Source organism: Watersipora subatra, chromosome 1 (assembly GCF_963576615.1).
Source record: "Watersipora subatra chromosome 1, tzWatSuba1.1, whole genome shotgun sequence".
In the NCBI taxonomy this organism is placed as follows: Eukaryota; Metazoa; Bryozoa; class Gymnolaemata; order Cheilostomatida; family Watersiporidae; genus Watersipora; species Watersipora subatra.
Window position 1 is genome coordinate 27,489,405 of NC_088708.1, and position 248,467 is coordinate 27,737,871.

Sequence of the window (248,467 nt, forward strand, 5' to 3'; positions counted from 1 at the left end):
TCGCCAAGGGGAGTTTCTCAAGCTGCCTTAGTCTAGCGAAGGAATTGTTTTCAATCACTCCGAGTTGGTTTCTGTTTAGATTCAACAATTTCAAATTGTGCAAACCTTCAAACGCGACAGGATCATTGCTGCTGATTTGGTTTCATGACAGATCCAGCATCTGAGCTTATACTGTGTTAGAGTTTTCTTTATGAAGTGCACCTTGTTTCTACAGCTATTATATTTGGCTCTGGGTTTGGGTGGGGCTATTGGTGTATGAAAATCTAATTTGTCCAATCTTTTTTTATGAGAACAATACTTAAGGTTATTAACATAAAATGACAGCATTCTACTAATAGCAGTAGATATATGTACTGACCACTGAATGCATATGGATAAATATGTGTCAGATTGTTTTCTGCCAGCGAAAGCACGGATATCATCTCCAAATAAACAAACTGATCCCAGGAGATGGCCTGCAAACACAAATCAAAGAGTAATAAGAAACTAACAGCTTACGACAATGACTTGTGGTTTCACTTTACAGTTGCTCCTGAGGCTAGAGCTCTAATAGCATGTAAACAGATCAACTCGTTTTAACATAGAATCTAAGATGGTGAGTTTAAAAAATATGTATATAAATACTAACATTTATGTTGTTTCCTTCGATGTGTAATTGCTCCAACTTGTCTAGTCCTTGAAAATTCGCCGTGTTCAGTTGTGTCAACTGCTGTGGCCGAGAAAGGTAGGAAGTGGGTACATTGTGGTAGATTTTTCTCCGGGTGCTTCCATAGATCGCTAGCTGTGCAGTGTCTACAACAATGTGATCTCACCTGATTTAATCAAAGGCTAATATTTTAGATTCTAATTTAGTCAGATTAAATGAAACTGGAGCCCTAAAGTTAGTGCATTCAGATTGAAATTCAACTTGAAAATTATCGTCGAGTGTAAAAAGATTAAGTATTTGGATAGATAATTACAGCAACTCAACGGTATGAGTGTAAATGATCCTGAGGCTTCAGGTAACGGTTATTTTGTAGCCAAAGTGTCTGAACTGGTAATGAGACCTCACTTTCACTTCTCGTACTGACTAACAGTGGTACGGGATACTATGGATATTATTTTAATGGCTTAACGTGATCTAATAATCACTCAAGTTAGTGTGGGATGATGTGACCAGGGAGCCAGAGTAGGTAACAAAAACTGTTGGCAATTAAAAGAATAATAGAAACATCTTGCCTATGGTGAGGTTTATTCTATGCCAAGCATCTTACTTATTCCAAGTCGACAGACCAACAACTTAAATCTATTAACCAATATATAAATATGTTTGGCTACCATAGCCTGCGTTATTGAGACATATTTCGTCACAAGTCGTACCTTTAGGAAGGTTTGCTGGAATCTCAACCAATCCTATGCATGTAACTTTAGTAGTGGAGGGATTCATATTGAGGTAGCTGGATCTCTTCCAAGTTTGCTGGCTCTGTCGGCCAAACATCGCTTGCAGCCTGGACAGGGCGCATTGTAAAGTACATAGTATATCTTATAAGGCTCACAATGCTGAAGTGAGTCAGCTAAACATGTTCGAGGGACTGGCAGGCCTCCGAGTCAAGGATCAATAGTATAGTTGTATTTACAGATGGGGTTTTCATGTTAAACAGTACTTTTCAGCAATCAAACTCTGTTTATCCAAAGGCTATTAATGTGTCATTCTAAGTCAACTAAGAGCTGTTTCCAATAGTTGTCAAAAGTTGTTTTTCAAACGTTAACATTCTTAAGGGTTTAACCATTAATTACTATGCAGGTGGCAGAGTGTGAGTGGTTCAGCGTATGAGTGACTCAGTGTATGGTTAACTCTGAGTATGAGTGACTCAGGGTATGGTTGGCTCAGAGTATGAGTGACTCAGTGTATGGTTGACTCTGAGTATGAGTGACTCGGTGTATCATGGTTGGCTCAGTGTATGGTTGACTCAGAGTATATGAGTGACTCAGTGTATGGTTGGCTCCGAGTATGAGTGACTCAGGGTATGGTTGGCTCAGAGTATGAGGGACTCATAGTATGATGGAATGTTCGTAGGAGTGTTTACCAAACTACTGAAACTTGTATTTAGTAAGTCCTCTCCTGTTACATACAAGTGTCAGAGTTTTTGCGAAGAGTATCTTTTGACAAACTTTCAGGTTTTATAATGATGATAATAATAATAGTTTAGTAATGGACTCGCTGAGATGAAAAATCGACATCATAAAGTTAGGACTCAATAATCCAGATCTTATAATGGTGCATGAGCTCATTTGAAATCTACAAACTTAAACATTATCATTTAACCATTTTAAATTCAAATAATTGTTTAAGGAGATTTGAGTAGTTATGATATACCAACACCTGTGTTTCTGTTCTCATACATGGTTGCGTGCACGAGGTTACGCGTATCTTTAAGTTATAAATAATTTTAAATTTATTTGTATATAAGAATAGGTATACCTTATCGAAATAGGTGCAAAGCAAATCTTACTTGGGAAGGTCAAGGTGAGCAACGGTCATGTCAAAGATGGCATACACACAGAATCAAAAATGCAATGTAATCAAGAATAACCCATTCTACCTCCCACAGAAATAACATTATAAAACTATACTATTTTTCTATGTTACTCATGCTAAATGTTTATTTTACATCCATTAAAGGTTTCCAGATCTTTTCTAGTTTGTGTACTCGTTTTTTACAGCATAGTTACAGGTTTCCAATTCACTTCAACTTCTGCGGTATGAGCAAATTACTTACAACATCTAACAATTATTTTGAAAATATCATTGCTAGCTGCTTTAACAATCTTCCACCTATTATCCGTTCTCTTAGAAGGGAAAGATATTTTAAATGTTATATTTCAAACCATTTATTTGATTATAGTGTTTAACTGTTGCCTTTTTTTGGTTTGTTTTTTTTTGCTTTACGGTTCTTGTATGGTATAGTTTGAAAAGCATTTTTGTTTGAAATGAAACTATTGCCGGTAATGTAATATATTTATTATGGTAGATAACTGTGAGCCAAAGACACCATGTCATATTTTTTCTATTAGTCTCTGTTATGGAATATTTGATTTACTAACACCTAAATTATGTCGCCGTCTGCTTTTTCGCACAGTGCGTTTTGTTGGTAGCCTCAGGTCCTGTTTACGTTTACAGCACTTACACCCTACATGTAGATGATATCTCAAAAGGCAAAGTATTTTGCTAAGTCAAAACAAAATGTGAATTGTTGTTAACTGCAAAAATAGAGTGTGGCACAATAAGCTGCTGATATATAAATTTACCTGCTGGCAGAGTTGAATATAATCAGCTGACGGCTGCTGGCGGATAGCCCTGGAGAACATTGACATCTTTCTGGACATGCTGCTCGTGCCCAGGTCATAAAAGCGCATGCAAGGAGATACACCCATACGGAAAATAAATTCCTCATATTACGCATCGTTCAAGTGACTCAAATCATCTAGAGTTCATTCTTCAAATATCTGAATGGTATGAACGAGAGAGACTTGTTATAAAATACAGCAACTTTCATTTCAACTCTAAATTATTTATATAAATGTGCTGCTTTTTTGCTTCACAGCATTTTCAGACAAAACAGAGATGAGTCATGACAAATGATGAGTCTTAGTACATTATGTAATTGAATTTAAAATACTGTACAGAAATACTTCTTTCAATTTTTTTAATTCACGTTACAGTTTTAACAGCACAGAATTATTACAAAAATTGGAATAAATCATAGCGTGTCACATATTTGATGAATTGATAATGAAATACAAAAATGTTCATAGTATTGAAATACTTTATTCATATGCATTATATTTTTAGTTTCTGAGTGGAAGAATTTAACTTACCATTGAGAGGAGCAGAAACCACCTTGTCTTCTTTTATAATAACAACCTGCTTATCCCATTTTCAGACAATACAATAGCGTGGCTCCATATTCCCGTCCATTCAAGTATTACACGCAATACTCAATGAGAGCCATACAAGGCTGCATATCTCTAGCATAGAAAGTGTAATTAAAGCTAGGCCCAGTGAAGACTCGGCAGAGATAACACTCTATTATTTTCTCAGGCCGTATCAAATTTCCCACCCATATAGTTTGGCATAATGGGCCTGGATAAACTGCAGAAACTTCGTATATTTGTATGCATTAGGATATTATATATTAACAATGGAACTAGAGAAGTATCTTTTTACAACAATAGCTTGCCTCGCTACATTCCGGGTGAACAATGTGAATACTTTAGATTGTTTGCTTCTGAAATGAATAAGAGTTCAAGGACTTGTTTATGGCGGATCTTTCAGCTTTCAGTGCTTGCACGAATACTACCAATTCTCAAATAATAATTAATACAGGAAAATGTGACAATAAAAAAATTGTACACTCGGCTAGCATTTTTTCACATAAATTGTGCTTGCATTCCAGTTTAATATATCTCAGTTTAGGCTGCAGGCATAGTTTGTGGTTTATAGGTTTGGTACTTCTTAGACATTAGCAGCATATGACAAATCAACCTGCAGTGGTTTTATTTGCTTCAGTCAGCCTATAAATTCTTTTCATCAAAGATCATCAGATGATCATCGTTTACCACCTTATCTCAAGGCAGCTGTTCAGTGCAGAGAATAGCTAACATTTTATAGAGTACACAAATTGCACACAAAACGAGCAGTAATTTGCGAATATGCCTTATTGCGTACACGAGAAAACTTTTTACTTGAATACAGTAAAACATCGCTCACATACATTACATGTCCTTAATGCTGAAGAGCTAAATGTGTTTTTAGATATTCGCTGTCTAAAATACTCAATTCGTATTTCCAATCTGCCTGACCATCCACTACATTTCTACATTCCCAGAAAATCCTCTACACCTTATACCAGACACCAACACCTCGCCGATTTACATTATAGAACAACGTTATGCAGAAAAAGTTTTTCCTTCTAAAACGCATAATTTACTGTTCGCTTTTTTTTGTCTCATGGTTTAATTTGATTTGAACAGCATTGATCGGTGATAATGAAGTTCATATCTATTGATACGTTCAGCTGCATGTAGTGTTAAATAAAGGATATATAAGGTGGACCAGCAATGTCAGAGCTAACATTACAATAGTCGAAAATACATCCTTTACAACCTTCAAAAATGTTAATCATTAAATACAATTCAATATTGTGTTATTGCACTTTTTATTGATATACTCAAAGGCAATACGGAAATATTTAAAGCTTTTTTATATAATTATAATCAATTTTGGTAGCTAGCAGCCGGGTCAGTGGTTGGAGCTCTGACTTATGATCACATGATCAGTAGGATGGTTGTTTGAGCCACACAAGGACCTTTGGCGTGTTAGGAAGGGCATGTAACCACAATTGCTTCTGCGCCATGAACAAATTGTCGCAACAAATCCTATATAATGGAAAAGAGTGTTTGTGGTGGCTCTTAACATGAAAAGCTAAGACAAGAAGATAAGTTATTTTTTGTATTAGTTGACAAATATGCATATACATGTCATAGATCATGCTTACTGATTATAAAAGCTTTTTATTGCATAAAGTGCTCTATCAGATTATAATCATAACACATGATGTGCCATATTTACGCTGTACAAGTTTGTTGGTATGCTACGCTGTGGCTTATAGCTCATGGTCTGGTCTAGTACAAAACCAACCAATACCTTGACTCGGCTCATTCTCGTATTCAACTATTTTAATACTTTAGTTTGTAATTTTATTGCTAGTTACAAATAGATGCAGAATTTAAATCCAGCTGATTGTCTTTGATCTCATGATTTCATAACATACGTTTATGTAGAGAGATGTATGTTACGTCTATGTAGAGAGATGTATGTTACGTCTATGTAGAGAGGATTTAGTCCCGCAAAGGTTTTTCATCATTACAAGTGTTAACCTTGTTCAAGGAGCCTGAAATATTTTGGTTTCCTAATTTTGATTAAAAACTCATCAATGCGAAATTAGAAAACCAAAATATTTCAGGCTCCTTGAACAAGGTTATTGAGGTTATTATAAGGTGCATTGATGAGTTTTTAATCAAACTCGTTTTTTTAAGTTTCTGGACACAAATTAGATAGAATGCTTCTTAAAAACTAAAATTTTAAATCTAACTGATGGAAATTTTGGATAGAAAAATTTTATGAGTTAATATAATTTACTAAATTGATGTACTTCAAGCAATTATGATTAAGCTGCTTAATATAGTATCCCATTATATTGGCTTCTGAGTTAATTATACAAGTATTTTAGCTTTTTGTGTTGATGATAAGATGTAAAATACTGCATTTCTAAAACATATTTAAAGCTTTTCGTTACTCATAATTGAGGTGTTTAATTTTCTTACCAAACTGAGCTTACAAATATTCTTCTAACATTACTAGAAACAAAGATCAAGCAGTCAAAATCAAATCAGCCTTCGATTATTTACATCTCCCATACTAACTAAAATACTTAACCAAAATTAACAAAGAAACTATATTGTCAAAGATGGCAACATTTTAAAGCTGGAAACTGACTCATCAATAACTGAGTTGCAAAGTGGCCACTGATAGAATTCTGATTACTACTATTTAATTTACGTAGTCAGATTAAATTTAATTTAAAAATTAAATTTTTCTTAGCCATTTAATTGTTCTGTTTGTATCATCAAGCAATTTTTATGGCTCTGTAACATCTACCGTATGTTCCTTAATTTAATCTGCTCTTGTTCTCAACCTTTAGGATTCCATCAATGCTCACATTAGCTATTCGTTTCTTTAAGCACATTAGTCTGAGCATGCTTCAGTTACCTAAAATTCATACCCAGATATTCAATGGAAAAAATTCTTTTATTTGATTCTTGATGATTTGTAATCGGTAAGATACCTAAATATTAGAATTTCTAAATTCATATTTACAAACTCGCTATATGGATCAATCAGATTTTATTATATTATATTCACTGCCTATCCATTTTTTGTGACAAAATAGTTAATTTTTTTTGAAAACTTTTTTACAAGCTTTTGATTAAAAACTAAAATCTAAAGCCTTGGGAGCAAAATGAGATGTCGGTTTGAAGATGTCTAATCATAAAATCAATGCTGACGCATACATCTATCAGAGCACATTATTGTATTATAGTGCCGCTACAATAGCTTGTCATCATTACTAAAGTAGTACACATCTTTTGAAGATCTTAGATTAATATTGGCAAAAATTGTTTTATTTTAAAGTTTGTAATATTGATACTCGTAGTTATCTTCTCTCTTAACATGTTTTATTCGGAGTTATCGTTTTTCGGTCATTAAAGTGTTGATACATCTACAGAATTTACTACTGTGGTTATTTTTATGTAATAGATTGTCCTGCTGGTGGGCTATTGTAATATTTCAAGGTCGACGCTAGGCAATCCCACGTAAGGCTTAATTTAGAATTTCTATTTGGTTGTTGCTGTCGCAAAAAATTATTTAATATGTTTCAAAGAAACAGTTTTTAGTGCTTATATGAGTAAAATCTGTTGAAATTTGGTGTTGCATCACAGGTGAACTTTAAATCAAGTTGTATACATAGCTTTTTTATAATTTATTTTTAACAAAGAAACACGGAGTCACACCAATGATATACAGCCCCCATATACATGATATATGGGGGGCTGTATATCATTGGTCACGCTTTTCAAACGTGTGGCAATGATATTAATCCTTCCACTGATCACCATATTGTGAGCTGAGTGCAAAATTGTTGTAGCTTCATATAAAACATTAGGAAAGTTGCAACAATTTTGCGCCCAGCCCACGATATGCTGTATTTTTTCTTATTATGGGTGCAACTGCTAGTACTTGAAATTGCTACTAACGTTGCACAGCTCGTACAATTACTAATTTATGTTTTAGAATGTTGGTAGCGTTTCGATGAGCAATTCATCGCTAGTCTCTGGAGATGTTGTTGAGCCTGTAAAATGCTCTTCAACCCTGTTTAACCAATCTATAACTAATTTGTCATCTGCTGAAGCAGAGACAAAAGATGATGACAAGCAAGCTTCACTGAAATCTTGCTTTGCCTCCTCAGCAGTTTTAACTTGTTCGGAGCCGTCATTTGAGGAGGTGCCAGTAGATGAACAGAGAGCACAAAGCAACTCTTTGTCGAACTGCAAGATGCTTATGGGCGTGGCAGTGTGCTATTTTTTTGCAATCTTAGTTCCTGATATTGCTAAGCAGTTAGTTCAAGCATCAAGGGAGAGTCTCTCTGCCTCTCTAACAAGGTTTGCAATCTTTCATCAGTATGTAAAGTAACTGATAGCACATGTTATAAGAGCACTTTATAGGCAACCTAATAACTTTGAAAGTGGAAGTAAAGAAGGAGTATTTGTAAATCTGAATATGGTATTGTTGCTGTATAATTACTCATTACAGAGCGATTTGGCGATCTTAAATTCAGTACGGAATATTTTTATAGTGTACTTTTTTACATCATCATGCAACTATTCAGTATTCAGTCTAATTTTTTTCCTGCAGTGTGCCAACAGATGGACCGTCTACAATATATCAGTCAGCAAAACCAGCGGAGCCGTTCTTTGCTTTTGAAAGCCCAGTACATGACTCATACACAGGGGCTCTACATGTGGCTGGAAAAGTTGTCAAGGAAAATGGCTATGTATTTGTCATGTATTACGCTTCATGGTCTCTGAATAGCATGCTTGCTCGTAAGGAATTTGAGACAGCCGCCAATATGCTCAACGACAGGGTAGGTGACACCGCTGACTGTATTGACCATCAAATTGTATGTTTGACATGTTAGTCTGTAATTCTTCTGTCATTTGTGTCATTATATTGCTACTTCTTTTCACTTAACATGAATAATTCAAAACTTCAATTTATATTTACTTGTTCAACTTTTTCAAACAAATTACTGTATCACTATGATTTGCTCTTATAATAGTGGTTTGCATTATCCGGTACTATTTTGGTACTATTCTACTAATCAGACCAGTGTGATGTGTTCTTTGGTGGTTACTATAGCATTTTTGAAGTTGTCCTTTTTTATTGGTTTGTCTTTTATTCACACACTTATAATCAAACGTCCGATTTGGTTTGTTCTTTTATTCACACTCCTACAATCAAACTTCCTGTATGGTTTGTCTTTTATTCACACTCCTATAATCAAACTTCCTGTTTGGTTTGTCTTTTATTCACACTCCTATAATCAAACTTCCTGTTTGGTTTGTCTTTGATTCACACTCCTATAATCAAACTTCCTGTTTGGTTTGTCTTTTATTCACACTCCTATAATCAAACTTCCTGTTTGGTTTGTCTTCTATTCACACTCCTATAATCAAACTTTCTGTATGGTTTGTCTTTTATTCACACTCCTACAATCAAACTTCCTGTTTGGTTTGTTTCGTAATTACAGCTTACAAGCTTGCTTCCCAATTGGTTATTTTTTCCTCACATCCTTACAATCACATTTTCTGATTAGCTTACAGTCTACTCACACTTATACTCTCTATTTATATTATAGCCTAATTTTATATTTTAGGTGCCATTCATAGCCATTGACTGCTCCAACTCCAACCAATGCAAGTCTAAATATAAATTTTACAGTTTTCCTTCTTTTTACTTTTATGCATCTGGCATGGACATAGGCTTTTCCTACACAGGTTAGTCAAACATTGAAACTTATTATAATTTATATGTTATTATTAGTCTTATATTGTAGTGTCAACTAGAGCGGGATACAAACTCCTCGCTTACATAGCACTCTTATTAAATTTTTATCTTATTTCTAATGCTGCTCGATCAGGTTTGCCACTATCGCTTATCAAAATTATGTGCTAAGCTGCATTCATAGATGTAAGCTCCAACTCCCATCAGCTTTTCTCTATCACTCTCCATTTTGAAACACAATGTAAATTATTTGGCTAGCGCTAGTAAATAATTATTAATACTATGATATCCGCTACCTTTCTACTGATTTTGAATTTGGTCTATTTCTCATCTCTCAGTTTTCGGATTTGCCCATTTTGCTTATCAAAGTTTTTAAAACAGCTCATCACACCCTGCCTATTTCATAAGACACTCTCTAGTGTCACTCGCTGTTTCCTGTTGGATAGCAGCACCGATGTATAGCCAGTTAGAAATACACCCTTCTAACTAACCCACTTACACCATCATTACAAAATCTGCTTCATTTGTTAAGCCACCCAGATTGTTATATATATTTTTGTGGTTTTGCACATCAACTGGCTGTTCTATTGGCTATTACACACATAGGCACTCATGGCTAATTTTATATTTTTCTGATTTATATTCTACTGCTGCTACAATGTTATGATGCATACATACTGCTATTGTAGGAGTTGCCAAGGCCGAGTATTTTGTCAGGTTCATAGAATCTCTGCTCAATCCAATCACTCATATATTTAACTCAAGTCAGCTCACCAGTTTTGTTTCTAGCCATGAGGTAGGCCCTTTAGGATTTGAATCTTCCACTGCCTACTCTTGCTATTTAAATAAGCCATAACAACTGAAAGTAGGCATGCGCGTGAACCTTACAAATGAGTTATCTCATCTTGGCAAATTTTCCAGCAAAGCTTGCTGGTATTGTTTGTCACAAGCGGATAACTCTTCGATATAGCTCTTTTAATTAAAGAATTCTTAAAGAAACGAGCTAATGAAAAACAATTGATGTCTCGCCATCCTATTCATAATTAACAACTACCGTATATTATGTGGCTAAACTTAGTAGGTGAATGTTTAGCATTTGACTGTTGCTACTTGCTGATGCTGACATATTCCTTAAATAGCTGTTAAGTGTAACTTGTTATAATTACTAGTACATTGGAAGTCTAGCGTGCCATTAGATGTGGTCAGGTGTGCCGTGGGAAATTATCTATAGATCATATTTTTTTCTAACTTTATTTATCGTATTTCTGTTCACTCTTTTTATCATAAAGCACAGAGAAGAACTATTTGCACAATTATTATGAAATTGGGGAAGACATTCGATTAGTACAGATGTTAGAGTGTCAGTCTAATAAGGCAGATGTTAGAGTGTCAGTCTAATAAGGCAAGTGTTAGAGTGTCGGTCTAATAAGGCAAGTGTGAGAGTGTCGGTCTAATAAGGCAAGTGTTAAAGTAGTGTCGGTGTAATAAGGCAGATGTTAGAGTGTCGGTCTAATAAGGCAGGTGTTAGAGTGTCAGTCTAATAAGGCAGGTGTTAGAGTGTCAGTTCAATAAGGCAAGTGTTACAGTGTCAGTCTAATAAGGCAGATGTTAGAGTGTCGGTCTAATAAGGCAGATGTTAGAGTGTCAGTCTAATAAGGCCAGTGTTAAAGTGTCAGTCTAATAAGGCAGGTGTTAGTGTGAAGATCTAATAAGGCAGATGTTAGAGTGTCGGTCTAATAAGGCAAGTGTTAGAGTGTCAGTCTAATAAGGCAGATGTTTGAGTGTCAGTCTAATAAGGCAGGTGTTAGAGTGTCAGTCTAATAAGGCAGGTGTTAGAGTGTCAGTCTAATAAGGCAGATGTTAGAGTGTCGGTCTAATAAGGTAAGTGTTAGAGTGTCAGTCTAATAAGGCAGGTGTTAGAGTGTCTAATAAGCTGAATGTCATAAGTTAAAGGCCCATAAATTGCCATTTTTTATCCCAGTCTCTAACCTTGGCATCAGATGAACAGACACTTCTCCTGTTGTGGTAAAGCTTAGCATTGGCTTAAGAGATGTTCTGTTTTTGTTTCTGCTCCATAGAATAGTTTGTCCATGTTTACCTATAATTTTAACGTGATAGATTAATTCCCTTTGCTATTGTTCACATTTATTCATGTAGTAATTTTCATTCCAGATGGAATGAAATTTACTGCATGGAATGGAATAATGTGGATTGCAATGTTGGTTTTATTTAGAAAAGTGTATGATTTTAAGTTATATAAATATATAATGTACATGGATATGTAATATATAATAACTATGACTTGCTTTAGCTGCATATTAGCTATGGCATCTAAAGCATCATATCCATTATATACATACTATATAATAGATACGATAGATCTCATATCTATTATACAGGATACACACACTGGTAATAAAATACTTACCCAATGAATTAGAGTAACTTACCTCGTAAGGTAGTAGCCTCAATTTTTACTAAATTTTTAAACAATAGCCGTGTTTTAAGCCAGCTTAATAATCGTTACGTTACACGTAATGATCAACTGTGCTAGTTAATAACCCTAATGTATGTATATGTATATACGCGGTATTTGGGTATTTGTTTGTTTATATATAGCATATGATAGATATGGCTTATATTAGCTGACATCTGTCACACCTGTTTGCAGTCTTCCTTAGTTGGCTATTTCAACCTTTCAAAGACAGAGCCAGCTGGCAGGTTCCAGCAGTTTTATTACGCCTCTCTACGTTCCATAGAGAAAGGTGAGCTGTTTGCTTGCTTCTGCGTTTTATTTGTCAGAAGCGCAAGTAGATATGCTGAGTATCTAGTCTTTAGTATAAAGGTTTTTCGCATTAGCAGCAATGTGTGTTACATTGTATTTACCATTGATTTTAATCTAAAAATTGTATTATTTCTGTCAAGTACTTGTCACTTTTAATTTCAGGGTAGCTTAAAAATTGTTTTTAGGTGAAACACATTTTAATAAATAACAAAATCTGCATCAAGCTTTGTTCGAAAGATTTTGAAAGTGATAAGTTTTTGCAAAGGCTTGGTTGTATGTAAAGCTTAACATATGCATCGCAGTGACAAAACAGAAACAAAGGTAGTAAATAGCAAATACATTATCATTGTTGCAATGTGATTCATTTAAAAATCTATTTCTAAAATACAATTCACAAAATAGAGATTTTTATAAATAAAAATGTGGAAGTCAGAAAATATCAGTCAGAAGATATCATTCTGCCACAAATGGTGACTAATTTGTCTAGAAGCATTTTTATAGCGTATCATTATCAAGGGTAAACAACTCCACATATATAATTATTTACCTTTGTCAAATGCTGTAAAGCGTCTTTCACATGGTCATAATTCTATCCATTAAGATCGAGTGTGATCAAAATAATTTTTATTTTTTATTAAGACTAGCAAATTATTTGGAATTTTTAAAAGACAATCCATATTTCTAAAGGCAAAGCCCGCTTAAAAGGTTATATGGTAACTGTCTAGCTACTAAGTAATATTCCAAGTCTGGGATTAATTTGGTTTAGTAGTTTTAACTGTTGTTTACAATTTGTATTGACTGTTTGAATGTCTGCAGCACTTGAATTAGCTCACCTGGATTCAAGATGCCACTGGCAAAGCACTGTAACAGTTGATGTCTAATATATCATACGCTGGGCCTATAGGTATCCTTCACATTTCCTTAGCTGCAACCACTAATTCTGCTTTTAGATTTCCTTCAACCCGTACGATTCGGTGTTTTGTCCGACCACAAGTTTGCCTCTCAGTATTCTATGAATGAGGACAGGAACCTAATGCTTGTCCGCAGCATTGAAGAGAATTTGGTGGGTTGAGTCACATGACAGTTTTTTAACGCTCTGTGTGTTGGGGCTATCTGAGTGTGTTTCATAGCAAATAACAACTATTCTAGCCAATCTACATAGATTAAATAGTACATACTGTTCAACTTTATTGTTTAATTAGCTGTGCTACCCGGCGTTGCCCGGGTATTAAAAATCAGCTTATAAACAATTTGAGGTAATGAGACTGCTACTTGCTATTGGTCCGACATATTGCCAATGGATAGTTTAAGTAAGCTTATCAATAAGAGCTACCTTCTCATGAAGGTGCGTCGTAACGGAAAGCTAATTTATCAAGCTCGTGTGGCTGAATTAGTAAAGCATCGGACTGGTGAATTGGAGGGTTTGAGATCAAATCTTCTGCGGTACAGATTCTTTATTCCAAAATTCTAATATCTAATACAACAACAGATAATAACATAAACTTTGAGAAATATATATATATATATAAAATTGTTTCCTCACCCCGGATACCCCGTATGGGTGGTAAATTCTGCTCTAACTCGGGTCTCCTACCAGAGACCTGGGAGTTTGAGCACTCGCCTCAAGATCTTAGCTGTTTCCAATAGCGCACTTTTCTGCGACTCACCTGAGTTGATTGCTGTTGGTATTTGGGCAAGCCAAATTTTATGCGCCGGTGTTATTGCGCCCAGTGCCACAATGACTACTGGGATTACAGTTGTTCTTACATTCCAGCATTTTTCAATTTCTTCTCCAAGAGGGAGATATTTTTCTACCTTTTCTTTTTCTTTGCTGGCTATATTGTAGTCATTGGGTACTGCTATATCTATAATAGTAGCCCTCTTGTTCTCCTTGTCTACCACCACTATATCTGGTTGGTTTGCCAGGACATGCTTGTCAGTTTGGATGTAGAAGTCCCAGAGGATCTTAGTGCGGTCATTTTCATTGACCTTACCAGGAGCTTCCCACCAGCGTTGTGGTTTATTAAGGCCATACTCATCACATAGACTTCTATACACAACACCTGCGACATGATTATGCCGCTCAGTGTATGCGTTCCCTGCTAGCTGCTTGCATCCACTGATGATGTGTTGGATGGTCTCAGGTGCATCTTTGCACAGTCTGCATCTAGGATCGTCTCTAGTGTGATAGATTTTCGTTTGGAGTTGCCTTGTTGGGAGCACTTGCTCCTGGGCTGTCATGATTAGCGACTCTGTATTGGCCGTTAGGTTTCCTTCGTTCAGCCACATATATGTCTGGTGAAGATCGCCAACCTTAGATATTTGCTGGTGGTAAGCACCATGAAGAGGTTTCGTGTGCCAGTCAATTTCTTCATCATCAGGGTGTAGGTCCGTTGTAAGAGCAGCCGATTGAAATTCAGCTAGCAACTTATCTGAGATGGCCATGGAGGCTGCATATGCTTTGATGCTTTGCTCCTCCTCTTTCACTGTCTGCTGTACACTTTTGAGTCCCCTACCGCCATCTTTCCTATCAAGATACAATCTAGTAGTATCAGATTTTGGGTGGAGTGCTCCATGCATGGTCAGCAGTTTACGAGTTGCTATATCCGTTTCTTTGATGGCTTCCTCAGTCCACTTTATTATGCCTGCTGGATATCTTATTACTGGCAGTGCTTAGGTATTTATTGCCATGACTTGGTTCTTGGCATTGAGCTGGCTCCGTAAGATCTGCCGAGGCGTTTCTTGTATTCGGTAATGGCTTTGTGACGTACCTCAGCTTCATGGTTGATGTTGCTTTGCATAATCCCCAAGTACTTGTACCCTTCTTCTATATCTTTGATGGTACCATTTGGCATTCTTAGGCCATCTGTGAGCATAGAATGGTCTTTCTTAAGAATTAGCCTTCCACATTTCTCAATACCGAAGGTCATTCTGATGTCCTTGCTGTATACCTGAGTGAGGTGTATTAGCGAATCAATGTCCCTTTCTTTGTTAGCGTACAGCTTGACGTCATCCATGTAGAAGAGGTGGTTTATCTTGGTGCCACTCTTAAACTGGTACCCATATTGAGTCTCCTCTAGCATATTGCTTAGAGGGTATAGGCATATGCAGAAGAGCAGCGGTGATAAGGAGTCACCTTGATAGATGCCTCGCTTAATTTGTACACTCGCCAGCTTTTTGCCATTAGCCTCCAGTTCTGTCTTCCATTTGGTCATTGACATCTTGATGAATGCCACAAGAGCAGGGTGAACATTGTACATACTGAGGCACTCAAGTATCCAACTATGGGGAATTGAGTCATAGGTCTTTTTGTAGTCAATCCAAGCCATGGCAAGATTGGTATGCCTTCTCCTGCTGTCTTGACAGACCGTCCGATCCACCAGTAACTGATGTTTAGCTCCTCGGGTGTTGCGCCCAATTCCTTTCTGAGCACTGGTCATATAGTGACTCATGTGCTCTTCCAGTTTGTGTGCAACTATTCCTGAGAGCAGTTTCCAAGTGGTGGGCAAGCACGTTATTGGTCGATAGTTTTTAGGAATCGGCCCCTGCTTTGGATCTTTTATCAGAAGTACAGTTCGTCCTTTGGTCAGCCATTCTGGATGGTCACCTTGTTCTATTAGGCATTCCATCTGCTTAGCCATTCTAGTGTGAAGTGATGTCAATTTCTTTAACCAGAAGGCTTGAATCATGTCATGGCCAGGTGCTGCCCAGTTCTTCATACGCTGCACTCTGCACTTGATGTCCTCTTCGCTGATGGTGAGTCCTTGCTGGGCCACAGTGTGTTGATGGCTCTCTTTAAGCCTCTTCAGCCAATTTGCAGTGGTGTTATGAGTAGTCTCTTTCTCCCAGATGTCCTTCCAGAACTTTGAAGTGCTAGATCGGGGAGGCTCAGACATTGGCCTCTGCAGTTCACCTTTGAACTAGGAATACACTCTAGATGGATTATTGATGAACAGTTTGTTCATTCTCTTGTTATCCCGCTCTTTGGTGTACCGCTTCAGTCGTGTCGAGAGTGCTACTAGCTGCTGTTTGGCAGATTCTAGAGCTTCTATTGTGGCTTCCCTTTTTGGACGCTCCAAACTGTGGTTAGACTTTTCACTGAGCCTACTAACTTTCTTGCGCAAGTCCTTGATCTTATTTTGTAGCCTCAGCTGCCAGGATGGAATGGCTTGAAGCCTTGTTGGCATTGGCTTAATATCCATCTCCTCCAAGATGACGGTTGCTGTACTGTAGATTGAGGCATTAGTCTCACTGATTGATCCAGTTGAGATTGACTCCAGTGCCATGTTAATGTCTTCTAACAGCTTCTTAGGTATGGCCTTGCTAACTTTTCGTAGTGGTACCCTGCTTCCATAATCATTAGCAGCTGACATCTTGTTGATGATATTTTCCGCAAGCTCTCTCACCCTTGGGTCAAGGTCCAAGTGCATGTCTTCTTCAACCCGTGAGTCAACACATGATCGTGTATGTGTGACAGTGTGTGATGATATGCACTCTCACTAAGATGCACTATCACTCTCACTATGCAATTCTCTCTTAGATATGCACTCCTCGTTGGTTGAGGTTACTTGGGTGAACTGTTCCCTAATTTCATCTACCTCAAGTTCTGATATGAGCTGCCGCTTGATTATGTTACTCCTCTGAGCTACAAGTTGCTTAGCGGTTAGTGGCAATTCAGGGCGCATTTTTATCCACAGTTGACGCATCCTTCCCATATAGCCCCACTTTTGAGGTTCACTCATAAAGTAGCACTGCATGAGGTCCGTGTTATCAGTCCGAGTCCATTTCATCCGTTTTGAACCAGTAGCCCATTTTTCACTGCCTTCTCCTGGTTCAGCTACAGGCAGCGCGGACCTTGTTTGATCGGGCGACGTCCGAGCCGGCATGGCTTTGGTTAGTGCACTCATCATAGAGGTTGTAGACGTTATACAAGCAAGGGTCTTGTCCAAGGACCACCAGAAAAGTGCAGTTGTTGGGGTTTGAACCGAGGACCTAATGATCATGGTCCCAATACCTTACCAACTGCACTATCTGTCCTGTATATATATATATATCTATATATATATATATATATATATAGGTTGTTTTAAAAAGTCTTGAGCAGTCCAGTTAGTTTGATAACTTGTTCAGCTGTATTTGAACTACTGAACAAAAACAAGTAGGTAGATCATAATGGCAGTACAAAGAAGAGTACATAATTATAGAACTAAAGCAAGTGTCTGGTTGAACCAAGTGTCAACATGTAGGGCAGTTAACAGCAAGATCATACTACAACATCTAGTTATAACTAGTATGTATATCAACACGTACGACCAACTACCTGTTTTATAATGCAAAGTTTATTTAAACTTTTACCGGTTGGAATTGTGTTGATGAAATCGATCCCTTTTACTCCCATGACTAACTTACAGCTTCTATATTTGTCCTGTTTTAAGACTGTCAGCTGTTACCTTTATCCACGGGTTAGTTTATGTTGGCTACAGGCTACTACTACCATACATTCTGATATGTAATAACCGCCTCGAGCATTAATTTCAGGTGTATCCAACAGGGCGTAACTTCACCTCTACAGCCATATCAGCTTGGGTGAACAAGTACAGAGCTGAGGTAAGCAGTACCTTGTTGAGTACTTGCGTTTATGGTTCGACCTAAACTTCCTGTGTCAATTAATCCCGCAGTCCATGTTCAAGGTTTCTTCCTTCTTTCACTCACCCATTAGTCAGGTGTATCCTCCTCTCCTAGCCAGTCACTAATATATTGGTTTTTAGCAATAGTTTGAATGCTTTTTCTTTTTTTTGTTAAACTAAGACAGACTAAACTAGAAAACTTCTTCTTATCAGCAAAAAGAGCTTTACACTAAAACTGTTTGTTTTTCTATTCATAACAAATATACAGACTGTATCAGACTCGGCGTACATCAACCATTATGTTTCTTCAGTTACCTCTAAAACGTCACTTCTTTGAAAGAGTGTGAAAAAGAACCATTTACTCTATTTGATTTCTGTTTTTTCATTGAGTTCTGCAAGCTTGCATTTTCAAAATGATGTTCAGTTTAAAAGGAATTGTGCTTTCACAGTCGACGAAGTTGGTAATACAGTCTAGAATCAGGTGGATTGCTTGTATATACATGGCTAGACTTCAAAGAGTTGACTGGTTTTTCTCACTTACCATTGGTGAACAGAGTTTTTTCCCCCATTAGCCTCTCGTCAAATGGCTTCTCCCTCGAGGAAAGAAGGCTATCGAGCTGTATAAAACGCTAAAGTCTGGTCCAACAGTGCTGCTGCTCACTCCCTATGATGCCTGCTCTTCCCACAACCGTGATGCAATGCTCGTGAGTTTATTCCTAAATCTTTTTTTATACACGGAAGGTGTCAGTGAAATAACTAACCTTTGATATGTGTAGATAATGCTATGCTTTCCTTTCTAATGTCTTCGGTCGACGTTAACAGGCCTACAGAAAGACTGTCACCCCTAGTTTTATTTCTCAATACAAACTTCTACATATGTTTTAGCTATTGCTAATATTTTTATTAGGTAAGTGAAAATTATATATGGCTACATCGCAGTCAGTCATAGTATTAGGTAAGATGCATGGGTGTTAAATGACGAACTACGATTGCAATACTAACACACTGAGGGATATTTAGTCGGTGGTTCAACTGCATTTGTCTTTGTTTTTTATTAGACCGAAATGGATTCGCAGGTAATTCTCTCTTAGACTGATAATACACAGATAGCTGTATAGCAGATCATGTAGCTGTGTGTTTAGTAGCAGAGTTTGTGAGACAGAACTAGGTTTTAGAAGATGTTAGTAGTGACAAGATTTGTCTTTGTTTTTAGTTGCGCGAAGTCGTGCTCAATTATTACTCGTGCAACGGTAGTTCGGAGGCTAAAAAGAAGGTGCAATCCTTTATAAGAGGGTCAATACAGGCTCGCAGTGAATCATCAGCCACCTTCTGCATGGTCTGTGAGTCACCTGTGATGCCATGCTGCTACACCGTGGCTAACTCATCTCTCTGTCAGGTGAGTCTGAGCATTCAATTGTACGTATATGGTATACTGGCTTTCGTTTGACAACGTGGGAGTTGTTTTCTCCATCAGAGAATATGTAGTAGTCTGTACACAGAGTATTTTAAAATAGTGCATTTGCTTCTATGCATTTACACGTAGTAAGTATGATCCTGTATTTTATGAAAGTATATGACCTGTTAGGTCTATTATGTAATAATAATAATTAATGACGCACGCAAACATAGTTATTTCACATTTCTACCTTTTTCTGTGAAGTTATCCAACCGTGAATTAATAACTATTCTATAACAAATCTAATTGCACAAATGCCTAATTGTCTCATAATCGAATCATTTTGCTGTAAATATTTTAGGTTTGTGAGTCTCGAACAGCCTGTAAAGGAAACTGTAGTCCTTGTGAAAACCTATTAAAAGAAAAAAGTTTACCTACAGCAATGCATGCGTGTTCATCTGTTCGACGTCAGCTGCCAGGTCTCCATGACAATGAGGTAAACATAGTTTTCCCCGTCGTATGAATATCAATTTTCTTTATCACTGTCCTAGTTTGAAACAGATTAAATGTCAGATGAAAGTATATTTAGAGTGCAGACACTGGGTTTGTGATGGTGTTACTCATTGTTTACAGTAAGTCAAACAATTCTTAATAATTATTGCTTTGATGGTTATGCGCATACATGTACAACTAGCTAGCATTGTATTACCCAAAGTATCAAGGATTAGCTGGGCATTTCTCACCAGAGTGTATTTTATGATAACTACAGATTTACCTTCCGTCATGCGGGGTGACAAGACCCTTTTACTCTATAGTGAAAGGTATTGTTTTAGCCGATTTACTGTAATCAAATCATATAGGTTGTGCTGAAAATCACGTATAGCAGAGCTTTGCTCATTAAATTTATGAGGAAAATTGACGAGGCTGCCTAATTTTTGTAAACTCGGCTGAGAGTTATCGTCCCATAAATGTCTTCGCTGTCAGTTCCTGATCCTTTAGTTCCGCTGTAGGTACTATTCTACCATCAGAGCTATAAGTAAGCTTTTCAGTGGTTATTATAAGAGAATCACAACACATCAGTATGCACTGAGTTTTTAACACATTTACATGCCAAAGCAATTAACTTTATATTGCATTATAGTGATACCTAGACATTTTTTGTACCAGTTGTTAAATAATTTATTTTTTTATATTACACATTATTGTCATCTGATTGGAATTTAAGGGTAGGCTAAAGGGGTGGTCACATGAGAGCCGAAACAAACTAAATGACGCAAAACGACGTCACTGTCAGTTGTAAACTGTTCGGCCGAAGACATTTCTGGTCTGCTCGAAATTTCATGGCCGAACCCTTGCTCTCATTGGCTGGTTAAAATTCTAGCGAGCACGCATCACATTTCTCCTTACGTGCGTGTGAACAAAATTAACAAAGAATTGGGACGATATTTTTATTTCGTTAAATAAACAACATGAAGCAATTTACGACAAGGCTCACCCGGACTTGTGATTGTGTTGCATAAATGTAAGACAATGGTTGTGGTTTTCTTTTGTGTAGATTAGAAGTAATGTGTCATATTCATCCTGATGAAGTATCGTTGACCGATTTATTTATGTAAAACCACAGTTCTATGATAAAGACCGTTTTTGTTTGTTATGTACTCAGCATAGAAAAACACTCATATGTTAACAAAAAATATAATTTTGTTGATGGGAAGGGTTGGCAAAATCTTTGTATCGAGTGATTTATTTTGAGCAACTGTACGATCTTCTGATAAATCTGCTGCATAATTATAATTATTAATTGTTCCTCAAAGTTTTTTGTTTACAATAGAAATATTTAGCTCAAATACATAAAAACTACCAATGAAACAGTGTCCTGTCTCCATGCGTATGGTATCTAATAAGCGAAGTGGCTTCGGATGCCATGTGACATGTGGCTTAGCCGAACCGAAGTAAAACAACCTCTAAACCAAACTTAAGTCATTTCGGCCATCGTGTTACCACGGCTTAACTCATTTTGTTATGAATTCTTTACAGTTCAATGTACAGTTCGACCTCTTCTTACACCGGTATTAATATTTAAATTTGCCATAATTTGCGATGTTTTGTAAATCATCACAGTTTCACAGGTAACTGTAGAGGGGCCTGCGAAAATTAACAAGAAAATATAAAGATATAAAATAATTAAAATATTTAAACTAAATTAGTTTAAAATTTACTTAGTTTAAACTAGAGTAAGTTATATCACCTACTGCATTTCTATCACCACCTCTACCTCGGAACCCACGCATAGCCAAGTCTACTCTTCCGTTTCTACGATAAAATAATGAAATATTTTGATTGCTTATTATTTTATTAATTTAGTTGTTTGTGTACTAGTTTTGTATATATTTTTAGTACTTTGTGTAATTACGTGCAGTTCTTACTAAATAGTTATTAAAGTTTTATTGGTTGTGGAATGCATTAAACAAATTACAATGCATCTTCATAGAAATATTTGCTCCGACATACAATAGGTTTAATATACGAAGCGGGTAGTGGAACAATTTAGTTCAGTATATGAAGGCTGTATTTTTATAAATACACCCGACTGCCTCTTCATATATGCATCCTTTAAACCATAACTGTCACGAACAACTTTTATCGTATTTACTAGGTAAATCAGACACGCTGATTCCGATTTTGTACTCAAAATAAAGATTAGTCCACTAACCTTCAGTCATTTAGGCTTTTTTAAAGCGTTTCAATATCCATTTCGAAAACAATACAATCGGCATTACAAGCTCCGCCCATAAATATGTGACGAAACCTAGCTTTTTCAGAAACGGAAGTTAGGTATGTTTAGTCCGATTTAGAATAATAGAGATGGGTGTCTTAAAACCCATTATTATCTATATCCAGCCTGTAAAATAATTTCAGTTTTTTATGAAAGGGATATAAACTATTTAAAATTGCTCGCAGCTTGTTACATGACGTTTAAATGGGCTGGACGCCAAGAAAAATGAGCTCAAAAAGCGCGGTTTTATCACAAGCTAGCGTCGTTATCGCGCTTTTTAAATATGCAATGCTAAATAGCTTATCTACCTTTCAGAAAAGACTGATATTATTTTTAAGGCTGAATTTAGATATTAATCTCTATTATTCTTAATCGGTCTAAACATCCCTACGTAACTTCTGTTCCTAAAAAGCTAGGTTACGTCACGTATTTATGGGCGGAGCTTGTTATGCCGATCATGTTGTTTTCGAGACCGATATTAAAACACTATAAAAAATCCTTCATTACTCTGAAAGTTAGTGGCCTAATCTTTATTTCGGAAACAGCGTGTCTGATTTACCTAGCAAATACGATAAAAGTTGTTCGTGGCAGTTTTGGTTTAACATCTCAAAATTGCAGTATATTATAAAATTTTAGGGAAGTTGTCTTCTTTCATTATCAGCCAACCCAACAACTTTGAGGGTTTAAACTGTTAAAGGTTGATTTGCAACAAAATTCACATTACTGTTGTTTGGTATGAAAAGATTCACCATGTCTTACTCTGTTGTGTTGTAGGTGCAAAATATGTGGAAAGGTGATTACAAGCTCTTAAAAGCTCAAAAACGAACAGAAAATCGCAGCCACACGAGACCGCCGTAGTTCGGATTTCCTTTCCAAAACGGCTCAAATGTGATGTAGTTGTGAGAAATGGTTTCTGTTTACACTTTCTTGCAACCTTATTCGTCGAAATATTTTCACAAATATACTTCACGCATTCAATAAAACTATGTCTATTGTTCTTACGCGTCTGTTTTATCGTCATCGTAATGCTGTCACTTTTAGCAGTGATATCTTATAACTTACCGTAAAAATTCGTTTAATTTTTTAGCCTTAGCTTGAAGGAGTACATATCATTGTTTGATAATCATGACGAGCCTGTTGGTCACTTGTGATAATTGAAAAGTGCTGCAGAAATTATTTGCGAAGTATTGGGTCACATGATCAGATCACGACTTGCCGATTAGACCAAACCGAAACAAAACTGTAAAGTAGCGAGCATCTATATTTGATACGGAGTCTTCGGTAAAACCCGAAGTGTTTGTGATAAACTAGTACTACGATAAGTTTTATATTGAGCTTTGTATTGGCCTTTCAATTCACGTGAGAACATACGTGACAAGACAATAACCAAATTTCGTGGTTACGTCATCGAAATAAAGAGATTTTAATCTACGGCGGCTTTTCGTTGTTGAGCTTTTAAGAGCTTGTAATCACATTTCCACCTATTTGGCACCTACTGCACAACATAGTAAGACATGGTGAATCTCTTGATACCAAATAACTGTAAAGTGAATTTTGTTGCAAGTCAACCTTTAAGAGAAAGTGTAGCCTAGCCTATTGTCTACTTGGCAGTATGTCCTGGAAACATCAATAATGGTATTATATCCTCATTTTTATTGATATCCTACAAACATCAGCACTCAGAGGTCGTGTTATATGACATCATTTTATTATGGTTAGACTGCAACACAACTTAAGGTGACAGTGAGTAACCCAATAAACCCAATAAATCAATGTATAAATAAAATCTGAGTCATTGCAAATAACTGGGGATTTTTTTCTTATATGATTGAAAGATTTAACCATTCTTCTCCAGATTAAATAAACATCGTAAGTGCTAACCTAATCATTTCTCTGTCTCTTTTGAATTAAGAAACCTGAGAAATGTAGTTAAACTACAATATTCAATAATTCCACAATTGTCTTCATCTGCATAAAAGAACTTTGGTTCAGTTTTTAAGTCAAGAATTTGAGAACCAATTTTGATATTACTAAATCTATTCTTGGCCCACCCGCCTGTCTCATTCATTCTATTCTTGTTGGCTATCTCTTTTGGCTCATCTAGCCCCACCAGAAATGCCTGAAGGTGTTCCAGCCTTCCAGCAATATGGTGGCGTTAAAGCTGCTTCAGTGAAACCAGTCAATCACTGACTAGGAATGCTTCAGTGAACCTTCTTGTCCACAAGTTCTTGAGACCCTCTTGAGATCGAGATGGAGCAGCACTCTCAATCCCTGACTCTTCTCTCTCCTAACAGATTTCAGCTAATTTTAGTTTGAATAATTTTACTTGCTGCCCTATTGTTTAGAGGGGTCTATTTAAGGCTGGCTGCTTCCTTTTGCAGCTTTTTAAAAAATGATCCGGAAAATTTTTGGCACCGATTAATTCAGCTCTGGTTGTTATGGGGGTTGTTCTGAGAAAATAGAACATCTTTGTCCTCCGCTGTGGCTATTTCTAGTGGTATATTTTTGCAGCCACTCTAGAAGAAGTTATCCTGACCACAAATTTGCAGGCTCCCACTTTTTATATTACCAGTTTTAAACTAAGACTGAATCAGTTTATGGTCTTTCTTCCCAAAGTCTGCAGAAGCTCTCTCCACGTGATGCCCATCTCGATACATAAATGGTGGCAGAGTATTATATGGGTCCTGTAGCCAAATAACTCTTCATTGTTTTACCAAATCTGAAATGGTTCACTTATTTTTGTTTGCCAATAGTGGTCTAGAATGATCATGTGGGAAGAGCTGAAACTAGTGTTACAGCTGTTTCCATCCGATATTTGGTCGAAACTACACAAAAACATTATTGAAACGTCAATCTGTAATGCTATCTGTTATGCTGTTAATGCAATAAACATATCTGCTGTCAGTTAACCTTTAAATTCATTGCCGAACAAACTTTCAAATCTTGAAACTATCGCTTGCCATTTTTGTAAGTTTTTCAACCGTTTTCTTGAATTCATCAGCAAACTCGTTCTGTAATTGGCACCTAGAGTCATAGACCTATTAACTATACAGTATAGTTAATAGGTCTATGTGGTACCTCTCAATATTGGTACAAATGTATAGCAATGAAGCGCGTGGGGGTACTTTGTTTTTGTACGTTGTAGATTTAGCTATTGCCCTTGGAGAAACCTTGTACAACAGCACATTTGAAATTGAAACAGCACATTTAAAAATTACAAATTAAAAAAGTAGGTAATGAACTTTGTAATGGCTTTTAGAAAAATTCCAAAATATAAACAAACGTAAAAGGTATTATTAATTCATAATAAAAAGTACATATATAGTTAATAACCTGCAATTGTGATAACGATAGATAAAGAGTGAAAAATTGTCAAAACATTTCAGCCTAGTGGTTACATTTCTTGTGTGTTGACTGACTGGCAATTTGAATGTCGCTAGTTCAAATCCCCAGTGACACGGATTTTTTCTTACTAAAACTTTATCGCTATTACTGGACAGGCGAGCAACGACAGACACTCACATCCATATATATAGACTAGTTAAAGTTCATATTTCGGAAAAGCAAAATATGTTAAATTTTCTATTTTTAGCTGTAGGAAATAGTACTACTAGAAATATGAAAATTGCTTGTTTTTTTTAATTTTTTGGCTTCCTATGCTCATATGAAGTATTGTGTAGGGAGCAGTACAGGTAATCAAATGTACTCATATAAAGGGCACACCTGGGAAGCAAATATAAAATTGTTTTACAATTTGTGAAAAAGCTACTGCAGTTAGTGAATATTTCATGTCATACCTTGTTTAGGGAGTATCCTCTACCAGGGTCGTGTGAGATATCAGATTAACAGCCTAACCGGGAATCAACACATGAACCAATTTACTCATGTGCATATTTGGTCAATCTTTTCCGCAATGAAGGTAGTCAATAAAATAATGTTGTTTTATCATGGCATTGGGCGGCGTAGCATTGGTGAATGTTGAGTATAAATAATCGCATATCTATGTCATAGTTCAATTTTTAACTTGTAAAACGAAAAATTTCTGGCTATGATATATGCGCTAGTTGTTGGTTCCGTTTAAAAATACAACAATCATACATTCACAAGTCGTTTCTATGATAATACGTGTAGTGTATTACTATAAATTGATATTCATATAAAACATCTACTTGTATTACCTCATCTTTTCTCAGCACCGGGCAGAATTGAGCTCAGTATTTTCATGCCTTTTCAAGATCCATAATCAGACCTACTTTCACAAATACAATTCGAAAATGTATTGAGCTCTTGTCAAGCTCTTTCCTCTTCTCAAGCATTATAAGCATCAATAAGCATTCTAGGACAATAGGTAGTAATCACTTAACGATGGGATTATGTTCTGAAGGCAAAACAAATCTCCCATTCAATCCTCCACTGCACTGTACCTTTTCACCATTTCTCTTTTTCTGTTTTTCATTAGCGTTTTTAAAAATAAGTGTAAACTTTTAAAAAGTACCTTAAATTTTAATTTAACATTTAGCTTTTGCGTCTGCACGAGCATGTAAACCAATGATAGGCTACCATAGATTACAATGCGGTAGATCTTACGTGTTTTACCTCTTCTTTACATTTAGCGAGCCTCACTCCCGGTAGAATGCTGTCAAATAAGTGCTCTCAGAAGGCTGGTCCTTCTGATCAGATGTCTGATGTAGCATTCAATTACTAAAATACTGTTCTTGTTGACAAGTAGGATATAAGTACGTATGTAAGTATGTAAGAGTATAGCTAATTTATTTGCAAGACTATGTTGAGATCCATTTTATGAATCTACATTTCACCAGGTCTTTTAAGGTAATGAAGCTACAACATCATTCAGTAGAGTCTGATAATAACTGTAGTTTTTTTTAGCCTTGTTGAAGGCAAACCGAGGAATAAATAGCAGAATATGTCCGCATCAAGTGTAGAGTATGTCCTCGTGATGGGCTTTATCACGGCTTTTGTATGCATCCTAGCTTTCGAAGTAACCTAACCGATGAGACCTAGCATCATTGTGTTTCTCCGAGTCGTAGAAATGGCAAAATCCGAACGTATTTGACGCCATTTTGCTTCATTTAGCTTCTCTAAATTTGTGCAAAGGCATTTGCCGTGATAAAGCGAGTCTACTTCAACAAGTTTTGTTTTGAGGGATACACAGCGAATCTTGGAAATGTCTGTAGTGCAACACTAAATTGTTGAAATGGTAGGTTGGGAATCCGAACCCATTAGAAGCATGGAAACAAAGTGTATGAGTATTAGTCCAATACAGGTGTAATATGTAACCACCTCTACTAGTCTGACCTCAAGCTTCGTAATGAAAGAAAGGTACTTAACTCATTGATGCAACTTACTTGAGCTGACAGCAAGTAATTGAAATAAGATTTGGGATTGACACATAGACGGGTGATCCTGAATAGCAAAAAACACTGTGGAAGCTGATACTATAAAGTTTCTCACTGCCGCTAAAAGGCTGTAAGAGTGTGCAAATACTAGGACACATGAAAAAGTGGATTCCTTATCAAAGCTGAAATAAGTCTCAAGTCCATTACTAACTAAAGGAATTACATCTACGTAGCAGGCCCTACTATGCAAGGTGAACACTATGAACCAGGTGACCGAGATAACGGCCTGTACAGCGCAGTCACCAGGTATGTTGCAACACTTATAAATGATTTGAAAATGATGGAAGCTGGCAGCACTACGAAGTGACAGTAATATGGGATGCTTTCGAGGCTTAAAATCTAATTCCCTTTGATTTTACCATGCCAAAAAGAGTGATAGAAGGGTGCTCAAAAGGGGCACAAGGTGCTCCTGAAGAAGACCAGAGAATGAGAACATGCAGACTCAGTCTATGGAACTAGACATGACTATAATAGCGAAGTTGCAGCAATACCAGCATCTCTCAGGGCTTCATTGGCTGCCAAGACTGTTAATCATGTCTATTATTGACCAGTATCAGATGTTGCTGACCTTCCTGAGCATTTAGGTGATGGACTAATTGCAGTCTAATGACTACTTTGAGCATGCTAGTACCCTCACAGTCCAGGATGGGCAACGTTGACCAAACAGGCCAATAGATACACAAATATCTTATTAGAAATCATTAGCGATAAAGAATGCTTGATGTATATGGGTCAGTGAATGGATCTAAGCATCAAGCACTCCTGAGATATATAATATCTGTCACAGCAGTAGTCTGTAAAGAACTGCATAAGGAACAGTTTTCATCAGTCACTAAACTTGTCAGAAACCTCAAATGAGACAAAATAAACTAATTGTCCTAAGCTTTTTTGGGCTCTTGTCAAACTAACCAAATATTTTGAGGTGATGACCAAAAGGTAAAGAAAGCAGGACTCGAGAACATTACTTGCGAGGAAAAAAGGGAAGTTTGAAATATATAGTTAATTAAGATACTATGGCACATAGAAGAAAAATTGTTGAAGCGATAAGTACACTGGGAGCAGTTGTGCCTGTCTATCGACCATTCCTCAAAGCAATGACGTCAATGATAAACATGATCAATTGCGCTGGAATGTGTTGTAAGAAAGCAGTTAATGTGTTGATAGGAACCCTGTGTACTACCATGCCTTCACAGGTGGAGGATACTTGTCTGAGATGTTTCTTTTATATTTATTTTTCTTTGCTTGGCCATTTTTAAATGTAAACAGGCAGGCGAAACAGTCTGCTAAGACATTTGTCTTTAAAGGTTGACTTGCAACGAAATTCACATTACCGTTATTTGATATGAAAAGATTCACCATGTCTTACTCTGTTGTGTTGTAGGTGCAAAATCTGTGGAAAGGTGATTACAAGCTCTTAAAAGCTCAAAAACGAACAGAAAATCGCAGCCACACGAGACCGCCGTAGTTTGGATTCTGTTTCCAAAACGGCTCAAATGTGATGTAGTTGTGAGAAATGGTTTCTGTTTGCACTTTCTTGCAACCTTATTCGTCGAAATATTTTCACAAATATACTTCATGCATTCAATAAAACTATGTCTATTGTTCTTACGCGTCTGTTTTATCGTCATCGTAATGCTGTCACTTTTAGCACTGATATCTTATAACTTACCGTAAAAAATCGTTAAACTTTTAACCTTAGCTCGAAGAAGTACATATCATTGTCTGATAATCATGACGAGCCTGTTGGTCACCTGTAATAATCGAAAAGTGCTGCAAAAATTATTTGCGAAATATTGGGTCACATGATCAGAAAAGGACTTGACGATTGAATAATGCCGAAACAAAACTGTAAAGTAGCGAGCATCTATATTTGATACGGGGTCTTCGGTGAAACCCGAAGTGTTTGTCATAAACTAGTACTGCGATAAGTTTTGTATTGAGCTTTGTATGGGCCTTTCAATTCACGTGAGAACATACGTGACAAGACGATAACCAAATTTTGTGGTTACGTCATCGAAATAAAGAGATTCCAATCTACGGCCGCTTGTAGATCCAATCTCTTTAGAGCTCAATCTCTTTAGAGCTTGTAATCACATTTCCACATATTTGGCACTTACAACACAACAGAGTAAGACATGGTGAATCTTTTGATACCAAATAACTGTAATGTGAATTTTGTTGCAAGTCTACCTTTAAGTTATTCTCTTCATACTGCTAACAATTTTCCCCAATTTATAACTATCATTAGAAGAACGTATTAACTGCTCTCTTGGTTTGTAAATTACTGTAATACCATACACTGAACCAGAATAGGCACTACATACATAGGTACTAGTTTGCATTTTTTTACTTGAATTTTGTACTTGTTAATATTGCAGGTATGCTGTTCCCGGGTGAGCCATGACGGGAGACATTTTACTGATGATTATGTAAGAAAGCATCGGCATTGTTCACCAGCTAACAGCGGATTCACTCAGCCTCATTTTAATGATACAATGCGACTGTCTACAGAGAGCTACGTGTGTAAACACAATGCTACCCCTAACTTCCTCGCTATGGACAGCCACCTCTATACAGACCTTGCCAATAGATTTGGAATTGGTTCCATGGGCCTTTCTACGAGTCATCTAGCGCTCGTTGATCTCTCTGATGAGTCATACTACCTCATGAAAGGCAGCTTTAATCGCACTAACATAGGTAATATGAACATATGTCAGCCTTTGGCTATCTGGTCTAACATAACGTAGCTTAATTGGTAAGGTATTCGCTTAGCGAATGGGAGGTTCCGAGATCAAATCTTCGGCGATATGGATTCTTCACTCTAATATTTTTAAGTTTATAGCTGGACAAACTGAAGTACACACACAAACTTTGAGATTTATATACATGTACAGTCAAACTCGGATAACTCGCTTTCGGATAGCTCGAACACATGGTTAACTCGAACGGATTTATTCGGTCCGTGCCCACGCAATGATAAATTGCTTTCAATAACGACCTCAACATCATTAACTCGAACAGTTTTTGCCCAACGGCTACCAAGACGGTTGTTCTTAGGCGTCGTTATAACTATCATCGGCAAGATATTTTCGTTAACGATTTTTCTAAAGGTTTGCAAAAATCAAATTTTACCAAACATCCTTAGGCCGACAGCATTAATGTCACTTTGCCCGAAGGAGAGTGCAAAATAAAGGCAAAATTAGCATCACTTTTCCCGTGAAAAGGTTAAATTTATCTTTCAAAAATTCTTATGAGCTAGTCGAAAAATACTAGCTTTCAGTTGCAATTAGCCCGCCTATCTTAATATACTGGGTGGTGTGAATATCAGGCGCTCCTAATGTATGAGAATGCGCAAGCATCCACTGCTAGTGTTAGTTGCAGCCTCCACATAGGTGGATTCACTCCATGGTTCTCCGTGTGCTTGAGCCTATTGCAGTTAGGAGGTTGAAGTGACTGAGCTCGCAAACTGCAAATGTACTAACTTAGCCCTGGAACTTTACAATGATGTACTTTCTGACAATCACAATCTGTTCCATATTAATTGCAGGCCTTGCATAATGTTTCAGATGTTCTATTTTTGGCCTTCAGGCCACACCTACTTCCTCAGTACTTCATTTTGATGGAGAAAAAGCTTGGTTATGAGCAGCAATTTAGTATAGTTGAGATGGGTTCTTATTGGCTCCGTCAAACTTGGAAGTATTGTGAGACCGTTTTTGGCAATGTTTAGGAAGAAAAAAATTCTTTTATCTGGGAGGTCCTTCTTGTCCTTATTACCAAGGAAACATTTTATAATTGTTTGGAAAAGTGTATAAAAATTACTCATTTTTGCAATACAGCAAGCACACTGTGAGACAAACTTACTATGCCTCAGCTTAGAGATGGACTCGCACAAAATTTTAGCAGCTCTTCTCAGAAGGTATCAGTATTTTTCTATCATTTGCGATTGTTGTTGGCGTTTGATGTGATCTGACTGCCAGGATGTTTCAAGGTTAAAATCAACAAAAATGTCTCGCGGTCTACACACTGAGATCAAACAAAAGTGGAGTTATGCCATCTATAGTTGCAAAGAGACTGCTAAAATAGAGACGCGTAACGCTGCAACTTGAAAGCAATCGCTAATATCAACTTTAACAGCTAGTGAAGTCGTGTTGCACATAGTTTTTTTCGGAGCGTTTCAGCCGCGATCAAGTTTTGACAATTCTAATCTTGAAACATTGTGGCAGTCAGACCACCTCAAACATCAACAACAATCGCAAATGATAGAAAAATACCGATACTTTCTGATAAAATCTACTAAAATTTTGTGTAAGTTCAGGTGTAAGTTCGAAGGTCATATTCTCCCTTGTTAAGTAAACACTGGAGACTTACTGAGATTATGCACACTGTTGAATGAGTATTGAAATCACTGGTTCAAAAGTTACTAACCATCTGGTTAACATGATAAACTAGGCTCAGTTGGGTTGAGCTATTGCTGGATTAACTGGTCATTGTTAGCTTAGGATCATGTATGAAGCAAACTAGCTGTTGACCCGCGATCATTGAATGACTTTCAGCAATGTGAATTTGTTGGAGATTCAATGCGGTCTTTAATTTGTTGAATATGTTTTGTGATTTAGTAAACTTCTTGGAGGATTATAACGCAGGCAACATCGTCCGTTCATATGATTCCATTGTGTCAAAAACATCTAATCCGATGAACGACTCCAGTGATAAGATCTCTGTGAGGGACCTCAATGTTGTTCAGTTTGAACAAATCGTGTCTAACATGAATAGGAAAAGAGTAAGTTATTCAAAGGTCCACCATTAGAGTTGAGTTATACATATTCATTACTAACAACTTGCCTGATGTGTTTATGACCTGCTAGTTGAACTGAAGGTAAACAGTTTTTAAACAAGATAAGCTGTTTTGTTGTTGGTAAAGCTCATATTTAAAACTAATTATTCTCTAAAAATATATATCTTATACTATAGAATATAAATATTATATACAAAATATATATATTATATATAAAATATATATTATACCATAATTGCTTTCTTTTTCTTCTAGAAGCTATAGTCAAGACTTGTTTTAGTTTCCTTTCATTCTCTTTCTTGCTTTCATAGGATGTTGTGGTGCTCTTCTATTCCAAGTGGTGTATCCATTGTAAAGCTGTTAATCACATATTTCTCTCCGTTATGGAATACTTGACACAGTTTACATCCATCAAATTCTATAGGTGAGTAAAGTAGTTCATACTCATTCGATAATTAAGCAAAACCGAAGAAGGGGCAATATTATACCTTTGCTACAGACAGTACTGTTTTGGCTATTGAAGCCTCATCAGTGCAGCTCAGAGCCGGCAAGATCTATCAATAGGGTCACTACTGTATATATCGATAGAGTGACTACCATATCTGTCAATAGAGTGAGTACCATATCTATGGATAGAGTGACTACCATATCTATCAATAGAGTGATTAATGTATCTATCGATAGAGCAACTATGGTATTTATTGATAGAAAGACTAGCGTATCTATCGATAGGATCGTATCTATCGATAGAGTGATTACCGTATCTATGAATGGAGTGACTACTGTATCTATTGATAGAGTGACTACCATATCTATCGATAAAGGGACTACTGTATCTATCGATGGAGTGACTACTGTATTTATCGATGGAGTGACTATTGTATCTATCGATAGAGTGACTACCATAGTTAGAAGAAAATCTGAAGATATGTGCAAAGTTCAACTACGACAAAATGGAACAAGTCTTTTTCATTTGTATCATGATAGTATGTAGCTGACATGGTTTATATGAATAACTCTACAGAATTTAAGGTTAAGCAATGTTTTGCAAGAAAGCTGGACTCCCAACTCTTTCTATTTTAGTTAATCCTTAATTTTTAGTTTATTCATGTGGAATTGCGATATCCATTATTTATTACTTTCTAAAATAGATGATCAACTCTGTCATAGCTCCCACAAATATTAGTTCTTGAGAATTAAGCTGCGATGATAAGTAACACCGCAGCTTTCTAGTTTATGAGAGCTAGAATGCCTACCATGCCATTAGTGTAGCTAACCTGTTATTCAAGCCATTATCATGCTATAGCCAATACAAGCATTGCTATTGGTTTGCTATCAAAATAACTACATACACCAAGTTGTTGTTTTGCGGTCAGTGTACTGTCACAGGACCTTCTTATATTATTGAACGCTAGGGTAATTCTATTTTTGTCAACAGGATACAAGTGATAAACATTGAAAATCTTTTACTTACTGCGAGTTTTTAACACTTACAGTTCATGTCTGAGCCTCAATGGCTATGTACAATTCTTGCTAAAATCCAAAACACTATCTCGCAACTTTTGCTTACATTAGCTTCTCAATTACATTCAGTTGTTGTTTGTTGTTCATCAGTAGTTATCCAACTGACACTAAAATCTCTTTTGAATTCCATGAACAGCATATTTGCATTGCGCTGCCTGATTTCAATGAAGTGAGCATCCATTCATCGAGTCGATGAAGTCTACCTAAATAAGTATGTAATGAACTATGTATTTGCAGGATGGATATTCACTCCAACACACTACCATGGAAATATGCTGTGAATCGGGTACCAGCTATCGCAATTTTTCCCTACAGGTTAGATTATAGTCCTTGACATACTAATGAGTAATAGGAACTGTTGATTTATTAAAAGCCTGATGGATTAACTGAACTAACACAGCTCATTACTAAAGTATGTGATTTGCAGAGGTGATGCAGAGCAAGTGCCTTTAATGAATGATATGGAACAGCTGCTAAGGTACATAGTAAGCCGATGCGGTCTCAAGCACCTGATAGAGCTGACAATCAGAGGAACATACTCCAGCCTTAGAAGCATGCTGCCCATCATACGGTCTCGTATAATAACACTCGAGAGAAAGCTTTCAGTAGATAATCCCTTTCTGTACAGTGTTTCAAATGCGCATCAATTAAATGCGATGGTCATAAAAACATTATACAGTACCAGGCATACTTTGCACAATCTTAGAAAATTGTATTTCACTATATATTGTAGTACAACACATGAAAAAAAGCTCATTTCACCAGTTTCAAAACGGAGATTATACAGGATTATGATGATTTCACAGAAATGTAGAATGTTCTAAATATAGACGAAGTACCAATTGCATGAAAGATGATTGTTCTCTCTCATTGCAATGTAAAAGCTTTCCAAATCATGCTCGTTCAAATGCTGTTCTCATATGATAAAGGCAGTATCGGTAATGTCTCACATCTATACTTGGTGAGGCATAGATCAGGAATGGTGATTCGGTTGCTTACTTAATAGCAAGAAATTCAACATCAAATGTTAGAGTAGCATTAGGTGGTATGACTCCTGGATAGCCCTGTGGTCCATAACCATAGTCGGGGGTGCATGTGAGTATTGCCCTCTCACCAACGCTCATCTACACAAGATATACAAAAAGGCTGTAACAACTTCTAGACGTCTTTCTGTAAAGAGAAAAATGTAACAATCGAGTTTTGAATAGTAAAACAATCTCACAATAATTGACTTGCCTCTCATAGGTCGACGAAAATACACTAGCCATCGCTTCGGAAAGACTCCCATCGCCATTTTTTATATATCGTGGGTTGAGTGCAAAATTGTTGTAACTTCCCTCATGTTCTATATGAAGTTACAACAATTTTGCGCTCAGTCCACGATATATAAAAAATGGCTTAAATTTAGGATGGTAAATGAACTTTCACAGCAACACTATGGAAATAATTACTGTCTCAGGCTAATAATGGTTCCTTGTTTAACGCGGTCCTGATACTTCGAAATACATGTACATATATAAAAACAGTTTAAATCTACGATGGTAGATGCAACTTTGAAAGCAACGCCATAGAAATAGCTACTGTCTCAGGCTAATAGTAGTTCCTTGTTTAACGTTGTCCTAATACTTCAAAGGAAATGCATTACCCTACAGGATGAATTTATTCGCCGAGTTAAATTTCGCGAAAATTGTATTTCATGCATATTCGCGGATCAATTTATTCGCGGCTGAAAATTGTCACTCTCTATGAAGAGTTAACTCTATTACGTCTACCAATAGAGTTAACCCTACGCATGTGCTCATTGCGTGTTTCGTTTTCTATTTAGCTTACAACTACGAGTGGATCGTGCTAAGCTATAAGTTTTTTGCTGGGTTCAGAGGTTTTTACGAATATTCATAGATTTGGAGGCCTTTGATGAACCAACAATTTGTAGTAAGTAATGAGTTTTTTCAAAACCATTCACTAAATTAGTTGAATTTTACTTTGGTTCTTCGGTAAAAAGCAATATTTATTTTTTCCATCCCTACCGCTTCATTATTTGTTTTAGTGTGAGAGAGAGATTTTTCATCATACACGCAAGCACAATGACAGCAAGGGTGGTATATGTCATTCTTAGAAGATCACCAATCATTCAGGGAGGTCTGGAAATTGAGGTAGAAGTGACCGCAGCTACTTACTAGGAGAATATATGTTTTAAAAAATGGAACAAAAACGCCTTTACGAGCACAAATCTTTGGCCAACCGGCAGAACTTTGCAATAGTAAGCCACGAGGAGATTTCTGATGATAACTTCCTTCCCAGCCATGTAGTAGCGAGAGAATCGCCTTTAACATCTACCCAGGAGTGACAGCAATATAGAGCTGCTATTACCAAAATAACTAGTCAGAGAGCACCATCACACGCTAGTATTCACTTATCATGAGTATCAGTTTAATTTTACTGCTGTAGACAACCGCCATATAGACTAAACTGTTTATATTTACTCCATTCATCGTTTGTAAAAGTTTATTTGTATTTGAAATGTTTTATTTGTACACTCAAGTTTGTAATAAATTATAATATATCTATAGATGAAGTAAAATATATAATTTAATCATGTTTGCTGCAGCGATATCAAGGAGTTGTTGTCGATGAAGGGGTCTAGGTTGACTGGTTGCTTCTCTGCCAATATTCCTGCCTTGATGAATATTACTACTTTTCTCTAGTTTTCATAATCGGAGTAGGTTGTTTCATTCTCAATCTGCAGTAAACACAAAAAAGAAAAAAATATTAGTAAGTGTTAAGGAAGTGTAAAAACAATGGCTGAAGTATTTAATGAAAGCGATCAGTTTTTAAACAAAAGAATTAACTAATGCAGTTAATTATGAAAAAACGTATATGCACTGCAAATCAAATACATACCATAATGTCCAGATCAGAATCATAATCGTCCTCAACTTCGGTATTAGAGATTGATGGAGTTGATTTCAATGTAAAAAAAACTAGGAGAGATTTTGCCATGATTCAAGCCATGCCGAATAACTTGTGAAAACCTTGAATAATTTTGTAAAGTTTGAGGCAATAAAACTCGAAGCCCGGCGATGATTTTAAAGAAGTTTTGCAGTTCAGCTACGTTTAGTACTTCTGCCTAGCGGCTATTTTTGCGATGACGCCATTCTGCATATCTTGTGACAACCTTGAATAATTTTGTAAAGAAATGTGATGCATTGGCTATGGTATTAGCTCAAAGCCCAGGCAATGATTTTAAAAATGTTTTGGAACTCAACTACGTTTAGTATTTATATTAAAAGCTAGCCTAGCAGCTAGTTTTTAATTTGATGCAGTAGTTATTCTCCCTTGTGATTGAAAATAGAATTAATTATTCACGGAATTTAATAATTCGCGAAATCGCAAATTTTTATAACCAATGAATATTTTCATCCTGTAGGGTATAAAAACCGGTTCGCAAGTTTTGAACCAAAGGTTATGTTTAGCGAGCAAACAGTGCTAAGTGCTAACGAGTGCTAAGTGCAGCACATGAAAGTTTTGCTTTGCCAAAAAATTGTTTAGACGCTAATATCGACTAGTTCAGCAGTGCAGAAGAAAAGTAGAGGCTAGAAGATATTGCGGAAAGTATTGGACAACTAGAAGATGTTCGTTCCGTCAAAAGCAACAATCAGAACGCAGCTATCCGAGCAAACGATGGAAACATTTTTGTTTTAAAAACGTTAATTTTTGTTTCAGCATGTAATATAAGTATGGTTCGTTTATACCACTTGTTCATGAATATATTTTTGTACCATTTGATAGATTATTGTTGTATAACTTATAAATATGCAGATTTATAGCATGTTAGTTAAAGATGTGGTTGCGTCAAAAAATTCGATTTAATGAAATTAAGACCCATAAAAGGCTAAAACATCAGCTACAATTTGATGCCATTTTTGTCTTTGTAGACCAACCCTGTCCAGAGATATATGCGTTTGAATGAGGCCCTCTTTTAAAAAGCTCACGTTCCAGCGGGTGCTTCTTTCGTGACGTCACAAGCAATATATCTGAAAAGAAACCACGAGCGATAAATATGAAGTCGCTTCCTTAGCCAATCATCACTCGTAAAACGTGTGTTATCTCAAATTTAGGGATTTTACTCTATTATTAAATCGCATGGACATCGATATTTACTAAATTAATTAACATCGTTACTTTAATGAATTACTCTTTCGACCCGTTTTATTGGCGAACAACATACATGTAATTGTAAACTTGCTGTAAAGTTACTGCGAAGGTGACTCCGAGATTTTTTGGCATCAGGTAGTTAAAGTTCTACGGAGGAAGATCGGAGAATGGAGGTAAATTTATCTTTTACTTTGAGTCTCCTATAGCGTTTCCTGTTGAGTTTACATTCAGATTATATTTCCCTGTTTGAGGCTAAAAAGTAATTTCCTGCGCGTGCGAGATACGTATGTACAGTGAGTTCTTGACGGCTTCTTTTTAATCTTTAGCATCTAGCTATACAATGGCTTGGATTGATGAATATACTAAAGGTAATATTTTAGTACTTATTAATACATGTACTAATTAAGAAAATTATAACTTTTTGCTATCACTAATCATCGTTTTATATTTTTTATCGGTTCACCTAGCTACATTTGCTTTAAATTTTCTGTGGCAGCTTCATCTAGTAAATTAGATTTACGATTTGACATTAGATGTTCACTTTTCATTTGTAGAAAGTGAAGAAAATCGATTGATCAATGCAAATCTTTAATTTCCAGAACCAAAGCTTCAAATCGTTGGCTTGGCGTATTTGTGCCTTTGTTAAACGTTTATTCGTTTTTAAAATTACACTCGCAATCTATTTAACTCCCAATTTGAAAGCTTTCAATAGATACGCTTGAGAATGATATATCTATGAATGACATATATTTATTGCATTTGTTTTACTGATTACAGTATGTTTATGTCGTCCCACCAGCCGAAGCAGCTTTGTCAGTGTGGAAACTGCCATAAAGGGGAAAGAGAGACTTGAATGTGTGCTGCATAAACCATGATGTTTTGTTTGAGTTTGTTGCAGTAGATGAATTTGTCTTATTGTATCAGCTAAAACTATGTGAGTGGCCACAACTTGATGAATATTTTTAATAAAAGCTTTATGCCGAGATGAAAATATTTTTGCTTGTAAAAATTATATAATAAAATAATATTGTTGAAGATAATGCAAAACATGATTTGCAGAATATTGTAGTGAATTGGATATGGTATATGGATGTCTGCAGAACTGGAGAAAGTGAGTTCAAATTCAGTTTGCAGCAGACTTCTCATCCTTAAAACTCTATCCCTGTGTATATTCTTTTCAAAGACGCGGCTTGCTTACCAGTTTCTTACGGTAGTAAGAAACTAGTAGTCGGTGTAGGCAATGATATACAGCCCCGCCCCATGGATAGGTGACGGACATAAGGTGGGCGGGACTTATGGGAGGCTGTATATCGTTAGTATGGGTAGCGGCGGAACTTTGCTGATACAAAGACCTTATTCTACACAGCTAGCTTGACAGAATTACCGTAGACCGGTAGAATTGGTAGTCGGTACCCAAATGTTTACACAACATTTGGAGAAAGTAAGTAGAACAAATTTTCAATTTTCGTTATTTGATGCCTTTGAAACATTCATAATAATGCATCTGTAACTGGATTTAAAATTTTATTCTAGCCAACATGAGCAAATACAAAATAAGATATATGCCAATAGAGCCGCGTAGGACTAGGCTTATCGCAAATAGCCGATGTGAATACGAGAGATAGAGACAGGTTGTATAACGCGTGACATCATTTTGGGCAAGTCTGGGCACGTTTTTTGTGGCCTGAGCGTTTTTACCGCGATCAGATTTTTTCGATTTTAATCTTCAAATATCTTGGCAATGAGATCGCGTAACACAACAAACAACATATCAACTGATAGAGAAAAAAAATGCTTTCTTTTAAGATCAACTCAAATTTGACGCAACCACATCTTTAATCGCAGCCTTGCGGCTATTAAAGATCTAATTCCATTCTAAGCTGTGTTAAGATAGCCTTGCAGCTATCTTAACACAGCTTACAATGGATTGATGCTCATGACTCCACTTCTATTGCACATAAAAAGCTAGTTTTGGCTGCAAACTAGCAAACATATTAATGAGTGCAATGAGCTTTTATTCAACAATGTTAAATATAGATATAAAATAAAAATATGTCTTCAAATTTAGAATTGCAAGCAATAGATATCAACCGGTAGAGATCTTTCTCGGTTTCTCCATGCACATTTATTAAGAGATCTTTGACAAGTTAAAAGTAAGTCAGCAAATTTATTGCATTCAAAATGTTTAATATCGGTCCACCGAAAAAAGGGCAAATATAGGCGACATTTGCTTCGCCCTAATACGGCTAAATTTATCTTCCGACAATTCTGATAAGCCATTTGAAAAATACACCGCCAGCCTCTATTTGAACTCCGCCTCCAATTGATCGCGACCACAGAGGAACGGTTCAAAAATTAAAGCGCCATGGTATTCAATTAGAGGTTTTACGGTAAGTCCGTTTTCCATTTTCAAGTCTTTAGGTTTTTTTGTTAAAAACTTTGATTGCAACACCATAGAATTATTAGCTGTCTCAGGCTAATTCTATCATAATAGCATATCAACATAATAAGGAACCCGCTACTATCATGGATGACTCATCATTACTGCATTGTTTTCTATTGTTCTGAGATTTTTTAGAACAAATATTCATCACAAAAACAAATTCTACAAAAATAGTTAGGGATGCATTGTTTGCAGCGCCAATTTTTTTGAACATCTTATAATGCTAAAAATGACCGAAGTTTGTTGTTACTTCAATTTTTTGTGCTGCTTTGACAAGACTTATTCAAATATTAAAACAGCAAAAGTACAATCTTCCATAAGCTGCACCAAAAATAAAACACTGCCAACTTTTTCATTTTTGTGATATATATGAAGTAATGTTGAGATAATGTTAAATTATATAGGCAGAAATGATCAGCGCCATTCAGTGCTTTTTACCTTTGCTACGCCTTCATCCCAACCTTTAATGACTTGACCAACACCTAGAGTAAATTCAAAGGGTTTCCCTCGATCTCTTGATGAGTCGAACTTAGTACCATCAGTCAGAGTGCCTAGATTAGCAATATAAATTTAGGTTATAAAATCTAAAAGACAATAGAGTTATCAGTGCAGAAACCAAACGTAACCCTATTGAATACTATAAACGTAGCTGTGTTATTGTAACCGAAAATTTACTACTAACTTACCACATGCTTTCAAAAAGTAACAAATAAAAAATAATGTAAGGAAATGTGATTAATTAAAATGTAAAATTAAATACATACAATAGCAGCTAACGCCGGCATTGGCCAGGGAGGCAGAGATATGTTATCCTTCATTACAACAGTTGACTTTGATAAATTTGGATTTTATCAAAGTCTTAAAAGACAAACTTAGAAGCAAACCGAGAAGCAAACTTTCATTTTAACTTAACGTAATTAACATTTCTCCAGGGTTCGTAGTTTTAAATTTCTCGCCGGTTAGCTAATTTTTCCTTTGTTTTGTTCTCACGACCAGCCGGCCGTTTTAAGAGAAACTTATCTAAGGACGTTTGCCTTTGCCATCCTTTCAATATGTTGCGATTAGGACGAACACAGGGGTCTTCACAAAGGGTTAATGCACGACCACTAGCCAACTTGTCCAAATGTCTATTTATTATAGTCTTGATAGATAGCACCAGCCTTTTCACATAGCATCGTTTCAGTTACGCTGTCACCGACCAATTGTGTGTCTTTTATCCACAACCTGAGCAGTCTCTTCATCAGCAGTCGTGAAGATCGCTGCGTCGTTTAGAAATTATGGGTAGTCCTTTTGCAAACTAAATGCCCAGAATATAATCTTTCTGTTTGATAATTGTGGATGTATTTCTGTCATATTGCTGAGCTAGCTCAATCACGCATACACATTTCGCATTATTTTTCAATAATTTTCCGTTTAATATCAATTGTTATCATTCGCTTTTTCTTTGCATTATCTTTCCTTTTACTGTCAAACCTTTGGTCTACACACAGTACTTTTAATTCACTTAATTCTGCGATGAAAATTGCGCACAAAAAACACGGTACAAAAGTATAACCTGAGTAGTTGAAAAATACAGAGTGATGCTGTTCTCATAAAGCACCTCCGACATCCTTGGCAACTGACTCACGTACTCGTATCTCAAACATGTTAGTGCTAAAACTTGTTTAATAGCTGGCTCGTATCTCAAGTTTCTCGTGCGGTGGGGGCACTCATAAGTTGAAGTATTTCTGTAGTTAGATCGAGACGAGATCGATCCGAGACAGGTCGATACTCGAGATGTCTCATGTCTCATTCTACCTCTAAGAAATAGTGTAGCAATTAAAGTGATTTTTACAATTAGTTTATTTTATAAAATATTACGGCTGGTATAAAGAATGTTTATTTTTTCTAACCCTATAATACACCAGTAGAAGTGTGCCCTACATTATCTCTAGAAATGGCATAGAATTAATTTTGTTGTAACATATTCTTCAGCTCAGTATAGTAAAAAACGCTGAAAACCTGACTATTTTGATATGCATTGTTCAAAATCCGCCTAAAGGGGTATTGCCCATGTAATAGTCCAGCATGTTTATATAACGAGCTACTCAAGCCAATAGATTAATACTTACCTGTGTAGTGAACTTGAATCATTTGGCCCACTTTGGCATAAGTAATACCTACAATAAAAAGCATAGGCAGGTTAGTAACATGCAGACCGGCCAACCCAAGAGTTGTGCAATGCGTGAGATTTTGTTTTGGGGCAATTGATGTATCAATGATAGTATATATAAAATTGTGGAAATTGGGGCAAAAATCTCACGCATTTTCATTTTTTCTTTGGGGTGATTGCGCGAGTCTCACGCCCAATGCGTGAGAGTTGGCAGGTATGGTAACATGCCAGTTATCATAGTTGGCTGGAAACTAGTAAATTGTTCCATCGCGATTAGTCGTCAAATTCGTGTTGCTTGCTTGATTAGCTATAGGGACCTTAGTCACAAAATGTAAACACGAGACTTCGAGTTCTTGCACTAACATACAACTTCTACCTACTGTACAGAGCCGAAGAATCTGTTGAATGATCCAAGGTTTAACTAGATGAGTTGTTCAAAACGTAGCTGCAGTACGAGAACACACGTACTACACTTTTTAGGGTCAACTACTTGGCTAGTAGCAATTTTACAGTGACAGCCTGACAACTCAATTGGCAACTGTTGTAAAAGTCACCACACTGATATTTGTATCACCAAAGCACTTGCCCACAAATGATGTTACGCATGCGTTATAGAACTGCTTGTATATAACATTGTAAAAATGCTTTCTTCATAAAGAGCTTTACAAATATTTAAAAATTAATGATAAGCGTGAATTTAATAATTAAAACAAATTACCATCTCCAGGCTTTGTTGTTGCAACATCAACGCCCATTTTTCTCCTCAAGCTTACGATTCCGCCAACAAGCCGCCTGAACGGAATGAATGAATGAACTAATTAAAGATGGCGCGTTTTGCAATACAATTTGAACTACAGTAATAAAACCTTATTGTAAAGGCAAGGAACGCACGCTAAATGCTAAAAACGCTTATACATGTACTTTATTACAGTAATTAGCTTCCCCTGCGTACGATTCCTTGTATACGATTTCCGAGTCCATTTCTACAAACATTTTCGAAAAGAGCAGACAAATCTATTCTAGTAGCAAACATTTCAGTTCAGTTTTTTTGACGACAAACTGATATGTTGATGTCAAATAAGCGATTGTATGATACGGTAAACTACGTACGTACGTATACGTGAATGAAATTATCTACCATTTTGTATTTTATTAACACAATTGGTTACCTATGTTTCGACCAAGCCATTAAACCTAAGATGGCCTAAGATCATAATTATATACTTTTTATGAGAAGCTGTAAGCAGCTAGAGGGCAAAGCCACACAAAATCTGCTATCCTTTTTAAACATTAGCTGGGCTAAAAGAAGCCATCTAAAACATGTTCGCACTTTGTTTTTAGTGTTTAGTGGTGTTTAGTATCAGTGACGCTCATTATGAACTGCGTCTACTAGCTCAACTAGTATGCTCACTACTATACATACCATGTTTGTAATATTGAGAGGTTGCTGAGATACATTGAGCAATGCCGTTAACACTGCATTTTGTTACAAAATCAGGAGATAATAGCAAAAAATTCAATTGAATAAACCCAGAATAGTATAGTTGAACTAGATAAACGCGTCAGATAATTTCACTGTTGTAGCCTGTCAAGCACAGAGTTACAAATGATTTGTTCAGAAAAAGGTTCGTGACATAATGGTGCAGCTAAATCTAACACAGTTGTTGATACATGTGTACAACGCATCACTTATGGTTAGCTTCTTCTGTAATTTAGCTCCTATGGATATTATCCAGCAGCATTACACCAACCGACAAGGATGTACATGAAGAGTCAAAGGAAATACAAGCAATCAACGTTATTAATTTATAAGGCTGTTTTGCTAGCAACACTCTTGGAATAAATATGCAGCAAAAGACAAAGGGTGCCATCATTGGTTGTAACAAATTGGGGAGTGAAGCAGCCCAACGGTAAATCATCATGCTAAGCTTTGCTGTCAGCTTTTGAAGGGGATGGACTGGTGTGTGTTCACCTAACTCATGTACTCATATTTGCTTTGAGGGTTACAAATACACAGGAACAAGGCAGCCATAAAGGTGGTGTGACAGTGGTCAAATCTCTTTGTTTTGAATCAACAGGACAGGCAACTCTTAGGTAAAAAAAGAGGGATTTACTCCTGGAGTAATTCACAATCATTCCATATGCTTACAAATGAGTTCGTAGAGCAAGTCAATGACAAATGTAAACCATTATCTTTATGGCAGATTATACACACAAATAACTAAAATACTTTAAGGCATCTTATCACCTCACTCTCTTTTATCTGAAGGTTTCGTAGAACATTTTTTAAAGATTAGCTAGTATCCGTGACAAAAACGAATCGGCGTTGCGCGTGTCTGTTATGGAAAGGGTGAGAAGTCGGAAGTGATTGTTCATGATCGTGGTATTCCTTAAACTCGAGCTCTAATATGATATTGTTCATAGCCCATCCTGGGCATTCTAGCTTATTTATTGTTTCTTACTGAATGAACTTGAAGCTAACAAGTGAAAGAGAATTGTCTTTGATTCTGTCTTGCTTGGGATAGATGAGAGTGTGTGATGATCAAGTCAGGTAGTGTCCGATGAAAGTGAATAGGTACATGTGTGGTTACGCATTAATAAAGTCATTTGTAAATATCTTTAAATTTTTAGGCTATGAGAATTAAACGCTTACCTTTTTAAGCGTGTTCTATGTATACTAAGATTTTTCATTGGAGTCAATAGTAGGTTATCAATGACAGTAATTACTGCATTGGTCGCATGTAGCTAAAATTGGCATCTAATGAACTCAAAGTTTATCGATATGGGTAGGACTAAACGATAGCTTATCATGAAACCCATTCTACAATATATATTTTTTCGATATTGCTACCTGTACCCTTCATTGTACATGTGGGTGATCTGAAAGAACCATTAGATTCTGGTCATGCGCCCTTTATCAATTATAAACAAATAGTGGTAGTTTTTTGGATGGTTAAGACGCGATGGTACGTCATTGGCAGCGGGAAAGCATGGGCTTCGCAATACATCAGTAAGACAACTCTTCAAATCTTTGAAAATGTTTTGTAGGCTGCAATAACAGAATAATCTGGTGGGTGATAGTCGTAAAATCTTTATTTTTAATTCATTTGTGTGTCGTAATCAATAAAATGATTACCGTATCTATCGATAGAATGACTACCGTATCTATCGATAGAGTGACTACTGTATCTATCAATAGAGTGAGTACCATATCTATCAATAGGGTGACTACTGTATACATGTATATCGATAGAGTGAATACCATAGCTATCAATAGAGTGAGTACCATATCTATCGATAGAATGACTACCATATCTATCAATAGAGTGACTATCGTATCTATCGATAGAATGAGTACCATATCTATCAATAGAGTGATTAACGTATCTATCGATAGAGCAACTACGGTATCTATTGATAGAATGACTAGCGTATCTATTGATAGGACCGTATCTATCGATGGAGTGACGATCATATCTATCGATAGAGTGACTACCATAGTTTGAAGAAAATCTGAAGATATGTGCAAAGTTTGACTACGACAAAATGGAACCAGTTTTTTTCATTTATATCATGATACCCTACAGGATGAAAATATTCGGGGAGTTAAGTTTCGCGCAAATCGCCTTTTCACGCAAATTCGCGGACTAATTTATTCGCGGATGAACACAATCTCTCTCTATTAAGAGTTAACTTTATTGCAGCTAGCAATAGAGTTAACCCTTCCCATGCGTACACCACGTGTTTAGGTTTCTATTTAAGCCTGGTTTCCATATGACAGCGTAAGGCGCGCAACAAGGCACGCAACAAGGCGCACGACATCGTGCGTAGGCCGGCTGTGATATGGAAACGTCAACGCACGACGATCGCGCGATGTGCGTACGCTGATCGCAAGGATCCAACAGAATGGATCCTTGCGACGAGTGCGCGCGATGATGTATCCCACAATACATCGCTCGACCTTTTCAACCTATCCCACAATTCAAACCGAGGGCTGTTTTCCCAAGAAATCAGTCTCCCGTACGAAAGAGTAAGCCCAGTTTTCATATGACAGCGCAATATCTCAACGGAGGACTGTTTTTCCGAAGAAATCGGTCTTTCCTACGAGAAAGTAAGGAAATTACCCACCCTGTCCAATGCAAGCATGGCGCCTACGCGCGATATGGAAACACTGCATCGCAGCCCAAGAAATGCATTGCGTACGATCACTGGGCCGCGCACGATCATTGGGCTGTCATATAGAAACCAGGCTTTAGCTGACAACTACGAGTCGATCATGCTAAGCTATAAACTTCTTGCTGCGTCCAGAGGTTTTCATGAATATTCATCGCTTTGGAGGCCTCTGATAAACCAAGAACTTGTGGTAATGAGTTTTTTCAAAACCATTTACTAAATTAATAATTGAATTTTACTTTGGTTCTTTGGTAAAACGCAATATTTATTTTTTTCATCCCTACCGCTTCATTATTCGTTTTAGTGTGAGAGAGGAGCCCAATAATTTGCACGACCCATTTTCAGTAAAGCTAATAAACGCAACTGCGCAACGGTTGGTCATCTATCTCATGAAATAAGTAGAGTAAGCAGCTTTTTCATCATACACAGAGGCACAATGACTGCAATAGTGGTGGATGTCATTTCTAGAAGATCACCAATCATTCAGGGAGGTCTTGAAATTGAGGTAGCAGTGACCGCAGCTGCTAAGGAGGAGAATATATCTGTTTTAGAAAAGGAATAAGAACACCTTTACGATCACAATTTTTTGGCCAACCGGCAGAACGTTGCAATAGTAAGCCACGAGGAGAGTTCTGATGATAACTGCCTTACCAGCCATGTAGTAGCGAGAGAATCGCCTTTAACATCTACCCAAGACAGTGACAGCGATATAGCGCTGCTATTACCAAAATAACTAGTCAGAGAGCACCATTACACGCTAGTATTTACTTTTCATGAGTATCAGTTTAATTTTATTGCCAGACAACTGCCATATGGGCCAAACTGTTTTTATTTACTCCATTCATTGTTTGTAAAGTTTTGTTTGTATTTGAAATATTGTATTTGTACACTCATATTTGCAATTAATTATAATATATTTATACATAAGCTAATTCATAAGCTAAGCATAATTCAAGCTAAGCTATAAATTTTTGGCTCCATCCAGAGGTTTTCATGAATGTTCATCGATTCGGAGGCCTTTGGTGAACCAACAACTTGTGGTAAGTTATGAGTTTTTTTAACGTAAATAACTGCAGATTTTTTCGATGATGGTGGTGTGCCGAATAACTTGTGACAACATTGAATAGTTTTGTAAAGAAATGTGATGCATTGGCAATGGGGTTAACTCAAAGCCCCGGCGATTTTTTTAAAATTTGGAGTTCGGCTACGTTTACTACTTCCGCCTAGCGACTAGTTTTTAATTTGAGGCAGTAGTTATTCTCCCTTGTGTTTAACAATAGAACTAATTATTCGTGAAATTTAGTAATTCGTGGAATCGTCTGTTCGGGAAATCGCGAATTATTAAATCCATCAAATATTTTCATCCTGTAGAGTAGTATGTAGCTGACATGGTTTATATGAATAATTCTACAGAATTTAAGGTTAAGCAATGTTTTGCAAGAAAGCTGGACTCCCAACTCTTTCTATTTTAGTTAATCCTTAATTTTTAGTTTATTCATGTGGAATTGCGATATCCATTATTTATTACTTTCTAAAATAGATGATCAGCTCTGTCATAGCTTCCACAAATATATTAGTTCTTGAGAATTAAGCTGCGGTGATAAGTAATACCGCAGCTTTCTAGTTTATGAGAGCTAGAATGCCTACCATGCCATTAGTCTAGCTAACCTGTTATTCAAGCCATTATCATGCTATAGCCAATACAAGCATTGCTATTGGTTTGCTATCAAAATAACTACATACACCAAGTTGTTGTTTTGCGGTTAGTGTACTGTCACAGGACCTTCTCATATTACTGAACGCTAGGGTAATTCTGTTTTTGTTAACAGGATACAAGTGATAAACATTGAAAATCTTTTACTTACTGCGAGTTTTTAACACTTACAGTTCATCAGTCTGAGCCTCAATGGCTATGTACAATTCTTGCTAAAATCCAAAACACACAATCTCACAGCTTTTGCTTACATTAGCTTCTCAGTTGCCTTCAGTCAATGTTAGTTGTTCATCAGTTGTTATCCAACTGACACTAAAATCTCTTTTGAATTTCATGAACAGCATATTTGCATTGCGCTGCCTGATTTCGATGAAGTGAGCATCCATTCATCGAGTCGATAAAGTCTACCTAAATAAGTATGTAATGAACTATGCATTTGCAGGATGGATATTTACTCCAACACACTACCATGGAAATATGCTGTGAATCGGGTACCAGCTACCCTAGGACACTTATGCATTCGTGGCATCTAACTTTTGCGTTTTCGCGGTGTCATCCTCTCGCGAAAGTTTCATGTGCGAAACTATCATAACAAACGAGCAAAAAAGCGAAACTAAATAGTTTTGTTCATTGATACTGTAGAATGGAATTTTATAACGACATTTATTTTAACGTTTTTAACGACCACTATATAGCATCGTTAAAATATAAACCAACAAAATAATTTGACTGTCAAAATTTATTACGTTATTATTTTGCAATTAATTATGATTATTTTCCCATTAAGAATGATTTATAATGATAGGAATTTGATGTCAATGCACACGCATTAGTAGCATTATCGTTTGCTGGGACATCAATCAATGCAGTGAGCACCGTGTGTTGAAAGAAAATAAGACACACTGACACTCGCAGTACTACACAAGCAGCATGGCTCTGGAAAGGTTTGGATTCACCACTGACACCTCTTCAATAACTTGTAATTTTTTGAGATTTGTTTTGTTTTAAGTGATGTGACTGATGAGACGTTTTCAAATTAAAATAGGCAAAACATGACCGCAGTTAAAACGCTCAGAAAAAATACATCTTTTTCTTTTGAGCGTTTTAACAAAGATCAATTTTGCGGATTTTATTTTAAGTTCATTCGGAGGCTTTTACGCTTTCGATGGGACATGGCCAAGCGGGTGTTTGATAAAACTTAATCTTCTGCAAACCTTAATAAAAGTCGTTAACAAAAATATTTTGCCTCTGATGATGATAATAATGATGCCTAAGAACTACTAGAAGTTGATGTTTGTCTCTATGGCTTGGAATGCAGTGATATTCTACAGCGATAAAAACCGCGTCCATGGCCGTTGGGCAAATAACTTTTCGAATAAATGATGTTGAGGTCGAGTTATCTGAAGGAATTTATCATTGCGTTGGAACTGACCAAACAAATCCGTTTGAGTTGACCTTGTGTTTGAGATGAAATGTTACATTTTATCTGAGGGCGAGTTATCCGAGTTGGACTGTACTTACCGTAAAAAATTCCCAAAAAGTTGGGGCGGCTCAGTCGGCCAGCTGCCCCAGTGAATACAGGCCTGTTGATAGTCCAACAAATGGCAGCAGGCGATCAAATTGCATTATCGACCTTGCCCACACCATTCTACCTGCGGTTCACAATTACAAACTAGTCGCAAATTGAATTTTTTTATTGGTGAACTGAACCTGAGGAATCTAATTATGTTTGTTCCACTGCATTTATTTTCACATCACTATATTTTCGCACTCATCAGAGCTGCGAAATTAAATTGCTTCGAAATTTTACTCTGTGCGCTACTCACGAAACTAAATACTAGCGAAATATAAGTGTCCTAGGGTATCGCAATTTTTCCCTACAGGTTAGATTATAGTCCTTGACATGCTAATGAGTAATAGGAACTGTTGATTTATTAAAAGCCTGATGGATTAACTGAACTAACACAGCTCATTACTAAGTATGTGATTTGCAGAGGTGATTCAGAGCAAGTTCCTCAAATGAATGATATGGAACAGCTGCTAAGGTACATAGTAAGCCGATGCGGTCTCAAGCACCTGATAAGCTGACAATCAGAGGAACATACTCCAGCCTTAGAAGCATGCTGCCCATCATACGGTCTCGTATAATAACACTCGAGAGAAAGCTTTCAGTAGATAATCCCTTTCTGTACAGTGTTTCAAATGCGCATCAATTAAATGCGATGGTCATAAAAACATTATACAGTACCAGGCATACTTTGCACAATCTTAGAAAATTGTATTTCACTATATATTGTAGTACAACACATGAAAAAAAGCTCATTTCACCAGTTTCAAAACGGAGATTATACAGGATTATGATTTCACAGAAATGTAGAATGTTCCAAATATAGATGAAGTACCAATTGCATGAAAGATGATTGTTCTCCCTCGTTGCAATGTAAAAGCTTTCCAAATCATGCTCGTTCAAATGCTGTTCTCATATGATAAAGGTTGTATCGGTAATGTCTCACATCTATGCTTGGTGAGACATAGATCAGGAATGGTGATTCGCGGTTGCTTACTTAATAGCAAGAAATTCAACATCAAATTTTAGAGTAGCATTAGGAGGTATGACTCCTGGGTGGCCCTGTGATCCATAACCATAGTCGGGGGTGCATGTGAGTACTGCCCTCTCACCAAGGCTCATCTACACAAGATATACAAAAAGGTAATAGCATAGTCACCATTTTTGGGATGCAACTCAATATCGTTTAGTACATACATAAAAACTTCAACTTTTGGCAAAATGCACTGCCAGGACAAGGTAAGAGAGAGCAATTTGAAATGACAGCTGATGTCGGGAGTATTTTTACTGCATTCAATCACAGCCATATTCATCACATCCGATGTAAATCACATTGAACCTAAGCTCTACAAGATTGCTACGCTAGATGGCTATTAAAGGCGGCTATTAAAGGCGTGATAACTGCAGTCTGCACTTAGTGCACTCTTTATGGAACATAATTTACCATTTCATAGTAATCATTTTACTGCCGGATAATCTGACACGCCTTTAGGAAGCACCGTTTTGTTTTGCTGAATCTTTCTGAACATCAAACAATTTACTGTTTCAAACTTTTAAAGTTAATGTTGTAGCAATCCTACTGAATCATCATGCAAGTTAAATAGCACACCGTTAATCCAATTAAAGTGTAATTTGTTCCAATTATTCATAACTGGTAAAAAGATTAACTAGCCGTAACATTCTATTTTATCTGGAACACCTTGTCCCAAACTTCATGAATCTAATTTATAGGGTTATTTTAAGATGAATGTTAGCATCTCAAGTTAAATGTTGAATGCGAGTAGTAAAACTTGAACGTCACCTCTATTTGACATTTTTCATCTTTACGAACCCATAGTAACAAGTGATCAGTAGAAAAGTGTCCACAAAACCATGCTAATAACGACTTGATTACATCAACAATAATTAATTCGTTTGTTGTTTCTGTTCCTATCTACCGCAAAACCTCTAATTGAACGCCACCTCCAATTGACCGCCACCCTGAGAGAAGGGTTAAAAAATAGACCGCCACTCTCCAATTGACCGCCATCTTCATTTGACCACCACTTTGACATTATTTGATCTTTTCGCGTCCACATCAACTGATCAGTAGAAAAGTGTCCAAAAAACCGTATTAATAATGAATAGTTTATATCAGTAACAGTTAATTCTCTTGTTGTCGAACCCTTGTTGTCAACACTGTAGCAATAATCAATAACGGTCTCAGGCTAGTAGTAGCTCTCTGTTGAATACGGTCTTTTTACTTCAAAGTAGCCTACATATATAAAAAAACGGCTTAAATTTGCGATGGTTAATGAACTTTTAAAGCAACGCTATAGAAATAATTACTGTCTCAGGCTAATGGTGGTTCCTTGTTTAACGTGGTACTGATACTGCGAAGTACATGTACATATATAAAAACGGTTTAAATTTATGAAGGTAGATCGAACTTGGAAAGCAATGCTATATAAATAACTACTAACTGTCTCAGACTAATAGTAGTTCCTTGTTTAACACGGTTCTAATACTTCGAAAGACATGCATATAAAAACCGGTTCGCAAGTTTTGGACCAGAGGTTACGCAAGCAAAATTTTACGCGTTGCACTAGTGCTAAATGCAGTGCGTGAAAGTTTTGCTCTGCCAAAAGAATTGTTTGGACGCTAATATCGACTAGTTCAGCAGTGCAAAAGAAGAGTTGAGGCCAGAAGATATTGTGGAAGGTATTGGACAACAAGAAGATGTTCGTTCCATCAAAAGCAACAATCAGAATGCAGCTATCCGAGCAAACGATGCAAATATTTTCGTTTGGAAAACGTTAATTTTTGTTTCAGCATGTAATATAAGTATGGTTCGTTTATATCACTTGCTCATGAATATATATTTGCATCATTTGATAGATTATTGTTGTATAACTTATAAATATGCAGATTTATAGCATGTATTTAATAGCATCCTTGCGGCTATCTTAATACAGTTTACAATAGATCGATACTCCTAACTCCACTTCTATTGCACATAAAAAGCTAGTTTTGGCTCCAAACTGTGGCGAACATATCAGTGAGTGCAATGAGCTTTTATTCAACAATGTTAAATATAGATATAAAATAAAAATGTCTTTAAATTTAGAATGAAATAATATTTGAAAATTCCAACAAATTGCAAAGAAAGACACAGGCTATAATATCTTTGCAGGTCAATTGCAAGCAAAAGATATCATTTGGTAGAAATATTTCTTGGTTTCTCCATGTCCATTTATTAAGAGATCTTTGACAAGTAAGAGCTAAGTTAGCAGATTTATTGCATCCAAAGGGTTTAATATCGGTCAACCGGAAAAAGAGGGCAAAATATAGGCAACATTTGCTTTGCCCTAATAAAGCTAAATTTATTTTCTGACAATTCTGACGAGCCATTTGAAAAATACACCGCCAGCCTTTATTTGAATGCCGCCTCCAATTGATCGCGACCACAGAGAAAAGGTTTAAAAATAAAGTGCCAAGGCATTCAATCAGAGGTTTTACGGTAAGTCCGTTTTCTATTTCCAGGTCTTTAGGTTTTTTGTTAAATACTTTAATTGTAACACCATAGAAATAATTAGTACAGTGCACCCTCGAGATACGATTACCCTGATATACGATTTTTTCACCTTACGAAGTCAAACATTGTGATATCTTTACCTCGCTATACGAATTTTATTTCACCATACGAATTTGAGAAAAGTTTCGCCCGAGTTAAAATTTGGCCGTCGGTGTGCTCATAACACACGTCGAAATAAAAAAGACACCGAAATATAGTTTGCCGAAAACATTCTTAGAACATGTTTAGAAGAGACACGATGATCGACTTCTCTCATGTCCGCGTGGAAAATTTCATGTAAAATACACAAACGAGAGCAAATATTCATTTGTAGCGTTATTATAGCTTTTACTATAAACTTTTAAGTCAGCATACGTATATAACTACAACTATCTACATTTAATTTGTTATCTATGGAATCTGAGACCAATACAAACGTTACAAAACGAAGGAAAAATGATTTCCATGTCAACAAAGTTGGATGTCGTAAATAAGGAGAAGGAACCCGTATTATTAACATTGTCAAGGAATATGATCGCAACCAATCAGCATTTGCAATTATTATTAAAACAAGAACTCCATTAAGCAAGCACAAGAAAGAGCTTCCGACTGAAGATTTGAATGAGCTAGGTCATGCACGCGATCAGCATTCAAAAGGAGCAACCATATAGTAAAGGCGAGGATGTGGAAGATACAGAAAATCCCACATTCGCAGAAATATTTCAAGTGTTTAATTTACTGATATGGACTGGTACATTAAAACAATGCATGTATAATATATATTATTTATCTCTTGTGTGGCATGTTTTTCATATTTTATTCATTTTGTTTCCTTTTGATTTTATGTTATATTTTCTTGTTTAACCATGTCTTTGCATGTGGGCTTGTTATCTTCTACGTGAATATAATTCATTGCATGTATGTATGTAACTCATATAACTAGCTACTCAAGTTAGTTGAAGCATCCACATTACTTTTTGAAACTTGCTAAAACCCTGTCCCCCCATAGGGTATAAATACGTACAAACTTTGTATGTATGGTTACATTGATTCTTGTGCACATTTCATGCAAGACAAACTACTGTACCACATTCTCTGGATCCTTTTACAAGCGCTAGCTAGCAATTTTCTGCATTACACCATCAATTTTTTCGTAGAAAAATTGGACAGGAATGGACAACTTCTTTTAGCCTGCTAAAAAATTCCAATTCATTACGTTTTAAATTTATTTTAAAGTGTACAGCACCATAATTAGCATTGATACGTTTTTGCCTCCTCTCTGCTTTACCCGCTACATGTACCAGCTAAAGCCATGTTACTCCAAAGGTATGTACGTCCAGTATAGAAAACATAATTTTATTTTTCTTTTCGGTAGCCATTAAATGGTCAAGTGTGCGAGAGGCCGCTTTCTATAACTGCATCGCTCGGCCTTATTGAATTAGGTTGAAAAAGGTTTCAACCAGATAGGCTAAAGTTTATAGTGAAAGTGAAGATAGGAACTGCTGAAGGATAAAATTTCATGATAAAAAGTTGAAATTCAGTAAAATAGTTCAAAATACATACTAAAACTTAGTTTTAAGTGTAGGCATAGCAAGCTAAACTTGAAGTGAATTCAAAGATTATGTTATGCGTACCTTTTGAAGGCAAGAACTCCTTACCGTACGTACTACATTTGGTACACACATAATTTTGCGTTTTATTGCAGATCATAACCATTAAAATACACTCAATACAATACAGTTACTGTAGGTAACTATAATTACTAAAGTTAACATACTATTTTGTTGCTAATTGTCAATATGTACACATTTTTATAAAAAAAATTGACGATTTTCACCAGGGGACGTTTGCATTGTATAATTACAATTATTTCTATACCCCGATATACGAATTTTTCACCATACGATGCCAACCATGGAACGAATTAACATCGTATCTCGAGGGTGCACTGTAACTGTCCCTGCTAATAATAGCTCCTTCTTTAACGCAGTCTTGATTCTTCAACGTATGTGAAAAACATTTTAGCAATAACGAACGTATAAAAGTTTTGCTATGCTAAAAAAATTGTTTGGACGCTAATATCGACTAGTTCAGTGCATAAGAGTTCAGGTTGGTAGACACTGTAGAAAGTATTGTATAGCTAGATGATGAAATGGTTTCATACGAAAGTAACAATCAGAATGTAACCTGCCAAGCAAACGATGCAAATATTTGTAACAAAAATATTAATTTTTGTTTCTGCATTATAACTATGATTTGTTTATGTCACTGGTTTTTCAATATATATATTTGCAGCATTTGATAGATAATTATTATAAACCTTACAAATTTGCAGATTTATAGCATATTATTTGATAGCATGATTGCGGTAATCTGACCTCATCTTACAATGTATCGACGCCCATAACTCCTGTTCTATTGCACATAAAAAACCACTTTTGTCTGCAAACTGTAGCTAACGTATCGATGAGTGCAATTATGCAACCTTGTTAAATAATTATAGTTATAAAATAAAAATATGCTTTCAAATTTACAATGAAAATAAAAACTTTAAAGCACCATCAAATTGCAACACAAGTTATAAGATCATCGTAGGTTAATTGCAAGCAATAGATATCAACTGGTAGAGACAGGTATCAGCTTCACCCTGCATATTTATTTAGAAATCTACGATGAGTTAGAGGTGAGCTAGCAAATTTTTTGCATTTAAAATGGTTAATGTCGCAGCATCCGAAGGAGAGTGCAAAATATGAGTGACATTGGATTCGCTCGTGAATGGGTTAAATTTATCTTCTCAACATTCTAACAAGGTGTTTAAAAAATTTATTTTTTAAACACCCTTTATTTGAACGTTATCTCTAATAAGGCGCCACTTTAGAAGTGCCATGGCGTTCAAATAAGGCTTTACAGTAAGGTGTTTACCTTAAAAATCCACTACAGCCGCCTGTGGGAACGGGTGAAAATCGGAATTTTAGCAGAGTAACCTGAGAAATCAAAGGGGCTAAGCAGGAATAATTCTCCGGGTAAAAATTTACAATGGCTTGCTATGCAGCAGCAGTTCAGGCCCATGACTAACATGAATTCTGTCATTATCATTATGCAGATGATAATCTACTTGTCTAACTAAAGGAACCAGCTACTATCACGGATGACTCATCATTACTGCGTTGTTTTCTATTCTCCTGAGATTTTCTAGAACAGAAAATCTTAACAAAAACAAATTCTACTACAAAAATAATTAAGGATGCATTGCTGCAGCGCCAATTTTTTGGAACATCTTATAATGCTAAAAATGATCGAAGTTTGTTGTTATTTCAATTTTTTATACTGCTCTGAGATATTTATGCTTATATGAAACATTGCATATACTGTATACAGAAATAGACATGCATAGTCATTGAAATCTATAACATAAAGGGCAGACTGAGGGAAGTTGATCTGAATGTTTTCAACATAAAATAAAATGCAAAAGTTATTACTTTGTAAAGTTTGTAAAAACACACATGACACACCTCCGATAACAGCAGCAATATGAAACAGGAGACTTTCCTGTAATGTTCATCAACGAAAATTATGGAAAATGGCAATAACAAACAAAGCATAGCGTATAATCTGCACAACAGTTGTCAAGTGATTGCAGCCGATGCTGATTGTAAAAATCATCCCACTATTTTTAAATTAAAACCTACCAAACTCTCCATCACTAAATTATATAATGATCATAGCTCTCAGTTAAAAGGGTTAGGGCAGGGAGTTGCCAAAATGCACAGGAGCACAGCTGCTATGGGAACATTAAAACTATTACGCTAAACCTTTTTAGTTGCTAAGTAATTTTAAAGTCAATTTGGAAATGAAGCAAAACACGTTGAAGTAATGTTAAATTATATAGGCAGAAATGATCAGCGCCATTCGGTGCTTTTTACCTTTGCTACGCCTTCATCCCAACCTTTAATGACTTGACCAACACCTAGAGTGAATTCAAAGGGTTTCCCTCGATCTCTTGATGAGTCGAACTTAGTACCATCAGTCAGAGTGCCTAAATTAGCAATATAAATTTAGGTTTTAAAAACTAAAAGACAATAGAACTATCAGTACAGAAACCAAACATAACCCTATGGAATACTATAAATGTAGCTGTGTTATTGTAGCCGAAAATTTGTACACAAACGCAGTAGCACATGTATAAATGTGATTTTGAGGTAGATGTAATATAATCTGATATCAGTTAGCGGGTGATGCACATGAATTGATTGTCTTAATTAGCTGGGCCAGTCAGCGATGGTATAACCAGGAGTACAAGAAATAGTGCAGCGATTCAAGTGATTTTTACAATTAGTTTATTTTATAAAAGATTACGGCTGGTACAAAGAATGTTTATTTTTTCTAACCCTATAATACACCAGCAGAAGTGGGCCTTACTTTATCTCTAAAAAAAGCATAGACTTAATTTTGTTGCAATATATTCTTCAGCTCAGTATAGTAAAAAACGCTGATAACCTGACTATTTTGATATGCATTGTTCAAAATCCGCCTAAAGGGGTATTGCCCATGTAATAGTCCAGCCTGTTTATATGACAACAAGCTACTCAAGCCAATATGATTAATACTTACCTGTGTAATGAACTTGAACCACTTGGCCCACTTTGGCATAAGTAACACCTACAATACAGAGCATAGGCAGGTTAGTAACATGCCAGTTATCATAGTTGTTTGGAAACTAGTAAATTGTTCCATCGCAACTAGTCGTCAAATCCGCGCTGCTTGCTTGATTAGCTATAGGGACCTTAGTCACCAAATGTAAACACGAAACCTTGAGTTCTTGCACTAACATACAACTTCTACTTACTGTACAGAGCCGAAGAATCTGTTGTATATACCAAGTTTTAACTAGATGAGTTTTTCAAAACGTAGCTGCAGTACGAGAACACACGTACTACACTTTTTAGGGTCAACTACTTGGCTAGTAGCAATTTTTCAGCGACAGTCGGACAACTCAATTGGCAATTGCTGTGAATGTTATCACACCGATATTTGTAGCACCAAAGCGCTTGCCCATAAATAATGTTATGCATGCGTTATAGAACTATATATGAGCAATCTTTATTGCGGTAATCAATAGTCATATTTTACAATATGTTTTCCACAAGGTACCACGGCAAGTAAACTGCTTGTATAGAACATTGTAAAATGTTTTCTTCTTAAAGAGCTTTACAAATGTTTAAAAATTAATGATAAGCATGAATTTTATTATTAAATCAAATTACCATCTCCAGGCTTTGTTGTTGCAACATCAACGCCCATTTTTCTTCTCCAGGTTATGGTGCCGCTACCAAGCCGTCTGAACGGAATGAATGAACTAATTAAAGATGGCGCTATAGACTAACGTAAGGCATCAGTCGAGTATCGAGAAGTTGCCGCGTTTGGCAATACAATTTCATCTACAGTAATGAAACCTTATCACAAAAGCTAGGAACGCACGCTAAATGCTAAAAACGCTTATACATCATTAATTAATTTTGGTCAGGTATAATTGCAGTGGCTCAAAACCTGGTCAGTTTCTGGGTCGTTTTGTAGGGGTGGAGCTTAATCCGGAAATACAAAAGCTTTAAAGTTAGTCGAACCACTGCAAACGTTTAGTTGTTGATAAATCGAGTAGTTATCTTTTTGTTTAACAAAATATCACGTAAGCATCTTTTCCAAGCAAATTTTTAATTACAAATATGAGTTCTTTTAGCAAAATAACATAGAGTATTTACATAGCTGTTTATCGTAGTTTTTTCTTGTTAAGAATAAATGGTAACACGCTCACAAAACGGAAAAAATCTTCTCAAAAATACACCATTAATTATTCTGTATTCGTTTATATTTGAAAAATAGTTATATATTTTTTTAATATGAATACACTTTTGTAAAGCGGTATTACATAAAATATTGAAAAGTTACGATTATGTTCTGAACAAAGAAAATGCATATTAAAACGGTTGTCCACTTTGTTACCATTCTGAGAGCCTAAAATGATTCTATTTTAATTCACTGTAAATATTAGTATTAGCATCTCGTTAGGCATTGATTGTAAAAATGAAGGCAACAGAAGACATCAGTTTTTTATCTTTACTGTATTTGCTGCAAGCACACACTTTTTTAACAACTAACTTTATATTACTACCAAGTCTCAACTGTAGCACATTTTGAAACAACGACAGTATGTAGCTACCTAAGGAACAACCATTTAATTGTGTATCTCAAATTTTATTTGAACTTGTTACTACAATGGTGCGCTGTCAGTAGCACCGCCAGGCCTAGGCTGTATCTCATCTGTTTGGTTCACAAAAAGTGTAGGAGAGGAGGCAAGGTAAAGCAAGTTTTTGTAGTCTTCTGCAATGCAGGGCAGTTATATTTTTGGACTAGACAGCCTGCCTGTGATCAGTAGTCCTCAGTAGTCAGAGTCGCTTACTGCTTGCAATTTGTCTTAAAAAATTAATTGAAATGCACTGCATATTCATATTGCTTCAAGACCTCAGTGGGTCATCATGTATTCATAACTGAGTTTTTGTATTCATCATTTCATCTTCTATATAGACCTACCTACAGGCCTCCCGTGCCTGTAGTCGGCAATCATGTCGGTAGGTTATCGAAGCCTCGATAGCTGAATGACATGATCGCTGACGACAGTCAACTTCTACGAGGAGCCTGAGGGCCTACCAAATATATATTTTTAATTGCAGTGCATTTAAGCATTATGCCGCTCCTTCTTGCCTCATTGTTAGACGAGTTTGAGCAAGCTATCAAAGCCCATGAAATCGAATATGGCAACAAGTTTTGCACAAACCATGAGGACGGCATATTCAACAAGCATGAAAGACTTTTTGAAGGTAATCTCATATCCTTAAAGCACTTTTTCTTCACTGCCTAATTTGTGATCTTGCGTTAAAAATGAACATTTTATACCTCGGATATTTTAGTGTAACCTTGATGTTGAAGTGTAACCTTGATTGTAAAATGTAGGCCTATGCTTGGTTGTTGTGCAATAGAAGTACATGTCAATAGTAGCTTATATGTTTTTATGCTGCAGTTTGATGAAGCCCTTTTTGGTTTATTTTTGTACCATGTGATCTATGACGTCACAGGCCCTACTTGAAGCAGAGTTGACACAATTTTCATCAGTTCACTAGCAACTCACACTGGATACACACCATCTAAGTCTCAGCAATAAAGGATTACTCTCTATAGACACTCAACTCTTAAGCTTAATTTGACGAAGTGGATATTCGGGTATATACAGACATGCAGTGGATTACGATCAAGCTTATAGTGCAGCCTTGATTAGAAGATATACATGGACTTCAGTGTACAAGCATTGGCATGCAATTGAGATGACATTAAAAATCATTGTATATATTAATAACTACAATCAAGCAAGCAATAAATGTATCAAGCATCATATACATGCAGCAGTTAGTTCCCAATTGAGTGTTAGCAATCAAGTAAGGCTAAAAACCTACAACGTCTTCAGCTAATGAATCTAAAAAATCTGTACCATGTTTCTTAATTTTAAAATTTTATCTGCTCTAATTTAGCAAGGTGAAGATATTTGGAGAGGTAAGAACGTCATCCATGACAGTCAAAGCTATTTATGTATGTATGGCGAAGAAAAAGAGTATGGCGAAGAAAAAGAGTATGGCTGCATGTACGGCCCTGAAAGACAGCAAACCCAGAAGGAAAAGTACAAAGAACAGCGGAGGGTAAGTTACCGGTACACCAAGAATATTTTACTCAGCCTATTATAAGGGATATTTTTGGACAGCAAAACTCGGTCATTGTATGTCCAATATATTTAGACAGGGCTATCCTTCCATGTCTTTGCAAATGCACAGATAGTATAGTATGGATTTTACATAGAGATGATGAATAATATTTATTACTTTTATGGATTTTAAATTGTTTTATTTCTGAAATAGCTATCTTGTAACAAAAGCATGCGTGCACATTTATATTCTTGTAAGCCAAAATCAGAGAATGCAGTAAATCTAAGTCTACACTACTGTGAGGGTTGCGACATGTCTAAGCTGTATTCGATACTTTGCTTTCGGTCTCACAGTACATCAAAGTTCAAAAACATTTTCTCTTCTTTTATTTCATCTACACTCTCATAGAAATTTGGTAGAATTGCAAAGAAACACGGACTTGATTGGAATGCTCAGATACCATATCCTTGACCCAATAGCCAGTGAAGTTTACGGCAATCTGTCTCATTTTTCTTGAGAATTTCTCATCCCGAGGCCTCACACATGCGCCAGATAGTATTATATCGCAGTTCACACCTTTGGTTAAACTTGGACGTAATATTTTATTTTACATTGAATATTTCACACCTAAAATTTGCAAAAACAATCATTAAAAGCAAGATAAAATGAATGCTTATTTTGGAGCTCTGGCAACAAGGCCTTTGTTTGGACTCTTTTGCCAATTTGAATTTAGTTAGATTGTGCCTACAAATATAAATATGCTATACATGTGCATAAATTCATATATGTTGTCACATGGTGTCGATATACATAATTTACGTATTGTTTATATTTTTAGTCACAGAATCCAACAAAGAGACCGCATCCTCAAGACAATACATCTGATAGTAACACGGAGGTACTCACTCACATAACCAGCAATAAAATTTTAGGCAAATCGTGCAATATTAATTATGGTTAAATGTGGAATTTCATTGGTAGGCGAATCTTCAAGCCATTTATAGCCCTAGATTAGTAGCTAGAAAAACGTGAAGTTATAGTAGGATAATGCAGAAGAACCCCTTGTGTAGGCAGGATTAGGTTTCAGAAACAAATTATTTGCTGCCAACTGCGATATTTGTTAAGTTGCCTGTTCACACCCAGCCAAACGTTCAATGCCTCGAGCATTCTGATTTATAGCTCAAGATAAGGAGGAAACGCAGTGCTTGCTCAGGATGGGTAGGAGTAAGAGCAGAGGCTATGTGAGCTTCCATAGATGTGGGGAGCATCTACGAAACGCCACAAATGACAGCATTATAGATGTAACTCAGACACCTGATGTTACTTTCATACCTAACAGTCCGGTGAGTGGTAATATTCAGTAACTCAGTTTTAAAATTAGAACCCTGTTGCATGATGCTTTTGTGTCACTTTAGTGTAAGTGCTCAGTGTCTGAATTGGAGAAAGTTGTGCAGCGATGCTCCCAAGTCTTTGATTCCAGATTTGTAAAGCATATCAAATCGCTGGCATGCGTTTTGCTCCAAATCAAATCACTTAGAAGGGTGACTGCTCAGCTTTCAAATAAAATGAAATTAAAACCATCATCCACTATGTAATTGATGGTTTTAATTTGATTTAATTTACAAACTGGGTAATCCATTTTTATGGTGCTTTGATGCCAATCTCATGATTGGTGATTTGATGTAATGTGCAAATCTCTAATCAGGATTTGGGAGCATCTCTGGAGTTGTTATCAACTCTTTGAGAAATTGATAACAAGGTGCCACAACACCATCCGATTCATAGACTGAGTACTTGGACTAATTTCGCTGTTGTCTTGTACAAGTCAACTCTATGGGCTAAGTCGGTTGAGCAATGTAGGATTGGAGAAGATATATGAAGCCAGGAAATAATTGTGAAATAAAACTACTGTAAAAACAGTAATAAAGTCAGGAACTAGCAAAAGCAGATTTGTCCGGTTCTTTGAGATCGCCAAATTACCTTCCAGCTAATCACAATGTCCAATGTAACTTTCCAATCTACTTCATTAAATTAACAAATAGTATTCTTGTCAAAGTCAAAAATTGTCGCAAATAATGCCACTTGAATACTGCATTCACAGTACTTAACAAGTTCAAGGAGATGTAAATACACATGCTATGATTGTTTTTATTTTAGATCAAGGATCTCCAAGAGGAGTTTGCAGGGAGTAAGAAATGACAGAGCAAAAATGCTTCCTGAGGCTTTCTAATACAAGCAATATCTAGATAGGCATAGAGCAAGTTTGTTCCCCATAGCTGTGGGTGAACTGGCAATGAAGGGAAGTCACGCCAGATGGCATCTGGCGTGCCCTCTACCTCATTGCCAATTCATCTGCAGCTATAGAGAACAAACTTGTTCTAGATAGGAATACTTTTATATGCAAAATCTCGAACTGTTTCAGCTTGTACTGTGCTCAATTTTGAGTGAATATATTGATCAAATTAAAACATACCTACATACATAAAACATTCAGGATTTTCAACACTGATTTTTTTTTAAATAAACCAGACTTATATTCACTTATTTTCACATATCTACATGTAGTATATGTAGCCCTTTTCTACTCTGTTATTCTGTTCTCATTTGTGCTTGTTAAAGGCCTTTTATGGCTTTGGTGCTGATGTGGTAGTAATTAAGTTATGTGCAACATTTTCTTTTTATATCAAATAAAGTAAAATTATTAAACTTTACGATTTATCATGATAGATTCGTCCGATAACTAAAACAACCTACTTCCCATCATTGTTCCAGTGGTCCATCACCAGACATTTTGTCATTGCGCATCGGCTTTTCAAACAATGTATGTTGTACAACATCAGCAATGCCAATAGACATACATCATGCTGAAGGTTTTGTGTGTGCTGCCCTCTGATTTTCCAGAATTGGCTACATTGTGCTTGTGGAGGTAACGGGAAAGCTGCTAACAATGATGCACAACAATTGCCACATGCATTATTTATATTGGAGCAAGAAAATACATCATCATGCCAACAAAAAGAAAATATTTTTTGCTCAACAAATCAAGAAAATTTTTTTGGTCACACAATGCTGTACATAAATAATAAATATATAAGCAAATTGACAAATGAATACCTACAGAGTGCGGTCATGTTCAAAATCTAAACAAAGTTAGTTGTTGGAGAAGTCGGTGTTTGTAGTAAAGATAAGATAGACTAATGTCTTCTGTTGCCTTTTCACAATCTTTGTCTTACGATACGCTAACATAAATAGTTACACTAAAATGAAATAGAATCTTCTTTAGCTCTCAGAATGGTAGCAAAGTAGACAATTGTTTCAATGTGCATTTTATTTGGTTAGAACATAATCACAAATATTCAATAACTTATATAATACCACGTTACATACATGTAAGTGCAATCATATTACAACGTATGTAAGACATTTTTCATACACACTGTATAAACGAATACAGAATAATTAATGATGTATTTTTGAGAAGATTTTTTTCCGTTTCGTGAGCACGTTACTATTTCGTCTTAACACGACAAAACTACGATAAACAACTATGTGAATACGTTATGCTAGTTTGATGAAAGATCTCATATTTTTAATTAAAGATTTGTCTAAAACGATGTTTATGCTTTATTTTGTTACAAAAAAATAATAAGATTACAGACTCAATTTCTAACCGACTAAACATTGGCACTTGCTTAAAACCTCGTCGCTTAGTGCCGGCAAAACATTTGCATTTCCGGATTAAGCTCCACCTCTACAAAACGACCCAGAAACTGACCAGGTTTTGAGCCACTGCAATTATACCTGACCATTAATTTTACCTGTATACCTTTTTGTATACGATTTCCAAGTCCATTTCTACAAACATTTTCGAAACGAGCAGACAACTCTATTCTAGAAGCGAACATTTCAGTTCAGCTTTTTTTGACAACAAATTGATGTTGATGGCAAATAAGCGATTGTATGATGTGTGCGTAAGTAAACGTGAATGAAATTATCTACCATTTTGTATTTTATGAACACAATTAGTTACCTGTTTCGACCAAGCCATTAAACTTAAGATCGTAATTATATACTTTTCATGAGAGGTCATAAACGGCTAGAGGGCAAAGCCACACAAGATCTGCTATCCTTTTTAAACATTAGCTGGGCTAAAAGAAGCCATATAAAACATGTTCGCACTTTGTTTTTTTAGTGTTTAGTGGTGTTTAGTATCAGTGACGCTCATTATGAACTGCGTCTACTAGCTCAACTAGTATGCTCACTACTATACATACCATGTTTGTAACATTGAGAGGTTGCTGAGATACATTGACAGATGCCGTTAACACTGCATTTTGTTACAAAATCAGGAGATAATAGCAAAAAATTCAATTGAATAAACCCAGAATAGTATAGTTGAACTAGATAAACGCGTCAGATAATTTCACTGTTTTAGCCTGTCAAGCACTGAGTTATAAATGATTTGTTCAGAAAAAGGTTTGTGACATAATGGTGCAGCTAAATCTAACACAGTTGTTGATACATGTGTACAACTCATCACTTATGGTTAGCTTCTTCAGTAATTTAGCTCCTATGGATATTATCCAGCAGCATTACACCAACCGACAAGGATGCACATGAAGAGCCAGGAGAGATACAAGCAATCAACGTTATCAATTTATAAGGCTGTGTTGCTAGCAACAATCATTTAGTAGCAATCAGGAAAAATAGTGCACTAACCATAATTATTGTATTGACTATGTCATCATCATCCTAATTAAGGTTCAATTGCCAGCAACAAACCAACTCTTAAAATAGAGCTTTATGATACATGATATAAGTTAGAGCTTGTATAAAGATAGTGAAGATGAAACAATTGCCGTGCGTCAACAGCACAAGGCTAGTGGCTTAAAATGCTGCTAGTAATTTTCAATAGTTTAGGGCAGCACATGTCAGCGAATGGCTGGGACTGACAAATACAAGAGGTGTGTAGGGTATCCACAGTCAACCACTTGTGAATGCCATGCATATGAATGATATGGGGCTGAAATAACTTCCGAAAGAAGTCTTTGCTAGTACCACCAGTGAATGAAATTATACGAGGATATGTCTATCAGGCAGCCGTGTCAGTGCCACCCAACACCTCCCGCCTGGCTTGTCGTATTCTATCCAATCTGTTTTGTAGGTGACTCTTCTGTGTTTCTAATTCCTCAATTTGCTGTTGTGACTCACGAAGCTATAAAAAGAACAAATCAGACTTACAGTACGTACACAAATACATGTACAGCGCGTGTCAAAACATATGCGTGTACTTGAGAAGCAATCGGTAACAGCAGACCTGAAAGGATATATCATAGCTAATGACCTAAACACTCAACCCTCTGAGAACGGAGACGAGATGTTTTGCTACAGATACAATTGCACAAGACTGATCCCACCTAACCAATCCTCAACCTCCTAATGTGTAATTGGCACTGACATAAGGTTTGTAGAATTTGTTATAGATGGCCAAAAAAGTCATCGTTCTAAAAACAAGCTACATGTTGAAATAAATATGCAGCAAAAGACAAAAGGCCATCATTGGTTGTAACAAATTGGGGAATGAAGCAGCCCAACGGTAAATCATCATGCTAAGCTTTGCTGTCAGCTTTTGAAGGGGATGGACTGGTGTGTGTTCACCTAACTCATATACTCATATTTGCTTTGAGGGTTACAAATACACAGGAACAAGGCAGCCATAAAGGTGGTGTGACAATGGTCAAATCTCCTTGTTTTGAATCAACAGGACAGATAAAACTTAGGTAAAAAAGAGGGATTTACTCCTGGAGTCATTCACAATCATTCCATATGCTTACGAATGAGTTCGTAGAGCAGGTCAATGACAAATGTAAACCATTGTCTTTACAGCAGATTATACACACAAATAATTAAAATACTTTACGGTATCTTATCACCTCACTCTCTTTTATCTGAAGGGTTTGTAGAACATTTTTAAAGATTAGCTAGTATTCGTGACAAAAGCGAATCTTACCGCCAATATATTCGCTGGTGCATTGGTAGTGAACCGAATTTCTCTAGTACTGAATGCTAAGGAATGAACTCTGCTACGTGTCATTATTATGAGTAGTATGTCATTACTAATGCTACAGTTCAAAATATAACAAAGCTAACTATTATTTGGTTTCTAGCTTTTATCTAATAAACTTGCTTCCATGGTACCAAAATAATAGGCCTACATGCAAACCATCATGTTTTGCTGCAATATACAATCTGACCTCAGTTTTCTACTACAATCTATTCTAGAAGACTGTTCGAATAGTGATTATTTTTCAATTCAGAAGGAATCTTTTCAATCACAAATGATGTGAGCAATTTAATCTGTTCCTCCAAAACTAGAAAACATTTTTAAGCCTTGTTACATTACCCTATACCATAAACTGTATATTAAGGAAACAGGTGATATATAAAGTACACCGAGTGTGTTATAAATACGGAAGAACATATTGCAGTATCCGGAGCAACTCATACACCAGCTTTGTTTAATCGGATTTGTGTGTCTAATAAAAAACTTTACGTTTTATTCTAATACATCAAAATTTAATTACGCATCAACACATTACACAAAATACAGTTGGTATTTCGTAAAGCACCGCAAATACATATGTGTATATCAGTTAAATACTAAATGAGTGAGAATTAATGTACAACTGAGTCACATCATGAGGGTTTCTTAGCTCATTTCATTCGTGTTCAAGTGCCAAATTTTTATTTGACATCTGAACAGAGACATCTAAAATTTTTCATTTGGAAACCGATTATTTGAGATATAAAATGCTTGGACACGGAGGTTGAACTGTAAATATGAACATTCTATATACTTTTATAGGGAGTATTGCGGGCAGCAGTAAAAATACAGACTCAGCAGTAAACACACCATTTATAAAAGATGAAGGAAATTTATAGCAAAAAAAGTAACATTTTGCTTAGGCTATAGGGAAAGCTAAATTTACAGTAAAAAAATTTAGCTTTGCCAAACTTTTGTGACGACAAAATTTAGGCAAACCTAAATCTTGTTGTCACATACCGCAATGCAAAAAAGTTATTATTGTGCAAACTCTGTAAATTCTCGTGTCACACCACCTTTAATCAAACATTGTAAATCATAACATGATCACACCATGGGCTTGACTTGAGATTTCCGCCTGATCAGTTTCACAAGTAACGTCGCCTTGTAATTACTGAGTGAAAATTTCAATTAATTTACATGACATACAAACTGTCAAGCCAACTTACATAGCATCTGTGAAGACATATACAAGAGTTATATATATAGATAAAAATACCTCTCGTTGCATCTTCCTTTTTTCTACTTTTAACTCATCCTCGGCTTTCTCCGAGTCCTCAGCCATGTCTTTGTATCTCTTGACTTGGCCCTCTAACCTTGATACCTGTGCAGCAATAGATTAATTCAACAGACAACTCCAAATCATCACGCTGTTTTTTAACCACAGCTCGATCTTTCAGGGAAAATGTAAATAAAACTGTTGAAAGCTTAGGAATGAAGAATAACCAGAGTGTCACGTAATCTGGAGAAATACCCAAACTGATAGTTGAAGTGTGTGCACGCGCGTATTTATCTATGCACTATATCTATATATATAATTATATATAAATATATGCATTATATATATAATGTGTATAATTATATATAATTATCATGTACAGCACACACAGCTGACAACTAGAAAGACTACAAAGCAATAGATACCTTATCACACGGACAACCAGTCACGCAAACAGCCAATCGGGAATCATATAGTCCTGAACAGTATTAAGCATACTTACGCTGCTTTCTAAAGCCGTTATGTCAAGTTCAGCTTTCTGCACCTTTAGTTTATATTCACTGATTTGTCTGGTCGACTCTCGCTGCAGTTCTACAACCTGCGGACTGTTTGATAGATCTAAGCCATTCACCTGGCCATCTGATGATCGCTTCTGCGGCCGCTTGGAGGCCTGTTCTCGTTCGCTGTCAAGATCCTCTCGAACTGTATTCAGCTACATTAGAATGGGCAGGAGAATTGAATTAACCAATAGCTTCACAAACCTATCTTTCGGAAACTGCTAGAGCAATTAACATTCTGACACAAGGAACGAAGAACACACAAATGTGGACAGCTGCCACAAATAGAAACAAAGAGAGTAACTGACAAACATACTTATATTCATCCATACACACACATGTTCATCTATATATACATAGTATATACACATATGTTCATATACACTTGTGTGTGTGTGGGCGCGTGCGTATTTATATATGCATTATATCTATATATATATAATTATCTATAAATATACGCATTATATATATATAATGTGTATAATTATATATAATTATCATAAATGTATATTATATAAATATTACATACATAAATTATACAAAAAATATATTTATATTATATGAATATTTATATAATATATATATTTATATAATATATATATAATATATATATTTATTATTATTTATTTTTATTTATTATTTATATATATACTAATATGTTCATAAATGTGATGCTCCGAATAACATGTCTGTGGTCTACATGTACATATAATAATACATACTCACTTATTTAAACTCATACATAGGTAATACATACCTCTCGCTTGAGCTTTGAATTCTCATTCAAAACCGACTTCACTTTATCTTCTGAAAAAGCAAACAGAACTGTCTCTCGCAGTTTTATCGTACAAAAAGCAAAAAAGAACAGGAGAAAAATCAACTAAAATCATTTTGCGGTGAGATTAAATGAGAGGATGAGGTTGTTGGGGTTATCGAGGCAACTTACCAGTCATACTCTTCCTCCCCAAAGTGCTAATAACAAATATATCAGTGTCCCCCAAATCTCTTTTACTCAACTATTTTAATTTTGAAAAGAAAAGTGAATAGAGTGAAATGCAGCAAAGCTCATAGCAAACATTAACTGCTAGTATATATATATATATATATATATATATATATATATATATATATATATATATATAAAATGGAAGCAACAGAGTTTGAAATGAAAAAAAGTTTGGAAACGTTACATAAACGTAAGTGATATAGCAACAAAAGTGCTTCATAATGTAAAAAGATTCCTCATTCAACACAAGCTGGATGTGTTCAAGTTATCTTAATAAGACATAATCATATGTTTTAAAATTCTGGGAGTTACACTTTCTATCTGCATTATACACCGCGCGGACTAGCTATTCAGCTAGCAGTAGTATATTTATAGCATCCATACACCAATGTTTCAACCTAACAGTTTAGTATTGTACATGTGATTTCTAAGACTAAATGTATTTACGAGTCTCTAAAATCGTCAGATGCAATGCACTAGGCTGCCTAAATCAGCAGTGTTTAACCACAGGTGATTGACCAAGATGACATAATGCTTTGGTGAATACAATAAAGAAATTGCTTTGTGAATAACATTTATACTAATGACAATAATAGTTATTGAACTCAAGTTCCTGTCAGTGTTGTCATATTGTTAATGTAAGTATAATCGTGTCAACTAGTGATATAACAGTCTTCAGCCAGTCTTCTTTATAGCTTTGACTTTCAACACTTCTTGCTAGTTCACAAGTCTTACAATGTACCATTAAGTATATCCAAGAACTGAGCTGTAAAAATAGTTCTACGTAAACTGTCTTCTCATAATTCTGAGGTATTATATAGGAAAAATTGCATCTTCATGCACTTTGTTCACTAGGTATGGAAAACGTGTCTCCCAAGTATTATGTAGCCATCGCACATTCTATCATACAGAGAAGAAAATGGCATGTTTTCAACAAGCTCTGGCAATTTTTTATTTGGCACATAGTGAAGCTAATGAGCTGTAAACAGACTCATTCTAATGAAGCACACACAAATAATTAATTAGCGTTGCTTAGGTGCTTGAAAGGGAAAGGTTAATTTTAAACGGGAGTCATCCAAATGATTGGAGTTATCGCAACTACAACAACTTTTCTAATTGTTGAGAGAGACGATAGAACCCTGAGATGGTTGGTAGTCTACACGATTGTTAGCAGGCATTAAACATCAAATGGCAAGGTAACATAATTGGTTGCAAAATTTCATGAGAATGTTATACATTTTTTTAATGCGCAGGACTGTCCATAGTAAGACATAATGCCTATAGATTATATAAAATGTATGTACATGTATTAGTTAGTTGCTATTGAAATATTCCATGTCTCTAGTTCAACTTTTCACTAAAGTTTTTTAAATAAATTCCAACAAATTTATTTCACAACAACCCTCTTTGTGTTTTTTTGTTAAGAAACCACAAATCCAAGCCGGTCCTGTAACACTGACATGTAAAAATAACATTATGACTGTTCAAGAGACAATAAGCTCAGACTATCCGTTATCCAGTAGACCATAATAAATATGAGTACCTGTCACTATATATAGCTTATTTGTTTGACCTAAAAACCAGTGAGTTTATTAGATGACTAACGGGAGTTACCCGATCGTTTAATGACACGTTAGTCAGCTTATCAGAGACTAACCTCATCATGTACTGAAAGGACTTGCTAACAGAGTCGTATAATAGTAATATAATATTACCGATAGAGCCAGGTGTATACGTGTCTAGAATATCCATGATATCTTGTGATACTAATGCTGCTCTTATTGGGCTATAAACAGGCTCATCAGAGTCTCCGTTACTCAAGCCATTCTCTTGTGAACTGGGAGTTTGCTCCTCCGCTCCTACATATATTAGCTTATGCTCCTACAATACATCAAATACACAACATGTCCTCAGCCGAAATAGCTACCAGAAACAATATACATGTACGGCCACCAGGTCATTTCTAATTCCAAAGCGCTATGACTGATATTACGAAACTAGAATATTTAAAGAGAATCTTTTGCAAAGCATGAAATTTTGAACTAACAATACATGAATTTATATTTACTTATGCTCAAGCTAAATTGCCTATTGAGTCTACTGCCTTTCTAGTATCATAAACCCTCGCCATACAATATTAATTCCTTCCGGTGTTGGCATCATAAGGCGAAAATGCCGTATAGATTGGTATAAAAACCTATAGCTTTTATCTAATGCAGACACACCTGGTACGAACATCAAAGTCTTATATACATGTACATATACTCTATATATTAAATATTAGTAACAAATAGTATGTTAGTTACTATAATATACTATAGTAACTATAGTTACTTACAGTAACTTATGTAATGTACTTCGTGTATTTAGGGGCTATGATCGCAATAAAATGTAGCATTGCAATGTACTGTGTGCAGTACGTACCGTAGAGATTTCTTACCGTAACGACAGAAGTATAACATGAACAAAGAATTCAACTTAAATGAATTAAATCTAAATTTTAGTATGTATTTTTTTAAACTGAACATCAATTTTGTCATTGCCTAAAATTTTATTACTCATCTGTTTCCGGTTTCGTTCTCACTATAACTTGAAACGCTGCACTGAGAGACAGCAATTTCGTCAGGGAGATTTTCGCCTTACGATGCCAACACCGGAACGAATTAATATCGTATGGCAAAGGTTTGTTATACTAAGAAGGCAATAGACTCTTCATCATCAAAACTTAGCAAGCAAGCATCATATATCCCTTTCAGGCATTGTGGGAGAGATGTAGGCAAATAGCATATCGACATCATTATTCCGACGAAATCAACACACAAACTGCTAAATTTGAATTTCGAGAGAAATGTTTGTTGATGTCATATGACAAAAAAATGTCATATGGCAGGGGCAAAAAAACATTGTTTTCCACATCGTAAGGCGAAAAAAACCATATAACAGGGTAATCCTTACCCAAGGGGGCACAGTATAGCAATCAGAAAGTTCCTCTAACATTTTTTTACACAACAAGTATTGTTTTCATGATAGCGTAATCAGTTACCTAACTTCTCTGACCGAGAAAACATTTTCAAGGACAATATTCCCTGTAAGAGAAGACTAATGCACAATATAAACATATGAAAATTGTGCAAGTGGAAGGGGAATACAGTAGGGGGTGTAATAAAAACAACCAAATTGATATCAAATTATACAGCTTTTAGATGAATGCCCGGTAATAAAAGTCTTTGCACAGAAAATTTATTTTTATTTAACATATAAGAACAGTTACCATTCTAACTTTCAAATTTTATATCATGAAAAAAGTGTTTTGTTGAAATATACTAAGAGAAAAAATAAAACAACTGTAAAGGTGTTTAAAGGTAACTGTGAAATCATAGCAAGTAATGGCTAAATACCCTACAGGATGAAATTATTCGCTAAGTTAAATTTCGCGAAAACTGGCTTTTCATGCATATTTGCGGACTGAATTATTCGCGGATGAACACATGCGCGAATAAATTAATCCGTAAAAGCAGCTAGCAATAGAGTGAAACCTTCGCGTGCATATACCACGTGTTTAGGTTTCCATTTAGCTGATAAATTTATGTCGATCATGCTAAGCTATAAATTTTTGGCTGCATCCAGAGGTTTTCACGAATGTTCGTCGATTTGGAGGCCTTTGGTGAACCGACAATTTGTGGTAAGTTAGGAGTTTTTCAACCAAAGAACTGCAGGAGAGATTTTTTCGATGCTGTGCCGAATAATTTGTGACAACCTTGAATAATTTTGTTAAAAAGTGTGATGCATGGGCAATGGTAGCCTGTCTTGACAAACTGTTGTTTTTGCGGAGTTGTCCCCCCTCCCCGTCGAGCGGGCGAGCAACACAACAGCTTGTCACAAGACGTACTGCATTTGATGCATCAGCTGCATTGAAAGGGAGTTGTTCTCTTTCGTATATGCGGCTTGGCCGCGATGTTATGGCGGTCGCTCCATTGGTAATCATAACGGATTTCGCGCAAAAATTTATGTAAAATAAAATAAGATTGCAACGTTTAACCAAAGACCAGTCTCTGTTGTAAACGCTAGTAGAATTTAAGAATAAAATAAATTGAAATCAAAATCTACAAGAACAAATAGAACTGACTGATGCAAAAATAGAAATAAAACTGACTGAGCGCACAAATAACGACATGTTTAGTCGCTGTTGTTGCCTAAGTTCTCAAGCTCTACTAAAGTTTAACGCAGGAACTGGTCGCTGGTTAAACGTTATAATCTTAATTTTTCTACATAAATTTTTGCGCGAAATTCGTTATGACTACCAATGGAGCGACCGACATAACATCGCAACCAAGCCGCATAGACGGAAGAGAACAACTCCCTATAAGTGCAGCTAATGCATCAGGTGCAGTACGCCTTGTGACAAGCTGTTGTGTTGCTCGCCCGCTCGACGGGGGAAGCAACACAACAGTTTGTCAAGACAGGCTAAGGCAATGGGCTCAACTCAAAGCCCCGGCAATGATTTTAAAAGAGTTTGAAACTCAGCTACGTCTGCTTACTCTGCCTAACGGCTAGTGTTCAATTTGAGGTAGTAGTTATTCTCCCTTGTGTTAAAAACAAAACTGATTATTCGCGGATTTTAATAATTCACGGAATTGACTGTACGCGAACTCGCGAATTATTAAATCCATCGAATAATTTCATCCTGTAAGGTAAAGTTCGTTTTGCTACGTCTACCATGAAAAATTATTTGGTATACAATTATATGACTTCAATTCATTTTAGTGTTGTAGCGAAAATATTGTAGAGTGGTATAGAAACCATAGCAATTATCTAGTACAAACATCCCCGGTAAAAATCATCAAAATTTTATATAAGTACTGTACATATTAATAATTAGTAACATAATAATATATTAACCTTAATAACTATAGTTACCTACGGTAACTTTAGTGTATTTAGTGGTTACGATCTGCAAGGAAATGTAACATTACAATGTACCGCGTGCAGTACATAATGTGGGAGTACTTACCTTCGATACAGACGTATAACACGAACATTGAATTTAACTTAAATGAAATCAGCTTACTAAGCATATACTTGAAGCTAAGTTTTAGTGCGTATTTTACTAAACTAAACTTCAACTTTCCACTAAAATTTTACCGCTTATGTGTTTTCAAATTCGTTCTTACTAGAATATAACGAGTAACGCTGAACTAAACTAACGAGCGACGTATCTCTTTCAGGCGTTGCGGGTGGAATTTCGGCAAATAGCATATCAACATTTTTGTTATTTCATCGTAATCAGTACGCTAACTGCCAAATTTTAATTTCGAGAGAAATTTTTGTTAATATCGCATGACGGAAGACAAATTTGCCCTAGAATGGCGCGGACAAAAAAAGCATTGTGTTTCATAGGGTGAGGCAAAAAATCTTATAACAGGGTCATCGTAACCCATGAGCACACTGTATTAATTAATAATTTAACATTTAACAGGATTAAAGTACATGAAAGAGCAACAGGGATGGTACAACCGGTGTAGCCCCAAGTTTAGGGGCGCTTGTTAACAAATATGCGAACGCAATCTTCGTGAGGTCAAATCCAGTACAAAGCTTATTTTTCAATTTAATCGGTATAACTGGACAGACAGCAGACGACAAACTTTGAGATCTATATACATGTATAGATGCACTAACTGGACTCTGCAGTAGAGATGCTGACGTAATCCCACAAAAAGATGACACGCCTCCACTGGGAGAACAAATTTTAGAAAACAAGCACTAGTCATATAAGCTGACTTGAATGCTTGGTAGGGTTTTGTACAATGGAGAATGTTGCCAAATATATGCCAGTTGGCTCAGCTCAATGGGCTTCCATTCCCGGAGACATGGATATATAAGAAGAGGGTGACTGATGGGCCTTAAAATGATGGAACAAACCTTTAACAACTCATCACGCTGTTTCATCATTTCCTTTAACCGCTCCAACTCCACTTCTTTCATTTTTATAGACCTTTTTTCAGCATCGAGCTGCCTCTGCTTGTCCTTGAGCTCTCGCTGAATTAAGTATTTAGACTCCTCCATGTCATCTAGCTTGTCCTAGACAACAGGCAGCATTCATTGATTGACTGAGACCTGTTACTAGACTGACTGCATAGGAAGCGGTAAGGCAAGCGGTAAGGCAAGCGAGCAGGAGATGAGCCTAGACAGACCATATAGCAATATAATAACACGCTATTAGATCTATACTAGCTTTGCTAGTTTGCAATCATCATTTGCCTCATTAACAATTCTAGGAGTGAGTCATTAGCCTGCAGCGACAGTGACAAAACGGAATGCAAGCCTCGGCTATGTTCATTCGCACATGTATTTGTACTAGATTTATAGAGTATCATAATCTCTACCCTTGCTTCCTCCAACCATCATCTGGTGTCACAAAAAATATAGACAGGAGTGGCATCAAATGAAACTCACATTCCACATGACTATAATAATAAATGTGAAAGATACTTCTAAGCATGACAAATGAATTGAAACAATCAGCCAACATCAACCCCAAAACTGTTTGAAGCAAAGTCACGCCTGCCATGAAAGTTATTTATGTATGCTACAGGCAGCAGTTCTATAATTATCACGGTGTAACCATGTGAATGTCATTGATAATACTGCGGAGAATGCATGAATAATGCTATTTTTTTAAAAGAGAATCAAAAGTTGGCTGATTGCTTAGACAAATAGATTTGATCAAAAGTCACTAGAAACTAGGTGTGATTATACAACGCCTGGCTAGAAAGTGGAAAGCAAGGCTTTCTGGCAATTTATGTAGGTTTTCATTAGTGACAAAAATAAAGCCTGTTTTTAGAAGCCTGTGCTTCTAAAAACAGGCTGAATCCAAGACAGAAACAGGCTGAATCCAAGACAGAAACAGGCTGAATCCAAGGCAAAAACAGGCTGAATTTTAGCAATGCTTCCTCAATTTTTTGTTTGTTTAACCTCTGTTTCTAAATTGACTAGCACTAACTTTTCCACGACTGTTTAGACTGCTAACAACTATTTGATGGGCCTATTTGATGGGCTGACAGCTAAAATTATCTAGAAATACAAACACACCCATCAAAATAATCTTAGGAGCTCCATTTCACTATGTTAAAAGTTGAGGCCGCTAGATAAAATCAGGCAATGGGTTCAGAAACAACATGCTATCTTTATTAACTAAATAGAATGTCTGTCGCGAAATTACAGTTGTTCATGCAGCCTCGATCAATTAATAGAATCTCAGCATTTGACAGGTTCCAATAAGTACTGTGTGAGATAAGTTTCTAGGCGGTAATCAAATAATATGACTGCTGCCAGATGCTTCGAAAGCCCTTTGGCTGCATCCTCATCTATTTATGAACAGTAAATCAACAAAACTATCTTTTTTTATAGTACAAACAAAAATATATCTATGTATTTATAGCAGCACCAGTGACAAAGTACTCTTTAACTGAAAGGAGCGAATGAAATCCAAGCTAGAACTAACATGATTAGAAAAACCTGCAGCTGACAAAAAAATTTAATAAAATTCAGATGGTTGGCTAATTTGTTCATCAATGGCTGGACAACTTGATATAAACAACTACAATAATGATAATGATAAACCAAGAAATGAAGGAGCAATGCCTGTTTCAACTCTATAACACATAATTGGATTTTCCGACATTCATTTATATACTAAAGTACCAGCTCGACACATTTGAGAATCTACAATAATTCAGCATGGATGTAGTGATGAATGCGCACATACATAAACGAATCTATTACCTTCAGATCCTCAACAGTGTACATGAGGGCCTGTTTTTCATTGTCTAGTTGGGCGTTTGTCATCATGGACCTACGGTATTTCTCATCCAGTTCTGTGTACAACGACTGCAATATGAGATCAAATATAAAGTCCTGTACCTTGTCACTGACAGCACATTGCCAAGTGTAGATAGGTTTGAGCCATTCTACCACAAAACTAACTCTTGCAAATATGACCAGAACCAATGATCACTTGTGAGCCCAAATATACATCTATAGTGGGCTCAGCCAGAATTAAAAACATGCAGAGGATGCAGTTTGCAAATGATGCCAGAAGTACGACAAGCGTGTGTATAATATCAGCCAAATTATGTATACAGAAGCAATTTCTCAAATGTCTGTGTTGAATAATAACTTTAGTTAGCATAGGTAATTCAGCATGCGTCTGTCATCAGCTGGCCTCAATAGGCTGACACTTGTTATCATATGTGGTCATGTCAGAAATAGCAGACATACCAAGACACCTTGAATGAACTTTTGCAATAGAAACATCATAATGCATTGATTCCTCAATGACTGCCTAATAACACCAATAAGCTGGTACAAACTTGTTGACGTGCAACATAAAATCTTAGTAAATATCTATCTCGACATCTGAAGTAAAAGCCAATATATGACACTTGAAATTCCTCTAAACATCATAGTTCTCTATGTATATATGAAGGGTGCTGAAAATGAAAAAAAATTAAAAATATATATAAACTAAGATTATTAAGGGCATTTATGGATTCCATGCATGTGTCCCAAAATAACCTCCAAAAAATTTTTTAATGACGCTGTTTAGATACTGTGTCACCAGCAGAAATAAAAAAATTATTTATTCGCAAATATTCTAATAGCCTCGATAAAGGTACACGAGTAGCTGTCGTGGTGAGTGATTGCTTGAATAAAATTGGCTGACAGGAAATCTCAAATCAGCAGATTCATTACCCCTGCATAGCTACCAACATTTCAGTTTCAAACACACACAAAGTGTTATCAGATTTCCCTTTTCTAAGGCCAGGCATGTGTTTATACTGTTAATTTCATCATATGAAGTTTCAATTTACCTGCAAACATGTATAGAATCTGCCACATTTTAATACCACCGTTAAAATTTTCATCAAAATAATACTCTTCATGAGACAAAAGAATTTTTTTATAGACTTGAATAGCAACCAATTTCTAAGTATCGAATACTTCTGTTTTGAATCACTAATATCGTAATGATGTTATGCTTGGAAAACGCACTAGCTATAGAACAATATCTACACAAAGAGCGTTCGAATAGCACACACACCTACACAATGTAAACGCCGGACCACGAGTAGGGGTCAGATCATTTCCTTCAATGATAAGACCTTGGGTATGTGTATGGAATCCGGAAGCACCCTCAAACTATATCCAGCAAGTAAGTTAAACCATGTATTTTATCAGTCATTCTATCACAGAATCTATGCATTCTATTCAGCCAACACTTCTGTTCACATTTTGTTATGTAATTTTATTATATTGTATTTTCAGATGATTTAAGCTTTTACAAAAATTTTTTTGCAGTTTTCTATAATGCAGTTGGTCTGATGCTAAATGTAATCAGTTGAAGTCTTGTTATCTGCTTTGAAGATTTTGGATGAATTAACCAACCATATAAGAACGTATGACAGTTTTAACGCAACAAGCCAACATTTGAAAGGATTAACTTCCTTACCTTGAAGTTGGACTGCAACAATTAAGGTTCACATGTAAAATAATAAAAAGCCAAGATGATCGAGTGTTAACAAGTCAATATTGTTTAACTTTCCATTTCTCATCAACTCAAATTGTGGGGAGAGAACAAGCACCTTATAGTCCTTGCCGACAGAAACGCCATCTATCGAGTCCGTGGAGTCGAGACTGCTTTTCCTAGAACGTGTGTCATCTTTCGCTGATGCAACTGCCAATGAAGCGGCGTGAGCTCTTGTAGAGGCTGTTGATCTGTCAATTGCATATTGTCTGTCTAGGTTCTCCTCATCCTAAAATATGTATAGCCATCACTAAAAATCTACATGAGCATGTCTGTTAACAAATAGAGAGTAGTGCAGTACACAACAATTCAATTTTGAGTTTCATACACATACTCTCAAGAGCAGATTAATTGGCAAAGGTCATACAAAGGTCATACAGAGACCATATTACACCTATCAGCTATCTTTCTCAATTCTCTATTAGTATAATCTTAGATGAAGCACCAACAATGGAAAATTATAGAGAACTAACAGAGCAAAGAAGCAAACATCCAATAGTTATTCTATCTAAAAATTATCTAACGAATAAATAGATGCTGATGTTCCGAGCACCTTCCGCAAGTCAACTGAATATCAGAAAACAAGACAACTATCCATGATGAAGATAACTAATTAACTTTGAGCAGTCAAAATAAAAACTGAAAATGCATGACAACTATGGACATTTAACTAATAAACACTCCAAACTCTTTAAAGTAAACTTTTTTACGTGTCATTGAAATGGCATCAGCCAAACATTTACCAGCAAAATACCTCTCAGTGGAGTCATTAGTAGCAAAAATTGGGATTAATCATATGAAGCAATATGATATGATATACATATTGTACGCATAAAACAAATGGCTGCCCATGTACTACTAAAAGAGTCAATCAATGTTCCTTTTGGCTAACTAAAATCTTACCTCTCTTTGTTTCTTTTCTAGCTCCTGAAGGCGAATCCTCCTAGCCTTCTCTCGTTCCTTTCTTTTTTCAGCCAGCATCTCTTCAGCCTATAAAGTCAGGGTAGAATGTAGTTGAATTATTAAGAACAAAAGGAACAGCGGTGATTTACAAACGTCTGAAAGGTGTTTGCTGTGAATAAAAAGCTTTTTAACAATGTAGATCAGACACTGTTAGTCGCAATACTTGATGAAGTACACAAAATGAAGTGGTTTGAAAAGTCGTGTGTCTTAAAATCAAAACATTACTCTGAAAATATATCTGTAGCTAGAACTGAGTCAGCCAATCACAAATTATCTGACAAGTTGACATTTGAAAGTGTGCCGTAGAAGGGCTATAATTAACGTTTTGAAAAACCCTCTCTCTAAGTTCAGCAAACCCTTTATCAGACTTTCTTACTCTAAATAAAACAGTGTAAATAATATTGGCAGACTTACCCTTCGGGCAATGCTATCCAAAGCTGCATCTTCTCCTGTGGATGTGTTGAAAGCTCTGCGCCGACCACTACTTGTTGACATTGTAGCATTAATTTTAGAACAAATAATGAGTCTAAAAATAAACGGAACAGTAAAATGGACCAAGGTGAAAAACCTTTACCATGCTTAAATTGAGCAACAGGCAACCTTTTTACAGTAAAGTACAATACATAACTAGTTCTTTTTCATTGTTCACAATGAGCAAATATGAATAGAAAATGTGAGCCTATTTACTACAAGCCGAAAATTAAAGTTGGCAATAGTTTATCAGTAAACAGTAGATGGGATTAAGCTGCTTCTGTCGACCTGGATTATTCTAACATAAAGTTGAAATCATGAAATAAAACTTTTTTGTTTGTTTGGTAAATCATAAAAACCACCAAATTACGCTGCTATGTGTGCAGTAGCTCGAAACGTCTTTAATGAAAGTGCCGAAAATACCCATTGAGAACAAGCAAAAATGATGTATGCGCTAGTTGAACACTTCACGTTGCACGTAATGGTGAGATTTAGCGATTGTCCGCAATTCACGCGACTAACAATTTTGGTAACAGCACAATTGTTGGTAATCGCTACTACTTTTAATTGTTGCAGCAACTGGTGAGGCAACAATACCATAAGGCACATTGGTAACTGGCATACGTACGTGGTGCTTATTTGTGATCATTACATTCAACGCGTTTTTATCATTTTGCTTCAACACAAAATGGGATAATGCACTGTTGATTTACTAATGGTAAAACAATAATTAATAACTCGTTTAATAGAATGCAAAGTAGTTAGAGCATTCAGGAATAATGTACTGAACCAATTCAAGATCAGACTTCCGAGATAGTGTGTCGAGTACCCCGGATGCGCTCGAATAAACTTATCTCTTGTTGGTTTTGCGGACATGAAATAGTTAACCTAAAAATGTTCACGAACAGACAACTTCGTTTTCAAATTATATGAAGACAACTAAGGTGGCCCAGTCCTCGGACAAACAAGCTTTCGACGATGTCCTAGACCCCAGGGTGTTCACTCTCTTCTATTCATCTCCAAGGGCTAGTCTGAGGTTTTGTAAAGTGCACCCTTTCCACTGACTTACACATTAATAAAAAACTACCCCTTATCACTTCATCACCGTAGATTAATTGCCCCTTTTTTGCTCAAGAATACCCCTTTCCACTATGTGGAAAGGGGTATTCATGTACCAAGCTAAAATATACCCATTTTAATGAAAATATTTTAGAGTGTCAAGCCACCAAAAAACACCACTAATAGGTGTTTATTCATTGAGCCCTTGGGGATAAAAGTTGAGAGTGAACCCCCTGGGTCCTAGACTTACTTATTGCCTTTATTTTCTTTAGCTATTGTCCAACGAATTTGTTGTTAACGAATATTGTAGTGGAATCTAACCAGGCCCTAACACCGAGCGTTTTAGCTAGAAGGTCACGAAGTAGTGGCATGCCTTATAAGCTGAGTAATTGCTAATAACTAGTTAAGCTAACAGAATCAAGGCCAGGACGATCCTAGCTGTTAAGTACCAAGAGTCATGTACCGGACCACCAGTACCGGAGTCATGTTGGCAAAACCAACTGAGATTAAAGGAGGCACAGCCAAGTAAAAGAAGTAGCATATACATATAAGGAGGCCAAATGAGACAAAAAAGTCAGAGATCATTCGCAGTTTCTTACATGCTGTTCTTTGTAATGTGCACACATTGAAACATGCATAAACATATATATATATATATATATATATATATATATATATATATATATATATATATATATATATATATATATATATACTGTGTATATATATGTATATAGGTATATATATACAAACTGGAAGAGCACATGAGTCACTATATGACCAGTGCTCAGAAAGGAATTGGGCACAACACCTGAGGAGCCAAACATCAGTTACTGGTGGATCGGACGGTCTGTTAAGACGGCAGGAGAGGGCACACCAATCTTGCCATGGCTTGAATCGACTACAAAAAGGCCTATGACTCAATTCTCTATAGTTGGATACTTGAGTGCCTCAGTATGTACAATGTTCACCCTACTCTTGTGGCATTCATCAAAATATCAATGACCAAATGGAAGACGGAACTGGAGGCTAATGGCAAAAAGCTGGCGAGTGTAAAAATTAAGCGAGGCATCTATCAAGGTGACTCCTTATCACCGCTGCTCTTCTGCATATGCCTAAACCCTCTAAGCAATATGCTGGAGAAGGCTCAATATGGGTACCAGTTTAAGAGTGGCACCAAGATAAACCACCTCTTCTACATGGATGACATCAAGCTGTACGCTAACAAAGAAGGGAACATTGATTCGCTAATACACCTCACTCAGGTATACAGCAAGGACATTGGAATGACCTTCGGTATTGAGAAATGTGGAAGGCTAATTCTTAAGAAAGACCACTCTATGCTTACAGATGGCCTAAGAATGCCAAATGGTACCATCAAAGATATAGAAGAAGGGTACACGTACTTGAGGATTATGCAAAGCAACATCAACCACGAAGCCGAAGTACGTCACAAAGCCATTACTGAATACAAGAAACGCCTTCGGCAGGTCCTATGGAGCCAGCTCAATGCCAAGAACCAAGTCATGGCAATAAATACCTACGCACTGCCAGTAATAATATATCCAGCAGGCATAATAAAGTGGACTGAGGAAGCCATCAAGGAAACAGATATAGCAACTCGTAAACTGCTGACCATGCATAGAGCTCTCCACCCAAAATCTGATACTACTAGATTGTATCTCGATAGGAAAGATGGCGGTAGGGACTCAAAAGTGTACAGCAGACAGTGAAAGCGGAAGAGCAAAGCATCAAAGCCTATGCAGCCTCCATGGCCACTTCAGATAAGTTGCTAGCTGAATTTCAATCGGCTGCTCTTACAGTGGACCTTCGCCCTGATGATGAGGAAATTGACTGGCACATGAAACCTCTTCATGGTGCTTACCACCGACAAATATCTAAGGTTGGCGATTTTCGCCAGACATATATGTGGCTGAACAAAAGAAACCTAACGGCCAATACAGAGTCGCTAATCATGGCAGCCCAGGAGCTAGTGCTCCCAACAAGGCAACTCCAGACAAAATCTATCACACTAGAGACGATCTTAGATGCAGACTGTGCAAAGATGCACCTGAGACCATCCAACACATCATCAGTGGATGCAAGCAGCTAGCAGGAAACGCATACACTGAGCGGCATAATCATGTCGCAGGTGTTGTGTATAGAAGTCTATGTGACGAGTATGGCCTTAATAAACCACAACACTGGTGGGAAGCTCCTGGTAAGGTCAATGAAAATGACCGCACTAAGATCCTCTGGGACTTCTACATCCGGACTGACAAGCATGTCCTAGCAAACCAACCAGATATAGTGGTGGTGGACAAGGAGAACTAGAGGGCTACTATAATCGATATAGCAGTACCCAATGACTACAATATAGCCAGCAAAGAAAAAGAAAAGGTAGAAAAATATCTCCCTCTTGGAGAAGAGATTGAAAAATGCTGGGATGTAAGAACAACTGTAATCCCAGTAGTTATTGGGGCACTGGGTGCAATAACACCAGCACATAAAATGTGGCTGGACCAGATACCAACAGCAATCAACTCAGGTGAGTTGCAGAAAAGTGCGCTATTGGGAACAGCTAAGATCTTGAGGCGAGTGCTCAAACTCCCAGGTCTCTGGTAGGAGACCCGAGTTAGAGCAGAAACTACCACCCATACGGGTTAACCGGGGTGAGGAAACAATTTTTTTTATATATACATATATATAAATATAATATATTTATACATGGATATATACATGTATGAAGGATTATCATATTGTTTGAAAAAGTGCTCAATAGTAAAACTAGAGCTGACTAAAATCAAATTTGAGTAAAAGTTACCAAAATTGTTGAAGCATTTTACTACTAAATAGTTTCGTGCATAGCAAGTGCACTCTTCAGGTAAAATGACCAAAGGTTGGTAAAATGTATAAACGCAAGCTAAGAAATTATAGGTTTAAAATAAATAGGATTAAAAGACACTATAAACAAATGTTGTATGGTAACAGAATTCATGTAATGTAACCCAGTCTGTGCTTTCGTGCATGTATACATGTCGATATTATTTCAGGCTCAACCTGTTTGACAGACAATTCCTTTTGCGCACGAACCATGCCTTTCTACAGTGGTTATGTTGAAAAAAGGAGCCTTCCAACCAGATAGCCAAATGGCAGAAAATCCTGGTCGAGTTTGGGTATACGCTAAGGCACAAAGCCGGTCTCAGCACAAGAACGCTGAGGAGCTCAGCCAGCAGACCTGTGAAGACTGTCAGCAATTCGTGTCTGTGACTAACAGATAGCTTGCCATGAGAGACCAGAGATCGCTGTAAAGACTCATGGGTAGCCCGTTCACTGTGCCAAAGGTCACCAGTATCGCCAAGACTCGTTCCATGGCAGCTGGGAGAGTCAGCCTAGGATCAACTGAGATCACCCTGGGATACTGTGGCACGGCTTGGTGAAGGCTTGGGGAAATGCCAAAGTGAAAGCTGACTCAGATGCAAGGCGCTGGCCAAGGAACTGGTGGCTGCTATGTACCACGCGGTTGAATGAGCTGGGAAGCTGACTCAGTAGCAGTTGAAATTAAGAGGTTAAGAACTCCGACAGCTGCATAAAATTTGTCTGTTCCTGGTGAATGGTAGCCGTGTACCTGGTGGAGTCGATGCCGGAAACTCCAAGAGAAAACAAGTGGATTGTGGTACTCACAGACCAATTTGTGAAGTGGCAGAATGCCTTAGCCCTTGCGGAGGCCATGGCTACGGTGGTGGCGAGGGCATTGGATGAATGGGTGTTTTGCTACATGGGTTCACCAGAGCAGATATACATTGAAAAGAGGCAAAGTTTGAGAGTCAACTATTGACTTATCTGTGTTGGCTCTGGCGGGCGAAAAAAACTCCCACCACATCCTCCCACCTCCAAGCCAGTGGTGTTGTTGAACGAAACAACAGACAGCTGGGCGATTCTTTGCGAGCATTACTGCTGATTTGAGGTCAGGAGAAGAGGGACAGGTTGCTCCCTCAGCTGATAAGAGCGTATTGAGGTACATCGCACACAGCAACTGGAGAGACGGCTAACCTGCTAATACTCGGACGGAAGTTGCAGCTACCTGATCAACTGGAGTTCAGCACACTACTGACCGAGACTCAACTCTCGCATGAATGCTGAGATGCTGAGGGGGTGCACGCTATCCTCCATGAGGAGCAGATGGCCATCCAGCAGAAAGACTAAAAGGAGCCTCTACTGTATGCATGAGGAAACTTGGTCTGGCTCCAAAATAAGATAAGAAGACGAGGAAACAGCCCCAAGCTACAAGCCTAGTTTGTGGAGCTGTTCCAGATCATAAAAGCTTAGCTGAACCACACTTGTTTGATAGAGCGACAGGACCAGTTTACGGTTCAAAGAGCCAGAGCCAACAGAAGCCATTTCATGTTTGTTCAGAAGAGCTTGGAAAAGCACCCACTATCATGGAATCTAGGAGAGGGCCCAACATAAAAAGAGCCAAGAAAGCAGGGGACACAGGTTGTGTGTAATGCCGAGTTGGAGCTGGCAAAAGCAAAGGGCAGATACCTCTACCAATCCTGCCTTCATCAAAGAACCGGAAGCCAAACAGCAGGAGCTCCAGATGAGACAGGAGCAACAGAAAAATGATATTCCGGGAGAACCAGCCCAGCCCTAGAACCTTTCATCAGCTTGGCTGCCAAGCCCAAAAAAGACTCCTGGAGCCATTCAAGATAACCCCTGACGAGCTTGGCTCACTCAGCCACTGGACCAGTATGGGGAGTGGACGGGGTGTTGATTCTGACACCCAACGGCGCAAAAGGAGACCATTTTGGCCAGGCTGCTTCCTTGAGCAACTCTGATTCTAAAGACGGAGAAACTCATGTCGAATCACACCCGGTTGGCGCTTTGCCTTCCACCGATCGACCAGGAGCAGACTAAGATGCGAGAAGTCTAGATAATGAGGTCGGCAACACCAACCCTAGGTCCGGCTGATTATTCCACTGCCGACGAGTCATCAGGAACGACGTAGTCCCTAATGGGGAGGAGTGTGTAGTTGCATCCAGCCAGGCACTAACACCGAGCGCTCTAGTTGAAAGGCTACGAAGTAGTGGCATGCCTTATAAGCTGAGCAATCGCGTAATAGTCAGCTCAGCTACCTGAATCAAGTCGGCAAGGCCATCCCAGCTGTTACGTACAAAGAACTCGGCTCGGCTAAATCAGTCAGATTATGACTTATATATCGGAGCCAAGTCATGTAGGCAAGACCAACTAAGAGTAAAGGAGGCAGAGCCAAACAAAAGAAGAAACGTATATAGAGGCCAGATGAGCCAAAAGAGTAAAAAATCGCTGGCAGTCTCTTACATGCTGTTCTTTGTAATGTGCAAGCATTGAATACATGTATTTATATATTTATGCAAAATATATATCTATCTTATGGCCTTAACACTCGGTGTGTTTGTTTGACTTATCGGTTTTGTGGAAAGTAAAGGGCCGGGCAGAGTCCTTTACAATATATTAAGACTAGCTGTGCTACCCGAGTATTAAAAATCAGCTTATAAACAATGAGAGGTAATGAGAGTTGTCTGCCACTTGCTATTAGCCTGGCATGATGCCAATGAATATTTGAGTAAGCTTACTAATAAGAGCTACCCCTCTATGTAACGCTGTTGTAATGAAAAGCGGTAGCGTATTTGCTCCCATTTAGCGACATATATGGCCTAGTGACACTATCAAGCTTGTGTGGCTGAATTGGTAAGGCGTCGGACTGGTGAATGGGAGGGTCTGAGGTCAAATCTTTTTGCGGTATGGATTCTTTATTCCAAGATTTTAATAGCTATATATAGACATATACGACGATGGATAAATGCACAAACTTTAAGAAATATATATACATAGATACGCAATATACCAAATTAAATTTCAACTGTTCAAAGAGGAATACACCTGACCAACCTCGTGTTAAACGATTGCATAAATAATCAAACTGAAGTATTTTGTTAACTTTAGGCGAGTTATTTACTCAAACTAATCTTACACTATATGCCACTACGAGACATGATATTGGTACTATTTAATAACAGTTGAACAGGTTATTTATTAAATACTCTTGCACATGTACAATAATAAAGAAATATATTTTAAAGATGCAGAAAGTGTTCATATTCAACAATTAACACATACTGTTAATGCATAATCACATAGCATCCACGTAGGTACAAATAGTACAAAGTAATGCATTTTGACAAACTTTTTTGAAAAGTAACTAAGAAGACACTAAAACATCTTGACCTGCTATGTAATGAATAGAGATGTACAGCTGCATACAAAGGTTTCTCTACTAGCTATGTGTGACAGTAATGAATACAGGAGAACAGTAGTAGTACAGGTTGATGGCGTTCTGGTATTAGGCATAGTCTACGAGAAAAGTTCAGAAGTGAGTTTGACAGTCTTTGCGTCCATTTGGGAAACAAACATACACTCCTTCGGTTACTATGCGATGTAACTGTATTCGTCTTTACTATCAGGAGTCCGTTCCATGTACTGTTTTTCTATTAACGCTTCAATGGACTTCTTTATGAGGCTGACACTTGGGTTAAATCTGCTGGAGAGTTGCTTGATCACCTGTAAAGATTAAAACAGAATGCATGACAATACAGCTGGCACACTAGCTAGTGTTAACTTTATCACACTAACCAGACTTGAGGTCAATGACAAACCGCTCATGCCAACCAATTAATATGCAAAACTGGCACACTTGCGAGGAGCATTATCTATTTACAAAATAAGAGACATCAAGAGCCAATAGTACACGAGCTTCAGTAATTGGTCAGAATATAACACTGTGATGCAGCCAATTGAAGATTGCTCGATTCATCTTGTCACCCTTCATCGCTATTAATATAGAGTAATAGTGGAAAGATATCGCTACCAAAGTTAATTTGTTAGTTGCGCGATTGTCAGCATTCTAGATGAGTGTAAGGTTAATCCAAAATACTGACAAGTTACAAACATCACCTTGACCTTTACTAATGACAGCGCATAACCGATTTAGTACTCCATTCTACTTAACTTTTAAGAGAAAAATCATGTTTGTTATGTGAGAGGCTTTTTTGAACTGTTTTTAATATACCACGTAATAGGATTGTATTATAACAAAACTTGGTCAACATTACAGCCTAGTAATGTATTTTACCGTGCTATCTGTACTAAAACTGCATAACAATATAAATGACATAACAATATTAATGACAATAACAATTGTAGAAATAATAAATGAAAACTAATTAAATCCACACTCTTGAACACGCTGACTTGGCATCATACTAAAAGTGATATGAAGATATTTTCTGTGTTGTGGGCTTGCTGACAAATCAAAAAAACTAAAGCAGCCAAACTTAAGAGAAGATTAAACTGAGAAACCCCAATCAAAAATCAAAACTCACTCAAATGATGAACACAGCAAATGCAAATACCGGGAGTTAGTACTATTAACAAACTTTCTGTAAAAAAAAACTAGGTAGCATCAGGACTTAATCCCTTCGCTGGAAATCAGTAAAATGAAAAGGAAACCATAAAACAAGACACAAATTAATGTGAGAGAAAGAATATTATTAAAGCGATAACATGCTATGTGATTCGAGTGATTGCATGCATGAAAAAACTTCTTTATATTTAAAATGGTAGATATAGTGGTTAGGGCAGCCAGGAACTATCCAACCAGGTTGCGGTAGTTAAACGACTCAGACTCCTCAAATATTGTATAGGCTAGTTAAAAACTGAAAACAATACCTCATGAAAATTAATCACAAAAAAAGACATTAATATGGGAAAACATGGGGATACTAGTAGATAATAGAGAACATATAATTAGAGAAAAGACATTAATATGGGAAAACATGGGGATACTAGTAGATAATAGAGAACATATAATTAGAGAAAAGACATTAATATGGGAAAACATGGGGATACTAGTAGATAATAGAGAACATATAATTAGAGAAAAGACATTAATATGGGAAAACATGGGGATACTAGTAGATAATAGAGAACATGGGGATACTAGTAGATAATGGAGAACATGGGGATACTAGTAGATAATAGAGAACATGGGGATACTAGCAGATAATAGAGAACATGGGGATACTAGTAGATAATAGAGAACAGATAATTAGAGAAAAGTTTTTAAATGTGAGTTAAGTCAGTTTGGACAAGTACAAAAAGAAGAGGTATTTTAGGATGATAACTTTTCACCAGTTCTTGTTGTGAGGGTGATGATACTACGCCCCTCAATATTAAAAAAAATTAGCAGCCTAAATAAAAAAAGATCAACCACCTTCCCTACATGTCTACTCAGAGGTGGGGACAAAACCAATACTGATGGAAGTTACCTATAATTTTACAAGCTTCGTTTAAAAACTGCAGTTTTATCAGGCTTTCTCGTGAGCTTTAACTAGCTTACCTCTTCGATTAATAAGTTGTGTCTAAAGAGTTTACGAGACTTCATAATCCTAACAATGGCTGCCTGTATTTGCCACTTCCTGTCCTCATCAGTGCTAGTGCGAACCCTCTCTGTCTCCTGCTGCGTTTCTTTCACAGCTACCGACATTATCTTGAACTTCGTTCTCTTGTTTGTGTAGTACATATTAAGCGCGTAATAACCATCAACCTTTAATAAAAAGACATTGATACATATATCACTGTTTTAAGAAAATACGCAAAGATAAATATTTATAACAGCTTATACTAGAAACTTTTCGAAAGTTGCCCAATATCATTAGGTTTATCAGCATAGATGGCGGTCATATAAAAACAAATGGGGCAACTAAAACGTGCAATGGTAATGAAAATTTTTAGAGTAGCTGCCATTCTAGGAAAACGCTGTACTGACTGTACTGACTGTATTGACTGTACTGACTGTACTGACTGTACTGACTGTACTGACTGTACTGACTGTACTGACTGTACTGACTGTACTGACTGTACTGACTGTACTGACTAGACCACAAACAAAAAGCGAAGTTATTATAACAGTGAAACTATCTTTATGTCAACTTTGATGTCAACCAAAATACAGTCGCTCACACCGAGGTGTATACAGTCTAAATATAGACAAGATCAAATGAGATAAAGTGAAACAAAATCTCATACCAAGTTTCATTCAACAATTAAGAGTGACAATTATACTAGAATACGATGGCTGTTTTACAACATTTTATATAACGGATAAGCTTTTATGCAATGCGTAATTATATAGTTTTGGGTTGTGGAACAAATTAATCAAACCAAAATGTAATCAGGAATATGTGCTCCAATTCATAACAACCCTGACACGCTAAATAGATATCTAAACGAATTAATTTTGTATTTAGAGGTTGGACTGTACAAAGATTTCTCAAGACTACATGTTGCTTCTGATGGAGTGAATGCACAAAAAAATGTGCATAAAAAATAACAAAAATGAGCAGAAGTGCCGGAGGTATAGCGATCACAGCGATAACACCAAGCAAGCTGATGAAAAACAGCGGATGAAAAACAAAAAGCATTGCCATTCAATTTCAAAACTTGCGGCAACAAAATGAGTAATCCTCATATTGAGGAGTCGGCAGAATTCACTCACCAAAATAATCATCTTGTCATTGGTTAAAGGCTGCACATGCCTGTTCCAGTCCTTCTCCTCCAGTTTTGTCCGCTCCTTCAGTTCGTCAGCAGTGTATTGTAGACAGTCATTGTACTGTAGCAGAATGGACATCTGGTAGAGCCCGAGTGTAACCGAGTAGGCCTTGGGCAGATATTGAAGCTTTAATTCACCTGCAGAGAGCAAGTCCACCACTGATAATAACTCAATACATTGTCGTAGTACAACAATGTAATATTCGATATGCACAAAAAAGACAAAGTCAGACAGAATGTTTGAAGCAAGGTTATTGAGGCACTGTATATTTTAAAAACATTTAAATAGATAAATTTGATAAAACAGCCTGCACTAAGAAGTTGGCAAGAAGTAACTCAATTATCCTTGAGGTAGCTATCAGACATTGGACTTCTTGTCGCAAAATATAATGCCTCAACAACCAACCTATAAAGTGAGAAGTGAAAAGTCATTGAGTTTGGCTTTCGAGATAGGTATTCGAGACTATGTAAATTGGTACAAACATTTGGTAATAAAACTGCTATTGTAACATTGCTAACCAATACAGAATAGTAAAATGCACACTCCGTTTGCATACCTCTAGCCATATAAAACCATCTGATTAGGTATTGATCAGCAATCCTACTTCACTACAACAGTAGACCTTGTTCAATACATTGACATCTACACATTGACATCTACAGCATAATTGAACTTACCGGTAGAGTATCCATGTACCCAAGACAGCTTTCTGCCATTGAACTTTGTCTCATAAAACTTTTCAAACTACAAATCGATGGGCGAGCATTGAGCAATGACAGTACAATGAAGCAATGAAGAATATTATTGTTTGTGTGATAATGTATATAGTGAGTACATACTAGTAGATATTAATCCATCTATAACTACTAGTAGATATTAATCCACCTATAACTACTAGTAGATAGAAAGACATCGATAACTACTAGAAGATAGAAAGACGTCTATAACTACTAGTAGATAGAAAGACATCGATAACTACTAGTAAAAAAAAAGACATCTATAACTACTAGTAGATAAAAAGACATCTATAACTAATAGTAGATAGAAAGACATCTATAACTACTAGTGGATAGAAAGATATCTATAACTACTAGTAGATAGAAAGACACCTATGACTACTAGTGGATAGAAATACATCTATAACTACTAGTAGATAGGAAGACATCTATAACTTCTAGTAGATAAAAAGACATCTATAACTACTAGTAGATAGAAAGACATCCATAACTACTAGAAAAGAGAAAGACATCTATAACTACTAGTAAAGAGAAAGGCATCTATAAGTACTAGTAGATAGAAAGGCATCTATAACTACTAGTAGATAAAAAGACATCTATAAGTACTAGTAGATAGAACGACATCTATAACTACTAGTAAAGAGAAAGACATCTATAACAACTAGTAGATAGAAAGACATCTATAATTACTAGTAGATAGAAAGACATCTATAACTACTAGTAGATAGAAAGACATCTATAACTACTAATAGATAGGAAGACATCTATAACTACTAGTAGATAGAAAGACATCTATAACTACTAGTAGATAGGAAGCACATCTATTATTACTTAAGGATTGGAATCTGCTTACTTACTAATTGCACACTTCGCTCCAGTTCTGAAGGAAGTTGAAACTGTGGAATTTTCTGGGAAGATATTGGCCAAGAGCCAGCCTACAATTTACATTGTGAAACATGTTACTAATAAAGCCAGATAATGTGTTACTACCAGAGCCAGATAACATGTTACTACGACAGCCAGATAACATGTTACTAATAGAGCCAGATAACGTGTTACTACTAGAGCCAGATAACGTGTTACTACTAGAGCCAGATAACATGTTACTACGGCAGCCAGATAACATGTTACTAATAGAGCCAGATAACATGTTACTACTAGAGCCAGATAACATGTTACTACTAGAGCCAGATAACATATTACTATTAGAGCCAGACAACATGTTGCTATTAGAGCCAGATAACATGTTACTTCAACAGCCAGATAACATGTTACTAATAGAGCCAGATAACATGTTACTACTAGAGCCAAATAATAAAGCACGGAAATAGCATATCTAATCTGCTATCTTGCAAAAGCCAAGACAACTATACATGTATACACTCCGATATTGAATTCTCATTTGCTTCCATACAATAAAAACACTTTCCAACAATATTTTAAAGTATAATGATATTATAATGATATTTTTTGTTATGTTCCAAATAGCTGAATGAAACCTCCAATTAGAGACTCTTTATTCTCTCTAACACCATTCTTTGTCACAAGGAAAAAGCAAAAGGCCTTCAAACTGATCCCTAATATTCATGGTATTCACTCCGCATCTCTAATTAAATGGTCTAGACTAAAATGAATATCTGAGAGCGTACTCTCTGTAGCGTCAGGACTCAGTGAAATACTTCAGAGCTTGAAGCTCTTAGCAAGCTTTGAAAAATGCACAAAATTATTGGCTATTTATAGTCACAAAGCTGCTAGTCCTTGCCACCTGTTGATGCAATAATAGAGAATCACTTAGATTATGTCCATATGCACACTTAAACTCAATCCACTCTTCTCGCCTGCATGTAGGCCTACATGAAAAAAGGTGTTTTAAAGGTGAGAACAGTAAATAAGCAGCACCTGAAGCACCAATATAGAGAAACCATGAGTAAGAGATGCCATATCCTCCTTGCATCGTTCCAAGAACTTGCCGCCCAAGTCAGCGCTAATATTCATATCTGTAAACATCCTGTGCAGCTTGTTAGTGAATTCATAGCCACACGTTTGCTACAACATACCAACCATCAGTCCCAAACGCTACAAAATCTGACAGCTGGGTCATTATTGATGATATGAAGATAATAACGATATGCCAATCACTACACTTTCAAATGTTCATAATTTCATTATTGTTGCGGCGTGAGGTGAAGCTAAGGTATGCCGGATAAACATTCATACAAAATTCATAGTTTTACAACATTAAGACGCAAATTTGATTTACAACAATTTGCTGAGATTTAAATTCCCAAAATAACGATAAAGCTTTCATATGCGGAATAAATAGGAAATGCTTTTTCGAAGAGATTTTCGGGTCAAGGGTCATTTTAGCTTTACTTGTTTGTTTACTCCGCAACAGTTAATCGATCCTTCATGCATGATGGTAGTTACAGTAAACATAGCGAGTTTAACGGATGCTTTAATCATCAGTCAAGTAAATAATAAAGGTAATGCTGGGTGATTGTTAGAATGCTTAAACAATACTTTCACTGCTGTAACTAATGCTATAGCAACAGGTTGAGCCAGCATTGTCTAGCAGTCATACAGTAAACTCTCTTATAACAATTCCATAACCTTTGTGAATGCAATGAAATCGAATCAAATCTTGGTTGGTATATTTTGAACATATCTATAAAAACAAACTACTGCACTCCCATTGCACGCTGACACAAACCATATAAGACTTCAGTATAAAAATACAGAAGCAACTGATATCGACCCACTTTTAGTCTGTTGATCATTACTTCCTCTGCATCCATAGATGCTGACAGTCTGTAAATGAGCCGTTTGCACAGCATCCTTTGATAAACCTACAAGTACACAGAATAATTAATAAAGGATCACTATCAAAAATGGATGACACATTGGCTAGAGAGAAACACTTCTATTAAAGGTTGACTTGCAATAAAATTCACATTACAGTTATTTGGTATCAAAAGATTCACCATGTCTTACTCTGTTGTGTTGTAGGTGCCCAATATGTGGAAATGTGATTACAAGCTCTTGAAAGCTCAAAAACGAAAAGCCGCCGTAGATTGGAATCTCTTTTTCTCTGACGTTGTCATTACAGTTTGGTTATTGTCTTGTCACGTGATGTTCTCACGTGAATTGATTAACAGATGCGTAAAAACAATAGACATGGTTTTATTGAATACGTGAAGTATATTTGTGAAAATATTTCGACGAATAAGGTTGCATGAAATTGTAAACAGAAACTATCTACCACAACTACGTCACATTTGAGCCGTTTTGGAAAGATAATCCAAACTACGGCGGTCTCGTGTGGCTGCGATTAACTGTTTGTTTTTTAGCTTTTAAGAGCTTGTAATCACATTTCCACATATTTTGCACCTACAACACAACAGAGTAAGACATGGTGAATCTTTTGATATCAAATAACTGTAATGTGAATTTTGTTGCAAGCCAACCTTTAAGCTCTGATGATGAGGATATCTCAGCATTTTTTAATATCTTTGCTGCTATATTCATCGGTCATTCTATCATGAGGGTACACGCTGTATTACACACATCAAACACACATTGTAATAAAGGCTAAAGACATATTTGAAGCATTTATGACCTTGTCTGATTAGTAAAGAATTTGTCTCTCGTTGTTTCAGTCTAGAATTTTAGCGCCTGTGTCCCGGCCTTTGGATGTCAACAGACCGACACAGTAATGGTCTGTTTAAACCTGTTATTTCCTTGAATGTATTAATTTACACTATCGAGCATACTCCTAATGCTCTCATTGTTTACACTCTCATCTGATTGGAGAAGGTGCACTGAATCAGATTCAAATGGAGATACAGATGCTCATGCAAATTTTGCTATGGAATTACATGTGCTTATATGCTCAGCAATTTCTCTAACGTTCATATGCCTAGCTGTTAAACTTTAATTGCCCTAGATTGACCTTGGGTTACATTTTTTGTTGCTTTCATAGACACCTGACCATCACTTAAATATACCTGATCATCACTTAAATATCCCTGACCATTACTTAAATATACCTGACCATCACTTAAATATACCTGACCATCCCTTAGATATACTTGACCATCCCTTAGATATAGCTGACCATCCCCTAGATATACCTGACCATCATTTTTATATACCTGACCAACTCAAATGCTTGTAATTTCAGAATAATTTACTGTACAGGAACATCTTAGCTAAAGATGGTCAACTTCTCATGGACTTTCAACGAATCAGGCAACATAAAAACTTACCCCTTGGTAGATATCTTTGTCGGCAAGATATTTAAATACTGTGATGCTCGCGTTGAGTCGTTCATCAATCTCCATCTCAGAAAGAGCTTTAACACCTTTTCGCAGCAAACTGTCACAATATTTCACCAACTGTAATAAATCATTACAAAGCTTCCAGCTTGCTGACACGAGCTCGCTGACACGAATATGATAAGACGGAGTAATATTAGCATACTGCGCTAACAACAAACAAATGCACAAAAAAGATTACTTTTGCTAGAAAAACAAAAACACAAAATGCAAGCATTACAGCCTTCAAGTCAACGTATTACACCAAGTATATTCCCAGCTACAGTTTATATTAGTTAGTGATGACATCCACATGCTCACACTGTTCTAATAGCCAATGCAACAAGCTATTGCGTGTCAATGAGAAGCCTCAATTCTAGCCGGTAAGTGAATTGAAAATTTCGGCAAACTCATAAAAGTAATGGAAATTTTTAGATAGGCCCTGATTCTATTTATACAGGTACAGTCAAACCTCAACAGTTCGAGAAGTTTGAGATACGAGAAAAATTGTGAGCATATTTTTGCTTTGAGATACGAGACAAATTTTTTGAGATACGGGCACAGGACACAGCTCTCAATGCAGTCGCTAAGTGGCCGAGTATTTGAAAGGCCTCTTAGAAAAACAACATCGCTCGATCATTTTTGTTGGATCAGCTTGAAAAAGTTTTAAAAAAGCCGGCTGAAGGTCAAGACCAAAGTGAGTCCAACGGGCCAAGTCAAACAGGGCCAAGCAGAAAGAATAAACGTAAAATAGTGAAAATTCAAGTAAAATTAGAATCAAGTTTAGTTAGCATAGGATGAACACTGAATTTAAGTGAGAGAATATAAAGCTAAGATGATTAAGTTAAATTTAAAGTTTACATTATGCTGCGTTGTGTCGCAAAAGTGTAGGGTACCAAATGTGTTGTCGCCAAGTCTCTCTCACACTGCCATTATCATCTACTATCTGTCGCAAAGGTAAAAACTCCATACAGTGCCAAAAATAATAATGTTACAATTTATTGTTAATCATATCCATCAGATATGTACCCTATTTGTTACTTTGTGAGAGCATGTAGTGAATTATGACAATTAAAATCTTGTTTTTCCATTGTAATATGTTGTTTGTAGGTGCTTTGTATGTTTTTCAGAGGATGGGAACAGATTAATTTGTATTTAATTATTTTACAAAGAAAAAATTGATTTGAGATACGAGAGAATACAAGCTCGGTCTCGGAATGCATTAAGCTCGTATGTAGAGGTATGACTATATTGCACATGCCATATGCTCCCAATCTGCCTTTTCCCTCTAATATCCATTCGCCTTACTCACCAACTCGGGTGATCGGCAGTGCTTGCTGCCGGGTGGTTTGTGATTGATAACAGCTGAACACGCTTTGTCTAGCACAGCAATGAACTGTTGGTCGTTGATGAAAGTTTCATGAACCATCTGCGAGTATTTCCGGTGTAATGTGAGCATGGCCTCAACGAATTGCTGATGAACCTGCAAGAAACATACTAGATGGAACAGGAAGTATCTCTCAACTCAAGGTGCCTTCTACAGCAAGCGGTATTTGTAAAATTACCGCTTCACAGTGTTGCTATAAAAATACTCTAAAAAAAAACGTTTTATTTATAGATGTTATATTTTTTTAATATAACAACATGCGCTTCCCTCAACACAATAAAAGCTCTCAAGTTCGAAATTTTGAAAAGTTGCAAAATCTTTCTGCCACTTAGTTTTACCTGTTGGTTTAAAAAGACTTAAACCATAACTGTCACGAACAACTTTCATCGTATTTACTAGGTAAATCAAACACGCTGATTCCGATTTTGTACTCAAAATAAAGATTAGTCCACTAACTTTCAGAGTAACGAAGGCTTTTTTCCAGCGTTTTAATATCGGTCTCGAAAACAACACGCTTGGCATAACAAGCGCCGCTCATAAATACATGACGTAACCTAGCTTTTTAGGAACAGAAGTTACGTGGGGATGTTTAGACCGATTTAGAATAATAGAGATGGGTGTTTTAAAATCCATTAATATCTAAATTCAGCCTTAAAAATAATATCAGTCTTTTCTGAAAGGTAGATAAGCTATTTAGCATTGCATATTTAAAAAAGCGCGATAACAACGCTAGCTTGTGATAAAACTGCGCTCTTTGAGCTTATTTTTCTCGGCGTTCAGCCCATTTAATCGTCATGTAACAAGCTACGAGCAATTTTAAATAGTTTATATACCTTTCATAAAAAACTGAAATTATTTTACAGGCTGGATTTAGATAATACATGTAATGGGTTTTAAGACACCCATCTCTATTCTATTATTCAAAATCGGACTAAACATTCCTAACTTCCGTTCCTGAAAAAGCTGATTTCGTCACATATTTATGGACAGAGCTTGTAATGCCGATTGTGTTGTTTTCGAAACGGATATTGAAACGCTTTAAAAAAGCCTAAATGACTTTGAAGGTTAGTGGACTAATCTTTATTTTGAGTACAAAATCGGAATCAGCGTGTCTGATTTACCTAGTAAATACGATAAAAGTTGTTCGTGACAGTTATGGTTTAAAGGTTGACTTGCAACAAAATTCACATTACAGTTATTTGGTATCAAAAGATTCACCATGTCTTAAGGTAGGGCCACACAAGACAAAATTTTCACGAAATCGGCGAAATTTGGACGAAACGATTCGTAACAAATTGACATTTGGACGAATTCGTCCATCATTGGTTGCGCACGAATCCTGAATCCTGAATTGGACGAAACGTCAGAAATTCCTACGAATCGTTGTTTGATTGGTCGGTTGAAAAGGTTAGTTGAATGTTGAAGGTCGTTTTCTTTTGCGCATGTTTGTACTGAAGCAAATGATTGAAACGGAATCGGCTTCAATTTATCACCGCGTTCTGATTGGCTAGTTGAAAGTTAGTTTCGTACGAATCCGTGGTGGGGAAACTCCGTGTGGCAGGTCAGAAATTTTGTACGAATGGAATTTCCCAGATTAGTTGAAATTACACGATACGTGTGGCCTTACCTTTACTCTGTTGTGTTGTAGGTGCCAAATATGTGGAAATGTGATTACAAGCTCTTAAAAGCTTAAAAACGAAAAGCGGTCATAGATTGGAATCTCTTTATTTCTCTGACGTAGTCATTTGGTTATTGCCTTGTCACGTGATGTTCTCACGCCAATAAAAAGCTCGATATAAAACATACCGTATCACTAGTTTATGACAAAGACTTCAGGTTTTACCAAAGACCCCGTATCAAATATAGATGCTCGCTACTTTACAGTTTTGTTTCGGCTTGATCTAATCGTCAAGTCGTAATCTGATCATTTGACCCAATACTTCACAAATAATTTCTGCAGCACTTTTCGATTATCACAAGTGACCAACTGGCTCGTCATGATTATCAGAAAATGCTATGTACTCCTTCGAGCTAAGGTTTAAAAATTAAACGAATTTTTACGGTAAGTTATAAGATATCAGTGCTAAAAGTGACAGCATTACAATGACGATAAAACAGACGCATAAGAACAATAGACATGGTTTTATTGAATGCGTGAAGTATATTTGTGAAAATATTTCGACGAATGAGGTTGCATGCAAGTGTAAACAGAAACCATCTTGTAACAACTACGTCCCATTTGAGCCGTTTTGGAAAGAGAATCCAAACTACGGCGGTCTCGTGTGGCTGCAATTAACTGTTCGATTTTAGCTTTTAAGAGCTTGTAATCACATTCCCACATATTTTGCACCTACAACACAACAAAGTAAGACATGGTGAATCTTTTGATACCAAATAACTGTGATGTGAATTTTGTTGCAAGTCAACGTTTAACAGTTTTTCATAATTACCAGTATTTATCAATACATAGCATAGCAATAGACTTCTAGGTATTTCCTCTGATATAATAATAATAGTGGCAAGGCAGCAGACTCAATAATGTGCTTCCATGTTGGTTAACCTGAGTGGGCCCCAGTCTACCTGTTGTCTGTCTGCTCGCCGTTTCTCAGAAAGGAGTAGTCTACCTCACACAATTCATTAAATGTACCAGATGTTTGAGAGATGAACTGTGTTTCGACGCTTTGAAGGTTGCCCCTTCATAAAACATTAATAGATAAAAATGCACAAAACTGAATAGTTTAGACCCTTCAAAGGAATAGTTTTTTGTGAGTTTCATCCTTTGAAGAAAGAGTCCTACAAAGATCCATCAGAGTGGTAATATTCAAAAGTTTTAGCTCATTTGAATTATGTCCTGTTTGTACAGAGGATTGCACGGTGTAATTCTTATGGTAATAATTTTTTGTATAACTTTTAAATTAAATTTGTTTAAACCTGACCATGTATATGTAAGCATATATGTAAGAATATATGTATATGTAAGCTCAATGGGAAGTTGGACATTGGAAATTGATAGTGAAGAACTACGGATATAGGAGAGGAGGTCAGCAGCATAAGCCTACATTAAATTCAGTGGGACAATCATTGAGAATTTATAAAATCTTGTTACATATGATCTTCTCCGACTGGAAACCTGCCTGCAATTGTTTTCATACAAACAGTGCCTCCTACAAAGTACACACGCTAGGAAAGAGCTTGACTCACATTTTCTGTAGTGAAGCTCTCTATCATCTGCAGGCCTGTCTTCTTTATGTGTGCTTCAAGGCTTTGGCAAAGTGGACTAGTTCCTTTGATAGGCATAAGCAGCTTGTACATGTTGGCCAGATCTGGGCAGACAACACACGGCTAGCTAATTCCACAACCATAAACGTGTGGTGCGTTTCATATACGCCTAACATATAGAATCAAACCTCTACTTGTGATCAACCGCACATACAAATGTTTCAAAGTATGATGTAAATTTCCATTATACGAGTTCAGAATTTATCGACATATTGCAGATTAGAAAAGGAAGAGGATAGTGAAAATAAAAAATAAAACATTAAAAGTGAAAAATATTTCAATCTAAACTAATGTAAACTTCAGCTAGAAAAGTTACACCGAACACCTCTATTGCCAACTCTATCAGCAAACCTACAGATTGCTGGACTGACACTTCAATTTATGTGTCTCTACAAAAAGTAACAATAAAATATTTTTATTATTGATTATTAATATTTTGTTGATTTATTTTTTATAAATGTTTATATAATGCATTTGTTTTAATGCTATGTGTAATAAATGTATAGGTTTGTATATATAGATTACTAACAACCATTTATATAATTATCACTAACTACTATCATATATATAACTATTACTAACTACTATCATATATATAGCTATTACTAACCACTATCATATATATAACTGTCACTAACTACTATCATATATATATAACGATTACTAACTACAGTAATACTTCAACTTACGAGTGCTCCAACGTACGAGAAACTTGAGATACGAGCCGGCTTTCAAGCAAGTTTTAGCACTAACATACGAGCCATGTTTGAGATACGAGCACTTGAGTCAGTTGCCAAGTATGCCGGAGATGTTTTATGAGAACAGCATCACTCTGTATTTTTCAACTGCTCAGGTTATACTGTTGTACCGTGTTTTTTGTGCACGATTTTCTGTGCAGAATTATGTGAATTAAACGTACTGTGCGTAGACCAAAAGTTTGCCAGTAAAATGAAAGATAGTACAAAGAAAAAGCAAATGATAACAATTGATATTAAACGGAAAAATATTGAAAAATATGCGAAATGTGTATGCGTGATTGAGCTAGCTCAGCAATATGACAGAAATACATTCATAATTATCAAACAGAAGGATTATATTCAGGGCATTTAGTTCGCAAAAAGGACTAACCATAGTTTCTAAACGGCGCAGCGATCTTCACGACCGCTGGTGGCATTGGACAAACAATTGGCCGGTGACAGCGTAACTAAAACGATGCTATGTGAAAAGGCCGGCGCTATCTATCCAAACTGTTTAATAGACATTCGGACAAGCTGGCTAGTGGTCGTGCATTAACCATTTGTGACGACACCTTTGTTCGTCCTAATCGCAACATGTTGCAAGGGCGACAAAGGCAAACGTCCTTAGATAGGTTTATCTTAAAACAGCCGGCTAGTCGTGAAAGCGAAAAAAAAGGAAAAATTTCTCGTTAACCAGCGAGAAACTTCAAACTATGAACTCTTTTAACACTTTGATAAAATCCAAATTTATCAAAGTCAAATGTTGTAACGAAGGATAACTTATATCTCCCTCCCTGGCAAATGCGAGTGTTAACTGCTATTGTATGTATTTAATTTTACATTTTAATTAATCACATTTCCTTGCATTATTTTTTATTTGTTGCTTTTTGAAAGCATGTAGTACGTAAAAACAATAACCAACATGTTCTTTCTGTTACAATATCTTGTTTTGAGTGTTTTATTTGCTTTTTTTAGAGTATGGAAACCAATCAATATATATTTAATTGTTCTATATATAAATAAATTGCACCAACATGCGAGTAAATTGACATACGAGCTCAGTCTCGGAACGCATTAAGCTCGTAAGTTGAAGTATGACTGTACTATCATATATATAACTATCACTAACTACTATCATATATATAACTAGCACTAACTACTATCATATATATACCTATTACTAACTACTATCATATATATAACTATTACTAACTACTATCATATATATACCTATTACTAACTACTATCATATACATGTATATAACTATTACTAACTACTATCATATATATACCTATCACTAACTACGATCATATATATAACTATTACTAACTACTATCATATATATAACTATCACTAACTACTATCATATATATACCTATCACTAACTACTACCCTATATATAACTATCACTAACTACTATCATATATATAACTATCACTAACTACTATCATATATATAACTATCACTAACTACTATCATATATATAACTATTACTAACTACTGTCATATATATACCTATCACTAACTACTATCATATATATACCTATCACCAACTACTATCATATATATACCTATCACTAACTACTATCATATATATAATTATCACTAACTACTATCATATATATAACTATCACTAACTACTATCATATATATAACTAGTATTAACTACTATCATATATATAACTATCACTAACTACTATCATATATATATAACTATTACTAACTACTGTCATATATATACCTATCACTAACTACTATCATATATATACCTATCACCAACTACTATCATATATATACCTATCACTAACTACTATCATATATATAATTATCACTAACTACTATCATATATATAACTATCACTAACTACTATCATATATATAACTAGTATTAACTACTATCATATATATAACTATCACTAACTACTATCATATATATATAACTATTACTAACTACTATCATATATATACCTATTACTAACTACTATCATATATATACCTATTACTAACTACTATCATATATATAACTATTACTAACTACTATCATATATATACCTATTACTAACTACTATCATATATATAACTATCACTAACTACTATCATATATATAACTATTACTAACTACTATCATATATATAACTATTACTAACTACTATCATATATATAACTATCACTAACTACTATCATATATATACCTATCACTAACTACTACCCTATATATAACTATCACTAACTACTATCATATATATAACTATTACTAACTACTGTCATATATATACCTATCACTAACTACTATCATATATATACCTATCACCAACTACTATCATATATATACCTATCACTAACTACTATCATATATATAATTATCACTAACTACTATCATATATATAACTATCACTAACTACTATCATATATATAACTAGTATTAACTACTATCATATATATAACTATCACTAACTACTATCATATATATATAACTATTACTAACTACTATCATATATATACCTATTACTAACTACTATCATATATATACCTATTACTAACTACTATCATATATATAACTATTACTAACTACTATCATATATATACCTATTACTAACTACTATCATATATATAACTATCACTAACTACTATCATATATATAACTATTACTAACTACTATCATATATATAACTATTACTAACTACTATCATATATATATAACTATCAATAACTACTATCATATATATAACTATTACTAACTACTATCATATATATACCTACCACTAACTACTATCATTAGTCACATTGCAAAGATATTGTTAGTAATAATTCTGCAATGTGTTTATTTAGCCACGAGCCTGCTTCAGGCTTGCTGACCCAAAACAGCGACAGACTGAGAAGTCTTTGTGATCTTGAACTCTAAGCCTTAGGTAATCCATTTGAAGCGGGTGCCTTGTCAGCTTGATTCAGCCAATTTCTAAGCTGGTCTCATACATATGTACTATAGTAATATCCCACTACAGACGAGCAAATGTCAGGTTTGGACAGTCAAAAAATATAACATGTACAACCATTAGTGACTCCTCTAAGCAACAGATGACTCTTCAGTTGTACCCTCCCCCTTCCACCATTACTTTATCCTTCTTCCTCTCCAAGTGAGCTAGCTAGGAGTTGCTTACCCTTTGAACTCTCCCGCTGCACAAGCTCATGACACTCGGCGTGTAACATGCTGAGGTGGTCAGAAGAGAATCTCTCCTCAAGCTGCATCTTAACAAGTTTGTAAGAGGAAGGATGAAGATACCTCCTGCACCTCCTCTCCTCATCGGTCAGCAATTGGATGGCCTGTAACAGCACTACTGGTTATACATTTCATTTCCAGAAACTGCGTGCCCATACATAACAGGTTATTAGCAATCAATCATTTAACAGTTCCAGGAAAGGGAAGATCAAAAATGCAAAAGGCATAATGCGGTGTTTAAAAATTAGAATGTGGTGTCTAGGAGTGTAGTAACAAGGCTAGTCTACAAGGTTTGATGAGAAACTTGGGAGAGGCCATAGCGTAGAACACAAATTTGTAGCAACAACAATTACTAGCCAGCCAATGGTGCATTGAAAATTGCTTTATCACCAGTTACCAACTACCACAAGTTTTAAAACATTTCAACTTTTTGAAACATAAATATAACAGTTTGAACAAAAATATGAATCCTGTGTGTTTTGAATTGATGCATTTTGAATCCTGCCTATTTCCGAACTGCCATGCATATAGGATTAGCTAAAACCTTAATAATTTGAAGTATTATAACAAGCCAGCTAAAAAGCAGGTTACTGGATACTCTTAGCTAATTATCTAAGAGCCGAAGTACTACCGACATCAGCTGACAACTCCCTCAACCAAAAACTGACAAACGGATGAAACCAGTCTTATGATGAACTGTCTAACAGGAGAGAACATTTTGATCAATCACACCAGCAGAAGCCAGCTAACAAAGCAAGGCAAAATGTATTCATACAAAGATTATAAGACTGACTATCTTCCTACCTTCTCAAGGTACTCACAACATGTGAGTTCACTAATATATTCGCTCGCCTTTTGCCTGTAGTACTCGCCAGTCGTCTTGAGGAATCTATCCTCGAACACTGACTTATAGAGCAGTAATTCCGATTTAGACGTCGAACGCTCATCAACGGCCACCAATGAGTTAATGACAGCATGCACGACACCCTGGTTGACGGTGCTCGACTGAGTCCGATCTCTGAAATGTCCAACATACATGTAAGTAGATCTGGTGTGACATCTAGTCAAACTAACAGGTGATCAACGAGGCTGAGGAATACAAGAACAACTGCAAATGTACAAGTTATATCATTCTCAGAGTTGATGGAATATGTCATATATATATATATACATGTATATATATATGTATATATAGCGTATAATAAATATATATCATCAATATATATCATCAATATATATCATATGTATATATATATACATCATATATATATATATATCATAGATATATATACCATATGTATATACATCATATATATATATATATATATGATGTATATACATCATATGTATCATGTATGTATGTATACATGTATATATCATGTATATCATATATGTATATATCATATAACTGTAGCAAACTGCAAACTGTAGCGAACATATCAGTGAGTGCAATGAGCTTTTATTCAACAATGTTAAATATAGATATAAAATAAAAATATGTCTTTAAATTTACAATGAGATAAAAATTGAAAATGCTAACAAATTGCAAAGAAAGACACAGGCTATTATATGATATGATATTATAATAACCTGCTACAATAATACACCTATAATACACCTATAATACACCTGCTATAATACACCTGCTATGATATTATAATAATATCATAGCAGGTGAAGTGCAAGCAATAGATATCAACTGGTAGAGATATTTCTCGGTTTCTCGATGCATATTTATTAAGAGATCTTTGACAAGTAAGAGCTAAGTTAGCAGACTTATTGCATCCAAAGGGTTTAATATCGGTCCACCATAAAAAGAGGGCAGAATATAGGTGACATCAGCTTCGTACATAATAGGGCTAAATTTGTCTTCCGAAAATCCGGACGAGCCATTTGAAAAATAGACCACCAGCCTCTATTTGAACGCCGCCTCCAATTGACCGCCACAATAGAGAAGGTTGAAAAATAGCACACCCTGACGTTCAATTAGAGGTTTTACGGTATATCATATATACATATCATCCCACGACCAAACGAGCGGAGCGAAGTGTGGGAGTTTTTATGATAAATGCATGTGTACACAACTTACGAAAATTATTCATCAACAATGAGACAAACCCTTGTTGAGAAATTTTATCAACAAATTTAAGCATCGTTTTGTAAAGTCGTTGAAGTATAATAACGATACAAAACACATTTAAACCTATTTAAATATGTTACCAAGTCTTTGTAAACCGTCGGTATTATCTTAAAACTTACCCACCTGATCGGATTATACACAAATAGACAGATTAATTTAGACGAAAATTGCCACGAAACGCTTGAAAAGCTCGGTTTAATAAAAGTTAAGACCGAAAATTGAAACGCCAATAAAGCCGTGCGACAGATAGTAGAACTATTTAGCAGTGTGCATTTCACGAGAAAACCGTGCTCATTTCATCAGTCTATGGCATTTTTTACTTGTAATCGAATTTATTCGAAGGTTTCTGTAATAAACATAGACCGTTTGAGGCGTAGACCGATCTAAAGGTACAAAATTGTGGTACACAGTTTATCAGCCTGTGTTTTTTGTCCAATCACCGAAAGTTTCATTATTTAAAGCGTTAGCTGAAATTCTTTACACTTTATGTACAAGCTAGGGCCGAACTACAACGCCCCTTTATGACGAGAACATTCTTTATTTGGCTACAGTTTTAGACGCGTGAATGCTCATACTCGCTTTCTGTTAAAGATCACTTATCAAAACCATTCTACATTCAACGCAACCAACTTTCAAACTGTGTATAGTACACAGTAGCTTGCCATTTTACTTCTAATTTTGCATTTCAGAGTTATAATAAACATAGGTATATTTCTTTATTGTTGTTGAATTACATACATTACAGTAAATTAGGCCTACAGCTTTATAACACTTTTATAACAGCTTTTATTTTGCTGCAGTTTGCAGAAATCTTCCAGACGCGTGAACGCTCATAGGTTTTCTATTATTGCTGTATTACTATATTAACAATATTGCTTATTCTAATAATATCAGTGCATTTTACTTCTAATATTGGCCAACATTGCATTTCTCCTATTGCAAGGGAGAGATATAAACGTATAATATTTTCCTTTCATTATTGCTGTTTGTCATGACCAAACACTTTTTAAATAGATTTTCTAAAAATCTATATAAATAACACAACTTCTCGATATTGCTACCTATGACGTTTTGAAATGTAAACAAAATTGTGCATTGGTTTTCTATTATTACTATAATAATAACATTGATTATTCTAAGAATATCAGTGCATTTTACTTCTAATATTGGCCAATATTGCATTTCTCCTATTGCAGGGGGAAAATATAAACATCTTTTCCATTCATTATTGCTGTTTGTTGTATATAATAACACCCACACCCAGTACATTACAGCTACTATTGCAGTTATCCTATTGCACTGCAGGGCCATTTGACTGCTAATATTGCATTTCTCAACCATCAGTACCCTTTCTTTTTTTGCCAATATCTCTGGCCATCTCTTTGGTCGTGGGCTGTATGACAGTGGAATTTCTAGTACATATATATATATATCATATATATATATCATATATATCACATATATATCATATATACATATTACATATATATCATATATATCATATATATATATATATATATATATATATATAAACAATATACCTATATATCATATATAAATTTGGTGAGAATTTTATTAAAATTTGACTAAGCATAAAAATTACTAAAGGTTTCATATTACACAAAAGGTTTTATTATCAGATAAAATCCTTTATGCCGACTTTTAACCTATGCTTTATTGTATATCATATATACATGTATATATAAATCATATATATAAATCATATATATATTATATATATCATTTATATATATATATATCATGTATATATATATATATATAAATTGTGTATATATAAATCATATATATATATATCTATATATAGATATATATGTATATATATAGATATTTATATTATATATATACAGCCATTATATATATAATGTATATATAGATATATATATATATTATATATATATCCTATATATACATATATATATATAAATCATGTATATATATAAATCATATATATATAAATCATATATATATCTATATATACATATAGATATATATGTATATATAGATATTTATATTATATATATAGCCATTATATATATAATGTATATATAGATATATATATATATTATATATATATATCCTATATATACATATATATATAAATCATGTATATATATAAATCATATATATATATAAATCATATATATATATATATATACATATAGATATATATGTATATATAGATATTTATATTATATATATATAGCCATTATATATATATATATAATGTATATATAGATATATATACATATATATATAAATCATGTATATATATAAATCATATATATATAAATTATATATATATATATATATCTATATATACATATAGACATATATGTATATATAGATATTTATATTATATATATAGCTGTTATATATATATAATGTATATATAGATATTTATATTATATATATATATAGCTGTTATATATATATAGCTGTTATATATATATAATGTATATATATATATATATATATATAGAGATGAACCAATCTACTATATAAACAGCAATCGTTGTCTGTCTGTCTGATTGATTGTCCGCCTTATAGAGCGGTCTTTCCTTTTATCGTCGTACGAATTTCAGTCGTACGAAGCGAACTGAATTAATATGTGTAGTAACAGTAAATAAATTATAGAGCGGTCTTTCTTTTTCCATTCGGTCGAACGAAGCCAACCGAATTAATATGAGTACTAATTATCGTAATTTCGTAATATCGTAATTTCGTAATATGGACTATTAGCCGCTACTTTTCTCTGACGATTTGAGCAAAACGGCTTATATAATGGTGTGGCGATTCTGTTGTTTTTCTTTCACCGCTCGGGCGCATTAACCAAAATCCCCGGTTAGCACGCTTTTTAAACGGCAAATTTTCTGCCGTGTTAAAAAGCACCTTTCCTGAGTTCTGCGGCCTATACAAAGGTGTCTATACAGCTATACAAATGTACTATTCATAAAATAAAATAAATTAGCGAGTAGTTATTTACATGCAATTAATATTTACTGCCAACGTGTACCGAGAAGGTCACGTAAACGTTTGTTTCTTGGAGCCACTGGAAAAACGCATTTCTCACCTACTAAACTTCCACATCAAAAAGGTAAGTGTTTCTTATACGATGTTGTATTGTCTATGAATTGCCACATCTCCACTACTTAATAACGTTGGATTTACCGCTGTTCGTGATAGTGGGTCATGTTCATTTCCTTCAGCAGCCGAGTTACTAATTTTTTCCAGCTACGAGTAGGCCTACTGTAGCTTACTATTACAGAACTTTCACGAGTACTCCGAGGGTTGCGATACGCTATTGTGAAAAGAAAGAGAGCAGCTGCTATCGACTTACTGTCACCCTGCATCAGCCATGACCAGCTATACGTCGCCTGCTCAAAAGTAGGCACACACCGAAAACTGTTTCTTCATACGCCCGACAGAAAAACCAAAAATGTTGTCTATCCGCAAGTGTTGCGTTGAACTAAGGGAGAGAGAGAGAAAGGGAGAGAGAGGGAGAGCGAGGAGAGGGGGGGAGAGAGGTAGAGAGAGAGAGAGAGAAGGGGAGAGAGAGGGAGAGCGAGGAGGAGAGGGGGGGAGAGAGAGAGGGAGAGAAAGAGGGAGAGAGAGGGGAGAGAGAGGGAGAGAGAGGAGGAAGAGAGAGAGAGGGGAGAGCGAGAAGGAGAGAAGGGGAGAGAGAGGAAGAGCGAGGAGGAGAGGGGGGAGAGAGAGAGAGAGAGGGAGAGGGGGAAGAGGGAGGGAGAGAGGGGGAAGAGGGAGGGAGAGAGGGGGAAGAGGGAGGGAGAGAGGGGGAGAGAGGGGAGAGACGGAGAGAGGGGAAAGAGGGAGAGAAGGAGAGAGAGAGGGAGAGAGAAAGAGGGAGAAGAGGGAGGGAGAGAGAGAGGGGAGAGAGGGGGAGAGAGGGGGAGAGAGGGGAGAGACGGAGAGAGGGGAAAGAGGGAGAGATGGAGAGAGGGAGATGTAACTGCATATTTGGAGTTGTTTTACAGTATGAAAGCCAACTCTCAATAAACCTTATGCTGCACGTGAATCTGTTACTGTAGGCGGGTATTGCAGCTAGTATATCTATATATATAATTATATATAATTATATATATATATAATTTTGTTATATAATATATATAATATATATATAATTATAATATATATAATTATATATATATATAATTTTGTCCTTAAGTGATGTATCCTTTCCTATTTGCTACAGTAACTTATGCTAATAACAGAAAAACAGCTATGATCAATTATCATCGCAGGTAAAAATAAAGAAAAACTGTCTATTTCGTCAAAAGGAAACATGACAAAGTGCTCACCTGTGAATTTCATCTAAAACTGTATCAACAAGACTCTTCTCTATAGGTATAATCAACAGTCTCTTCCATGCATCATACGCCAACTAAAACCAAAAGAATCCTAGGTTTTAGGAGACCTGGATATCATTAAACTTGAAAACTTGGCACAATTTTATTTATGAAATTATATTAGTAAAATAATTAAAGTAGCCTTTGACTCAAAACTGAGACGTCTAAAACGAAGCTCACACAGCTGCAATTAGGCACTGGCTATTTTAATTGTCGAACCTGCAATTGCCACTATATAGAAATACACAGGTGAACTCTCATAGTAACCTCTCATGAGTAAACTGTCAATCATACTACGTACCTTCAGAGTTGAGGTGTTAGTAACGACTGAGTAAAAAAGAGACAACCGTATTTCAATAGCGATTCAGGCATAACATTAACAGCATAGCTGATCAATGCTACATCTGCTGAGGATTAAAACCACTATAAAAAAAGAGAAGTATGTCTTTATTGCATGCTGAAAAGACATGGCTGGCGGCGCTGATTCTGAGACTATTACTATTCATATTTTTGTATTGATAAAGTTCACTATAAGCTTTTCAATTGACGAACTCCATTAAGAAAATTTTATCCAGCCATCTTGTGTTTATAGTGCTTGTCTGTTAAATTGATCATGATAGAACTTGAGAAAAACAAAGAGTTAAGTTTTAGTCCACATGCAATACCAAAACGGAGATGTCTGTAGGTAACATCAAGCCATAGTGAATTCAGCATACAGAAGAAAACCTTAAAACATTTACAACTGTTATTCAGCATACGTAAGAAAGACTAACAACATGTACAACTCTATTTTCAGCATACGTAAGAAAGACTAACAACATGTACAACTCTATTTTCAGCATATGTAAGAAAGACTAACAACATGTACAACTCTATTTTCAGCATGCGTAAGAAAGACTAACAACATGTACAACTCTATTTTCAGCATACGTAAGAAAGACTAACAGCATGTACAACTCTATTTTCAGCATACGTAAGAAAGACTAACAACATGTACAACTCTATTTTCAGCATACGTAAAAAAACTAACAACATGTACAAATCTTTTTCAGCATGCGTAAGAAAGACTAACAACATGTACAACTCTATTTTCAGCATACGTAAGAAAGACTAACAACATTTACAACTCTATTTTCAGCATACGTAAGAAAGACTAACAACATGTACAACTCTATTTTCAGCATATGTAAGAAAGACTACCAACATGTACAACTCTATTTTCAGCATATGTAAGAAAGACTAACAACATGTACAACTCTATTTTCAGCATACGTAAAAAAGAATAACAACATAAACCAAAGCAGCACACTTAGCAGTACATAAAATGATTCCTAGCACCCTACTGATAGTGTTGAACAAAAGTAAGATAGTTTGGTTTATTAGTGAAAAACTTGCAAAAAAATTTGTAAAAAAAATTTAATGGTCTTACCACATGTATATTGATTGCAAGTTGCATAAATAGTTGTATTAAAGAAAATGGGAGATGATGTCACTAACACATCCAAACTTACTTAAGCCCTCAGTAAAGTCATGTTGTGTATTAAGCTGCAACTAAATGTAGCGTGTTAGGGAAAAAGAAGAGTGCATGAACGGGTGACATAGTGACAGCACAAAATCTTGTCAATGTGAGAAGAGATGCGCTATCATTGGGAAAAGAGCATACAGACAGCCTCACATATTCAAAATTGAAACAGACACGCATCCCATATTGCAAAACGCTAACAGCAACGCATGCCTAATTTCCACAGCAACTGAAACATCTTTCGTAAGCTCAACTATTTTCTGTCTGATTAAATATGTTGCAGCCGCTTTATTACATTTTTATCAAAAAATCTGATTCATACACAAAATTTCAAACACAAAACAAGGTTGTTACTTGTACACAATGAAGTGAAGGAAACCTTCAAGTCGCAAGGTCATTGACAGTATATAAAGACTACTACAATCATAAAGAGAAAATATTCTCTCAGGGCTCACCTCTCCAATCTCCATAAACTGATTCTTTGGGTCGACAGGATGGATGTCTCCATAAGCGTAATCTGAACCAGTCTTCCTTTGTTTCTTAATGAATTGTTGATTGAGGTAGCTGAATAGGGCATTGATGTACTCACAGCCTTTGCTGTATTGCTGCCAGTATGTATAATACTTGGACATCAACCACTCGTCTCCAGAACTGGTTATGTCCTGTGCCACATCAGTAGAGGGAAGGGTTTAAAAATCAAACATTTTATCATTTCAACAGTGTTATTTAATAAGTGCTATTTAATATGACGTTTTTATACCGACGAAGGCCAAAGTAGTAAATTATACACTGCACAGCTAAACGCTGGTTCACACTATATCGCCGTATCTCGGCGTCGATGCCATAATACTTCGGTGATGGTTGATGATAATGATGTTTACTCCGTCACAAACCCATCCGCGTTTGCATCAGAAAATACTCCGTGACGTAGTGTCCTGATTTTTCTTTTCAAATTTTCGCAAAGAAACCTCTATTTTTGCGTGCTAAAATTAAATACTAGTCCTGCAGCGACTAACATAAACGGAAATAAATCACGCTATCCGCGAATTACCATCACCGAAATGGTTCACACTTGAAAGGCGATCGTCGATGCTCGGCGAAATATCAGAAAAGTTTGACAACTGCAAATTTTCCCAACGTATCCGCATTGCTTCATCGATGCCATCGGTTCACAGTTCACCTGAACGGCGATATAGTGTGAGTCTTTAGGGACAGAGTATGCGGAAAGACGATAATCCGTGAAGACTGGTATATTGATTACAGTGTGAATAAAGACTTACCCTATATATTTCTTTTACATGGCTTTCTAGATACATCCTAACTTCATGGTAAAGCTCTTTGTATAATGGCTCGGGATAAGCAACACATAAGGCATATACATCTCTGGAATACAACATTAAGGACCAAACCAAGTGTTTGCATATTATATTATATAAATTATACAATTGGTAAAAAATTTATATTCATTACAGAGCGGTCCCAATTGTGCAAGAGTTTGTGATCATACCATATTTGAATGGAGCACAAAGCCAACAGAAGCTAAGTACTAGCCTAACCGCTGCTAGACTGAAGATTGCAAATAGGAGCCTGCGTGTAAAGTATCAATCTATTAATTCCCAAGTCAAAACTTTTCATTTTCTAACAAGCCTGAGTTGGTAAGGTTGTGGGATTAACTAGCAGAACTAACAAGACATCTAGTCTCTATTTAGAAAACCTGTAAACAGCCATTAATCAGCAACAGCGTATTTCGCAAGGATACGAGAATCTATCATTCCATACTCTCCTTTCAACTTTTCCGCATGTAATAACAGCACGGAGAGTCACGGACAGATCTTTCCAGTATTCATCAAAGTTAACCAATCTGGGTTGAAGAGACATGGCAGAAACCGCCGTCTAGCTTTTGGTGTATAAGGAACTTCAATTTTGGTTGCTGATAACTTTCTATAAACATAGAAGATAACAAGTATGTCAGTCCAGCCATTCTCATCTTTAGTACTAATCCTGACTTATTTTGTAATTCAAATTGTTTTAAAATGCTCAAATTTTACCACACAGCATAATTATATTGCTGAAACTTATGATACAGCCTTGAAACAAAAAACAAAATACCACTTAAATCAAGCTTGGTTTATTAAAATGAAACTATTTGTTGAAAACCAAAAATATATCAACGAATCTCGTGAGTCTGTAAAGCGTTCAAACATAAGATTTCACTTATTAAACAAGGAGACTGCTAAACAGCGCTGTGGTAGATGGCTGTCAAATATGGAAAGCCAAACTAAAGCCTAAAGCTAATAGAAATCTAACATACATAAAAATATTTATTCAACACATAAAGCTAATGTTAACCTACTTGTATTAAAATAAAAACTACAGTCAAACATGTTTAGCCATTCTGATATTTACTGAGTATGTTAATGGCGATCACATGTTGGAGCAAATAATCTGATACAAATACAATGTTTCGTTTAACGCATTCTAAAGTTAAAAAGGCTAGTGATAAATACTTTAGGTTTTACATATAATATTCTCACATCTATTATACAGAAATGTGTAAAAATTAGGAATACATAATCACCATAAACAACTGACTAAATAAAGTAATAATAAATAAAAAGGTTTTCATTTTCAGATCGCCTTTAAGTTAAAAATGAGCAGATCGAATGTGATACAGGAAAAAAGTCAGTAGCGGTTGCAATAGAGACAGAAAACTAGTCTAATTAAGAATACATAGAAATTAAATTAACATAATTTATTTATATTTGTTTTATTTTACTTCTTTAGTTTGTCTTAAAATATCACCTCTAGCCTCTTCATTTTAACTCCTTCAAAACGTTCCTTTCTTGGCATCATTTACAACCTTTTTTTCAAGATAACTACAAGACCACTTCAAAGATACAAAGAATCGGACTGTAAATGTTTGTTCATGTTTTTTTTATCTAATGTTTTAATTCCAAAAAAACCATCACCTTTTTTACCACTACAACCAGCACTTGTTTTTGGGACCCACTTCATGAGATCACGACTAAGAGGGAAGATATAAAACGCTGTTTAGCATTATATGAGCACTGTAGAACCAAACTATGACAAGAAAAACTGTGTACATATGTAGTGATGCATTTTCAAAAAATTTCAGACAAATATTTGCTCAAATTTTATGTTGTATGTCAAAATGTTTGTATGTAAAAATTATGGTAAGTTCACACTTGACTGAATATTTAGCAATAAAACTTTTAATGCGAGCTGATCAAGGTAATACTCCTATGACTTTCAGTTAGCACAGGCTATAAGCTCCACAAAATGACAAAAATATGCAGTCTAATAAAAAGCTTTCGATATTGGCTCGATACCAAAAAGCTTCAAAATTTGTATAGCCCCATCCAACAATCTTTCCACAATTTTCATATATTTGCATTGCTAGATAAGTGTACTTATTGGCATGGACGGTGACCAAACAAAAAATATTTTAAGTTTAAAACCACATTCAACATGCATAACGATATGCTTTTATAAATTTGCTATGCATTTATGGCACAATGACAAAAATGCACACATAGCTAACAACTAAGTTTACGTGGCCACACACATTTAGTGCGTGAAAGAGCTTAGCCGCTGAACTTTTAACTGCACCAATCCATATCATGAACAAAAATATTATAATTATATTTATAATCTTTTAATTTCAATTTAAGTTTTGTGTATTATATCTATAAGATAAACCCAGGCACTATACTGATAGTGAGTACATCTGTGGTAGTAAAACCCTTTGGTTTACTAATGAAAATGCTAGACAAAAAAGTATATCAAATAGAAAATGTGCAAATAATTTAATTAATGCAGCATGTTTATCATGAATTCAAGTTATGATAATGACGTTTTTAAACTGAGTATTGAACCGCTATATAAACATAAGTAATATGGCATCACCTTTCACAACCCTTACCCTAAGCAAACATCACTATTGAGTTATGTTATACAACTAGATACAACTACCGAACAAATTGTGAAAAATGGCACGCAAACTGGAGATATTAGTAAAACTCATAACCTTGACAACAAGAAAGGGAACCTGTAGAAATGCCGAAAGAAAGTGGATTTACAATATGAGGATTTTACAAAAGTCCTACATGATGAAAATGTTGCTAATCTGTTTTTACAGAATTATGATTACAGAAGAATGATTACAGAAAAACACTGCTTTTACAAATACCATTTTCATAACCAAATTCCTGAATTTCCAACATATATAAAATGCTAACTTTCCATAAATCTGGACATAATACACAGAGTTCTTCTCTCAACTTCATTTGAGTATTCCAAAAAAGTAGCCTACATTTCATATATTCAGTTTCATATATTCAGCACATAACCTTCAAAACTGACGTAAACTAACAGTCTTTTATTTGACAGAGTCTTCTAAAAAGTGCACTAGATAATGGTCCTCACGTTTTAGCTTTTTTGTTAAAGTAAAAGCTGTAAAACTTACTTGTAATATTAGGCACAAAAACTTAGGTTTAGCAATTCTAAATTAACAAATTATAGCTTAGTATATAGGTAGCAAAACATGAACTTCAGTAGTAGTGGTACAATCTAAGTAAGTCAGTAAAAATACTTGCGGTATTAAACAGCGTGCACCGTCTACCGTAATTTATGTTTGCGTTAAAAATTGTTTGTCAAAAAACAACAGCCTTAGTGTGTATCAAAGTTTTTTTTTAATAGTTTGACTACCAAGTTTACTGAAAAATATAGCTTCTATAGTTGTCACATATTGCTAAACTGAAACGTTAGCAATAGCAGCTGTCGGCCAAACTAGTTTAACGTAATAAAAACAGGAATTTAGCCCATAAAATTTACGGCACTGACATGCAAAATCTAACCGTTCTTTTTAATGCATGTATCAAAGATTAAACTATTTTTGATTGATTTGATACAAGCAAATTCATATTTCTAAGAACGCATTATTCAACGATGAAATTCAAGTGGACATGTTTGCAACATTTGATGGTAATCATCGTTCACTGTAGCCAAAATAGATTTATATTTTATTTTAAACAAATTTAATTGGCATTTATATTCACATTACCAATGATGCCAAAGTATAAATGTTACTTTGTTCAAAAAGGTTAGCATTACGTAATATGTATTGCCAATATAGAAGCGAGTAACTTACAAAGGCTAGATCAGTTTGTTTGATATAAAAAAATCTATCTCTTACTAGTATCAGGAAGTTATAGCTTTGCTAGGTACCATCAGAAACGATTATGTTGAGCTTCTAAAATGGCAAAAACTAGTAAGAGTGCATGTTATTAGTCTTGTGTTGAAGGCGGAATTGTAACCTGCGTTACTAGTGCAATACAACTCGGTAATGATGCATTCGAAACGGGTGAACTCAAATGCTAATTAGCTTCTAAATGTATGACTTGTGTCCTCTTTCGTGCAAGAGGCAGATAAGTCTTTCAACAGCTCGGCATTGATAAATGAGCTACACCCATAGAGTAATCTCCCCCCTAGAGTGATAACTGTGCATTCAACAACACGAGCGTTTCCGGTGCCAACAAGGAGCGTTTAGGCCACGCCCCTTTTTTGTGCTAGTCAATCGTAGTAATTGACAGAACGATAACATCAGCCATGAGAATGATCATGAATTTCCACAGTTAAGATAGTAATTATTGCTCATATTAAAGAAATGATGATTATAGTTTATTACTCCAATATATGCTTATTATTTAAAGCAATTCAATACCTACATGCCTTGCAAAGGCACTGAATAGATAGTGTTAAGTAAGTGAGTTAATGCAATCAGTTACTCAAATGATATACAGCCCCCACACATGGGGGGGGGGGGCTGTACTCATCCTATTACTCATAGATAAGATAGATAGTCATACTGGGGTTGTATTACATTAGTGTGATGGGAAGCTAATCGACTGCCATCGACTGAAAGTATTGACATTGAATGGTGATAGAGTGATTCATTGACCCACAGTCCACAAACAGCCCTTGCATGTAATATTAGATTTCAATACATATCAATCAAATACATAGACTAGCTTGAAGCAAAGATGACCACTAGTTAGTGGACATCGCTGCTTGATGTAAGCAAGCAAAAAGCTTGAAAGAGTGGCAAATGTTGTTATATGTTAGATAAAAATAAATTATACTTAATTATACTAAATTTTAACTATTTAAAAATAAAATAGATTTTTTTATTACTTTATTTATTAAATAATTTTTTATTGTAATCATAGCTAAACAGATTATATTTAGCCATTACTTGCTAATTATTTTACATTTAAACACATTTACAGTTTTTTTTCCTAATTTATTTCAACAAAACACTTCTTTCATGATATGAAGTTTAAAAGTTGTAGTTTTTTGAAAAGCTTGAAAACCATTACGGTTGTTTTCTTTTTCCTATTAATTCATTTGAACTGCTTAAAAATATTTTCTCATTATATGAAGTTTAAAAGTTAGAATGGTAAATGTTATATAAAAATAAATTTTCTGTCCAAAGACTTTTTTATTACTCGGGCAACTCGGGTAGTACAGCTCATAGTTGATGGCAGTCAACTAGCTTCCCATCACACTAATGTAATACAACCCCAGTATGACTATCTATCTTATCTATGAGTAACTGATTGCATTAACTCATTTACTTAACACTATCTATTCAGTGCCTTTGCAAGTCATGCAGGTATCAGGGATTACGTGTATGTCACAATTTCCATTTCCATAACATTTCCTTACTTCATTTTTATATTATTTCCATTTCCAAAACATTTCCATAATTTATTTCCATATTATTTCCATTTCATAAAATTTCCATAATTTATTTCCATATTAATTCTATTTCCATAACATTTCCTTACTTCATTTCTATATTATTTCCATTTCCATAACATTTCCATAATTTATCTCCATATTATTTCCATTTCATAAAATTTCCTTAATTCATTTCCGTATTAATTCCATTTCCATAACATTTCCATAATTCATTTCCATATTATTTCTATTTCTATAACATTTCCCTTCTTCTTTTCCATAGTGTTTCTATATCATTTCCATAATTCATTTCCATTTCTATAACATTTCCTTACTTCAATTCTATATTATTTCCATTTCCATAACATTTCCATATTATTTCCATTTCAATAACATTTCCATATTATTTCCATTTCAATAACATTTCCATATTTCTAAAATAAAATTTCCATATTCATTTCCCTAAAATTATGGAAATATTTATGTTTATGGAAACAATGATATACAGGGGGCTGTATATCATTGGTTGTATATCATTGCTGTATGGGGCTGTGGGGGCTGTATATCATTGATGGAAATGGATATGAAAAAGTAAACATTTCCATAATATGTTTATTGATCCTGGTAGGAATTGAATTGCTTTAAATAATAAGCATATATTAGAGTAATAAACTATAAACATCATTTTTTTAATATGAGCATTAATTACTATCTTAACTGGAAATTCATGCTCCCTGTTTAACCTTTCTCATGGCTGATGTTATTGATCTAGTCAATCACTACGACTGACTAGCACAAAAAAGAGGCGTGGCTTAAACGCTCCTTGTTGGCACCGGAAACGCTCGTGTAGTTATTACTCTAGGGGGAGATAACTCTATGGCTACACCTACTCAAACCTGTACAAGGTTCTGAAGGTTCTGAACTTCTGACTTGATCATAAAAATCATCTAGCAAAAGTTGTGGTACTTCTTTGTTTTCAATTTTTAAACTTCGTGAGCATCAATGCCCATCAAACTTCGTGAACCAAAGTCTTAACCAAATGTTTACTTCTGAGGCACTTTCTCAAGGCCCCTGGGGCTAATTACAAGTGTACTATTACTATCAAGTAAGTGTCGAGTAAGTATCAATAGTGTTAGCCACGCCTTGTAAATGAATATAGATGTAGCCTACATTACAGAAAACTATTACTACGTCTACCATCACACAACTCATCCTCTCATGTTTCTGCATTAGTATTTCAAGTTTGATATGTGTCATACGCGTATGATGGTTTAGCAACTCATGCATTGAAGTGTCATAGAATCTTTAATTCAGTTTCTATTAATTTTAATAAAAAAATTTATATTAATTGCATTGTTGCTTTATAGCACATTTTGTCTATTTTAATAGTTATGAATAATAGTAAAAACAGAGTAAAAATACAGCACACACAAGTTAAGCAGAAAAATGAAAGCAAACAGACAAGAAGCTTATTATACGCGAAGCAAAACTACTCAATGCCATTTGTTCATGATTTTGATTTGTCTTCTCATCTTTTACATCGCATTCGTGGTCTAAAAGTGTGAGACTACCAAATTAAAAGAATAAACTAACAGCTAACACAAAATTCTTTGCAACATAATAATCAATCTTTTGCTATCCGCTTTTAACTTCTCACAAACCATCAACAAAAGACAGCAATGGGTCGCTGTTATCGATTGCCAACCAAAATTGTTTACCTATTCACTTTTTTGTCTTGCTTCGATAGAGATACAAGATTATACTGTACAGACAATAAAGCATTCCTTAGGGTGAGACATGTGTATTTATTGCTTGAGCGACATTTGAAGCATTTTCTGTAGCACTGCCATGAGCTGCATTATGTTGAAATATTCTTGTCCTTTTTGTCAAGCTTTTCATAGCTTATTTCTAGTGTAATGTAATTATAGCTTACTGGTTTATGTGCCTTTTTTGCTTTTCTAGCTTGGCTTGCCAGCTGTTAATAATACTTGCTATGGTGTGATTAAAAGGTTGGTCACTCCTGTTGTAGCTGTCATATTGAACTGATATGAAAAATATACTGTCTCAATGTTCGCTATAGTAATTTATGTTTCAGCTATAAAACATAAACAAACAACAGGTTATGGGCCCAGTTACCAGATTGACTACTGCTTGACTCCTTGTTGGAAAACTGGATTATTTAGGTGCAAAGACTATATTATACCTCTGGAGTAATCACTCGAAATGGCTGAGGAAAAATGGTCGATAGACAAACCGAGTGGAACCAACTACTCAACATGGAAATTCAAAATGAAACATCTGTTGACAGCCAAAGACTTGCATGGTTTTGTGGAGGCAACCGAAGAAGCTCCTGCAGATGATGCAGCTGCCGATGTCAAATCTGCATTCACGAAGAATTGCAGCAAAGCATTCTCTACTATAGTGCTTGCAGTAGGTGACAATGAACTGTATCTTATAACAGAATGTGCAGATGCAAAATCTGCATAGGATAAATTGCAAGCACATTTTGAACGAAATACTACCTTGGCGAACAAACTGTTTTTAGAAAAGCAATACTTTAGAAGTGTCATAAAAGAAGGTACACCTATAGAACATCACCTTGAACATTTGAAGGACTTAACTGATAGACTTGCAGCAATCAATGCAGCTGTTGATAAAAAGGATTAGGTGGTCACACTGCTAGGCAGCCTTCCTGACAGCTAATAGTAACGTAGAAACTGCGCTTGAGGCTCGAGGGGATGATTTAAACATAGAATTTGTACAACAATTGTTGAAAAATAAAGAGCAGAAACGACTAGAAAGGCAACATGATAGAAGCAACTTAAATCACCCGCCGGACGCTGCTCTGGTCACAAAAAAACATTACAGCAGACCGAGACAGCCTTTGGTATGTTTTGGCTGCCTAAAACAAGGACATATTTGTCATTACTGTCCAGACAATCAAGAGAGATCACAGTAGCACACAGCAAAACAAGTATCAACAGATAATAGTAATACTGACTTTGCATTTGTTGTAGAAAGCTCTACATCAACACAAAATTCACCATGGATTATAGACTCAGGTGCATCTCGTCACATGACACCTCACCGCGAGTGGTTTAGTGAGTACCATACCTTGGATACCTCGGAGAAAGTCAGCCTGGGTGATGGACATATAGTTGATGCCATAGGCATTGGTAACGTTCATGTAATGCTTAACCTAGGGCGCAAAGTTCGTAGGATGGCTATTATCTATGATGTCTTACATGTGCCAAGTCTAGCTGGAAGCTTGTTTTCTGTAAGATCAGCCCCCGAAAAAGGAAAAATTATCCAGTTTGGTAGAAGCAGATGCTGGTTAAAAGATAAACAGAAAAGAGTACGCGCTATGGGTACTATAAGGAATAAACTTTATTATCTGGATTGTGAGCCAGTATGGAGAAACACAGACAAAATTGCAGCCACAGCTATCGACACTTGGCATAAACGCTTTGCTTATGCAAGTGAAACAACTCTAAGTAAGTGTAATTATAACAATGTATTAATGGGGACCAAAATTCCAAGTGGCAGTATTTCCTTCTATGAGAGCTGTGTGGAAAGAAAAATGACTCAAAAACCATTTCACTCAGTGGGAGGTATCAGATCTAAACGTAGATTAGAATTAATTCATTAAGATGTGTGCTCTTTTGAAACTGAATCGATTGGTGGCAGTAAATATTTTGTATCATTCATTGATGATTTTTCTCGATATTATGCAGTGTATTTTTTACGTTATAAATATGAAGTGCTTGACAAATTTAAAGAATTTGAAGTTCTAGTTAGAAACTTTTCAGGGGAAAAGATAAGTACTCTTAGGTCTGATGGTGGGGGCGAGTATATGTCAAACGAGTTCAATAGCTATTTAAAGACACTAGGAATTCGTCATGAAGTAACTTCAGCCTACTCTCCAGAACAAAATGGTGTGGCAGAAAGGCTCAATCGTACACTTGGTGAATCTGCTAGAACTATGATGTCTCATGCAAAACTTTCAATAGAATACTGGGCTGAAGCAGTGGCTACAGCGGTATATGTTAGGAATCGTCTTCCCACTAAATCACACAATGACAACAACTCCTTACGAAAAATGGTATGGACGGAAACCAGATGTTAGGCATTTACGAGTGTTTGGATGCGCAGCCTATGCCCATATCCTAGATCAAAAGAGACAAAAGTTAGATATCAAAGCGGATAAATTACGCTTTATTGGATACAGTATCACATCGAAAGCTTATACTGTAAACTGTTCAACGAGCAAACTAGAAAGGTTATCGTTAGACGTGATGTTGTATTTAATGAGCCAGACTTCGGGAGTCAGATAAAGATATCATCAAGTAATGTACCAGTAGCCACTGTAGACATTGTTGTGCCTGCACCCCAAGAAGCTAACAACGACACTATACATGAAATCGTTGAAGAGCCAAGGCGTTCTAATCGTGTACAAAGAACCCCTGTACGTTACGGCATAGACGAATATGCGGATGAAACATCACAAATTTCTCATACCAAATATCAAGCTTGTCAAATTATTGAACCACAAACATTTGAGCAAGCAAGAGGGAGTTCTGAGGCTAAGGAGTGGCTGTCTGCTGCTAATTCTGAATACCAATCTTTAATAGAAAATGATACATAGGACTTTGTACCATTACCTCCAGGTAGAACGCCAATAGAATCTAAATGGGTGTTTAAAGCCAAACTCACTGCTGATGGGACTGTAGACAGGTTCAAGGGGCATTTAGCCGCCAGAGGATATGCACAAAAGGCTGGAATACATTATGCAGAAACATTTGCACCAGTTGTCAAATTCACATCTATTCGTACGCTGTTGGCATATGCTTTACAGCGCAAAATGAGTATACATCAGATGGATGTTGTCACTGCATTCTTGAACAGAGTACTTGGAGAAGATATCTATATGACTCAACCTGAAGGATTCATTGAACCACAACAGGCCGACCTAGTATGAAAACTTCGCAAATCGCTGTACATCACCAAAATTTTGGAACATCGTTTTGGATGAATATCTCAAATCAAACAAGTTCAGACGATCTGGCGCAGATTCCTAGTGTTTATGTTCGAGATAATGATAGTGTTAAAACAATTATAGCTGTGTATGTTGATGATCTCATCATGAGTGACACTGAACATGAGATGAACTTGGCCAAACAAAATTTGGCAACACGTTTCAAAATGAAAGATCTTGGAAAGTTGCATTACTGCTTGGGCATCAACATTAAACAAGAGGAGGAAACTCTTAGTTTACATACAAATCACTATATGTTACAGATTTTAAAACGATTTGGAATGGAAGATGCAAAACCGATGTTAACACCAGCCGATGTGAATGTTAGGCTCGTAAAGGATGATGGTGTTAGCAAGCCTGTGCAACCGGAGAGCTACCAAGCTATGGTGGGAAGTTTCTTATATTTAACTATAGCAACTTGTCCAGACATTTCTCATGCAGTGGGAGCAGTCTCTAAATACTGTGCGGCCCCAACAGAAGCTCGTCTAACAGCAGCAAAGGGCGTATTACGCTACCTCAAGGGATCACTCGACATCAGAATCACATATCACCGATCTAGTAATAACAAAGTGTTTGGCTACTCTGATGCTAACTGGGCAGGAGATCTGGATGATCGACACTCTATGTCTGGAAACATATTCTTACTATCTGGTTCGCCGATCAGCTGGTTAAGCAAAAGGCAAAGCGTGGTAGCAGTGTCTATTGCTGAATCTGAATATACTTCACTCTTCCATGGTACTAAAGAAGCAATGTGGCTGAATCAACTCATCACCGACATTGGTCTATCAGCGTCTGCTGAACCAACCAAGATGATGGTTGACAATCAAGACGCCATAAAAATCGCACAAATTCTAATGAACATGGCCGCATAAAACATATAGACATCAAATTTCACTTCACGAGAGCAGCTGTAGTAAACAAGCAGATTAGTTTAGAGTATTGCCCTACTGATCGTATGGTAGCTGACATCCTGACTAAGCCGATACCACGTGAGAGGTTCACAAAATTACTAAATCTGATGGGACTTACTTGATATTACAAAACCAGCAACCTAGTGGGAGTGTTGAAATATTATTGTCCCTTTTGTCAAGCTTTTCATAGCTTATTTCTAGTGTAATGTAATTATAGCTTACTGGTTTATGTGGCTTTTTTTGCTTTTCTAGCTTGGCTTGCCAGCTGTTGATAATATTTGTTATGGTGTGATTAAAAGGTTGGTCACTCCTGTTGTAGCGGTCATATTGAACTGACATGAAAAATATACTGTCTCAACGTTCGCTATAGTGATTTATGTTTCAGCTGTAAAACATAAACAAACAACACATTAATCACTAACAACTAATATTAAAAATGCTCCTTCTTGCCAAATTATTTTTATAATGTAATAGCGAGACAGCATGTCATAAAAATATTGCAAAAGCCCTGGCAGTCTTGTGCGCTGTGAGAAATCGACAGGTGGATTAACTTTATGTATAATGTTTCTGAATCGGGTGGTTTATTTGCGCAGTTGTGAGAGTGTTGTAGAAGGTTGTGAGTTCAAATCTTGTGCAATGTAATCTTTTCCCAACCTTCAACCATGGCTACAGATGGACAGACAGACAAACAGATATGATGACGTTTAATATAGTAAAGATTTTACAAGTAGACCTTGATTCCCAACTTTCAAATTGTGATATTATTCATACTGACTGATACCCTACCTATCCTCACAACCCAATAGACAATGTATTGGTTTCACATGTTTACATGATTCATGTTTCATAGTAGTTATGTTGTACATTTTGTTGTATTGCTCCAACCCTATTTAGCATTCTTTATTTTTGCGTTGTAGAGAAACATGGTGACGGGCTTCGCTCTACCATCTTGAGTTACGACTTCAATAAACAGTGACTAACAAGTTAACTCTCTTACACAACTATCAATAACAATCAAACACTAAACATAACATTACACAGATGGACAGACAGACAGATATTATGACATTTAATATAGTAAAGATTTGACAAGCAGACTTGAAAAAATAGCTGTGATAGTTATATAGCTTCATTTGACAATTTGAAACTTTACAAGCAATTAAAATAAAAAAACTAAATTTTAATAATATTTTTAGTATAAAACTTTTAATAAATGTTTTGCTTAGCAATTTTTTGTGTGGAAAAAACCAACCAAGCTAAAAGTAACTGTTTGATTATTTGTTCATATTTGCATCAATAGAATTATTGCTGTACAGGTGCATTTAGTGAAGTCTGTTGAGCTAGGAATACGTAATGTTGCTGTCATGCAAACAGAATGTGTCATGCAGAAAAATCTGTGGAAGTCTGCGACTAGCTTTATTACAAAAACAAGTCAATAATAGTACATTTAACAGCCTTATAACTTATAGAATAAATGTAGCAATAGCAAAAAATACAATATGGAAAGTTTTTATTCATAAAATACCATAAATGTTTTATTGTCATTCAAACTTAAAAATAAGCTTTGTGTTTTTATTTGCATGTATACCACTTTTTATTAGCATTAGCAAATTATTAACAAAAGTGATGTTTTTTGTTACATGTCAAAAACAAAAATGAGCATTCAGAAATCAGGAACTATCAAGTGAGTTGAACAAAAGTGCTTTGAAAGTTAGTAATCTAATAGCGTTATGGAGGAGTCAGGATAGTGAATTGTAGGTCGCTGTAACAAAAATTGGTTTATCTATAACAATTATGGAATACATCTCAAAAAATATGTCGTATACTAAAAACGATTACCTATTGAAGCACAAGGAGAAGTAAGTCGAATGGATACACACTAATCGTAATAACCTATTGATTGTTATCTCTGAAGCCTTTTAACCAGTAATAAAACACTCTCAGGTATGAACCAGATATTGAATACATCTTTAAAATTACTCTTTAGTTGATTTTCTCTGACAGGAGGTCATTCTGCTAAGACACGTTGCTGGAACTAGGTTGACGCTAGATTTAAAAATGGCTGAGAAGCCAGCAGACAACATAAATTTTGCATCTGTAAAATATAGTTTTTATACAGTGTGTGATGATTTTCGTCAAAATCTCACCGCAAAAGGAATAAAATTCGTTGGAGAGCTGCAGTCAACAAAGCAAGAAAAAACTGTTTACATTTCGGTCTACTTAACAATACTTTTATTTTCCCTTATTCTTAATTTTAATCTTCTCTGGCTGCTCATATCTCCTAAGTGCTGCTCGTCAGACAAAGCGGTTCGACGACCAAGAACAGATAACTCTGTCATCTCGCTATGCGTAGCAAACCTCGTTGCGACAATCTTAGGAATGCCCAACAGCATTTACCGAAGATACAACGACCAAAATTGGAATATTGCTGAGGACAACTACCAAACGAATCTGTGGACTTGTAAAACATTCGCGTATGTTGAAACCGTTGCACATTTTGGTAATATTTTTACCTTGACCGCACTGTCTATTGAAAGGTAAATTATTATATTTATAGTATATGTTTATAGAAGTGTATGTAAGAATGTCTATAGAAAGATCAATGTTTCTAGGCCAGTTAGCGGATCTTTCAAAAGGTCCCGATTAGCGGGTCTGCCTTATTTTTTAAAGTTCTGCGGTTGATGCTCATGTGTCATCATGTGTTGAGATGGGCAGGTTTTGTGCGAGTTGTATCAGTTAGGCTTTCCGTGTGTTAGCTAATAGCATTTGATTATTAGCGTGTATAATAGTGCTACATAATTTGTAAACTGACAATTCTTTTTTCAGATTCTTTTGAGCACTTTTGGGGCAACCATAATAAAATAATATGCATTACTGTTAGAATACAACAGAATTTAAGTCTTTGACTTACAAATGAAATGAAATTTCAGAGTTTATCATTGATATGTTAGTAAGCAGTTTTCAACAAACAAATTTAGGTTGTAGAAGAATACAGGTAGATGTTAACAATAGAATAATTGTGCAAATGCATTTTGACAAAAAGCAATTAGCTATGAACTATGTTTTGTCTTTCTTATAATTATAATTAGTATTGCAATCCTCCCTTCACAAATGTTATTAGTTTCTCACAAACAGCATTTCCATTAGCCAAAATTCATATTTAATATCTATAGCAGCGATTTTCTTGGAAAGTTTTTTACTGGCTGTGGCATTTAAATAGTTATTAACTTAAAAGAGTTATGGATAAATATTTGTGAAATTTATTGTAGAACCGAGGCTGATGCATATAACTATTTTTTGATTTGTGGACATCATACCTCAGTTACCCTTACTAATAGGCTATGAATTGTACAGTGTCGTTTGCGTTATTATTTACCAATTACCAATATAAAAAAACTACCAGAAATATTCAAACAATTTTGCTAAAATAGTTTGTTGACAGATGTAAACCGACTAGCACTTTTCAGCATTTTATAGATAACATTATCCAGTATATTAACAACATCTTCTATACTCTTGTAGGTACCTCAGCGTATTTTCAACACGAACTAACCCCATCAGCAAGTTGAATGCTGCTAGGCGCCCTGGAGCAGTAGATAAGCGAGCAATCAGAACAATGGGCTGCGTGTGGGCTGTTGCCCTTCTCTTCGCCATTCCGGAGGCTATCACAACAAGATTGGCTGAGCAAATTGACGATTACATTAGCCGAGGTGGAGACAATGAAAGTTATGTTATCAACGAATTGCGGTTTGTTCCAGACCGAGCGTACTGGAAGACGCATAATGTAGTTTTACCAGCCATGCGTTTTCCTGACAGCTGTGAAGGATTCATAACAGTGCAGGTGTGCGAAGCCTTTCTCAACACAACTGACCGGAAGATTCTAGAATCTGCCTACTACTTTATAGCGTTTTTAGCTCCACTGGCCATTACAACCTTCTGCTACAGTCGAATAATAAAAAAGCTCCTGGGTAGACGGTCTCTCATCACGGCGTTGGAGTCGCCCATCTCTGAAACGGCTCGCAAAATTGAAAGAGCTAAAAAGCATCAAGTGTTAATAATCCTGTTTTTGGTCATCATGCAAGCATTGCAGTACGGGACCTTTCTCACTTACAAACTTGTGATTAATCTTATACCCACACAGCTATCTCTCAGTCAAAAATGGTTAATTTTTGCGCAGAAATGTTTTTTATATACAAATACTATTGTAAATCCAACTATGTACATGTTTTCTTCCAAGTTATCAAAGTCACTGACGGCTACAAAGAGACCTAAAAAACAAGTAGTCAGCACTGTTCCTCAAACAGAAGCTGACGAACTTAGCTGACGTTAATATTCTTCATTTTTGCATCACTCACTAATTATACAGAAAATTCATTTAACAATGTTAGTCGTTTGTGTTAGTGACACGTGCGTTTCGTAACATGTAGTTTATACAAAGGAGTCTTGTGGTCATCTACATGTTCTAGAAGTGTAATATTTTTATATTTATGAACGTGTTTCATTTTAGATATATAAACCTCTGTTTATATACAATAGACTTTCTAACCATATGAAATATGTATTATTTTATATATTTAAGCAGACGTTTGTCCAAACTACCCTTTGCGGTTGTGACCTCTTACACAGTTGGGCTTTCAGGTTAATCACATGGCTGTGAGACAAACTACTCTAAATGTTATTTTTTGTAGCATGATAAACTTGTTGTTCTTTAAATAAACTTAATAACTGTCAGCTAGTCTCATACCGCTGCCGGCAGGTATAAAATATATGAGCTACTTTCAATCATGAGTAGAACCTTCATCAGTGGTATCCACGCCATCATTGGTTTGAATTCGTTTGGATTTACCAGCTGCTGCCTATTGGTCGAAAATACCTGACCCGCGAAAAACAGGTTGGGGTTGGATTCCCGATAAAGGTCACTGGTGGTGACAGGAATGACCTCCAACCTCAAATTGCTCTCTGATGCCGGGTATGTCTCCAGTTGCTGAGGTTCCTTTGCCACTGAACTCAGACGCGTTCAGCCAAGATCACAGAGCCATTGCTTGTGCAACAATGCTCTTAAAAACGCACACAGCCTCTGCTTGAAGTCAGCTATGCAGTTATCATACTTGATTGGTAAGGTCACCGTTTACCCATGTGTTTGACAGAGTGATATAGAGAAGCAGTAATTCAAGGTCAAGTATCTTTCCTGCCAAAACCTGCCAACCCCAACCAAGGTCACGAGCTCTAGAGCATTAGGTACGGTAAGTGCCGATCTCTTTCAATATGTAATCAATCGTGAAACAGCAACAACTATAGCCTACAATACTAACTTATTGTACCAAAATATTGTTCTACAACTCTGCTCCATTCATACATTTTAGTAATTCTCACATAAAAGCTGTTTAATTGATGTCCACTGACAATCTATGACAGAAAATGCGCTATGAGAATAATATTGATTGGTCATACATTGTCGTTATTGTTAGATAAATAGATTCCTTTTTGAACATTAACAATCAATATGAGAAGTAGTTTACGCAGTGACGGCGTGCTGCTGACTTGTCCCGACAGCAGAGGTTGTTTGTTTCACCATTATTCAGTGAGAGCTCACAGAGTTGCTATGATGGTCAACAAACACTCACTCAGCGCTACGACCTATCTGACATGCACGCATATTGCTTCTGTGTGCCTGCTAGCTAAAGGTATGATAATGATTATCTTCTTTTACCAAGGTTTCTGAGCCACTGAAATCATAATATAATTATAATCTGTATTTTTATGATGGGCTACCTTTTTTAGGTAGAAATTAGCAAAAAATTTCGACCAAACTTCAATTTCGTAACTTGTAATAGGCAGTCTTTGGAGAAGCTACCTGAAGGTTGACTATGACAGGTATAACTACCGTAACTTATATAAAGCGTTTATGTATTTAAATATGCATTCTTGCAGCGAGGTACGCAGATGTGCATCTGTGAGTCTCTGTGTTCCTACATTCTTATATATAAAGATTATATGTACAAGTGTAGGCCTATGTGTTTTCATGAGCGTTGTAGCACATGCATGTCTTTTTGACTGAATGTACACATTCGTTTTTATTAGAAGTGTACGTGTCTGTAGACCCAACTGATATATATCATTAGAGAAATGTAAATATATGTTCAAAAATTTGAAAAAAATGTAGTAAGCAATTGTCTTGTCAAGACACGAACATTTTTCCAAGTAGCAGTTACAGCAATACCTGTTCAATTGGCTTGCTGCTCTTGCATCAAATATGTTACTTTGAATGTATAATGACAGGGTGAAATTTATAAACAATCTATTTTGGCATAGATGACATTTAGACCGCCTATTGTTAAACCAAAACAGCCACGTTTTGATACAAGATTCCCGGGGAATTTTGATGGGAGATACTGTGAAAAAATGTTGGCAGTGTTCTTCTCTTCATTGGAAGAGGCCAACAGCTTTATAAGAAAAGAAGAGCTACGAACAAACGTTCAATGGTCGATGTTCAAAACACAGAAGAAGTTCTCGGAGACTATAATATTTTGTGGTATGTAGGTCAATGTTGGGGCAAGAATTCTTGGTTGGGGTTGGCAATTGACTCTGGATGTGTAGTCAATCATTGTAGTAAATCCTATTCTATACTTTGGAGAAACCAAGAAAACAACCATCATCATTTCAGTATTAGTCTTGCTTGGCAGCTACTCCTCAAATCATTTACCTGTTTAAATAATTTTCCTGACATCTCATTGGTCGTCATCTATGCCGAAATAGATTGTTTACAAATTTCACCTAATGACATATTGAAAATAGCCTTAATTATGCATTATACTTGCCTTTGTGTACCTATAGTAGAAGGGTGACTAAACAATTGTTTTAAAACAAAACTAACTGGTCAGATCGGTAAATGGGGCTACGACGCTGACCATAGAAGCTATATCAGCAAGATAGGAGAAAGAAGCCATTGTTAATAATATATAATATATATATTGTAATTTAATGATTAGATAGTCTGACATCGAGTTTTCATGAACAGTTTAAAAGTCATAAGCTGTAAACGTGGGTGATTGACCAGCACTTTGTTCAGAGGCATTGTCAAGGTAATGGCTATTTATCAGTCGCTAAGTAACACAAGCATATTTACCAACACAGAAGCCGTGGTATATGCTTGTGAGACAAGATAGATACAGTACATATTCAGAAAGACCGGAATAAACTGGAATAAACCAGATTGATAAAGTCATTGCATCACTAGTAGCTATCCAGTAAGAGACTGTGGAGTTTACTTTGTTTCTATTGTTTGTGGACCTGCTAAGCGTTTGATCACCAAGTACGCATCAGCAATAACTTGTCCAAGCCTGTCCAACAACTATATGACTGCTGTCTAGCCACCAAAAGCATCAGAAGCCATAACAAAATAATACATCAGAATACAACAAACTAATAACATCAGAAGCAACACCAATCTTAGTTTTGACAAAGCTACCTTTAGAACAACTGTCTGTGATGAAATTTAGAGTGAACCTACGCAAACACTGTTTTAGATCTAAGTCTATATCGTATCTTAATCACACTTTTACCAAGTCATATGAGTTTTATGGTTTTACATTTCTATTTTATTTATGTATTTTTCAGTCAGCATCAGTTTTTTATAAGCATATATACAAACATTTTATTCCTCTTTACAGAGACAAAATACACACACACACGCACACGCACACACACACACATACTTACTCACTTACTTACTTGAAGCCTTTTTGATAGAAATCCCAAAATACAGTATTAGATTCCAATCTAGCCAAATCTTATTTTTTTACTGTAGAAATGTATGCATTTACCATATTTTTATCAATAAATTTTGATAAAGTTTAATACCACTACAATGAGTTGTATTGTGTAAAGGTGAAATGCTTTTGCTCATATCTTTTCGGGATACAAATATGATTGTATTTGACAAGCTTACAGACCAATCTGGTTTGATGAGCATAGATCTATTTATAGATATTTTAATAACTTAATCTTAGAAAACTCAGCGATCGCTAACTCACCAGTGTATTGCTAGTTATAGCTGATGAAACATGATGATAGATACTCTCCTATAGATACTCTCTCAAGTATAGGAAGGCTTACACAAAGTTTGAATTCGTTCGTTGAAAACTACGTATATTACTTGAGTGAGGACAATCTATTATCATTTACTCTGTCATTCCGAGCTAGACTGATTTAATTTGATCATATTTAGGCATTCTAAAATATGGCCTCCAGTAGGCTTCATGTCAACAACTTTTCTCTGCAACTGATACAGTATGAGAAGACAAATCTATACTGCTTGTATACTATGCTTAGGCAATAAGCGTCTACTCAGTTACTCATGTTGTTATGAGTGCCTTGGTAAAAAGTAATGAACTACTTGTATGTTACCTACATACTAGCAGGTTCTAAAGTTTGTAGCTTGTGTTCATACTTGAGCAGTTATTTTAGTTATTTCGATAAGCTGCTCAACCAATTGGGCTTGGTATTAGTACACAGGTATAACTAGTTTATTTATTGCAGGAGTGCGAGGAGAAGGAGACTCCGCAGTGAATGTTTGGGTCATTGCTTTACCCGTCACCGGAATAGCCTTAGTCGGACTATTCACTTTGTTTTGCATCTGCCGCTATATCTGTCACTTGATATCCTTCTGCACAAAACTATGTGAAACCGAGCAAAAAGACAGTAAACCGGTGTCAATTGTCATGCCATCACACAGCAATATCCACATGCTAATGGAAGAGGTCCCAAACCTTAGTGGAGCATCAACACCCAATCTCACAAACCGTCATAAAAGTGCAAACACAGCGGAGTCTCAGAAGCTGCTAGTTGATGTCGTAGACAACATGCCTCACACTGGCAGCGTTCAAGATGTTTCGAAGGCGATAAATTGTACAAAATCGGAAGAGCTGCCAGTGTTGAGTGTAACAACATCGAAATTGGATGCGAATAATGGAATTAGTGAAATATCTCCACCTCAAATAACAATCATAGCAAATTAGCTGCAGCCTCTGCATTTTATCTAGTCATAACTGTAACTTCTGTCCATGACATGTTTTATTACATTTTAAATGAAATGTAATGAAACTAATATTCTTGTTAATCTGACAATGCTACGCATAGTTTTTCGCAGCACACTTTTTCTTTTTATAACAATGTTGTCAAATTTTGCAGTCTATTTTTATGTTTACTAAGATTTATGCAACACTTTGCTATTGTAATAAATAAAACCAAAAATGCTGATAAAAGTAATTACTTTGTTACATTTGAATTCACTGATGACATCAAATGTTGCGAAATTGTTCTTCAACAAAAATGTATTTTTATTCTCGCATCTCAATTATTTTGGAGAGATGACTTAGAATTTTGATATTATTTGTAATACAAAGGTCAATATAAAAATTTTATACTCCCAATAATTGGTTGTCTCACATTATAATTAGCTACCTGAGCCATCCAAAGATGCCACTAAATGTTCATCTCGATAGGAACTTTTTAAAACTTTTGTTGATAGCTGTAGCAGTTTACAACCCACTCAAACAACTCTTTTAAACCCAAAAAATTCAACAAATATTATTCATATCTACGGAGCGCTGGCCACCCTCCCAGCCAAGAGATAGGATTGTTCCACCAGCAAGAATGCATTAAAGTCAATGATACATACCATATAACTAAAACTTCTAACTGCCATAAAAACAATGAAAAAAGTGTTTGAGGAATGATTCATTTTTTGAGGAAGAAATACGGACGGACTGTTTTATGTTATCACTGCATAACACTATCTTGATAAGCACAAAAACTGATGAATCCTAGAAAACCACTTGACTTCGTGATATAACTCATAAGTATGAAAATTCTCATCTAAAACATGTCATGAGATCACTTATATAAGCAATAAAACTCTACTAAGGCTGTTAATTAAATCAGAAATGAGCGTTTCCTATCACAACAGGATGTCGTCATTATAAGGCATTTGATGGCTCTCGTCGTCAAGCTTCCTCCACCAGGGCTGGTTGAGTCGTCGCAGCTCATTCGTATGGTTTCCCTGCGCTTTCGTCGCTACAGGCACTGACCAAGAAACAAACTTATCAATGTCCTCTTCGTGCAGTTCGCTCAACTTTGGAGCATCTAAAATAATGAGGTCATTGCAAACTGTTAGAAAACTTCAACAATGTTAGGTGACATATTTTGCGGTGTTTTAGTTTTTTACCATTTAAAAGAAAACTGCTTGAATTTTCTTTCTGAGTAAATTCAGAGTATAGATGTTGATTCCAAGTAGAGTAAAATTTTATTTTAATATAAAGTTTTACAGCTTCATAATTTACTCAAATCTGCATTCGCCAAACTAAATCTGAAAATTTGTTGTTAAAACATATTTACAACGCAAATTTGGCAAAAGTTCAAACTTGAAAATATTAGAGATCATGTTTAAAAGATTTTAGCTTCTACTAGCCAGTAATTAAAATTGATGTGAAGCTTTCCTGCAGCACTAGTAAGACATCTCTACAACAGATCGGATAAAAAATATAGAAATATCATTTCAATGCGAACAAACTCAAAAAGGCAAAATATGCTTACACTGAACCTTCTCTCCACAGCTTATTCCTACCACATACACTACAGTTCTCATATATATAACATACATAGCTGTGATGTTATATATGCTGTAGGCTATATACTATTTCATTTAATAATCTATTTTCAGTAAAAAACATTTTTATAGTTTTCTGAAAACAAAAGAAAATCGTTTGAGGCAATTTTTCTGATCAACTACAAAAGCATTGTTTATGTTTAATGCCAAGAATGTTTGTCTGTCAGCGTGAATCTATTTACAGTGATAAATAAAATGCTTTTCATACAGTTACTCAATATTCCTAAATGCGATTCAATGTTGGTATAGAAAATCAACCAAGCGTGAGATATTCTACGACTACAATATTCCATTTCCAGGCCACCAGTGGGAACTTTGTTTACAAAAAAATTACACTAGAAAGACTAGAGAACATTACTGTGAGTGCAATCCACCCACGCCTTTTCGATTCCATTGTTTACACTGAGGGAGTCAGTCAATACATTGCGTTGAGGCTGTATAAAAATACACGGTTCAATGAAATCAATGGTTAGTTTAAAAGGCTCAAACCTTGCAAGCAGCCCAATTGATCAGCGAACAACTGTGAGCCCGAGGTTCAGCTATATTTAAAATATCTCTTTGTGTAAAGGAAGTAGACAAGCAGCCAGGCAGATTAAATATATACATAACGGAATATCATTGTTCTGTAGGAGGATGTTTTAGCTATGTAAAAAGCTCGTTTTGTTGCCTATGTTATTTGAAAAAATAAAAAATTGCAAATCTAGGCCAAACATCAATTTCAACTTGGATGGTGAGAAGAGATGTCAAGAGAGAGTTTCTGCCATTCATGTTAATGAGCACCAATCAACAACACTAATATATAAACCAAACTCAATCAATGCTCAACACATACTATATTCATCTGAAATATTATCTTCATGCCAGGACAGCGAGAAATGTAAAAAACAATCACATAGCTCGTAACTTCTCAAATAGGCTACAAATTCTTATCATTCTTATCAAATTGTTGATACGTAATCAAAGCATAAATTTGTACTATGATCTTTACTATAATAAGAGTCATGTCTGTTTATCTGCCAGTCTGAAGTCACAGTGAAGATTGAAAAAAAAGATTACCTCTTACAGGATTCGAACTTGTGACATTTGGCTTGGCGGAACAACACTCTAATACTTGCATCAAACAAAGCTCTTCCAGCATTCAGCCAACCTGATCATGTCTCATGGCACAACAGACTATCAGGTCACTAGTTAATATAATAACATCAGCACTGGGAACACAGTCTTACTTAACAAGAGATCTGAATCAGTCTCCAACTCAGCCAGAAGAGCATCTCTATGAAGTTTCTTTCTTCGGTCGACTCTATTAGTGAACACGTGGCGCTTGAGCATGTCTTGACACCGATTGTGTAGATCCTCCTGCTCAGCTCTCGTTCTTTCTTTATACTGAAAAGTGAAAGAATTCATTAGCGTCGAGAGAGAAACAGTAGAGCACATGAGATGGAGTGACATACTGACTCGCCTAAGCATGCAGCAACCAAACATCTGGAGGCTTTTATTACGAAGGCTCCCGTAATTGCCGAACATAATTAACCAAAAAACTCAGCACAAGAACTATGGTTGCTACCCATTAGCTTATAATTACATTATTATTAAAAATGTTTGTGGATTAGCTTATAATTACATTGTTATGGATTAGCTTATTGCTACATTATTATTATTACTAGACGAATGCCTGGCGTTGCACGAGTAATAAAATAATTACGCAAAGAATTTTGAGTAACTTACCTAGTAAGCTAGTAACTTGAGCTAGTCAAAATCTTTACTATAGTAAGCCATTCAGAAGTCAGCTTAATAAGCGATACACTACGGGTAATGATCAAGTGTGTTAGTTAATAGCCGTTAGTATTTCCCCAAGCGCTTTAAGTGTGCCTATTTTAACCAATGTAATAAAGATTTGCACTATTAATCAACACTACAGCTAGTTGAGCATGTAGTCTAATGGGTTGGCTCACCCGTCTGCAGACCTGAAGGTTTTCAGTTTAAATCATCTTCAAAGTGGATCTTTTGTATTTGAAACTTTATCGCTATAACTGGACACATGAATGACAGACAAACAAACACTGAGATTTATATATATATATATGTAGATTATTATTATTGAAAAAGGACGTGGATAAGTTTATTGTTACATTACTAATGTTATTACAATTAAAAAAAGGCATGGCCAAAAAATCAACTTCTCATCAAAACTTGCCATGTACAAACGGAATATTTACATTAAAAGTGCTGAGTGCATGCAATACTCAGCTAGGGTCAGACGTATAACAATATTTGTAACTAAGACATCAGTGCAAGAGGGAACAGTAAAAACATTTCCCAATAATCAGCATATTCCTCTGTATACCTAACATTTGTTTAAAAGTCTATCATGGTACTGGTGGTCTAACAGTCATTGTTAAACTAATTACAAAATCGCTTTAAATTTCATGTTGAATCTAGGTTTTCTACTAGTAAACTAGTCAAGTTAGTAAACTTATCTACTCGCTGAGTATGGGAGACACAGCTACTCGCTAGCAGCCTTCTACATGACAAATAGCTATGTTTAGCCTTATACTTTTAACAAACTTAAGACAGTTCATGTATGGTCATTCGCACGCAAATCTATAAAAGAAATAACTCAGAAGGGCAGTGAGTGCCGAGCTTATTCCCAAGTCTATCTAATTCGCCGTTCTTAAAAGGTAAGCTTTGTTAATTAATTTTATTAATTAACCTTTTGTGAGAGACCAGAGTACATGAGAATATAAGACAAGCGACAAACTGGGATATTGTAATAAGCGATATATTGTTATATTGTTGATAAGCAGCTGTGGACTAGAGCCTCGGAAAACAGGCAAAACTCAAATCCCAAAGAGATTACTAGTGGTGACAGGCATTCGACCTTGGAACTGCTCTCTGCCAAGTCAACAAAGCAGACTATTCTGCACTCTGACCAGCAATCAGTTAACTGGAGCGCAGCAAGAACAAAAATAGTGAAATGAAATAAGATAAAACAAAAACCCAAAATTATCATAGCTATTTCTCATTTATAGATTACAGCTGCTTAAACAGAGGAGCGACTGACTAATTCTTGCAAGAGCAGACAAGTGACCCGTGCATAGACCTTAATAGTACGTGATCTTTTTAAAAACAATTTTTTAAAGTATAATTTTATTATATTAGTTTATAGACTGCTTCACTTTATTATTACATTACTACATCGTGTTTCACTCTATTATTATATTAGTACATAGTGTTTCACTCTATTGTTATATTAGTACATAGTGTTTCACTTTATTGTTATATTAGTACATAGTGTTTCACTCTATTGTTATATTAGTACATAGTGTTTCACTCTATTGTTATATTAGTACATAGTGTTTCACTCTATTGTTATATTAGTACATAGTGTTTCACTCTATTATTATATTAGTACATAGAGTTTCACTCTATTGTTATACTAGTACAGAGTGTTTCATTCTATTATTATATTAGTACATAAAGTGTTCCACTCCATGTAAAAGCGTGAAACAAATTTTCTACGGTTTACACATTCGAATACATAAAGCACTTGTTGAAAAACATACTGGATTGCCTTCCCGACGGTCGAGTATAACTTTCTGCAGAGCAACACGACACTCATCTGTAAGACCTTCAGCTCTCTGCCAGGCTGGTGGATCATTCCGAAGCTTGGCTCGACGTGCTAAGAACTTTCGTGCCTACAGTACCATACATGATAACTTATTTATCAACCCAGACGCATTCATAATCAATGTAACTGATCTAGGGTCCTGAACATACTGTCCATGTGCCTATAGAGTTTACCTAATGGGATGAATATTTAAAGGATTGGTATGCATAGCCTATAGTTCTTTAAAAATCTCTAAGGAGAGATCGCAAGCTCGCGCGTGTCATCAATCGCAAGAATAAAATGGACTCACTGACTGCTAATAAAGCTATTTTATTTTTCATTTTTTATTATATTTAGGTATTATATTTGCCTGATGTCATATTAGCTTGCACATTTGGGATCGAGTGAAACAGCACTCTTACTGCAATAGTTTTTAGTGAAACCTGTATTTGCAACAGATGTTGATCAGCTACCTTAAAGCGGAGTATCGAAAATTAAAAGCCTGCTTTGCATTCGTTACATCCACTTATGAATCGTCTACTCACCGCTCGCTGTATGGTTGTAGCCGCTTTAGTCCTAGACACTTCAGTCCGCAGGTTGCCAAAGACCTTTCTCTGCACATAGCCCCTCCATGCAGCTTGTACCGTGATGGCTGCTTGAAGTTGCACATTCTCCAAATGCTTAGGTATGGCTGCCGCTGGCAGCATGTTGAGTATTTGCATGTTCTTTTCTCGGGTGGCCCTCATTGCCTTCTTTCGAGAGACCAACAGTTGGTGTTGCAGCGCTGACTGTTGCTTTTGCTCATCTGCAATCTTCTTTTGAACTTTCTGCTTGACCCTGTATAAAGTTACATGTGATAGACCAACCTAGATGTCTATGGTAAGATTACCATCATTCAACATACATCTGATAGACCAACCTAGATGTCTATGGTAAGATTACCATCATTCAACATACATCTGATAGACCAACCTAGATGTCTATGGTAAGATTACCATCATTCAACATACATATGATAGACCAACCTAAATGTCTATGGTAAAATTAATGTTATTCAACGTACACCTGATAGACCAACCTAGATGTATATGGTAAAATTACCCTCATTCAGCATACATCTGATAGACCAACCTAGATGTCTATGGTAAGATTACCATCATTCAACATAGATATGATAGACCAACCTAGATGTCTATGGTAAGATTACTGTTATTCAACGTACACCTGATAAACCAACCTAGATGTATATGGTAAAATTACCCTCATTCAGCATACATATGATAGACCAACCTAGATGTCTATGGTAAGATTACTGTTATTCAACATACACCTGATAGACCAACCTTAATGTATATGGTAAAATTAACCTCATTCAGCATACATCTGATAGACCAACCTAGATGTCTATGGTAAGCTTAAAATCATTCAGCATACATCTGATAGACCAACCTAGATGTCTATGGTAAGATTACCATCGTTCAACATACATCTGATAGACCAACCTAGATGTCTATGGTAAGCTTACCCTCATTCAACATACATCTAATAGACCAACCTAGATGTCTATGGTAAGATTACCCTCATTCAACATACATGTAATAGACCAACCTTAAATGACTAAATGTCTGTAGAGTACCTCCTATTTAATATATATCTATACTAGCTAAACTAAATGTCTATGAAAATTTTCTCATACAATAAATGTCTGACAAAATAATAGAGCCTGGATGTCTATGGCGGACTACTCGTTCCATCGCTTCACCCAAAGCAATGTCAACAAAGTTGGCAACTGCCAACTCGAGGCGAGCGCATGAAACATTCAATATGGCAGCAATGGCTTAAAACTAGCAGCTATGATAAGCGGCATAACAATTACTAACTACTAAATAGTAGTTATTAGGCAGCCAACAATTAACAACAGTCATGTAATCAGCCGCTAGCAGTTGGCAGTCAAAAGTAAAAATGGGTTGCTTTTAATGATGGCCGTGCCGTATACCCTAAGTTGCTAGTCAAAAATAAAAAAACTAATTAAACTGTGACTGAATGACTATTGAAAGGTTTTACTTGAAGAATAAAGTTGACCTGGCTATAAATACATACAAATCAGTCACCTTTCCTAGTCAATTTCTATATAGTAGTTGCTTACTCAGCAAATGGCAAATATAGGTAAGACAACTACCAATTAAATGACATGCTTGAAATGATACAATTAGTAGACGATTGCAAATAACATTACAGAGTTATTTTTATCAATATTGCAGTCAGCTCTGAAAGCCTTCTAAAAATATCCTTACTACTCAGTATAATTCCTTCTCAAGGTCTATGTGAGGAGAAAGCACTGTTCAACGCAGTCTGAGTGATATGAGTTAGTTTAAAATGGGAGTGAGCCTAGTGACCCAATTTATTAGTGACCCAATTGAAGTGAGTAGAGCGAAAGTCAGCATACTTCCATATGACAAAAATGAACTGTGTTGAATTTCAGTAAGATGTTTAAGCCTGTTAATAGCTGTCATCCTTTTAAGTAACAAAATAAAATTGAAAAGTTCGCCTTTTTAAATTTGGAAACATTAAACAGAACATCTCCTTAGCACTCACAGTAACATCCTACTGGATCATAACAATTCAAAAGTGACAAGGTTCTAGTAGATGCTAGGGAAAAAACCAAACAAAATTTAGAGCCAAGACTGACCTAGATCTGCGTCAACATTATCTGACTGTGTGTAAGTTACCCTCACCCTCACTTGGCTGTCTATTTAGCTACAAACCAAACAGATCTATAAGAGGCCCCAAACCTGAAAGATTCTGGCAACCTTCTATGGGAACTTAGTTATGTGAATAAGTTCTGCCGCCAATGATATCTATGAAAAGTTATGTACCTGAATAACTTCTGCAGCGATAGAGGTCTATAGGAACTTAGTTATGTGAATGAATTCTGCAATGAATGATATCTATGGAAGGTTATGTACTTAAACAACTTCTGCAGCCAAAGAAGCCTATGGGAAGTTATCTATGTGCATGATTTCTACAGACAAAGACATCTATGCGAGGTTACTTACCTGAATGATTTTTGCAGCTTAGCAATTCCTGTGTTGGCCTTCTGCAGAGCCTTTCGAGTCCTCCAGCTTTTGAATGTTGACTGAATCAGTGTAGCGGCTCTATGAAATTTCTCTGTTTCAACCCGCCTCGCATTGCCAGCATCAAGCAAGCCAACAAACTCCTTCAGGTCTTTACCAAACCCCTAAGAAATCAAATTATTTTTAAAAAAAACAATACAAAAGTAAAATAAAAGTAGAATGAGAACCTGCTACAGTTATTGATTCACAATATGCAACAAGTACAAAAATATCAAAAACTATAGCTATTAATAGTGCAACCGTTAATAATATAAATTTAAACACTTCAACTGTTATCAATAAAACTATTGACAACCAAAAAATAAGTTTTTCCACTTTTCACAAAGACGATATTTATTGCATTTTTTTATTTCATAGTGCTGAAAGAGTTTTTTAATAATACTATTTTTATAAATATTATAAATAATATTATTTTACACATCACATGGCATATAATATATTAATATATATTACATAATATATATAATATATTAATGTATAGTACATAATATATAATAATATATTATATAATATATATTATAATATATATTAATGAATAATGAACGCTGTTTATAGCACTAATAATCGTTGTCACTAGTTGCATCTCACAGATAAAACTCTTGATGACCAGAAATCCATATTAGCTGACTACTCTAAATATAGCTCCTTAGGCATCATCCACTGTTTGGGTAAAACACAATCTAGAACAGGTTGCAACCACAACATAACCAAAGCTAAAACAGACAGTGTCTGATAGGCTGCAATAGACACACCTGGCCAGACCAGCGACTCATGAGAGGCCGTAAGCCTCTGTACCGACCGCAGATTATCTGTATGAAGTACGGCTGAACTTGACATATGAGTATCAGGGTGGATATGGCAGCACTAAAACATAACCAATAGATGATTGAGTAAAACTGTTCATGAATTCATGTTTCAGAGACTTTTCAAAAAGGGTATAACATCTTTGCTAATATATGTTAATGCTGGTAATAATATGACTCGTGCACCATGAGTGAGCCAAACTCACATAGTCACCAACAACAACTAAACAGTCAGAAATGCCAAGCTTCATTCTGAGCCTAGCAACTGTTTCAATTTTGTTTATGTGTTTGAAAGATTATGACAGCAGATCTTCTTGCCACGAATCGAATTCATAGCTGATGAATGCGCAATAACATCATACCAATAGAGTTGTCTTCCCACAAGTATTTTACATTAAGTTATGAAGTGCGGGTCTTACAATTAGCTCATACTCAGATCTGGTGTTTTGGGTGACCAAAAATAATAGAAATAAACTATATTACTGTTCAAGTTGTGTAATGAATATATTCAATTTAGTAAGAGCTCCGGACACGCCTGAATGTAAGAGAAAGTATACCCACCTGGCCACATATTTATCATCACCAGAGACGATTTTAAAAATCATTTCATCCAAAAGTGCATGTAATACCTTCTCATCTAGACTGGACACAACCTTCCTGTAAAATTAGGATTGAGCTAATGTAGTTTAATAAGCATTTGATAAGAATAGCCAAGCGGCCACCAGCATATGCATGAATACATCCAGCATGAATATGAATAGTAAACATACTATCATGAAGTTAGACTGAGATCTTTAGACACACGAAGAGTTGACTACCAGAGTTCTTCAGACAATACTAAGAAAGCTTCAAACTATAGAGCTACACAGAAGACATTCTACAGATCCTTAAAACTTTCCACGTGTAACTTGTTGAATGCTGAATTCTTCAGTGCGTTATTTACTAAAACACAGAGGTTTTTCATAAAATAATTGCTTAGAAACTCGTTACGTTATTAAAGCAAATATAATGTATACTATAGCTGCTTAAGGTTTAAAGGTCATACTGAAACATTCTGATTTATTTCCTACTAGTGAGTCTAAACTGTTAGTTTTTACATAAGGCAAATAGTGCAATGCCTTTTCATTTATGTAAAAAACATGTTGGACTTGAAAAATATGTAAATATAATTCTAACAAGCAAATTCCTATTCAAATACATGTAATTGTAACAAAACTTAATTTATTACAGACAGTTAAAAATCTATAGCGGGTTTGACAAAAACTTCCTTTCCACATTCTAGTCTGTGTTAGGCTATGAAGTTTAATATTGCAAATACAGCATATAGTTACTAACAAAAATAATAAGTCTGGTCAACTGCAATCTGTCACCAGCATAAAGAACTTTGTTGAAACAAAATAGATATTATGTTATTCAGTCATTTTGTATAAGCTAGTTATGACATTTCTATAAGCGAAACATGGGATTTTGTAGCAATTCTTTTCAATGATACCACCTTGTTAAGTACCATTTACGTTTTTGTTTAGAAAAAAATACTCTTTTTTTCGGTGGGAGGGCGATGCTTTCCCACCAACAGATATGTTAGCTTATGTTACTTACATTGTTGGATTCACAATACTGAATTTAACTGGCTTCACTCCTTCGTACATCACTGATATATTTCACTTCTCAAGTACCAGATATCCACAACATGATGATTGTATGTTGTACTTAGCAAAATATGCACTTAACAATTGTATTGCTAACTCTCCTAATCTTTTGTCAAAAGAGACAAGATGTAAACCTGATGTGAACAAGATATATGCTTAAATTTAGTAGTTTCAAGTCTTGTACAACTTTTTGTTTTTAAGGTTATGACACCACATGGCAATACCCTTCAATTTTTTTTGCAGCACCATATGTAAAACATCTTTTCTACAAAAATGATTATGGACTGCTCAATAAAAATATATATAGATTTATATAACGAACAATCTCAAGCTATGGGCTATGAAAGTGGTAGTTGCTTTTCTACACGAGATGATAATTCCATATACCGTACATGTTCTAAGGTTGTTATAAATGTAATCGCTTACGGGTTGACTCGAATGGCGTACTGTGTGAGGTTGAGAACGGCGTGACACGTGTCGACATCATCGGATATCAGCATCTGAAGCAGCCACTGTGACCTCAATACTGCAGAAATAAATAACCTATTTTAAAGTTTTGATCAGACAGTGACCCAAGTCAAGTCGGTAGAGCGAAAGTCAACATACTTGCATATGACAAAAGTGAATTGTGATGAATTTCAGTAAGAAGTTTAAGACTTAGTATATATCAGACACTAATAGACAATCATCAGGAGCGATAAATTGTGCCTAGTTTGCAAGTTAGATAAATACTTGCAGTATTCAGTTACTGATTAATCTAAGAAAGTACAATGTATATTAATGGGCACCATAAGATCAGTCATCGTCTATTTACAGATAACCGATGGGTAGCACGCAAAATTTATTGGGTACTGAGTCTATGTGCCAGTTGCAAGTTATAGAAAATGTTTTGTTGCTCAACAAGAAAATGTTTATGTCTTGCAGCGTTAGAGTTACAGATACCACGCATACTTTTAGTTTAAAGTAATTGGAAAAACAACACAAAAAACGAAGTTTTTATTAATGCTGTTGGCAGAGAACTATTACTAAAATAGAGTTAAAGAAGTGTGACATGTGAAGCGGTTTTGAATATTAACCATTCCCTCTCATTCAGCTTACCACCTGATCAGTCACACCGCCACACAGTGCATGTACAGTGCGAGTACAGTGCATGTACAGTGTGTGTATAGTGAGTGTTCCAGTGTGTGTACAGTGCGAGTACAGTGCATGTACAGTGTGTGTATAGTGAGTGTTCCAATGTGTGTACAGTGCGGGTACAGTGCATGTACAGGGTGTGTATAGTGAGTGTTCCAATGTGTGTACAGTGCGGGTACAGTGCACGTACAGGGTGTGTATAGTGCGTGTTCCAGTGTGTGTACAGTGCATGTACAGTGCGTGTACAGTGCGGATACAGTGCATGTACAGGGTGTGTATAGTGCGTGTTCCATTGTGTGTACAGTGCATGTACAGTGCGGGTACAGTGCGAGTACAGTGTACAGTGCATGTACAGTGTGTGTACAGTGAGAATTGTGGGAATTGTTATTAACCTATTTTGCTAAAAAAAGAAAACTATTTAGAATCTTTTTTTCAAAAGCTATAAAAAAGACTTGAGGTAAGAAATTCTCAGTACAAAGACTAGCATCAAAGCCGAAGGACATACCATGGTTGGTGATAAAGACGTGACCACTAAAGAGAGTGTTGACAGCTTCAAGGGTTGTACGATAATGGCCAAGAAGGTCACTTTTCATAGATGCATCTCTCTATAAGGGTAGCCAACAGCGTTGCTCTCGCACAATGTGTAGTGATAAGCCATAGATCGGTTTAAACAACTCATACACAGCATTCAAGATAACATGTACCGATAAGTTAAAATGTTTACAAATATGTTAAAATATATGAGTAATTTGCATTTTAATTTTGGAACTCAACTGAAACCCTGTAGTCAAACTTCTACATATTGAAGTTAATTCATTCTAAGATCTACACGTACTTCAAATGTCAAAACTGTCATATGTTGACATACTGTCACACTCTTAAAAGAGAATGCTGTAAATAAGGAATACTGCAGATGATTACGCATAACATTAAACCAAATAATAATCCATAAAACTAAATGTAAAATACTAAATTACATTGAATAAGCTAAATTAATGACGTAGCAATAAACAAAAAAGATTTTTACTGTCACATTATTTTAGGAACACTAAGAGAAAGGTGTAGTTTCAGTCAGCCATGCATAGATTCAGAGATGGAGGTAACAATAGAGCCATGCTGAGGTAAAGGTAACAATAGAGACATGCAAAGGTAGAGGTAACAATAGAGCCATGCAAAGGTAGAGGTAACAATAGAGATATTCCGGGGTAGAGGTAACAATAGAGATATGCAGAGGTAGAGGTAACAATAGAGATATTCCGGGGTAGAGGTAACAATAGAGATATGCAAAGGTAGAGGTAACAATAGAGACATGCAGAGGTAGAGGTAACAATAGAGATATTCCGGGGTAGAGGTAACAATAGAGACTTGTAAAGGTAGAGCTAACAATAGAGACTTGTAAAGGTAGAGCTAACAATAGAGACATATAAAGGTAGAGCTAACAATAGAGATATGCAAAGGTAGAGGTAACAATAGAGACATATAAAGGTAGAGCTAACAATAGAGATATGCAAAGGTAGAGGTAACAATAGAGATATGAAATCAAATTTTTCTAACTCAGACTAGGTCAGATTAAAATTAACTTAACTTATAGCTTCTTATGAGCTTTTTATTGTTTTGTGTTTTGTGAAATGGTGACCTACCTTTTTACTGTCACTTATAAAACTGCAGTTTCAGGGAACATCATATGCTAAGAGTTTAACAAACAAATTAGGTGTCAGAATGAAGTTGACTTGATAAGGAGAGGCTAGATTCAAACCAAATAAGCTCCAGCTGGTCCCACCATTCAACCTCCAAGATATACCAGGAGTTTTCTCTACTTTTCCACACAGTTAAATACAATAGACTTCATTTGGCGAAATGCCAACACCCACCTTTGGCAAAATGCCAACACTCACCTGCTCCATATAGGCCACTTGTAGTTTCCGGCTAAGCATGAGCATGTTCTCACTGGCCGTAGGAAGGATAATTCCATAATACTCATGTGACTCAGGAGGATCCAAGCCAATGAAGAGGTTGCTGTAATGTCCAATGAGGTTATCAAAACAATATCAACAATTACTATAAAACAGACAAATATTGAAACATTTTTGACACAAATTTTCATTTCTAACAGACCTGTAACATAAATACTTTTGTAAAAATCAAAGTGCGCATTGCTTCATAAATTTTGTCACTAATAGCATCTTGTCAGAGCATCATACATGTATTTGTTTTCACATGATGCATTACTAAAAGCATGCACACACTCAAATGATATCATTTAAAAAAAATCCAAGCAAAGCAATAGAATAAGCCCACATAGAATAAATCTAAAATATAAAATATAATAAAATAAGATTACAGTAGATCCAATAAAAAAAACCTAAGATTTCTAGTAAAATTACTGTAAGAAACTTATAAAGAAATCTACACTTTAAGTATAAACCCAACTTGTGGGAAAGCACCAAGAAGGACCCCCTCAAAGACCAGGCCTTTTGCAAATTTTGGAAGTTAAAATTGTTAGATTGTTTGTTTGAGGCTGTTGTGCATTAATTCTAGCAGAGAAACTATTCAGTTTAATAAATCAGAACACTCGAGATTTCAGTTTAGCCCGGAAACCCTTTATTTCTGTACTGATCAAAATAGTGGACTCGCCACAAATACAACATCTCACCCCGAGATTAATATGAAGGTAATAAACAAAAATAAAACAACGAATAATTGATAGTGTTCAACGTCTCAGCGTGCTAGCTATGCGCGGCTCATCAGAGCTGATAGTCCGAAAGGTATGGCGGGGGTTTAACGATTCTACCGGATCGCGAGACTCCCGTGACAGTAGGTGAAGGGGTCTCAGGATTAGCAGCCAGTGAGATAATATCAGAACGGTTGCGTCGTAGGCGACTACCATTATCCATCTGGACCACAGCAGATCTAGTGAGATCATCGGACGGAGTGATGACAACTCCTTCACCACGAGTGGCTCTCATTACCACCGAAGCATCCTTGTTTACCGGGCGAAGCGGAACGGCTTTGTGGGCATCATCGTGACAGGCTTTCGAATTCTCCTTATACTCATCATTTCTAGCCTTGAACACCTTGTGGTCTGGAAGTTGAGGTCTTAGGTTGTCCGGATGGGTGACCACAGTGGTTCGGAGCTTTCTACCCATCAGTAGCTCTGCAGGAGAAAAACCACCAATGATAGGCGACGCTCTGTATGACAACATTGCCAGATATGGATCCGAGTCTTTCTGAAGCATCCTCTTTATGGTCTGAACTGCACGCTCAGCAGCTCCATTACCATGGGCATAGTGGGGGCTGCTAGTGACATGAGTGAACTTATACTCTGCAGCGAAACTGGAGAATTCTGTGCTAGCATATTGCGGACCATTGTCCAAGACTACTGCATCCGGTATCCCATGCCGGGAAAAGAAGCTCTTTAGATGGGTGATGATCTTTCTAGAGGTAGTACCATCATCGAGGAGTGCTACTTCTGGATACCTGGAATAATAGTCGACTACCAGTAAGTACACTGCTCCTTTGAACTGGAACAAATCAGTTCCTACTATTTGCCACGGTCTATCAGGAGTGGCGATAGGTCGCAGTGGTTCAACAACTTTGTTAGCCTCAGTTTTACAGACCTGACACTGAGATATCATGTCCTCGATAGCCTTGGCCATAGATGGCCACCATACACTGTTCCGCGCTCTAGATTGACACTTGGTGATCCCCAAGTGGCCCTGGTGAATGTCCTGAAGCACCCTGTAATGCTCCGAGAGAGGGACTACAATCCTACTTCCAAGCATAAGGAAGCCCTTATTCACTGTTAGAAGTTCTTTGCGATCATAGTATGGTCTCAGAGCGCTGTCCACTGAGGACAAATAGTGTGGCCATCCATCTTTCACCAGACTGACTACCTTCTGGAGCCCCTCATCATCCCTCTGAGCAGCCTTCATCTCCTCCAGTCGACTATCCAGACCGTTCAATACCACCGTTTCGTTAACAAAGTGCGTGGCCTCCTCCTCTCTTAGCTCATCAACCTCCTCTCCTCTTGAGATACTAAACCTAGACAGCGCATCAGCTGAGGAGTTATGAACACCAGAAATATGCTGGATAGTATACTGGAAACGTTGCAGTCTCAGCTTGAAACTCTGGGTTCGGGGAGGTAACTTGTCCAAGAATCTGTTGCCAAAGAGACTGTTCAGGGGTTTGTGGTCTGTTTCGATAACCACACTCTTCATACCAAGTATGTAATGCGAAAACTTTTCCATCGCCCAACATACCCCAAGCGCTTCTTTCTTGATAGCAGCATAGCGCTGCTCTGTCTCAGACAACGACCGACTCGCAGCTGCAACCAATCGTCTTGAACCATCATCCTGAACTTGACTCAAAGTGGCACCCAGTCCATGATTACTCGCGTCCGTTGATATGATGGTTTCTCTATGCGAGTTGTAAGCAGCTAACACAGGAGGCTCTTTGAACAGCTCCTTGATGCCTTGGAAAGCATCATCCTGTGCCTTTCCCCATGTCCAAACAATGTCTTTCTGTAAGAGCTCACGGATGGGTTTGCTCACCTCTGCTAGGCGGCAGGAAAACCGGGCATACTGATTCACTAGGCCAAGAAAGCTCCTCACACTTTTAACATCGATAGGCGTTGGGAAATCCAAAATTCCCTGTATTCTAGGGCCAGTGTGTATACCTTGCTCATCGATCAGATGCCCCAGAAAAGACACACGTTTCACTCCAAACGCGCACTTTGACTCGTTCAATGTGAGACCTGCCTTTTCGATTTTACCCAGAACCTCTCTCAGCCTCGAGTCATGCTCTTCCTTAGTCTGACCAAACACAAGAATATCATCCATATGAATGACCACGCCTGCTATATCCTTCAGTATTCTGCTCATTTCTGCTTGAAAGATTTCTGGTGCACTACATAGACCTTGAGGTAACCGAAGATATCGATATCGCCCCTGATGAGTCAGGAATGTTGTAAGTTTGCTGGACTCTGCATCCAACGGAATCTGCCAAAAGCCACTATTGGCATCGATCTTGGAAAAGATCTTCGCCTGACCGATAGAAGCCAGACTATTTTTGACAGTGGCCATGGGGTGAATTTCTCTCATAACAAACTTGTTTAGTTCGGTATAGTCCGTGCAAATTCTAACCTTGTCCTGACCTGGTTTGGGTACTGCCACCATCGGCGCTACCCACGGGGTTGATTCCTCCACGGCTGTTATTACACCCTGCTGTACCATATCTTCTATGGCCAGTTTAGCTTTATCGCGTAACGGAAAAGGTACAGGACGGGGGGACATTGATAGCAAAAGGCTTTGAATCATCTTTCATAGTGATAGAATACTCTCTAGCGATTTTTCCTAGACCTCGGAACAGCTGTTTGCTCACGGTCACCGATTCAACTGCACACTTTTCCTTGTCTACTGTAATCAGCTGAAGGTTCTCACAGGCCTTTCTACTCAGAAGCGGTACAGTCTGATTATCGACCACGTAGATGTCTTCTGAAAGAACACGATCACCTGTGCCGACAAGAGAACTAATAACTCCCAGACATTTCAGTGGTGTTCGACCTGGTCCAAATAACCTTTTGTTAGTCGGTTTCATCTGACCAATCACATGTCTAGGTCCACATACACTCAACGCCGCACCAGTGTCAAGCTTGAACTTAACAGACTGCTTAGACTTCTCTCTCGTACCAACATTGAGAACCGAAAACCACGAACCTGTGTCAACATTATCTATCTGCACTATTTCTCCAAAATAGACCTCTTGAGTAGAGTTATTCTCATCCTCAGACAACTCATCAACAGCTGGTTCACCTCTGCAAACACTAGCCCAGTGGTTTTTTCCTTTGCACTTGTAGCATTTAGAACCAAACGCAGGGCATCTATTTGGGAAATGCTCTTTCCCACACTTTCCGCAGTGTACCTTAGCCTTTCTTCGGTCCATATTAGTTGGACGACTGGTTTTTGGTCTACCTCCAAGAGCAATCGCATTCACATCAGCAGACAATTTCTCACTCGACTTTGCCACCTTAGCTGCCTCAGCTACTCGAATAGCCCTGATAACAAAATCTAACGAAAGTTTCTCATCGGACTCTCTCATCAATTTCTCTATAGTCTTGCTATCATCCAGTCCGAACAGCAGCTTGTCTTTCACGAGGGAATCACGTTGATCACCAAAATCACAACTTTCTGTCAAACGCCTCAGCCTCATGAGATAAACATCTACAGTCTCACCATTCTGGGAACTGTTATGGAATTCATACCTGGAGACTACAATGCCAGATCTCGGGTTACAGTACTCACGGAATCTCTTTAGGACATCCTTCAATTTCCTGCTTTCTGTACCCTCATCTATATCCTTAGTCTCACCATCTACCACCTTAGTGAATTCCATTTGACTGTACACTTCACGTACATCTTCCCCACCGACATGGCGAAACAAAGCTAACTTTCGTTTCTCAGCAGCCAAAGTCCCTGCAGTCACATCAATAGCTAGAAGATAATCCTCAAAAGCCCCGGACCATTTTCTCCATTCACCAGCAATGTCCTTATATCTCAAATCAAGCTGACCCGGAGGTGAAATACCATCCATAATAGACGAGTGGGTAACTATTTACGCTGCCACCATGTTAGATTGTTTGTTTGAGGCTGTTGTGCATTAATTCTAGCAGAGAAACTATTCAGTTTAATAAATCAGAACACTCGTGATTTCAGTTTAGCCCGAAAACCCTTTATTTCTGTACTGATCAAAATAGTGGACTCGCCACAAATACAACAAAAATAGTCAGCAATTTAAAGAATAGTAATTGTGATTAGTAGATTTGTATGAAATAGTTTCAGAAGTCACTCTGCTCACTGCTGACAAACAATAACAAGTTGATCAAGTTGACAAGAAAAGGCAACTCCTTTTAGACCTAGATTTATATAGTTCCAGCAAAAGTGCGGCTACTTTTAGACTAGTAAATGGCAGCTGTTTATCACAGCCTGAGACCCAAGCATTAACCCCCACAGCACAAATGAAATTCAACACTTTGCAAGAATGCCGAATGTGAAACTTTTTTGGTAGCCAAACACACCTTCAGGAAAGTTAACCTTTGGTCATTCTCATGTAAATCTATGATCTAAATCTGAATGATATGTCATCATAGGTGACCAAGAGTTTATACATTAGTACAAGGAGTTTATACACTTGTCAACAGTAGTACAAAAAACAGTGAACGAAGCTAAACATAATACAGAGAAATAGCGTAAAGATCGAGGCAGCGCTGATGAACCATGCCCTCACTTCTAATCCAAGTGTAACACACAGTACCTCGCGAAGGTGGCCAATTCTGCTGCGGACTTCCATTTTCCATCACTATACTCAAAATTCTGCTTTAAGACAAGCACTAAAACTTGAATGAGTTCATAATTCCAGACTTCTTTTTTAAAATGTGCTTGTTCTTTTGTGCCAGCAGGGATCTGATTGAAGAGATCTAGTAAATACATAAAATCTATTTGGTAACCAAAAATAAATGCATACCATCAAAGACAGTACGGTTAGTCAGAGTTGAGACTTTGATAGAATATAGATGGAAGATAAGCAGACAAATAACAAAGATGCTAAGAACACATTGTGTTTAATACATTAAGATAATCATGAGCATCTGAATTGTTTATTAATGATTGATATTTGCGAATCAAGGCACTTCAACTTAACTCGAGCTGTTCATATATGAAAACTCAAAGTCACTTGTTTTATATCAAGCTACACATTTATGTTAAAGCCCCCAAAAATTCATTATAAGCTATCACATGTGACCTGGGATGGGCACGTGTTTGATAAAAGCTATATTTGGGATAAATTTACCTACCCATTCTAGGAAAACCTCTACAACTGTGTGAATAAAGATTCAGAAGCACTCACCAATTTTATTACACATAGGCTATATCACAATAAATCTGAGTACAAGTCAAAACACAAAAAAAGTACGAAAAGGAAAATTGCCTAATATCAAAAACATTCGCTGGCAGATTCTCTATCTGCCAGCTGCTGCTAAACAGAAATAAAACAAGAGACATTTAGTATCAAATACATGTATATGAACCGCCAGTGTGTAGCCACTCATTATAAAGCAACTACGCAACTGTGATCATGATGGTGGTCTGAAGACTCGGCAGCGAAAGGGTGCAATTAACTAAACTCACCTCGAACCTGTAAGAGTAAGGTAGGGACAACCCTGTCGGTTGCTTCTGCTATCTCTGCCACCAATCTCAACAATGCTCGATCGATTTCTGTAGTTTCATCTGGCATATTTACGGATAAGAAAATATTTTGCAGTTTGAAGGACCACCTATGAATCATAAAGCAAACCTTTCTTATAACGTTTGGGTGTTATGAAAGACTTCAAAATATAACAGTGTTGGATATGGTTTGGGTGTTGCACCAGGATCAATTGATTGTTGGTCGAGTAAACACAATGTTTATGCAGAAATGGGATAAAACTTCAACCAGCAAAATAATAAATGACGGATAGAAGATATTTGAGTCCATGTAAAGAAATATATTACTAATATTCAAGTTTAAACATGAAGCTTTTGAGCAATGACTTTAAATGAAGTTGAATGTATATTGAAAAGAAACTTTGAAAACTTGAACCATCAATATTCATAAACGATCGAGACTGGTTTATAGATCTTTAGAATGTTTTATGCAAGTTACCGTAAAACCTCTAATTGAACGCCATGGCGCTCTATTTTTTAACCCTTCATCTCTAGTGGCAGTCAATTAAAGGTGGCGTTCAAATAGAGGCTGGCGTTGTATTTTTCAAATGGCTCGTCAAAATTTTAGCAAAATAAATTTAGCCCTTTTTCGGGCAAAGCAAATGTCACCTATAGTTTGCCCTCTTTTTTCGGTGGAGCAATGTTAAACCTTTTGAATGCAATAAATCTCCCAACTTACCTCTAACTTGTCAACAATCTCTAAATAAAATATGCGCTGGGAAGCCGTGAGATATCTCTACCAGTTGTTATCTATTGCTTGCAATTAATCTGCAATGATATTATAGTGTGTACCTTGCTTTGCAATTTGTTAGAGCTGTCATTTTTTTAATTTCATTCTAAATTTGTAGATATATTTTTATTTACTATTTATATTTCCCAGTAGTGAACAAAAACTCATTGCATTCATTTATATGTTTGCTACAGTTCGCAGGCAAAACTAGCTTTCCATGTACAATAGAAGAGGAGTTATGAGCTTCGATCCATTGTAAGCGTAAGCATATTAAATAATATGCTATAAATCTGCATATTTATAAGTTATATAAGGATAATCGGTCAAGTGCTACAAATATATATATTCATGAGCAAGTGACATAATGAACCATACTTATACTACATGCAGAAACAAAAATTAACGTTTTTAAAACAAAAATATTCGCCTCATTTGCTTAGATAGCAACGTTCTGATTGTTGTTTTCAATGGAACGAACATCGTCTGGTTGTTCAAAAAACCTTCCACAATGTTTTCTGACTTCAACTGTTCTTTTGCACCGCACCAATTTTTTGGCAGAACAAAACTTTTACATGTTGTATTTAGCACAAATGCACCGCTTGCTTGCTAAACATAACCTTTGTACCATCGTAAATGTAAACCGTTTCTATATACATGCACTTCGAAGTATCAAGAAACCATTATTAGCCTGAGGCAGTTATCAAGTATTTCTATGGTGTTGCTTTCAAAGTTTTAATGAAAATAAAACAAAAAGCTTTGGAATAGGACACAATTAATTGTTATTTATGTAGATGATTCATTATTAATATGATTTTGTGAACACTTTTCCACTGATCAATTGATATCATGGGCTCATAAAGATGAAATAATGTCAAAGTGGCGGTCAAATGGAGGTGGCATTCAATAAGAGAGTGGCGCTCTATTTTTCAACTCTTCTTTTCCTTGGGGGACGGTCAATTGGAGGCGGCATTCAAATAGAGGTGGTATTCAATTAGAGGTTTTACGGTATCTAGAACTCAGCTTAAACCATGTTTTCTAGCAACTTACAACATTAGAACAACATCTGGTTTAGTTTGGTGTCAAACCTACTGGTTTAAAGTAATTCAATGCTTATTTGATGTTGCAATGTACGCTTCAGAAAATTGAGGTATATATCTATAGCTAACAATAAAAATGTATTGCCTCAACTACAAAATTATTTCATAGCATAACACAAACCACACATTGGTTTAATCGCTTGGAAAGGTGTGATAGGTCATGGGCGCCAAGCTACAAATATTTTGTGCTATTTAGATAGCCATATGTGCAGAGCACCATATACTTCTTATACTTCGTGCCTACTTGTCGTGTCTGAAGATCATATCAAGAACATACTCCAAATGTTCGTTATGCTTGCAGTTAAGCGTTTCATTATGGCAACCGAGATATATAAAAAATCTGGCAGCAATTTTAGCAAAGAAAATTCACAACACATGAAGGCTGGTTCAGACTAAAAATGATATATATGTTTCTCTTTAAATCTCAACTTCTGTAGCAGAATTGAGCTTATTGCTCATTAGTCCATCTAAAGAAACGAGCAAGCAAGAAAGATACTGCTACATGTTTCATCTTGTGTTTTGCTAGAGTCAATAAGCAGTGGTGACAGCTATTATAAGCTTTCTAATTAGTAGTCTGTAAGCTGCTGAGATAGTGAAAGCTTTCTCTAAAGGTAGAAAGTAGTTAGCCTGTTGCAAAACTAAGTTATTTATCTAAAGGTAAAGGTCAGTTAGGTTGCTAAGATTATGTAAGCTTTCTCTAAATGTGGAGGGTAACTTGGTTGTTGATATAGTGTAAGTTTTTTCTAGATGTGGATGGTAGTTATGATGTTGTGAAAGCAAAAGTTTTTCTAATTATAAAAATCAGTTAAGCTGCTAAAATGATGTAAGCATCCTCTAAATTTTAAGAATAACTTGGCTCTTAATAAAGCATTAGTTTCCTCTAGAGGCGAGGCTTCTTAGCAATACAAGTTGTTGAGTGTTTTTAGTGCAGCCTTGACATACTCGTGTACAGAACTGATATAAATGTATACATAACTATTAAAAATTAAAATGAATATCTATTTACAGCATGTCAATCTCATAAATATTCAGGTTTTGCCTCCAGGCTGATAATTCAATCAAAGGTTGGCTGGTAATCATTATTAGCTACACTGAAGATTGATCATAGTTTTCTTTATCTAGCTTGCCAAAATTTCATTAATATTCAAATGATGCAAAAACTTTTTAGTTTTCTTGTGGTGTTCTCATAGTTTCCAACAAAACCTGTTCACAAACAGCTTTTGCTGAAATGGCATGATAGACTTGTTAAATTGGTCGGTATTCAAAAAACGAATTTCTGATACTATAAAGCCAGTATCAAACAATAATTGACGCATATAAAGTATTTAAACTTTAGCATTGTAATATATATTATATATTTAACTGTCTCTATGAGTCTTGAACTATAGAAGTTTCTGTAAGTTTATATCTTAAATGAAATACTAGATATAAATTTTACCATCAAAACTGTCTGCCACAAATAATTTATCACAAATTTAACAAACACAAAATATCATTTATTTTAAGTTACAAGCATACTATAAAAACAATTTTAAAGAAAGGTTCAATAAAAAAAGTCTTACAGGCTTATTTTATCGCTAAGCGATTTGCTCTCGCCGATAAACAAAAAGCTTTTACCGAGAAACCCTAATATTAGACTCGCTACTGAATTACAAAAAGTTAAAACTTACAAACCTTTTATTAGTGCAGCAAAACCGACGTCAATGGGGTGTATAAAACGCAAAAGCGAGAGCCTGCGTTCCAACAGTTAATTTATAGAGAATATTGAACTGTTCGACGTAATGTGCACGTTTATTTAAACTCCGCTTTAGACACATTCCATTAAAAGAATTTTGCGAATGAAAACGAGACCCTGCACACTAATTACTACTTGATAAATATTATGTAGTATGGTGTTAGAGTTCAGCAAACGTGGCATTAACGTCGTAGAATATATGGTACGTGTTACATGGCACTTATAAATTACCTTTATCTTCGATTAAGCGTGCAACACAAATCATCCACCTAAAATCGGTAGGCTGGTCCACGTTTCCCTCGTAGACGGCTGTGCTGGATTCTCGCATTAAGGCAATATCTTCTTTTGCCTATGCAAATGTTGTCGGTCAAGTTTAGGCTCAAACATTTAATTCACAACAGGTGTTAAAGCTTTATAGATGCGTAGCCTAATTATATGCCTACTAGCTTCATCCATGTATTGTTGATACTAGTGGTCGAACAAAAAAGTTTCTACTTTTCAAATTGTTTAGGTTTAGGGAATGTTGGTTGTTAAAATACATTTCAATGAAACTATTATTGCGCTGGTAGCTTGAATGGTCGTTGGAAGGAATTGACACCACTTAACTATACTGCTTTTTCTTGTGTTCAAAAGGTGGCGGACATCACCAACCAACTTGGTGAATTATTTTAGTAGGAAAAATTGACGGCTTCAACTTTTCAAGTCTTCAAAATAGTTGCTTTGTTAGTTTACTAGTGGTACTACAAGTAAGCAGCGAGTGTTAGAACGACCATGCGTCGGAATGAATAACAAAGTAAATGCAATATCATTATGTTTAACATTAATATTGTACATAACTTATATTTAAGTTATAACATTATATTTACTACCTTTCACAAAGGTCGAAGATTTCAGAAATGGTGTTCGATATAGCTAAAATGAGTGCCTAACGAGTTGTGGTTTTGCGACTCCACCTTAAGTATTGCAGTGCTTTGTTGAAATCCAATTCAAATAAATGGCCAAATAGTGACATCGCTTTGTTAGAGCACCATATGTAGTTAGTTCTCGGCAATGTGCGTGTGGTAGTATAATAAGCCTTTTTATGACTTGTATAAATTTATCTTGAACTTATAGTTAAATTAATAAATCAAAGCAGTGATGAAGGTGTGCATCATTGATAACTTTGTTAATGTCATTTATATCTTGCAAGGCCACATCCACATCCTAATAAAAAGATTGTTTGGAAATAAAACATTACAAAACTAATAAATAGTTTGTAAAAAAGTGCCAAATGCTTCGCAGTGTATGATAAAATGTACACATTATAGACAGGGTACAAAAATGAGTTGCCTCAGCTGAAAGAATAATATTGTCTTCTATAATAAACCAAACAAAAATGAATGTCAGAAACTGTTCAAGCCAATCTATATATATATTTCTCAAAGTTGGTCTGTGTGTCGTTCTAGCTATAGCTATTGAAATCTTGAAATAAAGAATCCGTATCGCAAAAGATTTGATATCAGAACCTCTTGTTCACCAGTCCAACACTTGACTAATAAAGCCACCTGAGCTTGATAGATTCGCTAGGCAATGTATGTCGGTATATGGGAGCAAATACGCTACCGCTTGCCGTCACGACGAAAAGTTATAGCGTAACATCATGAGAAACGGTAGCTCTTACTAGTAAGCTTACTCAAATTATCCATTGGCACTGTGCCAGGCTAATAGTAAGTGGCAGGCAACTCTTATTACCTCTCATTGTTTATAAGCTGATTTTTAATACCCGGGCAACGCCGGGTAGCACAGCTAGTCCATATTAAATTTGTAAATTGAATCCATCTCAAATTTTGATACTTATTGGAATGGATGTTTAAATAGTAACCCAAAAGCCAGTCAATTCAGCCTCGCTGCTGTTGATTCTTGATAAATTAGACATTTTTTCTCAGCAATCATTATTCTAAAATAGAACCATTCCAATAGCTGTGACAAAGCCCGATGGTAGATTGTCCGATATATAATTGAATGTGCGTGTGCTGCAGTTCTAGCCCTACCACCACCAGATGTTGCTGGTACTACACTTGGGGCTCTTTTCAAATTTTGGTGAAGCTTGTACATTTAATGCTGTAAATTGCTCACTCTGGCAATTTAAGGAAGGCGTATTAATGATCTGTAGTAATACATGATGCAAAAGACTCATCTGTATGATAGAAGCATGATGATGCATGACTACAGGTGTAGGCAAATGGGTATTGAAAACTTGCTGTACTATTCAAGCAAGTTTAGCTTATTAGTCTTAAAAAATTGAAAATAGTTTGAACATATTGGAAAGCAGCATTGTGGAAAGAGATTAGAAAAAGGACAAGGGGGAACAAAGAGACAGTTGCCATTTAAGTCATTTAATTGTTTCCGTTCAGCGAAAATAGTTTGAGGCTGATCAGCGATTATAACATATTTTTGTAGGAAAGTTCTATTTTAAATACAACTTGGTGTTATATTTTGAATGATACACAAAAATCTCTTTATTAAACATGCTTTACTGATCAATTGTACTCCTTGTTTTAGGTGTGCTTTGCTATAGTAGCTGTAACTTGGGGATTTGTACTAGCTGCTACTTTACAATCTTCAATACCTGCACTGGAGGGGTGGTATGGAAGTTGTGAATGAATGTAAAGCACTTTTGAGTAACCAAGAAGTGCTCGAGCTGTTGGAAGAAATTCAGCCTCGAAGGAAAGGTTCTGCAGTGGTAACTGGTCAGCAACAAAATCTTGCAACTATTTGTTATGAAACTATCAAATACCTTGAGAAAACCGCTTGCAAACACCAAAACAAAAAAGTTGTTCAGGAGTTTGTGCGCAAACTAGAACCCTTCAAATTAACCAAAGCCGAGAAGCTTCAGCTGCTAAACCACCGACCAACGACAGCAGTAGAGATACAATTGTTGATAGAAGAAAGTGAGGAGAGGCTTACTGAAGAACAAACAGATACTTTATTGGATATAATAGCAAATAGCTTACCTGCGACCACCGAAACTGAGCCTATGGAACAAAACTAAACAGTTTTAGCCAACCTGTTTATAGTTAATTTGACTGTACACATAGAGCTGGCCACTGTACTTGTCTAATTGATCCAGAATGATGACCGATGTGGATGAGTGGGGTTATTGGTATTATTTGTATCTGCTTCCTGTTACCGTAGAAGTGTTTCTGTTTTGTTGGTTAGTAACTTGGATAGGTAAAAACTTTTTTACTAACAATTAAATGCAGTGGTTCACACTATTTGTATATTTAGACTATTACATAGCATACTGCTAGTATGTGTTTTTCAAGGATTATTACACATATATTGCTTTGTGGCAGAGTTGAAAGTTAGAAAGTGTATATTCACCTACTGGTACCATTCCAATAAATCAATGTCATTTCATATTACTTTCTGGGTTGCAATGTTTGCATACATGCACAACTTTATATTGTATTATCTCATATCAAATGGCATGTCCAAATAGTTGCAAGTGCGTGTGGTTATACAACCTACATGGTATAAGTGGTATCTAGTTCATTACCTGGTGAAATTTCACATGGTTATTTACGAAGGTTATCACATAATTGATATGTTCAGTGTGTATTCTAGCAACAAATGACAACATGGTACTGCATAAAAGGCAGATGATAGTTTCATGTCAGGGTTGTTTGGCATAATACCACAAAACCTACATGTAGGAGGGTTTGCTGACATTTAGCATTCGCTAGTTACTGTGGAATAAAACTCGTATTTTTTAGATTCTTTGATGTTATGGGTTCAATCATTTACTCTTACACATTCATGATTTTGAAATATAGTTGTTATGGCTACATGTACATATACAATGTTAGGGAAGGCGGGGTAAGTTGTGCCAGTATTCAGTATTTTCGGCCTAAAATTTAAGTATTTGAAGATATTTTACTGAGAGTCACAGCTACTGTACACATTAACCTTGCAAAGCTTTTAAACATAAGCACTAATGATTAGCAGCAAAATATTTTGTACAATTTACATTTTTGTAGCAGTTTATAGTGACACAACCTACCCCGTTAGTGGGTCAGTTGTGCCACCCAACCGAATGGCCTGGGGTAAATAGTGCTAGGTAAAAAATGCCCAATTTAACTGCAAGTGTAAATTTTAAAATAGGTTTATTATTTAACCCAACTTCATAGCATATAATATTAGTAAAAAACCTGACTTATATTTTCAGATAGCATAGAATAGCATCAAAAATGCCTGTTTACTCTATCATAAAGCCACTTACTGCAGATGAACACCAATTCTGACTACTTCAACATTTTTTGTGCCGGCTATTGGTCTCTGCTGTAAGCTCCGCCATATCCTTGTTATCTGTGTTAGATTCAACAACAGTTTTGGGTTTTCGTTTCATTCCTCTGTTTGTAGGGTTGCTTGTTTGCTTTTGGTTTTTTTTATCATGCTGTTTTTGTTCTATTCAATTCTTTTCAGGTGAGTTCGTCAAAATTGTGGCCGGGAAGTTTTTTTTCTGTTTGTTTGTTTATGCAGGCCTGCCTTTGAAAGAGGTAACATTTTTTCTTGAGTTATGCGAAAATGCCAACATTTATTGAAACTTGAGGTGTCTCTGAAATAATCTCATCTCTTTGATCACTAGAGTTGCTTGATCCAGCTGCATCATCTTTTGACAAAGATTGGTCTGTTACCATATTTGCAGCAAATACAGTCAAACATGGATAACTTGAACTTCACGGGACCGAGCGAAAGTGTTCAAATTATCAGAGCGTTCAAGTTATCAGAGCACTGTCACAAGTCCATGTATTTACTTATTTATTAGTAGATACATGTACATATACAAACTATAATATAAATCAAAAGCATAAATGGCTTGTTTCAAATTAAATGCTTCTAATGTAAAGTTTAAAACGTTTTTTATCAAAAAGTATAGAGATTTTTCTATCATTTGAGATTGGTTTGTTGTTTGAGGTGATGTTATGCCAGGACGTTTTTTAGATTGACATTGGCAAAACTTGATCGTTGTTGAAATGCTCAAAAGAAAAGACATCTTTTTTTTTTAGCGTTTTACCCACGATCAATTTTGCCGATTTTTCTTGAAGTCTATGCAAAGCTTACCTCACTTTTAACCATGAGGTCAACAGAACACTATTTTCTCATAAAAACCTCAATAAATAATATTCACAAACAAACTTTACCTCGCTTACGAAGGGCGATCGCTAAGCGGATGTTTGGTATAAATCAAATTTCACCAAACCTTTAGAAAAGTCGTTGACAAAAATATTTTGCCGATGGTGGTAATAACGACGCTTATGAATTACGAAAAGTTGAGGTTTACCTCTATGACTTGGAATAAAGTCATTTTCTAAAGCGATAACAACCGTTTCGGTAGCCATTGGGCAAAAAACAGTTCGAGTTAACAGTGTTGAGTTTGAGTTATCTATAGCAATTTATCATTACGTGGGAACGGACCAAAAAAACCGTTTGAATTAACTATGTGTTCAAGCTATTCGTGGACGAGTTATCCATGTTTGACTGTACATGGTTTTGAGAAATCATTAAATTTAAAGGAAATATTCCAGCGGACCAGTGCAGCGGATTTTGAACCGTCGTGATTTCTGTTTTATTTTTGTTATGAATAGCATCTGCTGTGAAGCTATATTTGAGCGTTACATCGTACAAACTTTTAACAAGGTGCTCAATAGCAGGTTTGTTGAAAGCTGTTTGATGTGCATTTGAATTGGCTTCTGGTTGCCGAATCAACAGATTTGTTCTTTTCATACAACCTCTTAATCAATCGCAACCTGCACTTTGATTTTTTGACCAACTTGGTAGAGCTTTGATTTTGTTTGCATTTGCTAAATCAAAAACTAGCTTTCGACATTTTAGGTCCTAGCCTGCAAAAGCAGTCTGCCATTGCAATAATATGCTTCGCAAGTTTCCTTTTCATTTGTAAACACTTGATGTGCAGCAGCAATTTATTTATATCTGTAACTAACATTTTTTGCTGTCAGATATTTTGCCAATGTCATTCATTCTAATTCCACATTTTAGTCATTCTTCTGCTGCAGATCTGCTTCTCAAATTTTCTTCATTCTCAAGAGTTGATGCTTGAATGAAGTCCCTCTCTGAAGTAGAGCCTATCTCAGTTTTTCTTGTATAATTGTGTGCCATTTTTTGCTATAAAATACAAATCTTATTTTACTGCAATCAAATATGGGATAAGTTGTGCCATGACAGAACTTACCCCGATCATGATAGCACTTTTCCAAAACGGTTTAGTAACAAATTATATTGCGAGTAAAACAGTATGAGCTATAACAAGATTCTCAATTTACATACTGTATATGAATCTTAGTGTATGTCTATCGTTCGTCTATCCTGTTATAGCCATGAAATTTTAGCTGTGAAAAATCACCTTCGTACCGCATTTGAGCGACATTCAAATCGTAAGTCTACTAACAGGTGCACATAACCACAAGACTAAGCCATTCTTATCATTTCCATTTCCCTTACTACATACAATACTCTATATCTTTTTCGCGATCGCACACGCTAAATGAGCACTTTTTATTATTAATTAATATTACCTTTTTCGTTTGTTATTTTTTGAAATTTTTAAAAGCAAATTTTTTTTCTATTACGTAATTGTTTAATTTTTAATGTTCAAATATGCCGCTTCAATATCCTATGTGTTGTTACACCCTTATTTTTTTAAGGTTTGATTGCTAAATCTCTAAAGGCTAAATACTTTTCACGAGGACAGTTGTATTATCTCAAGTAGGAATTGCCTCTACATTCTCTTTCCGTTTGGTCAGACAAAGTACCAAACAAAGACAGTTGAATATCTCATTTTTATGTTTGTACCAGTATCAAGAGGCACCAGTATCGTCCATCAAAACTTTGAATACATTGAGCTTCAGCTGCAACAGTAAACTGTTTTTATACACACACTTCCATGTACTCATTGTTTTATTTTTTGAAAATATATTTGAACGGCACAAAAACACTTTTATGCAATTCAGATGAAACTAACAAAATATTTTGCCTAAAATTTTATCTTAGATTTTATTTATTAGCCTAAAATATAAAAATTTGAAAATAATTCACCAGTTTAATGATTATTAAAGCATGTGCAGCAAGATGGTGGCCATATCCTGTTGTTCAACTCGGAGAGGAGAATTCTATTTCAATACTTGAAAGCTTCGATATGCGCAACAATACAGCCAATACTAGCTTTGTGAAGTTTCAGTTATATTTAAAATATACATGTACGTAAATACAAAATACCATGAAATTTTAACTATTGTTTTACAAAATATCCAAAGTTGGCAGTGTGTAGCTCTTTTATAGGATAGCAAATCTGATCAATGATTATACAGTCATACATATGAATGGGTCCGATATATTTTTACTGGAGCAATGTAAACAACCTTTAAAACTTACTGGTGCTATTTGTGAGAAAGAGCCTTCAAAGATGAAAAATTCAGCCGAGGAAATTCGTCTGCTTTGCATAAAGCAGCTGAAGCTCAATGCTTCAATTATTTGAGTAAAAAACAACATCATTTTAACAAACTTACAATAAACTGAATTATAGAAGTTTTCAGGTTTTTAAGGCAGGAGTTACAGCCCCCAAAATCGTGACCATTGAATATCCGCAGTTTACGCCATGTAGATATATCGCACATTTGTGCAATTAACAACTTGAGATGTATTGATGCTGGTTATTCAAAACTCTAATGGTTACATAAAATATTTCAGTATGGTTCAATCCTTACTAAATTTTAAACGAAATCAATAGCTTTTAGTGAAAGTAAAATTTTTAAAATCAAAAATAGACTTATTTCAATTGAATTCATAAATCAGCTATAAAAATCATGTTTTAAACCAAGTTGGTTAGACATTATGCATGGAACTAAAATAAATAAATGAAGAATTACACCATAATCCTTAGAAAAAATTTTTTAATTGAACAGCTTGCAGTGCATGTTGAAATAAGTATTAGGAAAGCATAAACTTCAGATGCTTATTACTTCAACAAGTTGCTAAAGTTAAACCAAGCTTTTCTACTGTTGAAAACTCTTGAAGTTAATGTTTTCAGCCATTACATAACTTTATTATGAAACTTTAGGTGGCATTACCTTGAATGTGTATGATAATGTAGAATGCTACAAATGAAGGAATAAATCTTTCTTTATACACGACTCACTAACTTAGCACCAACTCTTGTAAAGCACCATTAACATGTAGTTATTGTACACAGACATGTAGGCTTTGTACAAGCTCATATACATCATACGGGGCATATTCAATGTACATATTTTACTAACTATATTCCCATTACACTTTAATCAGCAACTCAGAAATTTCACTACCTAGTGTATATTCAAGCAAGCACTGCTGTGCGACCATATAACGCTATACTGTATACATTTCTTGTATATAGTAGAGTGTTGAAAATAACTTGGTTTTTTTTAAAATACTTGGTGCAGACTTGAAAATAACAATATATACAAACATTGCTTTATCCAAACTCTGCCTTCCCCAACCCCAAAAACGACCTCCCTTGAACCAAGTATCTTCCCCCATCTTAATATACATCTCAATCTAAAATTAAATTTGCTTTTAGCAATTATAGGTATGGAGGTAATCAACAAGCCTTTTATGAAGTTAACGCTTTAGAAATATTGAAAAAAAGAATAAAATCTAATCTATGGTCAGTATTATATAACTTACTGCGTTTGCGTATTTTACATTTAGCACTTCAGTCCCAGACCTGAAACTTTTAAAGGAGTTACAGATATTTATAAATATTGTATTTATTTTTTAGCATGAACAGGTTTTTCATAAAAATTTATTTGAAAGGTTTTGTCTTTTCACAACTATTTAAACGTATCAACCCTCTTTTAAAGATTGATTTATTACACTATTTACATGTATGTACCAATTTCATTCTTTATTCTCAAAGGATTTATCTTACCTATGTAAAGAAAGCAACTCCTTTAACTACAGCTAAAATATTTGTGCGCTCGCTGTTTTTATTACTAACTTATGCCCACCCACAATTACCTAATAAAAAGCTACTCCTTGATTATTCAAACATTTGTATATAAACTCTACTAGATCATATTGGATATCTTAAATGGTTTTTAGGCTGTTAATGCAAGAACATGCGAAAGTGCGGTGACTTAGTTCTTTAAAAGTTGCCAAGTTTCTCAGTGAGCTGCAAATCAGCTAGAGAACAGGCTGTTAGATGAGCTCTGATTCAAGTAAAATATTTTTAGAAAGCGTAAGCCAAATTTGTAAGTTTTGCTCTATGGCTTGTTCTTTAGTTGTTCTTTCAAAATCTAATCATAGCCTTAGGGTTGGCTCATAAATCAACATCATGACGCCAACATCATGAAGCCTTACCTCTACGCATTCTTCTGATTATTACATGTAATGCTCTTATTGGTAGATGACTTGAGCTTTGTATTGGTCGATACTAAAAACTGATTACGTAAATGTTTGCATGCTTCATAGATAAATAGATGATAGATAGATGTACATGTACTAAAAGATATATACATATATATATATATCGTAAAACCTTTATTTGAAAGCTCTGGCGCGCTATTTTTCAACCCTATCTTTATAGTGGCGCTTTATTAGAGGTAACGTCAAAATAAAGGGTGCTGTAGTATCTTTCAAAGACCTCGTCAAAATTTTTTGAAAATAAATGTAACCCTTTCACAGCGAAATGGATGTCACCTATATTTTGCATTCTCTTTTGGGCAGCGCGACATTAACTTTTTTGATGCAAGAAATTTGCTAGCTTACCTCCAACTTGTCGTAGTTCTCTAAGTAAATGTGCTTAGGGAAACTGATACATGTCTCTGCCATTTAACATCTATTGCTTGCAATTAACCTACAATGATTTTATAGCCTTCGTTGCAAGTTGGTGGAGCTTTCATGGTTTTTGTTTCATTCAAAATTTGAAGGCATATTTTCTTTTTATAACTATATTTAGCAAGGTTGCATAAAAGCTCATTGCGCTCATTGATATGTTTGCTACAGTTTGCAGCCAAAACTGGCGTTTTATGTGCTATAGAAGAGGAGTTATAAGCGTCGATATATTGTAAGCTGAGTTTATATAACCGCAATTATGTTAACAAATAATATGCTATAAACCTGCAAGCTTATAAGTTATATAATAATAATCTATCAAACACTACAAATATATATTCAAGAAAAAGTGCCATAAACAAGCTATATTTATAATACATTCAGAAACAAATAATAACATTTTTGAGCCAAAAAATTAGCATCGTTTGCTCGGGCAGTTGCGTTCTGATTGTTGTCTTCACTTGAAACCATTTTATATGCTTCTAGCTGTTCAGTACCTTCTAGAGTATCTTTTGGCCTCAGCTTCTCTGCTGCACAACCAAGTTAGTCGATATTAGCGTCCAAACAATTTTTTAGCAAAGTAAAACTTGTATGCAATAAAATTTACACACTGTGCAAACAAAACGAATCTATGCGAGATCAAACAAGAAACTACTAGTAGCCTGATATAGTTACTAATTATTTCTATGGTGATGCGATCAGATTTTTAATAAAAAGCCGTAAAGACTTGAGTTGGAAAACGTATTTAGATACGAACAGAAACAACGAAAGAATTAATTGTTATTGACGTAATTAAGTCATTATCAGTGCAGTTTTGTGAACACTTTTCTACTGATCACTTGCTATTATGGGTTCGACAATGTCAAGAATGTCAAATAGTGGCAGTCAAATAGGTTTGACGTTCAAATAGAAGTAGCGTTCAATTACAGGGTGGATTTCGATTTTTCAACTTTTTTCTTTGGTAGTGCTCATATAGAGGTGGTGTTTTAACAAAGGTGGCATTTAAATACAAGTTTTAATGTACATTATATATATATATTTATATATATATATTTATATATATATATTTATATATATATAAATGTCCTGTTATGTCCTAGCAAACCAACCAGATATAGTGGTGGTGGACAAGGAGAACAAGAGAGCTACTATAATAGATATAGCAGTACCCAATGACTGCAATATAGACAACAAAGAAAAAGAAAAGGTAGAGAAATATCTCTCTCTTGGATAAGAGATTGAAAAATGCTGGGATGTAAGAACAACTGTAATCCCAGTAGTCATTGGGGCACTGGGCGCAATAACACCGGCGCATAAAATGTGGCTTGCCCAAATACCAACAGCAATCAACTCAGGTGAGTTGCAGAAAAGTGCGCTACTGGGAACAGCTAAGATCTTAAGGCGAGTGCTCAAACTCCCAGGTCTCTGGTAGGAGACTTGAGTTAGAGCAGAAACTACCACCCATACGGGTTAACCGGGGTGAGGAAACAATTTATATATATATATATATACCTATATATTTATATATATGGATACTGTAAAAAGTGTCAGTGTACTTAAGATGAATGCTCAATAAAATTGAATCAATTTCAGAGCTAAAATATTTCAATTAATTGAAAGAGAACACTTTGGGATTTAAAGCCATTTCTATTTATAAATGGTTTTAAATAGAAATGGGCAGATGGACGAACACGGTTCGTAGTATAGCAAAAAAAATTGTAGTAAATTATGGCCAGTGGAAACAGATGTGTTTAGTTTGTATCCTAGCAACAAATAACAGTATGCAATACTTTAGAAAGCACAGTGTTATTTATCATTTGATGATGTAGCACAGAACCAAATCATCAACTGTAATAATTAATAGAATGTACAATGTTCCAATTCTTACTATTACATACTTAACATGTAATTGTTCTACGGTATTATAACACACAACTATAGGTGCTAGTAATTGTCTTAAAATAAGTATCATGCATAATTAGTTGCCAGCCTCTTGTGGTGTAACTTGTAAAATACACTTGTAAAAATTTGATGCCCTCTTACAACTACCTTTCATGTAATATGAATTACAAACTACCTTAAACCATTTTGTGTTAGTAAATATTCAAAACAGTTGAAGTTTACAGCCATATCCTGTTCCGAAGTTCTAAATGGTGTTTAGGAACTTGAAATGGAACTTAAGACAAGTCGGTTTATGTATAATTTTATGGTAAGTGTATTCAAAAAATTAATCACTTAGATAGCCAGTAAATTATTTGTATCATGTTGTGTGTACCTATAGTTTTGACAAATATGTTTTTAACAATGGTTTTTATACACCATTCGCCATGCAGATCAAAACGCGTTAAAAATGGGTACAATAGAGTACTTTATGCAAGCAGTCAGTTGTCTATTATAAGAACAATTGTAGGATACCAAAATCCTATTCATAAGAAACTTTCTAGAATACATTCAACTCAATTCAGAATACATTCTAGTTGACATACATAATAATTTATGTTCAGCCACAAAATATGACAGAGTTATCTGCTCTTTTTCTGTTGTAATAAAATAAAAAACACTGCTCCTAATTTATAATATTCTTGATTTAGCCAGACAATTGTTGGTTACGTAACTGTGAGCTTTTTTTAAAACTGCCTGTGAAATGGTCGACGAAAGTATTTGTTGAGGTGGTCACAGTAGTCCGGATATTTTCACCTACAGGAAGCCTTAAAACTATTTTTCGTATTCTTTCTTGGAAAGAATACAAAAACCCTTTTTAAACTCCGAGCCAGCGCACGACATTTAGTAGCGTGTGTTCTTTAAGCAGAACTGATTGTGATAATATACGACACATAAGAAAAGATAATGGAGAGTTAGTTATTGTAGTCAGCTTGTGGCTTGACTGACCTGTTCACGCTAACCTTTGACTATGTGCTGCCAGTGTGATGCAGAAGATCATTAGAGGGCAGTCACACAGTTTATCAATAATTTGTGAAAAGGCTGAGGAAAGAGCAGTAATTGAAATAGTTTGTTGACCAAACCTGCCTAGATGATGCGGCAAGCTACATAAGATATTGCATAAGTTATATGTTCAAATTGCATTCATGATGATTATTATATAAATAAGATTGTATTCTAGTAACAAGTAAAAAACAGTACTAGCCTACGTAAGCATGGATGGAAAGTTAAACGTCAAGGCATATAGTCAGCGTCAGAATACACGTGACCCTAGAGGGTATGGTAACATTTCATATTTGCTAGCTAGCGGGGCGCCAGTGCATCCGAGATTTGTAATACATGTGCTATTGATCGGCATGGCCGACTTGCCAACTGCGATTGGCATAGATACCGAATGTCTCCCTAATCAATTCAGCTCCCTGTGGGTAAGACTACCACATGCAGTTCAGCGCTAGTGCATTGCGTGGCAGCACAACTCATCACTTTTCATTGCTGCCTTGAAACTGTAAGAAGGAGCGCAGATGAGTCAGGAAATGGTGACAATACACCAAGTGAAGTTAATAGTGCTGCTAACAGGTGTGTTTAGTGGGCTGTCCCTCATCATCCTGCTGCTTTTCTGTTTCAAATACTGCCTGAGGAAAGCACCACCACAAACTGGGTGAGTCCACCATATTTGCTTATCTATATACAAGTATATATATACATATATGTATATATATACATATATATAGATACATATATGTATATATACATATATGTATATATATATATATATACCATATATACATATACCATATATGTATGCATTATATACACATACAGTATATAGACATATGGTATATAGCTAGGGTATATTTATATATACGGTATATATATATATATACATGTATACCGTATATCTACATACATGTATATACATGTATATACTGTATATACTGTATATATATATATATATATATATGTATATATATATATATATATATATATATATATATATATATATATATATATATATATATATATATATATATATATACATACATGTATATACAAGTCTATTTCATGCCTCTGCACTCTTCTGGTGACTTATGGTGTATCATACACCACCAGTCATACACCATTATAAAGTATTATAAATAGAAGAATAATAATATGATAATATAAATACAGCGTTATAAATAGAATTCGAATGATTATTTTGCCAGTGCATTGAACATAGTTTGGCGAAAGAGAATTGAATTCTATAGAATATTTTTTATTGCAAGTTCAGCTAAAGACCATTAAAGACCACGCTCAAGTCAGCAATATATATTTGGCTACATTTGTCTGTGGGTATGTCCTCTATAGAAACTAACTTCTTATGAAACAATCTGTCTGGAAATTGGTACACGGTTTTCATTGATGCTCTCTCAGGTTTTAGGCCCAGAATGTTTTGGGGTCACTACTCAAAAGGGGTATTAGGGCTGAAAAATACATTTTGGAGAATGCAATTGATTTCGTGGTGAGACAAATAACATATGTATTGGCCACTATGGGGTTACACTCCACTCGCTCAACTGAGATTCTCACCATAACACTTCCCGCCTAACAGACTGACACTCTAACCAACTGAGCTAATCACCGCCTTTATAAGCCTCAGACTAATTGTGCCAATCAGAGATAAAGATTGCCTATTTATATCTTTGTTTTGTTTGTTCGTTTGTGGTATTGGTTTAAATTTTTTTAGAATCGAGGAATAAAAATTAAAGATTCAAGTTATATTTTTCACTTACACAATACCAGATCTTTTTTGCTTGTTTATACAAACATAACTTACAATAAGATATAATGAAGCTTCTCACAACGTAAAGGTTACAAATATTGTTATAAAAAATTTGACACTTAGATAATAGGCCTACCTGAATGATGACAGTAAAGTTATTGATACTTTTTTAATGCTGCTTGTGCAGATATATATATAAACTGTGCATCTGTCACCTTCTTTTGTATTGATCAGAGATTATTATTGCATTGTTTTAATTAGAATTTATTCAATATATGATATTTATTGAATTATTTGTTATTTGGAATCTTATAGCTCAATGTCCTAAATATAAATAAAAACTGGAATCTGTGCATAGTGTGATACTGGATTAATTCTTACCGCCATTACCAACATAAGTGAAAATATTTTCATAGTCTGTAAGCCAGAAAAATGTTCAGTTCTGTTGAGAATTCAGGCAATGATTAAAGTTGGTTCAATGGATATATGTAACAGCATTGCAGAAGACAACAGACAAAAATGGAATTCTCTAAAACAAAAATTATCTGTATAGTTGTAGCACATTCCAACATAATACCAAACGTGATTCAATTTTCTTTTATTAAGACAGCATGCTTTTCGACCAATATACTTTTACACACTTTTTTCCTATGTCAGACTACAGCAGTTCTTAATTTAGCTTTTTTAGTTAAATTAGCTAAAAAAGCTAAATTTAATAGCTAACATTAGCTATTAAATTTAGCTAATTTTCCTCATTGTGCTTTCTGATATGATCGTAATAGTATGATCATATTGACCCCAACTTTGACCCTCATCTTTGACCCCATCTTTGACCCCCATCTTTGACCCCTCATTAAATCTTTCTCAATACATCAATACATACAGAGAAAATTTTGCGTAACTTCATAAAGAGTTTTTGAAACTTTTAAAGTTAATGTTGTAGCAATCTTACTGAATCATCATGCAAGTTAAATAGCACACCGTTAATCCAATTAAAGTGTAATTTGTTTCAATTATTCATAACTAGTAAAAATATTAAAAATAAAAATATTACCTAGTCAAAAGATTTTATTATATACGCGAAAATGTTACGCCTGTCTCAAACTTTGTGAATCTCATTTATAGATTTGTTTAAAAAAATGTTAGCATCTTGAATTAAATTTAAAATGCAAGCAGTAAAACGTTAAATTTGTCAGTCGATAGGATTTGAATGAATCCATCAATTTTATATAATTGTGATTTGACAAAGTTAGCTATTCTAAGTGCAATGCGCTTAGAATGGCTAACTTTATTTTCGATTTAAATGTGTTTACCTTTAAAATCGACTATGAGGGGAAAATCAGAATTGTCTCCGGCCCTTCTCACCTTTAATGATTTAATGAGTTTGTATTTTTCAACTATGCTTTCCAAGTGATAGCTTGACTAAAGTAGGCCTATAGCTCATATATCTGTTAGTTATGACTTACAGACCAATACTATCAGACCAATACTATACTGCCGTAAGCAAAAAAGTTCCAATTTTTTCTAAAACAGTTAGCTACCGGTTGAAAATTTTCAGTCTTGTCTCATTGATCAAAACGTGCATGCCTGCTTTTTTCTGCTATTTTGTGGTAAGCCAAACAATGTTAAAGAAGACGAACTATTTATCAACACTAGCATAGCTATTCTCAAATACAACTGAGTTATTCATGCTATAACTTATTCATTATATTCACACAATAATATAGAGAGGTGTCTTTAAAAAACAACTTTTGTTATATTTTTTCTTTGGATTAATAAAAATATTATTTTTACAGCTCGCTCTAGTTACTAGTTACTAAAACCAAACTGATAGTCTGTAAACAGAGCAGTAAAAAATCTTACATTTTAGACTAGATATTGAAGAGTATGAAGAAAGAAAAGATGAAGCAAATCCCCCGAGATCGCAGTTAAGCACCAGCTATAACAAGCATTCAGATATTCATGACAGACCAGCAGAAGGGTTTGCCTTAAACTATATGTTATATCCATTGCAGTCAATCATTAATCTATATGTATATATCTCAATGTTTGTCATCCAGATGTCTAGTTATAGTGATAAAAGTTTAGGAATAAAAACACACTTGGCCTCGGATTTGAACTCAGAACCTCCAGTTTTCCAGACAGACTACTGCCCATTACACTACTCATGCGATTGGCGACATTAATTACTAATTGTGCCCAAACTTATGCGGTGCTTACAAAAATACTAGCATAGCTGTCGCGTAACGTCATGATGTGTTGTAACTTCAAGCTGACTTCACAGTTCTTATTATAGTAAAGATTTAGACTAGGTTAAGTTACTAGCTTAAGCTACTAGCTTAAGTTACTCAAATTCATTTGGTAATTAGTTTATTACCCGTGCAACGCTGGGCATTTAGCTGGTCTTTATTATAGTACGAACCGTGTTCATCCGGCTGACTGAAGCCGAGGTTAGAGGTTGGCAAAAAATATTGCATCACACAGGATTTGAACTCCAAGCTTTCAGCATGGCGGACCAACATTAGTCACTGCGGCAGTCAACCGCGTCATAGCATTACAGACTAATTGTACATCATACAGTTATTTCACCTGATGATCTCTCCGAGTGCACTAAACAAAATGTACAAGTTTAGCGTAACATGTAAAAATTAGTACTGGTGTAACCCGCTAGTACAGCCTCCAATAAAAGAACATTAAAATCTTTGAAACAGCCACAATTCCTTAAAGCTGCTCATTCAGTTGTACATTGTGTATCTAAAAATAAATCCTTTGTTTTTCGCAGAAGTCTAATTAATTCTCTGCAATAATGAGATTAATTGTTCAAACCAGTACATATTAAATACTTAATACACTTTATTATCAACCAATTTAAAGTGTTCAACTTCATCTTAACAAGTGCTTTGGCTCTCCGTAAAATTTCCCATATTTGAGGTTAACTAAAAACCTTGGAGTTATCCAACACTGGTCCTTGTTGAAAAGATACTTCTATGGGTGAAAAGACTTGCTGATTTTCCCATAGAGAATAAATAAAGCCAGTTTAGATTGCCAGCTTGCATCAGGTTCAAATTATTTTCCAAATTCTCAGCGCTGACATGTCTGTAGCACTGGCCTTGGACCCTACTCAAGCACCTGCTCACACAAATCACCCTACTCAAGCACCTGCTCACACAAATCATTAAGCAGTAGTTGCAGGGTCAGCACAACAGATGCTAACAACGACATGGAAGAAGATATATCAGGAGAAGATGATAGGCCCCTTACTAATGGCTGGAATGGTAAGGTGAATCAATATATCCCTTTTCAAGACCCTTTTCAAGTGTCAGTCACCACCTAACTAACATGCATAAGATTGATTAGCCTGGCTAAGAAGAGACATGGTTTTACTCGAGGTATCCCTAGAGAGTATCTACGCTCCGTTGTGTTAGAATGACAGCGTAGATTACTAAGGCCGCTATTCCACTTTTAAATAGGGTGTTTAGCGCCCTTTAGCTCTCCACAGATTAGCTAAAATCTTTAGTTAGAAACATTGTAAGTCAATAATCAGCTATGATCTAGGTAATTCACTGAAAGAAAGCTCACGTATGTCAAGCTTTATTGAACTAAAAACAATGAGAATGGTAAACTGAGTTATAGGTAGATATGCACTTTATTATCACCGATCAATGTGTTCAAATAAAATTAGACTATGAGATAAACAAATAATATAAATGCTACAACAAATAATATAAATGCGATAACAAATAATATAAATGCGACAACAAATAATATAAATGCGACAACAAATAATATAAATGCGATAAACAAATAATATAAATGAAATAAACAAATAATATAAATGCGACAACAAATAATATAAATGCGATAACAAATAATATAAATGCAACAACAAATAATATAAATGCAATAACAAATAATATAAATGCGACAACAAATAATATAAATGCGATAAACAAATAATATAAATGAGATAAACAAATAATATAAATGCGATAACAAATAATATGAAAATAAAATAAAGGATAGTAAAGTCAATTATGTGTATCGGAAAAAAGCTCTTTTCGCATTACACTATTCTACCTATAGAGTGGATTGGTAAGATGTTGGTGTCTGGTATAAGGTGTAGTGGTTTTAAGAGAAGTAGGAATGTAATGGGTTGTCAGGCAGATTGGAAATACGATTTGAGTATTTTAAACAGCAAATATTTAATAATACAGTTAGCTCATCAACATTAACGGCATTTGCACACTGATCATAACTGTCCATAGCAGGTAGCACAGCCCTTGCACACTGATCCTAACTGTCCATAGCAGGTAGTACAACTCTTGCACCCTGATCGTAACTGTCCATAGCAGGGCAGCACAACCCTAAAACACAATTCTGGAAAGTGTTCCAATTTTTCGTTATCAGTCTTTGATTCACAGGGATACCAGCTTAGAGCAGCGTATGACAGCATTGACTATATACGATTCTGGTAAAAGTGACAAACCTGCTGGTTTTATAACTATCTTATGAGCTGAATTAGAGCATGAATTGATGGTCTAGTTTTTGAAATAATAAAGTAGACATGGCTTGAGAACTGTTAATGATTGTCTATTTTTATGCCCAGAAGCTTAGCGCTGTCAGTATTTTAATGTTCACATTGTTTATGGTGATAGAAAGGGCTGCATATGGTTTTCCTGTTGTCTAGTTACTATTAAACTTTTAACCCTTTGCTTAAAAATGATTGTATGCATTGTAAATAAAGCAGATGTAATTGGAAGAAATCAAGAGAGCTCACCGGAATAAGGTAGACTTAAAAATTACTCAGAGGTCGAAAGTTTGGTATACACTAATCGCCCTTCTGTGGTCATATAGCACGAAGTGCTAAATGACTGCAGAAGGAACAAAATTAAACGTATCAAAATACTATAGCTCAGAACGTGTCAGTTCATGAACGGTAATAAAAGTGTTTATAATCTAAACTTTTTTAAAGTCTGGTTTACGTATGTAGCCATTCTGATGTGTACACATACATGTATAACTTAGACAGAAGTATTTGATCAAGTCAAATATTTCTATTTGTGTCATACATCCTTTACATGGGAATAGTGACCATTTTAAACCAGGATCAATACTGGATAGTCACAACTGCTTCTTACTCTGTACGATAAGTCTCTTCCTATCTTCTGACCTCTAACAATACTGATCCTGCTGTCAATTCACAAGTATCCTATCTGTGAATTCATAGGTTCAAGTTAGGCTGTTGAACACTTATAAATGATGGTACAGGAAGACCTCTTCTAAATCTTCTATTGACTTTCTGATAAACTAATAACTGTAAGCACAGGGTTAACCCATTAACTACGTTATGGCGTGCAAGTCTGGAGAGCTCCTCTGTGCCTTCCATTATATTCCTATAGATACTTTAGTGAATGGAACAAAATGTTTGCCAAGTTGTGTAATACGTACTTTATATGTTAATAAATGTAATTATTCATAATCAGCTAAGTTCCACAAATTGCTAGCTTTGCTATTCATAGATCGCAGATATTAAAATATAAGATATGTTTAAAAAGTCGGCTGACTCCTTTACGGCCCCATAACAATCTAAAAATGACTTAAAACGTTAGTTGAGATATACATAAATATTTTTTATACGTATATAAAATACACAGTGATATACGTATAGCAAAGGTGAAAGGTGCTCTGCTTTCTGTCGTGCGGCTTCTCCTTATATATGTTTGCTGGCAAAGCAAGCTCAACCTCCAACTGCTGGATGCTGGGTCAGGCTCTATGTTCTTCTTGTCACTTGACACTATCTGGTCCGCTAGCCGAGTTGTCCAGTCAAACTGGCTTGAACACAGGGCCAGCTAGCTTTCATCACAATATGGTGAACGTAATATTATCTTTTGTAGAACCACAATTTCTTGGAAACGTGGATTATTATGACCGGTTTTATCCTCAACAGAGCAGAAAGCACACTGGTAGTTGGTGAGTAGTGTATGACATGTATTTGAAGTAATGACTTCTAATGTTTGCTGTTGGTGCAGCTGAGACAACAGCTGCAACACTTCTATAAATAAAGGCTGCAGTATACGGTAATTCTTTTCAAGACAATTCCATGTGACTTGCACTTGAAATTAATTTATATGTCTCCTATTGCATAAGATATATTGTATGAGTTCAAATCATTTCTCTGGCTCGAAATGTTTACACATTTTTCTAGCAATATGTTTTTACTATTTAAACTCACACAAAATTTTTAGTTTAAAACTAAACTTTAGCCAATTCAAAAAAAATTCGAGCAAATTTCTGAAAAATTTAGAATTTTTTATTTTTTGTTCTGTAAAACGCAATAACAAAGCTTTTCATCAATGCTCTAGACACATAAAACAAAAGGACAACTCATCACTATTGCTAGATTGGCTGATCTGGTTAAAGATGGTTGCTGATTGGCTGTGCCAAAACTGGGTGAAGAACAGGCATGAACTTGAGCATAAAAAAGGAGAGAATATAAAGAAGATACGAGCATTTTAATATGTTTGTACACCAGCTGATAATCTGCATGATACTGTTGAAAATTAGATTAAAATTTAAGTATCGATTATAGGCTAATGTAAAGATGTATTTACATTTTTGTACGCTAAAAAGAGTGTATACTGATCAAAAGAAAATATTGCAACTTGTATGCAAAGACTTTGCGTATAGCATTTGCATGCTCTAAGTGAAATGTACCGCTTAAATAATAAAATATGAAAATGAATTAATAGCTAAACATTTTTTTTGAAAGTTAGTAAGCATGAGCCTTTACTTGCATAGTTGATATGTTTACTAATAAAAAGGTATAGCGCTAAATACATATATTCAGTGAGATAAGAGACGTACAATTATTGTGTTTCTAGCAATTTCAAAAGTAGTTGATTACAAGGTAATCAACTACTTTTGAAATACTTCGACTTAAAACACCTCTTTTTTTCATAATAAACCTGGCCAACATCTATCTACTGAACTGCAATTATAGGAATAAATGCAAAGTTACAAATAAAAAATATTTTTATAAATTAAAAGTTCTATGCACTTCTATAGATGGTTTTCCCTTGATGCAATACTTGAGGGCCATTCCATGGGAACTGGTCCAATGTGTGTGCTGACCCGTCACAGATATGATTAAAACTAATCCTATGTGAAAGAGCATGTTGAACTTGGGAGGAATCCAAATTTTTTAGTCTCTAAACATTTCGTGGCGCTGCCGGCATCACCCCAAAGTTTGCCGATCAGGAGGGGCAACTCCGAATCTGATTTTTTTATGTTTTTTGATAACAAATATGTCGAAAGCTTTATTTTCTAAAAATCTGAATTTTTAGTTATGTCTTCTTCCACATGTCATCTATCATTTTCATTTAAAAACTTGTCTGTCGGAGGCTGTCATTTGGGGTCAGAGGTCGCTAAAGTAGGTCAGCTGGCCTTATTTTTGGCAAGTTTTGTAGATTTAAGCTATTTTAGCGTCACGTAAAACCCGAATTTTTTTTCATTTTTTGGCAATGTAACTCTTGATATATGCTTATTAATGTATTTTCTACATAAAAATAATTTATATTTGTCAGATTTCATCCTCGTGTGGATGTGGGTGGGACAAATCCAACATGGCTGTCGTCGGCAGCAATGGAAAAGGGTGACAGAAACCACTAAAAATCACAGAGATAGCGTGAAAAATTATATAATAAAATAATGTTTTATACATATTTCACACGCGCTGATTCCAAATCTTGTCTCAAAATCTATGATATTCTGCTAGAAAATAGGTTAATAGCACAATGAATTGAAGACACTTTTATATAAAAAACCATTTTCGGTCAAAACACACATTGATCGTAAAATATGCAGAAACTGTATTTCTAGTTTGGATACTTGCAAAGACAACGTCAAAGAAGAGTATTGCCCTCAAAACTCAAAGGAACTGATAGAATCTAATGTCGAAGAACTAAATACGTCTTTAGAATCTTTAACAACACCCATTAAAACGAGTCAAGTTTTAAAGTTACCTCTGAAAAGAAAGGCAGAATATGCTGAAAGGAAAGCAGAAAAAACTAGAGAAAATCTAGAGAGTGTAATAAAAAGATCTATTGGTGTAGCGGCTGCCAGCGAAAAACCTAAAGAAGATCCTTTTGCGGACCTTATGGAGGATATCAGAGAGAAGATGAAAATAAGCACACGTAGGGAGCAAGTTTCTTTGTTAACACTTTTGCCCCTTTCCTGGCCAAGAGATCAGATTAGCAAAGATTTCAATGTGTCCGAAAGGCAAGTCAAAGAAGCAAGAGAGCTAAAGCGAACCAAAGGCATCTTAGCCGCACCCCAATCCACCAAAAAAGGCAATAAAGGTTTAGCGGCTAACATAAAAGCTGATGTAGAAAACTTCTACAAAAACAGTGAATTTTTTCGTTTGATGCCTGGAGCAAAACAGGTCTCAACACATAGAAGCTCTGATGGTACTAGAGAATATGAACCGCAACGCCTGATTTTATGCAATCTTACCGAGTTGTATAACCATTTCTGCCAACGAAACCCCATCAGCGGTAACCAGATAAAGCTTTCAAAATTTTGCGAACTTAGGCCAAAGTTTTGCAAAACTGCCAGTACAAATGGTACTTATTCCATTTGTGTGTGTACCATTCACCAAAACTTTCGTTTCATGGTTGAAAAAGTGCCGGAACTGAATCACTACATGGATGTTCTTGATATGCTGGTTTGTGATCGTAAGCAGGCAAACTGTATGTTGAGAAAGTGTGAGAATTGTCCAGGTCAAGCAAACATTGGAAACCGCCTTTCTGAGCTGTTTGACAAAGCTGACTATGAAGGAGACGATGAAATCACATATAGCCAGTGGGTTACTACTGACCGGTCAAACATTGTGAAACACTGTCCAACCATCTCCGAATTTATCGACACAATGTGCCAAAAAGTTGATGAACTAAGTGCCCACCATTACATAAAAGAGGAGCAGTCTGCATTTCTCCAGAATCTGAAACAAAATCTTCAGACTACGGAAAGCATCATACAGATGGATTTCGCAGAGAATTACTCCTTTATTGTACAAGATGCCTCCCAATCGTTCCACAGGAACAATCTCCAGGCCACACTACATCCTATAGTAGTATATTACAAATCAACCGAGGGAAAACTTTTACACATATCTTACTGTTATGTAAGTGATTATTTGTATCACAACCATTTAGCTGTCTATACGATGCTCAAAGATTTCCTTCCTCGACTGAGACGGATACTGCCAAATCTTACGATGATACACTACTTCACAGATGGCTGCACAGGCCAATATAAGTCATACAAAGCCTTTTGTAATTTGAGGTTTCACACCAAGGATTTTCAGGTGCCGGCCAAATGGCACTACTATGCAGCATCGCATGGAAAGTCTGCCTGCGATGGTGTGGGGGCCGTCATTAAATACCAGGCACGTCGAGCAAGCTTGCAGCGAACTTCGGAACATTTTATTACTACGCCTCAAGATCTATATAACTTTGCGAAATCAAACATTACGAAAGTGCTAACTTTATGGTTTAATGAGACAGATATCGACAAAGTGCGTTTACTCCAAGAACAACGATTTGAAACAGATGGCGTCCCTGTACCTGGATCCCATAGCCATCATCGTTTCGAAAGAATAGGGAGAATCCTTAAAGGCAGGCGTACATCTAATGGTGAAGTATCTATCAGTATAGATTATGGCAAAACCTTTACAGGAAATTTGCTGACAAGGCTAATTCAGACTCAGCTAATTGCGTTGGCGGAAATTAAACCAGGGGATTACCTTGCCTACAAATATGAAAAGGACTGGTACATTGGATTTGTGATAGAAATATACATGAAAGAAGAGGATGTAAAAATTAACTCTCTCTTACCTCATGGACCAGCCAAGGTATTCAAATACCCATTACGACCAGATGAACTGTATGTTCCAATTCAACATATCTTGATGCGGGCAAATCTTGAGACAGCTAACCACCGTCAATATACCTTGAGTCAACATTAAATGTTGACTCAAGGTAAATTTTACAGGAAGAAATCGCTCAGCTATTAACATGATGTCATTGTAAGTTAAAACTGGTATATGTTCAAGCAGTTACTAACTATGCTCCAAATGTGATGACTGTCACATAAATGGTAATCGTGAATTCAATGTCTATGCAGATACACTGGACCGGACAAGGCAGCCTTATTGTGTTGAAATCGGCCTTGAATGGTTTTTTTTATATAAACGTGTCTTCAATTCATTGTGCTATTAATCTATTTTCTAGTAGAATATCATAGATTTTGAGACAAGATTTGGAATCAGCGCGTGTGAAATCTGTATAAAACATTATTTTATTATATAATTTTTCATGCTATCTGTGATTTTTAGTGGTTTCCGTCACTCTTTTCCATCGCTGCCGACGACAGCCATGTTGGATTTGTCCCACCCACACCCACACGAGGATGAAACCTGACAAATATAAATTATTTTTATGTAGAAAATACATTAATAAGCATATATCAAAAGTTAAATTCCCAAAAAAAAGAAAAAAAATTCGGGTTTTACGTGACGCTAAAATAGCTTAAATCTACAAAACTTGCCAAAAATAGGGCCCGCTGACCTACTTTAGCGACCTCTGACCCCAAATGAAAGCCTCCGACAGACAAGTTTTTAAATGAAAATGATAGATGACCTGTGGAAAAAGACATAACTAAAGATTCAGATTTTTAGAAGATATAGTTTTAGAGATATTTGTTATCAAAAAACCTTAAAAAGTCCAATTCGGAGTTGCCCCTCCTGAACGGCAAACTTTGGGGTGATACCGGCAGCACCACGAAATATTTAGAGACTAAAAAATTTGGATTCCCACTAAGTTTGACATTCTCTTTCACATAGGATTAAATTTAATCATATCTGTGACGGGTCAGCACACACATTGGACCAGTCCCCATGGAATGGCCCTTGAGTGATCTGAGCTATTATCATTTTACCTCTTTCAAGATAAAGTAACTTTTTAGCTACGTTAAAACCCCAAGAATTGATTTGGCAGGCCTAAATCTGTATCTCTTAATACATCGTTTCGTATATTATAGTCAGTACCTGCCTCTCTCTTCTCTAACCTTTTCAGTGTTGTTTCCTTGATACTCGTATACTCTGTACACATGCATTTGAGAATATCATTTGTTATCTGATGCTGCTATGCAGGCTCTTGAAAACTGAAACGTTGTCACCCAATAGCTTTCTAAGTCCTCACATTGCTCCAAGAAATTTATCTAGTACAAAAGGATGCAAGAGAAGTCGCGAAAATCTTCCCAGCTCAGCTGACAGCAAACAATGTACAGGTAAATGTAATAACGATGTTAGCTTATTTTTGAATTTTAAAAGTCGATACAAACAGTCTACATCGTTTGTAGGTTTCAAAAAACCAAATGGAAACAGAAACACCTTTCTGGCAGAGGATTAATATGTCATTAGTTAGGATCAGTTCAAAAACCTGATTAACATCCTAATAACTATAATCAATTCGAAAAGCTGATTAACATGCCACCAACTACGATCAATTAAAAAAGCTAATTAATATGTCATCAGCTAGTGTCATTTCCAAAGATTGACTAATACACCATTAGCTTACATAATTAAATTCATAAAAATTGATAAAAAATCTTTTCATTAAAATTGATGCGTTAAAAAAAATCTAGTTCATGAGTAGCACAGAGATAATTCAACAAAATTTTTCAATAATTGTTTTATGTAGTTTGTACTCAAATTTTAGGAAGTCCATTAAAATATCTACTTTAGAAAAACTACCTAATGAAAATAATGAAAATCTAATATTTTATTTATTACAAAGAGCACAAAAAACAAACGTGCAGAAATAAGTAACAGCAAAAATTCCAGAAGAGACATTTTATGTGGTTTTCCTTTCATCAGGATGTTATTTACACAGAAACTTATTAGCAAATGAATTTTGGTAAAAACCCATTTGCTAAAAAGTGAGGCAAAGTCATTGGTTTTTTTCTTTACAGAATAACTGACGAAACATGAGACAATGGCGAAACACAGTCACGTTAGAATTAAAAACCACATAAAAGGCTTTCACTCTGTTATATATGAGCATAGCTGTTTTTACAACAAAAAATAAATTATTAAATTCAGAACATAATTCAAAACTAATATTGTATTCCTCATTAAGTGATTAGCACATATATATAATATATTATATATATAATGTTGTGTATATATAATACGCAACATATATACGTATGTATAATTATATATGTTATTTCTAATTCAGTTGAAAAGAAAATTCTAAACTCTGCGAGTCGAGTATATTAAAATTAGACAATTTTTGACTAAAGTTTTTTGTGGCAGCTATAACATTGTTTCACGTGTGGTACTTGTCAAGCTGTGACTCCTGTCCAGTCACATCCTGACGAGCACCACGTGCTTGTGACGGGCACCACGTGCCTGTCAGGATGTGACTGGACAGTAAAACAGACAATAAAAAATTGTCTAATTTTTATTTTTTATGTATATAAAACATAACCATACACAGAAGTTGTATCATAAAGGAGAGATTACAGCATTCTATTCATACATCATACAGGTTTTATTTGTGAACAGAAAACTATTTACCATTTACGCTGAAGATTTGCTCAGAACATAACAGTAAATCCTGTCTAGTAAATCTTGGGCTATGAGAAAGAAAAGTATACCAAATAAATACATTTGTTAACCTTGACCTGTTGCTACAGTCAGACTATCTATAAAAACTGATTTATTGTAATAGCATTTTAAACTTCCGCATATGGAGAAGGAAGGTGTGTGGGAGTAATAAAAAGGCATTACATTAACAGCAATATGACAAATATACTAAAACAAATATGCTAATTTCTCAGTTATTGTATGTTTGCTAATAATCCTTAGAACTCTTGTAATGCATCTGTGCTGACTTGGCATCAGCATAAAATGTTGTGTCACTTGCAAATAAACACAAGTCTAGAGCTTACGGAGAAGCCAATGATATATAAATAAGCATGTCCCTCACAGTTGCTACTTTTAAAAACTTGTTTTAAATAAAAATTATAAAAATTTAGTTTGATACTTGCTTGAATAGTTTTTACAGGAACCATATTTATGGTATTTAAGGAACGGAAAATATATTTCCTTATGAATTGAGACATAACAATAATGTCGACATGTATTTTCTGTATAGTAATTTATCTTATATTATATTACAAGTTGTATTTTATAATATTAAAATTTGTATTATATAATACCAGTTTGTATTATATATTACTGCAATTCGTATTATACAATACTACAATGTAGTTATTATGCAATTATTAGTTATGCAAATGAAAAGTGTAAACCTCAGTAGGGTGCAGGTAACTCCGCTAGTATGCATTGATATATGATGTTCTTTACCTGTAACTATTTGTTCAGTAGCAAAATCTTTAATCACAAATTTATGTATGGCTGTAGACTGTCAAGCTTACAAGCATGCTGGGGATCAAGCTGGCACCACCAACCAGTTGGAGAACCAACACAAGAATAGCTATCTCATGCCTCATAGGTATTCCCTTCAGATTATTGATGTTCTTTAAACCAAACCACTTTAATGGTTTATTGTTAGCCAGAGATGAAGGAAAGGCCTCACTGATCAGTGAGACCTTTTATAACTTTCACTAATATAAGTTAACATTCATATTTTATATATGTATATGACAATGTAAGTGTACTACAACTGGTCATTCACCTCATATTTTATAAATAATAATTCTGAATAAAACTTAGGCAAGTGGGATTCAACATTTTTAAAACTGTTAGACTGTTGCAACATCACGAGCTGCATCAGATATGAACAGAGTTCTTTAAGTTTGCTACAACTGGTTATTTATCAAAATTATTGAAGATAAAAACATGATTGTATACCTGTAACATGATTGTATTTTATGGTAATTTAAAATATAATTTGAATTTCACCAGAGTCAAGTTAGTCAGAATAAATGCAGAAACTAAAAATCGACAAAACATTTTAAAATTCTATATTTATATAGTTTAAAAAGCATATTTTAAAACTTTCAATTTATAATTTACAGTCGTGTGCTATAGAAATGTTTAATTTAAGGTGGAGAATTTAGGCAATGATTTAAATATAGTTCAAATATGGCATAGTAGCATTACAGAAGTCAAATAAAATTACCTGAAATAAAAATTATTTCTAGTCATAACACGGACACTTGTATGAAAATACTTCAGGTTCAGCTTATCTAAACTCAAACGATTATTTTGATGGAAAGACACTAAGTTTCTGTGGCATAATCTTTCAAATATGTAACAATGTATGTAGCAGTCTCCCCAAGCAAAGACGGTCAGCAGAAACAGAGGTGTTCAGACATCCAGTATGGGAAAGACTAATAAAAAGCCAGGATGAAACAAGCTCTCGCTACAAGCTCCAACGCAAGGGAAGAGTGCACAGCTGGAATGAACACAAGTATGTATGTAGTTATTTCAAATTGCGTAACTATTTTTGCTTTCTATGCTAGTTGATAGTGCAACAGCTAACATAGTTGTTTCTAAATACTGAAGTTGAACTCATAACAAATCTCACACAAATTTAGAGTTGTGGTTATCTGACTGGCAGAGTAAGGCAGATTTGTGGAATAAAGTTTACAGGAGTTGGCAGCGTACATAGACAACTATTATAGACAGTTGAAGACTGTCCAATCTACATAAATGCGTTAAGAGCTGCTCATGTTATTCTAAAAAGCTGCATATCGCTTTCTGAAACATATTTTACTTGTGTTCATCAGACTGGCTATCAGCTACAACCAAATTGTTAAAGTTGGATCTATTTTGCGTCTGGGGTATTGTAAGTTTTTCTATTGTTTTATAGTTTCTCTCATATATTGACTTATATAGCCAAAATATAACTATATCAGTTTACAAATGGTTTCAATACTTTTAATACCAAATGCTATATGTTTCAGCCAATATGGTTTGAGCCAAAATTGCAGCAGTCTGGAGAGAGATGAGCGTTCCCCATATCAACACTTACTCCACCATTTTTTGCCATCAGGAATAGGTGAGTTAAATGCTTGATCAACAACTGTTGTAAAAATGTGTTCACTGTACCTGATGTGGTCATTGTACCTGATGTAGATCACTGTTTTTGTTTGGTTTGCTGGAGAGTTTAGTTGGTGATGTTTAGCTCTCTTACATATTGACTACTAGAATAAAAAAATAACAAATTATACTTACCTGCTAACTAAGATTTAGGTCTATACTAAACGCTTAAACTGCTACAATAAGCAGATGCATGAATTTTATCTCACGAAGTTTGATATAGAAAGTTGAATGTTTATAGATTTATCACACATGGAAAATACTTACTTGGACCAACATAAGCCAACTGTGATAGACAGTCACAGTAAAGGAAGTGCGCAAAGCATGCATGATCCGAAACAGCTCTGGCAACTTAGATCCATGCTAGAAGAGCAAGGCATAGATGATGTTGAAGGGGTATTTATAGTATATAACGAATGTTATGTAAAACTGCCTTCTGATCAATCAACTTCAACTGGCAACACGCATTAAAAGTTTCTTAAAGATTTTAAAGGAGTGACCCAGAGAACATTTACAACCAAATCCTAAGCAGGGGGTTGGTGGCAGTTTATATTAGTTTGATATCGTGTTTACTTAGGTATTTAACTTCCTGTCCACGACTAAAGGAGCGGGTGATTATTTTTAACTGAGCTGTTTTCTGTGCCATGACCAAATGAGCTGGTACTTTTTTCAAATGAGCTGTTCTCTATGCTTTGACAAGATGAGCAGGTATTTTTTTAAATTAATCGTTTGCTATGCCTTGACAAGATGAGCAGGTGCTTTTTTAGATGAACCGTTTTATGCCTCGACTAGATGATCAGGCACTTTTTTTAAATGTGCGGACTAGATGACCAGCTTCACTTCTTAGATGACCTGCTTTCTGTGAGAATCGTCTAGAATAGCCTCAAGCAGTCGTAGGTTCTCCTTTGCTGTCATTAGTCTTACTAATTGGTCACAAGCAATAAGCAATTACAGATGTTCATATATTGTGAAGATAAACATAAATTCGACAAAAAAAAACAATCTCAACCAACATACATGGTAACTCTAGTTGATCAAACAGCACCAACATTGTCTGGAGTTTAATTTGTTCATCAAGTACTTGTAGTCATTACAGCACTACTCTCTTTTCACTCCTGGGTATCTGGTACACGCTTAGATAATCTTGAATTTTTTACAAAATATTAGATTAATATTTTCAAAGATAACTACCTACTTTTCAGGATAATGGAAGCAGTGGGCTCTACAACATGATAAGCGATGAGCAATTTCAAAGTGAAAATGCTAGAAGTCAGGAAAGGATGTGTAATATTGTCTATACCAGCTGTGATGGACAAGATTATGAAGACATCAATGAAGACGAGTATCAAAGAACCATTAATAATGGTTAGCATAAGCTTATTGCATCTTAAGGGGTTAAAAATTTTTTTTGAAGTGATGGCTGGTTTTAGTCTGTGGTATGCTTAAATGCGTACTGCCTGTATAACCAACGGACGACAATTAATATGATTTTATTATTTTGGTGTACAAAGCTCACATAAGTAGCGATGGTTTTAATCACATAAAAAACTGAATTGAATAATGAGAAATACAAAAAAATATTTAAAAAGCTGAGTATTACCCAGATGAATTACCATCACTAAGTTCCCATATAGCAATAGTGTAGCGACACCTGCGCGCGCCAGTGCCAAGGCGCTAACTACGCTGGTGATAAAAAGGACGATTCTTCCATAGGGCACTTTAGTGGGGCGATGGTTAGGCGACGCTAGGGTCAATGCTCTTGTCCCTAGCGAAAGATGGGACAAGATGTGAAAGATCTTGTATATCTGCATATGAAGCAACAGGAAAGCAAGAGCTATATGCAAGCACAAATGTGATGCTGTTTGTTGCTAAGGTCGTTTACTTGGCACAAAGATGGTGCATTATATGAGTGTTTCGTTTCCAACCAGCTATACTGAATTACCACAGAATGAGAACGACATGGCTGTTTCCATGATGGCAGCAGCGCCATATTGAGGTGTCGCTACGCTATTACTGAATAGAAACGTGTTGAATTTAAAAAATTTATGATGTGCACTCGCTACACTGTAAAATGTAGTTTACAAATGTCACAATACTTTTTGTCTATTCATATAACTTTAAATGTTGCTAAAACCTAGTATTTAGCCAGAATTATGTAAAAATAGTTATGAAACTTCAAATTGGAATGTTATCTACTGTTAATACTGAACTGGTTTCATGAGCTGTCAGTTAACCTTTAACGAATTCATTGTGTCCATCAGGTGGAGGTCTCCTTTTGTCCGCTAACTTTTTGCATCCTCCAGAGAAGCTATACACCAAAAGACAAACTTTCCAGCAACAGAAAGATTTCCTCACAAGAGCTACGCTCTCTGAACAGAATAATAGCACGGAAAGGAGCTTTGACAGTGTAGATACAACTGATGGGACAAGAACATCCGAGTCAAGTAGAGTGGAAGCAACTTCTACTTCCTTTGAATCTTCAACAACGGACTCCGATAAACGGACTAGTGAGCAACGGAGGCTAACGACAAAGGTGGACAGCGGTTATAAGAGCTTAGAAACACAAATACCAGAAGTTGTTACAGTTGCTAAGGCTAACTTCTTTCATGAAAACTATCAACGCAGTTTGAATCGACATTCGATTAGCACAGCTAGCTATTCTGGCCTAGAAATCACTCGGCAAAGGAGCGCTTCCAGAAAGAGAAGAGACTTCCAGGGTCGAGGTTCTGCATCTCAAAAGCAAACAGAAGAGAGTATCACAACCAGCTACACAACTGGTAAACACGAAACAGCTGTTCTACGCACTCAAAAAGAAACTGAGAATGTCACAAACGACAGCGTCAAGCAAAACTTTCTGAGTAAGTTATTTCGGAGTTCGAGCAAGGGGAGAAGAAATAGGCGTAGGCAAACTTTGAGGGATTATAGCATAGATGAAAAATCTGACGCACTCTTTAGAGAATTCACTCGGTATGATCCAAATCTCGAAAAAGGCAACATCCATAGCAGAAGCAATACCAATGGCAATCCCCTGGGACGAGAATTCTATAACCTAAGTGATGAAGCTATAACAGAAAGCCTCCAGGAGAATAAGCTGAAGCATGAGGAGCTGGAGCCACCAACAGTCATACATATTGAATAGGCGACTCTATCAACTTACAACGATTGTTTTTATTGTAAACCTTTGCTTTGCGAATAATGTATATACAATTTATACCTTCGAGCAAATGTATCAGCAAATGTCAGAATATGGTTTTAGGTTTTTAACAAACAAATATACTTCATATTATGCTACCTCTTTTTGTCTACTAAATGGCACACGCTATGTATTAGCTTAACAGGAAGTCATCTAAAATGCAACTTAATAAGGGTTATTACTTGAAGAACAAGGTATATGTCTAGATTATATTTTAACCGCAATACTTACAAGCAATGCGTATAAGTATAACTGACTCACATAGTTCCTTGAAATTACTAAAAATCTTGCTGACAGGAATGCCAACAGCATCAAATGTGTCATTTATGGTTTTATTTCCTTTAAACTCATTGCTGCCTTTGAGAAAAGTTAAAGAATGTAAATAAACATTCGGGCATGTGGAAAGATTTGATTAAAATAAAATTGTATAAAACCATTAATGATAGAAAACTTGAACTAACATATTATGATATCATATATCAGAGGCTACATGAATCCTACGCACAGGCTACACGAATCCTACGCATAGACTATATGAATCCTACGCATAGACTACATGAATCCTACGCATAGACTACATGAATCCTACGCATAGGCTACATGAATCCTACGCACAGGCTACACGAATCCTACGCATAGACTACATGAATCCTACGCATAGACTACATGAATCCTGCGCATAGGCTACATGAATCCTACGCAAAGGCTACACGAATCCTACGCATAGACTACATGAATCCTTATATTGCAGACTTACTTAAAATTATCCTAAAATTATAAATAAGTAGATAACTGCGATATGGCTTGGATGTAAAGGAATGCTAATAAATAATTCCCAGCCTGCATTGCACAAACTCGGCTATTATCACACATCATCATTCAGATATTTGATCATTTCCAGCCTAACATCATCATCATCGTTATCGCTGGAACTATTGCCTCTAGGAGAAGATCCTTTATTTTCATCATCAGACGAGAGCAGAGGGTTTGGTCTATTATCAGCTGCTACATTCCCATTGAATTCTACATAAACACAACTGCGTTAGAGAGCTATAGCAGAAAGTGAGCAGAATGAAAAAAGCATACTGCGAAAAAGCCATAAAATCAGAGAGACTGAAAACATTAGAAACAATGTGTAGAGAGGAACTAAAAGAACGCGGTGCTATTTTACAATTTAAATATAATGAACTGATAACAAAAAATTTCAAGAAAGGAATTTCTGACAACCTAGCATCACTAATACAATATAAACAATTTAACACAAAAAACCAATTTAAAAATCAACAACACCAGTCCAAACAAAATTTTTCTAGGATCATCCAAAGCTGCAATAAGAAAAATTGGTTGCCTGTTCAGCATGCACTTAGACTTTGTGAAAGAAACTTTAGACATTCTCATATATACATCTATTTAGAGTTTAAAAAACCAACTTAAATTTACACAGAATTCAAAAGTAAGAGAATAAAGGTAAACCATTCAGCTTTAGCAATCCTATTAACATAGACAGAAATTCCCTTCAAACATGCTCCATCAGAATACTTTTAGATTTTCGTTTTTGAGTTCATTAAAGATTGTTGTACTGTCGACAAAAAGCAAAATGATTTATTTGTTCATACCAAAAAGTAACATACGCTAACAGCTTATATAGTTTATATATTTCATATTAGTAGATACCTACTAATATCTGTCTACAATAATAATCTGTAAAAGGAGCCAGGAGAGCCTTACCAAAGTTGGGCAGCACCTCTTCCCAGCTGTACTTATGAATGTTGACAGGTTGGGTGACCCACTTATGCTTTAATATATCTCGAATCCTCGCACGAAACAGAGAGTCTGGGTGTAACATCCAGTGGACGAGCTGCAGCAACGCTGATGAACAAATAAATTGAAAGTGGATTAAAATAAAGAATAAAGTTAAAATTAAAAGCTACTTGGTGCATGCCAATATTTGTTGAGCTTCTGAATATATGACGGGCACAATCATTATAGTCTAAGTTTGGACATGTTTAGAAAAGCACCAAAAAAAAGCACTCGCTGAACTAAGACTAAGCAGTTTATTTAACAGAATTGTGATGAACGGCCTAACTCGTAGCAAAGCTGCTAAATAATCTAATAATGTGTTTTCATGTAGTTACCATGGAGTGTAAAATTTATATTACAAATCCGTAGCAACAATAACATAGTAAGCAAATATAATAAACACAGAGAGCCAAAAAGTCACTAGATAACTCACCAGATGAGACGATGAATGGAGGTTTAAGTACGGCTGCAATTGTCTCCTCTACATCATAGAATGGATTCTCTCCAAAAACTAGGGTATATAGCGTAACTCCCATTGACCACACTTCCAGCTCTGGTCCACGGTATCTGAAAATTAATGACTTCTCAAAGGCTAGGGCAATCACACAATCAATTCACAGTACAGGGGAACCTTGGTTCTCGAACGCTTCGGTTCTCGACCAACTCGGTTTTTGATCAAAATATTTGAGATTTGTACGTCTCGAATCTCGAACATAAATTCGGTTCTCGACCAAACCAGAGTATGCGCAATGGAATTAAACGCTCGGAACAGCTTCGAAAACTGCATGGAAAGATTCGTTACCATGGCTCCAAAACAAAGAAAGACGTTGAGGAAAAACGAAAAATTATTCACCAAAATGTTGAATTTAAAAAGAAATTGATAGCTAAATATTAATCTAGTGTGCATGTATCTGTGTTGGCTATGGAGCTTGGCATGGCAAAATCGACCATCGTAAGAATAAGGTACAATGGTAATAAGTACCATCATAAAAACCAAAGACTAGATTAAAGCAAGCGATGTCACTAAATGATCTAGTATCTTTACCAAACAAAGGCCGCAGGAATTGGAAAAAGGGGAAAAGCTTCTACTTATTTTCGTAAACGAAAAACAGTTGTCAGGGGACACTTTGAGTGACGATACAATTTGTGCCAAAGCAAAACATTTGTATGAGGATTTGATAAAAAAAGATCCTACTACTGTTTCTGAGGGATTTGATTTTAAAGCTAGCAGATTGTGGTTTAACAGGTTTAAAAAACGATGTGGTATACACTCCGCTGTTCGTCATGGGGAGGCAACAAGTTCGGACAAAACAACTGCTGATGACTTTAAAAATAGAATTCAAGCAAAATATCAATGCCGAGCAATATGCTCCTCAACAAGTGTTCAATATGGATGAAGCAGGACTTTTTTGGAAGAAAATGCCACAAGAACCGTACATCATTTGCGAGATGTCGATGCTAGGACACAAACTAATGAAGGATAGACCAACTCTTTTGTTGCGTGGGAATGCTAAGGGTGACTTCAAAATAAAGCCTTTTCTCATTTACCATTATGAAAATCCAAAGGCTTTCAAGGCTAATAATGTTATTAAAGATGTGATTGCGTCAAATTTAAGTTGATTTCAATAGAAAGTATAAATTTTTTTCTAGCAATCGATGTTGTTTGAGGCGATCTCATTGTCAAGATAGTTGAAGACTGAAATCAACAAAAATTGATCAAGGTAAAAACGCTCAAAAAAAAAGATGTGCCGAGACTTGCTCAAAATGATGTATATAGTGAAACAGGCTGTCTCTATTTCTCGTATCCACATCGGCTATTGCGATAAGTCTCGTCCTACGAGGCCTATGTCTAGATTTTATTTTGGATTTGCTCATGATTGCTAAGATAAAATTTTAAATCTAGCTACAGGTACAATATTATAAATGTTGCAAACACCTCAAGGCAAATTAAAAATTTTTCATATTAGTTTTCTCTAAATGCTGTGAAAACATTTGAGTACCGACTACGATTCTACCAGTCTACGGTAATTAGGTCATTGAGTTAACTTATTTCATCATGGCCTTTGTATCAGCGAAGTTCTCAGTTGCTACCCCCCTCCCGGAAAATAGTTACTAAATAAAATAATCAAGCCGCATCTTTGAAAAGAATATGCTCGAATATATAGTGAAACCAACTGCATCCCTATAATGTCATGTATCGTCAACGTTATCTAGTCATTATTAGTATCAATTTGTAGAAAAAAATTACTGGTCATATTTGATTAGTTGATTCCAGTACAAAACAAATGGTTTTATGAGTTGACCGAAATAGTGATGGCAAAACAACGTCAATTTCTTTGAAATAAGTTAACCACTGATTCTGGCAAAAGATTGATAAAGCCATTCTTGCACCTGGTTGGCGGTTTGTGGATTCACATGTTTTCACTTAGTAGCGTGGAGCATAAAATTTGTTAAGCTCTTAATATGTGGTCCGTTGGAATTGAGTCGAGCTATGAAAAAGTACCTGTCGATACAGCTCTGATTACACTTCATAAATCCATCTATCAGTCAAGATTTGGGCACAAGTGGCAACAGGGCTATGATGTATTTAATATGTTCTGCAATTCATGCTTTGCATTATCTCCAACAATATTATTTTATTATAAAATTTTTACAAGTCAAATTTTTTTTTTCTTGGCATAAAGTTTTTATTAAAAACATCCATCCAAGTACTGGCCACTCACTTAGTTTCAGCTCATATAATAGGACAAATTAATCTACTGCAGCAAACTCAAACAAAACATATCATGGTTTGTGCAGCACACATTCATGTCTCTATTTCCCATTTATTGCAGCTTCCAGACTGTCACAACTGCGCCGCTGGTGGCGCCACATAAACATCCTGTAATCAATAAAACAAATGTAATAAATATATGTCATTCATGATAGATATGTCGTTCTAACGCGTACCTACTGAAAGCTTTCAATTTGTATGTTAGATAGATTGTGAGTGTAATTTTTAAAAAGAATAATGTTTAACAAAAGCATAAGTACGCCAAGCCAACAATTCGAAGCTTTGTTTTTGGGAGTTGAAGATGAGCATTGATCAATCGATTCTCCTCACTTTCTACAATTGAGAAGCGAACATAAATTCTAATTACAAATCTAATTTACTAGCTAACACTGCCAAAGAAAATGTGAAGCAAATATTATAGCTAGGTGAAACGGTAAAAAAGCAATAAAACTATGATTCGTGATACATGTAGTAAACAATTATAATTTTATTAATTAGTAAATGTATTCATGAGTACTAAAATTAATACCTTCAGTTTAGTAAATATATAGGAGACACAAAATTAAAAATAAATTTACCTCCATTTTCCTATCTTCCTCTGTAGCATAACGCTGCTGACGCCTGTCAGCTCTAACCATAAGCTGTCTGCCCCAATCTTTAACCACCTAATGTTCAGAAAACTCTGAGCCATCTTCGCTGAAACCGGAAGCATTGTTACAATTTTGTTGTTCGTCAATAAAACACGCCGATGCAGTAATTCAGTAAATTAACGATGTCAATTAATTCAGTAAATTAAATAACAACGTTGATACGCGAGTTAGTAATTGAGTAAAATCCCTAACGACAAGAGTCTTCGAGATCACAGACAACGCGTTTTACGAACGATAACATTTATTACGGCCTATATAAAAATTTCGTGTTGATAATTCGCTAAAAAAGAGATCGCATGTTTATCGCTAGTGGACTCTTTTTATATGTATCACTATATATGCCACAAATAAAGCACCTGCTCGAATCTGAGTGGTCCACAACATGATCTCATTCAAACGCTTATATCTCTGGACAGGGTTAGTCTACAAAGACAAAAATGACATCAAATTGTAGCTGATGTCGATTTTTGACGCAATCAGATCTTTAAAGAGAGATTGCCTGTTATGCGGAGGTAAAATACAAAGGCTTGGCTGACGAGGCAAATTTGTATTGAATAGGTGCATGAGGTGTTTGGTCCAGCCGTAAAAAAATATTTGGTGGAAAAGAAATTGCCACTATGCTGCTGTCTTCTTATGGATAATGCTCCTGTCCACTTTCCAGATTCGCAAGAAGACTTGACAGGGGAATTTCATTTTACCAAATAAAGTTTCTCCCAGCAAACACCACACCTCCAATTCAATCTATGAACCAGCAAATCATCGGACGTTTTAAGAAGTTGTGCTCTAAATTCCTGTTTCGACGATGCTTCGGGATGACTAGTGACACAAACCTAACCCTTCGAGATATTTGGAAAAATCATTTCAATATTTATCACTGCATCTGTCACCTGGCATCTGCATCTATCACTGCAAATTCTCACCAATGACTCGGTTACATCAATAACAATTAATTCTTTCGCTGTTTCTGTTTGTATCAAAGTCCATTTTACAACTCCAAAGCTTTTCAGTTTTTTCATTAAAACTTTGAAAGCAACATCAGAAATAATTAATAACTGTATCAGGCTAATACATGTAGTAGTGCCTTGCTCAACACGGTCTTGATACTTCGACGTATGTGAAAAACGGTTTACATTTACGAGGTGTAACAATGACTAGTTTTTGGCTAAAAGCTTTGCTTAGCGCCCATGGGGCTGAAAGATTATCATTATATTTGTGCGAAATGCAACGCATAAAAGTTTTGCTCTACCAAAAAATTGTTTTGACGCTAATATCGACTAGTTCAGCAGCGCAGAAGATGAGTTGAGGTCGAAAAACATTTAAGGTATTAAAAGCAAAAAAAAAGAAATCGTTTCGAACGAAAATAACAATCAGAATGCAACTGGCCAAGCAAATGATGCAAATATTTTTGTTTGAAAAACGTCAATTTTTGTTGTTGAAAAAGAGAGCGCCATAACGTTGAAATAAAGGTTTTACAGTAACACATTGACTACGGCGCACCACTTTAGTGACATGTGGGATCGTTTATTTCATAATGGGGGAACACCACTTTAGTGACAAGTGGGATCGTTTATTTCATAATGGGGGAACACCACTTCAGAAATCGCTCAATGAGTCATTAAGAAATAGTGGTCTTGATTACTTGTATTAGGAGTAGACCTATAATTTCTTTTATACAAAAATGTACAAAACAGCATGTCATCTGATCAATTTTTACTCTGATTTCAAAACTGGAAAGATGGCAAAAGATAAAATGGTTTGAGTTTCAATACTTTTTTCGCAAATACTATGTACATTTTCCGATCACAAAATAAGTACGTCTGGACTTTGTGCAGAGGATGCTGAAAATATTTTATCTCATCGGGCTCTGAGTCCTCGTTTAGTAGTAAAAGTAGTCACGACTCAGATGACTCAGATGTTGCTTGTGATTGTGTTGTAGCTAATGTTTCTAGGAAAAGTAGAATAAAAAGAAACATTTCACAGTAAATTTCTGATTCTCTAATCTTGAATTTAAAAATATGATTACTATATATACTTGTTAAAACTAGTTCATATTGTAAGATAAAATGTACTGATCACTCTCATTTTTATTTCGTGGCAATTGGACAAATATCTTTCAAATTATGGTACAAAAAATTTAGCCCATACCCAAAATAGCAAAGTTTCACAAAATTAATTATGTAACAGCTAAAAAAATACATAAGGAATGAGTTAATATGTTTCCATAACTTGATTCGAATTTTAAAGAAGCTAATCGATAAAAATGAGAAATAATTTTTTGCAGAAAACAGGCGGCACAATAAACATACAGGCAAACAACAAGTTTATTCATCTGCATTTGGGAACCTTATCAGACAATACAGCGACCATCGAGAGCAAGAAGAGAAAGAGAACATAACTCTGACTGAAACATGAGACTTACTTATTTCCGAGCAAAACCTCTGGACTGCAGTACTCGACTGTCCCGCAAAAAGTTGAGAACATTTTGCCCTTTTGAAGAAAGGAGGCGGAGCCAAAGTCGATGAGTTTGATATCAAAGTTCTCATTGAGTATGATGTTCTCATCTTTAATGTCTCGGTGAATGATGGAGAGCGAATGGAGGTATGAGATAGCCTCAACTATCTATAAAAGTCAGGCTACTACTGATGAACAAGGGTTTTACGAATGCGGAAGATAGCATGGAATGATCAAATTGACATTATTTTTTAAACAGGAAACATTTTTTAAGACTTGAAATGAACACCGGAATCCTCAGAATTTTTAATTGCATAACACATATTCTGTTTGCAATATTTTGGTCATTTTTAAGACAGCAATCTCGTTGAAAAGAAAACCATGAATCAATGGAAATACTAGCCTGACCTAAAAATGCAGATAACAATACAAGCCTCACAATTTCAAACACATTCCTCTAAATGATGCGCCCGTCTACAGCTTTAGAAGGACCCAAGTCTAGACTATATACATTAACAACCTGTCTGAATATGTAGCTGGCAAGCCGCTCATCCATGTTGGGGTTTCTCTCAATAAATTCAAACAAGTCAATTCCAGTTCCATGTTTCTCCATGACTAGTTGGAAATACTCTTTGTTTTCAAACACATCTACTAACTGAACGAAAGAGCAACATTATAATACTTATGCATGTTCTGTAAACCCTAAATATGCAGCAAAACCTCGACATACGAAATTAATTTATTCCACAGCCTAAACACCTACGATAACGACTTACCAAATATGGCGGGTAATGCACATATTATTAAAATAGATAATACATATACAAAAAAACAATGTAAAAAGCCGACAAAACTAAATTAAATGTAAAAAACTTAATTAATTCAAGTAATATTAAATAAGAAAAAGGTTTTTCTTGTTCCTTTACCTTGAAGACACCTAATAATGGATATCATAAAGATACACAGCATAACTTACTTCAAATTACACAAAGTGAAATTTAAATTAACTAGGCCATAACTTACTTCGATTTAGATTTGAAGTTTAACATAACTTGGCTTCTATAATATTTTTTTTACATTTCTTTGTACCAGCTTCGTCATTTTCGCTTGCAAAACTGCAATGCTTCAAAAACTGAATGTTGCATGTTAGAAAATACTTGTGTTAGCTGCAACAGAATCCAATATCTTGTTCAATGTTACCTCACATATTGGGACATTCACATGAGCTAATTGTAAGTACATAAAGGCTTGATTCTATTTGAATGATGAAACATCTAAAAGCATCTTTCGTGAATATGCTAATCAAATATTAACAACTAATAGCGATTAAGCAAAATTGAAATGAAATCTCAATGAGTAGAGACATTCTCAAAACCCTTTATACATACAAAGGTAACACTATTCACCCGATTCACTGGCAGCCATTCATTCACAATTTTCACTCCAGTCGACAATGCTACGGCCAAGTTGGATAAAGCAGTCATAAGTTCACGTAATTAAAATTCACTAATTTTGTATTTCTATTCCTACCTCTAGTTTAGTTTTTTACATAAAATTTAGTGTTTTACATATAGTTTTGTACAAAGGCTTATATTATGCATTTGTTTCAATGCTATAAATAATCTCAACAAGTATTTATCACTAAGTTTTTTTAGCTGTAAAATGAATTAAATAAAATACAATGTATTCTTATAAGAGCGTTTGCTCCGACACACGATGGTTTTAGCATATCAAGAATGTCATAAAACAGAATAACTTTGCATGTCACGGTTTGACTGTATATTTGGGTCAATGGCAAGCTGCTAATAGACTAACTTGCTATCCAACCACTCATTCTGAAAGCATACTGGCATCAGCTTCCTTATCCTGACAGCACACCTGTACTAACTGTTCACCTTGACAGCACACCTGCTCCAACAGCTCACCTTGACAGCACACCTGTACCAACTGTTCACCTTGATAGCACATCTGCACCAGCCACGCATTCTGACAGTACACATGCACCAGCTCCTCAGCCTGACAACACACCTGCCCGAAGCCCCAACTACTCGCACTGACAGCACAACTGCGCCAACCACTCACAATCACAACACAGATGCATCAGCTAATGATCCAGACAGCATAACTGCACCATATATATATGCTCATTCCACACCTGCACCTACCACACACTCTGACAGCCCACCCTACACTAAAACTGATTCTGACAGCACACCTGCCCAAACTACTCATACTGACAGCACACCTGAGCCAGCCACTCACCTTGACAATATTACAATGATCGAGCTGAGAGAGTAAGCTTATCTCCAAAGAAACATAACCTAAGTCCTTGTCTTCTATCCAACAATCCTTCAAAACTTTGGATTTTCGAATGAATTTCACGACAAACTGAAAGCAAATAGGATATCTCAGTGATGATATACACCTGATGTTCATATGCATTCAGTTTATGCCAAGATCAGCCAGTGTGCCGTATAACAGCACAGCACTACTAATATTCTTTTCCAAATTCAAAATGAGGTTATTAAGATCAAACCTCCTGCTGATCGGAGCGTCTCTGAGCAAGTTTGACAAAGCCAAAAGCTCCCTTGCCTACAGATAAAGTAGTTTTATACTTCTCCCTGTAGAGACCATCTGAGGGAGGAAACTCTACTGTGTCTTCGAGGTGTTCTGATTTGTTCGGCAACTGCAAAGTTGAATAAACATGGTTTTTCCTACATTTTGCTATTTTCAAAAGGGCAAGTGTTTAGTACTTTGCATGTGATTGGTTCAAATCTACTTGCAATGCTATGGCATTCACTTAAAACTCTCTGCGAGTACGAATTGACTACGCATAAATGTAGAAAGGTAAGTTATGATATCATTAGGTTTTGTTTAGTTACAACCTGTTTAGTTACAAATTCAACTATCCCACAGATAGCGGTTATTCTAGATGTTGGCAAGCTAAGGCCGCTTAGATGGTTTAAATTTGATATAATATTACTCATTAGATGAGTTTGACTGTGAACATGTAAAATAACATTTAAAAATAACTGCTCTAAAAGAACTACACATAAACATCAGATTAAAACATGGCCAAACAACTAATAGATTAAAACAATTGATGAATTTCGTTTGTATCAATAATCTAATAAGTTATATATTCCATGGTATGAAATATACAGAGCGCTTGGCTATTAGTCAATCAACACAAATTTGTTTCAAGCAGATATAGATCTACTCTCATCAGGTGATAACTTAAGAAAGATGGAACTCAAGATAGCTACCAGTGCTCTTTCTTTATTATTCTTTATGAAATATATATACTAAATAAATGCTCGACATCCGTGGGTAATAAAAAAGGTTTTGTGTAAAAAACTTATTTTCAAGCAACATCTACCATTCTAACTTCTAAATGAAGGTATTTGTTTATTTTCGTGCGAGTCCAGCCAATACATAATTCAAATACCCGACAGCTTAAGGTATAGCTACAACCGATTGTTGAAAAATATTTCGTACTTCTTATGCTACAGGTTCGCTAAAGATTTGAAACAGTTTATAAACAGTGGCAGGTGGTGTAATTACCATTCGCTGAGTTTCTTTAACTTCACAGGAATTCAACCCATATCCCCAATCAGGTCCAATCATATCCCCAATTCAACCCAATCAAGTGCCCAAATATGAAGCCAAGCGCACAATCACTAAACCATGCAGGTACCTTGCCATACTTCAGAATAATTGTGCATATAATCATTACACGTCATGATCTCTCACGACACACTGAACTGCAAGTGTGCGTATTTTAACTAATTGCTGTTAACTGGACATACGAATGACAACAAACACTTCAACTTATATATATATATAAACTCAATTTGTGAAATGGCATCTATGTATATATATACTCATGCTACAGACAGTACTGTTTCGGCTATTGAAGCCTCACCAGTGCAGTTCAGAGCAGGCAAAGGAGCCAAATCCCATTACCAATGAGAGTTGACTTCCTGCCATGAAACAACTAGGTTGCCTCACAGACTTTAGGAGAATCAATGTGCTGACACCAGAGTGCTCAAATCCCAAATGTGATGAGCTTTGCACTAAAGCTAAGAGTGTCGCACCTCTCACGGAGCGCTCAACCAAACCGAAGTAAGGAAGCAAGTACTATATGTGAGTAGATATATATACAGTCAAACTCGGATAACTCGCCTTCGGATAACTCGAACACATGGTTAACTTGAACGGATTTGTTGGTCCGTTCCCACGCAGTTATAAATTGCTTTAGATAACTCGACCTCAACATCCCTAACTCGAACAGTTTTTGCCCAACGGCTACCGAGACGGTTGTTATCGTTTTAGAATATCACTTTATTCCAAGCCATAGAGATAAACACCAACTTTTAGTAGTTCTTAGGCGTCTAAGAACGGCAAAATATTTTCGTTAATGACTTTCCCAAAGGTTTGCAAAAAATCAAATTTTACCAAACATCCGCTTAGGCCCATCGAAAGCAAGGAAAAGCGAAGTAACCTTTGGATAAACTAAGTAAAATCGACAAAATTGATCTCGGTTAAAATGCTCAAAAGTAAAAGATGTCTTTTCTTCTGAGCATTTCAACAGCGATCAAGTTTTGCCAATTTTAATCTGAAAACGTCCTGACTGTCACATCACCTAAAACAACAAACAAATCTCAAGTGATAAAAAAATCTATACTTTTTGATGAAAGTTTTTAAAACTTCACATTAGAAGCCTTTTAACTTGCAACAAGCCGTCTATGCTTTTGATTTATATATAGTTTGTATATGTATATTTATCTACTAATAAATACATGGACTTGTGACAGTGCTCTGATAACTTGAAAGCTCAGATAACTCGAACACTTTCGCTCGGTCCCGTGAAGTTTGAGTTATCCGAGTTTGCCTGTATATATATCTACTCACATATAGTAACCCATGAAGGACTTAAACAAAACACTGACCTATCTTTAAAATCCCTAAAAGCAGAAAAATGGCAACTCAGCAGATCAGTTGGCAGCAAAATAGGCTGACACACTTTAGACCTCTAAAAGGTGAACAGGCAATATATTATAAAGTGCTAATGACCTAACTAATGGAACAGAAGCCACTTGTCGTTTATTATAAACAAAAAATGGTCAGTCTAGAAATAAAAAGAATCAAGAAACAAAAAGGCCTGCCTGTGAAATAGGGGTTTGAGGTAAAGATGCGTTGATTGACTGAGAGAAACTTGAAGCGAGAGTTAAATTAACGAGGTGTTGAGCAGCCTCCCCGAGTTGCTCAGGATCTTGTGAAATCCAGAGACAGTTACTGACTTCACCATTCATTGACTCCACCTTCTTTGCGTGTATGACCACTCCTACATACATTCACAGACAACTAACGGGTAAAACCACCGCGTAAAGTAACTCTTTGTGTGTATGATCACTCCTACATACATTCACAGTCAACTATCAGATGATACCACAGCTCGAAGCAACTCTTTGCGTAGATGAACATTCCAACATACACAAACAATCAAATATTGCGCAACACCACTTTAGATATAACAACTTGTAGAAGTATATAATTTACGAGTTTATAGCAATCGTCCATCATAGCCATCCCAAAGTCAATAATTCTGATCATCAATCATGGGAAGCACAGAGCCTTAGCGACTTACCAAGGAAGGTGCCATCCTTATGCTGAACCCGCCCGCCATAACAACCTTCCTGCAGCTGATAGCTACTGCTGGAGCTTTCCTTTGCCTTCACATGATGTACTCGCGAAGGAGTTGATGTGAGATGTTCTAGTAAGGGTCCCTCCGTCTGCAGAACATCCTTACTTGAGGAACTTTCAGAGACATTCCCTAGCAATGGACTAGCGTCAGCTGCGATCTTAGTAGGAGAGTGCGAGCAATCAAGGAGTTCACCGGGTTCTACTCCAGAAACCGTCTGCCTGTGTAGTCGACAGGCTTCGCAGCCTTCATCCACTGCAACTGCAAAAGTTTCCTTGATTGTCTTGCCAACTGTATGAATCCTGAGAATTTGACAGCTTCAGTACTTCTTCACGTTGACTATTGACATATTATAACTAACCTTATGTAATGCAAGCAGATATGATTTCAAACGGGCTACCATTGAAAGTATGAAAAGTCGAAATCCATGCACTTTGTGCGAACTCAAACCAAGACAATAACATAATTTTAGTCTAAGTTCCCAATGGGCTAAAGCAAATTTGTTTGTTATGCCTGCGCATCAGCAAGGGAGATCATCATGTGTAATACCTATCTGTATGTGCACAACTATTCTTAGATATGCGAAGGTGGTTGAGTGGGGCAGTTGGTAGCACACTTGGCTGCACAATAGAATATCTGAGTTCAAGTACTGCGAGGTCATTTTTAAAATGCTCTTAGCGTGGCTTCGGACGACTAGACACGACTCTTATTATAGTAAAAATTTCATGGACAGCAGATTTATTATATAGCAATCTCTTGTTCACTATTCACTTTACTTCATTTTACTTTTACTCAATGTAGTTCCTTGTTTAACTCGGTCTGATACTTTGACATACAGTCAAACATATATGAAAAACAGTTTAGCAAAAATGCTGAGGCCAATGTCGCTCCGCCTAAAGGAAAGTGCAAAATATAGGCGACATTAGCATTGCTTCTTCTGAAAAAGGGTTAAATTTATCTTCCCAAAATTCTGACGAGCTAATCAAAAAATTAAGCGCCACCTCGATTACATAAAATAAACATCACCTCTATTACAACGCCACTATAGGGGAAGAGTTGAAAAATACAGCTCCATGGCGCTCAAATAGAGGTTTTCCGGTAAATGAGAAACAACAAAAATTTAATAGAAAGAAATCTGCCAGAATAAAACCGACCATAGCTAGAATCTCGATTCTCGTACGTCTGAGAAGAAGCACTTATCAAATCTGTTGTGTTGGACCTCTCAAACGCATCATCATGGTCTGAATGCAGCGCAACATGAGAAAATGCTGCCGTGGCTTCAGCTAAAAGGACATCCGTGTCACACCGCGAAAGACTTGGATGGTCTTGCTCCAGATCTTTACCTGAAGAGAGCCGACAACAGAGATTGCCACTAGCATGACTTGAATGCTAACAGAAGTATGGCAGACAAGAATGGCTAAGACAAAGCAAAGTAAACAAAAATGAACCACTGAGATAAATTTATAAAGAAAGATCCAATGCTGAATTAGTCAATAGGAACCAATAACGTTTAACAAGCTGTGAGTGAAAACACACTTTTGTTGGAGCACTCAGATCGAGGCTCGGCAACTTCATCCTCAAACGGAGGCAGCGGTATGGAGCCACTGTCGAGAAATTCTCCATGCAAAATATCACTACCTTCAAGGTCAGGGAGTAGGCAGTTGATAGGCTGAAATGATGAATGAGTTTAGTTACGGCTGACTATCAGAGATCAGCTAAACAGGCCATGCTACGTGTACTAGCATAGTAAGGGTTGATTAGAATTGTTACTTAATATCACCTGCCTGGCAACTTTAACAAAAAGTCTCTTTAAGGACTGCTGAAGAGCAACAATTGTTTCATTTCCAGGATATTGTTAGTAATACAGTGCAGATCTCATTACAAACAAACCTTATACACAGAAATCTATTCCCTCATCAAAGTATACCATTTGTCAATAAAAATAAGTGGTAGAAATTACTTTGTGTACAAGTAGCTGAAACAAACCTACTGATTAGTGACCAGTCTTCGTTCAAAAGAGCAAACATCAAGATTAAAAACATCCAAAACAGAATATCTATGTTCAACAAAAGCCATTTTTCGAATTTTGAAATATCACATTATTAAACTATTGATTAAGGCAGCAATAACTAAATGAATTATAAACAACCAACCTTTCCAATCAGCTCTGAAGGTTGATAGCCGCAAAGGAATTTGGCAAAGTTATCATTGATAGCAGTGATAGCACCAGTGGATGAAACAGTCACCAGACCACTGATGCTTGTGAATACCCAGACTGTCACAGTGTACGTTGGCTTGCCTACAGCGAGAAAAAAGAAATAATATGCAAATTGCTTTGAGAAGGAAAGAGACCCTGTACTAGAAATATATCAATATTACATGTACATAAAAATAATGTTTTAAAACATGAAGTTAACTTCAAGCCACAGCAGCTAGGTGACACTACGGCTACTATAGAGATCAACACCAAAACTTGATATTGATAATCCACGTGATGCTAAACCTACAAATGTTATAGTCAGAGACATGCAAAAGTACTATAGTTAATACATGGTAATTATGTTGATGAAAGGGAACAAATGATATTCTGTCAGGTTTTAGATACATGTATTGATATATGTATTGATCTGGTTTAATAATGAAAGTTAGCTCAACAATAACTATAAAAGCATCAATTTCAGTCATGCTAAGCTAGAATGACAAATCGACTTAAACCTCACGAGATTGATCTAATTGATAACAATTTATATCATGTACGCACTCATGCTATATCTTGAACATGACAACAATATATGCTATAAAAACTGCAAAGCAGCATTTCCAGTTGAGTTAACATAAGTACATGTAGATAAACCGGGCAGCCTTTTGGAGTTCAGTTAGCTTGCGAGCTGCGATGAAGTAGACTGAAGATTGGAATAAAGTTTAACAAAAGTTCAATCGCATATTTTTACAAGATATTCCGGCACAATCACGAATAGGAGTATTAGATTTTGGACTTTATTAAGACCTATAAAAACCAGAACACAAGTGGTGAATTCTTTGTTTGAATCAAGAAGCTTGGGTTGGTTGAGAGTTGGTTGGGATTTTTTGATTTGCCCAAGTTTCTCCTCTTCCTCACTGGTCCTGCGTTCTTGGTATATCAACAGCTTAGTTCTAAAGTCGAGTTGTGTTGTCGGAGTCGGTTGTGTAAAGCATTTGGTATCAATCCTTTCTCATCTTATGAGCAGTTGGAGAGGAGGGTACTGTGTGATGGTGAATCCGTTGATATACACCTTGCTGACAAGGTGCCTGGTCGAGCTAATAGGTCAGACTCATTCATAGGTGATCCACTTATCAAAAGTGCTTTTGTTTCCGGCCTTTCCAACCTACCAACTGACGGGGCTTTGGTGAAATGCTCATAAGAAGACAACTCAGTATGATATATTAGTTATATAGTTATATATCTGGATGAATTGAGCATAGAGATTCAGTTGACAAAGTCAGAAAATTCAAGATTCAAGGTTCAAAGATTCTGCTGAAGTCATAGATGTTGGTTACACCAATCCATGCTCGATTGAGAACTTGCAAAATCTCCGTGATACACATTTTGGTGTTGATGGCACCTTGTATTTATTTGACTAGATGTAAATGGGGTGATTCAGTTGTGAAAGATGATGTAGTGAAGGTCGTTAGGGAGTGCCAGGTAGGTAGACAAGTAGATATGGTGGTGATACAATCGGATCTTGTGAGCTAGGAGTCGAGAAGACATAGTTGAGGCTGGCATACGATATCACACATCCCAATGGCACGGACCGCAATGACTCCTTATCTCACGCCGATGGATTGTGGAAAAGCAGATTTTCCATCTAGTGTATTTGTGTAATGAAAATACTGATAACTTTGCTATAATACTTGAGCAGGTCTTCCTGGAAAGAGGAATGCCACCGGAGTTGTTGAGTGACAATGGGCCGTGTTATTGAATAGCAAATATGGCCGAACTAATGAAAAATGGAATGACGACCAGGTATTTATCTACGCATACCAGCAAAAACAAGATGTAATTGTTGAGAAGAACCACAGAACTACAAAAAGAATGGTTGGTCAATCTGGCAGGTCCATACAAAAGGTGCTTTATTGGCACAAATCGTCATCCAAAGCTGATAGTCAAACTTCAGTAGAGAAACTTCATAACTGTGCAACACAATTCCTCCGTGACGTGTCTTGCAACTTGGTTACTAAAGACACAAGAGGAACACATCTGAATCCTTTCAAACCATGTGACAGGGCCCACATAAAACCTCCGAATGTGAGATTCACGACTCCATGAAATGTTGGTGGTGACATCAATTGTATCTCACACAGTACTTAAATTGAAAATACTTATGTGTACAACTAGACACATCAGTCACCTGAGATTGTTACTCTAAAGGTGTGCGCACACTAGAGCGATTGTGATACGAAAATAAAGCGATGCGACAAAGTGGCAAGATTGTGGCGTTTTCATAGCGTTCAAACATGTCTGATTTTGAGTGCGACCTCATGCACGCTATTGGCTGTTCCAAGGCCATAGACCGCAAAAACTGCAAGCGTGGTCGTACCAAACACTAGTGTATTAATAATAATAAATTGATTAATTAATAACAGTAGCGTGATCATATATGGAAGAACAACTCATTGCGCTAGTAAGAGAGAGGCCATGCCTCTATAATCAAAGACACCAAAAATATAAAAGAGAAAATATCAAGAGGAATAATTGTCAAGAAATCGCAAAAGAATTAAAGCTAGCTGGTAAGTAAATAAATCATAATAATTAATACATTTTAATTCAAAATTTAAATTAAGGGTGGATGGACGCGAATTATATCGTACCACATGTGCTTTGAAGTGACATTCACTTGACGTCTCAGTCGCTACAGTTTGGCTTAATTCGCTTTTAGTGTGCTCACACCTTAAGACGCCTGAACCTGAAGGGACGAGTATTCAGTTTATGTCTCGGGAAGATGATTTATCAGTGAATGAGCTTTCCATAAGCTTTGGCAACAACATACATTGGATATGATAGTAGATGAGTGATCCTAGAGATTAAGGGGGAGGTGTGAATACCATGTGCTTTTATGCTATATCTGATACATGATGCTACATGCAATTAAAACTCTTTTTTTGATAATTATATTTTAGTGAGTATTTACATGTATTTTTATTGCTCAATTTTTAATCATACAAAAATCTCAGATGTGCTGCCAAGAAGGCTCTCAACACATCGTTATGGATTTTTCAGTGGCAAAAATGATTTTTCTACAATCATCAAAGCACAATAGTGCACTGTTGTACCATAGCAGAAAAGTGCAAAATGTTATACAAAGTGTTTTATTATTTTCGTCCCATCGCAGCTCACCTACTAACCTTGATCATTCTAAAGATGCAAAGATTGCAAGACAAATAGACATAACCATATGAAAATGCTCTAGCATAGAAGGAGATAGCTCTTCAAGAAACATGTGTTCATCATCAGGAAGTTAGTTGAACTGATTATTGTCGATAGATCAATGCTGTGTTGTTCTCCATCAATCCATGTAACACAGACATGAGCATCTCTAATGCATTTGACAAGCCAGCCACTGTGTGAACAACCCGCCTGAGCCACCACACCCTGACTTGACACTAAGTCTACACCAAGACCTGTATGGTAGTTCACAATGACATGGAAAATAGGTAGCGCTGACTAGGAATTACAAATTTGTGTACGAATAGATTCTTACAGTAAAGAGCTGAGCTTACATACAGAGTCACTTAGAGAATGCCTTACTTGCTGTCTCCTTAGAAGTGGTTGAGTTTATGCGAAGGCTCACTGGAAAGGAACTTCCTGATTTAGACAAACCAGTCGTGGTTTGTTTTCTATGTTCCTGCAAAAGAGAAATAGTTCTAGCTGAACAACAGATGTATCTAAAGAAGGATCCATAGCCAAAGGGTCAGTAGAGTAATATCTAATCGACTTGAAAAAAAACTAATCACCAATTTTCTCAAGCCTGACTCCGTTGATCCGTTGACATTTTTAACAGCTCAAATGTCAACGATCACCCATGTGTGTATTTTTAAAAGGTAGTGACTGACAAAACCATCTTTAAAAGTGCAATTTTCAACCTTTTCAGCTTAGAAGTAACAAACAAGAAAAGCTTCATGTTTGCCAAATTTATCACGATGAGTAACTTCTTCATAAAAAACAGCATATCATAAGAACGGAGGCTTCAATTTCATTACCAATATTCTGCGTCCGCACATTGCTTAAATAAGACTTATTTTATTGAGTCTACATTAGCAAGGTATTGCCATCTAAGACAATCAAATAATACATACACTGTAGGATTAATAGTTACCTCTAAAAGAGCACCTCCTTCGGAAGGAAGCTTTATAAAAGGCAAGACCGTATCGATATCCGCGTCAATCAGCTCGCCGCTTGAACTGTATCCAAACAGATTAACGAAGCTATTGTCGCAGGTCAATACTAGCCGCTGCAGATATAAAATAAACGAGTCATTAGGGTAAACACAGCAATGCTTTGTAGACTAAATCAAAGACAAATAGACACATTATAATAATAAAGGCAAATGAGAACAAAAGCTGTGCCGTATTGACTGAGCAATAAAGGAGAGTGATTACGATACAGCCAACAAAGCCGCAGTACGTGTAGTTTTATTAAACTAAAAGCTATGTCCTAGGCAATGATACGAACATCTTGCTGTGTTGAAGAGCAGTAATGGCTACTTGAAAAGCAAAAACCACAAAACTAAATAGCTCTACTCATCAACTATATGTTGTACTGCTAGAATCTCTATCTAGAAAATGATCTGTAAAAGATAGTTATGAAGTAACAACATAGGAATAGAATGGAAATATGATTTCTTCAGATTATTTAAATAAAACTTGGGCTACTTCTGGAGTTTACATAAAAGGAACAAATGGCTCACAGGCAGCTGATTCCTGAGTTACATTAGACTAGTTTTGAACACTAATCTTTTTTAAATTTGTTAGGCTTTCATTCAAGAAACAAGGACATCACTTAGAAACGATTACCCAAAAACAATCATTGTTTGAGATGATGAACTTGTTGGCAATTGATTTCTAGGATTGATGTAGAAGATAGTTCGATATCGAACTATATTCAAACTGAATGGAACTGATTACACCATCATACATTATGGGAGACTGTGGCAGTGGAAGCTATCTTCTGTACAGGCTCCATGACCACGATACACCTGTTGCCACTGTCAGTCTTTAGCAAGCTTGTCCAAACTGATACTGAGAGAGACACACCATCCGTGTGGGATGCCTCCATCTAAGAAACAAATTCTTAGGCTATTGAAGCCCGTGAAATATAAGACGGCTAGCTTTTTTTAGCCATCAAATGTAATCAGATGAATCAAGTAGTTTATTTAAGAAATCCAATTTAACATAAACAGTACAGATTAAGTAACTTGATTAATAGACCATGTTCATGACTTTTGATCTTGCTTATCCTATAAAACCATTACATGATGAAAAAATAACATCAGTGACTAAAGATTTGATAAGAAAATGGCAGCAGCCAAAGAATAAGAATTGGTAGAACATATCTACTCACAATCCTGCCAGAAATCTGGACAATTTCTCCCGTCTCAGGGTCAAGATCCAGCTCACCAAGGCTACCTTGACCCTTATGCTTTAGGTTGAGCAACTCAGTAAGTCGCTCTCCTATCAACTCCACATCTGCCTTTCCAAAGAGCTCGCAGGCCATGTCATTTGCCATCAATATCTGGACAAACATTCAATCATAACTATGAATTTATGTTCTGAATGTAATGCATGACGATGGGGCAATTGTAAGCATTTTTAAAATCCTATTGATAAAAACAAACAGTATAATTGTGTGTATAGAATTCTAACACTGGAAATGAGCCAATCGTCTGGTCTTAGGAATAAGTATCGACACGACATCATCCTATAACCCTCTTGTGGACATCTGACTTCGATTTTTCATCGACAATCTCCTTGGATTCTTATTTAAATGGACTTCTCCTGTCTCCCATATACAAAGTATGCATATAATATATCTAGGATAACCAACCCTAGCCTGCATCTCACCTCAGTAGTCCTCGGGTTGATTGTCACCACTGACTTGTTTGGGTTGATAGGAAAAGGATCTGTTGGCGGGGCACTTTCGGTGAGAGACTGTGACTCGGGAGAGCTAGCACCAGAAGTGGCAGTGTACTTGTAGAATATCCAGCTCTGATTGAGGGACTGTTCATGGGAGGCATTGAGGTGAGATGCAACATCAGTTGGTGGAAGAGGAGAAACCCCAAAAGATCCTCGTGAAGCAGGTCGACTGAAGCTGACATCATGAACCCCTTTGCCAATTGCTACAAATATAACCTGAAAATGCCCAAAAACTGCTGCGACTAGATAACTTGATGACATGCTTGTTAAAGAGGCTACAATTTGAAACCATCTATATTTATTTGTTTGTTCATGATCATACATAGTTCTTTGTAGAACATAAGATATCAGGCCAACCTTGAGATATGCGATCGTAACTACAAACATAAATTTGACCACTTTTTAAAGATCTTCTTTAGACATGAGGTTTAGCAGGAATATTGAAGGAATGAACCTGCAAGTGTGTCTTGCTTGGTAGGCGACGAAACTTCCTCTCGTAGCTTGGTCAATGTTGACTTGGGAAAGGACTGGTTTGCCTCGAATGAGTATTCACAGTTATATGTGGCTAGACCTAGCTGAGCAGCTCTTTCTCTCTTTCCTGTACGAATTCTATCCAACGGCGAGGGGCATGCTGATCCGCCCGCCATTTTCTATCAAAACATACTACATATCAGTTATAAGTGTGCAACCGATTGTGGCAAAATGATTAATGACAAATCGGCATTTGTCATTCTAAAATGAACGTTTAATGGTTTTCAAGTTACACATATAAGGGCATAATATATTCGCGTATGAAATTGGTTAGAAAAAGACAGAAATGTAAAGCGAGAAAAACAACTTTTTCCAGCCAGTTCAAAATATTTTAGCAAAATAATTTAGAAACATCACAATTTTAAACACAAAACGGAAAGACATCAATTGATGCTAGTTTGAATGAATCTCACTGACTGTCTCTGCGAAAATCTGTTCACAATCATTAAAAAAAAAGGTAACATCTAACCAGATGTCGAAAGGTTTCTTGGGGAAGGCTCTGCACTAGTCTTGCAGTATCCATGCTGGAGTTCTGCTAGGCTATTGTGGAAACTTTGAATGGGGGTGTCATCCACTCTAGAAACACAAGCAAATCATGTATAAAGAGGACTCACAGCACTTAAAGAGGAATTTTGTCAACTTAGAGATAGCATTTGACCGCCTCACTGACATGTCCTCCATGTGATGTGCCAGGCCATGAAAAATGCAGAACCAGTGTGTGTCAGAACTAGCAATTGTGAGTATGGAAATATAAACCAGTAAATTACTCAACTATCATACATAAGACACAATGCACTATTGCATTCATTTACTTAAAAGGGGTCATTGAAACACAGTGACGTGAAGCAATCTGTTAACACCATGTTAGGGAGCAGTCTTTCAAATCTCAGACCAAATGAAGCTTTGGTTCTCTTGCAACGTGATAAGATGATCACAACAACTGTTTTATTAACTTGGAGAGATCTATAATCTCAACAAGTTAGCCACGGACATGTGCGCACAAAATACTAGTTCAAGTTCCTAAATACTTCAACTGATCTTGATTTATTTTTAGAATAATTATTGACTCTTACTAGCAAAGCAATAAAAAATTATCAACATACTGCATGTACATATTCATCATGCCCATCTTAAGCGCTGACATTGCAACAGTCTGTCCCACTGTGATAACATATAAGACTGAAAAGTATTATTAACCTTATTAACCAGAAGGCCAGAAACATACATCGAATAACAAGGAGCAATTACATTTTCATGACAAATATGTGTATATTAATTAATTTAGAATTGAGGTAAATTTGGACTGTCAGGTACCATTGGTTAGTTTAATAATAATAGCTTAGTGGTACATTTTACAAAAGGCATCTGATAATATGAGATTATTGCCTTCATTCAAATCGTGCTGTTAATAAAGATTCTTTATGAAATACAAGCTTCCATTTATGAGATAGAAGCATACAAGCATACGATTTGGTATGCTCCATCCTATAGCATCAGCTTTGCATTGCAACTCACAACAAACATGGGTTTCCCGTAGAGTGTACAAGTGGTTCAAAACAAAGTCAAATAATATACATTTGTAACTATAACTCTTCCATTCAAGTTACGGGCAGGCCTGCCAACCCAAGAGTGGGACAATGCTTGAGATTTGGTTTTAGGGCAATTGATGTATCAATGATAGTATATATAAAATTGTGGAAATTGGGGCAAAAATCTCACGCATTTTCATTTTTTCTTTGGGGTGATAGCGTGAGTCTCACGCCCAATGCGTGAGAGTTGGCAGGCTTGGTTACGGGTTTAATCAAGTCGCGATCACGTTTGGTGGCATGACCGGCCGGTAGACCTGTTAATGTATGGCTGTGATTCCCCAAGAGAGGAAGGAACCTGGCACATTGACATATCGAACGAAGTTCATACGCAAAGATCAAAATACGTTAAAACAATATTGCTCGCTAACAAAATAAACGATGAAAGAATGTTCATTAAGTCACTGGAGTAAGTACACAACACGCGTTGACTTACTGAGTTTGATGTTGAACATTGTGTTAAAGAAATAGAAAAAAAGTGAAATCTTAATACCAGTATTTCACCTTGATCAGTTTACTGAAGCTAAAACGATATACGAACAATCCAGCGACTATCCTAACATATATTAAAACAAATAGCGTTCAAATCAATGATGACAACGTCAAACGCTAATATAGTTTTGTTTATACCTACCTTTTTATGAATTAACAATTAAATATAAGACCATATGATTATTTACACACAGAAATTTAATTATAAAGCACAGTCATAGAGAAACTAAACGTTTTATTGCAGCAAAATCGATACAAGCTATTTACTGTCACCCACAAGCGTGACAGTCTTGTTCAATTTCACCGCCATCTTTGTTGACCTGCACAACCTGTTGCCAAATGTTTTTGCTAACTATACATCATCCTTTTTACGCATGTTTACGATTACAAATGAGGCGCAGTTAAAATAGTAAAGCTTGAGTAGATGTTCGGTTTAGCGGCGCCAACGCTATCGGTTGTACTCCTCGGTTTCATCTAACATTCTGGCTCCGCCTCTGCGCATCTCGCTTTTTTAGCTAACAATCATACTTTTGTTTGCAGCAGTTGGTGACATTTTGTCTGACTTGATAACTTTTAGGTTTTGAAAATGACAATCACGAATTATATCAACGGGGAAAACTCAGCATATTTCGTAACATTCTTTTTAATGCTGCAGACCTATATGAGCGTTTTTGATTTTGATGCAGTACATATCAGTCATGTCAATTGATGAAAATCTTCTCAGTATTTGCAGAAGTATATGTTACTTCATTATTAATTTTGCGTTCTCTATCTTAATTCGTTTTGGTAACCAAATAGAAATCTATAGGTCTATACAATAAATAATAATGCCATTAAAATACTACAGAAGAGGGTCATCATAGTTGACTGATACTAAAGATCCAATGTCAATAGACGAAACACACGTCATTCATGATACTCCTGAAGGAGTTGAAAACACATCTTTATTAGTTGTGTGTGTTGTGCTGCAGCTCTGGCTCGAAATTGTTACCTAACTAGAAAGGGTTGTCAGAGGAAATGCCAACACATATGGTGGATGTATGTGTGCGTCTATGGTTTTATGAATATATGTGGACAGAGACATTAAATTGTGAATCTAGAACTACTAACCGCGAATAGTGAGGGACTATCACGGTAGTTCATAAGTAGCATGAAAAGCTATAGAAAAAGTGTAAAAGAGGTTAAAAGCTAACTTGAAATGATGCCACAGAAAAGCAAAAAAGATAGCTACTGACCCCGTTTCCTGATGGAAGTTTTTACCAAGAGATTCGCATAATTCACTCTGTATACTTCATAAATCCCTGCCAAACATATGTGATGATCGAAGCAGCCTCTAGAAAAATACTCAACTCTGTAGACCCTACAAAATTGGTAGCTGAAAACATTTCTTCAAATGCACAGAGTTACAGCTAGCAAAGAAAAAATTCTTTGTTATCAAAACAGCACTTGTAGCCCATGTTATGTTAAAATTCAACAAGATGTCAAACATTTCAGGCGCATTCAAAACATTTCTCGTTTAGATTGATGTAAATCATGTAAAAAGGTAAAAGAAATCAATGTAAAAAGGTGCAAAGTAAAACTATGTGAAAGTCCTGAGATGACTCGAAATAGCATAAAAAAAGTCAAGGGAGAAATAAAATGTCGGCACACATGCAACACAATATCGTGACTATGGCTACAACTCGTATGGTTAAAGCAAACTATTAACATATATCTATTTGTAAGGCCACCACCTTCCTCCCTAGTAGTAAATGTAACTGGCTAAAATTTAGTGCACATGAAAAAGTGCAGCAGGCTGTAAGGCCAACATAGCCTATTTATAAGGATATGGCTGTCATGAATCTGGTGAAAAACTGCTATGCTGGAGTGCTCATGACTACGATAAAATGTGTGAAATACATTAAATAAATATGATGATGTTTGCATTATGTTTGCTAGTCATTTAATTGTATTTATATTTTTAACTGTAGAAAATGAAGAAAACACCTACTGTGACGAAGCACTGCACACTTAGGCATGGTGTCTGAACACATTTAAATTTTGCATAATACAGCAATGCAAAAATGCAAATTACTTTGATAGGACAGTTTTGTAGCAACCTTTATGAGGTCGTTGACACCCTGACCGAAACCTGACAATAGGTGTTTAACATATAAATTCAAGGCAATGTATCAGATGGAAAACAACTTCATAATGCTTCATGCTTTCCAACAAAAAAAGATGGTCGAGCACATAGAAATCTTAGATAGAGCCCTGAACAGATGATGACAGCATTCAATATTTAATCTCCTATTGTTGCTGGCAACCATACTGCTATGAAGACTGTGCATCATTTTGGATTCACGTGAAACTTCCACAAGACAATTGCTTCAAATAGAATGTATGTACATCTCATCTAACATAATTTTTCTTAGAAAAGTGTGTTCGCAGCTACTGGTGAGTGATTTTCCTGATCGGCCGCTATATATTTCTGCAACAACAGTGGTAGTTTAACATAATATGTTAGACTACCACTACCAATAAAAAATGTTCCAAAGTATAACTCAGAAGAAAATCATCTTTCCCAAAATATCTTTATTATATTATAACAAAGAGATTTAAGAAAGATGATTTTCTTCTGAGTTATATTTTGGGACATTTTTGATTAATGACACTTGACTCAATCCTTTTCAGTTTTATATTTTACTAGCAGTAAGCCCGGTGATGCCCATGATTTCTTTCGTTTTCAGCCTGATAGTCCGCAGGTGGGTGTTTAAGAAGTTGGTTTTCAGCAACCAGACAGATTTTTGAAGCCAAATGTTTTTAGCGACTTAGTGGAAGGCATGGACCATGTGCATGTGAAGTCTGGATAAAATCGCTCAAAAATTGCTGAAATGTGGAAATGCATAGAGTTTACGCTGGCTAACAGACACACGCAATGAAAAAGTGGGATGCTATATATTTTGATTTGGTAGTTTGATCATAGCGGATATTTGGTAATCTTGTGATCTCTTTGGCTGGCTAACTTCACTGTTGAAACAAAGCATCAACTTGCACGCTTGTCATACTCAACTATCGCACACATATTCACACACTCGTCTGTCTTTATATAAGCGAGCAGTCTATTTTACATTACAATAGCGCTGGTTGTTATATGTTTTCAGTTCAGCCTAGTTAGCATCAATGAGTATAGTAAAGCAAATTGGAGTCACCTCAAGTTTTTAAATCAAGGTTGGCACTAACAAGATTGTCAAAAAAGTACCACATACTAGAAATACCGAAAAAAATCGTATATTCTATTATAAGCGTCAAACTCCAACTATAAGGTACAGGGGGAATAATTATAGCTTGCCTCTTGACATTATCAAGAGTAGGGGGATAAATTTAATATAAAGCAAGACAAATAATAACATAAAAACTAGTGTAGTTGATTAAGTACAGCCATTAAGCTTCATGTGATAGACTGATCGATAATTTTGTTAAGATATTTTTATAGCTCTCAAGCGGAGAAGGATATACAACAGAACTAATTCTTTTTTTAAGGAACTTCCTAATTTCTATTGAACTGTTTGTAGGGCTATCTTGACTGCATTGCTTTAAAAAAAACGTGATATCAAGTGGAATGTGCTTTCACTGAGCAATGGTAAGATTTTAGTATGCATTCCTTTCCTTTTATTCGCAAGGGCGTAATCTTATTGAAAGGTCTTATTGAATCATGTTCATGTGAGGCAAGCTGTTAACATCATGTTATGTAACAGTCTTTTACATATAAACACCAGCTGTTAGGCCATTTGAAGTATTAGTCTTGTAACTGTATAAAATATGCATGTTTGACCACACCTTGAAAAAACATCAAGGTTTTCGACCAGTTATTTGAGGATGGCTGCTTAATTTTAAAATACATCAGCATTGGTGAAAATGGTGGTGCTGGTATACAAGCTATTATTTGGTTTTGGCGTTCTCCCAACAATTTGTTTAAAAAAAGTTAATCATTGAACTACAATTATAACAAATTGATGATAATGCTTTGGAGTAACGTAATCCTCAAGCGTGTCATTTTACTCTAAACCTAACAGAAATTAGGACTTGTTACTTTCTAGCTTTTTGTAGCTTATTCTTATAATTTGTCCACATGAACAAATGATAAATGTGTATCAATCTTCAAAGACTTCGTTATAATCAATTTATTCTTCATTACTATTGCAAAGTGGATATTTTATAGACGAAAACACATTCGGGAAACCCATTATTAACCAGGCTTCAACAAGATAATTCAAGTTCCTCTTATTTCTCAGTCGTTAGCTAAACAAATAAATCTCACATTTACTGTTCCATATAATAAGCATAGCAATATCTAATACTATGCATGCCTACATAAAGATTTGCCGATATGTGAGTAGGGTAGCGTCTGTCATCCTATCGAGTTAAAAGGCTACCAGATAGCTCTTTATAGTATTCTCAGATGGGTAATCAGAATGTGTCAGCACCAAATATTGTTGGGCTATATTCTGTGGAATTTTGTTATTGGAGTTTACCTATTTGTCAACTAGTCAGAGTATATGTTTAGGATATTGTTGGTCTACTCCTTGATGTTGGTCCTTCTATGGGCCATGAGAATGAAGATGGATCCTCCGACTTGGACAAAGCCAAAAACATTCTCAGCCTTTTCGTTCAACGAAAGGTAAGTTCTATTATTTACATGGTAGTTTAATTCATATTTTTAGCTTTTCCATTTATAAATGGTTTACTGACCTGAGTATAAAGGTAACATTTGAAGGATCAAGTTTTTGGCAACATTTTGCATGAAAACATCCTACTCTACGAAAACGAATTTTTTTATAAAAACTATATAGTCTGTTATTATTGTGGCAGATATTCAGTCAATCAGATGACAGGCTTTGCTTATTCTCATACGGGTCTGATGCAACAGCCAATGAACTTGCTACGGACACGGACTATCAGCATATTAGTATGGAGATGGACCTGAGGCCGGCAGACTGGGAGTTGTGCAGACATATCCAGGGAGAATTAGAAGCAACCAATCATCGGGCAGACTGTATCCTTTTTTCAAACTTTCTATCTTTGGCAACCACAAATAGAACAACACGGTCTACTTTCCTTATCCAGTAATGTTTAGTCCTCGATGCATTGATAGTTGTTTCTACCTACCTCATGAATCAGTTAAAGTAAGTACGGTGCTTGCCTGTCATGCAGTGCATTTCTATCCATGTGTCGATAAGAAAACTAATGTTTAGATTCATTTATAGACAATGGTGCAACAATTTAAATTATTTAACCAGCAGAAACTCCTCAAGCTGAATATCAAATTTCCATTTTCTCTCATTTCTTGAACAGCTGATTCTAAAGTTTTTTTTAGCCAATAGGATATTAAGCATACTTTTTGCACTTGTGTTACTTCGTGTTGAATTCTGTTTCAAATATTTTTACAGTTCAATCACCGATAAGAAACTAAAAAAGAAGATGGACAACGGGAGACGAATAATTATGATTTTGTCTAACATGGACAACCCTGTCAGGTCGGAGTCGCAGGAGCTAAAAAGTATTATCCAGGGCTTGAAAGAAAATCAAATAGAATTGCATTTTGTGTAAGTTGACCGAATATTACAAGGACCTCAGACTATAAGACTAAGTGATTATTTTGCTATGATGTGTTTCCACCGATAGAGCTAACCTTGTTGATTTGTGGGTAAAGTCTTTTGGAAGAATAAAAAGGATTAAAGATTTTTTTGTAATAAAGTCCCTAGCAAAGCTGCAATGTAATCAGTTTTGTCTATTTCTTTCCAAGGGTTGCTTATCAGAAATTATATTTTTCAGAGGTCTTGCGAGCAGTCAAGATAGTACCACAGATCCTGACACCAGCCAACCAGGAACATCAAAGGATGTACCTGATCGACCCCCTGATGGTAATGCAAAGCCCAAAACAGCCAATCAGTCGAAATCCGAATCTATTGTTCAACAGATTGTAAATGAATTGGATGGATGTGCCTATGACTTCAGGTAAGAAGGTTTCATCACCTTGATGGTCTAGTTCTTGGTGTTGTGTGAAGAGCCTCTCTGATCATAATATGGGATGCAGAAGTATTCCAGAAACTGTTGGGAAGACAAAATTAAAGAAGGTGGTAGATGTTTGGAGATGGACAATATTGGGGGAAGGAGGGAGAAGAGGAAGTTATTTAGACATATAATTGTCAGCTTGGTAATTCTACCGATATTTCCTACAGAGAAGCGTTGGCTGCAGTGTCCATCTTTGAAGGCAAAAAAAAGAATTCAATGGCATGGAATCCTGACTTGGTGATTGGTTCTTCTGTACGAATTCCCATATCTGGTTTTAAATGGGTAAGTTTAAGGTGTGAGTTGGGTTTTTGTAGCTATTTAAACTAACGTGACAATGAGCAGTAAGTGTTCCTTGGCAGGTGACAAGAGAGGCCCTCCCCTCTTTCAAGAAATGTTCGGTTCGTAATCCTAACGAGGAAATTAAGAGAGAATATGACACATTCCTTCCTGACGACACTAGCACTGAGGTGGACAAGGAAGATATCATTAAAGGTCAGCTAGTCGGGAATAAATTTTGTTGAACAGAGAACAGTAATTGGTTTCGTTCAGTAAACTATATCATCGTGTCATTCTGACATCTAGAAACTACCTTAGGACACTTATGTATTCGCGGCATCTAACTTTCGCGTTTTCGCGGTGTCATCCTCTCGCGAAAGTTTCATGTGCGAAACTAAACTATCATAATAAACGAGCGAAAAAGCGAAACTAAATAGCTTTGTTCATTGATACTTTAGAATGGAATTTTATAACGACATTTATTTTAACGTTTTTAACGACCACTATAGCATCGTTAAAATATAAACCAACAAAATAATTTGACTGTCAAAATTTATTACGTTATTATTTTGCAATTAATTATGATTATTTTCCCATTACAATGATTTATAATGATAGGAATTTGATGTAAATGCACACGCGTTAATAGCGTTTGCTGGGGACATCAATCAATGCAGTGAGCACCGTGTGTCGAAAGAAAATAAGACACATGCACTGACACTCGCAGTACTACACAAGCAGCATGGCTCTGGAAAGGTTTGGATTCACCACTGACACCTCTTCAATAACTTGTAATTTTTTGAGATTTGTTTTGTTTTAAGTGATGTGACTGACGAGACGTTTTTAAATTAAAATAGGCAAAACATGACCGCAGTTAAAACGCTCAGAAAAAAAGACATCTTTTTCTTTTGAGCGTTTTAACAAAGATCAATTTTGCGGATTTAATTTTAAGTTCATTCGGAGGCTTTTACACTTTCGATGGGACATGGCCAAGCGGGTGTTTGATAAAACTTAATCTTCTGCAAACCTTTATAAAAGTCGTTAACAAAAATATTTTGCCTCTGATGATGATAATAATGATGCCTAAGAACTACTAGAAGTTGATGTTTGTCTCTATGGCTTGGAATGAAGTGATATTCTACAGCGATAAAAACCGCGTCCATGGCCGTTGGGCAAATAACTTGTCGAATAAATGATGTTGAGGTCGAGTTATCTGAAGGAATTTATCATTGCGTTGGAACTGACAAAACAAATCTGGTCGAGTTGACCTTGTGTTTGAGATGAAATGTTACATTTTATCTGAGGGCGAGTTATCCGAGTTGGACTGTACTTACCGTAAAAAATTCCCAAAAAGTTGGGGCGGCTCAGCCGGCCAGCTGCCCCAGTGAAAACGGGCCTGTTGATAGTCCAAGAAACAAATGGCAGCAAGCGATCAAATTGCATTATCGACCTTGCCCACACCATTCTACCTGCGGTTCACAATTACAAACTAGTAGCAAATTGAAATTTTTTTTATCGGTTAACTGAACCTGAGGAATCTAATTATGTTTGTTCCACTGCATTTATTTTCACATCACTATATTTTCGCACTCATCAGAGCTGCGAAATTAAGTTGCTTCGAAATTTTACTCTGTGAGCTACTCACGAAACTAAATACTAGCGAAATATAAGTGTCCTAGGGTAGTAAAACTGATAAGGAACTGTTCAACCGTTTTGTAGACATCTCAATAATAAAGTGAACAAAAAACGATTTAAAAAATTCCTGTGTTAGTTCACAAAGTAATATTTATGTTGCCTTTCCCATTATGTTCATAGGAAGACAAGTCATAGAATTAACATAAATGATAATCGGAGTTCAGTATTTAGTAAATGTCAGCTATTCTGGCTATAGCTAATGGCATCATAAATGCAAGTCTCTTGGGAACCAGAATTAAACATAACTATTTTATTGTTTATCATTTTAATGTGTTTGGTATTTACCTGTTTTATCAAATATGTGATGATGAAAATGACATTTAAAGCATGCCACGGCAATCTTTACTATCATCTTTACCACAAAAAGAGCCGTGTTTGTCCATCCGAAGTCACGCTAAGTGCGTTAGGAAAAAAGATTGTGCCTCCCAGGAATTGAACCCGGATATCTGGCTATGCCAATTGTACAGCCAGATATCTGGTACAGTTAGTGCAGTTAGTAGCATACCTGGTTGCAGCAAGGTATGCTACCAACTGCACCATGGGACCACCTTGCCGCGTCGAGGAATAACTGGGCACATAGTGATTACACGTGCTAATCTCTCATGGCGCACGGGACTACCACCGTACTGGCCTTTACTATAATAAGAGCCGTGTCTGTCTGGATCCATGCTAACTGGGTTGGGAAAATACTGTACCGCACGGGAATCGAACCTGGATATTCTGATTCCCAGCGAAGCACACTACCATCTATGCCACTTCAACCACCTTTCTACATCCATGAATGATTGCGCACATAATTATTACGCATGACGATCTCTCAAGACACAAGCGACTGCCAGCGTCTCAGTGATATATAAGATATTCACTTCAATTAATGGACACATTAGCGGCATATTACAAAGCATCTGGTATGTGGGTGCAAAGCTTCTTAAAATTAGTAAGGTAGGCATTTCATTTGCATTCTGATTAGCCTAGTTCCTTCACAGTGAAATTTTTTTTGCTTTTCCAGCTACATTGGTATGCAATATTTTTATAAATATTTGCGAAGAAGCTAATTATGTTATACTACTTGATAGGATATCGCTATGGCACTGACCTGGTGCCCTTCACTGCAGACGACATGGCAAACATGAAATATAAGTGTGACGTGAGAGAGTTCAGTGTTATTGGATTTACTTCCTCCTCCAATATCAAGCGACACTATTTTGCTGGCAAAGACACCATGCTAGTTCTTGGCAGGAAGAACAACCAGGTTCAAATCTTTTAGTAGATGTTGTATTGTAGTTGAGAGCGTACTTTCTTTCTGCTGCAGAAGATATGATGCCTCTAAATCTGTTCTTATGGCTGACCATAATTACAAAGATACAATTTGTGTAGTCGGATGATTGTCAGCGCTGAAGCCTGTTTGCTAATACTGAATATTTTTGGTGAATTACGAATCAGACTTTTTCCAGGAAGCTGCCGTGGCAGTGTCTGCGCTTACTCAGGCCCTGCAGAACACAGACAGCGTTGCCGTTGTTAGGAAGGTGTACAGCGCAAATTCTAGTCCTACTATAGGAGCTCTTATGCCTGTGACAGATGGAGTGCAGGTAGCTGATACTGTTGTATGCACTTGTATCTATTCTATGGCATTCTAGTACTTCTACCTGCTGTGGAAACTGAGTGGTTAAAATGAGTAGTTAAAACTAGTTGGTTTGCCACGCTTGATCCAACTAAAAACTAGTCTCATATTTCCCTATACTCTTAATGCAACTACTAAGTAAGTTAGTCCAACTATATGTTACACAGAAAAGAAGTTTGACCTGCTTTGATTTTTTCCAAAAATGTAAGAATTATAACATACTGCCTCACAGACGTAGCTTGTTATGCTTTATTCATAAAACATCTTTCATCTAGACTTGGAAGATTTTTAATCCTATTTTGAGTTTTAATTCAATTGTTAGTAATACCATTGTCCATGCTATTGACTGCATCACACATACATAACGGCCCATGACGGCAGCTTGGAAGTGCAAGTAGAATTTTAATATTGAAACAAAATGTTATAACTCTAGACTTAGACCCAATATTCACAGTTACCGTAAAACCTCTAATCGAACGCCATTATACTCTATTTTTCATCCCTTCTTCTATAGTAGTGGTCAATTAGAGGCGGTGTTCAAATAGAGGGTGGCGGTGTATTTTTCAAATGGTTAGATAGAATTTTCGAAAGATAAATTTAGCCCTATTACGGGCGAAGTGAATGTCGCCTATATTTTGCTCTTTTTTCCCGGTGGACCGCTATTAAACCTTTTGGATGCAATAAATCTGCTAACTTAACTCCAACTTGCCAAAGATCTCTCAATAAATATGCATCGAGAAACCAAAACCGAGAAATATTTCTACCAATTGGTATCTATTGCTTGCAATTGACCTGCGATGATATTATAGCCTGTGTCCTTCTTTGTAATTTGTTGGCATTTTCAATTTTTACTGCATTCTAAATCTTAAGACATTTTATTTTATATCTCTATTTAACATTGTTAAATAAAAGCTCATTGCACTCATCGATATGTTTGCTACAGTTTGCAGCCAAAACTAGCTTTGTATGTGCAATAGAAGTGGTGTTATGAGCATGATCCATTGTAAGCCGTGTTGAGATTGCTGCAAGGATGCTATTAAATAACATGCTGTAAATATGCATATTTATAAGTTATATAATGATATTCTATCAAATGATACAAATATATATTCATGAACAAGTGACATAAACGAACCATGCTTATATTACATGCTGAAACAAAAATTAACGGTTTTAACATAAAATATTTTCATCGTTTGCTCGGATAGCTGCGTTTTGATTGTAGCTTTTGATGGAACGAACGTCTTCTAGTTTTCCAATACCTTCCACAATATTTTCTGGCCTCAACTTTTCTTCTGCATTGCTTAACTAGTTGATATTAGCGTCCGAACAATTTTATGGCAGAGCAAAACCTTTACGCGCTGCATTGAGCACAAACCCAACGCGTAAAAGTTTGCTCGCTAAACGTAACCTTTGGCCCAAAACTTGCAAACAGTTTGTATGTGCATGTTCTCCGAAGTATTAAGACCGCGGTAAGGAAGGAACTACTTTAGCCTGAAACAGTTAGTAATTATTTTTATGGTGTTGTTTTCAAAGTTCAGCTAGCATCGTAAATTTAATCCTTTTTTTATATATGTACATGTACTTCGAAATGGAAAGACCACGTTAAACAAGGAACTACTATTAGCTTGAGACAGATATTAATTATTTTTGTGATGTTGCTTTCAAAGTCCATCTACCATCGTAAATTTAAATCGTTTTTCATATAGGTACATGTACTTCGAAGTATTAAGACCGCATTGAACTACTATTAGCCTGAGAACATTATTAATTATTTCTAAGGTGTTACTTTCGAAGTTTTAACGAGAGATGGACAACGAAAGAATTGATTGTTATTAATGTAAACGATTCATTATTAATACGATTTTGTGAACACTTTTCTACTGATCCCTTGATGTTATGGGTTCATAAAGATCAAAGATAGTCAAAGTGGCGGTCAAATGGAGGTGGCGTTCAATTAGTGAGTGGCGGTCTATTTTTCAACCCTTCTCTCGTAGTGGCGGTCAAATAGAGGTTTTACGGTAGTATGTATCTATATTAGTTTAAAATTTAGTGCCATGTACATAAGCTCTAGTTGGAAGCTTTTTAATCAGCATATGAAGCAATTTATCTTATATAATATAAGTGAGGTCTACGAGGTCGAAAGCCCCAAAATGTGTGACTACTGAAAGAATTCATAGTTGAAATATTGTAATTTAGACAGCTCTGATAAATTATTTTTCTATGACAGCAAACAAGAGCAAATGAATGAATTATTTTATGAAAGAAAATAATAGTAATGAGAATCCTCAAAAAAATTTCATCTTCAGCTCTTCCACAAATTTTCATTTTTTTCTGTTTAATGGTCGTCAAATTAAAAAATTGAACATCTTATACGTTGCATGGTGCTTCTATTCGCATTTTGAATTCTTCCTCGCTGTTGAAGGGATTATGCTTTGTTGAACTGCCTTTTACGGAGGACATGAGAGAATTGGAGTTTCCTTCTCTTTATACTGAAGAAAATGCGGATGCAGCAGAAAAAGGACCAACAAAGGAGCAACTGAAAGCAGTGGATGAGCTGATCGATGCAATGGATATGTCAGCCATTCCAGAGTATGTCTAACTTTTTTTTATAATGTCTCACCTGAGTGTAAATTTGTCTTGTTTGTGCTAAGGGTGTTTTAGTTATGTTATGATATATGTGGTTAACCAAGTGTAAGTTCAAGCATTATTTCTCTAGCATTAGCCTATTAGTAACATTCTGCAGCCGGGGTATGTTCGTTAGATTTGAAAGAAAACTTCTACCATTCACTAAAATCAGTTAGTTGCTGGAAATTGGAAGTTTCCCACTAATTAAAAAGTTTCTGGATATTTGTGGCGCAATCAGTAAGTGCGCTTGCAAGGAATAATTATGTGTAAGGTTAGTGGCATTCCTTATGCTTGCATTCTTCATACATGTTATACTTAGACGTGTTTGAGGGCAAGAGCCAACCTCTAAAACCTGTTCAGCGTGTCATGTCAATTAGCTGCATTTGATTTCATAGTTGGTATCGTTTTGTAGATTTAGTATGAATCATCTTCCCTTTGTATTTGGAGAAGATAACTCAGTAATCTAGTAATCATTTGAGAGATACAACATTATGGCAAGATGAGTTTTATTAGTTAGCATTGCTGATCATTCCTTCAATTGTATATCTTTTACAGAGGGAAACCATTTGAGACAAGCGATATTGCCAACCCAACGTTACAGCGTTTATTTCAGGTCAGCTATCGGTCTTTCTCACACAACTGTTTTATGTTAATAATCTTCAAAACTGCATTGGTCCAAATTGGTTGTTGCTTTATTGTTTAGTTGGAATCACCATTTTATATAATGTATTTTGCAAGTTTTCAGTACATATATGTCAATCGTTCATGCATTTATCTTCAATCATACACTTGTAGGTGCTGGCAGCGAAGGCAGCTGATGAAACATGCAGTTTACCTGAACTATCGTCTGCTATAAGCAATGCGGTAAATAACACTGCATACAGTTCTCGATGGTCTGACAGAGAACAAGAAAACTTCACCCAGCTCTACAAACTAGAGAAGAATGAGAAGTTAACGAAAGGTGGTGAAAATAATCTCTACAAGGACAGGTAGGACAAGTGACTGGAGTAAATAAGAATTTGTCATGTCATAGATTCTTACTATTCTTAGCTGGTTCTTCTACTTGATATGTTTTTACTAGTATGTTGCCTTATAAGTACCACTAAGTTAAGTTAAGATGTAATATATCACTGCTAAAAGTGACAGCATTAAAATGACGATAAAACAGACCCGTAAGAACAATAGACATGGTTTTATTGAATGCGTGAAGTATATTTGTGAAAATATTTCGATGAATGAGGTTGCATGAAAGTGTAAACGGAAACCATCTCTCACAACTACGCCACATTTGAGCCGTTTTGGAAACAGAATTCAAACTACGGCGGCCTCGTGTGGCTGCGATTAACTGTTAGTTTTTGAGTTTTAAAGAGCTTGTAATCGTATTCCCACATATTTGGCACCTACAACACAACAGAGTAAGACATGGTGAATCTTTTGATACCAAATAACTGTAATGTGAATTTTGTTGCAAGTCAACCTTTAAATATAAAATAATTGAGATAAATATGTTCTGTGTGTTTAAAGAAGAACGTTAGTGTAGACACCCAACCCACACTATTAACCATTATACAGATGGTTCCACTTTTTGCATTGGCCAGAGAGTTAAGGGTTTAACTATTTCAGTGTCTCTCTGTATCTGTCTGCAATGTATTCACAATGGTTGTGATCAGAGTGCATGCATTGACTATAGTCTTTATTATACGTATATATATGTATATACATGTATGTGTATAGTAATGTGACTGACTCCGCACACAACCCTGCTGACAAGGGAGATGGTGAAGCGACAAATCTAACTAGCTTGCGATCTTTAGATGAAGACATTCCAACTGAGGCGAGTACTGTCTACTTTATTTTCATAGAAAAATCTTCTAATTTTTTCTTAAACTTTAAGCCTATTAGATTACCTGTTACAATTACCTTTTACCTCTTCATTTAGGTGCGAAGCATTGCTCCTGTACAAGATTTCAAGATGATGCTAAAACAGCCAAAGTTAGTTGTCTCTGGTAGGTCTCATTTTATGTGCACTCGATATAAGAATGGTTGAGAGGTGATCGAAATGTCGCTTCACCATTTTCTTATCCATTTATTTTGAATAAAGCATAGCCCTGGCAAGTCTAAGAATTTTGTGAACGTAGTTGTAGAAAGACAAGTTTATGATGGAGTAATCACTTTAGAATATGCATTAATCATTTGGCATGCTTGCACATTATCAGTCGCGCAGGTCAATAACAGATGTAGATTACTATGAACTAGAGTCGCTAAAAAATTGTATTACTCATTACCACTCTGTTTTTACTTCTGATGATTTCAAATAAACCTAACTATAGTCAGGCCAACCAATCTTACTAGCTGCGCGGTTGTAGGCGCCTTGCTATACCACTGTTGTAGGCACCTTGCTATAGCACTGTTGTAGGCGCCTTGCTATAGCACTGTTGCAGGCACCTTGCTATAGCATTGTCGTAGGTGCCTTGCTATAGCACCTAATTTCTTGGGATATGCTCTGCTTACCCTATCATATGCCTCTCTCTATCATTTAGAGCCATATTATATTGCAATGCTTCAAAAATGAGAAAAGTTTGCTTCTATTAAATTTTCCATTTTATTTTTGCAATACTTATTAAATACTTGAAAAAAAAGTGCAACAACTTGGATTTCTAGCTATGCTCTATGTATGAAAACAATTCAATCATTTTGCTATATAAATGCATTCTTATATGAGTAACTGTACTGGCAACAGTCAAGTGTGTAGACTGCAGTATTTGAATATACTGTTGTCTAGAAGGCAGACCAGGGAAAGAAAATATAATTTAGTTTGAAGGTTATAAAAAAATTTTGACACACAGCATTTGAAACGATTTTCTCAATTATATTCATGTCCATTATGGTATGCAATAACCTTGTAGCATTCAAAAGTATGGCTGAAAGAATTCTTCAGCTTGTCCAGGATTCAATTGGTGAAACACTATACAACAAGGCTCTAGAGTGTCTGCAGACCTTCAGAGCTGAGGCTGTGGCTGAGGATGACGAGGTATCAGTGAGGCTTCGCTATGTTGCACGTTGGTCAGGGAGGCCTTTTAAAGAAGCTTTTTGTTAAAAACTCATTTCCCAGTTTAAATGCTAGTTTGATTTGCACAGCTAGAGAAGCATAGACTGTTGCTAGGCAACCACATAGCTTATGTCAAGTAGTTCATCTGATGACTATGCAGTCAGAAAAATAAAGGGTCGTTTGTAGATAATTTAGAGCTCAATATTGATAGTTGCCGTCAGTTAAGCTAATCTACAAGCTACTACGCATAGAACAATGTCATAAGCTGACCTTGACTTGTGGGCCTGTTTTCTGTTAACATTGCTATTTCTTGCAGTCAATTGAAATCCGGCCATGAAATCTCAGCAAACTAGTCTGGATAAATGAATATACAACTTTAAACTTCACCTCAATCAATTTGGTAGTCTCAAATATTTAGTATGCATACATTTGAGTCAAATTTAGCTGGAAGATATTTTTTTGAAATATAAAAATGACTGATTAGTTTGCCTGAACTACTAGTGACTATTACTGTTGTACCCAGTCTGAAAAGTAATTGAGGGTTTATATGGATTTCAGAAGTTTATATATGCATGTGCTCATAGTCTCTATAGAACTACTGCTCCTACTTCATATCCACTGCTGCTACACTTTAAATAAACAAGTCAATCTTGGTCATTGGCTTTTGTTTCATATGTATGTATGTACATCATCAACAGCTGTTTTGTGTAGGTCCTTAATATTTCGTATCTTACTGGAAGTGTGCCATTACACATTGACTGCAAATTAAACCACATCTAGTTGGTAGTAGCTATTACAAATAAATCTGTTTCAGCCTAATACAGTCTTCAGTGCATTGCATATTGATCACATTCCTGTGCATGCTTACTGCTGGTAATACAGATTTATGTCCAAGATAAGAAATGGCTATATTGATGCTACTAGTGGTCTATATCAATGCAGCATAGTGCACTGAGTATGGATGAGTGAAGTTGTTTTGTCTTTCTAGGAAATTCTGAAAATAGTGAATGATTTTCTGTTATCAATGAAGGCTCTGTTGGTAACAAAGGGACCTGCTGATTTCTGGCTGCTTCTCATCAAAGGTAAAAGCTGCTCACTTATCGCACTGTTGGTCACATCCAAGTTTCTATTCTCTTCAGTACATACTCGTAGTGTTTTTAAGATGCTGTATTCCAAGATGAAAGCCATAACAATCCAGGAGTCTATTGAGAACCACTGCTTGTTGTTAGCACTAGCTCTTCAGTCACAGCAGATTTTAGAAGCATACATGTAACTCCTGGAATACCATTCGCTGCTAGAGTATGGTAACCCATGCACTCATGTTTGAATACAGATGGATTAAGTATGTTATTCAAAGTGTAGGTGTTCCTCTATAGAAATAAAAAAATCCTTTGGTACTGGTTTATCCATAATTGTGAAGGTCCATAAAATTTTGCACAGGAGAGGTAATTATAAATATTTAAGCCATTTGCATTGTTTTCAAAACACTCTTTGTTCATTGCAGAATCCATCACATTGATAGACAGCAATGAGGCCTCTAACAGCAGCATAACCTCGTTGGAAAAAGACAAATTCCTAGAAGACAAAGGTGGTGATAAGGTAGAACAGGAGCCTGTACCGATGGATGATGATGATTTGGTCAGTATAATTTGCAACTATAAAATATTAACTTCAGTTGATATAGAGCCGAGTATGCATTTTATTGACATTTCTCTACTGTAGTCTCTGATTCGTGGACTGATACACCGGATAATCTGAATGCTGTACGAAATGAATGGATCATTTATGATTGGATTGTTATATTGTAGCTGGACATGATGTGATCCCAAGAATGCTAGAGTCGAATAAAAGAAGAAATCCATTGTTGTACAATCCATGTATATATAGAAGTTTTGATAATTTTAAATACATTCACACCAATCCAATGTCCTTATATTCTTCCGTTTGTCAGCAAATCCTCATCGGTGGGATTTGCATTGAAGTTTAGTTAATTTTATGCTAAATCATTTGTCAAGAAGAGTATTGTTCTAACAGACAAAACCTTATCACACAATTTACATAATTACAAAGTTACTTCGCAATAAAATGTTAAGCATATTGCGTGGAATAATTTTGGCAGCATCAAATATTGTTTAGCAGTGATTTCACTTGCTCTCTTTTTTCTGTTGCTCTTGTTCATTGTCATCTTGCGTAGTCTCTTGAGTGGATGTGTCAGATGATGAGGATGCATTTGATTCTCTGTCAGCAGCCATCTACAACACACCACCATGTGGTATAACAGAAAGGCAAATGATGTAACACTAAAAATAACTAACACAGTTATGTTGTCCACCTGAACAAAACAATTTTTCAGATGGTTGATGCAGTTTGTTACGTACACACAAAACTGTATGTGTGTAAGCTCATGAATGGAATAATATACCATACTTTTTGGACTATTGGCCGCTACTTTTTCTGATGTTTTGAGCCATGCGGCTTATAAGGGTGCGGCTATTCTGTAGTTTTTCAAGGCTAGGGCGCATCAACCAGAATCTTCGGTTAGTGCACCTCTGGCGGTAAAAGAAAATACGAAACAATGCCTAACGGTACTGCTCCGTTAGGCACTAGGTTAAATTTTTTAACGCTTTCTAACTTAAAAAGCGTCAATTACTAGTTAAAATGAAACAGTGCCTTTAAGCACTGTTCGTTTTAACTAGCAAAGTTGCAGCCGTGTTAAAATTCACCGTCCTGAGTTCTGTGGCCTATGCAAAGGTGCTGCCTATGTATTGTTTTATTATCGTTTTTTGAAAGCAAAGCAGATGCGGCTTATATAAGGGTGCAGTTAATAGTCTAAAAAGTACGGTATCCACGAAATATATTCAGTACTAGCTGCATTACCTGCCTACAGGAATAGATTTACGTGCAGCATAAGGTTTATTGAGAGTTGTCTTTCATACTGTAAAACAACTCCAAATATGCAGTCTACTGAAATTGTTGTCCTGATCAGAGTATGCATGCACATATACATGTCAATGTTGGGGAGAACAATGGAATTTTGCAATTTGTCTTAAAGCTAGATGCGTGTAAAATCTAGTAAATATTCTAGATTCATGTGTCTAGATTCATGCATCTGTTCATACCCGTCTATGTTTGCAGTTGACGATCGCGCACTTCTGCTGCTGAGCCCCCGCCTCAGCTGACCAGTTTTTACCTGCCTCGCAGTTGACAATCGCGTTCTTGCACTCGCCTCGCAATCAATCGGCCCGCACCCGCCTCGCAATCAATTGCCTTGCAATCACCTCGCAATCAATCACCTTGCATTCGCAACCAATCGTCTCGCACTCGCCAACTCATTCATCCGGAAAGCCATGCCTGGAGACTCTCACTGTACTCGGGGCGAAAAAGGTCTCACCGCATCCCCGAGTAACGCCACGGCCCCAAGCCTAGCTGTGCTACCCAGCGTTGCCCGGGTAGTAAAATAAGTCTTTGCACAGAAAATTGATTTGTATTTAACATATAACATCATTTGCCATTCTAACTTTCAAACTACATAGGTAACACGAGAAAACATGATAGGTAACCTATCATGAGAAAAGTGGTTTGTGTAGTTGAAGTAATTTGAGAAAATAAAAACAACTGTAAAGTTTATCAAACTTTGTCAAACAACTGTAACTTTCAAACTTCATATCATGAGGAAAAGGTTTTCTGCCAGTCTAATAAATTGAAAAAAATAAAACAATTGTAAAATGGATTAAATGTAAATTTCAAATAATTAGCAAGTAATAGCTAAATTAAGTCGGCTTTGCAACAATTACAATAAAAGATGATACGGTAATGATACAATTAATACAAACTAAGAAAACAAAATAAAAATCATGAATATGTTAAATTAATAGTAGCAATTCTCGCATAAAAGTGTATGGGTATAAAAAGGTTACTGTCCCACCAGAAACTATCCATCAATTCTTTGAATACGACGAGACTAAAAAATATGACAGAATATCATAGTATTTTGTATTTGAAATTTTATTAAAACCATGCCTGCCAAAAATGGTTGAATAAAAGAATAATATTAATAATGAAGATTGGAAACTAATCAAGTAATAATAACAGTGATAGGAAAATCAATAATGTTTAAACTTCAAACACGATACTCAATTTATGTTTAAAAGAATGCAAGTTGAAATAATAACAACGATGAAACAAACTTTACAAAACTTATATTATAAACTTCAATATCATAAGAAGTTTATAAATGTAATAAAATAATTTAAATTTATATATCTATATATATATTTCTCCAAGTATGTAAATGTATGTAAATATAAGAGAGTGGAGAGTAACTGATACTTGCAATCTTACACGATAAATCTTACAAATGTTTGTTGTAAAATGTGAAATTAATTACGAAAAACTAACGGGTTGGGTTTAACAGGAAAGATGTGTAAGCTAATACATCTAGCTGTACGACCCAGCGTTGCCCGGATAATAAAAAAACTGAACAGAAAATTGATTTGTATTTAACATATGACAACATTTGCCATTTCACCTGAAACAACTGTAAAGGTTTTCAAACTTACTTTGTCAAACAACTTTTAAACTTCATATCATGACAAAAAAAAGGTTTCGTGCAGGTCAAATAATCTTTAAAAATAAAACGACTATAAAGGGTTTAGATGTAACAGTGAAATAATTAGCAAGTAATAGCTAAATTGAGTCTGTCTTGCTACGATTACAATATGAGATGATTCGGTAATGATACAATTAATACGAAATGAGAAAACAAAATAAAATTCGCGAATATATTGAATTAATAATAACAATTCTTGCATAGAAGTGTGTGTATAAAAAAGTTACTGTTCCACCAACAGCTATCCATCAAAACTCTGAATGCAACGATACTGGTACGACGATATGTTATGTAAAAATAAAATATTGTAGTGTCTTTGTCAGGTCGAAGGTGAGAGAATCTAGATGTTATTCCTACTCGAGATAATACAATTGTCCGCGTGAAAAGTGGTGACCTTAACAGCGATTTAGCAATTGAACCCAGAAATAGAGGTTCACAAAAACGGCATCGTGTTTCATAGAGTTAATAAAATTTAATCGCTTAATTCTAATATCGAGAGAGTCTATTGTCAATACCGTTTTGCCGAAAACGAATCAGCCCTAATACGTCGAGGAGAAAAAAAGCGTCGCATGTCATCAAGCTAAAAGAAAGCCATAGAGACGTAATAATTACGTCATTTTTGTGTAAAACGGCAAACGACGAATAGAGGCTCACTAACCGGAGATTCTCATTAATGCGCCTTGGATACCTGGTAACGGCTAATAGTCCGAAAAGTACAGTACTCTATAAGGCGGACAGACAGACGATTGCCGTTTATATAGTAGATTAAAGCAAACCTTTTTGTATGCCATTTCAAATAGTTTCAGTGAATCCTTTTGAAATTCGTCAGCAGCCTTCTTAATATCCTCTGGTGCATGACTGTCTTTGTTGGCTATCATCTCTTTCAACTTGGTGATTTCCTCTTTTAGTTTGTTATACTGTAAAGTAAACAACCACCTATACAACGCACTAATAATATTAGAGACTCAGCATACTCTCAGCAGCCTTCTTAATATCCTCTGGTGCATGACTGTCTTTGTTGGCTATCATCTCTTTCAACTTGGTGATTTCCTTTTTTAGTTTGTTATACTGTAAAGTAAACAACCACCTATACAACACACTAATAATATTAGAGACCCTTTAAAAGCCTGTATTAAGTAAGGTATTTTAACCAGACTGAACAATACACCAATGAGACACTAACTTCATCTTCTGGCAGTTGTGATCGGAATTCTTCCATCTTGCTCTCTGTGTCGTGGACCATGCTCTCAGCATGGTTCATTGTTTCCACCATTTCCTTTCTCTTTGTATCCTCTGCAGCATACTTCTCAGCATTCTGGATCATATTTTCAATGTCATCTTTGCTAAGACCTCCTGATGACTGTATCACAACTGCAACAACATGCAAACAAACCTTGTAGTACAGATGACATCAACTAGTCCTTTTAGTAGTTGTCATCAACTGAAGGCCAAAAAAATAACTGCATAGCAAGTAGAGAGGATGCAGCAAACTAGATATTGCCTGGTTGTATTCAGATGAGAATCAGCCCAGCGGCTTAAATTAAATGGCATGTTCTGGTTCTCAAATCGATCCTATGTTCCTAAATTTTCTAAAAAACTTGCTATTCATTAATAGAAAACGGGTACTAACTTTGCTGTTCCTTGCCAGTGCCCTTATCTCTGGCTGAAACATTGACAATACCATTGGCATCAATGTCGAATGTCACTTCAACCTGAGGCACACCCCTTGGTGCAGGTGGAATGCCAACCTGAAAATAACAATAATATGATTAGGCACATACCAAGTGACAATTGCCAAAAGACAATTCTAGAACAGTTAACAGAGGGAACTGTTTTCTTTTATAAACTCACTAGCTGGAATTGTCCCAACATTTTATTGTCTGCTGCCATTTCACGTTCTCCTTGCATCACTTTGATCTCCACTTGAGTTTGTCCATCTGCTGCTGTGGAGAAGACCTGCAATAGTCAATAGTCCTGACATCAAAGCGGTCATTTGAAAAAATAACACTGGAATAATATATAGAAAATACAAGACAAAGAAAACAATGTCATATTATGAAAAATTAAATTTCCAGTCAAATACTGCTTCACTTCAGCAGAAATAAGCTGCATCAAACTGCTAAAGATTAACATATAAGCATTGACTATAAAAAAACCAACCATTTAAAGTTCGCTGGTTGATATATTTGCAGAGGTTTTTTAGTTGATTTTATTAATAGAAGACTTACCCGATCTGCAAATATTACATTAAAATATTGGCATGCAAATCCTAACGATTAAAAAGTGAAGAACAATGTGGTTGTTTAATTTAGTACATGGAAAAAAGCATGAAATAGAACAGTTTATTTTAAAGTAAAACTATTAACCAAATCACCGATCTGCTGAAATGACTGGCTAAATTCATCAGCACGATAAATAAGCTGTGTACTGACCTGACTTTTCTTAGTGGGAATAGTGGTATTTCTCGTAATAAGTTTAGTGAAGACTCCACCAAGTGTTTCAATACCAAGGGAAAGCGGAGTTACATCCAATAAAAGGACATCAGTGACATCACCAGCAAGCACACCCCCTTGAATAGCAGCCCCCAAGGCTACCGCTTCATCAGGGTTAACAGACTTACTAGGGCTCCGACCAAACACCTCTTGAACCACTTGCTGCACCTACGGGACATAAAACAGTTGTCTATATTGAAATGAGAGAATAGACATAGCCAAGCATTACGATTAACATATTGAAATCCAGCACATACAGAATATTGAAATGAGTTTTCAAATATTGACTCAATTATCTCCCCTCACCAACCTTTGGCATCCTGCTCATCCCTCCAACCAGCAACACCTCTCCGATATCACTCTTTGAGACTTCAGCATCTTGCATAGCTTTGTGGCAAGGAGCTATCGTTCTCTTTATTAATGACTCAACAAGCGACTCAAACTTGGAGCGAGTCAGCTTCATGCTCATATGCTTGGGGCCACTCGAGTCCATTGTAAGGTATGGTAGGTTAATGTCGGTCTGTAAACAGAACACATGACCCATGACCAAACCTGATTATAAACTAACAGTCCCAACACACTGATTGATTTCATCAGCAAGAATCAGTTAATTCAAATCTTGCTCTAGACATACGATGACCGATTTATCTCGGTTCAGCATTCCTCGTGTAAAAAGTGGTATGTAATATTTTCCCTTTGAAACCAGTTGCAAAGGTGGAGTTGAGATCCCTTCGAACAGTGGGTCAGGGAATGAACAACTTCTCTCAATCTGCTAAAAAAAGTCCACTTCATTACTAGAACAGCATCGCTTTGACTTTCTGGTCGAATTAGGTTGGAAAAGGTTTTAATGATATTGGCAAAAACTTTAGGAAGGAGGCGGAAACCGATGGGTAATAAAATTTTAGTGATGAAAAAGTTCAAGTTAAGTAAAATATTTAATACCATAAAAACCATAATTGAATGCCACCTCTATTGGACCGTCACCTCTATTGGACCGTCACCTCTATTGGACCGTCACCTCGAGAGAAAGGTTGACAAATAGAGCGCCACTCCCTTAATTGAACTCCACCTCCATTAATGTCGTATGGCGAGGGCACACTGTGCTCCATAGGCTTATTAGTTATTATGAATAGTTAAGGGAGAAATTTGTTCAAGACAAGGTACCTGCAATGATGATGAAAGTTCACATTTAGCCTTTTCAGCAGCTTCTCTCAGTCTCTGCAAAGCCATTGGGTCCTTAGTCACATCTATTCCAGAATCCCTTTTGAATTCGGCAACCAAAAATTTTAGCAGTACATTGTCAAAATCCTCACCGCCGAGGAAGGTATCGCCATTTGTTGATTTTACTTCAAAAACTCCCTTCTGTATTTCCAAGATAGAAATATCAAATGTTCCACCACCGAGGTCATAAATAGCGATTCTAAAACGAATAGGGAGATTAATTAATCAAGTGCATATTTTTACTATATAGTATAATTAACAAACAGTAGAAGAAGAAAACTTGCAGCATACAAATTCTTAAACTACCACCGACAGAAAATTGCACAAACTTCACTCACATCTTATCCTCAGACTTATCTAGACCATATGCCAAAGCTGCTGCAGTCGGCTCATTGATGACTCTCAAAACCTCCAAGCCAGCAATCTGTCCAGCATCTTTAGTTGCCTGTTCATACAATATCGAGGTGTTTGTGAAAATGAACAAAAAGGAATATGCCTTCAACAACCACCAGCTAACTTTCCTAAACCATCAGCTTGGTTTTTCATAACATCAATAGTTAATTGGTTGGAGCATCAATGGATGATATGATTGGAGATGTACATGTTTTTGACCACATAATATTACAAACAGACCCAATGCTAATCACCAACCTTTACGATTATATTTTTATCTAGATAAAAAATAACGAAATGTGTAATTGCTACATCTACTGCAAACAGTCTTTACTGAAATACTACATTTTTGTACTTGCATAGTCACTGAACTTAACATTATAGCAACAACACCAGCTATATGTGTGGAACGAGTGAAAAAAATAAATCTCAATAACAAAAGAGTGCTCTTAACATCTACCGCAAATCCTTCAAGTGAACGTCACCCTTATTTGGCCGCCACTATGGAAGGGTTGAATAATAGAGCGCCACCCTTTTATTGAACGTCACCTCCATTTGGCCGCCACTTTGACAATCATAGATTTTTACGAACCCACAATAGCAAGTGATCACTAAACAGTATCCACAAAATCATACTAACAATGACTCGGTTAGTATAATCAAGAACAATTAGTTTTTCGTTGTTTCTGTTCATACCCAAGTCCGTTTTCCAACTTGAAAGCTTTTCGATTTTTTAATTAAAACTGAACCACTGAAATAATTAATAACTGTACCAGACTAATAGTAGTTCCTTGTTTAACGCAGTCTTGATACTTTGATGAATGTAAAAAATGGCTTACATTCACAATGGTATACGAACAAATAGTTTTAAGCTGAACGTTGTGCTTAGCAATGGTGCTAAAAGTTGATGATTTGTATGGAATGCAACTCCTGAAAGTTTTGATCTGCCCAAAAACTTGCTTGGACGCTAATATTGACTAGTTCAGAAGTGCAGAAGAAAAAATGTGGTCAGAAAATATTGTTGAAGGTATTGAACAGCCAGAAGATGTTCGTCCCATCAGCAGCAATCTTTGATCGAACGCATCTTCAACAGTTGCAACAATCAGAACGCAACTGGCCAAGCAAATGATGTTGATAAGTTTTGTTTCTGCACGTCAATTGTTCTTAAATATATATATTTGTTGCATTTGATAGATTATTATTTACCGTAAAACCTCTAATTGAACTCCACTTCTATTTGAATGCCATCTCCATTTGACCGCCACTATTAATAATAATAGGGAAATGGTTGAAAAATAGAGCACCATGGCGTTCAAATAGAGGTTTTACGGTATATTTCATTAAATGTATAATCTTCTCACAGATGATGCAAGGTAGTAGGTTTGTACATGATGTTTTAATTGTTTACATTTTAACTGATGACTATTTTTGATCAAAGCATATGATACCCTCATTCAACGCAAACTAAAAATGGAGAATAACTTGGCTACTATACTTTAAATAATAATTACTAAGGCATCATAGGTCAAAACACATACTTGTCGTTGTGAATCATTAAAATAGGCAGGAACAGTCACGACAGCATTCTTCGCAGTGCTCCCAAGATAGCTCTCTGCAGTTTCTTTCATCTTCATGAGAACAAAGGCACCAATCTGACTAGGAGAGTACATTTTACCGTTGGCCTCTACCCAAGCATCCCCATTTGAGGCCTTCACTATTTTGTAGGAAACGTTTTGCCTAAAACGTGCCAAGCAGTGATACACCATAGAACTTATTTTCAAAATTTGTGCAACACGAATATTTCAATATGAAGAACAATCTTGCAGCAATGTACTGGTAAGCAAGACAGTTGCAATACAAGCTTCAAGAAGCGACCCTTACATATGTAATTCTGAACCAATAATAAACTGCTTTTAATTATTGATAAGACAATGATGAAAAAATGTACTGTTCACAACTTTATGAAAGTTTTGAAAAAAACATGAACACTTACAAAACTTTCACAATAGTTTGCTAGGTCTAGTATATTGAATATCAAGAGATTAGAACGTGTGATGACTGTACAGATATTATAGCTCACTTTCACACACAAATCATGGCATTAACACACATGATTTATGTTTTCGAGTTGTGGTAAAAAATCTAAATTTCTCTTCGCAATTAGTAATCATTTTCCTTCATCTCTGTATTTCGCTTAAGATATTTTTCCAAAGAGCGCTGCTGATCTATGCCACGCATACATTTTTAGCGACCTCTCATTGCAGATAACAATAAAATATATGCATGAAACAAATTGTGAAAGATAATTTTAAAAAATATTTAATTCTAACCATAATTCAAAACGTTTTTACTTCATCCCACAAATTGCCAGTTTATTTTAAATTTTTTACTATTCTGGGAAATGTGTTTTCCTTCTAAAATGTGAATCCTGTCTAAAAACCATCCTAAGCTATGTACACCTACGTGAATACTACCGATTCTTTGACTAAAAATGAGTCAAAAAATTTTAAAAGCGTTTCACGACATCTGATTTGCATAAACTGTGTAACTTCAGAAATATAGTACATGTAAATCAGCAAATTTGAATTCCTCGAAAAACAAATTCTAAACAAGTTTAAACTTTCCATAAAGTAAATACATTCAAATCTTAGAATTGTGCACTCTTGAACAATTTTGAAAAAATTTAATGCTTACAAACATGAGTGATTTGTAAACAAACTACACAAAAACAAACACATTTTCCTTGCAAAATACTACCATCTGTAGCTATTGTGAACCGTTTAAAAATGAGGTTTGTAAATATTTCATGATCATATTAAAGGATCATATATTGATGATCATATATGCAGAATTATAAAAATGATCTAGTGAAACATGATTAATGATTAATGAAAGTTCAACCAGAGCAAACTCTGAAATCTTCCTTGTTACTGAGCAGAATATTTCAAGAGTTCAAACCTACTCAAACATAGTAATTTTGCAATTACATTTAAAATCATTTAGCAAACAGCAAAGTTTTTGCATAAATTATTAATTTGTTGCAATTTATACAATCATAAATTGAAACTTAGCAAAAAGTCTATCACACCACATATGACTGACTATAAATAATATAATAGCTTAACATTTTAGACTTATATGTACTGTCCTAATTGACACCTCCAAACGCATTTGTTGTTTAAATGCAATTATTGATGTAACTGATCTGTTGCATTTTTTGCTGTTTCATTATCAATTTTTGGTATTGTACTTTAACCTTTAATGTTTTCGATGTTTTAAAAACAAATCATACAAAATGTTTACTTTTTGTTATTTTTTTCATCACCATAAATAAAAAATCTTTTGACAAAAATCTACAATCTACCCATTTTTATTTATAGTAAGCAGTATAAGTGCAGTTTATGTTGTAAAATGTTAAAAAAATACTTAACCGAAGTTGTTTTCACGACTTGAAACGGATTAAAATTTACATACATTAATTCTAATGGGAAGTTGTTTCGGATCTCGAATAATTCGGTTTTCGAACAACCTTCTGGAACGGATTATGTTCGAGAACCCAGGTTCCACTGTACAAACATTACATAAAAAATTGCAAAGATGAATAATTTGGTATATTGAAGATATTAATTAAAAATTTCACCTATTGGCAAGTGAAAAGTGAGTGCCTTGTTCAGGGCTTTCCCTCATACTATATTGATGCACTGTTCGCATCACTGTTCTCAGAGTAGTAGTAGAAGAACAGGATCATAAAAAGTGAAAATAATTATCACAACAAATTGTTGCTATACAAATATCCTAACTGCCATTTCGTAAATATGCACTAAAATACCATGTTTACATGAATTTAAGGTGTTATTGAGGTAAAAGGTAAAGCTATTACAAAAAGACATGACAAGATTGTGAAGCAGTATAATGAATTCTCCTAAAACAAGAGACACCTTTGTACCTTCCAAGCATGAGCAAATTTATTCTTTACTTTTACGGAGAATGATGACAATCACTAGTCGTAATACTTACATGTCTTTTTGAATTTCTGGGTCATCAAATCGACGACCTATCAAACGTTTGGTAGCGTAAAACGTATTGCTGGAATTAGTGACAGCTTGCCGTTTCGCAGGCATACCTGCCAACCTTTCTCCATCAGCTGAAAATGCCACCACAGATGGAGTTGTACGATTTCCTTCGGAATTCTCCAAAATCTTTGCACTTTTACCTTCCATAACAGCAACACAAGAATTTGTAGTGCCCAGATCAATTCCAATGACAGATCCTTTGACCCCGTTGGAACTACAACATAAGAAACGCTTGCAATCAATTTTCAAGCCCGTTTTTCTATTCTTTACACTGTTTGATATACAGAACATAGAATCGCAACTTGTTGCAGTCAAGAAAAAATGCAATACTAGCATTCATGGCTGACTAAAATGGTAGAACCATTAAAAATATAATTTCAAGTTAAATTGTAACTTATAACTGAATCTTATGATCATTGTTTAATAATGTTATGAAATTGCATGTTTGAAGCTAAGGTAGCTGATCCACATTTCCATATAAAGTGATTACAAATGCATTCAATGATGAAAAAGTCAAGCTTGAGCAGTTGGAGGGAGAGGAATAAAATATTGTAGGTATTAGAGGGTTCGATAACGCCAAACGTCGTTTATTGTGAGTAGAGCTCTTTATTTGAATTTTGAGTATGCTGCTCATATAATCTTTCAGTTGATATGTCAACATGGGTGCTACATGTGCAAATTTCTTCATGCTTCGTGTTAATAGTTTCAAGGTATGTGACTTACGCAGTCTGCATTCTGATGAGTCACTCCAGTCAATTTTACCTGCCGCTGACTTTATGAACTAAGTCGTGTTACTGGTACAACGCTTTGAATGTCAGCAATGTCAGATAATTACAAATTAACTTTTAACAAAGGCGCATAATCTCAATTTTCAACTGTCCGAGATCTATATCAATAGGTCAATATAGACTAATACGACGTCGTCTTATGCCAACTGTAAACACCATAGTTTACTTTTAAAATCACAAAATTGTTCCACACATATTGCCTACTCATAGCTACTAGATAGACTCACATGTGTCCAGTCATTATACCTAGAAGATTACATATGTATAAAATATTACTTACTATAATCTGTGAGAGAAAGAAAGGTCTTTACTGAGGGCATGTCGCAAAATACTTAGTTTCTAAAAATACATCGTAACAGCAAGATAATTCCACATGTAATAAGCGATGTGCATAACATAATATGAGACGACTATGAAAAATCGGAAACCACAACATTCTGACACTGCTCGTCGATAATGCAATGTAAGCACATCTTTATGAACATCAATTTAATACGTAAGGCACGTAGACACATCATAGTACAGTTTGCAAAACAATATATTGCGTGAGCATCACTGTGGTTAATCTTGGTGAGCATTTATAGGAAGAACACTATAATAAAAGAACACTGCCGTACTTACATTCCCGTGAGCACGTGTGGCTATATGTCTTTGCAACGGTAAACAATTAGGACAGTGAACAGCGATATTCCTTAGCGCCAACATTTTGCTTAGCTTATTGAATTTAGCCGAACCGGTACAACAAACTGCGCTGAACGGTGTGATCGCAACAACTTCTAGTCACGCTGGAAGCTTCGAGAGTGGCGTGCTGCTGATGTAAACCGAGCATGCGTAAACCGGCAGAGCATACACACGGCAACAGTAGAGTACATATTTCATAACTCCATTCCATTTTGAAGTCGATCGTGAGTTCTGGCAATGACCTCTTCGCACTCTTCATTAACATGGTCAAGTTTTTTAAGCGAAGATCTATTCAAATGCAAGTTTGTTTACTCTATGATTGATTACATTGGATTTTAAATCAGAAACTATGAACCAACATCCGGTCTAACATTTCTGCCAAACTATGTATAGCTGTGTTTGTTGCACGCAAGATACTATTTTGTACAAAAATATTAATAGGTTTAGTTGCTTAGTTTTCGCATATTAATAATATAAATAATAGTTTAACCGATATGCTACATATATTGATGGTATAAATGTCATCAATTACACTCTTATTACGTTACTATTAACAACAAGACCGAGGCATTATAGTTAGAAAATATGCTATCAATATAGATTTATACCACAATTTACATGCTTGCGTATAAAATCGAGTTAACTAAGCTCAATTTTTTTGTTATTAGTTTTTTTATAGAAACCTGGAATTTAAAACAACGGCCAAAATGTAAAATTTTAATGCTTCTCTTATGTGCTTGCCTCACTCTTCCTTTCTCGGTGTTATGAGTTAAGTTTACTACTATATAAGTTTAAAAGTTGTTTACAAGTTATCTGTGCTTACCTTGACCGAAGTTGCCGTGGTCGTATTTTTGGGTTTTTGCAACACTTGCACAACAAGCTGTATACTTCAAACACATTCTCCTTAATTGAAGTATATATATATATAATTCATTTCAGGTGTTGAGCGCAAAAGCAAGACTTTTAGTCATTCCTCAAATATTTGATGAGTATCACACAAAATATATAAGCTTCAACTTATGTGCTTTTAATGCTGTCCATTGTTCTAAAATGTAACGAAACTTATATTGTTAATATTTTTTTCACCAGTCATGTCTATCAAATCATAAAAGGCGATATCTTTGCCAGAAAACAAATTAGCCTGTTTCAAAATGAAAAATATGATGCATCTGCTGTATGTTACATGATCTATAACAACGTGGGTAATAAATAGATTGCTATTATTTCTCTCATGAATGCAAATCCATGTACCATGGTATTTCAAGCTAAATATATTATCCTCAACATGGCTTACGTTGATACAACTTTTAATATAAGCTTCTTATATTTTTGGCGCATGGCTATATCTTTTCTAGCTTCTACACACAGTTTCAATATAAGGTTATTTCACATATAGTTTTGCTGTAATCACATACAAGTATCATATCCTTTACCTTATGCACATCTGAAGCCTTTTTTTAGTGATTTTAGGTTTTTGTGCATTTAGGTTTTTGTATGATGGTCGCTGTGGAATGCTGTCGAAATGAATACTGAGTCATAAGAGTTCTGTGCCCGTCTTTAATATCGGTGTAGTTAAGCTTTAAAGCTTGAGTTTTTCTGTATTTCAAGAATTGTTACATTAGCTCGCATTTGAGCTTAATGCCTGGAATAATAGAGTGTACAAAACTTCGCCCAATCTAAGTTTCCAGCTATATTTTAAGATGCTTTTTTTTCATCAATACAGTATTTTAGTTCGAAAAAGGGCCCGGCTAGGGTTTTTCAAGCATTTGCATTTCCCAAGTGAAATGATCATCTATAATACATAATTGAACATGGAACATGACAGCTCGTAGTTATAACTATAGAAGGTGGTAATTGTTTGTACTGCTTTATAACATTACAGCGAAAATAACATGAGAAAATTTTCTTACTCGCACTGTAAAAGCCTCTTTTTTTCTTACTGTAAAACCTCTATTTGAACAAACACCATGCAACTCTATTTTTTAACCCTTTTCCTGTAGTGGCGTTTAATTACAGTTCAAATAAAGGGGGCTTCTGTATTTTTCTACTAGCTCATCAGAATTTTGTTAAGATAAATTAGAGCCTTTTACAAGCAAAGCGATGCTAATGTCGCCTATAAAAGGCTTTCAGGTCATTTACACTCTCCTATGGGCAGCCTGACATTATTTTCATCGGACTCAGCATTTTTGTTAAACCGTTTTTCACATACAGTGTAACCCGCCATACGACATTAATTCGTTCCGGTGTTGGCATCATAAGACGACAATGTTGTATGGAGAGGTATAGAAACCCATAACAATTATATAATGCAAAACACTCTCTGATGAAAACGTCAAAATTTTATATACAGTATTATTGTACATTTATTTTAAAAAATTAGAGCTGCACAACGATTATAAAAATTGATCGCGATTAATAACTTGTCTGAACCAGTTAATCTTCGATTAATCTTAGAATTAATCTAGCAAAAACCTGCATATTCAAAAACATATAATACAG

At 35.8% G+C, this 248,467-nt stretch overlaps 12 protein-coding genes across 18 annotated transcripts; 5 read left to right on the forward strand and 7 right to left on the reverse strand.

Moving 5' to 3' along the window:
• Positions 1-7,405: 7,405 nt before the first annotated feature.
• LOC137392871 (thioredoxin domain-containing protein 11-like) lies at positions 7,406-51,263 on the forward strand. Of its 4 annotated transcripts, none has more exons than XM_068079242.1 (17): positions 7,406-7,416; positions 7,895-8,262; positions 8,516-8,744; positions 9,537-9,657; positions 10,354-10,460; positions 12,336-12,429; positions 13,400-13,512; positions 17,988-18,056; positions 18,649-18,780; positions 19,290-19,472; positions 19,834-19,968; positions 30,044-30,362; positions 32,282-32,445; positions 32,772-32,884; positions 34,222-34,299; positions 34,412-34,555; positions 50,616-51,263. In XM_068079242.1, the coding sequence occupies exons 2-17, from the start codon at positions 7,913-7,915 to the stop codon at positions 50,707-50,709; spliced, it is 2,445 nt and encodes an 814-aa protein (XP_067935343.1). In that variant the 5' UTR covers positions 7,406-7,416; positions 7,895-7,912; the 3' UTR covers positions 50,710-51,263. The 4 variants fall into 4 exon arrangements, with proteins under 4 accessions (XP_067935343.1, XP_067935334.1, XP_067935319.1 ...); XM_068079233.1 differs by lacking the exon at positions 50,616-51,263 and adding an exon at positions 36,032-36,464; XM_068079218.1 differs by lacking the exon at positions 50,616-51,263 and having other exon boundaries at positions 34,412-34,821.
• LOC137392917 (peptidyl-prolyl cis-trans isomerase Fkbp12-like) lies at positions 34,676-43,564 on the reverse strand. Its single transcript, XM_068079284.1, has 4 exons — positions 43,453-43,564; positions 42,694-42,741; positions 41,021-41,133; positions 34,676-35,108 (listed from the first exon to the last, which is right to left on the reverse strand). Exons 1-4 carry the CDS (start codon positions 43,487-43,489, stop codon positions 34,980-34,982), a joined length of 327 nt encoding a protein of 108 aa, XP_067935385.1. The 5' UTR covers positions 43,490-43,564; the 3' UTR covers positions 34,676-34,979.
• On the reverse strand, positions 50,879-59,101 carry LOC137392926 (peptidyl-prolyl cis-trans isomerase Fkbp12-like). Its single transcript, XM_068079294.1, has 4 exons — positions 59,006-59,101; positions 58,353-58,400; positions 57,665-57,777; positions 50,879-51,310 (listed from the first exon to the last, which is right to left on the reverse strand). The coding sequence occupies exons 1-4, from the start codon at positions 59,040-59,042 to the stop codon at positions 51,182-51,184; spliced, it is 327 nt and encodes a 108-aa protein (XP_067935395.1). The 5' UTR covers positions 59,043-59,101; the 3' UTR covers positions 50,879-51,181.
• A 1,417-nt stretch (positions 59,102-60,518) lies between these two features.
• On the forward strand, positions 60,519-64,186 carry LOC137404951 (uncharacterized). 2 transcript variants are annotated; one of them, XM_068091188.1, is made up of 5 exons: positions 60,519-60,613; positions 61,319-61,483; positions 62,325-62,384; positions 62,666-62,829; positions 63,644-64,186. In XM_068091188.1, the coding sequence occupies exons 1-4, from the start codon at positions 60,536-60,538 to the stop codon at positions 62,729-62,731; spliced, it is 369 nt and encodes a 122-aa protein (XP_067947289.1). In that variant the 5' UTR covers positions 60,519-60,535; the 3' UTR covers positions 62,732-62,829; positions 63,644-64,186. The 2 variants fall into 2 exon arrangements, with proteins under 2 accessions (XP_067947289.1, XP_067947282.1); XM_068091181.1 differs by lacking the exon at positions 60,519-60,613 and adding an exon at positions 60,909-61,225.
• A 2,010-nt stretch (positions 64,187-66,196) lies between these two features.
• On the reverse strand, positions 66,197-82,188 carry LOC137395407 (leucine-rich repeat flightless-interacting protein 2-like). Its single transcript, XM_068082230.1, has 11 exons — positions 82,017-82,188; positions 81,332-81,443; positions 80,858-80,944; positions 80,013-80,183; positions 78,154-78,258; positions 76,291-76,449; positions 72,087-72,252; positions 70,123-70,172; positions 69,311-69,520; positions 68,809-68,913; positions 66,197-66,701 (listed from the first exon to the last, which is right to left on the reverse strand). Exons 2-11 carry the CDS (start codon positions 81,410-81,412, stop codon positions 66,579-66,581), a joined length of 1,257 nt encoding a protein of 418 aa, XP_067938331.1. The 5' UTR covers positions 81,413-81,443; positions 82,017-82,188; the 3' UTR covers positions 66,197-66,578.
• Positions 82,189-88,541: 6,353 nt separating this feature from the next.
• Positions 88,542-119,165, reverse strand: LOC137387014 (cullin-2-like). 2 transcript variants are annotated; one of them, XM_068073295.1, is made up of 17 exons: positions 119,029-119,165; positions 115,573-115,754; positions 115,094-115,196; positions 114,269-114,475; positions 112,244-112,326; positions 106,571-106,784; positions 105,708-105,870; positions 101,735-101,856; positions 98,459-98,629; positions 97,099-97,227; positions 95,593-95,679; positions 94,733-94,879; positions 93,691-93,768; positions 92,774-92,840; positions 92,043-92,233; positions 90,885-91,091; positions 88,542-89,047 (listed from the first exon to the last, which is right to left on the reverse strand). In XM_068073295.1, exons 2-17 carry the CDS (start codon positions 115,689-115,691, stop codon positions 88,916-88,918), a joined length of 2,220 nt encoding a protein of 739 aa, XP_067929396.1. In that variant the 5' UTR covers positions 115,692-115,754; positions 119,029-119,165; the 3' UTR covers positions 88,542-88,915. The 2 variants fall into 2 exon arrangements, with proteins under 2 accessions (XP_067929396.1, XP_067929404.1); XM_068073303.1 differs by having other exon boundaries at positions 118,984-119,118.
• A 6,384-nt stretch (positions 119,166-125,549) lies between these two features.
• On the forward strand, positions 125,550-126,482 carry LOC137385750 (uncharacterized). The gene has a single exon (XM_068072293.1). It carries the CDS (start codon positions 125,550-125,552, stop codon positions 126,480-126,482), a length of 933 nt encoding a protein of 310 aa, XP_067928394.1.
• A 9,803-nt stretch (positions 126,483-136,285) lies between these two features.
• LOC137406114 (IQ calmodulin-binding motif-containing protein 1-like) lies at positions 136,286-155,832 on the reverse strand. Its single transcript, XM_068092649.1, has 12 exons — positions 155,698-155,832; positions 154,823-154,985; positions 149,410-149,530; positions 148,020-148,119; positions 146,807-146,906; positions 145,293-145,388; positions 144,681-144,792; positions 143,851-144,032; positions 141,340-141,631; positions 140,751-140,882; positions 138,414-138,570; positions 136,286-136,664 (listed from the first exon to the last, which is right to left on the reverse strand). The coding sequence occupies exons 1-12, from the start codon at positions 155,801-155,803 to the stop codon at positions 136,480-136,482; spliced, it is 1,746 nt and encodes a 581-aa protein (XP_067948750.1). The 5' UTR covers positions 155,804-155,832; the 3' UTR covers positions 136,286-136,479.
• A 6,128-nt stretch (positions 155,833-161,960) lies between these two features.
• LOC137385760 (DNA-directed RNA polymerase III subunit RPC9-like) lies at positions 161,961-162,365 on the forward strand. The gene has a single exon (XM_068072303.1). The coding sequence runs from the start codon at positions 161,961-161,963 to the stop codon at positions 162,363-162,365; it is 405 nt and encodes a 134-aa protein (XP_067928404.1).
• A 29,967-nt stretch (positions 162,366-192,332) lies between these two features.
• LOC137395207 (PAS domain-containing serine/threonine-protein kinase-like) lies at positions 192,333-216,643 on the reverse strand. Its single transcript, XM_068082082.1, has 21 exons — positions 216,531-216,643; positions 214,780-214,886; positions 214,234-214,429; positions 213,708-213,982; positions 213,208-213,378; positions 212,782-212,922; positions 211,964-212,098; positions 211,396-211,492; positions 207,764-207,909; positions 207,147-207,279; positions 206,765-206,953; positions 205,719-205,871; positions 205,557-205,682; positions 205,075-205,253; positions 202,443-202,592; positions 202,169-202,294; positions 200,427-200,561; positions 199,875-200,074; positions 194,466-194,599; positions 193,961-194,101; positions 192,333-193,255 (listed from the first exon to the last, which is right to left on the reverse strand). Exons 2-21 carry the CDS (start codon positions 214,831-214,833, stop codon positions 193,098-193,100), a joined length of 3,039 nt encoding a protein of 1,012 aa, XP_067938183.1. The 5' UTR covers positions 214,834-214,886; positions 216,531-216,643; the 3' UTR covers positions 192,333-193,097.
• Positions 216,644-219,936: 3,293 nt separating this feature from the next.
• LOC137392894 (X-ray repair cross-complementing protein 5-like) lies at positions 219,937-233,643 on the forward strand. 2 transcript variants are annotated; one of them, XM_068079254.1, is made up of 19 exons: positions 219,937-220,010; positions 220,935-221,048; positions 221,240-221,423; positions 221,505-221,553; positions 221,818-221,973; positions 222,203-222,385; positions 222,610-222,724; positions 222,802-222,934; positions 225,490-225,665; positions 225,868-226,002; positions 228,460-228,626; positions 229,218-229,275; positions 229,458-229,651; positions 230,397-230,496; positions 230,602-230,668; positions 231,569-231,693; positions 232,700-232,793; positions 233,216-233,349; positions 233,520-233,643. In XM_068079254.1, the coding sequence occupies exons 1-19, from the start codon at positions 220,008-220,010 to the stop codon at positions 233,532-233,534; spliced, it is 2,202 nt and encodes a 733-aa protein (XP_067935355.1). In that variant the 5' UTR covers positions 219,937-220,007; the 3' UTR covers positions 233,535-233,643. The 2 variants fall into 2 exon arrangements, with proteins under 2 accessions (XP_067935355.1, XP_067935362.1); XM_068079261.1 differs by having other exon boundaries at positions 229,239-229,275.
• LOC137392908 (stress-70 protein, mitochondrial-like) lies at positions 233,412-246,085 on the reverse strand. The gene is made up of 13 exons (XM_068079273.1): positions 245,909-246,085; positions 245,568-245,626; positions 244,444-244,713; positions 241,965-242,163; positions 240,372-240,478; positions 239,977-240,232; positions 239,123-239,332; positions 238,753-238,980; positions 238,172-238,276; positions 237,951-238,068; positions 237,504-237,691; positions 237,097-237,237; positions 233,412-233,963 (listed from the first exon to the last, which is right to left on the reverse strand). The coding sequence occupies exons 1-13, from the start codon at positions 245,990-245,992 to the stop codon at positions 233,856-233,858; spliced, it is 2,073 nt and encodes a 690-aa protein (XP_067935374.1). The 5' UTR covers positions 245,993-246,085; the 3' UTR covers positions 233,412-233,855.
• Positions 246,086-248,467: the final 2,382 nt, after the last annotated feature.

Excerpts from the sequence above, each read along its gene's own strand:
- LOC137392926 (XM_068079294.1), bottom strand. The coding sequence starts at position 59,042 with ATGGGCGTTGATGTTGCAACAACAAAGCCTGGAGATG. Across the intron at positions 57,778-58,352 it reads GGTTCAAGTTCATTACACAG|GCACTCTGACTGATGGTACT; the intron begins GTAAGTATTAAT and ends TTGCTAATTTAG. Across the intron at positions 51,311-57,664 it reads GGGATGAAGGCGTAGCAAAG|ATGAGCCTTGGTGAGAGGGC; the intron begins GTAAAAAGCACC and ends TATCTTGTGTAG.
- LOC137392871 (XM_068079218.1), top strand. The coding sequence starts at position 7,913 with ATGAGCAATTCATCGCTAGTCTCTGGAGATGTTGTTGAGCCTGTAAAA. Across the intron at positions 8,263-8,515 it reads CTCTCTGCCTCTCTAACAAG|TGTGCCAACAGATGGACCGT; the intron begins GTTTGCAATCTT and ends TTTTTCCTGCAG. Across the intron at positions 12,430-13,399 it reads TCTACGTTCCATAGAGAAAG|ATTTCCTTCAACCCGTACGA; the intron begins GTGAGCTGTTTG and ends TTCTGCTTTTAG.
- LOC137385750 (XM_068072293.1), top strand. The coding sequence starts at position 125,550 with ATGAAAACTTCGCAAATCGCTGTACATCACCAAAATTTTGGAACATCG.
- LOC137404951 (XM_068091181.1), top strand. The coding sequence starts at position 61,115 with ATGACATTAAAAATCATTGTATATATTAATAACTACAATCAAGCAAGC. Across the intron at positions 61,226-61,318 it reads AATTGAGTGTTAGCAATCAA|CAAGGTGAAGATATTTGGAG; the intron begins GTAAGGCTAAAA and ends GCTCTAATTTAG. Across the intron at positions 62,385-62,665 it reads CATCTGATAGTAACACGGAG|CTCAAGATAAGGAGGAAACG; the intron begins GTACTCACTCAC and ends TCTGATTTATAG.
- LOC137395207 (XM_068082082.1), bottom strand. The coding sequence starts at position 214,833 with ATGGATACTGCAAGACTAGTGCAGAGCCTTCCCCAAGAAACCTTTCGA. Across the intron at positions 211,493-211,963 it reads AAGGAGGTGCTCTTTTAGAG|GAACATAGAAAACAAACCAC; the intron begins GTAACTATTAAT and ends TCTCTTTTGCAG. Across the intron at positions 194,600-199,874 it reads GAGGTTTTGCTCGGAAATAA|ATACCGTGGACCAGAGCTGG; the intron begins GTAAGTCTCATG and ends ATTAATTTTCAG.
- LOC137387014 (XM_068073295.1), bottom strand. The coding sequence starts at position 115,691 with ATGTCTCTTCAACCCAGATTGGTTAACTTTGATGAATACTGGAAAGAT. Across the intron at positions 114,476-115,093 it reads ATGTAAAAGAAATATATAGG|GACATAACCAGTTCTGGAGA; the intron begins GTAAGTCTTTAT and ends GATGTGGCACAG. Across the intron at positions 101,857-105,707 it reads GCAGCGGGAGAGTTCAAAGG|ATCTGGCCAACATGTACAAG; the intron begins GTAAGCAACTCC and ends TTGTCTGCCCAG.
- LOC137406114 (XM_068092649.1), bottom strand. The coding sequence starts at position 155,803 with ATGCCAGATGAAACTACAGAAATCGATCGAGCATTGTTGAGATTGGTG. Across the intron at positions 154,986-155,697 it reads CTTACTCTTACAGGTTCGAG|ATCTCTTCAATCAGATCCCT; the intron begins GTGAGTTTAGTT and ends TGTATTTACTAG. Across the intron at positions 141,632-143,850 it reads AAGCTGCAAAAATCATTCAG|GGTCAAGCAGAAAGTTCAAA; the intron begins GTAAGTAACCTC and ends AACTTTATACAG.
- LOC137392917 (XM_068079284.1), bottom strand. The coding sequence starts at position 43,489 with ATGGGCGTTGATGTTGCAACAACAAAGCCTGGAGATG. Across the intron at positions 42,742-43,452 it reads AACAACAAAGCCTGGAGATG|GTATTACTTATGCCAAAGTG; the intron begins GTAATTTGTTTT and ends TTTTTATTGTAG. Across the intron at positions 41,134-42,693 it reads GATTCAAGTTCACTACACAG|GCACTCTGACTGATGGTACT; the intron begins GTAAGTATTAAT and ends TTGCTAATCTAG.
- LOC137392894 (XM_068079254.1), top strand. Across the intron at positions 222,386-222,609 it reads GGATGTGCCTATGACTTCAG|AGAAGCGTTGGCTGCAGTGT; the intron begins GTAAGAAGGTTT and ends TATTTCCTACAG. Across the intron at positions 226,003-228,459 it reads CTGTGACAGATGGAGTGCAG|GGATTATGCTTTGTTGAACT; the intron begins GTAGCTGATACT and ends TCGCTGTTGAAG.
- LOC137385760 (XM_068072303.1), top strand. The coding sequence starts at position 161,961 with ATGGAAGTTGTGAATGAATGTAAAGCACTTTTGAGTAACCAAGAAGTG.
- LOC137392908 (XM_068079273.1), bottom strand. The coding sequence starts at position 245,992 with ATGTTGGCGCTAAGGAATATCGCTGTTCACTGTCCTAATTGTTTACCG. Across the intron at positions 244,714-245,567 it reads TCTTTCTCTCACAGATTATA|TTCCAACGGGGTCAAAGGAT; the intron begins GTAAGTAATATT and ends CTTATGTTGTAG. Across the intron at positions 240,479-241,964 it reads TTAATGATTCACAACGACAA|GCAACTAAAGATGCTGGACA; the intron begins GTATGTGTTTTG and ends TTGTATGAACAG.
- LOC137395407 (XM_068082230.1), bottom strand. The coding sequence starts at position 81,412 with ATGTCAACAAGTAGTGGTCGGCGCAGAGCTTTCAACACATCCACAGGA. Across the intron at positions 80,945-81,331 it reads TGGATAGCATTGCCCGAAGG|GCTGAAGAGATGCTGGCTGA; the intron begins GTAAGTCTGCCA and ends CTGACTTTATAG. Across the intron at positions 70,173-72,086 it reads GTATACACCTGGCTCTATCG|AAGATAAAGTGAAGTCGGTT; the intron begins GTAATATTATAT and ends TTGCTTTTTCAG.